Source organism: Schistocerca cancellata, chromosome 6, assembly GCF_023864275.1.
Source record: "Schistocerca cancellata isolate TAMUIC-IGC-003103 chromosome 6, iqSchCanc2.1, whole genome shotgun sequence".
Taxonomy (NCBI): Eukaryota; Metazoa; Arthropoda; class Insecta; order Orthoptera; family Acrididae; genus Schistocerca; species Schistocerca cancellata.
Window position 1 is genome coordinate 259520607 of NC_064631.1, and position 288358 is coordinate 259808964.

At 41.0% G+C, this 288358-nt stretch overlaps 1 protein-coding gene across 1 annotated transcript; it reads right to left on the minus strand.

Annotated features, from left to right (window-relative positions):
• Window positions 1-44286: 44286 nt before the first annotated feature.
• On the minus strand, window positions 44287-196853 carry LOC126088272 (nexilin-like). Its single transcript, XM_049906402.1, has 9 exons — window positions 196764-196853; window positions 195174-195257; window positions 194488-194571; window positions 144437-144520; window positions 143752-143835; window positions 93241-93324; window positions 92556-92639; window positions 44957-45040; window positions 44287-44355 (listed from the first exon to the last, which is right to left on the minus strand). Exons 1-9 carry the CDS (start codon window positions 196851-196853, stop codon window positions 44287-44289), a joined length of 747 nt encoding a protein of 248 aa, XP_049762359.1.
• Window positions 196854-288358: the final 91505 nt, after the last annotated feature.

The following is a 288358-nucleotide window of genomic DNA, read 5'->3' on the forward strand; positions in this document are numbered from 1 at the left end:
ATACGGTGATGTCTATCGGCTGACGATGACGAGGCGGTCGATCGTTACCTTTGGAACTCCAGATGAGTGATTGGACGGAGTTAGGTAGTTAGCTAGTATTTTATATAATCGTCACAATCATCACTCGGGCAGAGATGCCTATCTAAGACGTGTTATTTACAATGACGTGTCACGTGGGATGTTTATAGCGAACCAAATATTCATTTATAGTAAATCGTGACAGTTTGCAATATCTACTGTTCATGTTATGTACAATCAGGTAGCTCTCAGACTTTACTGCTTTGCATATTACGTCACCAGTGATGAAACGTGACGTGGCTCACCTGTACAGTACCCCGGACAGCGACCAAGTTCTCCAGTCGCAAACCCTCTTCTTTCTCCCCTCCCAAACACCGGGAGAAAAACTTCTTCATGCGTCGGAACATTGCTGTAACGATAACAAACAGCACGTTAGACATGACCAGACCGTGTCTACGAGTAAGTTTTGCAGCAGTCTCTCACAACTCGATCGCAAGAAAAACCAGGGACCGTGCCGATATGTCTGTAACCGTAGATTTTGTAATAAAAGCAGCTGCTTGTATCAAAAACGACATGTACAGTCGATATAATTGATTGAGCTTATACATTTGTTGCTATTCGAGAATTAGTTATCATAATTCTGTGTTAGTAATTCGTAGTAGATGAATCAAAATAATAAGTTCTTCAAAAGTCGAGCAATAGCGTGTCATAAGTTGTACATTTCCTCTGAAGACAATAAATTTGTTTTGATAGCAACTATCTGAAGGCTTCACTACTAGACTGAACTTAATTCACAAGTCATTACTATACTACATTAGTTTCAGATATACAACTTGTTCGGTTATTACAACATCAGATTTTGTCAGCTATTACAGCATGATATGCGAAATATCTTCCCCCGGGGCTGGAACAAAAATTTGTTTTGTATGTATGTTGGTGGTGGGTTGAAGTTACTAATTAATAAACTACGCTACAATCTAATGGCTTAAATCAAACATCCTTCCGTGGTATATGACGAGAATACGATTTTTACGGCTATCCATATTGCCTAGTCAATGTATTAGCTCAAGGATGCACTGTTCCTTCTTTGTGTCAGTCATGAAAAGCCCTAAATCTAAACTACACTTCATCATCATATAAGCTAAACAGTAACATGCACGACGTAATAGCTGTGTTTGTGATTGAAATTTACCCAGCTGTTTCTACATGAAGAAAACACAATAATAGCTCATAAACAGCTAATAGGTTTAACATTCGACAGTGCTCCAAGTTATTAATTGCACTTCCTTAAGTGACAGGATAGCATAATATTTTTCCTACACTGCCATGTCAACTCAGTATGACCCTACACAGCTGGAGCTTGTTTACGACTTTTCTTTTTCACCGACGGCAGAAAATAACAGCACGAACCAACGATAAGAAATACCGCCCTTATGTGTAATCGAAAAGGAGAAAGATCGATGACACCATTCTCATTGCGAAACTAAACTATAAATTTGAGAATATATCATTCTAGCACTTGAACGTTGACAAAAACTCAGTGAGGATATCTGTCTCTACAAGTCAAGCATCATCGGAAGTTTCTGAAGTTGGATTACGTATTGAAACAATGTACTGGAATGTAAATCGAAGAGTGTTTTCACATGCAGTCCCATTACTAGTAACATGATGCGAAGCCACATCACACTACTGTTTTCTGGTACATCTCCACTAAATACATAGTCATCTAAAAGCTTATTCGATGTTCTAATTGCAGATGTATACTGAAAATAAGTAGGTGACAGATAAAGCAACTTTAATGAATGTTAACAACTGTATTGTGCAATGGACAGCTACAACGGTACGTTTCCTTAGAGACCATAGTTTGGTGGGGTTTCGGGTTCCGCTGGATAGGTCAGGAGTCCACTACACACAGCAGGCGGCTACACGGGTAGCAGGGGTTGTGAGGCGTCGACTGGGCGGTTTTTTAAGTTAGATGGCCCCGGGCAAGTACAGAAAGGGCAACAGCCTCAAAGGGTGCGGGGCAAAGTCAGGACATGCGGGGACCAAGCAGCAATCAGTATCGTAATTGTAAACTGTCTAAACTGTCGAAGCTGCGTTGGTAAATTACCGGAACTTCAAGCGCTGATAGAAAGCACCGAAGCTGGAATCGTTATAGATACGGAAAGCTGGCTGAAGGCAGAGATAAATTCTGCCTAAATTTTTACAAAGGCACAGACGGTGTTTAGAAAGGATAGATTGCATGCAACCGGTGGTGGCTTGTTTGTCACTGTTAGTAGTAGCTTATCCTGTAGTGAAGTAGAAGTGGTTAGTTCCTGTGAATTATTATGGGTGGAGGTTACCCTCAACAACCGAGCTAGGTTAATAATTGGCTCCTTTTACCGACCTCCCGACTCAGCAGCATTAGTGGCAGAACAACTGAGAGAAAATCTGGAATACATTTCACATAAATTTTCTAAGCATGTTATAGTCTTAGGTGGAGATTTCAATTTACCAGATATAGACTGGGACACTCAGATGTTTAGGATGGGTGGTAGGGACAGAGCATCGAGTAACATTATACTGAGTGCACTATCCGAAAATTAGCTCGAGCAATTAAAAAGAGAACTGACTCTTGGAGATAACATCTTGGACCTATTGACAACAAACAGACCCGAACTTTTCGACTCTGTTAGCGCAGAACAGGGAATCAGTGATCATAAGACCGTTGCAGCATCCCTGAATGTGGAAGTAAATAGCAATATAAAAAAGGGAGGAAGGTTTATCTGTTTAGCGAGAGTAATAGAAGGCAGATTTCAGACTACCTAACAGATAAAACCAAAATTTCTGTTCCGACACTGACATTGTTGAGTGTTTATGGAAAAAGTTCAATACAATCGTAAAATGCGTTTAAGACAGGTACGTGCCAAGTAAAACTGTGAGGGACGGGAAAAACCCACCGTGGTTCAAGAACAAAGATAGGAAACTGCGAAAGCAAAGAGAGCTTCACTGCAAGTTTAAACGCAGCCAAAACCTCTCAGACAAACAGAAGCTAAACGATGTCAAAGTTAGCGTAACGACGGCTATGCGTGAAGCGTTCAGTGAATTCGAAAGTAAAATTCTATGTACCGACTTGACAGAAATTCCTAGGAAGTTCTGGTCTTACATTAAATAAATAAGTGGCCCGAATCCAGACACTCTGGGAGGATGATGGCATTGAAACAGAGGATGACACGCTTAAAGCTGAAATACTAAAAACCTTTTTCCAAAGCTGTTTCACAGAGGAAGACCGCAGTGCAGTTCCTTCACTAAATCCTCGCACAAACGAAAAAATGGCTGACATCGAAATAAGTGTCCAAGGAATAGAAAAGCAACTGAAATCACTCAACAGAGGAAAATCCACTGGACCTGACGGGATACCAATTCGATTCTACACAGGGTACGCGAAAGAACTTGCCCCCTTCTAATAGCCGTGTTCCGCAAGTCTCTAGAGAAATGAACGTTTCCAAATGATTGGAAAGGAGACACAGGTAGTCCCAGTCTTCAAGAAGGGTCGTCGAGCAGATGCGCAAAACTATAGACCTAGATCTGTGACATCGATCTGTTGTCGAATTTTAGAACATGTTTTTTGCTCGCGTATCATGACATTTCTGGAAACCCAGAATCTACTCTGTAGGATCAACAGCGATCGTGTGAGACCCAACTCGCATTATTTGTTCATGAGAGCCAGAAAATATTAGATGCAGGCTCCCAGGTAGATGCAATTTTCCTTGACTTCCGGAAGGCGTTCGATACAGTTACGCAATGTCACCTGATAAACAAAGTAAGAGCCTACGGAATATCAGACCAGCTGTGTGGCTGGATTGAAGAGTTTTTAGCAAACAGAACTCAGCATGTTGTTCTCAATGGAGAGACGTCTACAGACGTTATAGTAACGTCTGGCGTGCCACAGGGGAGTGTTATGGGACCATTGCTTTTCATAAAATATATAAATGACCTAGTAGATAGTGACGGAAGTTCCATGCGGCATTTCGCGGATGATGCTGTAGTATACAGAGAAGTTGTAGCATTAGAAAGTTGTAGCGAAATGCAGGAAGATCTGCAACGGATAGGCACTTGGTGCAGGGAGTGGCAACTGACCCTTAACGTAGACAAATGTAAGATATTGCGAATACATAGAAAGGAGGGTCCGTTATTGTATGATTATATGATAGGTGAACAAACACTGGTAGCAGTTACTTTTGTAAAATATCTGGGAGTACGCGTGCGCAACGATTTGAATTGGAATGATCATATAAAATTAATTGTTGGTAAGGCGGGTACCAGGTTGAGATTCATTGGGAGTGTCTTTAGAAAATGTAGTCCATCAACAAAGGAGGTGGCTTACAAAACACTCGTTCGACCTATACTTGAGTATTGCTCATCAGTGTGGGATCCCTACCAGATCGGGCTCACAGAGGAGATTTTTACCAACAATCAATAACATTAACTCAAAGTGTATAAGGAAATTTATTAAAATATCTTTTACAGTTTAAGAATTACAGTATTTTGCCTAATAGGTGTCTTTATAATACACTTCCCATTCAGATACGATTTTCGGTCCATCATCAGTCTAATAGCATTCAGACCGTGACAGACTGCTGTCAACATTCATAGGAACACATAATGCCTCACGTTTTGTAGTTTGGTGTATATCTGAGGAAATAGGATAACCCTTATTGTACCACATTATTATTTTGTCTAAGAATAAGCGCTAAAATTATATACAGAATGACAAACATAGATAATTTCTGCGATGTAGTAGGCACAATACAAAGATCCTATCCCATTCTTCACTTGAGAGAAATTTGGTGAACATGGATGAAACCATTGAGAAGTTATATGTAACTAATGTTCTGAAAATGTAGTGTGAAGAAAATGAGAAAAGAGTATTCACAGTGTTGTTGACTCACCGTATGCCTCTTTCAGAGCATTCCAGCAGCATAATCTTCCTGGCCAGCTGCTTCTTTATCATCTGTAGACTTCTTCAGGGGCCTTTTTCTTACACTGGACTCTATAGGTGTGGCTTCCACAGCCCATTCAGCTTCAACTACTCGCTGACGATCTATGGCAGTCAGAGCAGCTATCCTATTATTTCCTGGCTGGATGTTTAATTTGTCCATTACTTTTATCCTGCTGATTACACCATCATTGAAACAGATGACAGCATCCAACGCAACCATTTTGAGTACTGTCCATCCAACAAACACTGTTTTTGGTACTCGTTGCCACACACAGATGTTGAAACTCTCATTAGGGTTTTGCGTACGACCATGTAGACATTTGCTGAGTAATTTTTTATCTGATAGGTCCCTGCATATTGGCTTTATTGTTTCCATGACTGTGGCAGGCAAGAAATGTTTAAGGTGCTATTCCTTGCCTGTCGCATGAGCGTGGCTGGTTTGCAGACATTTGTTCAAAGAGCGTTGAAGACCAAATCAACAACTGAAAAGTAGATAAAAAATACATTAGAGATATCGAGTAAACTTCATAAAAAATTAAAGAAAATACGACGCAACAAGAAGGAATTATACCAATGCCGCGGAAATCTGTAGATGTGATGTTCATGTACAGACAAATGAAGGAGTCCCATTTCAAAAATTGAATGGTTTATTCACGAGAAAGAACTACACAAATTGAGCAAGTCTGTAAGAAAATTATCTATGTCTGGTGCTTATGCAAGTAGCTGTTCGGCTGGAATTGATTGATAGACTTGTTGCATGTCGACCAGAGGGATACAGTGCCAAATTCGGTCCAATTGGTGCTATAGATCAACAAAATTCAGAGTTGTTTGTAGGGCCCTGCCCATGTTGTTGTTGTGGTGGTCTTCAGTCCTGAGACTGGTTTGATGCAGCTCTCCATGCTACTCTATCCTGTGCAAGCTTCATCGTCTCCCAGTACCTACTGCAGCCTACATCCTTCTGAATCTGCTTAGTGTATTCATCTCTTGGTCTCCCTCTACGATTTTTACCCTCCACGCTGCCTCCAGTACTAAATTGGTGATCCCTTCATGCCTCAGAACATGTCCTACCAGCCGATCCCTTCTTCTAGTCAAGTTGTGCCACAAACTCCTCTTCTCCCCAATTCTATTCAATACCTCCTCATTAGTTATGTGATCTACCCATCTAATCTTCAGCATTTTTCTGTAGCACCACATTTCGAAAGCTTCTATTCTTTTCTTGTCTAAACTATTTATCGTCCGTGTTTCACTTCTATACGTGGCTACACTCCATACAAATACTTTTAGAAACGACTTCCTGACACTTAAATCTATACTCGATGATAACAAATTTCTCTTCTTCAGAAACGCTTTCCATGCCATTGCCAGTCTACATTTTATATCTTCTCTACTTCGACCATCATCAGTTATTTTGCTCTCCAAATAGCAAAACTCCTTTACTACTTTAAGTGTCTCATTTCCTAATCTAATTCCCTCAGCATCACCTGACTTAATTCGACTACATTCCATTATCCTCGTTTTGCTTTTGTTGATGTTCGTCTTACACCCTCCTTTCAAGACACTATCCATTCCGTTCAACTGCTCTTCCAAGTCGTTTGCTGCCTCTGACAGAATTACAATGTCATCGGCGAACCTCGAAGTATTTATTTCTACTACGGTGTTCGAACCAACTTTCGTATTGATGATTAAAGTTTTACTATTACATTTATACATTACATCGATTATCCTTGTATACTTCAGTAATATTTTTAAATACATTTTAGTGATTAGCTGAGTACACACTCCTTTCCCCTCAGAGCGAAGGAATAAAATTACGCTAAACGAAATATCCTTCTTTTTAGATTAAATAACACAATGGGATTATGTGTTAGATAATACCCTGGAAAGCATAAATAACAATTTTATTCCTTATCTTCTTTTTCCTAAAAACATTAAATCTGTCGTACAAGACATACTTTTGTTGTTGTTATGGTTTTCAGTCCGAATATTAATTTGATGCTGGTCTCTCCCCTACTCTCACATAGCTGCAAAACTACTGTAAATTGCCTCCAGAAAAACCGGTTGTTGTCCCAGGAAGGGTCCTATCAACCAATCGAAGATATATCCTGGTATAAAACATGTGGAAACAAAATACATTAGCTGTCGCCTAAAGGGACAATACTTTTTTTCTCTCAGATGTCGATGTCCGAAAATTCATGTCCTAGCTGCCAAAAGGCGGCAGTGTCTGACGACGCGATAAATGCATCAGTGTCTCTTTAAGGGACCTGGACGTGAACGGGCTGTATTTTCATACCTCGCTGCCAGTGCACATTACTCTTTATCTACAATGGGAGGAAGGTGTGGTTTTTTTACCAACAATCAATAACATTAACTCAAAGTGTATAAGGAAATTTATTAAAATATCTTTTACAGTTTAAGAATTACAGTATTTTGCCTAATAGGTGTCTTTATAATACACTTCCCATTCAGATACGATTTTCGGTCCATCATCAGTCTAATAGCATTCAGACCGTGACAGACTGCTGTCAACATTCATAGGAACACATAATGCCTCACGTTTTGTAGTTTGGTGTATATCTGAGGAAATAGGATAACCCTTATTGTACCACATTATTATTTTGTCTAAAAATAAGCGCTAAAATTATATACAGAATGACAAACATAGATAATTTCTGCGATGTAGTAGGCACAATACAAAGATCCTATCCCATTCTTCACTTGAGAGAAATTTGGTGAACATGGATGAAACCATTGAGAAGTTATATGTAACTAATGTTCTGAAAATGTAGTGTGAAGAAAATGAGAAAAGAGTATTCACAGTGTTGTTGACTCACCGTATGCCTCTTTCAGAGCATTCCAGCAGCATAATCTTCCTGGCCAGCTGCTTCTTTATCATCTGTAGACTTCTTCAGGGGCCTTTTCCTTACACTGGACTCTATAGGTGTGGCTTCCACAGCCCATTCAGCTTCAACTACTCGCTGACGATCTATGGCAGTCAGAGCAGCTATCCTATTATTTCCTGGCTGGATGTTTAAGTTGTCCATTACTTTTATCCTGCTGATTACACCATCATTGAAACAGATGACAGCATCCAACGCAACCATTTTGAGTACTGTCCATCCAACAAACACTGTTTTTGGTACTCGTTGCCACACACAGATGTTGAAACTCACATTAGGGTTTTGCGTTCGACCATGTAGACATTTGCTGAGTAATTTTTTATCTGATAGGTCCCTGCATATTGGCTTTATTGTTTCCATGACTGTGGCAGGCAAGAAATGTTTAAGGTGCTATTCCTTGCCTGTCGCATGAGCGTGGCTGGTTTGCAGACATTTGTTCAAAGAGCGTTGAAGACCAAATCAACAACTGAAAAGTAGATAAAAAATGCATTAGAGATATCGAGTAAACTTAATAAAAAATTAAAGAAAATACGACGCAACAAGAAGGAATTATACCAATGCCGCGGAAATCTGTAGATGTGATGTTCATGTACAGACAAATGAAGGAGTCCCATTTCAAAAATTGAATGGTTTATTCACGAGAAAGAACTACACAAATTGAGCAAGTCTGTAAGAAAATTATCTATGTCTGGTGCTTATGCAAGTAGCTGTTCGGCTGGAATTGATTGATAGACTTGTTGCATGTCGACCAGAGGGATACAGTGCCAAATTCGGTCCAATTGGTGCTATAGATCAACAAAATTCAGAGTTGTTTGTAGGGCCCTGCCCATGTTGTTGTTGTGGTGGTCTTCAGTCCTGAGACTGGTTTGATGCAGCTCTCCATGCTACTCTATCCTGTGCAAGCTTCATCGTCTCCCAGTACCTACTGCAGCCTACATCCTTCTGAATCTGCTTAGTGTATTCATCTCTTGGTCTCCCTCTACGATTTTTACCCTCCACGCTGCCTCCAGTACTAAATTGGTGATCCCTTCATGCCTCAGAACATGTCCTACCAACCGATCCCTTCTTCTAGTCAAGTTGTGCCACAAACTCCTCTTCTCCCCAATTCTATTCCATACCTCCTCATTAGTTATGTGATCTACCCATCTAATCTTCAGCATTTTTCTGTAGCACCACATTTCGAAAGCTTCTATTCTTTTCTTGTCTAAACTATTTATCGTCCGTGTTTCACTTCTATACGTGGCTACACTCCATACAAATACTTTTAGAAACGACTTCCTGACACTTAAATCTATACTCGATGATAACAAATTTCTCTTCTTCAGAAACGCTTTCCATGCCATTGCCAGTCTACATTTTATATCTTCTCTACTTCGACCATCATCAGTTATTTTGCTCTCCAAATAGCAAAACTCCTTTACTACTTTAAGTGTCTCATTTCCTAATCTAATTCCCTCAGCATCACCTGACTTAATTCGACTACATTCCATTATCCTCGTTTTGCTTTTGTTGATGTTCGTCTTACACCCTCCTTTCAAGACACTATCCATTCCGTTCAACTGCTCTTCCAAGTCGTTTGCTGCCTCTGACAGAATTACAATGTCATCGGCGAACCTCGAAGTATTTATTTCTTCTCAATGGATTTTAATTCCTACTCCGAATTTTTCCTTTTATTTCCTTTACTGCTTGTTCAATATACAGATTGAATAGCATCGGGGAGAGGCTACAACTCTGTCTCACTCCCTTCCTAACCACAGCTTCCCTTTCATGTCCCTCGACTCTTATAACTGCCATCTGCTTTCTGTACAAATTGTAAATAGCCTTTCCCTCCCTGTATTTTACCGCTGCCACCTTCAGAATTTGAAAGAGAGTATTCCAATCAACATTGTCAAAAGCTTTCTCTAAATATACAAACGCCAGAAACGTAGGTTTGCCTTTCCTTAATCTTTCTTCTAAGATAAGTCGTAAGGTCAGTATTGCCTCACGTGTTCCAGTATTTCTACGGAATCCAAACTGATCTTCCCCGAGGTCGGCTTCTACCAGTTTTTCCATTCGTCTGTAAAGAATTCGCGTTAGTATTTTGCAGATGTGACTTATTAAACTGATAGTTCGGTCATTTTCACATCTGTCAACACCTGCTTTCTTTGGCAATCGAATTATTATATTCTTCTTGAAGTCTGAGGGAATTTCGCCTGTCTCATACATCTTGCTCACCGGACGGTAGAGTTTTGTCACGACTGGCTCTTCCAAGGCTATCAGTAGTTCTAATGGAATGTTGTCTACTCCAGGGGCCTTGTTTCGACTTAGGTCTTTCAGTGCTCTGTCAAACTCTTCACGCAGTATCATATCTCCCATTTCATCTTCACCTGCATCCTCTTCCATTTCCATAATATTGCCCTCAAGAACATCGCCCCTGTATAGTCCCTCTATATACTCTGTCCACATTTCCGCTTTCCCTTCTTTGCTTAGAACTGGGTTTCCATCTGAGCTCTTGATATTCATGCAAGGGGTTCCCTTTTCTTCAAAAGTTTCTCTAATTTTCCTGTAGGCAGTATCTCTAATTTTCCTGTAGGCAGTATCTATCTTACCCCCAGGGAGATAAGTCTCTACATCCTTACATTTGTCCTCTAGCCATCCCTGCTTAGCCATTTCGCACTTCCTGTCGATCTCATTTTTGAGACGTTTCTATTCCTTTTTGCCTGCGTCATTTACTGCTTTTTATATTTTCTCCTTTCATCGATTAAATTCAGTATCTCTTCTGTTACCCAAGGGTTTCTACTAGCCCTTCTTTATACCTACTTGATAGTCTACTGCCTTCACTATTTCATCCCTCAAAGCTACCCATTCTTCTTCTACTGTATTTCTTTCCCCCATTCCTGTCAATTGTTCCACTATGCTCTCCCTGAAAGTCTGTACAACCTTTCGTTCTTTCACTTTATCCAGATCCCATCTCTTTAAATTCCCACGTTTTTGCAGTATCTTCAGTTTTAATCTACAATTCATAACCAATGGATTGTGGTCAGATTCCACATCTGCATCTGGAAGCGTCATACAATCTAAAACCTGGTTCCTAAATCTCTCTCTTATTATTATATAATCTGAAACCTTCTACTATCTTCAGAGTTCTTCCATGTATACAACCTTCTTTCATGATTCTTGAACCAAGTGTTAGCTACGATTAAGTTATGCTCTGTGCAAAATTCTACCAGACGGCTTCCTCTTTCATTTCTTAGCCCTAATCCATATTCACCTACTACGTTTCCTTCCCTTCCTTTTCCTACTCTCGAATTCCAGTCGCCCATGACTATTAAATTTTCGTCTCCCTTAACTACCTGAATAATTTCTTTTGTCCCATCATATATTTCATCACTTTCTTCGTCATTTGCAGAGCTAGTTGGCATATAAACTTGTACTACTGTAGTAGGCGTGGGCTTCATGTCCATCTTGGCCACAATATTGCGTTCACTATGCTGTTTGTAGTAGCTTACCCGCACTCCTATTTTTTTTATTCATTATTGAACCTACTCCTGCATTACCCCTATTTGATTTTGTATTTATAATCCTGTATTCACTTGACCAAATGTCTTGTTCCTCCTGCCACCGAACTTCAAATTCCCATTGTATCTAACTTTAACTTATCCTTTTCCCTTTCTAAATTTTCTAACCTACCTGCTCGATTAAGGGATCTGACATTCCACGCTCCGATCCGTAGAACGCCAGTTTTCTTTCTCCTGCCCATAGAGCACTAAATGTTCTCAATAGCGGAGAGATCTGACGACCTTTCTGACCAAGGTAGAGTATGGAAATCACGAAGATAGTTAGTAGATAACCTTCCGGTGTGCGGGCGGACATTATCTTGCTGAAATGCAAGACCAAGATGCCTTGCCATGAAGAACAAAAAGAATCGTCAACGTACCGATCTGCTGTAAGGGTGCAGCGGATTACAGCGGAAACGGCCTTGCTATGAAATGAAATCCCACCCCAAGATATCATATCTGGTTGTCGGACTGTATGATGGCCAACAGTCACATTGGTAACCCACTTTTATCTCGGGCGTCTTGAGATACATCGTGGGTGGTCATCGGGGCTCAGCTAGAAGCCAGAATCATCACTGAAAACAATTCTGCTCTAGCCAACGCTCTCCCAGGCCGTATGTACCCAACACCACTGTGAACGATCTTCTGGTTGCACATAGGTGGATGGTAGTCGGCGTAAGGGATGCCAAGAAGTCAGACTTATTTCGTCTCTCTAGGTCACGTGTACTTATTAACTCTGTGTTCGGCGATGGTGCGCTCATTTTTGCCAGCATCGTTCAATAGTTGCGGGTTTCCTTTTCATATGTCTATCGATTGGTCAATTACTCCAGCTTCTTTGAACTCAACTACATTTCTTCTTTCAAATACTGCCATCTGCTGACATTGTCCACGAGCCTGTTTGCAAGGAATAGTTACTGATAATCTGAGTACACGGAATGAAATCCTCAAATACTTTATGCGCTGGTATGATCATGACCCCTGTTTACTATTCCTGCCAGGTGTGCGGTGACATTGTGCTCCAGCGTCACAAATTTTTTCATCGGTCGCCGAAGTTTGCAGTTCTTCATTTTCCGTCGATACCTCTGTGAATAACCATTTGTGACCAATTTGAGTCGTTTTCGTGTCTTAGAGTGTATATTAGATGCTAAGAACGACAGAGAAGGGAAGTTCTTATAATTAACGTTTAGAATCAGAAATGTGTGCTAGTTACCGTCTACGACTTTTAAAGCATTCAATTAGGCTCGTTTTCAGTCGTATCACAATGAGCATGTCATCGTTGTGTAAATGAAATACCTTTATGACGACCTGAACTCTGATGAGGACACTTATAATAATGTGTCTGAATTTTGGTGTAGGAACAGCTGCCGTTCTGCGTCAAGTAATGAAACCAGATATGGTAGTGATATTGGACGTTGAAGTTTGGATCAAAGTAGACTTTCTAACTCATATCAACAGTAGTCCATTCGGTGCAGGTTGGACGTTGGGCAGGCCAATCGATTTCTGCCATGGTACATAAAACAGCTAAAAACACAAGACATAGTAGAAAACATTGGATATCAAAGGAGATATTGGACATATTTGATTAAACAAAAAAATATAAAAATGCAGAAAATGAAGTTAGCAAAAGGGAATAAAGACGTCTAAGGAATGAGACGGACAGAAAGTGTAAAATGAATTGGTTGGAATGACTAGAGAACAAATGCAAGCCCATAGAAACATGTGTAACTAGGGGAAATGTAGATACCGCCTATAAGAAAATCAAAGAGAGCTTTGAATATAAGAAAACCAGCTGCATTAAATCGAGAGTTCAGATGGGAAGGCAAGGAAGGGAAAGCTGGAAGGTGGAAGGAATATATGGACATCTACATGTTTATGGATACTCTACCAATCACATTTAAATGCCTGGCAGAGGGTTCATCGAACCACCTTCACAATTCTCTATTATTCCAGTCTCGTATAGCGCGCGGAAAGAATGAACACCCATATCTTTCCGTATGAGCTTTGACTTCCCTTATTTTATCGTGGTGATCGTTCCTCCCTATGTAGGTCGGTGTCAAAATATTTTTGCATTCGGAGGAGAAAGCTGGTGATTGGAATTTCGTGAGACTATTCCCTCGCTACGAAATCGCCTTTCTTTTAATGATTTCCAGCCTAAACCCTGTATCATTTCTGTGACACTCTCTCCCACATTTCGCGATAATACAAAACGTGCTGCCTTTCTTTGAACTTTTTCGATACACTCCGTCAGTCCTATCTGGTAAGGATCCCACACCGTGCAGCAGCATTCTAAAAGAGGACGGACAAGCGTAGTGTAGGCAGTCTCCTTAGTAGGGCTGTGTCCTCCCAATAAAACGCAGTCTTTGGTTAGCCTTCCCCACAACATTTTCTGTGTGTTCTTTCAAATTTAAGTTGTTCGTAATTGTAATTCCTAGGCTTTTAGATTAGACTGATTTATAGTGTAACCGAAGTTTAACGTGTTCCTTTTAGCACTCATGTGGATGACCTCACACTTTTCGTTATTTAGGGTCAACTGCCACTTTTCGCACCATTGAGATATTTTTTTCTTCTAAATCGTTTAGCAGTTTGCTTTTATCTTATGATGAGTTTATTAGTCAATAAACGACAGCGTCATCTGCAAACAAACGAAAACGGCTGCTCAGATGGTCTCCCAAATCGTTTATATAGATAAGGAACAGGAAAGGGCCTATAATACTACTTTGGGGAACGCCAGAAATCACTTCTGTTTTACTCGATGACTTTCCGTCAATTACAGTGAGCCTCAGAATACGCTCCCCTGAATTCGTCTCATATTGTTTATTTGCTGCCTAATATAAGACGAGGTGCCCAGACGCTGGCAGCGAAGTTGACTATGCCATTGAAAGAAAGCTTCGTAATATCACCGCACCACATGCAACGGTAATTTATCGTCAGCACTGCCAGCATGGACAATCTTGTGTATAATTATGGCCATTTTCTGAGTAACAGATTTTACGTGTGCTACAAAGTTTCTTCTCTCGTCTAGAAGAATGCCTAAATATTTAAAACAGTGCTGCCTATTACAGATATTCCGTCAAACCCCAGGGAACGATTTCTGGCAAGAGGAAGTCATCCCTTCTGAAGTATGTATGTGGTTTTATGAACACCTATACTTAGTTTGTCGCTCTTTCAACAATGCTGCATCCGAATAAGCACATATTTCGTCTTTTCCTCCAGTCTCGCCCAGGAGTATAGAAACAACTACTAGGATGTTATCTGCGCATGCAAAACATCTACAGTAACATCTAACCTGTATAGTAGATGTAATATGGGTTCAGCACCAAGATTCCAGAACACTGGACCACTTATACAGCTTTCAGGACAGCCTTGGTAACCTTTTTGATTACCTTGCTCTGCTCCGCAAGCAATGGACGCTACAAGAACTATAAGGCATACGAACATTGCCGGCCACCAAGGACTGCCGAATTCTCCTGCAGTGTCAGTCATTGCCTTGACTGCAAACTTCGCTGTCGAATTTTCTACACTCTGAAGAACTCTACTAATCGCATCATGTACACATTTCCTTTTTCTGAAGCCATATTGACACTGGTTGAGACGCAAGAGCTCTCTGTGCGCCTGCAACAGATCGCAGAGCAGACGTTGCTGAACTTTGGCCAAGACGTTTAGTAAGGGAACAGGTCTATAGCTTTTCGGTGATGCCGGTTTTTTATCCCTCCCTTTTCATTCATTACTGGTTTAGCTGTTTTCCATGTTGCCGGGATCCTACCTATTCGCAACGCAACGTACAGTAATGCTATCAACTCTAGCACTATCTGTGGACCTACCAACCGCACGGCTCCAGAGTATACGCCATCCAGACCAGGTGCGTTTGCAGTTCTGAGAATGGAATCTGCGACAGCAACTTCTTCTTGACCAGACCGTATTACCAACATCTGATAGTCATATTCGTAATCTACTTCATTTATAAGTTGCGCGTGTATCTCAGCGTCTGTGTTATTATCAGGAGGCAGGGCGATTATCAGATATTCTGGTGACTCTCTCCGTCAAGTAGTCATTGAGATATCCTCTTTACGAATTGCGGACATGATAGTAGTTCCCTTAACCTTGTCAGTCAGTAATTTATTCGGTCTTTCACAGATGTCAAATTGCAGGTACCTTCGAAGAAATTTCTGCCAGCGTATTCTTTCAGTTTCCTGAAGCTAAGGTTTGTAGCACGCCCTAATAGCGCTGTATTCATGGGGCGTAGCACTGCACTCTGATTTCCCTAGAGTATGTTCGTTCTTCTTATCGATCTTTTACCCTTCACCTAAGCGTGGAAGGCTCTAAGGTCTCGTATTCTGATTGTTTACCTTTTTCCTACGAATATAAATGTCCTGTGTATTTGCAAGAGTTCAGTTAGTAGCTGCGCGCCCAAATCTACATGTACCGGAACCGAATCCATTCTACATACTCCGAGGTAGGCAACTAAGCCATCTGAATCAGATTTAGTGATACCTAACACAACTCTGCTTTCCTCTGCTTGTCTTCGGTATTATTGTCATTTCCCTCTTCTACCACAATTGTACTATGGCCACCGGTGTTAGCTACTGGAGCACATGCCAATTACTAATTTTAGCTGCTGCCATGTCGTTTGGTAAAGTGACATCTATGTTAGTAGCTGCACCAGCCTGTTGTTCGAATGTACTCGGCTGGCCTTCCAGATTTAAAACCATCAGCTGTAGTACCTGTATTACGTCCTCTAGTACCTCCCCTCGTTTGTCAGCTTGCCTACTGTGCCACAGAAATGATTTTGCATTCGCATCTGTTGTCACAAGGAGACACGCACCTCGTCTTTATAGAGAATCTGCTCTAAGTTTACCTATATAAGGTACGATAGGGTGAGAGTAATGCATGCTTACTACAACCCACTTTGTCTGCACTCCTTCACTTGTATTGTGACCCTGTGCTTGTCCAGCAGCGTTGCCACCTTGGGTCACATTGTATTTCCATTTGTAACGACCGTGGCAGTCATTCCCTCATCGTGGCCGGTACCTGTTACTATTTCCGCACGAAAATATGGGAGCCTCATTCTTTCTACAGTATGGTTCTTGCTCACAAAACGTATTAACACTCAACTGGTCAATTACTTTTCGTATTTCAGTCACTGTCAGTTTGCATCGAGAAGTATTTATCTGTAGTATGTATATCCTTCTGCGTGTTTCGAGTGCCAACAAAGCCCTTCGGAGTAGGGAGACGGGGTTGAAAGAAAACGCGTCCATACCCTTTTATAAAATCCACGTGTAAATGCGCAGTGACGAATGGTCCTTTTCCTTCCTTAGACGCCTGTCGAAGGAGGCCACATATTCGTTTCAACTGCGTTCACATGCTCTTTACTCTCAAAGGAATCCTGTCTAGTGCATCTGGTGTACGATACATCATAGATTTTCCTCTCTGATGCCCACGTCTGATAATATGGCTTAGCGCAACCTGCAACACACTGGGAGCCTCCAAATTACTTAAGAAGAGACTCACTTCTAAATTATTATCAATTTTGTAAGTCTAATTGAAAATCGTTTTAGTAGGACTCGAAATATTAGAAATACTTTTTGTATATGATAGACAGACCTGACTTTTAACTGCACTTTACTGTTTTGCGATTCTTGTACTCGTTAGTGTTACTAAGATCACCGCACACCTCTTCAAGCGCAAATAAGGGAGGGTCTGCAGATGACGTCGAAGCTGCTTGGGTGTCTACTGCTACTGCACAATGCGGTGTCAATGTTATCATAATCATCATCATTTTCGTTATCATAACTTTGGTTGGCGTTCCCTGTAGATGCGGCGTCGAACTGGGGCAGGAGACACGTCGGGAAGACTCCCGTTGCTGGGAGTGCTGCACCGGAAACAGCTCTTCTGTCAGCAGATGCCGCACAGCTTGGGTTGATGCAAGTGCTTCCCAAATCGTCTCCCCCTGAACGAAGTTCACGAACTTCAACTGCTGTGATTTTGTACGTGATGAAGAACTGCTCAGTTCGAAGCAGGATTCATCACTGAAGACAGTTATACTCCAGCCAATGCGACTCCACCCCGCATGTGCCCGACAGCTCTGCAAGCGCGCTTTGTGGTGCACGTAGGTCAACGGTAGGCGGCGAATGGGACGCCGTGAGTTCAGCACCCATTCTGTGAGCCGCCTTTTGTTAGTCTCTGAGATCACTGCAGCTTTAGCTGTACGTCGGATCGATGATACTGGTTTTCGGGATTCTGTGTACCTCTCTGACGGTTACTCGGTTCTCTCCTTCTATCATCTCGCTAGATCGACCAGAGTCTTCTTGACGCTGAGTTCAGCCATGGTTCACCCGTTCCTGCCAGTATCGTCGAATAGTGTCGTTGCTCCTATTCAAATGTCGAGCGAATAGCCAATTGCTCCAACGGCCTTCTTTTAAATCCTGACATGAGCGTTTGGCATCATTGGCCGGGAGACCCCTTATAGGGCAGGTCCGGCCGTCTTGGTAGAGGTCTTATTACATTCGACGCCACATTGGGCGACCTGCGCGCCGGATGTCGATGAAAAGATGGTGAAGACAATACAACACCTAGCCCCTGAGCGGAGAAAATCCCCGACCCAGCCAGAAATCGAACCCGGGCCCCTTAGGACGGCAGTCCATCACGCTGACCATTCAGCTATCGGGGCGGGCTAGATGCTGACATCTACATATGGCTGCGAGACATGGTTATGTCCAACTGAGTGCACGGAATGAACTTTAGCAAAAGTTGTAAGCCCTCTTATCGACAAGTACCCTGTTATGGTGACTGTGCCCAAGCCTAGCACATCGATTGCAAAAGTACAAAATTTTTCACTTTTTAGCTGTATCTGTATGAATATCAGTAGTAACGTTTACATAACTCCTTCATGGTGCCTCATTTTTTGTGTCTTAGAGTGCATATTAGACACTGATAACGAAGGTGAAACACAGTTCCTGAGGAATCAAAAATGTGTGATACTAGCCATCTACGAACCACCGACAATTGTCACTGTTCAATTCCTTTTGATAGGCCTGTTTTCGATTGCATCACAATATGAACATGTCATCATTACGAGGGTGGTAAACACGCTGTATCACTTATTAATGGACGTTAATATGTTGTGTGTCCGTTACTTGTCTTTATGACGTCTTGAACTTGGCTGAAGACACTTTCAGTAAGGTTAAAGAATCCACCATAGGCGGAACTAAAGTCACTAATTTTCCTAAAATATAGTTCACTGGAAAAATTGTACACTCGTCTGCGCCAACGAATCAAACACAATTATCACCCAGAAGTGACCGACAGGCTGATTGCCTTTGTCCAACAACTCAAATTCTCGAACTTGGACGAATTTTCCACAATATCATATTTACAAAGTTCCACTGCTGCACACGGAAACCAAGTTCCACAAGTGTTTGCTTTTAGTGTGTGCAGAGTGATACAGATCCTTGAACAATCTGAATACAGTCAATGTTCTGCCAAACTTTGTGAACCCGATTACAACATCCAATCACAAAGACTGGACGTCGATGGTGCTGCAGACGCAAGGCGGTGTTCTCGAGGAGGCAGCAGGAGGCGGATGTCCATCCGTAGCTCTGGCTCGACGAGAGCTCACTTTTGCACAGCGATGCGCGGGCCTAAATACTGCCACACGGCAGGAATACGCAGTAACTATTTCAGGCCATGCGAGTCGCGGCTGGGTCGTCCAACCACTCCCCTCCCCCCTCCTCAATCCTCCCTCCCCCCTCACTCACTCACACACACACACACACACACACACACACAGTTCGTGATCTTTATGGCGCTGATAGGGACACCTAGTGCAACAGCTGCAGAACTGTTTTCCTGTTTTCTGGTGCAGAGCGGTTGCGCCCAGGACTTATTGTGCCAGGTGGTGTGTGACCCATACAGGCGGAACGCAGTGACACGCAAAAGGTGCGTCAACTTCTGTGTATGACTAACTGCCCGTACTTTGGTAGGAACCGAAACCAGAAACGATAGTGACATTCTAACTCATGCCAATGAGTTATTGGTTATAAGTGGAACATTGGGCTGGCCAATCAATTTATAGGGTGTTATATAAAATAGCTAAAAAGCAAGTCATAGTAGAAAAACAGGGGGTACTGGACTCAGTTGATGTAACAAGAATATGTGAAAATGCAGCAGACGAAGCAGGAAAAACGTACTGTCTGCATACCTCTGTATGAGCTCTGATTTTTCTTATCCTCGCTGTCCTTAACGCGAAATGCACATTGGCGGCAGTAGAATCGATCTCCGGTCAACTGCAAACACCTGCCCTCTTAATTTTCTCAGTAGTGTTTCGCGAAAAGGACGTAGTTTTGCATGCAGTAGTTCCCCTTTGAATTCACAAAGCATGTCAGTAACACTAGCATGCTGATCGCACCTACCGATAACAAAACTAGCAGCTCGCCTCTAAATTGCATAAACGACTCCCTTTTCTCCGCCCTAGTTGGATTCCCAAACACTCGAGTAGTATTCAAGAAGTTGTCGCACCACTGTTCTATATACAGTCTTCTTTGTAGATGAACTACTCCTTCCTAAAACTCTCCCAGTAAACCAAAGGCACTCCTACTATTGTTCTTATGTGCTCGTACCACTTCATATCGCTTTACAACTTTATGCCTAGAAATTAATCCCCTTGACTGTGTCAAGCACAGCTACACTAATACTGTATATGAAAATTACAGTATTCGTTTATTCTCTTTCATCTGCATTAAGATAGATTTCTTTACATTCAGAGCAAGTTGCCATACATCACACTAAAAGGAAATTCCAAGTCATCGTATACCCATGTACAGTCACAAAACGACGATACAGTCCTCTAACCTTTTATACTAAAAGGTCACCTCAAACCAAAGCAGACTTCTGCGCACTCTATCCGCTGTTGTCCACAAATCACTGCCTCGCAGATGCTGCTTTATGACATGGTGTTTTGTCATCCTTACATAAACAATCGTCGTCTCCATATGTTTCCTTACTGTGGGGAGTACATTATGCTGTAAAATGTATTCTTCAGCGCTTAAAGCTTTTTAATCGCAACAAGGGGAGCACACCATAACGGAAGAAAACACCCCAATTCCGAGACACCATATCCTTAGTTCTTCATTTTTGGCGATATACTGGGTGAGTCAAGAAATTATTGCCACCTAGAATAACTCCTAAAGTATGATAGTAGCTGAAATGTTTGTGGGACAAATGATGTATGGGACAACAGGGGCCATAGTATGACGTTGATTTTTTTATGCTAGGTGGGGTCGAGTCAGAGATAAGAAGTTCAACTTTGTTTCTTTACATGGGATGCTGTAGTTTGATACTTATTTTCTGATAGTGGCTATCGAGATGAATCCAATGGTGTGTAAAAGTAATGGCCGGACGGTGTGGCCGATCGGTTCTAGGCGCTTCAGTCTGGAACCGCGCGACCGCTTAGGTTCGAATCCTGCTTCGGGCATGGATGTGTGTGATGTCCTTAGGTTAGTTATATTCAAGTAGTTCTAAGTTCTAGGGGACTGATGACCTCAGATGTTAAGTCCCATAGTGCTCAGAGCCATTTTGTAACAGTAATATCTTTCAAGGTCAACGAAGGTCAAAAATCTGGCATGAACGACATGTTACAGAAGCCATTCGAAGTGATGACCATTGGTATCAATGCAGTGATGCAATCTTCTTATCATGGACTGAGTGGTATTCCTTATCACTTCGGCACTTATCGAAGCACATGCTGTGACATTTTCTCTCGTATATCGTGCAAACAGTAAATATTCGTCGAATACGGCGTATGCATCCAAGGTGCCATTGACATGTAAACACCACCCCACGGTTTCGCAATACAACTCTAATGGGAAAGGTAAGACTAGTATCGTCGAAACAAACAAATGTGAATGATGTATTCCTTCGAAGAACAAGTTGATATCCTTCTCAGTTATGGAGAATGTCAACGAAATTCAGTGCGACCTAGACACTTATACGCTGAAAGATATCCTCAACGTACTCACCTTACGCGATGTACTTTTAAATATGTGTGTGATAAATTGAAACAACTGGAATTTTAATGCATCGGAAACATATCCGGCAAAGGAAAGTTACTAACGAGGAAACAGAAACTGGTACTCTTACCACTGTGGTTCGGAATCCTTGTGTTAGTTCGGCTCAAATCACAAGGGAATCTGGCATGAGCCAGAGTACTGTCGTTCGTGTTCTGCATCGCCATAAATCTCATCCTTAGCATATCAGTCTCTACCAAGAATTAACCGCTAGACTGTATGCGTCGCATTGTATTCTGCAAATGGCTCAACTTCAGATTTAGAGGGATGAGACATTTATTAATTTGATTTTGTTTACTGACGAGGCTATGTTCACGAACAATGGAAATGTTAATTTGTATAACAGGAACAGAATGTGGCATCAACACGATGGGTGTCCGGCACATTTTCAAAAATGGTTCAAATGGCTCTGAGCACTATGGGACTTAACTTCTGACGTCATCTGTCCCCTAGAACTTAAAACTACTTAAACGTAACTAACGTAAGGGCATCACACACATCCATGCCCGAGGCAGGATTCAAACCTGCGACCGTAGCGGTGGCGCGGTTCCAAACTGTACCGCCTATAAACCGCTCGGCCACTCCGGCCAGCGCACATTTTTCGCTAGTGGCTAGAAATGAGTTGCAGAGACAATTCCCAGATCGTTTGGTTGGACGCGGAGATGTGTCGTGGCCGGCTAGTTCGCCACACTTGACGCCTCTGGATTTTTTCTCGTGGGGATTCGTAAAAGACATTGTTTATAAAGTCGTTCCAACTACACCGGAAATCTGGATAATTTTTATCAGACAGTATACGTCTGAAACAACGCACCCTCATATAGTTTATCCCTTAATTTCGTACTGTCGTGTTTATACGTTCTTGCAGAGAAGGTATCTCGTAAAGTAAATAGAAAATGGTATACACTACATTCGTTTCTCAACGCCAGTTACTTCACATACCATAAACTAATAACAGTAACACTGCAAATATTGCTGCGTTCCCTTTTGTTAAGCGCAACTTTCTCTTCTCTGCCTATGAAATTCCTCTCTATACAGTAGAACAATAACATTTTTGGATTTGTGGTTTCGCTGTAGGAGGCCAAGATTATATAACCAGTAAGGCACAGGTATGCCAACGATGCTGCCTGAGGACTGTGCAAGGGCGATTAATTATAGTGGAGACCACAGTGGCTATATAGAAGGGGAAGGGGAGAGGAGCAGATGAAATAGGTACCTGTAGCCGGCTGCAAGCATATTCTGCCGCGGCTGCTGGGTTTCTGCCTTGATGTGCGTTTCTCCACCTGTCAAGTTCAGGGTAGTGGGCGTCTCACTTCCTTCACATTCTGGGAACACACCAGCAGAAATTCGTAACCCTGATTTCGAAGCAGCCACCATGACCACTGTAAAACCAGCATAACAGTCCATGCATTCAAACTGCTGACAAGCATAATATAAATAAAAATGGCAAATGCTGAGGATCTGTTTTATGAGGATCACTTTGTGTTTAGGCACGAGAGAGGCAGTTCTGACGTTGCGCTTCTTGATAGAAGCAAGACATGAGAAAAATCAAGACACATTCACAGGATTTGTCGAACTAGAAAAGGTGATTGACACTTTAAAATGATGTAAGACGTTCGAAATTCTGAACAAAGTAGGAGTATGGTACGGGACGTGTAATACACAGTAACTACAAGAACCAAGAGAGAATGGCAACCATGGAGGAGAAAGAACGAAATGCTTCAATTAAAAGTGGTGTAAGTGAGGTGATGCTGCTTTCGTCCCTACTACTCACTGTTTTCATCGTAGAACCCATGACGGAAATGGAAGGAAGTTTCCAAAGTGTGCTCAAAATTCACAGTAAGAAAGTACCACTGATATGATCCGCTGATGCCTTTGCTATCCTCGGTTGAAATGAATTACAGGATCTATTGAATGAAATGAACAGTATTATGGGTACAAGATAGGTACTGAGAGTAAACCGAAGAGAGACGAAATTAATTAGAACTAGCAGAGAATCAGAATAGCGAGAAAACATCACAACTTGGGATCAAGAAGTACACGATTAAGAACCTCTTGTTAACTTGGAAGCAAAACAACCCATCAACCCATGTTGGAAGAGGCAAGAAGGGCATATAAAACAGAGTGGCACAGGAAAAGAAGGCGTTCCTGGACAAAAGAAGTCAACTGGCAACAAACATATGTCGTAATTTGAAGACTAAATTAATGAGGATGTACGTTTGTAGTACAGAATTGTACAAAAGTAAATCATTTGCTGTGGGGAATCCGTAAACGAAGAGAATCCAAGTGTTCGCGATGTGTGCGATAGAAGAATGTTGGAAAGTAGATGGACACAATAAAGTGTTTGGTAGAGGGTTCAATGAACCATCTTCAGGTTGTCTCTCTACCGTTCCATTGTCGAACGGCACGCGGGAAAAACGAGCACTTAAATTCTTCTGTGCGAGCCCTGATTTCTCTTGTTTTATCGTGATGATCATTTCTCCCTATGTAGGTGGGTGCAAACAGAATGTTTTCGCAATCAGTGCAGGAAATTGGTGATTGAAATTTCATGAGGAAATCCCGTCGCAACGAAAAACGCCTTTGTTTTAATGATTGCCACTCCAATTCACGTTTCATGTCTGTGACACTATCCCTATTTCGTGATAATACAAAACGAGCTGTCCTTCTTTGTACTTTTTCGATGTCATCCGTCAGTCCCGCCTGATGCGGATCCCACACCGCACAGCAATACTCCAAAATAGGGCGCACAAGCGTGGTGTAAGTAATCTCTTTAGTCGACCTGTGGCACCTTCTAAGTGTTCTGCCAGTGAATCGCAGTCTTTCGTTTAGTCTACCCACAATATTATCTATGTGATTGTTCCAATTTAGGTTATTTGCAATTGTAATCCCCAAGAATTTAGCTGAATTTACATCCTTCAGATTTGTGCGACTTTTCGCGTAATCGATATTTAGCTGATTTCTTTCAGTACTCATATGAATAACTTCAGACTTTTCTTTATTCAGGGTCACTTTTCGCACTATACAGGTATCTTATCTAAATCATTTTGCAAGTCGTTTTGATCATCTGATGACTTTACAATACGGTAAATGGCAGCATCATCTGCAAACAGTCTAAGACGGCTACTCAGATTGCCTTGTATTTCGATAATATAGATCAGGAACAATAGAGGGCCTATAACACTTCTTGGAGAACGCCGGATATTACTACTGTTTTACTCGATGACTTTCCGTCTATTACTACGAACTGTGACCTTTCTGACTGTAAATCACTAATCCAGTCGCTCAACTGAGGCGATACTCTGTAGGCACGCAGTTTGGTTGGAAGACGCTTCAGAGGAACGCTGTCGAAAGCCTTCTGGAAATCTAAAAATATGGAATCAATTTGACAACCCCTATCGATAGCACTTATTACTTCATCAGTATAAAGAGCTAGTTGTGTTTCACAAGAACGATATTTTCTGAATCCGTGCTGACTATGTGTCAATAAATCGTTTTCTTCGAGGTACTTCATAATGTTCGAACACTGTATATGTTCCAAAACCCTACTCCAAATCGACGTTATTGATATAGTCCTGTAATTCAGCGGATTACTCCTACTACCCTTTTTGGGTATTGGTGTGACTTGAGGAATTTTCCAGTCTTTAAGTACAGATCATTCTGTGAGCGTGTGGTTGTATAGAATTGCTAAATATAGAGCTATTTTATCAGCATACTCTGAGAGGAACCTGACTGGTATACAATCTGGACTGGAGGCCTTGCCTTTATTAAGTGATTTAAGCTGCTTTGTTACACCGAGGATATCTGCTTCTATGTTTCGCAACTTTACAGTTGTTCTTGATTGGAATTGAGGAATATTTACTTTGTCTTCATTGATGAAGGAGTTTCGGAAACCCGTATTTATTAACTCTGCTTTAGTGGCACTGTCAGAGACTTCACCGTTGTCATCGCGCAGTGAAGGTATTAATTGCGTCTTGCCACTGGTGTGCTTTATGTATGACCAGAATCTCTTTCCGTTTTCTGCCAGATTTCGAGACAGAATTACGATGTGGAAATTAAAGCATCTTGCACTGAAGTACGCGCCATATTTCGAAATTCTGTAAAACTTGCCAATCTTGGGGATTTTGCGTTCTTTTAAATTTGGCATGCTTTTCTCGTTGCTTCTGCAACAACGTTCTGACCCGTTTTTTGTACCATGCGGGATCAGTGCCATCACTCTTTGAAAACGTTCCACAACTTTTCTACACTTAAATGATCAGATCGGAAGGAGTGAGGACTGTCTCTTAAAATGCGTTAAGAGCATTTTTATCAGCTTTTTTAAACATATATACTTAGCGTTTCTTTCTCTCCGCAAAATAGAGGAAGAAAGGAACATAAGGAAAACACTGCCACAAAGAAGGGACAGAATGGTAGGACACGTTTCGAGACATAAGGAAACAAGTTCCATGGTGCTAATACAACAAATAATTGAGAATATATGCTGAATATGCTTCTCTGAGATGAAGAGATTGGTACAAGAGAAGGAATCGCGGTGAGCCACCTCAAACCAGTCAGACGAATGATGGAAAATGGAAAAAGAAGATAATTGGTACGAGCTTACTACTCCGAGAGTATTTTGAGTTTCAGTAAAAACTGCTGCATAAATTAAATTACTTAAATCAATACGATGTAAAAAGTTTAAACTTTCAAGTGATCATGACGGATATATCGGCCCTTGGCCCCTTCACTCACATTTCAACGAATATATCGGACCACAACAACCTGTCGCTTGTATCTAATTGGAATGATGAATTCAAAGCCGAGAAGTACTATAAAGTTATTAGCTAACGTTTCATCCATCATCAAAGTAATTCATTCCCGAAGTTTTAACGTATTTCAATGGTTTTACTGCTATGGACACAAATTATGGCAGTTCCTGAAGAAAAACCAGCTTTTCGAGTTGTTTTGGAGTTCCCTAACGATTTTCTTGGAAAGAATTATTGAATTTACCTCTACACCTGATATATTTGTTCAGATTAGGGTGACCAACTGACGAGTAAGCAAGCGGTGTTTTCGACACAATGCAGGAAAACAGAAAAGAGTTCCTTGACGTTACTGAAAATGAAAAATTGAAGGAGGGCAAATATTTAACTGCTACGTCACCTAGCAGATATTAGTAAAACAGAACCACAAAAGAGATGTCGCAATGGTCAGCACGTTCCGTGACGATCCATTACATGAAGTAAACTCAAAATATCTTAGGGTGCATTTGTGGTAAATATATGAGACGCGTTGCTAGAAGTAGATCACAACTGTAAAACTACCAAGTGGCCAGGAGCACCCTAAAAAAAGTTATCAGAAGATCACCGACGTTAAGTGCAGGGTTGTTTTCCAGTTATCCTGTATTAGGTTTAGGATATGGTCGGGGGTACCTGCAACATGCACAAACATTCAGAACAGTGTAATTGGGCTAGGTGTTTTCAGTTTGATAAAACAGTTCCTCAAACATTATTCCTATCTAGGACATACATCTTGAATCTTTTAACTATATAAGAAGTAGTGATAGCTGCAGTTTATCAGCATTCGATTTTATCAACACATGTGATTAGTAAAAATACGTATCGCCTTTGCTCTGTCGTTATGAAGCCTGATTTTGCAATATCAGTAAGCATAAAGCTGTATTTAAGATAGCAGAAGTCTATACCCTCTTCTGTGATCTACTGTACTGTAATTGTAATACACCCCACATCTACCATAATCCATGTGCTTCACTGCATATAAGAGGTGACTTTTACTAATAGTATTTTACTGACAAGTCTCTCTGGGTATATTTGGAAGACGATGAAGAAATGATCCTGCAAATACTTTGTAGATACTTTTGTCAGTGAGAGTGAATCTAAAAGTCACGCGTGGTAGGATAAGAAAAGAAATATTCTTGTGCAAAATCTTTATTAATTATTACATACACATACATAAGAAATGTGAAAACAACTGGACACGAAAGGGCAATACGGGATTTCTGCTTTAACTGTAAATTCTAATGGAATGTGGTCAAACACTGGTGTACATGCAGCAAATGATGGAATAGAGGGTGTCTCTACATTAGAGGATATACGAGAGATTTGTTTATAAGCTTTCCTTCCCAGATGAAGTTGATTAAAGGAAGGTTTGTTATATTGTATGAACATGAAGTGGACTGGACATTGTGCATTTTATTATTCCAGAAGTATTAAGACGAAAGTACCATAAACTGCAACTGTTTCCAAAAATAATTTTATTTTGCAGGTCTTAAGAAAAAGAAGAAAGATATCGAATAGACTTAACCCTTTCACTATTAAAGAAACTAATTCTTCAAGTCCAGTTAATGATAAAACTGAGAATGGAAGAGATCGACATAAGAAAAACAAAAGCGAAAAGTGGAAGATTTGGCGAAAACATTTCCCATGAAGGAAAACTATAAATCGCTACTCGAAAAAGCAAGGCTTAAAAATTACTTTAATTTTTTGAATCTCTGCATCTAATTTATTAGACAGTTCTTGCGTCTTCGTCACTCAGTCCGTTGGCAGTTGATGGTTGTAGTGCTGACACATCTGCGTATCCAGTTATGCGGGCAACTGATGTGATATATATACGGATCATATCAACCCATACCACATCAACAACAGCCTGAAGATGGCACATTGAAGCACTGAAACTGGTTGTAACAAACTAAAATAAATTCATAAGGACGGCAGCAGGTGTTTTATTTTGTTACAATAATAAACGCCCATCGTCCCAAAGACCTATTGCCAATAGGACGAACATACAAAAACAATATTCCGTATGTCGTCAGCCATTTGTCTACATCCTGTAATTGTGCATCTATTATGTATATTCGCGTGCGTTGGACACATTTTACTTTAAACTCGCTTGCCCGGTGTCGCCGGATAAATACGATACTACAGTGCCTGTGTTATTGCGAATTGCAGTGTAAAATTTCTTCTGGCATGCATGCATGTCCTAAGGAACAGGCACTTCTACGACTACAGCAGTTATGGAATACAAGAAATTTATTCACAGTTGTGATATGGACAACCAGTAACTGCATAATAGATTGACGACAATGGAAATCTCTGCCCGACCGGTACTCAAACGCGGAATTCCAGCTTATCGCGAGAGGTCGCCTTATCGTTTGGCTATCCGAGCAAGAATCATGGCCAGGCCCGAACTACGATGTATCGCCAACCACATGTCTAAATCCTGTACCCAGACGTCCACTACGTTCGAGGATGATTCATTAATTAATGAATCATATTGGTCTGGGGAAAAACTATTAGTAGGCAAGTTTGATACTTTCGTGGCTATAAGTTGGTATCACTAGGATGAGTCCTGATCAGCTGATTTATCAACATTGTTTTGTTTGTAACATCAAGAATACATTTCAAGATGGCGAGTCCGCTTGAAACGTCCACATTAGTTTAACATCGTTCTGTTATTCGTTTTTTACTTGCTGAATCGTGGAAAGCAGTGAATATATACTGTAGAATGTTTTAAGTTTATGATGAAAGTTGTATAAATCGCGCAAATTTTTACAAGTGGGTAGACCAGTTCAAAAATGGTCGGGACTCAGTGACTGACGAACACCGTTCTGGCCGACCAGTTGCAGTTTCCACTCACTCACTAGAAAGTCGAATTGATGGCATTATACGTGCCGACCGCCGAGTGTCTGTGGAAATGATAGTTGATAAGGTTCAAGTCAGTACTGATACAGCTCATAACATTATCTGTAACAAGCTGAAGTACCGAAAAACATGTGCAAGATGGGACAATAAAGACTTGACGTGGCTACACAAGGAAACAAGGTTGAGAGTGTGCACAGAGCTAAAGTAACGTTATGAAATAGAAGGTGAGCGCTTCTTCAACAAAATTTTAAGTTGTGATGACACTTGGGTTCACTATTCTGAGCCAGAATCAAAAAGACAAAGCATGGAGTGGGAGCACAGCAACTCACTTGTCAAGAAAAAATTCAAATCAAAGCATCTGCAGGAAAAGTCGCGGATCTGAGAGGAAAGGTGTGATTCTCCAGCAAGACAAAGCAAGTCCTCATATTGCTTATCAAACCCGTGAAACCATCGACAAATTGGGCTGGGAAGTACTGCCTTATCCCCCTTACAGTCCTCATTTAGCACCTAGTGATATCCATTTGGTCAGTGCACTGAAGGAGACATTACGTGGGAAGAGGTTCCAGGACAACAAGGATGTGAAAAATTTTGGGGAAAATTGGTTCAAACAACAAGGCAAACAGTTCTTTGCAGGCGGGATTAAAAAGCTTGTAGCCCGTTAGAATAAGTGCATAAATGTTCAAGGGGATTTTGTTGAAATGTAGAAAAAGTATTGTTGTCTCTTTAATTATTGAATGACCCTCGAATATTCCCATACAGAGGAGACATTTTCCTTGAAAGTCAGTTGTTCGGTGCCGGCGGATAAATACGTTATTGCAGTGCCTGTGTGACAAGCATACAATCATGTCCGAAGATAAACGAACTACGGCGACTACAGCCGTTGTGAAATACGTGAAATGTATTTACAGTGTATTCCCAGCAACAAGTGGGTTCAATGGCTTCCTGAAACGTCAAGATGTATTCATATCAAATACTCGTTTCACTATTCAAACTTTATACTGATTTCCTGTCAGGAAGCCATGATCGCTAACATCGGATCAGCATTACGACCTACTATAGTACCTGTTGTTAATAAGCTCCTGATTCGGCTACAAAGCTGGTGGCAATAGAAATACTGTAGATCCATGGCACAGACAACGATAGTCACGAGATGTCATTTACTTGCGTAGCACTGAGAATACGTCATCCCACCATTTGACAGCATTTTATAAACCAAGAAATGGTCAGCGCAATTCGAGGGAAACATTTACTTCTACTTAAGCTACATTATGTTGTGTGGCAGAGAGTGCTTATGGTATATACATAACTTTTTAGTTGTGATCAATTCGAGAGACTTCTCTAAGAGAAAATAATATGACGCCCGGCTCTTATTGGAAGTACATACTCTAAAGTTTTAACAGTGAACCTCTTCGCGATGCACAACACCCCTCTTGTACCGCCTTACAGTGGAGTTTGAAGGGTATTTCGGTAACGCTGCCGCTAACCAACGACCCCGTGATGAAACGCGTCGCTCTTCGTCGCATCATCTGTGCTTCTTCTAATAATCCTACCTGATAATGGTCCCACTGATGAACAATACTCAAGAAATGCCAAATGAGTGTTTTGAAAACCACTTCTCTTGTGGATGAGGTAACTCTCTTCAGATTGTTCCAGGATGTCTTAGATACTCCTCTGCTTCTCTGTGACAAGTTTTTAGTTGGTCTTGCCTCTTTAATCCATCTATGATAGCTATTCTGAGGTATTTTCCGGTTGTTATTGTATCCAATGTTATATCACAAAACTCGTCACCTATGCACGTGCAGTACATTACATTCATTTATGTGCAGTGTCAACTAGGCCAATCGTAATCTGTTTGCACGTCTTCCTGCATTTCGATACGGTTGTCTGATGTTGCAACCTTCCTGTAGACAACAGCCTCGTCTGAGAACGGCCCCGTGACGCTTACGACGTTGTCCGTTACGTCATTTACATACAGAGTATTGCAAACATTAATAGCCATGTAGAGCCCTCCCCTGGGCTACATGTATCGATTTTTCCTCTTGAGTTACACCTCTTATTTCTGTTTGCTAGAATGTCCTGAAATCAGCCATACGGTCTGCTACTCTGTATGCTTGTACCAGTGCGGTTCGAGCAGATTTTTTTTTGGGATTCCCTGGAAGGTGGTCTACAAAATTTCAAATGACGAACGTACATGGTTTTTTAACAATAAAAAATAAATACTCTACGGAAATACACTTACCTTACGATGGATATTTGCACGAATAATCCATTCTCCACTCATTAAGATCAGAGATTCTGTGACTGAAGCATTCATTTAATTCACTGAATTCTACAACGCTGCTTACAATGTCCTTCTCGATTGAGAGCGCTGGAAAGAAGCTGCTGACTCATAGCTCGTCGCAGAAAACATCAGGATAGAGAAAGATCGGTCTGCGTCGGAATATGTCGCCGGTATGGTAAGTCATTTTCAGGAGATTTATTGTTTGACTACAATGTTTCTGCGAATTATTTTAGAATAGGAGTTGCAGAAATTTCTAAACTCATTCCTCGTGTTTAATATCTGAACTTCTGTTAATTTATGGCCTTCAAGCATGGGATTTATTTTGCAAGAAGCCTGTAGCAATGTTTACTTAAAGTGGCCTGCATACAACACACATTTTGCGGAATTAAATAAATTTGCAGCAACGAGATAAGCGGTAAATTCAAAGCTGTCAGCAACTTGGGCGGCAATTTTATCTCATACTTCTTTAAAACAACCGTTTTTTTAATTATTCGCAAGATGCAGCAGCCCTATGCACGTGGAAATCATGTCAGATATGTTAGCTGTAATATATTTTTGAAGTGTTCTACCCCTTGTTGTACACACAGTGGGTCAACTACTCATTTTTGTTATTGGCTGTACAATGCAGCAATGTCGGCACAGTGTGTTTGTAAATACAGACAACCAAAATTGAAATGCTGTGTGCCTTCATTTCAGACGGTGCACTGTTGCTTAAATAATTGTAATGATTGGTCGAGATAGAATCTCAGTTTTCTCCAGGCATTCTACAAGTCACTATTTTCATACACAACTTGCACAGTTCTTGATTTAAAATTCCACCTTGTGTAGGAAACATGGCAGACTTTCCTGCTCAGTATGTCAATTACACACTGTGCATAACATGACTAAAACTAAGAATCTCACTAAGGTCAAAGAAATATCTTCTAACGTCCCTATTCTGAATCTCTGCACACGTTAAAATCCGATCCTGCGTTTGGGCATAAAAATTAACTACTTAGGCATGTTCAAAATGTTCATTCAGAAGAGACCGTGCACCTGAAAGACGACCATTCATGACACCTGTGCAATTGTATCTCTGAGAAATAACTATACTTTGATTTCTCCAAGCAATTATCCTAAGTTTTTGGACCCTGTTGACGAGGTGTCAGGAATGTCAAAGACCTTGCTACAGATTTCCCTTTACACGAAGCATATCTGACTATTATGAAAAACAGTGGAAGTGTTGAAATGTCATTGTCTTATCTGCGCTAACTTGTACAGAATCAGTGACAGCAATTTTCTTTTTTGCTCTGTAAACCTCCATCATACAAGCAAGAATAAAATTTTGAACATGTTTACAGGTGCTTTTGAGAGCAGAAGTGTTCCAAAGATGATCGTTAAATACAGTATCAGATCCGGCAGTGAAACCTAGATGAAATCTAGAAGACGTTGGGAAATTCCTGGATTTGATGAGTTGCTGCACCCATGGTTCCCACGAAGTGCAAGCTCAGAAACACCACAAACTACAACAGATCACACAGGTTTAGAGAGTGTATAACGATATTGGCGAATCTGATCATTGTGTCTAGAACCTGTGTATCGGGAGAATGACTCATGCGTGCACAGTGACAGATGGTCTGAAGCGGGTTCAGTCAAGTACGTAGTTCTAATTTTCATCCAACAGAGAACAGCAGTGCACAGAGACATTCAAGAAACAGGTCAAGAGCATGTTTTTGCGAATTGTTCTGTTGATTTCTTGAAGGCTTTTTGGTTCTTTATCTCTGTACAGTTTTGTATATTTTTTTAGTAGTGTGAATAGTGTGTGAATGTTGTCTAAAGTAAATGTGTTGATCTTTGTTCTACTGATGAACCTTGTACGACGGAGAATTTTGTTACATAACTAATTCGAGTGCAAATGAAAATAGTTAATAATGTAAAGTATAAACAAAATATCAGAATGCTAAATATTTATTACGGGAAAAAGTACAATTCGAAAGCATGTTATTTTTTGACTGGTTGGTCATGAAAATCGTGTGCTAACAAGGGACAATAATGTTTTTCTATTGGCCTTAAAGAAAATTGACCAATCAGAACGGAGTATTCTTCCAGGGTCTATTCTAAAAAATGGAAAATGGCTCTGAGCACTATGGGACTTGACATCTATGGTCATCAGTCCCCTAGAACTTAGAACTACTTAAACCTAACTAACCTAAGGACATCACACAACACCCAGCCATCACGAGGCAGAGAAAATCCCTGACCCCACCGGGAATCGAACCCGGGAACCCGGGCGTGGGAAGCGAGAACGCTACCGCACGACCACGAGATGAGGGCAGGAGTTCACATCTGAGGTCATCAGTCCCCTAGAACTTAGAACTACTTAAACCTTACTAACATACGGACATCACACACATCCATGCCTTAAGCAGGATTCGAACGTGCGACCGTAGCGGTCATGCGGTTCCAGACTGACGTGGCTAGAACCGCTCGGCTACAGCGGCCGGCGCGTCTTTTCTCCTGGTGACAGAGAAAGCTTACAGCAGTCTAGAGTAGTCGGAGCCCAACCATTCAATGGTAAGGTCGCGTGTAGTATGAGCTCCGAAGGAAGTCATAACTTGCCGGTTTTAGTTGTGCTACATGCCTCAAAAGTGCTTTAAAGTGAAGGCAATGTGTTTTTTTAGAAAGTACGAATTTTTTAAGCTATTTTGTGAATGAGAAAAGACAGCAATTCGGCGTGGCATATTGAGCAGATCGGTGACTAAAAACTTGAGTGCATTAGACACCCAAAACTTAATAGCATGGATAACATTTATATTTAATAACAATCAGTGCTTAGTATCTGTTCAGATTTCGGGAAATATGTTACCGTAATCTTTCTAACATGAATGAAAGGGTTTCTGTATGACTGTTAAGATTAGCACGAGCTTTTAAGTAAAAATATACAATATCAAGGTTAAGAATATACCAAAGATTTGCCAGTACTTCCACATTTCACTCAAAATTAGGACCTTTCCCCGATTCTTGGAATAGTTACGTTGTATGCAGCCTGCTGCTGATTGAAGTACGGTAGGTTTCTGCTCGACTTTCGTATCGGCGATCTGCTGCAGCGAGTTCACTGGTAGCTGCAGATAAAGGACGGAATGAGCTGCGCCGTCGCAGTGTCTTCCCATTGGCTGCCTACAAGCTCTATCCAGATGTTGCGTAAAACCCCTTTCACTAAAATATTTTGATCTGGACAAATTCGTCTTTTCTATTGTCTACTGTGATAAATGTCTGAAATCATCTACGCCCCGTAGCATCCGAATCGTTTCGCACTCAGCATTTTATTTTGCAAACAACAAACACGAGAAACATCCTTGTAATTTTTTTTATTGTTAGTTTTATTGACTAAATCGATTTTCGGCACCCGTCTCCGTAAGTCCTTGATATACAACTTATATTCAAGAAACTGGAAAAACAATACTGTACCCTAAATCTCTGCACTTGAAAATTACACATATTGATTTATTATTGTAGACGCTGTACGTCTGAGAACTGACGTCTTCAAACCTACTACTGCACATCGAATCTTCCTGCGTGACAAACAGTAAAACCTGGTCACAGTACTGATATATTAACTGCAGCATACAGAGAAATTTCCTACCTGTCGCAGCTGACTTGAATCCTATTGTTATTTCAGTTTCAGAACTATCATCTTCCACAGTGTTCAGGACAAAACAGGTATCATAAGGTACAGAATAGTGCAGACATGAATTACATTCAAAATCTGCTATTTATGTGACACGTTGTTCGATGACTGGGGAGAAAGAGGAACCACTCTTCGGCGAGGTTCAGCGGAGGGAGGGCCCTGGTACATACACGTCGGAGCGTTGCTCCAGTGCTGAGGACAGGAGACACCTACTGCCCACGATCCCTTCTCCACCCCTTGCAGACGAACTCAGCGGCTGGAATGTGGTCTTCGGTGGTGCAGAATCGCATTTTGCGCATGCGCCGAACCGAGCACCTGAGAGCTGACCATTAGTTTCATGCAACAGTGTGGACGTCGTCAGAGAGGTTCATTATATAACCGAGTACTTATCTGTCATAGAGGCAGCAGAATGGATGATTTTAAATTTAAAATATTTATGCACTGTAAAATTCTGTCGGGTGAAGATTTCTGTGGGATACACTGCTCCGATTGCAACAGGACGAAACGTCGCTTGCTCGTACTTTGTCCACTATACGAGAGTGCGACAGCGCGAAGTGAAGGAAAACAGCATTAACCTGGGTCGAGTTCTTTTCTGCTCTAGATCTTGTTGACGATGATGATGAACTGAATGTCGCTGGATGTCTGTTTGTTGAATCTGTAGTGATTTTAGCAGAAAATCTTCCTCGATCTCGAAGAAGGTCGTAATGCGTGATCATCAAACATGTTCCACATTTCCAGAAACGAACTGAGTCAGTGATATAGGCCAATAACTATGTGTGTTTTGTTGAAAACGCGGCTCACCTGTCCTTTTTTCCAGCCGCTTAGTGCCTTTCGTTTGCCACCTAACTACGAGAAGGTGCTGTTAAAAGAGGAGCTATGACCAGTACTTCATTCTTCGGCTGAGTGTATTCCTGTGTGTGATTTCTGTTTTAGAAGTACTAGAAATTTGTATACAGTAAAGGTAGCCCATGGCTCACCAAATGTAAATTCCCATCGCTCTGCACCATGGTAAAGAATTGGTGCGATTGAAAGTGGGCATTTATGTTAGACTGGAAAAGATAATTTGGGCTATTGCTTCTTGGATTATTCACTTTTTAGTAGGTTGGCAACACCAGGAATCGTTCCAGTAACAGCAACATTTAGCACAAAAGCAACAAAATTCAGAGATTACCGCTGTGCGATGAATAGAGAAACGAGATTATCCGTGTAGAGCCTTCAGACAACATGTAACCAAAGCGAAAACTATGAGAACAACAAAACTGCGTAAGTCTCGGCGGGACACATATTCCTTAAAAGATGTCTCCCGTATTACAAGCGTGGAGATGTCTACGGCCAACAGGATGAAACGGAAAAGTGTATCAAGTGCACAGACAGGTTATGGTAAATGAAGACTTCTTATTCTAACGTCATGTGTGAAGAACGCGATGTTAGTAATTGAAAGTAATGTACAAAGATGTAGCAGAATTAGTTTAGTTCGGTTGCTTACAGAATGATGTCACTAGATCCAGATTAGTGCGTAACAACTTACGTCTATACGAACACATAGTGTATTTACCCGTAATTAGAGGGATTTTGCGATTTTCTGTTGAGGTGTATTGGTGAACCCATGTTACTGCATTTTGTCCATTTCTGCAATTTCTTGCTTTCTGTATCAGTATCGGAGTATTCGATCGAGTTATGAACGTAAGTGATGTGCTTGCTATCGTATTTCGTTAACTTTCATAACATTGGCTAACTGTACTGGTACTACTTTTTCGCTTTCTGTACTGATATTGCCTTTTGGTCTTTTGTATTGGTGTCTGGCTTTTCAGTTAGTTTATATATATGGTGTGATGTCTTCGATACCAGCTGAATTTCTCTAATTTGATGCTTTATTTTTGCATTTTCGATGCCAACCTCTGCATACTACTCTTCATGGTATTCTTCTGGTTGTTATGTTTTGAATACTTCAGTAGTTTTGGGATTCTATGTTTTTTACTGGAGACTGTATCTCCCCAAATTGCCACAGATTCCCCGTAATGCTCAATATTTATTATTCAGAATTTTTATGTTTCTGAATTTGATTTTTATACCTTCGTTTTTTGGCATCTGGTGATTATGACGTCTTGATAGCCATTTTTAAATCAAAATTGTGTTGCATTTTGAGGCTTGTGATGATGTTATTTATCAAAGTGGACGGGTGTTATCGAAGGCTGTTAATCAGTTTAGTAAGGACGTAATGCGTTCTCACGTCGCAGGATGGCAATTACTGGACGCGAGGGGTAAATGTATCGGTTAAAACGCTCGAGCGATGTGCTGTGGTGCTGTAACGACATAACAGCACACAGTTTTCACCCAGATCTAAGCAATGCTGTTGGATAGTAGTAGGCAAGCTTCAGTTCTCTACATTCTGTAATTTCCTGCAAGCGATATTATCTAGTGCGCTACTGCCATGGCTCACATGTTGATTAGTTTGATTCTGTTTAGAGCGAAGATAACAGAATATCTTGTAATAGTGAATCCAGTCGGAGGTGTCCTACAGATGAGCAACTTGAAGCCAGAGCATTGTCGACTTGGACTATTTTTACCTGGGCTGAGTTACTTACGGGAGTGTGTACTGCGGAAAGTCATTTAGACTTCTGATTGGAACTTTGTGGATTGTCATCGTTAGACGTGTATGGAACTCTTTTAAAAACGATCACCGTTGATTTCCCGTTTTAATTATACTGTACAAAATGTACGAAACCAGTACGATCAGGAAAAACACATAGTTCGTTAGATGTCAACTGACGATACAACAGAGTATTATTTTGATCCCTTGCTGGGTTAAAGAATATACGTTAGTAGTCACTGCTACAGAAAGATATTTATGTAGAATTACTGTTGACGATTATTTTGATTTTTGCCGTGAGACGTGTTATGTGATTGTTGTGATTTTTACAAAATGCAGTAGCTATATATTCACCGTTTGGATTAGGAGGCAAAATTTTCCTTGTGAGACGCTCACAATTTTGTGAGAGGTACCTGCAGGGTATCGGACTATTGCAGAGGAGGAGTGCTCAAAGCTGCAACTGATTTGGTAATTATTGTATACTTCGAAGTACTTTGACACTCGACAGCAAGACGTCTCAACAGCCTGTTTATTGCGAAGGAAACAGAAACTTTCTGCTGGAAAAGGAGTTGTATATGACATAGTTAACGAAGCACAACTTACTATGCGTGCAATGTGTTGTTATGTAACAGAGCTATACTGCTGTTTGCAGGGGACCTTTTCAGATGCTAGTAACAGTATACAAATAAATGTAGCCATCCTGAAACTAAGACTGTATCTGAGCTCATAAATCAGACGAAGAAAGGTTCTGAAGCAGTACTGGAGTGTTTTCATATAACAAGTTCTGACAGCTGCCCTCTAACAACCTTGTGTCGAATTCACCTGTAACACCGCAAAAGGAAGAAGAATCGTTATATGAATAACTACACCAGCAACAGAGATGTTCAAAAAACTTTCACGAATTAGTAATTACGTTCAGAAGATTTATCGATTTGCCCCTTGCCGTATTCCCTACTTATGTCTGAACCATGACTTTGGTTTTGTTTCAGATACTTCACTGCACATTCAAATGGCCATCGTAACACTCTCATAGAATTTAAACTTTCGCTTAAGTTTTGCTCAGATTTCATTTTTATTTCGTTTCATTATCCTTCAGTTAAAGTAAATCAACCGTTCACAGATTTAACAAACTTTTACATCTTCGGAATGTGAGGTACCTATGTTCGTCCATCCATTGAACAAATCCGACGTCCAGTACCTTTAAATTCCATGTCTTTATGTGCTGTGTTATATTAACGTCAACAGTTTCCACTTTTGATGTAACACATCAGAGTCCTACCGATAGATTAGTCTCTTCCCAGGTAAAGTTTGCAAACAGGGGGGATCGGTGAAGTTTTAATCCTAGCGGACCTGAATATCATTGAGCCCACACATGTTTCTAGTGGGACTTACTAAATTTTAAGAGTATCGAATGAAGAATAAGCTAAAATGCATCGGCTTATTTGTTGTGGTGGTATTATACTTAGAAAATACGTTAAAATGGTACATACCTAGCAATCTACTGAACGACATCACAAGAATAAATAAATTTAGGAGCTGTGTACCTAACTTTTTCGCAACTGTGTGGAAGAGACTTATTGAAATGTACAAGTTATGATGCTGTTCAAGGTAAAATAAAAGTGCGTGGAGTAGGAGGCGAAGTTTGTTTGTACTCAGCAGTAGAAGGTTTTGCTATCGCATTATTCTGAAAAAAGATATTCCGGCGTGGCCGACCTTAAGCCCAGTGTAACCAACAACATTCTGAAAGTTATTTAGACAACTGTGACGAATACAATTCACTTTACTATTCCATTATCATACTGCTTAACACCTGCCACATTTTAGGAAGAAAAATTATTTGTTTCACCTTACATTTTCTTCCATATCTATAAACTATCAAATGCAGTACTGAAGTACCTTATAAGTTTACGTTATATCGCCTTATCCTAGTTTTTTGTGTTGTAGGTCGGGAGATATTACCCACCATTTCGATTTTTTGTGTATTCCTTCTATTGTTAACAGCTACCATGAACTAAATTGTCTACGTCTACGTGATTACTCTGCTATTCACAATATAGTGCCTGGCAGGGGGTTCAACGAATCACCTTCAAGCTCTCTACCGTTCCACACTCATACGGCGCACGGGAAAAACGAGCACTTAAATTTTTTTGTTAAAGCTCTGATGTCTCTTATTTTATCATGATGATCATTTCTCCCTATGTAGGTGGGCGCCAACACAATGTTTTCACAATCGAGGGAGAGAGCTATTGATTGAAATTTCATGAGAAGATCTCGTCGCAACGAAAAACGCCTTTGTTTTAATTATTGACATTCCAGTTCATGTATCATGTCTGTGGCACTATCTCCCCTATTTCGAGATAGTACAAAAAGATTTTTCGATGTCATCCGTCAGTCCCACCTGATGCGGATCCCACACCGCACAGCAATACTCCAGAATACGGCGGACAAGCGTGGTGTAAGCAGTTTCTTTAGTAAACCTGTTGCTCCTACTAAGTGTTCAGCCAGTGAATCACAGTCTTTGCTTAGCTCTACCCACAACATTATTTATGTGATCGTTACAGTTTAGGTTTTTTGTAGTTGTAATCCCTAAGTATTTAGTTGAATTTACAGCCTTCAGATTTGTGTGACTTACCGTGTAATCGAAATTTAGCGGATTTCTTTTAGTACTCATGTGAATAACTTCATTCTTTTCTTTATTCATGGTCAGTTGCAACTTTTCGCACCATACAGATATCTTATCTAAATCATTTTGTAATTCATTATGGTCATCTGCTGACTTTACAAGTCGGTAAATGACGTTATCATCTGTGAAAAATCTAATTGTGTTTCATCATAGCGATAAGCGGATATTCCGTCCTTTACTACTGAATTTACGTGTGTTTACCAAACTGTTTCGCCTAATCGCGCTAGCCATTTCAGAGGTCTATAATATGCAGAATATTTGTTATCAGTTTTTGTCTATACAATAAAGGAAAATCTAAGCAGCATCTAACGAAAAATGGTGCAAATATTAACATTTTGCGTTTGCGTTATTATTTCACACCAAAGTCCTTAGAGAGGTGTAAAAGAAGTTACTTATATTTGTTATCTAACGAAATATCTTTAAATTACCCAAATATTCTTAAACATTTTCATTACTTTATTTTCGGGACATAACAGCTGAGTCATTTTCTTCAGGTTGGAGTTACCTGTACAGCCATGAACATTGCAGAATGCTCCAGTCTGTGACAAAATCCTTACGTCTAGGTGATCCGGATGTATAAACTGCACATACAGCTCATGTCGCACCTCCATAAATGTTCCAAACGACTCTTGTAGGTTTTGGTGAAGCAAATAAAAAATGAAACAAAAACGTGCCTTCTGCAACATCATTTTCCTCTGTGGCATTAGTCCTGAAAGTAAAATTTAACGTCATAACAAATCAAGGGGATAGGTGCCACAGTATAAGTAGCAGCGTTCATGAACTCTCTCTGAATTCTCAGTCACCCTTAAGGCTGAGCATTATGGTCGCACTATTCATTCCTTTGTTTACTCGTTTGAGGTTACATCCACATGCTAGACAATTGTTATTTTGCCAGTGCACGTCCGTGAATTGCAGCATCAGTTTGATTGCATTAAGTGTGCTTTGATTTATGTGTCCCACTTGCAAAGACACTCGTCACGCTTCCGTTATGACCAGGTACTGAGTGTGTTTACATACCTACTACTTCATACCCACAGACACTGATCAGGCAGAATGTTATGGCCACCGACCCACTGTCGATATAAACTGGTCCAGGCGACAGCAGCGTCGCATGGCGAGGAATGACTGCTAGTCAGACAAACTCACGGTGCATCTAGTAACGGTGAGCGTGCCGTCCGCGTGTAGAATGGGGGAGACCTGCGATATGTCTCAATTTGACCGAGGACTGACTGTGTTGGCCCGGAGGCTTGGCACGGGAATTTACGGGAATTAAGCGACTTGTGTGTGCAGATGTGGTACCAACTCCCTACAGAGACCTACCAACGCCTCACTGCATCCCTGCCACGACACGTCGCCCTTGATACCCGTGTCAGAGGTGGACATACCGGCTATTAGGTAGATGGTCGTAATGTTCTGGCTGATCAGTCTAGTTATAGACAGTAGTTAATGAATGAACAATGTATGCTGAGGGCGTCAAATGTTGATTACGTTTTAGTTCCTGCGTGTGTAGGGCCATATTACATGTGGCTCACTGAGTTGAACAGTAAATATCGGTATTATAGGGACTACTTTGTTATCCTTAGAGCAGACTTTTGTAGTCACTCTAGTCTTTCGAGTGCTATCATTAGTGTCAATGATTTTCCTGTTAAGTTTCATACGCATATTTTCAAAGAGAAGTCCTGTGGATTCCAAATTTTTCCATTCCAGTGTCATTGTCACAACAGCTTTTTTTACTATTATTTCTTATATTCATTTTGTAACTCTAATAAAAATAACAAGCAGGGATTATGCACTTATAACTTCCGCTTTCATCGACGGAGAGGTAATGGCAGACAGGACTCGCATTGGTGAGAAAATCGAATGAGTTTTATTCCTAAGGAACCATTATTGCGTTTGCCTTAATCTACTAAGAGAAGCCATCGACCCCTAGACCTTGCTGGTCGAAAGAGAACTTCAACCACCGTCATGCGAGTCCCCTGCATTACCACAACGCCGCCTGTTGCAAACAAAAGAAATAACGAGACGAGTTATATCATTGATCCAAAGATTTATTGGATTGGTAACTGTGGTTTCAGGTGGTATTGGCCGCGATATCGCGGTCGCACATTTTAGCAGCCAGACGGTCTTCTCCAGACGTCGCGTTGGTGGCCACGCGTGAACACATCCAGCGTCTGGCATGGCGGCTCTCAAGAGCTGCGCGGTGTGAAGTACAGACCTCCAAGGTGGGCGCGGAGGACACCGGAGTGATCTGCCGACAAATATAAATTTCCAAATTATAAACGCCGCCCTATTATGGTGAGTTGATACATCTGTAAAGGAAAGTGCTAAATTATCGTAGAACCCCATGCTAATAAATGGTCGTTTCCTGTATCCATAGAAGGAGTGTTTCTATCGCCCAAACTCATGAACCCTAGAATACTATTTATCGCAAATATGAAAACTACCGACAGTGAATGTTTGCCTATTTACCCCTCCCGGACTGTAATCTATTGTGGTGAAACGGTCTACAAAATTATTGCATCATGATGGTAGATAGCTGTTACAAGTATCATAATATTTATGAGTTAGTGGATACATCACGCAAACTGATGTATTATCCTCACCTGAACTATATTCATTAAGGAATGGAGAGAATAGTGACAGTTGGCAAATGCATCCATACCAAAATAGTAGAGTTTCTTAAAACAAGTTGTGTAAATGTTCAGTTCAAATTCGTAGAGCTTCGTGGATAACTATGTGACAGAAGAATAAACGATCATGCAGCATAAGAAATGGGATTAAAATATCAAGAATAATCGTGGGACGCTGTAGGTGAAACTGTGCTGAAAATATGATAACTGTGTTATGGGCGGGAGGGGACATAGGAGAACGTTTACTGAATGGCTATCCATCATCTGAAAGTGTAGGCAACGGTATTGTATGTACCATTGATTCTTCAGTTTAAGTATATCCTACCAACACTAGAGCGAAAAGATATGTATGCCGCGAAAGGATTTTGTATCTGATCAGAGTTCACAATTGGTATGAAAGAACAGCAGACAATGGGTACCGAGAAAGTTTATGGCCATGGCGGTATATCTAAACTGACAGCATTTCAGTTATATTAAAAATCGTAAAACTCTATACTCGAATAATATCTTGAAGATTCCCCTTCTGAAGGGAGCTACCATGTAATCATGAAACGAGAAATAAACTTAGAACCCAAAATCTGTTGTCCTTTACACAGATCGAAGTGCCACTCACCGTAACAGCACCGCTTTAATTCTCCTCCTGCAGCCGTCTCTGCAGCAACTCCACGAAAAAGGCGTCCAGTGTGAACTGACGCTCCTGTTGGAAAAGATCTTATTACTTTCATGTTATGTAACATGTGAAGTGATTCAGAATTTGTGCTAGTTCCTGTCATATAAAAGTATAACGAATTGTAACATTTACCACAAATTAGCATGGTACAGGTATCGAAATTAAGAATATAGTAATTCAATTTAGTATCCAAGTAACACAATTCGTTTCACATCTCAGATACTATTTATACTGACAAACAACTAATATCCCATTATCTTTATTAATTTTCTGTGTACGACTGGTTAATAGTGTGCTTCTGAGGTTATTCCGTGTTATTGTTCCTGCTTTATGGTCAAAATTTCAACAACTGGCCGAGCCATCTTCTTCATATCGTGAGACATTTCCTGACTGATTCGAGTCAAGCAGAGCGTACATTACCGCAAAGTTCGCAGCACATGAAGTTGATGCCTGGGACGTCCGTTGAAGTGCACAAAATGAACACAACAATTCTGCCTAACACCCGGAAGCAGACCAGTAACCAGTACCATCTTCGAGAGTAAGTTATCATGTAGTGAGAAATCGAAAAATTCGCTTTCAAACCAAATGCTACTATTCCCTATACTGTTCGAATTTATACTAACCGGAGCAGAACGGACTTATTTCTCTTCCTGCAGCCGCTTCTGCAGCACCTCCTCAAAAAAGGCGTCCAAAGTGAACTGACGCTCCTGTTGGAAAAGGACTTATTAGTTTTATGTTATCCAACATGTGCAGTAGTCCAAAATTAATGCTAGTTTCTATCATATAAAAGTGTTACCATGTGTTACATTTATCATAAATTTACAAGTGTACAGGTATAGGTACTTAATATCTAGTAACTCAACTTAGTATCCAAGAAACACAAATCGTGTGAGGTCTCAGCAACAATTAATACTAACAAATATCTAATATCCGATTATCTTTAACATTTTTCTGGGCATGACTGGTTAATGATGTGATTCTGAGGTTATGCCGTGTTGTTGTTCATGCTTTATGGTCAACATTTCAGCAACTGACCGACCCATCTTCTTCAGGTCGTGTGACGTTCAATGACTGGTTTGAGTCCAAGCAGCGAGTACACATAACTGCAAAGTTCGCAGCACGTGAAGTTGATCGCTGGGACGTCCGTCGAAATAATGTCCACAAAATAAACACAACAATTCGGCCTAACACCCGCAAGCACACCAGTAACTAGTATCATATTCAATCGTTATCATGTAGTGAGAAAACGGAAAATTCACTTTGAAATCAAATGCTACTACTCCTTCTACTGTTGTAATTTACACTCACCGAAACAGAAAGGACTTCTTTCTCTTCCTGCAGCCGCTCCTGCAGTATCTCCTCAAAAAACGAGTCCAGGGTGAACTGACGCTCCTGTAAGGAAAAGAACTTATTAGTTTGATCAGTCGTAGAGCATGTTTTGTAATTCATAGATAGCGCTAGTTCTTTACATATACATGTGTTACAAATTATTACATTTATTTCGAATTTTTGGCCTAGAGACAGTGATAGTGAGTATTCCCTGACTATCTGTAGTATCAGCTAGAATCTGTTCCTCCGACATTTATTACCATTATCCTACGTATTGTGAGTTAAACTGGAATGACAGAGGCCTAAAATGTAACTTCTTGAGCCGCCGTCTTTTTATTACGAGCTCCTCCTTGTTCTTTCTCTGTATAGAAAAGTAAGTGGGACTGTAACAAGTTTTGCTAACAGTTCCTGTTTCTCTGTTCTCTGACTACACTGTACATTTCCTTTGATCAGTCTCATATTAAACACGGTCAGCAGGTAACTGGCTGGCAACCAGATGGTCTGCAATGTCGTCTTCAATCAGTCGATTTCGTTGCCAGCATATTAAATGGAGCTCTGCCCCTAGAATATTTTTCACCATACTTTTTTACAACTTGAGAGGGATGTTACCATTCTCAAGCCTCTCAGATAGTAATTTGTTCAGTGTTAACAAATACCGCACCCAATTTCCCGGAATGATAAATAGTTAGAATCAACGGTCCATGTCTGAGGTCAGTGTTAAGTTTAATGGGCATCAATACAGTCGTCAGAATTGTTTAATCAGCATTCAGGTTCGATTATCAACATTATCTTACCTAATGGGACAAGTCCGGATATATTGTGGTAATAAAACGGATGAGAGGAGCTAGGGCCAGTGGGATCTGGGGAAAAGAGCAAGCAGATAATGTAGCCAAGGAGGCCAGCAGGGAACACAGAAAGACACAGTGTGAGGCTACCCTGCAGGTCAGAGAATATACGACTTTGATATGCTGAAGTCACCCTGGCTCCCATCCGAATAGGACACATTTCTAATGGCTTCATACTCATGCTAAACGACCATTAGCTCTGTGACGCATGTGGTATTAGAATTCTTATAGCCCATATTTTACGGCACTTTATCTTTGAGGCGAACGCAAAAGTAAATTTAAGAGGACTCCAGCTCTTTGATTTACTTGAAGTAGAGACGACTATTGCAAATTTTAAACATTTTATGTAGCTCAAGTTTTACGGTGAAGACTTTTATGAGCTCCAGTGATCAACAAATTCATCCATCCATCAGTGACATTCGTTGCTGCCGGTATTATATATCTCATCACGATGCGGAGGCGGTCGATCGTTACCTTTGGAACTTCAGACGAGTGATTGGACGGAGTTAGGTAGTTAGCGGGTATTTTATATAATCGTCACAATCATCAATCGGGCAGAGATGTCTATCTAAGATGTGTTATTTACAATGATGTGTCACATGGGATGTTTATAGCGAACCAAATATTCATTTACAGTAAATCGTGACAGTTTGCAATATCTACTGTTCATGTTATGTACAATCAGGTAGCTCTCAGACTTTACTGCTTTGCATATTACGTCACCAGTGACGAAACGTGACGTGGCTCACCTGTACAGTACCCCGAACAGCGACCAAGTTCTCCAGTCGCAAAACCTCTTCTTTCTCCCCTCCCAAACACCGGGAGAAAAACTTCTTCATGCGTCGGAACATTGCTGTAACGATAACAAACAGCACGTTAGACATGACCAGACCGTGTCTACGAGTAAGTTTTGCAGCAGTCTCTCACAACTCGATCACAAGAAAAACCTGGGACCGTGCCGATATGTCTGTAACCGTAGATTTTGTAATAAAAGCAGCTGCTTGTATCAAAAACGACATGTACAGTCTATATAATTGATTGAGCTTATACATTTGTTGCTAGTAGAGAATTAGTTACTTTAAGTCTGTGTTAGTAATTCGTAGTAGATGAATCAAAATAACAAGTTATTCAAAAGTCGAGCAATAGCGTGTCATAAGTGGTACATTTACTCTGAAGACAATAAGTTTGTTTTGATAGCAACTATCTGAAGGCTTCACTACTAGACTGAACTTAACTCACAAGTCATTACTGTACTACATTAGTTTCAGATATACACCTTGTTCGGTTATTACAAGTTCACATTTTGTTAGCTATTACAGCATGATATACGAAATATCTTCCCCTGGGGCAAGAAAAAAATTTGTTTTGTATGTATGTTGGTGGTGGGATGATGTTACTAATTAATAAACTACGCTACAATCTAAAGGCTTAAATCAAAAATCCTTCCGTGGTATATGACGAGAATACAATTTCTACAGCTATCCATATTGCCGAGTCAATGTATTCTCTCAAGGATACGCTGTTCAAAAAAATGGTTCAAATGGCTCTGAGCACTGTGGGACTCAACATCTTAGGTCATAAGTCCCCTAGAACTTTATACGCTGTTCCTTCTTTGTGTCAGTCATGAAAAGCCCTAAATCTAAACTACACGTCATCGTCATATGAGCTAAACAGTAACATGCACGACGTAATAGCTGTGTTTGTGATTGAAATTTACTCAGCGGGTTCTACATGAAGAAAACACAATAACAGCTCATAAACAGCTAATAGGTTTAACATTCGACAGTGCTCCAAGTTATTAATTGCACTTCCTTAAGTGACAGGATAACATAATATTTTTCCTACACTGCCATGTCAACTCAGTATGACCCTACACAGCTGGACTTTTCTTTTTCACCGACGGCAGAAAATAACAGCACGAACCAACGATAAGAAATACCGCCTGTATGTGTAATCGAAAAGGGGAAAGATCGATGACACCATTCTCATTGTGAAACTAATCTATAAATTTGAGAATATATCATTCCAGCACTTGGACGTTGAGAAAAACTGAGTGAGGATATCTGTCTCTACAAGTCAAGCATCATCGGAAGTTTCTGAAGTTGCATTACGTATTGGAACAATGTACTGGAATGTAAATCGAAGAGTGTTTTCACATGCAGTCCCATTACTAGTAACATGTTGCGAAGCCACATCACACTACAGTTTTCTGGTACATCTCCACTAAATACATAGTCATCTAAAAGCTTATTCGATTTTCTAATTGCAGATGTATACTGAAAATAAGTAGGTGACAGATAAAGCAACTTTAATGAATGTTAACAACTGTATTGTGCAATGGATAGCTACAACGGTACGTTTCATTAGAGACCATAGGGTGGTGGGGTTTCGGGTTCCGCTGGATAGGTCAGGAGTCCTCTACACACAGCATGCGGCTACACGGGTAGCAGGGGTTGTGTGGCGTCGACTGGGCACATACGGTGTTTAGAAAGGATAGATTGCATGCAACCGGTGGTGGCTTGTTTGTCACTGTTAGTAGTAGTTTATCCTGTAGTGAAGTAGAAGTGGATAGTTCCTGTGAATTATTATGGGTGGAGGTTATACTCAACAACCGAGCTAGGTTAATAATTGGATCCTTTTACCGACCTCCCGACTCAGCAGCGTTAGTGGCAGAACAACCGAGAAAAAATCTGGAATACATTTCACATAAACTTTCTAAGCATGTTATAGTCTTAGGTGGTGATATCAATTTACCAGATATAGACTGGGACACTCAGATGCTTAGGATGGGTGGTAGGGACAGAGCATCGAGTAACATTATACTGAGTGCACTATCCGAAAATTACCTCGAGCAATTAAACAGAGAACCGACTCGTGGAGATAACATCTTGGACCTATTGATAACAAACAGACCCGAACTTTTCGACTCTGTTAGCGCAGAACAGGGAATCAGTGATCATAAGGCCGTTCCAGCGTCCCTGAGTGTGGAAGTAAATAGCAATATAAAAAAGGGAGGAAGGTTTATCTGTTTAGCGAGAGTAATAGAAGGCAGATTTCAGACTACCTAACAGATAAAACCAAAATTTCTGTTCCGACACTAACATTGTTGAGTGTTTATGGAAAAAGTTCAATACGATCGTAAAATTCGTTTAAGACAGCAAAGAGTGCTTCACTGCAAGTTTAAAGGCAGCCAAAACCTCTCAGACAAGCAGAAGCTAAACGATGTCAAAGTTAGCGTAACGAGGGCTATGCGTGAAGCGTTCAGTGAATTCGAAAGTAAAATTCTATGTACCGACTTGACAGAAATACCTAGTAAGTTCTGGTCTTACGTTAAATCAATACGTGGCCCGAATCCAGACACTCTGGGAGGATGATGGCATTGAAACAGAGGATGACACGCTTAAATCTGAAATACTAAACACCTATTTCCAAAGCTGTTTCACAGAGGAAGACCGCAGTGCAGTTCCTTCACTAAATCCTCGCACAAACGAAAAAATGGCTGACATCGAAATAAATGTTCAAGGAATAGAAAAGCAACTGAAATCACTCAACAGAGGAAAATCCACTGGACCTGACGGGATACCAATTCGATTCTACACAGGGTACGCGAAAGAACTTGTCCCCCTTCTAATAGCCGTGTACCGCAAGTCTCTAGAGAAATGAAAGTTTCCAAATGATTGGAAAGGAGACACAGGTAGTCCCAGTATTCAAGAAGGGTCGTCGAGCAGATGCGCAAAACTATAGACCTAGATCTCTGACGTCGATCTGTTGTCGAATTTTAGAACATGTTTTTTGCTCGCGTATCATGTCATTTCCGGAAACCCAGAATCTACTCTGTAGGAATCAACATGGATTCCGGAAACAGCGGTCGTGTGAGACCCAACTCGCATTATTTGTTCATGAGACCCAGAAAATATTAGATGCTGGCTCCCATGTAGATGCAATTTTCCTTGACTTCCGGAAGGCGTTCGATACAGTTACGCAATGTCACCTGATAAACAAAGTAAGAGCCTACGGATTATACAACGAAAACGCGAATCACTGGTAACAACAATATGAACCCTACAAAACAATCAATTTCATATACGCTACACCGCAGCGACGTCACATTCGAAAAAAAGCAGCCAACTATTAATAAGTTAAAAAAGTATGACTAACATTACTATTCGTTCCTCTCACGACCATTTCAGCAATGTACTTAGGTTGACGGCTAACGTCACCGTAGACAATTTTCCCATATTACAAAAAGAGCCAAAGAACTGCAACAATCAACATGATAATAATTATCATTAGTCACTTCACTCACAAAAATGTATCTTTTGCTCTTAAGGTACGACCTATCCTTACGCTCAGGGATCATGTGAAATACAGAAAGAAACAGTTAAATATTTGTCAGAAGAAAAGAAACAAAAATCGCTACAAGTTTCTCCATCGATAATATAATCTATGGCGTCAAGTTACCCCCATCCCCCCAACATACAACACCATCGTATATCACGAGATATTTTGAATAAACAGCATATTTTACAAACTTTGTAAATTACAGCAGTAACTAACACAAACATAGATAGTATTTAATAACAGACCAATAACACGCTCTGCAACGTAAAGTAATGACGTCAAGATGACGTCATGGGTGAAACCAGAACGGATAGAATCTGAAAGAGCACTTGACGTGGTTGTAATTGTTAACCTAGGCTGTTAATTTGAGATTACATGACGAAAGCACATGAACTTAAAAAAAAATTAAGTACGGAGATCTAGCTCTGCAAGTTTTGAAACCCCATAAAAAATTAAAGCGAAGTGCTATTTCACGTTATATACTGTTAAGACCTTCATATTCTGTAATCACACTACACTCCACCAAATGCTTCAATTTTGCATTACATCTCCATCAGAGACACAGTCATTTATTAGCTTTTACGATATTCTAACTCGAGATGATTGTGTATACAAAATACATATGCAACGATAATTCAATAGCACATACCTAATGCGGGTACGATGCACCTCGCCTCTGAAGTTGGGGGTTCGCTTCGCTGAGAGCTTCTAAAGCTCCTCAAGAACTTTAAAATGTTTCGCTAGATGTGCTCGAAAAACAAAATACAACACTGCAACACTTAATTCAAAACAGAAGCCTCGTACACTCAATAACTCGCGGAACGAATTCGTGTGAATACTTCGAGTACTCCAGAGAATACGGAAGTAATGGCCAGGCAACGGTCCACAACGATTTAAGTGACATGACATTGTTGTTAGCATACACTATGGTCAACATTAAGTAGCAACCCCTGTAACTACAAAGCACATCATTATATAGGGACGTCGATATCCACGGTTCAATAAGAACAGCAATTAAATTTTAAACGATTTAAATCTATGTAAAACCAAATAACCAAATGTTGGGATCGAAAGATACCCAGTAGTATCTAAACAATGAAAACGACCGAACAGCCTATAGATTGCCAATGGAATTCTTAGTTAGCAGTGCGTGAGAAAAGTAATGAGATAGACAAAACTCCGAGGGATCTGGCAACGCTATGTTGTTATACTGGTGTAGAACGGTTTGCAATCTCTTCTAGTTGCTGAGTACGAGTTTCAGCTCCGTACTGCCGTCACGTGGTTTTTGAAAGCGCCATCGCGGAAGTTGTATTTTTTTTCTGCGTGTTGTAAAAGTGCAAAAGCGGAATTTAGAGCAATGTTATGTCATCTAGTGTTAATCTTGGGGAACCAGAGAGAGTGATCTTTTCAAAATTGAAACAAGCCTATGGGGAACACACCTTACCAATAGTCCAAGTTTCTGTGCGGCACATATCATTTCTGGAAGGCCGAGAACACGTTGAAGATGAACCTCGTTCAGGGTAGACCTTCACCTAATAAAACCGACGAAAACGTCGAACGTATGCGTTCTCGTGTGACATCAGACCAGTGTGTAAAATTAGAGATGATGTATGACATGGTTAAACATTTTCAGCATACATCAAATTTGCATCGAAGTTTTGCACGTGCGAAAGATTTATGCCAAACGTGTCAAAAGAACTTACCACTGAGCAGGAGGAGAATGGAAGAAACGTGTGCGTTGTCCTCGTGCGAGAACTGCCCATGGCCTCGAATGGTTCAGTTGTGTAATCACAGGTTATGAATCCAGAATTTCTGTGTATGATCCTGAGACCAAGTGGCAAAGTGAGGAGAGGAACCCTGACGAATCTCTTCGACTGAAATAAGCTCGAATCATCAAGGCAAAGCCCGAAACAAAACTGATTTGTTGTTTTGACAGATTTGCTTGTTTGCATATAGAAATTGTTCATCCAGGACAAACCGTCAAACAGCTGTGTTACAACGATGTCCTGGTAAAGCTCAGGAAAGAGGTGAATCGAGTGAGATCAGACATTGCAGATTGGATGTTGCATCATGATAACGCACCATGCCACATGGCCACTTCCATCACGGATTTTTTGACTTCAAAAGGCATTCCTGTTGTTCCACAGTCCCCGCTCCCCCGTATTCACAGAAACTTGGTAATTGTGATTTGTTTCTTTTTCCAAAATTGGAAAATGTCTTAAAAGGATGTCATTTTGGACTCTGGAGAACATTTAAGAGCATGTGACGGACATGGCAAAGGCCCTACCAGTTGAAGGCTTTCTACGCCTCTACCGATATCGGGGAACGACTTCGCCGGCCTATAGCTGCAAAGGGGACTACTTTGCAGGGCACATTATTGTCGTTTGAAAGAAATAAAACCTTGGTATATTAGAAATAAGTCTCATTGCTTTTCTCACACGCCTCCTACTCCAAGATATTCATTCACATATCTTGAGTCACAGAGAAAGAAAACTCTTTTGTTATGCTACCAGCTTTGCTCGATACGATGCAGAGCCCATGACACGAGTTCCAAAATAAATTTTTCTTCACACACGGAAACAAATTACAGCAGCACTAATGTCCAACATCGCAGGGAGTACGTGTGAGTAATCCACAAGAGAGAAAGATTGGTTACACCGTCACCATTGTGGAACTAAGCAATTAATTTGAGAATACATGATGCATGGGCACGAACTTCGCCAAAAACAAAGTACAGAAATCTGCCTCTACAAGTAAACATCCAACCTTTGAAGCTGCATAAAAAAGTAAAACAATGTTCTATTTCACATTGCATACAGTTAATAACGGCATGTTCTGAAATGATACCACACTCTAGCACCCGCATCAATTTTCCAGTACTTCTCCGCTATATACTCAGCCATTTACAAGCTTATACGATATTCTAACTGCAAATGATCTTGTATGATAAATAAATAGGTGGTAGTTAAATCAACGACTCATACCTCTTGCAGCACAACGCACCTCGCCTCTGAAGCTTTGCGTTCGCTTTGCTGAAAGCTTCTAAAGCTCCACAAGAACTTTAAAATGTTTCGCTAGATGTGCTCGAAACACAAAATGCAACACTGCAATACTTAATTCACAACTCAAGCTCCTTACACTCAATAACTCTCAGAACGAATTCGTATGGATACTTCGAGTACTCCAGAGAATACGGAAGTAATTGCTAGGCAACGGTCACAACGGTTTACGTAAGATGGCATTGTTGTTAACATACCCGTGATCCGTCCCTGGTAGCTGAGTGGTCAGCGCGACGAAAGTCATGCCTAAAGACCCGAGTTCCATTCCCGGCTGTGTCGTCAGTTTTTCACCGCCCAGGGACTGGGTGTTGCGTTGCCCTTATCATCGTTATTCATCCCCATGGACACGCAAATCTCCGAAGTGGCGTCAACTCGAAAGACTTTCACCAGGCGAACGGTCTACACGACGGGAGGCCATAGCCACACGGCATTTCCATTTTATCAGTAACCGGAATCCCAGTAAAGCAATAACGTTTAGCAACGTGGATATAAATAGCACTGAAATAAAATATTATATAAGTTAATAGAACATTTCAGCTACCGAATTATTTTTCAGCAGCAGCTAGGAAAGACACGTTTTAACTTTAAACGATTCGGTGAAGCCGGGCGAAGTGGCCGAGCGGTTCTAGGCGCTCCAGTCTGGAACCGCACGGCCGCTACGATCGCTGGTTCGAATCCTGCCTCGGGCATGGATGCGTGTAATGTCCTTAGGTTAGTTATGTTTAATTAGGTCTAAGTTCTAGGCGACTGATGACCTTAGAAGTTAAGTCGCATAGTCCTCAGAGCCATTTTTACATTTCAGCTTTTCGTAGAATACCGTCGAAGCATATCGACGTCGAATGCTGATGCCCCCGAGCCCGCTTGTAGTCATGTGTTGAAATGTTTTTGTCAAGCGTAAAAATTGATTCCTTCAGCGTATGTGACTTCCACCTGACTTCGACGTCCGTTTGTGTGATTCCACTAACGTGTTTCCCAGTGTAGTGATTTTCTATATTGAAACCTGGTTGTCAAGGGAAGGCATGATTCGTTTACTATTGTGGACGTGGCCGTAATCAGTTACTATTGGTTGCCTTTAACAGTTACACAGATTTATTTTTAAAGAAGTAATTCCAGACTCAACAATAAATTAAAAAATACCACGCTTTATTAATGAAGTAATAAACGATTGTGTCAATAATAGTGTTTTCAGTGCGTTACAATTTAGCAAATCATCATAAAGTACAGATACTGATAACGTTTAAAAAGAAAAAAAACAAGCCACTGTGATCACGACTGTAGACCTTACACGCCAAGAATGACAGTAAATTAAGAATGTTTAAGAACTCACTGCAATTACAACTTAAAGGTACTGAAAAATTAAAAGTAAGTGCCCACAAACACAGTAGAAGGAATCAGACGCCAGGAATGGCAGTAAATAATGTTTTAAGGATTACTGCTAAAATAGAACTATCGAATTGTTTTTTCAAAGCAAATGACCACAATCATGGCTGAACGCCTTACACGCCAGGAACGACAATTACATACAAATTTAGAAACCTACTGTAAAACATCAAGTATAAGCAAAGGTTAATTAAAAGAAACAAGCAACTGACCACCAAACGGGTGAAATAAAATGATGGTAATCTTGTAACGCAACCCTTACACAACTAGATTTATTCCAGAAGGTTGCCGGAACTACTAACTAGACAGACATAACGTTTTAATGTAGGCATTACAAGGTATGGCAATAATTAATAAAATAATAAAACACAAGGTTCAGTCACAGACGGTGCTCCAGGGATCGACCTCTGAGAAGGTCTAGCAACAAAAACTTCCGGGTGCGAAGAGATGGGCAGCCAAGAGCTGCATTCACTTCACAAGATAGTAACTCAGACAGTGGCTGTCCAACGAATGACTAATGATAGTCTTGCTGAAGGTACCTGACATTCAATAAACCAAATGCAAGAATGGAACAACGCGCCAAAGCCGGAAACGGCGGAGTGCACTACGCCCCCAGAATACTGCGCTCAGAGCGCCCTGAACGAGAAATGAAACACTGCCACCAGAGTAGAAGAATCACAAACGGGCTACAATCAAGAAAGCTGTAATAACTATACACCTTACCGGACAGCAGCGGCAGGGTGAGGAAACTTACACTGTTGTTACATGCACTAACCCCCAGTGGTCCAACTAAAACATTCGTATTTCATTACGTACTACACGAATATGTAATAAAAAATGGGTGTTCCTATTTAAAAAACGCAGTTGATATTCGTTTGACCTATGGTAGCGCCATCTAGCGGGCCAACCAGAGCGCCATCTGGTTTCCGCTTTCAAGCTAGACAAGTTTCGTTCTTTGTAGTTTTTTCGTTTGACGCTTATTTCGTAAGATATTTGGCCCGGTCACGTTCAATGGAACACCGTGTATATTTTAATTGAACTTCTCCTGAAAAGAATCATTTTAATAGGCGAACTTCCAACTAAGCTAGGATGGGTTTGAGAACAGAGGCCCAACATGCTGCTTTGAAAAGTACTCTTGCGTTTTGGAACTTTTCCTTGAATTCCCAGGCGGAAGGATACTAGTCGGAAGGTAAGATGCTACGTAGGTTCTCCGTAAGGTCAGCAATGCGATGTCGAGGCAGGTGTGGAGGCAGTGGAGGGAGGGAAGATATTTTAATGAATTTCCTTATACAGCGTGAGTTGATGTTATTCATTGTTGGTAAAAAACCACACCTTCCTCCGCATTGTAGATGAAGAGTAATGTGCACTGACAGCGAGCTATGAAAATGCAGCCCGTTCACGTCCTGGTCCCTTAAAGAGACACTGATGCATTTATCGCGTCGTCAGACACTGCGGCCTTTTGACATCTATGGCAAGAAGTTTCGGACATCGACATCTGAGAAAAAAAAATATTGTCCCTTTAGGGGGGAAGTCTCCTTGTCACCGAGTTCTGCCTGCTGTTTCGACGTCCTAGGCCACCAACCTCAGGTCAAGCGAGATCAGATCACAGCTGGAGCTTTTCGCACCAGCTGGCGTCATACTAAATTACCCACTAGCTGATGCAAATCGTAACTATAGGTACCTGTCGTTAGATAAGAATAGAAAAGTCTACATTTCAACAACATTGGTTTGTAGCATTATGTTACAGTCTGTTAAGCAGAAAATCACCTGCTCACTCTCCATTGCCACCATACGCCTACCGTCATATCACTCAGTTATCCTTTCAAAGCGTACGTTCTACAATACAGTACCGTTCAGTGGAGAGCTTCACTCTTATCATAATGCATGCATATTTCACGTTGGAAAGCAACAAGTAATTTTTAACGTTATCAGTGTTAGACGATCTTTTTCAGTAACTAATTAAAGTGTAAATGATTTTATCATTTCAAATTTGTTCGGTGGTTCAGAGGGTAAGTATCAGTCTAGGCCACAGGGTTCAATCCGAAGTTTGTCAAAAGCCTTTTTTTTTTTACACTTACCGCTTCTTTCAAGTTCGACATTGATTTGTTAATGTGATAAATGCGAGATTAGTCTATGGCTTGTATTCCATGTTAAACTGCAGAGCCACCTGAAACAGACTCACTAAATCAATTAAAAGAATGGAGGAAACAATACGACCAAACTACTACGGTTTTCATATTGATGATTCGAGTTTTACTATTACATTTATACATTACATCGATTATCCTTGTATACTTCAGTAATATTTTTAAATACGTTTGAGCGATTAGCTGAGTACACACTCCTTTCCCCTCAGAGCGAAGGAATAAAATTACGCTAAACAAAATTTCCTTCTTTTTAGATTAAATAACACAATGGGATTATGTGTTAGATAATACTCTGGAAAGCATAAACAAAAATTTTATTCCTTATCTTCTTTTTCCTAAAAACATTAAATCTGTCGTACAAGACATACTGTTGTTGTTGTTATGGTTTTCAGTCCGAATATTAATTTGATGGTGCTCTCTCCCCTACTCTCACATAGTTGCAAAACTACTGTAAATTGCCTCCAGAAAAACCGGTTGTTGTCTCAGGAAGGGTCCTATCAACCAATCCAAGATATATCCTGGTATAAAACATGTGGAAACAAAATACATTATCTGTCGCCTAAAGGGACAATATTTTTTTTCTCTCAGATGTCGATGTCCGAAACTTCATGTCCTAGCTGCCAAAAGGCGGCAGTGTCTGACGACGTGATAAATGCATCAGTGTCTCTTTAAGGGACCTGGACGTGAACGGGCTGTATTTTCATACCTCGCTGTCAGTGCGCATTACTCTTCATCTACAATGCGGAGGAAGGTGTGGTTTTTTACCAACAATCAATAACATTAACTCAAGCTGTATAAGGATATTTATTAAAATATATTTTACAGTTTAAGAATTACAGTATTTTGCCTAATAGGTGTCTTTATAATACACTTCCCATTCAGATACGATTTTTGGTCCATCATCAGTCTAATAGCATTCAGACCGTGACAGACTGCTGTCAACATTCATAGGAACACATTATGCCTCACGTTTTGTAGATTGGAGTATATCTGAGGAAATAGGATAACCCTCTTATACCACATTATTATTTTCTCTAAAAATTACCGCTAAAATTATATACAGAATGACAAACATTGAGCAATTCTGCGATGTATTAGGAACAATACAAAGATGCTATCCCATTCTTCACTTGAGAGAAATTTGGTGAACATGGATGAAACCATTGAGAAGTTATATGTAACTAATGTTCTGAAAATGTAGTTTCGAGAAAATGAGAAAAGAATATTCACAGTGTTGTTGACTCACCGTATGCCTCTTTCAGAACATTCCAGCAGCATAATCTTCCTGGCCAGCTGCTTCTTTATCATCTGTAGACTTCTTCAGGGGCCTTTTCCTTACACTGGACTCTATAGGGGTGGCTTCCACAGCCCTTTCAGCTTCAACTAATCGCTGACGATCTATGGCAGTCAGAGCAGCTATCCTATTGTTTCGTGGCTGGATGCCTAATTTGTCCATTACTTTTATCCTGCTGATTACACCATCATTGAAACAGATGACAGCATCCATCGCACCAATTTTGAGTACTGTCCATCCAACAAACACTGTTTTTGGTATTCGTTGCCACACACAGATGTTGAAACTCTCATTAGGGTTTTGCGTACGGCCATGTAGACATTTGCTGAGTAATTTTGTATCTGAAAGGTTCCTGCATATTGGCTTTATTGTTTCCATGACTGTGGCAGGCAAGAAATGTTTATGGTGCTATTCCTTGCCTGTCGCATGAGCGTGGCTGGTTTTCAGACATTTGTTCAAAGTGCGTTGAAGACCAAATCAACAACTGAAAAGTAGATAAAAAATACATTTTTTGAAACGGGATAAAATTGTCTTTCAGATGGTGACAAGAATTGTTTTTGAAAATTTCAGACATTTCAAGTCCAGGTCCACTTAACAATTAGAGATACCAAGTACAATTTTTAAAAAATTATAGAAAATACGGCGCAACAAGAAGGAATTATACCAATGGCGCGGAAATCAGTAGATGTGATGTTCATGTACAGACAAATGAAGGAGTCTCATTTCAAAAATTGCATGGTTTATTCACGAGAAAGAGCTACACAAATTGAGCAAGTCTGTAAGAAAATTATCTGTGTCTGGTGCTTATGCAAGTAGCAGTTCGGCTGGAATTGATTGATAGACTTGTTGCATGTCGACCAGAGGGATATAGTGCCAAATTCGGTCCAATTGGTGCTATAGATCAGCAAATTGAGAGTTGTTTGTAGGGCCCTGCCCATGTTGTTGTTGTGGTGGTCTTCAGTCCTGAGACTGGTTTGATGCAGCTCTCCATGCTACTCTATCCTGTGCAAGCTTCATCGTCTCCCAGTACCTACTGCAGCCTACATCCTTCTGAATCTGCTTAGTGTATTCATCGCTTGGTCTCCCTCTACGATTTTTACCCTCCACGCTGCCCTCAAGTACTAAATTGGTGACCCCTTCATGCCTCAGAACATGTCCTACCAACCGATCCCTTCTTCTAGTCAAGTTGTGCCACAAACTCCTCTTCTCACCAATTCTATTCAATACCTCCTCATTAGTGATGTGATCTACCCATCTAATCTTCAGCATTTTTCTGTAGCACCACATTTCGAAAGCTTCTATTCTTTTCTTGTCTAAACTATTTATCGTCCGTGTTTCACTTCTATACATGGCTACACTCCATACAAATACTTTTAGAAACGTCTTCCTGACACTTAAATCTATACTCGATGGTAACAAATTTCTCTTCTTCAGAAACGCTTTCCATGCCATTGCCAGTCTACATTTTATATCTTCTCTACTTCGACCATCATCAGTTATTTTGCTCTCCAAATAGCAAAACTCCTTTACTACTTTAAGTGTCTCATTTCCTAATCTAATTCCCTCAGCATCACCCGACTTAATTCGACTACATTCCATTATCCTCGTTTTGCTTTTGTTGATGTTCGTCTTACACCCTCCTTTCAAGACACTATCCATTCCGTTAAACTACTCTTCCAAGTCGTTTGCTGCATCTGACAGAATTACAATGTCATCGGCGAACCTCGAAGTATTTATTTCTTCTCAATGGATTTTAATTCCTACTCCGAATTTTTCCTTTGTTTCCTTTACTGCTTGCTCAATATACAGATTGAATAGCATCGGGGAGAGGCTACAACTCTGTCTCACTCCCTTCCCAACCACTGCTTCCCTTTCATGTCCCTCGACTCTTATAACTGCCATCTGCTTTCTGTAAAAATTGTAAATAGCCTTTCGCTCCCTGTATTTTACCGCTGCCACCTTCAGAATTTGAAAGAGAGTATTCCAATCAACATTGTCAAAAGCTTTCTCTAAATATACAAACGCCAGAAACGTAGGTTTTCCTTTCCTTAATCTTTCTTCTAAGATAAGTCGTAAGGTCAGCATTGCCTCACGTGTTCCAGTATTTCTACGGAATCCAAACTGATCTTCCCCGAGGTCGGCTTCTACCAGTTTTTCCATTCGTCTGTAAAGAAATCACGTTAGTATTTTGCTGCTGTGACTAATTAAACTGATATTTCGGTCAATTTCACATCTATCAACACCTGCTTTCTTTGGCAATCGAATTATTATATTCTTCTTGAAGTCTGAGGGAATTTCGCATGTCTCATACATCTTGCTAACCAGACGGTAGAGTTTTGTCACGACTGGCTCTTCCAAGGCTATCAGTAGCTCTAATGGAATGTTGTCTACTCCAGGGGCCTTGTTTCGACTTAGGTCTTTCAGTGCTCTGTCAAACTCTTCACGCAGTATCATATCTCCCATTTCATCTTCACCTGCATCCTCTTCCATTTCCATAATATTGTCCTCAAGAACATCGCCCCTGTATAGTCCCTCTATATACTCCGTCCACTTTTCCGCTTTCCCTTCTTTGCTTAGAAGTGGGTTTGCATCTGAGCTCTTGATATTCATGCAAGTGGATCCCTTTACTTCAAAAGTTTCTCTAATTTTCCTGTAGGCAGTATCTATCTTACCCCCAGGGAGATAAGCCTCTACATCCTTACATTTGTCCTCTAGCCATCCCTGCTCAGCCATTTCGCACTTCCAGTCGATCTCATTTTTGAAACGTTTCTATTCCTTTTTGCCTGCGTAATTTACTGCCTTTTTATATTTTTTCCTTTCATCGATTTAATTCAGTATCTCTTCTGTTACCCAAGGATTTCTACTAGCCTTCGTCTTTTAACCTACTTGATAGTCTGCTGCCTTCACTATTTCATCCCTCAAAGCTGCCCACTCTTCTTCTACTGTATTTCTTTCCCCCATTCCTGTCAATTGTTCCCCTATGCGCTCCCTGAAAGTCTGTACAAACTTTCGTTCTTTCACTTTATCCAGATCCCACCTCTTTAAATTCCCACTTTTTGCAGTATCTTCAGTTTTAATCTACAGTTCATAACCAATGGATTGTGGTCAGAGTCCACATCTGCCCCTGGAAATGTCATACAATCTAAAACCTGGTTGCTAAATCTCTCTCTTACCGTTATATAATCTGAAACCTTCTTCTGTCTTTAGGGTTCTTCCATGTATACAACCTTCTTTCATGATTCTTGAACCAAGTCTTAGCTATGATTAAGTTATGCTCTGTGCAAAATTCTACCAGACGGCTTCCTCTTTCATTTCTTAGCCCTAATCCATATTCACCTACTACGTTTCCTTCCCTTGCAGCGGATTACAACGGAAAGGGCCTTGCTATGAAATGAAATCCCACCCCAAGATATCATATCTGGTTGTCGGACTGTATGATGGCCAACAGTCACATTGGTAACCCACTTTTATCTGGGGCGTCTTGAGATACATCGTGGGTGGTCATCGGGGCTCAGCTAGAAGCCAGAATCATCACTGAAATCAATTCTGCTCTAGCCAACGCTCTCCCAGGCCGTATGTACCCAACACCACTGTGAACGATCTTCTGGTTGCACATAGGTGGATGGTAGTCGGCGTAATGGATGCCAAGAAGTCAGACCTCTTTCGTCTCTCTAGGTCACGCGTACTTATTAACTCTGTGTTCGGCGATGGTGCGCTCATTTTTGCCAGCATCGTTCAATAGTTGCGGGTTTCCTTTTCATATGTCGATCGATTGGCCAATTACTCCAGCTTCTTTGAACTCAACTACATTTCTTCTGTCGAATACTGCCATCTGCTGACATTGTCCACGAGCTTGTTTGCAAGGCATAGTTACTGATAAACTGAGTACACGGAATGAAATCCTCAAATACTTTATGCGCTGGTATGATCATGACCCCTGTTTACTATTCTTGCCAGGTGTGCGGTGACATTGTGCTCCAGCGTCACACATTTATTCATCGGTCGCCGAAATTTGCAGTTCTTCATTTTCCGTCGACACCTCTGTGAATAACCATTTGTGACCAATTTGAGTCGTTTTCGTGTCTTAGAGTGTATATTAGATGCTAAAAACGACAGAGAAGGGAAGTTCTTATAATAAACGTTTAGAATCAGAAATGTGTGCTAGTTACCGTCTACGACTTTTAAAGCATTCAATTAGGCTCGTTTTCAGTCGTATCACAATGAGCATGTCATCGTTGTGTAAACGAAATACCTTTATGACGACCTGAACTCTGATGAGGACACTTATAGTAATGTGTCTGAATTTTGCTGTAGGAACAGCTGCCGTTCTCCGTCAAGTAATGAAACCAGATATGGTAGTGATATTGGACGTTGAAGTTTGGATCAAAGTAGACTTTCTAACTCATATCAACAGTAGTCCATTGGGTGCAGGTTGGACGTTGGGCAGGCCAATCGATTTCTGCCATGGTACATAAAACAGCTAAAAACACAAAACAGTAGAAAAAAATTGGATATCAAAGGAGATATTGGACATATTTGATTAAACAAAAAAATATAAAAATGCAGAAAATGAAGTTAGCAAAACGGAATAAAGACGTCTAAGGAATGAGACGGACAGAAAGTGTAAAATGAATAGGTTGGAATGACTAGAGAACAAATGCAAGCCCATAGAAACACGTGTAACTAGGGGAAAGGTAGATACCGCCTATAAGAAAATCAAAGAGAGCTTTGAATGTAAGAAAACCAGCTGCATTAAATCGGGAGCTCAGATGGGAAGGCAAGGAAGGGAAAGCTGGAAGGTGGAAGGAATATATGGACATCTACATGTTTATGGATACTCTACCAATCACATTTAAGTGCCTGGCAGAGGGTTCATCGAACCACCTTCACAATTCTCTATTATTCCAGTCTCGTATAGCGCGCGGAAAGAATGAACACCTATATCTTTCCGTATGAGCTCTGACTTCCCTTATTTTATAGTGGTGATCGTTCCTCCCTATGTAGGTCGGTCTCAACAAAATATTTTTGCATTCGGAGGAGAAAGCTGGTGATTGGAATTTCGTGAGACTATTCCCTCACTACGAAATCGCCTTTCTTTTAATGATTTCCAGCCTAAACCCTGTATCATTTCTGTGACACTCTCTCCCACATTTCGCGATAATACAAAACGTGCTGCCTTTCTTTGAACTTTTTCGATACACTCCGTCAGTCCTATCTAATAAGGATCCCACACCGTGCAGCAGTATTCTAAAAGAGGACGCACAAGCGTAGTGTAGGCAGTCTCCCTAGTAGGGCTGTGTCCTCCCAATTAAACGCAGTCTTTGGTTAGCCTTCCCCACAACATTTTCTGTGTGTTCTTTCAAATTTAAGTTGTTCGTAATTGTAAGTCCTAGGCTTTTAGATTAGACTGATTTATAGTGTAACCGAAGTTTAACGTGTTCCTTTTAGCACTCATGTGGATGACCCCACACTTTTCGTTATTTAGGGTCAACTGCCACTTTTCGCACCATTGAGATATTTTTTCTTCTAAATCGTTTTGCAGTTTGCTTTTATCTTTTGATGAGTTTATTAGTCGATAAACGACAGCGTCGTCTGCAAACAAACGAAAACGGCTGCTCAGATGGTCTCCCAAATCGTTTATATAGATATGGAACAGGAAAGGGCCTATAATACTACTTTAGGGGACGCCAGAAATCACTTCTGTTTTACTCGATGACTTTCCGTCAATTACAGTGAGCCTCACAATTCGCTCCGCTGAATTCGTCTAATTTTGTTTTTTTTGCTGCCTAATATAAGACGAGGTGCCCAGACGCTGGCAGCGAAGTTGACTATGCCGTTGAAGATAGCTTCGTAATATCACCGCACCGCATGCAACGGTAATTTATCGTCAGCACTGCCAGCATGGACAATCTTGTGTATAATTATGGCCATTTTCTGAGTAACAGATTTTACGTGTGCTACAAAGTTTCTTCTCTCGTCTAGAAGAATGCCTAAATATTTAAAACAGTGCTGCCTTTTACAGATATTCCGTCAAACCCCAGGGAACGATTTCTGGCTAGAGGAAGTCTTCCCTTCTGAAGTATGTATGTGGTTTTATGAACACCTATACTTAGTTTGTCGCTCTTTCGACAATGCTGCATCCGAATAAGCACATATTCCGTCTTTTCCGCCCGTCTCGCCCAGGAGTATAGAAACAACTACTAGGATGTTATCTGCGCATGCAAAACATCTACAGTAACATCTAACCTGTATAGTAGATGTAATATGGGTTCAGTACCAAGATTCCAGAACACTGGACCACTTGTAGACCTTTCAGGACAGCCTTGGTAACCTTTTTGATTACCTTGCTCTGCTCCGCAAGCAATGGACGCTACAAGAACTATAAGGCATACGAACATTGCAGGCCACCAAGGACTGCCGAATTCCCCTGCAGTGTCAGTCATTGACTTGACTGCAAACTTCGCTGTCGAATTTTCTACACTCTGAAGAACTCTACTAATCGCATCATGTACACATTTCCTTTTTCTGAAGCCATATTGACACTGGTTAAGGCGCAAGAGCTCTCTGTGCGCCTGCTACAGATCACAGAGCAGACGTTGCTGAACTTTGGCCAAGACGTTTAGTAAGCGAAGAGGTCTATAGCTTTTCGGTGATGCCGGTTTTTTATCCCTCCCTTTTCATTCACTACTGGCCTAGCTGTTATCCATATTGCCGGGATCCTACCTATTCGCAACACCTCGTACAGTAATGCTATCAAATCTAGCACTATCTGTGGACCTACCATCCGCACGGCTCCAGAGTATACGCCATCCAGACCAGGTCGCTTGCAGTTCTGAGCTTGGAATCTGCGACAACAACTTCTTCTTGACCAGACCGTATTACCAACATCTGATTGTCATATTCGTAATCTACTTCATTTATAAGTTGTGCGTGTATCTCAGCGTCTGTGTTATCATCAGGAGGCAGGGCGATTAGCAGATATTCTGGTGACTCTCTCCGTCCAGTAGTCATTGAGATATCCTCTTTACGAATTGCGGACATGATAGTAGTTCCCTTAACCTTGTCAGTCAATAATTTATTCGGTCTTTCACAGATGTCAAATTGCAGGTGCCTTCGAAGAAATTTCTGCCATCGTATTCTTTCAGTTTCCTGAAGCTAAGGTTTGTAGCACGTCCGAATAGCGCTGTATTCATGGGGCGTACCACTGCACTCTGATTTCCCTAGAGTATGTTCGTTCTTCTCATCGATCTTTTACCCTTCACCTAAGTGTGGAAGGCTCTAAGATCTCGTATTCTGATTGTTTACCTTTTATCTACGAATATAAATGTCCTGTGTTATTTGCAAGAGTTCAGTTAGTAGCTGCGAACGCAAATCTACATGTACCGGAACCGAATCCATTCTACATACTCCGAGGTAGGCAACTAAGCCATCTCAATCAGATTTAGTGATACCTAACACAACTCTACTTTCCTCTGCTTGTCTTCTGTATTATTGTCATTTCCCTCTTCTACGACAATTGTACTATGGCCACTGTGTGTTAGGTACTGGAGCACATGGCAATTACTAATTTCAGCTGCTGCCATGTCGTTTGATAAAGTGACATCTATGTTAGTAGCTGCACCAGCCTGTTGTTCGAATGTACTCGGCTGGCCTTCCAGATTTAAAACAATCAGCTGTAGTACCTGTATTACGTCCTCTAGTACCTCCCCTCGTTTAGCCGGCCGTGGTGGCCAAGCGGTTAAAGGCGCTACAGTCTGGAACCGCGCGACCGCTGCGGTCGCAGGTTCGAATCCTGCCTCGCGCATGGATGTGGGTGATGTCCTTAGGTTAGTTAGGTTTAACTAGTTCTAAGTTCTAGGGGACTGATAACCTTAGAAGTTAAGTCCCATAGTGCCCAGAGCCATTTGAACCTCCCCTCGTTCTTCAGCTTGCCTACTGTGCCACAGAAATGATTTTGCATTCGCATCTGTTGTCACAAGGAGACACGCACCTCGTCTTTATAGAGAATCAGCTCTGAGTTTACCTCTATAAGGTACGATAGGGTGAGAGTAATGCATGCTTACTACAACCCACTTTGTCTGCACTCCTTCACTTTTATTGTGACCCTGTGCTTGTCCAACAGCGTTCCCACCTTGGGTCACATTGTATTTCCATTTGTAACGACCGTGGCGGTCATTCCCTCATCGTGGCCGGTACCTGTTACTATATCCGCACGAAAATGTGGGGGCTCATTATTTCTACAGTATGCTAACAAAACATATTAACACTCAGCTGGTCCATTACTTTTCGTATTTCAGTCACTGTCAGTTTACATCGAGCAGCATTTATCTGTAGTATATTTACTCTTCTGCGTGTTTCGAGTGCCAACAAAGCCCTTCGGAGAAGGGAGACGGGGTTGAAAGAAAACGCGTCCATACCCTTTTATAAAATCCACGTGTAAATGCTCAGTGACGAATGGTCCTATTCCTTCCTTAGACACCTGTCGAAGGAGGCCACATATTCGTTTCAACTGCGTTCACATGCTCTTTACTCTCAAAGGAATCCTGTCTACTGCATCTGGTGTACGATACAACATAGATTTTCCTCTCTGATGCCCACGTCTGATAATATGGCGCAGAGCAACCTGCAACACACTGGGAGCCTCCAAACTACTTAAGAAAAGACTCACTTCTAAATTATTATCAATTTTGTAAGTCTAATTCAAAATCGTTTTAGTAGGACTCGAAATATTAGAAATACTTTTTGTATTTAATGGACAGACCTGACTTTTAACTGCACTTTACTGTTTTGCGATTCTTGTACACGTGATGAAGAACTGCTCAGTTCGAAGCAGGATTCATCACTGAAGACAGTTATACTCCAGCCAATGCGACTCCACCCCGCATGTACCCGACAGCTCTGCAAGCGCGCTTTGTGGTGCGCGTAGGTCAACGGTAGGCGGCGAATGGGACGCCGTGAGCTCAGCACCCATTCTGTGAGCCGCCTTTTGTTAGTCTCTGAGATCACTGCAGCTTTAGCTGCACGTCGGATCGATGATACTGGTTTTCGGGATTCTGTGTGCCTCTCTGACGGTTACTCGGTTCTCTCCTTCTATCATCTCGCTAGATCGACCAGATTCTTCTTGACGCTGAGTTCAGCCATGGTTCAACCGTTCCTGCCAGTATCGTCGAATAGTGTCGTTGCTCCTATTCAAATGTCGAGCGAATAGCCAATTGCTCCAACCGCCTTCTTTTAATTCCTGACATGAGCGTTTGGCATCATTGGCCGGGAGGCCCCTTATGGGGCAGGTCCGGCCGCCTTGGTGGAGGTCTTATTACATTCGACGACACATTGGGCGACCTGCGCGCCGGATGGCGATGAAATGATGATGAAGACAATACAACACCTAGCCCCTGAGCGGAGAAAATCCCCGACCCAGCCAGAAATCGAACCCGGGCGCCTTAGGACGGCAGTCCATCACACTGACCATTCAGCTATCTGGGCGGACTAAATGCTGACATCTACATATGGCTGCGAGACATGGTTATGTCCAACTGAGTGCACGGAATGAACTTTAGCAAAAGCTGTAAGCCCTCTTATCGACAAGTACCCTGTTATTGTGACTGTGCCCAAGCCTAGCATATCGATTGCAAAAGTACAAAATTTTTCTCTTTTTGGCGGTATCTGTATGAATATCAGTAGTAACGTTTACATAACTCCTTCATGGTGCCTCATTTTTTGTGTCTTAGAGTACATATTAGACACTGATAACGAAAGAGAAACACAGTTCCTGAGGAATCAAAAATGTGTGATACTAGCCATCTACGAACCACCGACAATTGTCACTGTTCAATTCCTTTTGATAGGCCTGTTTTCGATTGCATCACAATATGAACATGTCATCATTACGAGGGTGGAAAACACGCTGTATCACTTATTAATGGACGTTAATATGTTGTGTGTCCGTTACTTGTCTTTATGACGTCTTGAACTTGGCTGAAGACACTTTCAGTAACGTTATAGAATCCACCATAGGCGGAACTAAAGTCACTAATCTTCCTAAAATATAGTTCACTGGAAAAAATTGTACACTCGTCTGCGCCAACGAATCAAACACAATTATCACCCAGAAGTGACCGACAGGCTGATTGCCTTTGTCCAACAACTCAAATTCTCGAACTTGGACGAATTTTCCACAATATCATATTTACAAAGTTCCACTGCTGCACACGGAAACCAAGTTCCACAAGTGTTTGCTTTTAGTGTGTGCGGAGTGATACAGATCCTTGAACAATCTGAATACAGTCAATGTTCTGCCAAACTTTGTGAACCCGATTACAACATCCAATCACAAAGACTGGACGTCGATGGTGCTGCAGACGCAAGGCGGTGTTCTCGAGGAGGCAGCAGGAGGCGGATGTCCATCCGTAGCTCTGGCTCGACGAGAGCTCACTTTTGCACAGCGATGCGCGGGCCTAAATACTGCCGCACGGCAGGAATACGCAGTAACTATTTCAGGTCATGCAAGTCGCGGCTGGGTCGTCCAACCTACCCCCTCCCCCCCCCCCCTCAATCCACACTCCGCCCTCACTCACACACACACACACACACAGTTCGTGATCTTTATGGCGCTGATAGGGACACCTAGTGCAACAGCTGCAGAACTGTTTTCCTGTTTTCTGGTGCAGAGCGGTTGCGTGACTTGTAGGTAGCCAAGGACGTTTTGTGCCAGGTGGTCCGTGACCCATACAGGCGGAACGCAGTGACACGCAAAAGGTGCGTCGACTTCTGTGTATGACTAACTGCCCGTACTTCGGTAGGAACCGAAACCAGAAACTATAGTGATGGTGCACTTTGAGGTCTGGATTAAGGTCGACTTTCTAACTCATCCCATTGAGTTATTGGTTATAAGTGGAACATTGGGCTGGCCAATCAATTTATAGGGTGTTACATAAAATAGCTAAATAGGCAAGTCATAGTAGAAAACAGGAGGTACTGGACTCAGTTGATGAAACAAGAAAATGTGAAAATGCAGCAGACGAAGCAGGAAAAACGTACTGTCTGCATACCTCTGTATGAGCTCCGATTTTTCTTATCCTCGCTGTCCTTAACGCGAAATGCACATTGGCGGCAGTAGAATCGATCTTCGGTCAACTGGAAACACCTGCCCTCTTAATTTTCTCAGTAGTGTTTCGCGAAAAGGAAGTCGTTTTGCATGCAGCAGTTCCCCTTTGAATTCACAAAGCATGTCAGTAACACTAGCATGCTGATCGCACCTACCGATAACAAAACTAGCAGCTCGCCTCTAAACTGCATAAACGACTCCCTTTTCTCCGCCCTAGTTGGATTCCCAAACACTCGAGTAGTATTCAGGAAGTTGTCGCACCACTGTTCTATATACAGTCTTCTTTGTAGATGAACCACACTTTCCTAAAACTCTCCCAGTAAACCAAAGGCACTCCTACTATTGTTCTTATGTGCTCGTACCACTTCATATCGCTTTACAACTTTAGGCCTAGAAATTAATCCCCTTGACTGCGTCAAGCACGACTACACTAATACTGTATATGAAAATTACAGTATTGGTTTATTCTCTTTCATCTGCATTAAGATAGATTTCTTTACATTCAGAGCAAGTTCCATACATCACACTGAAAGGAAATGCTAAGTCATCGTATACCCATGTACAGTCACAAAACGACGATACAGTCCTCTAACCTTTTATACTAAAAGTTCACCTCAAACCAAAGCAGACTTCTGCGCACTCTATCCGCTGTTGTCCACAAATCACTGCCTCGCAGATGCTGCTTTATGACATGGTGTTTTGTTATCCTTACATAAACAATCGTCGTCTCCATATGTTTCCTTACTGTAGGCAGTACATTATGCTGTAAAATGTATTCATCAGCGTTTAAAGATTTTTAATCGAAACAAGGGGAGCACACCATAACGAAAGAAAACACCCCAATTCCGAGACACCATATCCTTAGTTCTTCATTTTTGGCCATATACCGGGTCACTAATTATTGGCACCTAGAATAACTCCTAAAGTATGATAGTAGCTGAAATGTTTGTGGGACAAAAGATGTATGGGACAACAGGGGCCATAATATGACGTTGATTTTTTGATGCTAGGTGGGGTCGCGTCAGAGATAAGAAGTTCAACTTTGTTTCTTTACATGGGATGCTATAGTTTGGTACTTATTTTCTGATAGTGGCTATCGAGATGAATCCAATGGTATGTAACAGTAATGGCCGGATGGTGTGGCCGATCGGTTCTAGGAGTTTCAGTCTGAACCGCGCGACCGCTTAGGTTCGAATCCTGCTTCGGGCATGGATGTGTGTGATGTCCTTAGGTTAGTTATGTTCAAGTAGTTATAAGTTCTAGGGGACTGATGACCTCAGATGTTAAGTCCCATAGTGCTCGGAGCCATTTTGTAACAGTAATATCTTTCAAGGTCAACGAAGGTGAAAAAGGTGGCATGAACGACCTGTTACAGAAGCCATTCGAAGTGATGACCATTGGTATCAATGCAGTGCTGCAATCTTCTTATCATGGACTGAGTGGTATTCCTTATCACTTCAGCACTTTTCGAAGCACATGCTGTGACATTTTCTCTCGTATATCGTGCAAACAGTAAATATTCGTCGAATACGGCGTATGCATCCAAGGTGCCATTGACATGTAAACACCACTCCACGGTTTCGCAATACAACTCTACTGGGAAAGATAAGACTAGTATCGTCGAAACAAACAAATGTGAATGATGTATTCCTTCGAAGAACAAGTTGTTATCCTTCTCAGTTATGGAGAATGTCAACGAAATTCAGTGCGACCTAGACACTTATACGCTGAAAGATATCTTCAACGTACTCACCTTACGCGATGTACATTTAAATATGTGTGTGATAAATTGAAACAACTGGAATTTTAATGCATCGGAAACATATCCGGCAAAGGAAAGTTACTAACGAGGAAACAGAAACTGGTACTCTTGCCACTGTGGTTCGGAATCCTTGTGTTAGTTCGGCTCAAATCGCTAGGGAATCTGCTTGCCATAAATCTCATCCTTACCATATCAGTCACTACCAAGAGTTAACCGTTAGACTGTATGCGTCGCATTGAATTGTGCAGATGGCTCAACTTCTGATTTAGAGGGATGAGACATTTATTAATTTGATTTTATTTACTGACGAGGCTATGTTCACGAACAATGGAAGTGTTAATTTGCATAACATGCATTACTGACAACTGAAATTCCATGTTGCCTGGGGTAAGTTGCAAACCTAACACCGTGGTCGGTGGATGTATGGTGCCAGGTTCTGGAGGACAGAATTATAGGCCCCTATTTCATCGAATGAAATCTTAATGGTAGGAAGTACACCGCATTCCTGCAAGAAACATTAGGTCTGTTATTGGAGGAAATACCTTTAGGAACAAGGAACAGAATGTGGCATCAACACGATGGGTGTCCGGCACGTTTTCAAAAATGGTTCAAATGGCTCTGAGCACTATGGGACGTAACTTCTGACGTCATCAGTCCCCTAGAACTTAGAACTACTTCAACGTAACTAACGTAAGGACATCACACACATCCATGCCCGAGGCAGGATTCAGACCTGCGACCGTAGCGGTGGCGCGGTTCCAAACTGTAGCGCCTATAAACCGCTCGGCCACTGCGGCCAGCGCACACTTTTCGCTAGTGGCTAGCTCGTAAAGTAAATAGATAATGGTATACACTACATTCGTTTCTCAACACCAGTTACTTCACATACTATAAACTAATATCAGTAACACTGCAAATATTGCTACGTTCGCTTTTGTTAAGCGCAACTTTCTCTTCTCTGCCTATGAATTTCCTCTGTATACAGTAAAGCAAAAACATTTTTGGACTTGTTGTTTCGCTGTAGGAGGCCAAGATTATATAACCAGTAAGGCATAGGTATGCCAACGATGCTGCCTGAGGACTGTGCAAGGGTGATTAATTATAGTGGAGACCACAGTGGCTATATAGAAGGGGAAGGGGAGAGGAGCAGATGAAATAGGTACCTGTAGCCGGCTGCAAGCATATTATGCCGCGGCTGCTGTGATTCTGCCTTGATGTGCGTTTCTCCACCTGTCAAGTTCCGAGTAGTGGGCGTCTCACTTCCTTCACATTCTGGGAACACACCAGCAGAAATTCGTAACCCTGATTTCGAAGCAGCCACCATGACCACTGCAAAACCAGCATAACAGTCCATGCATTCAAACTGCTCACAAGCATAATATACATAAAAATTGCAAAAGCTGAGGATCTGTTTTATGAGGATCACTTTGAGTTTAGGCACGAGAGAGGCAGTTCTGACGTTGCGCTTCTTGATAGAAGCAAGACATGAGAAAAATCAAGACACATTCATAGGATTTGTCGAACCAGTAAAAGTGATTGACACTCTAAAATGATGTAAGACGTTCGAAATTCTGAACAAAGTTGGAGTATGGTACGGGACGTGTAATACACAGTAACTACAAGAACCAAGAGAGAATGGCAACCATGGAGGAGAAAGAACTAAATGCTTGAATTTAAAGTCGTGTAAGGGAGGTGATGCTGCTTTCGTCCCTACTACTCACTGTTTTCATCGTAGAACCCATGACGGAAATGGAAGGAAGTTTCCAAAGTGTGCTCAAAATTCACAGTAAGAAAGTACCACTGATACGATCCGCTGATGCCTTTGTTACCCTTGGTTGAAATGAATTACAAGATCTATTGAATGAAATGAACAGTATTATGAGTACAGGATAGGTACTGAGAGTAAACCGAAGAGAGACGAAATTAATTAGAACTAGCAGATAATCATAATAGCGAGAAAACATCACAACTTGGGATCAAGAAGTACACGAAGTTAAGGAACTCTGTTAACTTGGAAGCAAAACAACCCATCAACCCATGTTGGACGAGGCAAGAAGGACATATAAAACAGAGTGGCACAGGAAAAGAAGGCGTTCCTGGACAAAAGAAGTCAACTGGCAACAAACATATGTCGTAATTTGAAGACTAAATTAATGAGGATGTACGTTTGTAGTACAAAATTGTACAAAAGTAAATCATTTGCTGTGGGGAATCCGAAAACGAAGAGAATCCAAGTGTTCGCGATGTGTGCGATAGAAGAATGTTGGAAAGTAGATGGACACAATAAAGTGTTTGGTAGAGGGTTCAATGAACCATCTTCAGGTTGTCTCTCTACCGTTCCATTCTCGAACGGCACGTGGGAAAAACGAGCACTTAAATTCTTCTGTGCGAGCCCTGATTTCTCTTGTTTTATCGTGATGATCATATCTCCCTATGTAGGTGGGTGCCAACATAATGTTTTCGCAATCAGTGCAGGAAATTGGTGATTGAAATTTCATGAGGAAATCCCGTCGCAACGAAAAACGCCTTTGTTTTAATGATTGCCACTCCAATTCACGTTTCATGTCTGTGACACTATCTCCCCTATTTCGTGATAATACAAAGCGAGCTGTCCTTCTTTGTACTTTTTCGATGTCATCCGTCAGTCCCCCCTGATGCGGATCCCACACCGCACAGCAATACTCCAAAATAGGGCGCACAAGCGTGGTGTAAGTAATCTCTTTAGTAGACCTGTTGCACCCTCTAAGTGTTCTGCCAGTGAATCGCAGTCTTTGGTGTAGTCTACCCGCAATATTATCTATGTGATTGTTCCAATTTAGGTTATTTGCAATTGTAATCCCCAAGAATTTAGCTGAAATTACATCCTTCAGATTTGTGCGATTTGTCGCGTAATCGATATTTAGCTGATTTCTTTCAGTACTCATATGAATAACTTCACACTTTTCTTTACTCAGGGTCACTTTTTGCACTATACAGGTATCTTATCTAAATCATTTTGCAAGTCGTTTTGATCATCTGATGACTTTACAAGACGGTAAATGGCAGCATCATCTGCAAACAGTCTAAGACGGCTACTCAGATTGCCTTGTATTTCGATAATATAGATCAGGAACAATAGAGGGCCTATAACACTTCTTGGAGAACGCCGGATATTACTACTGTTTTACTCGATGACTTTCCGTCTATTACTACGAACTGTGACCTTTCTGACTGTAAATCACTAATCCAGTCGCTCAACTGAGGCGATACTCTGTAGGCACGCAGTTTGGTTAGAAGACGCTTCTGAGGAACGCTGTCGAAAGCCTTCTGGAAATCTAAAAATATGGAATCAATTTGACAACCTCTATCGATAGCAGTTATTACTTCATCAGTATAAAGAGCTAGTTGTGTTTCACAAGAACGATATTTTCTGAATCCGTTCTGACTATGTGTCAATAAATCGTTTTCTCCGAGGTACTTCATAATGTTCGAATACTGTATATGTTCCAAAACACTACTCCAAATCGACGTTAGTGATATAGGCCTGTCATTCAGCGGATTACTCCTACTACCCTTTTTGGGTATTGATGTGACTTGAGGAATTTTCCAGTCTGTAAGTACAGATCTTTCTGTGAGCGTGTGGTTGTATAGAATTCCTAAATATGGAGCTATTTTATCAGCATACTCTGAGAGGAACCTGACTGGTATACAATCTGGACCGGAGGCCTTGCCTCTATTAAGTGATTTAAGCTGCTTTGTTACACCGAGGATATCCGCTTCTATGTTTCGCAACTTTACAGTTGTTCTTGATTGGAATTGAGGAATATTTACTTTGTCTTCATTGATGAAGGAGTTTCGGAAACCCGTATTTATTAACTCTGCTTTAGTGGCACTGTCATCAGAGACTTCACCGTTGTCATCGCGCAGTGAAGGTATTGATTGCGTCTTGCCACTGGTGTGCTTTATGTATGACCAGAATCTCTTTCCGTTTTCTGCCAGATTTCGAGACAGAATTACGTCGTGGAAATTAAAGCATCTTGCACTGAAGTACGCGCCATATTTCGAACGTCTGTAAAACTTGCCAATCTTGGGGATTTTGCGTTCTTTTACATTTGGCTTGCTTTTCTCGTTGCTTCTGCAACAACGATCTGACCCGTTTTGTGTACCATGCGGGATCAGTGCCATCACTTATTATTTTATGTGGTATAGCTCTCAATTGCTGTCGATACTATCTCTTTGAAAACATTCCACAACTTTTCTACACTTAAATGATCAGATCGGAAGGAGTGAAGACTGTCTCTTAAAAAGGCGTTAAGAGCATTTTCATCAGCTTTTTTAAACATATATACTTAGCGTTTCATTCTCTCCGCAAAATAGAGGAAGAAAGGAACATAAGGAAAACACTGCCACAAAGTAGGGACAGAATGGTAGGACACGTTTCGAGACATAAGGAAACAAGTTCCATGGTGCTAATACAACGAATAATTGAGAATATATGCCGAATATGCTTCTCTGAGATGAAGAGATTGGTACAAGAGAAGAAATCGCGGTGAGCCGCCTCAAACCAGTCAGAAGAATGATGGAAAATGGAAAAAGAAGATAATTGCTACAAGCTTACTACTCCGCGAGTATTTTGAGTTTCAGTAAAAACTGCTGCATAAATTACATTACTTAAACCAATACGATGTGAAAAGTTTAATCTTTCAAGTGATCATGACGGATATATCGGCCCTTGGCCCCTTCACTCTCAGTTCAACGAATATATCGGACCACAACAACCTGTCGCTTGTAGCTAATTGGAATGATGAATTCAAAGCCGAGAAGTACAATAAAGTTATTAGCTAACGTTTCATCCATCATCAGTCAAAGTAATTCATTCTCGAAGTTTTAACGGTTTTCAATGGTTTTACTGCTATGGACACAAATTATGGCGGTTCCTGAAGAAAAACCAGCTTTTCGAGTTGTTTTGGAGTTCCTTAACGATTTTCTTGGAAAGAATTATTGAATTTACCTCTACACCTGATATATTAGTTCAGATTAGGGTGACCAACTGACGAGTAAGCAAGCGGAGTTTTCGACACAATGCAGGAAAACAGAAAAGAGTTCCTTGACGTTACTGAAAATGAAAAATTGAAGGAGGGCAAATATTTAACAGCTACGTCACCTAGCAGATATTAGTAAAACTGAACCGCAAAAGAGATGTCGTGATGGTCAGCACGTTACGTGACGATCCATTACATGAAGTAAACTCAAAATATCTTACGGTGCATTTGTGATAAATATATGAGACGCGTTGCTAGAAGTAGATCACAACTGTAAAACTATCAAGTGGCCAGGAGCAGCCTAAAAAAAGTTATCAGAAGATCACCGACGTTAAGTGCGGGGTTGTTTTCCAGTTATCCTGTATTAGGTTCAGGATATGGTCGGGGGTACCTGCAACATGCACAAACATTCAGAACAATGTAATTGGGCTAGGTGTTTTCAGTTTGATAAAACAGTTCCTCAAACATTATTCCTATTTAGGACATACATCTTGAATCTTTTAACTATATAAGAAGTAGTGATAGCTGCAGTTTATCAGCATTCGATTTTATCAACACATGTGATTAGTAAAAATACGTATCGCCTTTGCTCTGTCGTTATGAAACCAGATTTTACAATAATCAGTAAGCATAAAGCTGTATTTAAGATAGCAGAAGTCAATACCCTCTCCTGTGATCTACTGTACTGTAATTGTAATGCACCCCACGTCTACCATAATCCATGTGCTTCAGAGCATATAAGAGGTGACTTTGACTGATAGTATTTTACTGACAAGTCTCTCTGGGTATATTTGGAAGACGATGAAGAAATGATCCTGCAAATACTTTGTAGATACTTTTGTCAGTGAGAGTGAATCTGAAAGTCACGCGTGGTAGGATAAGAAAAGAAATATTCTTGTACAAAATCTTTATTAATTATTACATACACATACACAAGAAATGTGAAAACAACTGGACACGAAAGGGCAATACGGGATTTCTGCTTTAACTGTAAATGCTGATGGAATGTGGTCAAACACTGGTGTACATGCAGCAAATGATGGAATAGAGGGTGTCTCTACATTAGAGGATATACGAGAGATTTGAATAAACTTTCCTTCCCAGACGAATTTGATTAAAGGAAGATTCGTTATATTGTATGAACATGAAGTGGACTGGACATTGTGCATTTTATTATTCCAGAAGTATTAAGACGAAAGTACCATAAACTGCAACTGTTTCCAAAAATAATTTTATTTTGCAGGTCTTAAGAAAAAGAAGAAAGATAACGAATAGACTTAACCCTTTCACTATTAAAGAAACTAATTCTTCAAGTCCAGTTAATGATAAAACTGAAAATGGAAGAGATCGACATAAGAAAAACAAAAGCGAAAAGTGGAAGATTTGGCGAAAACATTTCCCATGAAGGAAAACTATAAATTGCTACTCGAAAAAGCAAGACTTAAAAATTACTTTAATTTTTTGAATCTCTGCATATTAATCTAATTTATTAGACACAGTTCTTGCGTCTTCGTCACTCAGTCCGTTGGCAGTTGATGGTTGTAGTGCTGACACATTATCTGCGTATCCAGTTATGCTGGCAACTGATGTGATGTATATACGGATCATATCAACCCATACGACATCAACAACAGCCTGAAGATGGCACATTGAAGCACTGAAACTGGTTGTAACAAACTAAAATAAATTCATAAGGACGGCAGCAGGTGTTTTATTTTGTTACAATAATAAACGGCCATCGTCCCAAAGACCTCCTGCCAATAGGACGGACATACAAAAACAATATTCCGTATGTCGTCAGCCATTTGTCTACATCCTGTAATCGTGCATCTATTATGTATATTCGCGTGCGTTGGACACATTTTACTTTAAACTCTCTTGCCCGGTGTCGCCGGACAAATACGATACTACAGTGCCTGTGTTATTGCGAATTGCAGTGTAAAATTTCTTCTGACATGCATGCATGTCCTAAGGAACAGGCACTTCTACGACTACAGCAGTTATGGAATACAAGAAATTTATTCACAGTTGCGATATGGACAACCATTAACTGCATAATAGATTGACGACAATGGAAATCTCTGCCCGACCGGAACTCAAACCCGGATTTCCAGCTTATCGCGAGAGGTCGCCTTACCATTTGGCTATTCTAGCAGGAATCATGGCCAGGCCCGAACTACGATGTATCGCCAACCACATGTCTAAATCCTGTACCCAGACGTCCACTACCTACGAGGGTGATTCATTAATTAATGAATCATATTGGTCTGGGGAAAAACTATTAGTAGGCAAGTTTGAAACTTTCGTGGCTATAAGTTGGTATCACTAGGATCAGTCCTGATAAGCTGATGTATCAACATTGTTTTGTTTGTAACATCAAGAATACATTTCAAGATGGCGAGTCCGCTTGAAACGTCCACATTAGTTTAACATCGTTCTGTTATTCATTTTGTACTTGCTGAATCGTGGAAAGCAGTGAATATATACTGTAGAATGTCTTACGTGTATGATGAAAGTTGTATAAATCGCGCAAATTTTTACAAGTGGGTAGAGCAGTTCAAAAATGGTCGGGACTCAGTGACTGACGAACACCGTTCTGGCCGACCAGTTGCAGTTTCCACTCACTCACTAGAAAGTCGAATTGATGGCATTATTCGTGCCGACCGCCGAGTGACTGTGGAAATGATAGTTGATAAGGTTCAAGTCAGTACTGATACGGCTCATAACATTATCTGTAACAAGCTGAAGTACCGAAAAACATGTGCAAGATGGGACACAAAGGACTTCACGTGGCTACACAAGGAAACAAGGTTGAGAGTGTGCACAGAGCTAAAGGAACGTTATGAAATAGAAGGTGAGCACTTCTTCAACAAAATTTTAAGTTGTGATGAAACTTGGATTCACTATTATGAGCCAGAATCAAAAAGACAAAGCATGGAGTGGGAGCACAGCAACTCACTTGTCAAGAAAAAATTCAAATCAAAGCATCTGCAGGAAAAGTCGCGGATCTGAGAGGAAAGGTGTGATTCTCCAGCAAGACAAAGCAAGTCCTCATATTGCTTATCAAACCCGTGAAACCATCGACAAATTGGGCTGGGAAGTACTGCCTTATCCCCCTTACAGTCCTCATTTATCACCTAGTGATTTCCATTTGGTTAGTGCACTGAAGGAGACATTACGTGGGAAGAGGTTCCAGGACAACAAGGACGTGAAAAATTTTGGGGGAAATTGGTTCAAACAACAAGGTAAACAGTTCTTAGCAGGCGGTATTAAAAAGTTTGTAGCCCGTTGGAATAAGTGCATAAATGTTCAAGGGGATTATGTTGAAATCTAGAAAAAGTATTGTTGTCTCTTTAATTATTGAATGACCCTCGAATATTCCCATACAGAGGAGACATTTTCCTTGAAAGTCAGTTGTTCGGTGCCGGCGGATAAATACGTTATTGCAGTGCCTGTGTGACAAGGATACAATTATGTCCGAAGATACACGAACTACGGCGACTACAGCCGTTGTGAAATACGTTAAATGTATTTACAGCATATTCCCAGCAACATGTGGGTTCAATGGCTTCCTGAAACGTCAAGATGTATTCATATCAAATACTCGTTTCACTATTCAAACTTTATACTGATTTCCTGTCAGGAAGCCATAATCGCTAACATCGGATCAGCATTACGACCTACTATAGTACCTGTTGGTAATAAGCTCCTGATTCGGCTACAAAGCTAGTGGCAATAGAAATAATGTAGATCCATGGCACAGACAACGATAGTCACGAGATGTCATTTACTTGCGTAGCACTGAGACCACGTCATCCCACCATTTGACAGCATTTCATAAACCACGAAATAGTCAGCGCAATTTGAGGGAAACATTTACTTCTACTTAAGCTACATTATGTTGTGTGGCAGAGTGTGCTTATGGTATATACATAACTTTTTAGTTGTGATCAATTCGAGAGGCTTCTCTAAGAGAAAATAATATGACGCCCGGCTCTTCTTGGAAGTACATACTCTATAGTTTTAACAGTGAACCTCTTCGCGATGCACAACACCCCTCTTGTACCGCCTTCCAGTGGAGTTTGAAGGGTATTTCGGTAACGCTGCCGCTAACCAACGACCCCGTGACGATACGCGTCGCTCTTCGTCGCATCATCTGTGCTTCTTCTAATAATCCTACCTGATAATGGTCCCACTGATGAACAATACTCAAGAAATGCCAAATGAGTGTTTTGGAAAGCACTTCTCTTGTGGATGAGGTAACTCTCTTCAGATTGTTCCAGGATATCTTAGATACTCCTCTGCATCTCTGTGACAAATTTTTAGTTGGTCTTGCCTCTTTAATCCATGTATGATAGCTATTCTGAGGTATTTTCCGGTTGTTATTGTATCCAATGTTATATCACAAAACTCGTCACCTATGCACGTGCAGTACATTACATTCATTTATGTGCAGTGACAACTAGGCCAATCGTAATCTGTTTGCACGTCTTCCTGCATTTCGATACGGTTGTCTGATGTTGCAACCTTCCTGTAGACAACAGCATCGTCTGAGAACAGCCCCGTGAAGCTTACGACGTTATCCGTTACGTCATTTACATACAGAGTATTGCAAACATTAATAGCCATGTAGAGCCCTCCCCTGGGCTACATGTATCGATTTTTCCTCTTGAATTACACCTCTTATTTCTGTTTGCTAGAATGTCCTGAAATCAGCCATACGGTCTGCTACTCTGTATGCTTGTACCAGTGCGGTTCGAGCAGATTTTTCTTGGGATTCCCTGAAAGGTGGTCTACAAAATTTCAAATGACGAACGTACATGGTTTAATAACAATAAAACATAAATACTCTACGGAAATACACTTACCTTACGATGGATATTTGCACGAATAATCCAATCTCAGCTCATTAAGATCAGAGATTCTGTGACTGAAGTATTCATTTACTTCACTGAATTCTACAACGCTGCTTACAATGTCCTTCTCGATTGAGAGCGCTGGAAAGAAGCTGCTGACTCATAGCACGTCGCAGAAAACATCAGGTTAGAGAAAGATCGGTCTGCGTCGGAATATGTCGCCGGTATGGTAAGTCATTTTCAGGACATTTGTTGTTTGACTATAATGTTTCTGCAAATTATTTTAGAATAGGAGTTGCAGAAAATTCTAAACTCATTCCTCGTGTTTAATATCTGAACTTCTGTTAATTTATTGCCTTCAAGCATGGGATTTATTTTGCAAGAAGCCTGTGGCAATGTTTGCTTAAAGTGGCCTGCATACAACACACATTTTGCGGAATTAAATAACTTTGCAGCAACGAGATTAGCGGTACATTCAAAGCTGTCAGCAACTTGGGCGACAATTTTATCTCATACTTCTTTAAAACAACCGTTTTTTTAATTATTCGCAAGATGCAGCAGCCCTATGCACGTGGAAGTCATGTCAGATATGTTAGCTGTAATATATTTTTGCAGTGTTCTACCCCATGTTGTACACACAGTGGGTCAACTACTCATTTTTGTTATTGGCTGTACAATGCACGAATGTCGGCACAGTGTGTTTGTAAATACAGACAACCAAAATTGAAATGCTGTGTGCCTTCATTTCAGATGGTGCACTGTTGCTTAAATAATTGTAATGATTGGTCGAGATAGAATCTCAGTTTTCTCCAGGCATTTTACAAGTCACTATTTTCATACACAACTTGCACAGTTCTTGATTTAAAATTCCACCTTGTGTAGGAAACATGGCAGACTTTCCTGCTCAGTATGTCAATTACACACTGCGAATAACATGGCTAAAACTAAGAATCTCACTAAGGTCAAGGAAATATCTTCTAACGTCCCTATTCTGACTCTCTGCACACGTTAAAATCAGATCCGGCGTTTGGGCATAAAAATTAACTACTTAGGCATGTTCAAAATGTTCATTCAGAAGAGACCGTGCACCTGAAAGACGATCATTCATGACACCTGTGTAATTGTATCTCTGAGAAATAACTATACTTTGATTTCTCCAAGCAATTATCCTAAGTTTTTGGACCCTGTTGACGAGGTGTCAGGAATGTCAAAGACCTTGCTACAGATTTCCCATTACACGAAGCATATATGACTATTATGAAAAACAGTGGAAGTGTTGAAATGTCATTGTCTTATCTGCGCTAACTTGTACAGAATCAGTGACAGCAATTTTCTTTTTTGCTCTGTAAACATCCATCGTACAAGAAAGAATAATATTTTGAACATGTTTGCAGGTGCATTTCAGAGCAGCAGTCTTCCAAAGATGATCGTTAAATACAGTATCAGATCCGGCAGTGAAACCTAAATGAAATCTAGAAGACTTTGGGAAATTCTTGGATTTGATGAGTTGCTGCACCCATGGTTCCCACGAAGTCCAAGCTCACAAACACCACAAACTACAACAGATCACACAGGTTTAGAGCGTGTGTAACGATATTGGCGAATCTGATCATTGTGTCTAGAACCTGTGTATCGGGAGAATGACTCATGCGTGCACAGTGACAGATGGTCTGAAGCGGGTTCAGTCGAGTACGTAGTTCTAATTTTCATCCAACAGAGAACAGCAGTGCACAGAGACATTCAAGAAACAGGTCAAGAGCATGTTTTTGCGAATTGTTCTATTGATTTCTTGAAGGCTTTTTGGTTCTTTATCTCTGTACAGTTATGTATATTTTTTTAGTAGTGTGAATAATGTGTGAATGTGGTCTAAAGTAAATGTGTTGATCTTTGTTCTACTAATGAACCTCGATTTCGAAGAAGGTCGTAATGCGTGATCATCAAACATGTTCCACATTTCCAGAAACGAACTGAGTCAGTAATATAGGCCAATAACTATGTGTGTTTTGTTGAAAACGCGGTTCACCTTCCCTTTTTTCCAGCCGCTTAGTGCCTTTCGTTTGCCATCTAACTACGAGAAGGTGCTGTTAAAAAAGGAGCTATGACCAGTAAATCATTCTTCGGCTGAGTGTATTCCTGTGTGTGAGTTCTGCTTTAGGAGTACTAGAAATTTGTATACAGTAAAGGTAGCCCATGGCTCACCAAATGTAAATTCCCATCGCTCTGCACCATGGTAAGGAATTGGTTCGATTGGTAGGGGGCATTTATGTTAGACTGGAAAAGATAATTTAGGCTATTGCTTCTTGGATTATTCACTTGTTAGTAGGTTGGCAACACCAGGAATCGTTCCAGAAACAGCAACATTTAGCACTAAAGCAACAAAATTCAGAGATTACCGCTGTGCGGTGAATAGAGAAACGAGATTATCCGTATAGAGCCTTCAGACAACATGTAACCAAAGCGAAAACTATGAGAACAACAAAACTGCGTAAGTCTCGGCGGGACACATATTCCTTAAAAGATGTCTCCCGTATTACAAGCATGGAGATGTCTACGGCCAACAGGATGAAACGGAAAAGTGTATCAAGTGCACATACTGGTGGTTGTTTCAGTATACAACATTCTGTCGGCACGAGACAATCATCGCCAGTCATTTCAGTGCTGAGCTGCACTATTATGGCGTTAATTTAACAAGTTTAACAAACTGACTTGGGAAAGACAGAATGCAGGCGATATGACAAAACAATAATTGGTTCGACCTGACACTTCGATATCGCCTGTCGAGCTTGAGCTGCGAAGTATTGGCGTTGTAGGGGGGTACGTCATACGTGTGCGCAGCATTGGTTTGTTTTCGTTAGGGGCGCTAGTATTGTCACCTTATGCTGTGTTTGTAATCTGTATTAGATATATACATAGTGGTGCAAATTTTGATAGAGTGGACATGTTACTGAATCCACGAATTTAGTTACTTAACAGAAAGACGAGTTTACACTGTACTCCACTTACGCTCCTAATCGACTAGAGTTTAAACGTTACCTTTGGTTGTCTTGGTAACATGAGTACACAGTGATTACAACTTATGAGAACTTCTCCGCATATTATATTCCAAGGCGAGCCAACCTGTAATGTAATGACATTAATAACTTAGTGAATAGTAGTCGTAATAGTGATATTACTGAATAAGGAAAGCTGATACATCAACTATTAAGAAAAGCGTAAGTCTTCAGAAGGTTATGGTAAATGAAGACTTCTTATTCTAACGTCATGTGTGAAGAACGCGATGTTAGTAATTGAAAGTAATGTACAAAGATGTAGCAGAATTAGTTTAGTTCGGTTGCCTACAGAATGATGTCACTAGATCCAGAATAGTGCGTAACAACTAACGTTTAAGAACACAAGGAATATTTACCCGTAATTTGAGGGATTTTGCGATTTTCTGTTGAGGTGTATTGGTGAACCAATGTTACTGCATTTTGTCCATTTCTGCAATTTCTTGCTTTCTATTTCACTATCGGACTATTCGATCGAGTTATGAACGTAAGTGATGTGCTTGCTACCGAATTTCGTTAACTTTCATGACATTGGCTACCTGTACTGGCATTACTTTTTAACTTTCTGCACTGGTATTGCCTTTTGGTCTTTTGTATTGGTGTCTGGCTTTTCAGTTAATTTATATATATGGTGTGATGTCTTCGATACCAGCTGAATTTCTCTAATTTGTTGCTTTATTTTAGCATTTTCGATGCCAAACTCTGCATACTACTCTTCATGGTATTCTTCTGGTTGTTATGTTTTTAATACTTCAGTAGTCTTGGGAATCTTTGGTTTTTACTGGAGACTACATCTCCCCAAATTGCCACAGATTCCCCGTAATGCTCAATATTTATTATTCAGAATTTTTATGTTTCTGAATTTGATTTTTATACCTTCGTTTTTTGGCATCTGGTGATTATGACGTCTTGATAGCCATTTTTAAATCAAAATTGTGTTGCATTTTGGGGCTTGTGATGATGTTATTTATCAAAGTGGACGGGTGTTATCGAAGGCTGTTAATCAGTTTAGTAAAGACGTAATGCGTTCTCACGTCGCAGGATGGCAATTACTTGACGGGAGGGGTAAATGTATCGGTTGAAACGCTCGAGCGATGTGCTGTGGTGCTGTAACGACATAACAGCACACAGTTTTCGCCCCAATCTAAGCAATGCTGTTGTATAGTAGTAGGCAAGCTTCAGTTCTCTACATTCTGTAATTTCCTGCTAGCGATATTATCTAGTGCGCTACTGCCATGGCTCACATGTTGATTAGTTTGATTCTGTTTAGAGCGAAGATAACAGAATATCTTGTAACAGTGAATCCAGTCGGGGGTGCTCTGCAGATGAGCAAGATGAAGCCAGAGCATTGTCGACCTGGTCCACTCTTACCTGGGCTGAGTTACTTACGGGAGTGTGTACTGCGGAAAGTCATTTAGACTTCTGATTGGAACTTTGTGGATTGTCACCGGTAGACTCTTTTAAAAACGATCACCGTTCATTTCCCGTTTTAATTATACTGTACGAAATGTACGAAACCAGTACGATCAGGAAAAACACATAGTTCGTTAGATGTCAACTGACGATACAACAGAGTATTATTTTGATCCCTTGCTGGGTTAAAGAATATACGTTAGTAGTCACTGCTACAGAAAGATATTTATGTAGAATTACTGTTGACGATTATTTTGATTTTTGCCGTAAGACGTGTTATGTGATTGTCGTGAATTTTACAAAATGCAGTAGCTGTATTTTCACCGTTTGGCTTAGGAGGCAAAATTTACCTTGTGTGACGCTCACAATTTTGTGAGAGGTACCTACAGGGTATCGGACTATTGCAGAGGAGGAGTGCTCAAAGCTGCAATGATTTGGAAATTATTGTATACTTCGAAGTACTTTGACACTCGACAGCAAGACGTCTCAACAGTCTGTTTATTGCGAAGGAAACAGCAACTTTCTGCTGGAAAAGGAATTGTATATGACATAGTTAACGAAGTACAACTTACTATGCGTGCAATGTGTTGTTAAGTAACAGGGCAATACTGCTGTTTGCAGGGGACCTTTTCAGATGCTAGTAAAAGTATACAAATAAATGTAGCCATCCTGAAACTAAGACTGTATCTGAGCTCATAAATCAGACGAAGAAAGGTTCTGAAGCAGTACTGGAGTGTTTTCATATAACAAGTTCTGACAGCTGCCCTCTAACAACCTTGTGTCGAATTCACCTGTAACACCGCAAAAGGGTGAAGAATCGTTATATGAATAACTACACCAGCAACAGAGATGTTCAAAAAACTTTCACGAATTACTAATTACATTCAGAAGATTTATCGATTTGCCCCTTGCCGTATCCCCCAATTATGTGTGAACCATGACTTTGGTTTTATTTCAGATACTTCACTGCACATTCAAATGGCCATAGTAACACTCTTATAGAATTTAAACTTTCGTTTAAGTTTTGTTCAGATTTCATTTTTATTTCGTTTCATTATCCTTCAGTTACAGTAAATCAACCGTTCACAAATTTAACGAACTTTTACATCTTCGGAATATGAGATACCTATGTTCGTCCATCCATTGAACAAATCCGACGTCCAGTACCTTTAAGTTCTATGTCTTCATGTGCTGTGTTATATTAACGTCACCAGTTTCCACTTTTGATGTAACACATCAGAGTCCTACCGATAGATTAGTCTCTTCCCAGGTAAACTTTGCAAACAAGGGGGATCGGTGAAGATTTAATCCTGGCGGACCTGAATATCATTTAGCCCACAAATGTTTCTAGTGGGACTTATTAAATTTTAAGAGTATCGAATGAAGAATAAGCTAAAATGCTTCGGCTTATTTGTTGTGGTGGTATTATACTTAGAAAATACGTTAAAATGGTACATACCTAGCAATCTACTGAACGACATCACAAGAATAAATAAATTTAGGAACTGTGTACCTAACTTTTTCGTAACTATGTGGAAGAGACTTATTGAAATGTACAAGTCATGATGCTGTTCAATGTAAAATACAAGTGTGTGGAGTAAGAGGCGAAGTTTGTTTGTATTCAGCAGTAGAAGGTTTTGCTATCGCATTATTCTGAAAAAAGATATTCCGGCGTGGCTGACCTTAAGCCCAGCATAACCAACAACATTCTGAAAGTTATTTAGACAACTGTGACGAATACAATTCACTTTACTATTCCGTTGTCATACTGCTTAACATCTGTCACATTTTGGAAAGAAAAATTATTTGTTTCACCTTACTTTTTTTCCATATCTAAAAACTGAAGTACCTTATAATTTTACGTTATATCGCCTTATCCTAGTTTTCTGTGTTGTAGGTCGGGAGTTTCCCCGCCATTTCGATTTTTTGTGTATTCCTTCGATTGTTAACAGCTACCATGAACTACTTCTACGTGATTACTCTGCTATTCACTGCCTGGCACGGGGTTCAACGAATCACCTTCAAGCTCTCTACCGTTCCACACTCTACGGCGCGCGGGAAAAACGAGCACTTAAACTTTTTTGTTAAAGCTCTGATTCCTCTTATTTTATCATGATGATCATTTCTCCCTATATAGGGGGGCGCCAACACAATGTTTTCACAATCTAGGGAGAGAACTGGTGATTGAAATTTCATGAGAAGATCTCGTCGCAACGAAAAACGCCTTTGTTTTAATTATTGACATTCCAGTTCATGTATCATGTCTGTGGCACTATCTCCCCTATTTCGAGATAGTACAAAAAGATTTTTCGATGTCATCCGTCAGTCCCACCTGATGAGGATCCCACACCGCACAGCAATACTCCAGAATACGGCGGACAAGCGTGCTGTAAGCAGTATCTTTAGTAAACCTGTTGCTCTTACTAAGTGTCCAGCCAGTGAATCACTGTCATTGGTTTGCTCTACCCACAACATTATTTATGTGATCGTTTCAGTTTAGGTTATTTGTAGTTGTAATCCCTAAGTATTTAGTTGAATTTACAGCCTTCAGATTTGTGAGACTTACCGTGTAATCGAAATTTAGCGGATTTCTTTTAGTACTCATGTGAATAACGTCACTCTTTTCTTTATTCATGGTCAGTTGCAACTTTTCGCACCATACAGATATCTTATCTAAATCATTTTGCAATTCATTTTGGTCATCTGCTGACTTTACAAGTCGGTAAATGACGTTATCATCTGTGAAAAATCTAATTGTGTTTCATCATAGCGATAAGAGGATATTCCGTCCTTTACTACTGAATTTTCGTGTGTTTACCAAACTGTTTCGCCTAATCGTGCTAGCCACTTCAGAGGTCTATAATATACAGTATATTTGTAATCAGTTTTTATCTATACAATAAAGGAAAATCTAAGATGCAACTGACGAAAAATGGTGCAAATATTAACATTTTGCGTTTGCGATATTATTTCACACAAAAGTCCTTAGAGATGTGTAAAAGAAGTTACTTATCATTGTTATCTAACAAAATATCTTTAAATTACCCAAATATTCTTAAACATTTTCATTACTTTATTTTTGGGACATAACAGCTGAGTCATTTTCTTTAGGTTGAAGTTACCTGTACAGCCATGAACATTGCAGAATGCTCCAGTCTGTGACAAAATCCTTACGTCTACGTGATCCAGATGTATAAACTGCACATATATCTCATGTCGTACCCCCATAAATGTTCCAAACGACTCTTCTTTGCTTTTGGTGAAGTAAATAAAAAATGAAACAAAAACGTGCCTTCTGCAACAGCATTTTCCTCTGTGACATTAGTATTGAAAGTAAAATTTAACGTCATAACAAATCAAGGGGATAGGTGCCACAGTATAAGTAGCAGCGTTCATGAACTCTCTCTGAATTCTCAGTCACCCTTAAGGCTGAGCATTATGGACGCACTACTCATTTCTTTTGTTTACTCGTTTGAGGTTACATCCACATGCTAGACAATTGTTATTTTGCCAGTGCAGTTCAATGAATTGCAGCATCAGTTTGATTGCATTAAGTGTGCTTTGATTTATGTGTCCCACTTGCAAAGACACTCGTCACGCTTCTGTTATGACCAGGTGCTGAGTGTGTTTACATACCTACTACTTCATACCCACAGACACTGATCAGGCAGAATGTTATGGCCACCGACCCACTGTCGATATAAACTGGTCCAGGCGATAGCAGCGTCGCATGGCGAGGAATGACTGCTAGTCAGACAAACTCACGGTGCATCTAGTATCGGTGAGCGTGCCGTCCGCGTGTAGAATGGGGGAGGCCGGCGATCTATCTGAGTCTGACCGAGGGCCGATTGTGTTGGCCCGGAGGCTTGGTACGTGCGTTTCGGAAACTGCAGGAATTGTCGCATTACAGATGTCGGAGATCTAAGGTGGGCCGACTGGTAAAACAGGACAGACGACTAACTATGGCAGAACGAAAATTAGAGTTTAATGGTGGACGAAGTGCGATGCAAGTGTGTCTGAACGCAGCGTACCGATGACTCGTGACGAAGTGCCTCCATACCCGAAGGCACATATATGGGTCAGTGTTAACACCATGACCTCGGAAACTACGACTAAATTGGTCTCGTGATCATCTGCACTGGACATTGGCGCAGTCGCAGAGCGTTCTAGGGTCCGATTAATTTCGATACTTTCTTCATCGCGCAGATGAAAGGGCGCGAATCCGTCTCTTGTTGGACCTTGTAGTTCCTTGACCCTTTACTGTAGGATGGCGACAAGCGGGACGCGGCTCCATTACGCTCTGGGGGACATCCATAGGTCCAGTGGAGCTTGTGCATGTACCATGACGACCAAGGAGTGCCGTGCACTGGTTGCAGACCACGGATATCTCTTCACGACGATCGTGTTTCCTTATGGCAGTGGCATTTTTCAACAAGAGAAGGTGCCATATCACAAGGTCAGGAGTGTGATAGAATGATGTGTGTGGAGTGGTTCGAGGAACACAATCCCGAATTCCAGTTGATGTGTTGGCCCTCCCATCTCGACACATCTGAATCCGATCGAAGACATCTGGGCACGTGGCGTCAGAGCTCATCGCACGCCTCCCCTGAATTTACGGGAATTAAGCGACTTGTGTGTGCAGATGTGGTACCACTCCCTTCAGCGACCTACCAACGCCTCACTGCATCCCTGCAACGACACGTCGCCCTCGATATCCGTGTCAGAGGTGGACATACCGGCTATTAGGTAGATGGTCGTAATGTTCTGGCTGATCAGTCTAGTTTTCTACGTACAAGTATAGACAGTAGTTAATGAGTGAACAATGTATGCTGAGGGCGTCAAATGTTGATTACGTTTTAGTTCCTGCGTGTGTAGGGCCATATTACATGTGGCTCACTGAGTTGAACAGTAAATATCGGTATTATAGGGACTACTTTGTTATCCTTAGAGCAGACTTTTGTAGTCACTCTAGTCTTTCAAGTGTTATCATTAGTGTCAATGATTTTCCTGTTAAGCTTCATACGCATATTTTCAAAGAGAAGTCCTATGGATTCCAAATTTTTCCATTCCAGTGTCATTGTCACAACAGCTTTTTTTTACTATTATTTCTTAAATTCATTTTGTAACTCTAATAAAAATAACAAGCAGGGATTATGCACGTATAACTTCCGCTTTCATCGACGGAGTGGTAATGGCAGACAGGACTCGCATTGGAGAGAAAATCGAATGAGCTTTATTCCTAAGGAACCATTATTGCGTTTGCCTTAATCTACTAAGAGAAGCCATCGACCCCTAGACCTTGCTGGTCGAAAGAGAACTTCAACCACCGTCATGCGAGTCCCCTGCATTACCACAACGCCGCCTGTTGCAAACGAAAGAAATAACGAGACGAGTTATATCATTAATCCAAAGATTTATTGGATTGGTAACTGTGGTTTCAGGTGGTATTGGCCGCGATATCGCGGTCGCACATTTTAGCAGCCAGACGGTCTTCTCCAGACGTCGCGTTGGTGGCCACGCGTGAACACATCCAGCGTCTGGCATGGCGGCTCTCAAGAGCTGCGCGGTGTGAAGTACAGACCTCCAAGGTGGGCGCGGAGGACACCGGAGTGATCTGCCGACAAATATAAATTTCCAAATTATAAACGCCGCCCTATTATGGTGAGTTGATACATCTGTAAAGGAAAGTGCTAAATTATCGTAGAACCCCATGCTAATAAATGGTCGTTTCCTGTATCCATAGAAGGAGTGTTTCTATCGCCCAAACTCATGAGCCCTAGAATACTATTTATCGCAAATATGAAAACTACCGACAGAGAATGTTTGCCTATTTACTCCTCCCGAAGTGTGATCTATTGTGGTGAAACGGTCTACAAAATTATTGCATCATGATGGTAGATAGCTGTTACAAGTATCATAATATTTATGAGTTAGTGGATACATCACGCAAACTGATGTATTATCCTCACCTGAACTATATTCATTAAGGAATGGAGAGAATTGTGACTGTTGGCAAATGCATCCATACCAAAATAGTAGAGTTTCTTAAAACAAGTTGTGTAAATGTTCAGTTCAAATTCGTAGAGCTTCATGGATAACTATGTGACAGAAAAATAAACGATCATGCAGCATAAGAAATGGGATTAAAATATCAAGAATAATCGTGGGACGCTGAAGGTGAAACTGTGCTGAAAATATGATAACTGTGTTATGGGCGGGAGGGGACATAGGAGAACGTTTACTGAATGGCTATCCGTCATCTGAAAGTGTAGGCAACGGTATTGTATGTACCATTGATTCTTCAGTTTAAGTATATCCTACCAACACTAGAGCGGAAAGATATGTATGCCGCGAAAGGATTTTGTATCTGATCAGATTTCACAGTTGGTATGAAGAACAGCAGACTATGGGTACCGAGAACGTTTATGGGTCGACCAAAGAATTCTGTAGCCATGGCGGTATATCTAAACTGACAGCATTTCAATTATATTAAAAATCGTAAAACTCTATACTCGAATAATATCTTGAAGATTCCCCTTCTGAAGGGAGCTACCATGTAATCATGAAACGAGAAATACACTTAGAAACCAAAATCTGTTGTCCTTTACACAGATCGAAGTACCACTCACCGTAACAGCACCGCTTTAATTCTCCTCCTGCAGCCGTCTCTGCAGCAACTCCACGAAAAAGGCGTCCAGTGTGAACTGACGCTCCTGTTGGAAAAGATCTTATTACTTTCATGTTGTCTAACATGTGAAGTGATTCAGAATTTGTTCTAGTTTCTGTCATATAAAAGTGTAACGAATTGTAACATTTACCACAAATTAGCATGGTACAGGTATCGAAATTGAGAATATAGTAATTCAATTTATTATCCAACAAAGACAATTCGTTTCACATCTCAGATACTATTAATACTGCCAAACAACTAATATCCCATTATCTTTATTAATTTTCTGTGTACGACAAGTTAATGGTGTGCTTCTGAGATTATTCCGTGTTGTTGTTCCTGCTTTATGGTCAAAATTTCAACAAATGACCGAGCCATCTTCTTCATATCGTGAGACGTTTCCTGACTGATTCGAGTCAAGCAGAGCGTACATTACCGCAAAGTTCGCAGCACATGAAGTTGATGGCTGGGACGTCCGTTGAAGTGCACAAAATGAACACAACAATTCTGCCTAACACCCGGAAGCAGACCAGCAACTAGTACCACCTTCGAGAGTAAGTCATCATGTAGTGAGAAAACGAAAAATTCTCTTTCAAACCAAATGCTACTATTCCCTATACTGTTCGAATTTATACTAACCGGAGCAGGACGGACTTCTTTCTCTTCCTGCAGCCGCTTCTGCAGCACCTCCTCAAAAAAGGCGTCCACAGTGAACTGACGCTCCTGTTGGAAAAGAACTTACTAGTTTTATGTTATCCAACAGGTGCAGTAGTCCAAAATTAATGCTATTTTCTATCATATAAAAGTGTTACCATGTGTTACATTTATCATAAATTTACAAGTGTACAGGTATAGGTACTTAATATCTAGTAACTCAACTTAGTATCCAAGAAACACCAATCGTGTGATGTCTCAGCAACAATTAATACTAACAAATATCTAATATCCGATTATATGTAACATTTTTCTAGGCATGTCTGGTTAATGATGTGATTCTGAGGTTATGCCGTGTTGTTGTTCATGCTTTATGGTCAACATTTCAGCAACTAACCGACCCACCTTCTTCAGATCGTGTGACGTTCAATGACTGGTTTGAGTCCAAGCAGCGAGTACACATTACTGCAAAATTCGCAGCACATGAAGTTGATCGCTGGGACGTCCGTCGAAATAATGTCCACAAAATGAACACAACAATTCGGCCTAACACCCGCAAGCACACCAGTAACTACTATCACATTCAATAGTTATCATGTAGTGAGAAAACGAAAAATTCACTTTGAAAATAAATGCTACTACTCCTTCTACTGTTGTAAATTACACTCACCGAAACAGAAAGGACTTCTTTCTCTTCCTGCAGCCGCTCCTGCAGTATCTCCTCAAAAAACGAGTCCAGGGTGAACTGACGCTCCTGTAAGGAAAAGAACTTGTTAGTTTGAACAGTCGTAGAGCATGTTTGGTAATTCATAGATAGCGCTAGTTCTTTACATATACATGTGTTACAAATTCTTACATTTATTTCGAATTTTTGGCCTAGAGACAGTGATAGTGAGTATTCCCTGACTATCTGTAGTATCAGCTAGAATCTGTTCCTCCGACATTTACTACCATTATCCATTAAACTGGAATGACAGAGGCCTAAAATGTAACTTCTTGAGCCGCGGCCTTTTTATTACGAGCTACTCCTTGTTCTTTCTCTGTAAAGAAAAGTAAGTGGGACTGTAACAAGTTTTGCTAACAGTTCCTGTTTCTCTGTTCTCTGACTACACTGCACATTTCCTTTGGTCAGCCTCATATTACACACGGTCAGCAGGTAACTACCTGGGCAACCAGATGGTCTGCAATGTCGTATACAAACAATCGATTGCGTTGGCAGCATATTAAGTGGAGCTCTGCCCCTAGAATATTTTTCACCATACTTTTATACAACTTGAGAGGGATGTTACCATTCTCAAACCTCTCACATAGTTATTTGTTCACTGTTAACAAATACCGCACCCATTTTCCCGGAATGATAAATGGTTAGAATCAACTGTCCATGTCTGAGGTCAGTGTTAAGTTTAATGGGCATCAATACAGTCGTCAGAATTGTTTAATCAGCATTCAGGTTCGATTATCAACATTATCTTACCTAATGGGACAAGTACGGATATATTGTGATAATAAAACGAATGAGAGGAGCTAGGGCCAGTGGGATCTGGGGAAAAGAGCAAGCAGATAATGTAGCCAAGGAGGCCAGCAGGGAACACAGCGAGACACAGTGTGAGGCTACCCTGCAGGTCAGAGAATATACGACTTTGACATGCTGAAGTCACCCTGGTTCCCATCCGAATAGGACACATTTCTAATGACTTCATACTCATGTTAAACGACCATTAGCTCTGTGACGCATGTGGTATTAGAATTCTTATAGCCCATATTTTACGGCACTTTGATTTACTTGAAGTAGAGACGACTATTGCGAATTTTAAACAGTTTATGTAGCTCAAGTTTTACGGTGAAGACTTTTATGAGCTCCAGTGATTGGACGGAGTTAGGTAGTTAGCTGGTATTTTATATAATCGTCACAATCATCACTCGGGCAGAGATGCCTATCTAAGACGTGTTATTTACAATGACGTGTCACATGGGATGTTTATAGCGAACCAAATATTCATTTACAGTAAATCGTGGCAGTTTGCAATATCTACTGTTCATGTTATGTACAATCAGGTAGCTCTCAGACTTTACTGCTTTGCATATTACGTCACCATTGATGAAACGTGACGTGTCTCACCTGTACAGTACCCCGAACAGCGACCAAGTTCTCCAGTCGCAAAACCTCTTCTTTCTCCCCTCCCAAACACCGGGAGAAAAACTTCTTCATGCGTCGGAACATTGCTGTAACGATAACAAACAGCACGTTAGACATGACCAGACCGTGTCTACGAGTAAGTTTTGCAGCAGTCTCTCACAACTCGATCGCAAGAAAAACCAGGGACCGTGCCGATATGTCTGTAACCGTAGATTTTGTAATAAAAGCAGCTGCTTGTATCAAAAACGACATGTACAGTCGATATAATTGATTGAGCTTATACATTTGTTGCTATTCGAGAATTAGTTATCATAATTCTGTGTTAGTAATTCGTAGTAGATGAATCAAAATAACAAGTTATTCAAAAGCCGAGCAATAGCGTGTCATAAGTTGTACATTTCCTCTGAAGACAATAAATTTGTTTTGATAGCAACTATCTGAAGGCTTCACTACTAGACTGAACTTAATTCACAAGTCATTACAATACTACATTAGTTTCAGATATACACCTTGTTCGGTTATTAGAACATCAGATTTTGTCAGCTATTACGGCATGATGTGCGAAATATCTTCCCCCGGGGCAGGAACAAATATTTGTTTTGTATGTATGTTGGTGGTGGGTTGAAGTTACTAATTAATAAACTACGCTACAATCTAATGGCTTAAATCAAACATCCTTCCATGGTATATGACGAGAATACGATTTTTACGACTATCCATATTGCCGAGTCAGTGTATTCTCTCAAGGATGCACTGTTCCTTCTTTGTGTCAGTCATGAAAAACCCTAAATCTAAACTACACTTCATCGTCATATGAGCTAAACAGTAATATGCACGACGTAATAGCTGTGTTTGTGATTGAAATTTACCCAGCGGTTTCTACATGAAGAAAACACAAAAATAGCTCATAAACAGCTAATAGGTTTAGCATTCGACAGTGCTCCAAGTTATTAATTGCACTTCCTTAAGTGACAGGATAACATAATATTTTTCCTACACTGCCATGTCAACTCAGTATGAGCCTACACAGCTGGTGCCTGTTTACGACTTTTCTTTTTCACCGACGGCAGAAAATAACAGCACGAACTAACGATAAGAAATACCGCCTGTATGTGTAATCGAAAAGGAGAAAGATCGATGACACCATTCTCATTGTGAAACTAAGGTATAAATTTGAGAATATATCATTCCAGCACTTGAACGTTGACAAAATCTCAGTGTGGATATCTGTCTCTACAAGTCAAGCATCATCGGATGTTTCTGAAGTTGCATTACGTATTGTAACAATGTACTGGAATGTAAATCGAAGAGTGTTTTCACATGCAGTCCCATTACTAGTAACATGTTGCGATGCCACATCACACTACAGTTTTCTGGTACATCTCCACTAAATACATAGTCATCTAAAAGCTTATTTGATGTTCTAATTGCAGATGTATACTGAAAATAAGTAGGTTGGGAGTCCACTACACACAGCAGGCGGCTACACGGGTAGCAAGGGTTGTGTGGCGTCGACTGGGCGGTTTTTTTAGGTTAGATGGCACCGGGTAAGTACAGAAAGGGCAACAGCCTCAAAGGGTGAGGGGCAAAGTCAGGACATGCGGGGACCAAGCAGCAATCAGTATTGTAATTGTAAACTGTCTAAACTGTCGAAGCTGCGTTGGTAAATTACTGGAACTTCAAGTGCTGATAGAAAGCACCGAAGCTGGAATCATTATAGGTACGGAAAGCTGGCTGAAGCCAGAGATAAATTCTGCCGAAATTTTTACAAAGGCTCAGACGGTGTATAAAAAGGATATATTGCATGCAACCGGTGGTGGCTTGTTTGTCACTGTTAGTAGTAGTTTATCCTGTAGTGAAGTAGAAGTGGTTAGTTCCTGTGAATTATTATGGGTGGAGGTTACACTCAACAACCGAGCAAGGTTAATAATTGCCTCCTTTTACCGACCTCCCGACTCAGGAGTATTAGTGGCAGAACAACTGAGAGAAAATCTGGAATACATTTCACATAAATTATCTAAGCATGTTATAGTCTTAGGTGGAGATTTCAATTTAATATATATAGACTGGGACACTCAGATGTTTAGGATGGGTGGTAGGTACAGAGCATCAAGTAACATTATACTGAGTGCACTAACCGAAAATTAGCTCGACCAATTAAAAAGAGAACCGACTCTTGGGGATAACATCTTGGCCCTATTGATAACAAACAGACCCGAACTTTTCGACTCTGTTAGCGCAGAACAGGAAACAGGAAATCAGTGATCATAAGACCGTTGCAGCATCCCTGAATGTGGAAGTAAATAGCAATATAAAAAAGGGAGGAAGGTTTATCTCTTTAGCGAGAGTAATAGAAAGCAGATTTCAGACTACCTAACAGATAAAACCAAAATTTCTAACCGGCCGGAGTGGCCGAGCGGTTAAACGCGCTACAGTCTGGAACCGCAAAACCGCTACGGTCGCAGGTTCGAATCCTGCCTCGGGCATGGATGTGTGTGATGTCCTTAGGTTAGTTAGGTCCCCAGGTAAGTGTGATAGGACCCCTACTATTATCTATACACATAAATGATCTGACGGATAGGGTGGGCTGCAATCTGCGGCTATTTGCCGATGACGCTGCGGTGTACTGAAAAGTGTCGTCGTAGAGTAATTGTGGAAAGACACAGGATGGTTTAGACAGTATTTCTGTCTGGTGTAATGAATGGCAGCTTACTCAACATGTAGAAAAACGTGAGTTAATGCACATGAGTAGGAAAATAATCCGATAATGTACGAACACAATGTAGTGGAGCGCTGCCTGACACAGTCATGTCGATTAAATACACTCCTGGAAATTGAAATAAGAACACCGTGAATTCATTGTCCCAGGAAGGGGAAACTTTATTGACGCATTCCTGGGGTCAGATACATCACATGATCACACTGACAGAACTACAGGCACATAGACACAGGCAACAGAGCATGCACAATGTCGGCACTAGTACAGTGTATATCCACCTTTCGCAGCAATGCAGGTTGCTATTCTCCCAAGGAGACGATCGTAGAGATGCTGGATGTAGTCCTGTGGAACGGCTTGCCATGCCATTTCCACCTGGCGCACGGGATACATACGGACGTGCATTGTCCTGTTGGAACAGCAAGTTCCCTTGCCGGTCTAGGAATGGTAGAACGATGGGTTCGATGACGGTTTGGATGTACCGTGCACTATTCAGTGTCCCCTCGACGATCACCAGTGGTGTACGGCCAGTGTAGGAGATCGCTCCCCACACCATGATGCCGGGTGTTGGCCCTGTGTGCCTCGGTCGTATGCAGTCCTGATTGTGGCGCTCACCTGCACGGCGCCAAACACGCATACGACCATCACTGGCACCAAGGCAGAAGCGACTCTCATCGCTGAAGACGACACGTCTCCATTCGTCCCTCCATTCACGCCTGTCGCGACACCACTGGAGGCGGGCTGCACGATGTTGGGGCGTGAGCGGAAGACGGCCTAACGGTGTGCGGGACCGTAGCCCAGCTTCATGGAGACGGTTGCGAATGGTCCTCGCCGATACCCCAGGAGCAACAGTGTCCCTAATTTGCTGGGAAGTGGCGGTGCGGTCCCCTACGGCACTGCATAGGATCCTACGGTCTTGGCGTGCATCCGTGCGTCGCTGCGGTCCGGTCCCAGGTCGACGGGCACGTGCACCTTCCGCCGACCACTGGCGACAACATCGATGTACTGTGGAGACCTCACGCCCCACGTGTTGAGCAATTCGGCGGTACGTCCACCCGGCCTCCCGCATGCCCACTATACGCCCTCGCTCAAAGTCCGTCAACTGCACATACGGTTCACGTCCACGCTGTCGCGGCATGCTACCAGTGTTAAAGACTGCGATGGAGCTCCGTATGCCACGGCAAACTGGCTGACACTGACGGCGGCGGTGCACAAATGCTGCGCAGCTAGCGCCATTCGACGGCCAACACCGCGGTTCCTGGTGTGTCCGCTGTGCCGTGCGTGTGATCATTGCTTGTACAGCCCTCTCGCAGTGTCCGGAGCAAGTATGGTGCGTCTGACACACCGGTGTCAATGTATTCTTTTTTCCATTTCCAGGAGTGTATTTTGAATAAACAGCATATTTTACAAACTTTGTAAATTACAGCAGTAGCTAACACAAACATAGATAGTATTTAATAACAGACCAATAACACGCTCTGCAACGTAAAGTAATGACGTCAAGAGGACGTCATAGGTGAAACCAGAACGGATAGAATCTGAAAGAGCACTTGACATGGTTGTAATTGTGAACCTAGGCTGTTAATTTGAGATTACATGACGAAAGCACATGAACTTAAAAAAAATTAAGTATGGAGGTTTAGCTCTGCAAGTAACCACCTGACTTTTGATACCCCATAAAAAGTTAAAACGAAGTGCTATTTCACGTTATATGCTGTTAAGACCTTCATATTCTGTAATCACACTACACTCCACCAAATGCTTCAATTTTGCAATACATCTCCATCAGAAGCACAGTCATTTATTAGCGTTTACGATATTCTAACTCGAGATGATTGTGTATACAAAATACATATGCAACGTTAAATCAATAGCTCATACCTAATGCGGGTACGATGCACCTCGCCTCTGAAGTTCGCTTCGCTGAGAGCTTCTAAAGCTCCTCAAGAACTTTAAAATGTTTCGCTAGATGTGCTCGAAACACAAAATACAACAATGCAACACTTAATTCACAACAGAAGCTTCGTACACTCAGTAACTCGCGGAACGAATTCGTATGAATACTTCGAGTACTCAAGAGAATACGGAAGTAATGGCCAGGCAACGGTCCACAACGGTTTAAGTGACATGACATTGTTGTTAGCATACACTATGATCAACATTAAGTAGAAACCCCGGTAACTACGAAGCATATCATTATATAGGGACGTCGATATCCACGGTTAAATAAGAACAGCAATTAAGTTTTAAACGATTTAAATCTATGTAAAACCGAATAACCAAATTTTGGGATAGAAAGATTCCCAGTAGTATCTAAACAATGAAAACGACCGAACAGCCTATAGATTGTCAATGGAATTCTCAGTTAGCAGTGCGTGAGAAAAGTAATGAAATTGACAAAACTCCGAGGGATCTGGCAACGCTGTGTTGTTCTACTGGTGTAGAACGGTTTGCAATCTCTTCTAGTTGCTGAGTACGAGTTTCAGCTCCGTACTGCCGTCACGTGGTTTTTGAAAGCGCCATCTCGGAAGTTGTGTTTTTTTTTCTGCGTGTTGTAAAAGTGCAAAAGCGGAATTTAGAGCAATGTTATGTCATCTAGTGTTAATCTTGGGGCACCAGAGAGAGTGATCCTTTCAAAATTGAAACAAGCCTATGGGGAATATACCTTATCAATATTCCAAGTTTCTGTGCGGCACATATCATTTCTGGAAGGCCGAGAACACGTTGAAGATGAACCTCGTTCAGGGTTGACCTTCACCTAATAAAACCGACGAAAACGTCGAACGAATGCGTTCTCTTGTGACATCAGACCAGTGTGTAAAATTAAAGATGATGTATGACATGGTTAAACATTTTCAGCATACATCAAATTTGCATCGAAGTTTTGCACGTGCGAAAGATTTATGCCAAACGTGCCAAAAAAACTCACAACTGAGCAGGAGGAGAATGGATGAAACGTGTGCCTTGTCCTCGTGCGAGAACTGCCCATGGCCTCGAATGGTTCAGTTGTGTAATCACAGGTTATGAATCCAGGATTTCTGAGTACGATCCTGAGACCAAGTGGCAAAGTGAGGAGAGGAACCCTGAGGAATCTCTTCGACTGAAATAAGCTCGAATCATCAAGGCAAAGCCCGAAACAAAACTGATTTGTTGTTTTGACAGATTTGCTTTTTTGCATATAGAAATTGTTCATCCAGGACAAACCGTCAAACAGCTGTGTTACAACGATGTCCTGGAAAAGCTCAGGAAAGAGGTGAATCGAATGAGATCAGACATTGGAGATTGGATGTTGCATCATGATAACGCACCATGCCACATGGCCACTTCCATCACGGATTTTTTGACTTCAAAAGGCATTCCTGTTGTTCCACAGTCCCCGCTCCCCCGTATTCACAGAAACTTGGTAATTGTGACTTGTTTCTTTTTCCAAAATTGGAAAATGTCTTAAAAGGATGTCATTTTGAACTCTGGAGAACATTTAAGAGCATGTGACGGACATGGCAAAGGTCCTACCAGTTGAAGGCTTTCTACGCCTCTACCGATACCGGGGAACGACTTCGCCGGCCTATACCTGCAAAGGGGACTACTTTGCAGGACACATTATTGTCGTTTGAAGGAAATAAAACCTTGGTATATTAGAAATAAGTCTCATTGCTTTTCTCACACGCCTCCTACTCCAAGATATTCATTCACATATCTTGAGTCACAGAGAAAGAAAACTCTTTCGTTATGCTACCAGCTTTGCTCGATACGATGCAGAGCACTTGACACGAGTTCCAAAATAAATTTTTCTTCACACACGGAAGCAAATTACAGCAGCACTAATCTCCAACATCGCAGGGAGTACGTTTGAGTAATCCACAAGAGAGAAAGATTCGTTACACTGTCACCACTGTGGAACTAAGCAATTAATTTGAGAATACATGATGGAAGGAGACGAACTTTTGCCAAAAACAAAGTACAGAAATCTGCCTCTACAAGTAAACATCCAACCTTTGAAACTGCATAAAAAAGTAAAACAATGTTCTATTTCACATGGCATACCGTTAATAACGGCATGTTCTGAAATGATACCACACTCTAGCACCCGCATCAATTTTCCAGTACTTCTCCGCTATATACTCAGCCATTTACAAGCTTATACGATATTCTAACTGCAAATGATCCTGTATGATAAATAAATAGATGGTAGTTAAATCAACGACTCATACCTCTTGCAGCACAACGCACTTCGCCTCTGAAGCTTTCGTTCGCTTTGCTGAAAGCTTCTAAAGCTCCACAAGAACTTTAAAATGTTTCGCTAGATGTGCTCGAAACACAAAATGCAACACTGCAATACTTAATTCACAACTCAAGCTCCTTACACTCAATAACTCTCAGAACGAATTCGTATGGATACTTGGAGTACTCCAGAGAATACGGAAGTAATTGCTTGGCAACGGTCCACAACGGTTTACGTGAGATGGCATTGTTGTTAACATACCCGTGATCCGCCCCTGGTAGCTGAGTGGTCAGCGCGACGAAAGTCATACCTAAAGACCCGAGTTCCATTCCCGGCTGTGTCGTGAGATTTTCTCCGCTCAGGGACTGGGTTTTGCGTTGCCCTTATCATCGTTATTTCATCCCCATGGACACGCAAATCGCCGAAGTGGCGTCAACTCAAAAGACTTTCACCAGGCGAACGGTCTACACGACGGGAGGCCATACTCACACGGCATTTCCATTTTATCAGTTAACCGGAATCCCAGTAAAGCAATAACGTTTAGCAACGTGGATATAAATAGCACTGAAATAAAATATTATATAAGTTAATAGTACATTTCAGCTCCGGATTATTTTTCAGCAGCAGCTAGGAAAGACATGTTTTAACTTTAAACGATTCGGTGAAGCCGGCCGAAGTGGCCGAGCGGTTCTAGGCGCTACAGTCTGGAACCGCACGGCCGCTACGGTCGCTGGTTCGAATCCTGCCTCGGGCATGGATGCGTGTGATGTCCTTAGGTTAGTTATGTGTAATTAGTTCTAAGTTCTAGGCGACTGATGACCTCAGAAGTTAAGTCGCATAGTGCTCAGAGCCATTTTTACATTTCAGCTTTTCGTAGAATAACATCGAAGCATAACGACGTCGATTGCTGATGCCCTCAATCCCGCTTGTATTCATGTGTTGAAATGTTTTGTCAAGCGTAAAAATTGATTCCTACAGGGTATGTGACTTCCACCTGACTTCGACGTCCGTTTGTGTGATTCCACTAACGTTTTTCCCAGTGTAGTGATTTCCTACATTGAAACCTGGTTGTCAGTGGAAGGTAGTATTCGGTTACGATTGTGGACGTGGCCGTAATCAGTTACTATTGGCTGCCTTTAACAGTTACACACATTTATTTTTAAAGAAGTAATTCCAGACTGAACAATAAATTAAAAAATACCACGCTTTATTAATGAAGGAATAAACGATTGTGTAAATAATAGTGTTTTCAGTGCGTTACAATTTAGCAAATCATCATAAAGTACAGATACTGATAACGTTTAAAAAGAAAAACACAAGCCACTGTGATCACGACTGTAGGCCTTACACGCCAAGAATGACAGTAAATTAAAAATGTTTAAGAACTCACTGCAATTACAACTTAAAGGTACCGAAATATTTAAAGTAAGTGCCCACAAACACAGTAGAAGGTATCAGACGCCAGGAATGGCAGTAAATAATGTTTTAAGGATTACTGCTCAAATAGAACTATCGAATTGTTTTTTCAAAGCAAATGACCACAATCATGGCTGAAGGCCTTACACGCCAGGAACGACAATTACATACAAATTTAGAAACCTACTGTAAAACATCAAATATAAGCAAAGGTTAAGTAAAAGAAACAAGCAACTGACCACCAAACGGGTGAAATAAGATGATGGTAATCTTGTAACACAACCCTTACACAGCTATATTTATTCCGGAAGGCGGCCGGAACTATTAACTAGACAGACATAACGTTTTAATGTAGGCATTACAAGGTATGGTAATAATTAATACAATAATAAAACACAAGGTCCAGTCACTGACGATGCTCCAGGGATCGACCTCTGAGAAGGTCTAGCAACAAAAACTTCCGCGTGCGAAGAGATGGGCAGCCAAGAGCTGCATTCACTTCACAAGTTGGTAACTCAGACCAGTGGCTGTCTAACGAATGACTAATGATAGTCTTGCTGAATGTACCTGACATTCAATAAACCAAATGCAAGAATGGAACAACGCGCCAAAGCCGGAACCGGCGGAGTGCACTACGCCCCCAGAATACTGCGCTCAGAGCGCCCAGAACGAGAAAAGAAACACTGCCACCAGAGTAGAAGAATCACAAACGGGCTACAATCAAGAAAGCTGTCAAAACTATACACCTTACCGGACAGCAGCGGCAGGGCGAGGAAACTTACACTGTTGTTACATGCACTAACCCCCAGTGGTCCAACTAAAACATTCGTATTTCATTACGTACTACACGAATATGTAATAAAAAATGGGGGTTCCTATTTAAAAAACGCAGTTGATATCCGTTTGACCTATGGTAGCGCCATCTAGCGGGCCAACCAGAGCGCCATCTGGTCACGATCAATGGACCACAGTGTATATTTTAATTGAACTTCTCCTGAAAAGAATCATTTTAAAAGGCGAACTTCCAACTAAGCTAGGATAGGTTTGAGCACAGAAGCCCAACATGCTGCTTTGAAAGGTACTCTTGCGTTTCGGAAGTTTTTCTTGAAATCCCAGGCGGAAGGATGCTAGTCGGAAGGTAAGATGCTACGTAGGTTCTCCGTAAGGTCACCAATGCGATGTCGAGGCAGGTGTGGAGGCAGTGGATGGAGGGAAGATATTTTAATAAATTTCCTTATACAGCTTGAGTTAATGTTATTCATTTTTGGTAAAAAACCACACTTTCCTCCGCATTGTAGATGAAGAGTAATGTGCACTGGCAGCGAGCTATGAAAATGCAGCCCGTTTACGTCCAGGTCCCTTAAAGAGACACTGATGCATTTATCGCGTCGTCGGACACTGTGCCCTTTTGACATCTATGGCAAGAAGTTTCGGACATCGACATCTGAGAAAAAAGAAAATTGTCCCTTTAGCGAGGAAGTCTCCTTGTCATCGAGTTCTGCCTGCTGTTTCGACGTCCTAGGCCACCAACTTCAGGTCAAGCGAGATCAGATCACAGCTGGAGCTTTTCGCAGCAGCTGGCGTCATACTAAATTACCCACGCAGCTGATGCAAATCGTAACTATAGGTACCTGTCGTTAGATAAGAACAGAAAAGTCTACATTTCAACAACATTGGTTTGTAGCATTATATTACAGTCTATTAAGCAGAAAATCACCTGCTCACTCTCCATTGCCACCATACGCCTACCGTCATATCACTCAGTTATCCTTTCAAAGCGTACGTTCTACAATACAGTACCGTGCAGTGGAGAGCTTCACTCTTATCACAATGCATGCATATTTCACGTTGGAAGGCAACAAGTAATTTTAACGTTATCAATGTTAGACGATCTGTTTCAGTAACTAATGAATGTATAAATAATTTTATCATTTCAAATTTGTTCGGTGGTTCAGAGGGTAAGTATCAGTCTAGGCCACAGGGTTCAATCCGATGTTTGTCCAAAGCCTTTTTTTTTACACTTACCGCTTCTTTCAAGTTCGACAATGATTTGTTAATGTGATAAATGCGGGATTAGTCTATGGCTTGTATTCCATGTTAAACTGCAGAGCCACCTGTAACAGACTCACTAAATCAATTAAAAGAATGGAGGAAGCAAGACGACCAAACTACTACGGTTTTCGTATTGATGATTCGAGTTTTACTATTGCATTTATACATTACATCGATTATCCTTGTATACTTCAGTAATATTTTTAAATACGTTTGAGCGATTAGCTGAGTACACACTCCTTTTCCCTCAGAGCGAAGGAATAAAATTACGCTAAACAAAATAATAATACTCTGGAAAGCATAAATAAAAATTTTATTCCTGATCTTCTTTTTCCTAAAAACATTAAATCTGTCGTACAAGACATACTCTTGTTGTTGTTATGGTTTTCAGTCCGAATATTAATTTGATGCTGGTCTCTCCCCTACTCTCACATAGTTGCAAAACTACTGTAAATTGCCTCCAGAAAAACCGGTTGTTGTCTCACGAAGGGTCCTATCAACCAATCCCAGATATATCCTGGTATAAAACATGTGGAAACAAAATACATTATCTGTCGCCTAAAGGGACAATATTTTTTTTCTCTCAGATGTCGATGTCCGAAACTCCATGACCTAGGTGCCAAAAGGCGGCAGTGTCTGACGACGCGAAAAATATATCAGAGTCTCTTTAAGGGACCTGGACGTGAACGGGCTGTATTTTCATACCTCGCTGTCAGTGCGCATTACTCTTCATCTACAATGCGGAGGAAGGTGTGGTTTTTTACCAACAATCAATAACATTAACTCAAGCTGTATAAGGAAATTTATTAAAATATCTTTTACAGTTTAAGAATTACAGTACTTTGCCTAATAGGTGTCTTAATAATACACTTCCCATTCAGATACTATTTTCGCTCCATCATCAGTCTAATAGCATTCAGACCGTGACAGACTGCTGTCAACATTCATAGGAACACATTATGCCTCACGTTTTGTAGTTTGGTGTATATCTGAGGAAATAGGATAACCCTTATTATACCACATTATTATTTTGTCTAAAAATAACCGCTAAAATTATATACAGAATGACAAACATAGATAATTTCTGCGATGTATTAGGCACAATACAAAGATGCTATCCCATTCTTCACTTGAGAGAAATTTGGTGAACATGGATGAAACCATTGAGAAGTTATATGTAACTAATGTTCTGAAAATGTAATTTTCACCGTGTTGTTGACTCACCGTATGCCTCATTCAGAACATTCCAGCAGCATAATCTACCTGGCCAGCTCCTTCTTTATTATCTGTAGACTTCTTCAGGGGCCTTTTCCTTACACTGGACTCTATAGGGGTGGCTTCCACAGCCCTTTCAGCTTCAACTACTCGCTGACGATCTATGGCAGTTAGAGCAGCTATCCTATTATTTCCTGGCTGGATGCCTAATTTGTCCATTACTTTTATCTTGCTGATTACACCATCATTGAAACAGATGACAGCATCCATCGCACCCATTTTGAGTACTGTCCATCCAACAAACACTGTTTTTGGTACTCGTTGCCACACACAGATGTTGAAACTCTCATTAGGGTTTTGTGTACGGCCATGTAGACATTTGCTGAGTAATTTTGTATCTGAAAGGTCCCTGCATATTGGCTTTATTGTCTCCATGACTGTGGCAGGCAAGAAATGTTTATGGTGCTATTCCTTGCCTGTCGCATGAGCGTGGCTGGTTTGCAGACATTTGTTCAAAGAGCGTTGAGGACCAAATCAACAACTGAAAAGTAGATAAAAAATACATTTTTTGAAACGGGATAAAATTGTCTTTCAGATGGTGACAAGAATTGTTTTCGAAAATTTCAGACATTTCAAGTCCAGGTCACTTAACAATTAGAGATATCAAGTACACTTTATAAATATTTAAAGAAAATACGACGCAACAAGAAGGAATTATACCAATGGCGCGGAAATCAGTAGATGTGATGTTCATGTACAGACAAATGAAGGAGTCCCATTTCAAAAATTGAATGGTATATTCACGAGAAGGAGCTACACAAATTGAGCAAGTCTGTAAGAAAAGTATCTATGTCTGGTGCTTATGCAAGTAGCTGTTCGGCTGGAATTGATTGATAGACTTGTTGCATGTCGACCAGAGGGATAAAGTGCCAAATTAGGTCCAATTGGTGCTATAGATCAGCGAAATTCAGAGTTGTTTGTAGGGCCATGCCCATGTTGTTGTTGTGGTGGTCTTCAGTCCTGAGACTGGTTTGATGCAGCTCTCCATGCTACTCTATCCTGTGCAAGCTTCATCGTCTCCCAGTACCTACTGCAGCCTACATCCTTCTGAATCTGCTTAGTGTATTCATCGCTTGGTCTCCCTCTACGATTTTTACCCTCCACGCTGCCCTCCAGTACTAAATTGTTGACCCCTTCATGCCTCAGAACATGTCCTACCAACCGATCCCTTCTTCTAGTCAAGTTGTGCCACAAACTCCTCTTCTCCCCAATTCTATTCAATACCTCCTCATTAGTTATGTGATCTACCCATCTAATCTTCAGCATTTTTCTGTAGCACCACGTTTCGAAAGTTTCTATTCTTTTCTTGTCTAAACTATGTATCGTCCGTGTTTCACTTCTATACATGGCTACACTCCATACAATTACTTTTAGAAACGTCTTCCTGACACTTAAATCTATACTCGATGATAACAAATTTCTCTTCTTCAGAAACGCTTTCCATGCCATTGCCAGTCTAGATTTTATATCTTCTCTACTTCGACCATCATCAGTTATTTTGCTCTCCAAATAGCAAAACTCCTTTACTACTTTAAGTGTCTCATTTCCTAATCTAATTCCCTCAGCATCACCCGACTTAATTCGACTACATTCCATTATCCTCGTTTTGCTTTTGTTGATGTTCTTATTAAACCCTCCTTTCAAGACACTATCCATTCCGTTCTACTGCTCTTCCAAGTCGTTTGCTGCCTCTGACAGAATTACAATGTCATCGGCGAACCTCGAAGTATTTATTTCTTCTCAATGGATTTTAATTCCTACTCCGAATTTTTCCTTCCCCGAGGTCGGCTTCTACCAGTTTTTCCATTCGTCTGTAAAGAAATCGCGTTAGTATTTTGCAGCTGTGACTTATTAAACTGATAGTTCGGTCATTTTCACATCTGTCAACACCTGCTATCTTTGGCAATCGAATTATTATATTCTTCTTGAAGTCTGAGGGAATTTCGCCTGTCTCATACATCTTGCTCACCGGACGGTAGAGTTTTGTCACGACTGGCTCTTCCAAGGCTATCAGTAGTTCTAATGGAATGTTGTCTACTCCAGGGGCCTTGTTTCGACTTAGGTCTTTCAGTGCTCTGTGAAACTCTTCACGCAGTATCATATCTCCCATTTCATCTTCACCTGCATCCTCTTCCATTACCATAATATTGCCCTCAAGAACATCGCCCCTGAATAGTCCCTCTATATACTCCGTCCATTTTTCCGCTTTCCCTTCGTTGCTTAGAACTGGGTTTCCATCTGAGCTCTTGATATTCATGCAAGGGGTTCCCTTTTCTTTAAAAGTTTCTCTAATTTTGCTGTAGGCAGTATCTATCTTACCGCCAGGGAGATAAGCCCCTACATCCTTACATTTGTCCTCTAGCCATCCCTGCTTAGCCATTTCGCACTTCCTGTCGATCTCATTTTTGAGACGTTTCTATTCCTTTTTGCCTGCGTAATTTACTGCCTTTTTATATTTTCTCCTTTCATCGATTAAATTCAGTATCTCTTCTGTTACCCAAGGATTTCTACTAGCCTTCGTCTTTTTACCCGCTTGATAGTCTGCTGCCTTCACTATTTCATCCCTCAAAGCTACCCATTCTTCTTCTACTGTATTTCTTTCCCCCATTCCTGTCAATTGTTCCCCTATGCTCTCCCTGAAAGTCTGTACAACCTTTCGTTCTTTCACTTTATCCAGATAGCATCTCTTTAAATTCCCACGTTTTTGCAGTATCTTCAGTTTTAATCTACAGTTCATAACCAATGGATTGTGGTCAGAGTGCACATCTGCCCCTGGAAATGTCATACAATCTAAAACCTGGTTCCTAAACCTCTCTCTTACCATTATATAATCTGAAACCTTCTACTATCTTCAGGGTTCTTCCATGTATACAACCTTCTTTCCTGATTCTTGAACCAAGTGTTAGCTATGATTAAGTTATGCTCTGTGCAAAATTCTACCAGATGGCTTCCTCTTTCATTTCTTAGCCCTAATCCATATTCACCTACTACGTTTCCTTCCCTTCCTTTTCCTACTCTCGAATTCCAGTCGCCCATGACTATTAAATTTTCGTCTCCCTTCACCACCTGAATAATTTCTTTTGTCCCATCATATATTTCATCACTTTCTTCATCTTCTGCAGAGCTAGTTGGCATATAAACTTGTACTACTGTAGTAGGCGTGGGCTTCGTGTCTATCTTGGCCACAATATTGCGTTCACTATGCTGTTTGTAGTAGCTTACCCGCACTCCTATTTTTTTATTCATTATCGAAACTACTCCTGCATTACCCCTATTTGATTTTGTATTTATAACCCTGGGTTCACTTGACCAAAAGTCTTGTTCCTCCTGCCACCGAACTTCACTAATTCCCACTGTATCTAACTTTAACCTATCCATTTTCCTTTCAAATTTTCTAACCAACCTGCTCGATTAAGGGATCTGACATTCCACGCTCCGATCCGTAGAACGCCAGTTTTCTTTCTCCTGCCCATAGACCACCAAATGTTCTCAATAGCGGAGAGGTCTGAAGACCTTTCTGACCAAGGTAGAGTATGGCAATCACGAAGAGAGTTAGTAGATAACCTTCCGGTGTGCGGGCGGACATTATCTTGCTGAAATGCAAGACCAAGATGCCTTGCCATGAAGGGCAAAAAGAATCGTCAATGTACCGCTCTGCTGTAAGGGTGCAGCCGATTACAACGGAAACAGCCTTGCTATGAAATGAAATCCCACCCCAAGATATCATATCTGGTTGTCGGACTGTATGATGGCCAACAGTCACATTGGTAACCCACTTTTATCTGGGGCGTCTTGAGATACATCGTGGGTGGTCATCGGGGCTCAGCTAGAAGCCAGAATCATCACTGAAAACAATTCTGCTCCAGCCAACGCTCTCCCAGGCCGTATGTACCCAACACCACAGTGAACGATCTCCTGGTTGCACATAGGTCGATGGTAGTCAGCGTAAGGGATGCCAAGAAGTCAGACCTCTTTCGTCTCTCTAGGTCACGCGTACTTTTTAACTCTGTGTTCGGCGATGGTGCGCTCATTTTTGCCAGCATCGCTCAATAGTTGCGGGTTTCCTTTTCATATGTCGATCGATTGGCCAATTACTCCAGCTTCTTTGAACTCAACTACATTTCTTCTTTCAAATACTGCCATCTGCTGACATTGTCCACGAGCCTGTTTGCAAGGCATAGTTACTGTCAAACTGAGTACACGGAATGAAATCCTCAAATACTTTATGCGCTGGTATGATCATGACCCCTGTTTACTATTCTTGCCAGGTGTGCGGTGACATTGTGCTCCAGCGTCACACATTCATTCATCGGTCGCCGAAGTTTGCAGTTCTTCATTTTCCGTCGATACCTCTGTGAATAACCATTTGTCACCAATTTGAGTCGTTTTCGTGTCTTAGAGTGTATGTTACATGCTAAGAACGACAGAGGAGGGAAGTTCTTATAATAAACATTTAGAATCAGAAATGTGTGCTAGTTACTGTCTACGACTCACTGAAAATAGTTATTTTAAAGCATTCAATTAGGCTCGTTTTAAGTCGTATCACAATGAGCGTGTCATCGTTGTGTAAATGAAATACCTTTATGACGACCTGAGCTCTGCTGAGGGCACTTATAATAATGTGTCTGAATTTTGGTGTAGGAACAGCTGCCGTTCTCCGTCAAGTAATGAAACCAGATATGGTAGTGATATTGGACGTTGAAGTTTGGATCAAAGTAGACTTTCTAACTCATATCAACAGTAGTCCATTGGGTGCAGGTTGGACGTTGGGCAGGCCAATCGATTTCTGCCATAATACAGCTAAAAACACAAGACATAGTAGAAAACATTGGATATCAAAGGAGATATTGGACATATTTGATTAAACAAAAAAATATAAAAATGCAGAAAATGAAGTTAGCAAAAGGGAATAAAGACGTCTAAGGAGTGAGACGGACAGAAAGTATAAAATGAATAGGTTGGAATGACTAGAGAACAAATGCAAGCCCATAGAAACATGTGTAACTAGGGGAAAGGTAGATACCGCCTATAAGAAAATCAAAGAGAGCTTTGAATGTAAGAAAACCAGCTGCATTAAATCGAGAGCTCAGATGGGAAGGCAAGGAAGGGAAAGCTGGAAGGTGGAAGGAATATATGGACATCTACATGTTTCTGGATACTCTACTAATCACATTTAAGTGCCTGGCAGAGGGTTCATCGAACCACCTTCACCATTCTCTATTATTCCAGTCTCGTATAGCGCGCGGAAAGAATGAACACCTATATCTTTCCGTATGAGCTCTGACTTCCCTTATTTTATAGTGGTGATCGTTCCTCCCTATGTAGGTCGGTCTCAACAAAATATTTTTGCATTCGGAGGAGAAAGCTGGTGATTGGAATTTCGTGAGACTATTCCCTCACTACGAAATCGCCTTTCTTTTAATGATTTCCAGCCTAAACCCTGTATCATTTCTGTGACACTCTCTCTCACATTTCGCGATAATACAAAACGTGCTGCCTTTCTTTGAACTTTTTCGATACACTCCGTCAGTCCTATCTGGTAAGGATCCCACATCGTGCAGCAGTATTCTAAAAGAGGACGCACAAGCGTAGTGTAGGCAGTCTCCTTAGTAGGGCTGTGTCCTCCCAATAGCTCACTCATTTGTTACATAGTTTAATTCTTAATTTCTTTGTGTGTTTTTGGTACTTGCATTGTTTAATTCATAAATTTCGGGCGTATTATAGTATTTGAGAGTTGTAGCATCGCGTTTTAGTACCTGAATAGTGTAAATTCGCGTAGTCGTCTGTCATCTGTTTTTGTTTTGAACGGCCAGTGTCGGTTGGTCACAGTCAGTGTGCTCCCTGCCGCCGTTGGATAAGCAGCTGCAGCAGCAAGTCGTATACTCCTAGCTCACTCATTTGTTACATAGTTTAATTCTTAATTTCTTTGCGTGTTTTTGGTACTTGCATTGTTTAATTCATAAATTTCGGGCGTATTATAGTATTTGAGAGTTGTAGCATCACGTTTTAGTACTCGAATAGTGTTAAATCGCGTAGTCTCCTTCCGCCGCCGAGCAGTGTGTCAGCAGTGCACAAGTGGCAGCATTACTGCATTTACTAGGCAATCTTGTATTTTAATAACCGCTTCAATTTTGTGTCGTTTTGTTTGCGCTCTCTGTAGATTAGTTCAGACGTTCTTTGCACAAGTTTTTAGCATGGATAGGGACTGCAACTGCTGTGTTCGGATGCATTCTGAGTTGGCATCCCTTCGCTCCCAGCTTCAGGCAGTGTTGGCTTCGGTCACACAGCTTGAGGCTGTTGCCAATGGGCATCACTGTGGGGGTCTGGATGGGGGTTTGTCGGGGACGGCCAGCTCGTCCCACGCATCCCCCGATCGGACTACGACTGTGGTTGCCCGGGATACTGCCCGCATTGAGGCTGATCCCTCACCTGTGGTAGAGTGGGAGGTCGTCTCAAGGTGTGGCAGGGGGCGAAAGACATTCCGGAGGGCTGAACGGAAGGCCTCTCCAGTTTGTCTGACGAACCGGTTTCAGGCTCTGTCTCAGGCTGATACTGAACTTCAGCCTGACATGGCTGCTTGTCCTGTTCCAGAGGTTGCCCCTCAGTCTCCAAGATCCGGGCAGTCGCAGAGGGTGGGCTTACTGGTAGTTGGGAGCTCCAACGTCAGGCGCGTAATGGGGCCCCTTAGGGATATGGCAGCAAGGGAGGGGAAGAAAACCAAAGTGCACTCCGTGTGCATACCGGGGGGAGTCATTCCAGATGTGGAAAGGGTCCTTCCGGATGCCATGAAGGGTACAGGGTGCACCCATCTGCAGGTGGTCGCTCATGTCGGCACCAATGATGTGTGTCGCTATGGATCGGAGGAAATCCTCTCTGGCTTCCGGCGGCTATCTGATTTGGTGAAGACTGCCAGTCTCGCTAGCGGGATGAAAGCAGAGCTCACCATCTGCAGCATCGTCGACAGGACTGACTGCGGACCTTTGGTACAGAGCCGAGTGGAGGGTCTGAATCAGAGGTTGAGACGGTTCTGCGACCGTGTGGGCTGCAGATTCCTCGACTTGCGCCATAGGGTGGTGGGGTTTCGGGTTCCGCTGGATAGGTCAGGAGTCCACTACACGCAACAAGCGGCTACACGGGTAGCAGGGGTTGTGTGGCGTGGGCTGGGCGGTTTTTTAGGTTAGATGGCCTCGGGCAAGTGCAGAAAGGGCAACAGCCTCAACGGGTGCGGGGCAAAGTCAGGACATGCGGGGACCAAGCAGCAATCGGTATTGTAATTGTAAACTGTCGAAGCTGCGTTGGTAAAGTACCGGAACTTCAAGCGCTGATAGAAAGCACCGAAGCTGAAATCGTTATAGGTACAGAAAGCTGGCTGAAGCCAGAGATAAATTCTGCCGAAATTTTTACAAAGGCACAGACGGTGTTTAGAAAGGATAGATTGCATGCAACCGGTGGCGGAGTGTTCGTCGCTGTTAGTAGTAGTTTATCCTGTAGTGAAGTAGAAGTGGATAGTTCCTGTGAATTATTATGGGTGGAGGTTACACTCAACAACCGAGCAAGGTTAATAATTGGCTCCTTTTACCGACCCCCCGACTCAGCAGCATTAGTGGCAGAACAACTGAGAGAAAATTTGGAATACATTTCACATAAATTTTCTCAGCATGTTATGGTCTTAGGTGGAGATTTCAATTTACCAGATATAGACTGGGACACTCAGATGTTTAGGACGGGTGGTAGGGACAGAGCATCGAGTGACATTATACTGAGTGCACTATCCGAAAATTACCTCGAGCAATTAAACAGAGAACCGACTCGTGGAGATAACATCTTGGACCTACTGATAACAAACAGACCCGAACTTTTCGACTCTGTAAGTGCAGAACAGGGAATCAGTGATCATAAGGCCGTTGCAGCATCCCTGAATATGGAAGTTAATGGGAATATAAAAAAAGGGAGGAAGGTTTATCTGTTTAGCAAGAGTAATAGAAGGCAGATTTCAGACTACCTAACAGATCAAAACGAAAATTTCTGTTCCGACACTGACAATGTTGAGTGTTTATGGAAAAAGTTCAAGGCAATCGTAAAATGCGTTTTAGACAGGTACGTGCCGAGCAAAACTGTGAGGGACGGGAAAAACCCACCGTGGTACAACAACAAAGTTAGGAAACTACTGCGAAAGCAAAGAGAGCTTCACTCCAAGTTTAAACGCAGCCAAAACCTCTCAGACAAACAGAAGCTAAACGATGTCAAAGTTAGCGTAAGGAGGGCTATGCGTGAAGCGTTCAGTGAATTCGAAAGTAAAATACTAGGTACCGACTTGACAGAAAATCCTAGGAAGTTCTGGTCTTACGTTAAATCAGTAAGTGGCTCGAAACATCATGTCCAGACACTCCGGGATGATGATGGCATTGAAACAGAGGATGACAAGCGTAAAGCTGAAATACTAAACACCTTTTTCCAAAGCTGTTTCACAGAGGAAGACCGCACTGCAGTTCCTTCTCTAAATCCTCGCACCAACGAAAAAATGGCTGACATTGAAATAAGTGTCCAAGGAATAGAAAAGCAACTGGAATCACTCAACAGAGGAAAGTCCACTGGACCTGACGGGATACCAATTCGATTCTACACAGAGTACGCGAAAGAACTTGCCCCCCTTCTAACAGCCGTGTACCGCAAGTCTCTAGAGGAACAGAAGGTTCCAAATGATTGGAAAAGAGCACAGGTAGTCCCAGTCTTCAAGAAGGGTCGTCGAGCAGATGCGCAAAACTATAGACCTATCTCTCTGACGTCGATCTGTTGTAGAATTTTAGAACATGTCTTTTTGCTCGAGTATCATGTCGTTTTTGGAAACTCAGAATCTACTATGTAGGAATCAACATGGATTCCGGAAACAGCGATCGTGTGAAACCCAACTCGCATTATTTGTTCATGAAACCCAGAAAATATTACATACAGGCTCCCAGGTAGATGCCATTTTCCTTGACTTCCGGAAGGCGTTCGATACAGTTCCGCACTGTCGCCTGATAAACAAAGTAAGAGCCTACGGAATATCAGACCAGCTGTGTGGCTGGATTGAAGAGTTTTTAGCAAACAGAACACAGCATGTTGTTCTCAATGGAGAGACATCTACAGACGTTAAAGTAACCTCTGGCGTACCACAGGGGAGTGTTATGGGACCATTGCTTTTCACAATATATATAAATGACCTAGTAGATAGTGTCGGAAGTTCCATGCGGCTTTTCGCGGATGATGCTGTAGTATACAGAGAAGTTGCAGCATTAGAAAATTGTAGCGAAATGCAGGAAGATCTGCAGCGGATAGGCACTTGGTGCAGGGAGTGGCAACTGACCCTTAACATAGACAAATGTAATGTATTGCGAATACATAGAAAGAAGGATCCTTTATTGTATGATTATATGATAGCGGAACAAACACTGGTAGCAGTTACTTCTGTAAAATATCTGGGAGTATGCGTGCGGAACGATTTGAAGTGGAATGATCATATAAAATTAATTGTTGGTAAGGCGGGTACCAGGTTGAGATTCATTGGGAGAGTCCTTAGAAAATGTAGTCCATCAACAAAGGAGGTGGCTTACAAAACACTCGTTCGACCTATACTTGAGTATTGCTCATCAGTGTGGGATCCGTACCAGATCGGGTTGACGGAGGAGATAGAGAAGATCCAAAGAAGAGCGGGGCGTTTCGTCACAGGGTTATTTGGTAACCGTGATAGCGTTACGGAGATGTTTAACAAACTCAAGTGGCAGACTCTGCAAGAGAGGCGCTCTGCATCGCGGTGTAGCTTGCTCGCCAGGTTTCGAGAGGGTGCGTTTCTGGATGAGGTATCGAATATATTGCTTCCCCCTACTTATACCTCCCGAGGAGATCACGAATGTAAAATTAGAGAGATTAGAGCGCGCACAGAGGCTTTCAGACAGTCGTTCTTCCCGCGAACCATACGCGACTGGAACAGGAAAGGGAGATAATGACAGTGGTACGTAAAGTGCCCTCCGCCACACACCGTTGGGTGGCTTGCGGAGTATAAATGTAGATGTAGATGTAGATGTAGATAAAACGCAGTCTTTGGTTAGCCTACCCCACAACATTTTCTGTGTGTTCTTTCAAATTTAAGTGGTTCATAATTGTAATTCCTAGAATTTTCGATTAGACTGATTTATAGGGTAACCGAAGTTTAACGTGTTCTTTTTAGCACTCATGTGGATGACCTCACACTTTTCGTTATTTAGGGTCAACTGCCACTTTTCGCACCATTGAGATATTTTTTTCTTCTAAATCGTTTTGCAGTTTGCTTTTATCTTCTGATGGGTTTCTTAGTCGATAAACGACAGCGTCGTCTGCAAACAAACGAAAACGGCTGCTCAGATGGTCTCCCAAATCGTTTATATAGATATGGAACAGGAAAGGGCCTATAATACTACTTTGGGGAACGCCAGAAATCACTTCTGTTTTACTCGATGACTTTCCGTCAATTACGGTGAGCCTCAGAATACGCTCCGCTGAATTCGTCTCATATTGTTTTTTTGCTGCCTAATATAAGACGAGGTGCCCAGACGCTGGCAGCGAAGTTGACTATGCCGTTGAAGATAGCTTCGTAATATCACCGCACCGCATGCAACGGTAATTTATCGTCAGCACTGCCAGCATGGACAATCTTGTGTATAGTTATGACCACTTTCTGAGTAACAGATTTTACGTGTGCTACAAAGTTTCTTCTCTCGTCTAGAAGAATGCCTAAATATTTAAAACAGTACTGCCTTTTACAGATATTCCGTCAAACCCCAGGGAACGATTTCTGGCAAGAGGAAGTCTTCCCTTCTGAAGTATGTATGTGGTTTTATGAACATCTATAATTAGTTTGTCGCTCTTTCAACAAAGCTGCATCCGAATAAGCACATATTTCGTCGTTTCCTCCAGTCTCGCCCAGGAGTATAGAAACAACTACTAGGATGTTATCTGCGTATGCAAAACATCTACAGTAACATCTAACTTGTATAGTAGATGTAATATGGGTTCAGTACCAAGATTCCAGAACACTGGACCACTTATAGACCTTTCAGGACAGCCTTGGTAACCTTTTTGATTACCTTGCTCTGCTCCGCAAGCAATGGACGCTACAAGAACTATAAGGCATACGAACATTGCAGGCCACCAAGGACTGCCGAATTCTCCTGCAGTGTCAGTCATTGCCTTGACTGCAAACTTCGCTGTCGAATTTTCTACACGCTGAAGAGCTCTACTAATCGCATCATGTACACATTTCCTTTTTCTGAAGCCATATTGACACTGGTTGAGACGCAAGAGCTCTCTGTGCGCCTGCAACAGATCACAGAGCAGACGTTACTGAACTTTGGCCAAGACGTTTAGTAAGCGAACAGGTCAATAGCTTTTCGGTGATGCCGGTTTTTTATCCCTCCCTTTTCATTCATTACTGGTCTAGCTGTTTTCCATATTGCCGGGATCCTACCTATTCGCAACGCCTCGTACAGTAATGCTATCAAATCTAGCACTATCTGTGGACCTACCATCCGCACGGCTCCAGAGTATACGCCATCCAGACCAGGTGCGTTTGCAATTCTGAACTTGGAATCTGCGACACCAACTTCTTTTTGACCAGCGTCTGTGTTATCATCAGGAGGCAGGGCGATTAGCAGATATTCTGGTGACTCTCTACGTCCAGTAGTCATTGAGATATCCTCTTTACGAATTGCGGACATGATAGTAGTTCCCTTAACCTTGTCAGTCAATAATTTATTCGGTCTTTCATAGATGTCAAATTGCAGGTGCCTTCGCAGAAATTTCTGCCAGCGTATTCTTTCAGTTTCCTGAAGCTAAGGTTTGTAGCACGTCCTTATACCGTTCTATTCTTGGGGCGTAGCACTGCACTCTGATTTCCCTAGAGTATGTTCGTTCTTCTTATCGATCTTTTACCCTTCTTCTAAGCGTGGAAGGCTCTAAGGTCTCGTATTCTGATTGTTTACCTTTTTCCTACGAATATAAATGTCCTGTGTTATTTGCAAGGGTTCAGTTAGTAGCTGCGAACCCAAATCTACATGTACCGGAACCGAATCCATTCTACATACTCCGAGGTAGGCAACTAAGCCATCTCATTCAGATTTAGTGATACCTAACACAACTCTGCTTTCCTCTGCTTGTCTTCTGTATTATTGTCATTTCCCTCTTCTACGACAATTGTACTATGGCCACTGTGTGTTAGGTACTGGAGCACATGCCAATTACTAATTTTAGCTGCTGACATGTCGTTTGATAAAGTGACATCTATGTTAGTAGCTGCACCAGCCTGTTGTTCGAATGTACTCGGCTGCCAACTGTGCCACAGAAATGATTTTGCATTCGCATCTGTTGTCACAAGGAGACACGCACCTCGTCTTTATAGAGAATCAGCTCTGAGTTTACCTCTATAAGGTACGATAGGGTGAGAGTAATGCATGCTTACTACAACCCACTTTGTCTGCACTCCTTCACTTCTATTGTGACCCTGTGCTTGTCCAACAGCGTTGCCACCTTGGGTCACATTGTATTTCCATTTGTAACGACCGTGGCGGTCATTCCCTCATCGTTCCCGGTACCTGTTACTATATCCGCACGAAAATATGGGAGCTCATTCTTTTTACAGTATGGTTCTTGCTAACAAAACATTTCAACACTCAGCTGGTCAATTACTTTTGTATTTCAGTCACTGTCTGTTTACATCGAGAAGCATTTATCTGTAGTATGTTTATCCTTCTGCGTGTTTCGAGTGCCAACAAAGCCCTTCGGAGAAGGGAGACGGGGTTGAAAGAAAACGCGTCCATACCCTTTTATAAAATCCACGTGTAAATGCGCAGTGACGAATGGTCCTTTTCCTTTCTTAGACGCCTGTCGAAGGAGGACACATATTCGTTTCAACTGCGTTCACATGCTCTTTACTCTCAAAGGAATCCTGTCTACTGCATCTGGTGTACGATACAACATAGATTTTCCTCTCTGATGCCCACGTCTGATAATATGGCTTAGAGCAACCTGCAACACACTGGGAGCCTCCAAATTACTTAAGAAGAGACTCACTTCTAAATTATTATCAATTTTGTAAGTCTAATTGAAAATCGTTTTAGTAGGACTCGAAATATTAGAAATACTTTTTGTATTTGATAGACAGACCTGACTTTTAACTGCACTTTACTGTTTTGCGATTCTTGTACTCGTTAGTGTTACTAAGATCACCGCACACCTCTTCAAGCGCAAATAAGGGAGGGTCTGCAGATGACGTCGAAGCTGCTTGGGTGTCTACTGCTACTGCACATGCGGTGTCAATGTTATCATAATCATCATCATTTTCGTTATCATAACCTTTGGTTGGCGTTCCCTGTAGATGCAGCGTCGAATTGGGGCAGGAGACACGTCGGGAAGACTCCCGTTGCTGGGGTTGCTGCACCGGAAACAGCTCTTCTGTCAGCAGATGCCGCACAGCTTGGGTTGATGCAAGTGCTTCCCAAATCGTCTCCCCTTGAACGAAGTTCACGAACTTCATCTGGTGTGATTTTGCACGTGATGAAGAACTGTTCAGTTCGAAGCAGGATTCATCACTGAAGACAGTTATACTCCAGCCAATGCGACTCCACCCCGCATGTGCCCGACAGCTCTGCAAGCGCGCTTTGTGGTGCGCGTAGGTCAACGGTAGGCGGCGAATGGGACGCCGTGAGCTTAGCACCCATTCTGTGAGCCGCCTTTTGTTAGTCTCTGAGATCACTGCAGCTTTAGCTGCACGTCGGATCGATGATACTGGTTTTCGGGATTCTGTGTGCCTCTCTGACGGTTACTCGGTTCTCTCCTTCTATCATCTCGCTAGATCGACCAGATTCTTCTTGACGCTGAGTTCAGCCATGGTTCACCCGTTCCTGCCAGTATCGTCGAATAGTGTCGTTGCTCCTATTCAAATGTCGAGCGAATAGCCAACTGCTCCAACCGCCTTCTTTTAAATCCTGACATGAGCGTTTGGCATCATTGGCCGGGAGACCCCTTATGGGGTAGGTCCGGCCGCCTTGGTAGAGGTCTTATTACATTCGGCGCCACATTGGGCGACCTGCGCGCCGGATGGCGATGAAATGATGATGAAGACAATACAACACCTAGCCCCTGAGCGGAGAAAAGCCCCTTAGGACGGCAGTCCATCACGCTGAACATTCAGCTATCGGGGCGGACTAAATGCTGACATCTACATATGGCTGCGAGACATGGTTATGTCCAACTGAGTGCACGGAATGAACTTTAGCAAAAGCTGTAAGCCCTCTTATCGACAAGTACCCTGTTATTGTGACTGTGCCCAAGCCTAGCACATCGATTGCAAAAGTACAAAATTTTTCACTTTTTAGCGGTATCTGTGTGAATATCAGTAGTAACGTTTACATAACTCCTTCATGGTGCCTCATTTTTTGTGTCTTAGAGTGCATATTAGACACTGATAACGAAAGAGAAACACAGTTCCTGAGGAATCAAAAATGTGTGATACTAGCCATCTACGAACCACCGACACTTGTCACTGTTGAGTTCCATTTGATAGGCCTGTTTTCGATTGCATCACAATATGAACATGTCATCATTACGAGGGTGGAAAACACGCTGTACCACTTATTAATGGACGTTAATATGTTGTGTGTCCGTTACTTGTCTTTATGACGTCTTGAACTTGGCTGAAGACACTTTCAGTAAGGTTAAAGAATCCACCATATGCGGAACTAAAGTCACTAATTTTCCTAAAATATAGTTTACTGGAAAAAATTGTACACTCGTCAGCGCCAACGAATCAAACACAATTATCACCTAGAAGTGACTGACAGGCTGATTGCCTTTGTCCAACAACTCAAATTCTCGAACTTTCCACAATATCATATTTACAAAGTTCCACTGCTGCACACGGAAACCAAGTTCCACAAGTGTTTGCTTTTAGTGTGTGCAGAGTGATACAGATCCTTGAACAATCTGATAGGGACGCCTAGTGCAACAGCTGCAGAACTGTTTTCCTGTTTTCTGGTGCAGAGCGGTTGCGTGACTTGTAGGTAGCCAAGGACGTATTGTGCCAGGTGGTGTGTGACCCATACAGGTGGAACGCAGTGACACGCAAAAGGTGTGTCAACTTCTGTGTATGACTAACTGCCCGTACTTCGGTAGGAACCGAAACTAGAAACGATAGTGATGGTGCACTTTGAGGTCTGGATTAAAGTCGACTTTCTAACTCATCCCATTGAGTTATTGGTTATAAGTGGAACATTGGGCTGGCCAATCAATTTATAGGATGTTATATTAAATAGCTGAAAAGGCAAGTCATAGTAGAAAACAGGAGGTACTGGACTCAGTTGATGAAACAAGAAAATGTGAAAATGCAGCAGACGAAGCAGGAAAAACGTACTGTCTGCATACCTCTGTATGAGCTCTGATTTTTCTTATCCTCGCTGTCCTTAACGCGAAATGCACATTGGCGGCAGTATAATCGATCTTCGGTCAACTGCAAACACCTGCCCTCTTAATTTTCTCAGTAGTGTTTCGCGAAAAGGACGTCGTTTTACATGCAGCAGTTCCCCTTTGAATTCACAAAGCATGTCAGCAACACTAGCATGCTGATCGCACCTACCGATAACAAAACTAGCAGCTCGCCTCTAAATTGCATAAACGACTCCCTTTTCTCCGCCCTAGTTGGATTCCCAAACACTCGAGTAGTATTCAAGAAGTTGTCGCACCACTGTTCTATATACAGTCTTCTTTGTAGATGAACTACACTTTCCTAAAACTCTCCCAGTAAACCAAAGGCACTCCTACTATTGTTCTTATGTGCTCTACCACTTCATATCGCTTTACAACTTTATGCCTAGAAATTAATCCCCTTGACTGTGTCAAGCACGACTACACTAATACTGTATATGAAAATTACAGTATTGGTTTATTCTCTTTCATCTGCATTAAGATAGATTTCATTACATTCAGAGCAAGTTACCATACATCACACTAACAGGAAATTCTAAGTCATCGTATACCCATGTACAGTCACAAAACGACGATACAGTCCTCTAACCTTTTATACTAAAAGGTCACCTCAAACCAAAGCAGACTTCTGCGCACTCTATCCGCTGTTGTCCACAAATCACAGCCTCGCAGATGCTGCTTTATGACATGGTGTTTTGTCATCCTTACATAAACAATCGTCGTCTCCATATGTTTCCTTACTGTAGGCAGTACATTATGCTGTAAAATGTATTCTTCAGCGTTTAAAGCTTTTTAATCGCAACAAGGGGAGCACACCATAACGAAAGAAAACACCCCAATTCCGAGACACCATATCCTTAGTTCTTCATTTCTGGCGATATACCGGGTGAGTCACTAATTATTGCCACCTAGAATAACTCCTAAAGTATGATAGTAGCTGAAATGTTTGTGGGACAAAAGATGTATGGGACAACAGGCTGTTCTAGGCGTTTCAGTCTGGAACCGCGCGACCGCTTAGGTTCGAATCCTGCTTCGGGCATGGATGTGTGTGATGTCCTTAGGTTAGTTATGTTCAAGTAGTTCTAAGTTCTAGGGGACTGATGACCTCAGATGTTAAGTCCCATAGTGCTGAGAGCCATTTTGTAACAGTAATATCTTTCAAGGTCAACGAAGGTGAAAAAGGTGGCATGAACGACCTGTTACAGAAGCCATTCGAAGTGACGACCATTGGTATCAATGCAGTGCTGCAATCTTCTTATCATGGACTGAGTGGTATTCCTTATCACTTCAGCACTTTTCGAAGCACATGCTGTGACATTCTCTCTCGTATATCGTGCAAACAGTAAATATTCGTCGAATACGGCGTATGCATCCAAGGTGCCATTGACATGTAAACACCACTCCACGGTTTCGCAATACAACTCTAATGGGAAAGGTAAGACTAGTATCGTCGAAACAAACAAATGTGAATGATGTATTCCTTCGAAGAACAAGTTGATATGCTTCTCATTTATGGAGAATGTCAACGAAATTCAGTGCGAGCTAGACACTTATACGCTGAAAGATATCCTCAACGTACTCACCTTACGCGATGTACATTTAAATATGTGTGTGATAAATTGAAAACAACTGGAATTTTAATGCATCGGAAACATATCCGGCAAAGGAAAGTTACTAACAAGGAAACAGAAACTGGTACTCTTGCCACTGTGGTTCGGAATCCTTGTGTTAGTTCGGCTCAAATCACAAGGGAATCTGGCATGAGCCAGAGTACTGTCGTTCGTGTTCTGCATCGCCATAAATCTCATCCTTAGCATATCAGTCTCTACCAAGTATTAACCGTTAGACTGTATGCGTCGCATTGAATTCTGAAGATGGCTCAGCTTCAGATTTAGAGGAATGAGACATTTATTAATTTTATTTTATTTACTGACGAACCTATGTTCACGAACAATGGAAATGTTAATTTGCATAACATGCATTACTAACAACTGAAAATCCATGTTGGCTGGGGTAAGTTGCAAACCAAACACCGTGGTCGGTGGATGTATGGTGTCAGGTTCTGGAGGACAGAATTATAGGCCCCTATATCATCGAAGGAAATCTTAATGATAGGAAGTACACCACATTCCTGCAAGAAACATTAGGTCTGTTATTGGAGGAAATACCTTTAGGAACAAGGAACAGAATGTGGCATCAAAACGATGGGTGTCCGGCACATTTTCAAAAATGGTTCAAATGGCTCTGAGCACTATGGGACTTAACTTCTGACTTCATCAGTCCCCTAGAACTTAGAACTACTTCAACGTAACTAACCTAAGGACATCACACACATCCATCCCGAGGCAGGATTCAAACCTGCGACCGTAGAGGTGGCGCGGTTCCAATCTGTAGCGCCTATAAACCGCTCGACCACTCGGCCAGCGCAAATTTTACGCTAGTGGCTAGAAATGAGTTGCAGAGACAATTCCCAGATCGTTTGGTTGGACGCGGAGATGTGTCGTGGCCGGCTAGTTCGCCACACTTGACGCCTCTGGATTTTTTCTAGTGGGGATTCGTAAAAGACATTGTTTATAAAGTCGTTCCAACTACACCGGAAATCTGGATAATTTTTATCAGACAGTATACGTCTGAAACAACGCACCCTCATATAGTTTATCCCTTATGTTCGTACTGTCGTGTTTATACGTTCTTGCAGAGAAGGTATCTCGTAAAGTAAATAGAAAATGGTATACACTACATTCGTTTCTCAACGCCAGTTACTTCACTTACCATAAACTAATATCAGTAACACTGCAAATATTGCTGCGTTCCCTTTTGTTAAGCGCAACTTTCTCTTCTCTGCATATGAAATTCCTCTGTATACAGTAAAACAATAACATTTTTGGACTTGTGGTTTCGCTGTAGGAGGCCAAGATTATATAACCAGTAAGGCATAGGTATGCCAACGATGCTGCCTGAGGACTGTGCAAGGGCGATTAATTATAGTGGAGACCACAGTGGCTATATAGAAGGGGAAGGGGAGAGGAGCAGATGAAATAGGTACCTGTAGCCGGCTGCAAGCATATTCTGCTGCGGCTGCTGGGATTCTGCCTTCATGTGCGTTTCTCCACCTGTCAAGTTCCGGGTAGTGGGCGTCTCACTTCCTTCACATTCTGGGAACACAACAGCAGAAATTCGTAACCCTGATTTCGAAGCAGCCACCACGACCACTGCAAAACCAGCATAACAGTCCATGCATTTAAACTGCTGACAAGCATAATATACATAAATATGGCAAAAGCTGAGGATCTGTTTTATGAGGATCACTTTGAGTTTAGGAATGAGAGAGGCAGTTCTGACTTTGCGCTTCTTGATAGAAGCAAGACATGAGAAAAATCAAGACACATTCATAGGATTTGTCGAACTAGAAAAAGTGATTGACACTCTAAAATGATGCAAGACGTTCGAAATCTGAACAAAGTAGGAGTAAGGTACGGGACGTGTAATACACAGTAACTACAAGAACCAAGAGAGAATGGTAAGCATGGAGGAGAAAGAACGAAATGCTTCAATTAAAAGTGGTGTAAGGGAGGTGATGCTGCTTTCGTCCCTACTACTCACTGTTTTCATCGTAGAACCCATGACGGAAATGGAAGGAAGTTTCCAAAGTGTGCTCAAAATTCACAGTAAGAAAGTACCACTGATACGATCCGCTGATGCCTTTGCTATCCTTGGTTGAAATGAATTACAGGATCTATTGAATGAAATGAACTGTATTATGAGTACAGGATAGGTACTGAGAGTAAACCGAAGAGAGACGAAATTAATTAGAACTAGCAGAGAATCAGAATAGCGAGAAAACATCACAACTTGGGATCAAGAAGTACACGAAGTTAAGGAACTCTGTTAAGTTGGAAGCAAAACAACACATCAACCCATGTATGACGAGGCAAGAACGACATATAAACCAGAGTGGCACAGGAAAAGAAGGCGTTCCTGGACAAAAGAAGTCAACTGGCAACAAACATATGTCGTAATTTGAAGACTAAATTAATGAGGATGTACGTTTGTAGTACAGAATTGTACAAAAGTAAATCATTTGCTGTGGGGAATCCGAAAACGAAGAGAATCCAAGTGTTCGCGATGTGTGCGATAGAAGAATGTTGGAAAGTAGATGGACTGATACGGAATGAGGAACTTCACTTATACATCTATATCTACGAGATTACTCTGCTATTCACAATAAAGTGTTTAGTAGAGGGTTCAATGAACCATCTTCATGCTGTCTCTCTACCGTTCCATTCTCGAACGGCACGCGGGAAAAACGAACACATAAATTCTTCTGTGCGAGCCCTGATTTCTCCTGTTTTATCGTGATGATCATTTCTCTCTATGTAGGTGGGTGCCAACAGAATGTTTTTGCAATCAGTACAGGAAATTGGTGATTGAAATTTCATGAGGAAATCCCGTCGCAACGAAAAACGCCTTTGTTTTAATGATTGCCACTCCAATTCACGTATCATGTCTGTGACACTATCTCCCCTATTTCGTGATAATAGAAAACGAGCTGTCCTTCTTTGTACTTTTTCGATGTCATCCGTCAGTCCCGCCTGATGCGGACCCCACACCGCACAGCAATACTCCAGAATAGGGCGCACAAGCGTGGTGTAAGTAATCTCTTTAGTAGACCTGTAGCACCTTCTAAGTGTTCTGCCAGTGAATCGCAGTCTTTGGTTTAGTCTACCCACATTATTATCTATGTGATTGTTCCAATTTAGGTTATTTGCAATTGTTATCCCCAAGGATTTAGCTGAATTTACATCCTTCAGATTTGTGCGATTTGTCGCGTAATCGATATTTAGCTGATTTCTTTCAGTACTCATATGAATAACTTCACACTTTTCTTTATTCGGGGTCACTTTTCGCACTATACAGGTATCTTATCTAAATCATTTTGCAAGTCGTTTTGTTCATCTGATGACTATACAAGACGGTAAATGGCAGCATCATCTGCAAACAGTCTAAGACGGCTACTCAGATTGCCTTGTATTTCGATAATATAGATCAGGAACAATAGAGGGCCTATAACAATTCTTGGAGAACGCCGGATATTACTACTGTTTTACTCGATGACTTTCCGTCTATTACTACGAACTGTGACCTTTCTGACTGTAAATCACTAATCCAGTCGCTCAACTGAGGCGATACTCTGTAGGCACGCAGTTTGGTTAGAAGACGCTTCTGAGGAACGCTGTCGAAAGCCTTCTGGAAATCTAAAAATATGGAATCAATTTGACAACCTCTATCGATAGCAGTTATTACTTCATCAGTATAAAGAGCTAGTTGTGTTTCACAAGAACGATACTTTCTGAATCCGTGCTGACTATGTGTCAATAAATCGTTTTCTTCGAGGTACTTCATAATGTTCGAATACTGTATATGTTCCAAAACCCTACTCCAAAACGACGTTATTGATATAGTCCTTGTAATTCAACGGATTACTCCTACTACCCTTTTTGGGTATTGGTGTGACTTGAGGAATTTTCCAGTCTTTAAGTACAGATCTTTCTGTGAGCGTGTGGTTGTATAGAATTGCTAAATATGGAGCTATTTTATCAGCATACTCTGAGAGGAACCTGACTGGTATACAATCTGGACCGGAGGCCTTGCCTATATTAAGTGATTTAAGCTGCTTTGTTACACCGAGGATACCTGCTTCTATGTTTCGCAACTTTACAGTTGTTCTTGATTGGAATTGAGGAATATTTACTTTGTCTTCATTGATGAAGGAGTTTCGGAAATCCGTATTTATTAACTCTGCTTTAGTGGCACTGTCATCAGAGACTTTGCCGTTGTCATCGCGCAGTGAAGGTATTAATTGCGTCTTGTCACTGGTGTGCTTTATGTATGACCAGAATCTCTTTACGTTTTCTGCCAGATTTCGAGACAGAAATACGTTGTGGAAATTAAAGCAACTTGCACTGAAGTACGCACCATATTTCCAACTTCTGTAAAACTTTCCCAATCTTTAGGATTTTGCGTTCTTTTAAATTTGGCATGCTTTTCTCGTTGCTTCTGCAACAACGATCTGACCCGTTTTGTGTACCATGCGGGATCAGTGCCATCACTTATTAATTTATGTGGTATAGCTCTCAATTGCTGTCGATACTATCTCTTTGAAAACGTTCCACAACTTTTCTACACTTAAATGATCAGATCGAAAGGAGTGAAGACTGTTTTTTAAAAAGGCGTTAAGAGCATTTTTATCAGCTTTTTTAAACATATATACTTAGCATTTCTTTCTCTCCGCAAAATAGAGGAAGAGAGGAACATAAGGAAAACACTGCCACAAAGAAGGGACAGAATGGTAGGACACGTTTCGAGACATAAGGAAACAAGTTCCATGGTGCTAATACAACAAATAATTGAGAATATATGCCGAATATGCTTCTCTGAGATGAAGAGATTGGTACAAGAGAAGAAATCGTGGTGAGCCGCCTCAAACCAGTCAGAAGAATGATGGAAAATGAAAAAAGAAGATAATTGGTACGAGCTTACTACTCCGCGAGTATTTTGAGTTTCAGTAAAAACTGCTGCATAAATTAAATTACTGAAATCAATACGATGTGAAATGTTTAATCTTTCAAGTGGTCATGACGGAAATATCGGCCCTTGGCCCCTTCACTCTCAGTTCAACGAATATATTGGGCCACAACAACCTGTCGCTTGTAGCTAATTGGAATGATGAATTCAAAGCCGAGAAGTACTATAAAGTTATTAGCTAACGTTCTATCCATCATCAGTCAAGGTAATTCATTCTCGAAGTTTTAACGGTTTTCAATGTTTTTACTGCTATGGACACAAATTATGGCAGCTCCTGAAGAAAAACTAGATTTTCGAGTTGTTTTGGGGTTCCCTAACGATTTTCTTTGAAAGAGTTATTGAATTTACCTCTACACCTGATATATTAGTTCAGATTAGGGTGACCAACTGACGAGTAAGCAAGCGGTGTTTTCGACACAATGCAGGAAAACAGAAAAGAGTTCCTTGACGTTACTGAAAATGAAAAATTGAAGGAGGGCAAATATTTAACAGTTACGTCACCTAGCAGATATTAGTAAAACAGAACCGCAAAAGAGATGTCGTGATGGTCAGCACGTTACGTGACGATCCATTACATGAATTAAACTCAAAATACCTTAGGGTGCATTTGTGGTAAATATATGAGACGCGTTGCTAGAAGTAGATCACAACTGTAAAACTATCAAGTGGCCAGGAGCAGCCTAAAAAAAGTTATCAGAAGATCACCGACGTTAAGTGCGGGGTTGTTTTCCAGTTATCCTGTATTAGGTTCACGATATGGTCGAGGGTACCTGCAAAATGCACAAACATTCAGAACAGTGTAATTGGGTTAGGTGTTTTCAGTTTGATAAAACAGTTCCTCAAACATTATTCCTATCTAGGACATACATCTTGAATCTTTTAACTATATAAGAAGTAGTGATAGCTGCAGTTTATCAGCATTCGATTTTATCAACACATGTGATTAGTAAAAATACGTATCGCCTTTGCTCTGTCGTTATGAAGCCAGATTTTACAATAATCAGTAAGCATAAAGCTGTATTTAAGATAGCAGAAGTGAATACCCTCTCCTGTGATCTACTGTACTGTAATTGTAATACACCCCACGTCTACCATAATCCATGTGCTTCAGTGCATATAAGAGGTGACTTTGACTGATAGTATTTTACTGACAAGTCTCTCTGGGTATATTTGGAAGACAAGGAAGAAATGATCCTGCAAATACTTTGTAGATACTTTTGTCAGTGAGAGTGAATCTAAAAGTCACACGTGGTAGGATAAGAAAAGAAATATTCTTGTACAAAATCTTTATTAATTATTACATACACATACATAAGAAATGTGAAAACAACTAGACACGAAAGGGCAATACGGGATTTCTGCTTTAACTGTAAATTCTGATGGAATGTGGTGAAACACTGGTGTACATGCAGCAAATGATGGAATAGGGGGTGTCTCTACATTAGAGGATATACCAGAGATTTGTTTATAAACTTTCCTTCGCAGATGAATTTGATTAAAGGAAGGTTCGTTATATTGTATAAACATGAAGTGGACTGGACATTGCGCATTTTATTATTCCAGAAGTATTAAGACGAAAGTACCATAAACTGCAACCGTTTCCAAAAATAATTTTATTTTGCAGGTCTTATGAAAAAGAAGAAAGATATCGAATAGACTTAACCCTTTCACTATTAAAGAAACTAATTCTTCATTCCAGTTAATGATAAAACTGAAAACGGAAGAGATCGTCCACATTAGTTTAACAACGTTCTGTTATTCGTTTTTTACTCGCTGAATTGTGGAAAGCAGTGAATATATACTGTAGAATGTCTTAAGTTTATGATGAAAGTTGTATAAATCGCGCAAATTTTTACAAGCAGTTCAAAAATGGTCGGGACTCAGTGACTGACGAACACCGTTCTGGCCGACCAGTTACAGTTTCCACTCACTCACTAGAAAGTCGAATTGATGGCATTAATCGTGCCGACCGCCGAGTGACTGTGGAAATGATAGTTGATAAGGTTCAAGTCAGTACTGATACAGTTCATAACATTATCTGTAACAAGCTGAAGTACCGAAAAACATGTGCAAGATGGGACACAAAGGACTTGGCGTGGCTTGGTCTTGCCTCTTTAATCCATGTATGATAGCTATTCTGAGGTATTTTCCGGTTGTTATTGTATCCAATGTTATATCACCAAACTCGTCACCTATGCACGTGCAGTACATTACATTTATTTATGTGCAGTGTCAACTAGACCAATCGTGAACTGTTTGCACGTCTTCCTGCATTTCGATACGGTTATCTCATGTTGCAACCTTCCTGTAGACAACAGCATCGTCTGAGAACAGCCCCGTGAAGCTTACGACGTTATCCGTTACGTCATTTACATACAGAGTATTGCAAACATTAATAGCCATGTAGAACCCTCCCCTGGGCTACATGTACCGATTTCTCCTCTTGAGTTACACCTCTTATTTCTGTTTGCTAGAATGTGCTGAAATCAGACATACAGTCTGCTACTCTGTATGCTTGTACCAGTGCGGTTCGATCAGATTTTTCTTGGGGTTCCCTGGAAGTTGGTCTACAAAATTTCAAATGACGAACGTACATGGTTTAATAATAATAAAAAATAAATACTCTACGGAAAAACACTTACCTTACGATGGATGTTTGCACGAATAATCCATTCTCCGCTCATTAAGATCAGAGATTCTGTGACTGAAGCATTCATTTAATTCACTGAATTCTACAACGCTGCTTACAATGTCCTTCTCGATTGGGAGCGCGTCTTGATTTAAAATTCCACCTTGCGTAGGAAACATGGCAGACTTTCCTGCTCAGGATGTCAATTACACTCTGTGAATAACATGGCTAAAACTAAGAATCTCACTAAGGTCAAGAAAATATCATCTAACGTCCCTATTCTGACCCTCTGCACACGTTAAAATCAGATCCTGTGTTTGGGCATAAAAATGAACTTCTTAGGCATGTTCAAAATGTTTATTCAGAAGAGACCGTGCACCTGAAAGACGACCATTCATGACACCTGTGCAATTGTATCTCTGAGAAATAACTATACTTTGATCTCTCCAAGCAATTATCCTAAGTTTTTGGACCCTGTTGACGAGGTGTCAGGAATGTCAAAGACCTTGCTACAGATTTCCCATTACACGAAGCATATCTGACTATTATTAAAAACAGTGAAAGTGTTGAAATGTCATTGTCTTATCTGCGCTAACTTGTACAGAATCAGTGACAGCAATTTTCTTTTTTGCTCTGTAAACCTCCATCATACAAGAAAGAATAAAATTTTGAACATGTTTACAGGTGCTTTTGAGAGCAGCAGTCTTCCAAAGATGATCGTTAAATACAGTATCAGATCCGGCAGTGAAACCTAAATGAAATCTAGAAGACGTTGGGAATTCCTGGATTTGATGAGTTGCTGCACCCATGATTCCCACAAAGTGCAAGCTCACAAACACCACAAACTACAACAGATCACACAGGTTTAGAGCGTGTGTAACGATATTGGCGAATCTGATCATTGTGTCTAGAACCTGTGTATCGGGAGAATGACTCATGTGTGCACAGTGACAGATGCTCTGAAGCGGGTTCAGTCGAGTACATAGTTCTAATTTTCATCCAACAGAGAACAGCAGTGCACGGAGACATTCAAGAAACAGGTCAAGAGCCTGTTTTTGCGAATTGTTCTGTTGATTTCTTGAAGGCTTTTTGGATCTTTATCTCTGTTCAGTTTGGTATATTTTTTTAGTAGTGTGAATAATGTGTGAATGTGGTCTAAAGTAAATTGGTTGAACTTTGTTCTACTAATGAACCTTGTACGACGGGGAAATTTGTTACATAACTAATTCGAGTGCAAATGAAAATAGTTAATAACGTAAAGTATAAACAAAATATCAGAATGCTAAATATTATTACGGGAAAAAGTACAATTCGAAAGCATGTTATCTTTTGACTGGTTGGTCATGAAAAGCGTGTGCTAACAAGGGACAATAATGTTTTTCTATTGGCCTTCAGAAAATTGACCAATCAGAACGGAGTATTCTTCCCGCGTCTTTTCTAAACAATGGTTCAAATGGCTCTGAGCACTATGGGACTTAACATCTGAGGTCATCAGTCCCCTAGAAGTTAGAACTACTTAAACCTAACTAACATACGGACATCGCACACATCCATGCCTTAGGCAGGATTTGAACGTGCGATCGTAGCGGTCGCGCGGTTCCAGCCTGACGTGGCTAGAACCGCTCGGCTACAGAGGCCGGCGCGTCTTTTCTCCTGGAGACAGAGGAAGCTTACAGCAGTCTAGAGTAGTCGGAGCCCAACCATTCAATGGTAGGGTCGCGTGTAGTATGAGCTCCGAAGGAAGTTATAATTTGCCGGTTTTACTTGTGCTACATGCCTCAAAAGTGCTTTAAAGTGAAGGCAATGTGTTTTTTTAGAAAGTACGATTTTTTAAGCTATTTTGTGAATGAGAAAAGACAGCAATTCGGCGTGGCATATTGAGCAGATCGGTGAGTAAAATCTTGAGTGCATTAGACACCCAAAACTTAATAGCATGGATAACATTTTTATTTAAGAACAATCAGTGCTTAGTAGCTGTTCAGATTTCGGGAAATACGTTACCATAATCTTTCTAACACGAAAGAAGGGGTTTCTGTATGACTGTTAAGATTAGCATGGGCTTTTAAGTGAACATGTACAATATCAAGATTAAGAATATACCAAAGTTTTGCCAGTACTTCCACATTTCACTCAAAATTAGGACCTTTCCCCGATTCTTGGAATAGTTACGTTGTATGCAGCCTGGTGCGAATTGAAACCGGTACGTTTCTGCTCGACTTTTGTACCGGCGATCTGCTGCAGCGAGTTCACTGGTAGTTGCAGATAAAGGACGGAAGGAGCCGCGCTGTCGCAGTGTTTTCCCATTGGCTGCCTACAAGTTCTATCCAAATGTTGCGTAAAACCCCTTTCCCTAAAATATTTTGATCTGGACAAATTCGTCTTTTTTATTGTCTACTGTGATAAATGTCTGAAATCATCTACGCCTCGTAGCATCCGAATCGTTTCGAACCCAGCATTTTATTTTGCAAACAACAAACACGAGAAACAATAAAATTTGTTTGTTGTATCACAACCAAATATCCAATTTACTTTCTCGTAACTGTCCAGTCTAAAAATCCTTGTAATTTTATTTTTATTGTTAGTTTTCTTGACTAAGTCGATTTTCGGCGCCCGTCTCCGTAAGTCCTTGATATACAACTTATATTCAAGAAACTGGAAAAACAACTCTGTACCCTAAATCTCTGCACTTGAAAGTTAGACATATTGATTTATTATTGTAGACGCTGTACGTCTGAGAACTGACGTCTTCAAACCTACTACTGCACATCGAATCTTCCTGCGTGACAAACAGTAAAACCTGGTCACAGTACTGATATATTAACTGCAGCATACAGAGAAATTTCCTACCTGTCGCAGCTGACTTGAATCCTATTGTTATTTCAGTTTCAGAACTATCATCTTCCACAGTGTTCAGGACAAAACAGGTATCATAAGTTACAGAATAGTGCAGACATGAATTAGATTCAAAATCTGCAATTTATGTGACACATTGGTCAATGACTGGGGCGAAAGAGGAACCACTCTTCGGCGAGGTTCAGCGGAGGGAGGGCCCTGGTGCATACATGTCAGAGCGTTGCTCCAGTGCTGAGGACAGGAGACACCTGCTGCCCACGATCCCTTCTCCATCCCTTGCAGACGAACTCAGCGGCTGGAATGTGGTCTTCGGTGGTGCAGAATCGCATTTTGCGCCTGCGCCGAACCGAGCACATGAAATCTGACTATTAGTTTCAAGCAACAGTGAGGACGTCGTCAGAGAGGTTCATTATATAACCAAGTACTTATCTTTCATAGAGGCAGCAGAGTGGATGATTTTAAATTTAAAATATTTATGCACTGTTAAATTCTGTCGCGTGAAGATTTCTGTGGGATACACTGCTCCGCTTGCCACAGGACGAAACGCCGCTTGCTCGTACTTTGTCCACTTTACGAGAGTGCGACAGGGCGAAGTGAAGGAAAACAGCATTAACCTGGGTCTCGTTCTTTTCTGCTCTAGATCTTGTTGACGATGATATTGAACTGAATGTCGCTGGATGTCTGTTTGTGGAATCTGTAGTGATTTTAGCAGAAAATCTTCCTCGATCTCGAAGAAGGTGCTGTTAAAAATGAGCTATGACCAGTACTTCATTCTTCGGCTGAGTGTATTCCTGTGTGTGATTTCTGTTTTAGGAGTACTAGAAATTTGTATACAGTAAAGGTAGCCCATGGCTCACCAAATGTAAATTCCCATCGCTCTGCACCATGGTAAGGAATTGGTGCGATTGAAAGTGGGCATTTATGTTAGACTGGAAAAGATAATTTGGGCTATTGCTTCTTGGATTATTCACTTGGTAGTAGGTTGGCAACACCAGGAATCGTTCCAGAAACAGCAACATTTAGCACTAAAGCAACAAAATTCAGAGATTACCGCTGTGCGGTGAATAGAGAAACGAGATTATCCGTATAGAGCCTTCAGACAACATGTAACCAAAGCGAAAACTATGAGAACAACAAAACTGCGTAAGTCTCGGCGGGACACATATTCCTTAAAAGATGTCTCCCGTATTACAAGCATGGAGATGTCTACGGCCAACAGGATGAAACGGAAAAGTGTATCAAGTGCACATACTGGTGGTTGATTCAGTATACAACATTCTGTCGGCACGAGACAATCATCGCCAGTCATTTCAGTGCTGAGCTGCACTATTATGGCGTTAATTTAACAAGTAAAACAAACTGACTTGGGAAAGACAGAATGCAGGCGATATGACAAAACAGTAATTGGTTCGACCTGACACTTCGATATCGCCTGTCGAGCTTGAGCTGCGAAGTATTGGCGTTGTAGGGGGGTACGTCATACGTGTGCGCAGCATTGGTTTGTTTTCGTTAGGGGCGCTAGTATTGTCACCTTATGCTGTGTTTGTAATCTGTATTGGATATATACATAGTGGTACAAATTTGGATGGAGTGGACATGTTACTGAATCCACGAATTTAGTTACTTAACAGAAAGACGAGTTTACACTGTACTCCACTTACGCTCCTAATCGACTAGAGTTTAAACGTTATCTTTGGTTGTCTTGGTAACGTGAGTACATGGTGATTACAACTTATGTGAACTTCTACGCATATTATATTCCAAGGTGAGCCAACCTGTAATGTAATGACATTAATAACTTAGTGAATAGTAGGAGTAATAGTGATATTACTGAATAAGGAAAGCTCATACATCAGCTATTAAGAAAAGCGTAAGTCTTCAGAAGGTTATGGGAAATGAAGACTTCTTATTCTAACGTCATGTGTGAAGAACGCGATGTTAGTAATTGAAAGTAATGTAAAAAGATGTAGCAGAATTACTTTAGTTCGGTTGCCTACAGAATGATGTCGCTAGATCCAGAATAGTGCGTAACAACTAACGTCTAAGAACACAAGGAATATTTACCCGTAATTTGAGGGATTTTGCGATTTTCTGTTGAGGTGTATTGGTGAACCCATGATATTGCATTTTGTCCATTTCTGCAATTTCTTGCTTTCTGTTTCAGTATCGGAGTATTCGATCGAGCTAGGAACGTAAGTGATGTGCTTGCTACCGTATTTCGTCAACTTTCGTGACATTGGCTACCTGTATAGGAATTCCTTTGTAACTTTCTGCACTGATATTGCCTTTTGGTCTTTTGTATTGGTGTCTGGCTTTTCAGTTAATTTATATATATATGGTGTGATGTCTTCGATACCAGCTGAATTTCTCTAATTTGAGGCTTTATTTTTGCATTTTCGATGCCAACCTCTGCATACTACTCTTCATGGTATTCGTCTGGTTGTTATGTTTTGAATACTTCAGTAGTCTTGGGATTCTATGGTTTTTACTGGAGACTATATCTCCCCAAATTGCCACAGATTCCCGGTAATGCTCAATATTTATTATTCAGAATTTTTATGTTTCTGACTTTGATTTTTATACCTTCGTTTTAGGATCTGGTGATTATGACGTCTTGATAGCCATTTTTAAATCAAAATTGTGTTGCATTTTGAGGCTTGTGATGATGTTATTTATCAAAGTGGACGGGTGTTATCGAAGGCTGTTAATCAGTTTAGTAAGGACGTAATGCGTTCTCACGTCGCAGGATAGCAATTACTGGACGGGAGGGGTAAATGTATCGGTTGAAACGCTCGAGCGATGTGCTGTGGTGCTGTAACGACATAACAGCACACAGTTTTCGCCCCGATCTAAGCAATGCTGTTGTATAGTAGTAGGCAAGCTTCAGTTCTCTACATTCTGTAATTTCCTGCAAGCGATATTATCTAGTGCGCTACTGCCATGGCTCACATGTTGATTAGTTTGATTCTGTCTAGAGCGAAGATAACAGAATATCTTGTAACAGTGAATCCAGTCGGAGGTGCTCTGCAGATGAGCAAGATGAAGCCAGAGCATTGTCGACCTGGTCCACTCTTACCTGGGCTGAGTTACTTACGGGAGTGTGTACTGCGGAAAGTCATTTAGACTTCTGATTGGAACTTTGCGGATTGTCAGCGGTAGACGTGTATGAAACTTCTTTAAAAACGATTACCGTTGATTTCCCGTTTTAATTATACTGTACGAAATGTACGAAACCAGTACGATCAGGAAAAACACATAGTTCGTTAGATATCAACTGACGATACAACAGAGTATTATTTTGATCCCTTGCTGGGTTAAAGAATATACGTTAGTAGTCACTGCTACAGAAAGATATTTATGTAGAATTACTGTTGACGATTATTTTTATTTTTGCCGTGAGACGTGTTATGTGATTGTTGTGAATTTTACAAAATGCAGTAGCTGTATTTCACCGTTAGGCTTAGGAGGCAAAATTTTGCTTGTGAGACGCTCACAATTTTGTGAGAGGTACCTACAGGGTATCGGACTATTGCAGAGGAGGAGTGCTCAAAGCTGCAACTGATTTGGAAATTATTGTATACTTCGAAGTACTTTGACACTCGACAGCAAGACGTCTCAACAGTCTGTTTATTGCGAAGGAAACAGGAACTTTCTGCTGGAAAAGGAGTTGTATATCACATAGTTAACGAAGTACAACTTACTATGCGAGCAATGTGTTGTTATGTAACAGAGCAATACTGCTGTTTGCAGGGGACCTTTTCAGATGCTAGTAACAGTATACAAATAAATGTAGCCGTCCTGAAACTAAGAAAGTATCTGAGCTCATAAATCCAGCGAAGAAAGGTTCTGAAGCAGTACTGGAGTGTTTCCATATAACAAGTTCTGACAATTGCCCTCTAACAACCTTGTGTCGAATTCACCTGAAACACCGCAAAAGGGTGAAGAATCGTTATATGAATAACTACACCAGCAACAGAGATGTTCAAAAAACTTTCACGAATTAGTAATTACATTCAGAAGATTTATCGATTTGCCCCTTGCCGTATTTCCCAATTATGTGTGAACCATGACTTTGGTTTTATTTCAGATACTTCACTGCACATTCAAATGGCCATAGTAACACTCTTATAGAATTTAAACTTTCGCTTAAGTTTTGTTCAGATTTCATTTTTATTTCGTTTCATTATCCTTCAGTTAAAGTAAATCAACCATTCACAAATTTAACGAACTTTTACATCTTCGGAATATGAGATACCTATGTTCGTCCATCCATTGAACAAATCAGACGTCCAGTACCTTTAAATTCTATGTCTTCATGGGCTGTGTTATATTAAGGTCACCAGTTTCTACTTTTGATGTAACACATCAGAGTCCTACCGATAGATTAGTCTCTTTCCAGGTAACGTTTGCAAACATGGTACATACCTAGCAATCTACTGAACGACATCACAAGAATAAATAAATTTAGGAACTGTGTACCTACCTTTTTCGTAACTATGTGGAAGAGACTTATTGAAATGTACAAGTCATGATGCCGTTCAAGGTAAAATAAAAGTGCGTGGAGTAGGAGGCGAAGTTTGTTTGTACTCAGCAGTAGAAGGTTTTGCTATCGCATTATTCTGAAAAAAGATATTCCGGCGTGGTCGGCCTTAAGCCCAGCGTAACCAACAACATTCTGAAAGTTATTTAGACAACTGTGACGAATACAATTCACTTTACTATTCCATTATCATACTGCTTAACACCTGTCACATTTTAGGAAGAAAAATTATTTGTTTCACCTTAGATTTTTTCCATATCTAAAAACTGAAGTACCTTATAATTTTACGTTATATCGCCTTATCCTAGTTTTCTGTGTTGTAGGTCGGGAGTTTCCCCGCCATTTCGATTTTTTGTGTATTCCTTCGATTGTTAACAGCTACTATGAACTAAATTGTCTACGTCTACGTGATTACTCTGCTATTCACTGCCTGGCAGGTGGTTCAACGAATCACCTTCAAGCTCTCTACCGTTCCACACTCATACGGCGCGCGGGAAAAACGATCACTTAAATTTTTTTGTTAAAGCTCTGATTCCTCTTATTTTATCATGATGATCATTTCTCCCTATGTAGGTGGGCGCCAACACAATGTTTTCACAATCTAGGGAGAGAACTGGTGATTGAAATTTCATGAGAAGATCTCGTCGCAACGAAAAACGCCTTTTTTTTTAAATTATTGACATTCCAGTTCACGTATCATGTCTGTGGCACTATCTCCCCTATTTCGAGATAGTACAAAAAGATTTTTCGATGTCATCCGTCAGTCCTACCTGATGCGGATCCCACACCGCACAGCAACACTCCAGAATACGGCGGACAAGCGTGGTGTAAGCAGTTTCTTTAGTAAACCTGTTGCTCCTACTAAGTGTTCAGCCAGTGAATCACAGTCTTTGGTTTGCTCTACCCACAACATTATTTATGTGATCGTTTCAGTTTAGGTTATTTGTAGTTGTAATCCCTAAGTATTTAGTTGAATTTACAGCCTTCAGATTGTGTGACTTACCGTGCAATCGAAATTTAGCGGATTTCTTTTAGTACTCATGTGATTAACTTCACTCTTTTCTTTATTCATGGTCAGTTGCAACTTTTCGCACCATACAGATATCTTATCTAAATCATTTTGCAATTCATTTTGGTCATCTGCTGACTTTACAAGTCGGTAAATGACATTATCATCTGTGAAAAATCTAATTGTGTTTCATCATAGCGATAAGAGGATATTCCGTCCTTTACTACTGAATTTTCGTGTGTTTACCAAACTGTTTCGCCTAATCGTGCTAGCCACTTCAGAGGTCTAAAATATACAGTATATTTGTAATCAGTTTTTAAATATACAATAAAGGAAAATCTAAGCTGCCACTAACGAAAAATGGTGCAAATATTAACATTTTGCGTTTGCGTTATTATTTCACACAAAAGTCCTTAGAGAGGTGTAAAAGAAGTTACTTATCATTGTTATCTAACGAAATATCTTTAAATTACCCAAATATTCTTAAACATTTTCATTACTTTATTTTTGGGACATAACAGCTGAGTCATTTTCTTCAGGTTGAAGCTACCTGTACAGCCATGAACATTGCAGAATGCTCCAGTCTGTGACAAAATCCTTACGTCTACGTGATCCAGATGTATAAACTGCACATATATCTCATGTCGTACCCCCATAAATGTTCCAAACGAATCTTCTTTGCTTTTGGTGAAGTAAATAAAAAATGAAACAAAAACGTGCCTTCTGCAACAGCATTTTCCTCTGTGACATTAGTCCTGAAAGTAAAATTTAACGTCATAACAAATCAAGGGGATAGGTGCCACAGTATAAGTAGCAGCGTTCATGAACTCTCTCTGAATTCTCAGTCACCCTTAAGGCTAAGCATTATGGTCGCACTATTCATTCCTTTGTTTACTCGTTTGAGGTTACATCCACATGCTAGACAATTGATATTTTGCCAGTGCACTTCAGTGAATTGCAGCATCAGTTTTATTGCATTAAGTGTTCTTTGATTTATGTGTCCCACTTGCAAAGACACTCGTCACGCTTCTGTTATGACCAGGTGCTGAGTGTGTTTACGTACCTACTACTTCATACCCACAGACACTGATCAGGCAGAATGTTATGACCACCGACCCACAGTCGATATAAACTGGTCCAGGCGATAGCAGCGTCGCATGGCGAGGAATGACTGCTAGTCAGACAAACTCACGGTGCATCTAGTATCGGTGAGCGTGCCGTCCGCGTGTAGAATGGGGGAGACCTGCGATATGTCTCAATTTGACCGAGGACCGACTGTGTTGGCCCGGAGGCTTGGCACGGGAATTTACGGGAATTACGCGCCTTGTGTGCGCAGATGTGGTACCAACTCCCTACAGAGACCTACCAACGCCTCACTGCATCCCTGCAACGACACGTCGCCCTTGATACCCGTGTCAGAGGTGGACATACCGGCTATTAGGTAGATGGTCGTAATGTTCTGGCTGATCAGTCTAGTTTTCTACGTACAAGTATAGACAGTAGTTAATGAGTGAACAATGTATGCTGAGGGCGTCAAATGTTGATTACGTTTTAGTTCCTGCGTGTGTAGGGCCATATTACATGTGGCTCACTGAGTTGAACAGTAAATATCGGTATTATAGGGACTACTTTGTTACCCTTAGAGCAGACTTTTGTAGTCACTCTAGTCTTTCGAGTGTTATCATTAGTGTCAATGATTTTCCTGTTAAGCTTCATACGCATATTTTCAAAGAGAAGTCCTATGGATTCCAAATTTTTCCATTCCAGTTTCATTGTCACATCAGCTTTTTTTTTACTATTATTTCTTAAATTCATTTTGTAACTCTAATAAAAATAACAAGTATGGATTATGCACGTATAACTTCCGCTTTCATCGACGGAGTGGTAATGGCAGACAGGACTCGCATTGGAGAGAAAATCGAATGAGCTTTATTCCTAAGGAACCATTATTGCGTTTGCCTTAATCTAGTAAGAGAAGCCATCGACCCCTAGACCTTGCTGGTCGAAAGAGAACTTCAACCACCGTCATGCGAGTCCCCTGCATTACCACAACGCCGCCTGTTGCAAACGAAAGAAATAACGAGACGAGTTATATCATTAATCCAAAGATTTATTGGATTGGTAACTGTGGTTTCAGGTGGTATTGGCCGCGATATCGCGGTCGCACATTTTAGCAGCCAGACGGTCTTCTCCAGACGTCGCGCTGGTGGTCACGCGTGAACACATCCAGAGTCTGGCATGGCGGCTCTCAAGAGCTGCGCGGTGTGAAGTACAGACCTCCAAGGTGGGCGCGGAGGACACCGGAGTGATCTGCCGACAAATATAAATTTCCAAATTATAAACGCCGCCCTATTATGGTGAGTTGATACATCTGTAAAGGAAAGTGCTAAATTATCGTAGAACCCCATGCTAATAAATGGTCGTTTCCTGATGATGATGTTTGGTTTGTGGGGCGCTCAACTACGTGGTTATCAGCGCCCGTACAATTTCCCAACCTTTGCTCAGTCCAATTTCGCCACTTTCCTGGATGATGATGAAATGATGAGGACAACACAAACACCCAGTCATCTCGAGGCAGGTGAAAATCCCTGACCTCGCCGGGAATCGAACCCGGGACCCCGTGCTCGGGAAGCGAGAACGCTACCGCGAGACCACGAGCGGCGGACATGGTCGTTTCCTGTATCCATAGTAGAAGTGTTTCTATCGCCCAAACTGATGAGCCCTAGAATACTATTTATCGCAAATATGAAAACTACTGACAGAGAATGTTTGCCTATTTACTCCTCCCGGAGTGTGATATATTGTGGTGAAACGGTCTACAAAATTATTGCATCATGATGGTAGATAGCTGTTACAAGTATCATAATATTTATGAGTTAGTGGATACATCACGCAAACTGATGTATTATCCTCACCTGAACTATATTCATTAAGGAATGGAGAGAATTGTGACTGTTGGCAAATGCATCCATACCAAAATAGTAGAGTTTCTTAAAACAAGTTGTGTAAATTTTCAGTTCAAATTCGTAGAGCTTCATGGATAACTATGTGACAGAAAAATAAACGATCATGCAGCATAAGAAATGGGATTAAAATATGAAGGATAATCGTGGGACGCTGAAAGTGAAACTGGGCTAAAAATATGATAACTGTGTTATGGGCGGGAGGGGACATATGAGAAAGTTTACTGAATGGCTATCCATCATCTGAAAGTGTAGGCAACGGTATTGTATGTACCATTGATTCTTCAGTTTAAGTATAGCCTACCAACACTAGAGCGAAAAGATATGTATGCCGCGAAAGGATTTTGTATCTGATCAGATTTCACAGTTGGTATAAAAGAACAGCAGACTATGGGTACCGAGAACGTTTATGGGTCGACCAAAGAATTTTGTAGCCATGGCGATATATCTAAACTGACGGCATTTCAATTATATTAAAAATCGTAAAACTCTATACTCGAATAATATCTTGAAGATTCCCCTCTGAAGGGAGCTACCATGTAATCATGAAACGAGAAATAAACTTAGAAACCAAAATCTGTTGTCCTTTACACAGATCGAAGTGCCACTCACCGTAACAGCACCGCTTTAATCCTCCTCCTGCAGCCGTCTCTGCAGCAACTCCACGAAAAAGGCGTCCAGTGTGAACTGACGGTCCTGTTGGAAAAGATCTTATTACTTTCATGTTATGTAACATGTGAAGTGATTCAGAATTTGTGCTAGTTCCTGTCATATAAAAGTATAATGAATTGTAACATTTACCACAAATTAGCATGGTTCAGGTATCGAAATTAAGAATATAGTAATTCAATTTAGTATCCAACTAACACAATTCGTTTCAAATCTCAGATACTATTAATACTGACAAACAACTAATATCCCATTATCTTTATTAATTTTCTGTGTACGACTGGTTAATGGTGTGCTTCTGAGGTTATTCCGTGTTGTTGTTCCTGCTTTATGGTCAAAATTTCAACAACTGACCGAGCCATCTTCTTCATATCGTGAGACGTTTCCTGACTGATTCGAATCAAACAGAGCGTACATTACCGCAAAGTTCGCAGCACATGAAGTTGATGGCTGGGACGTCCGTTGAAGTGCACAAAATGAACACAACAATTCTGCCTAACACCCGGAAGCAGACCAGTAACTAGTACCACCTTCGAGAGTAAGTTATCATGTAGTGAGAAATCGAAAAATTCGCTTTCAAACCAAATGCTACTATTCCCTATACTGTTCGAATTTATACTAACCGGAGCAGGACGGACTTCCTTCTCTTCCTGCAGCCGCTTCTGCAGCACCTCCTCAAAAAAGGCGTCCAAAGTGAACTGACGCTCCTGTTGGAAAAGAACTTATTAGTTTTATGTTATCCAACAGGTGCAGTAGTCCAAAATTAATGCTTGTTTCTATCATATAAAAGTGTTACCATGTGTTACATTTATCATAAATTTACAAGTGTATATGTATAGGTGCTTAATATCTAGTAACTCAACTTAGTATCCAAGAAACACCAATCGTGTGATGTCTCAGCAACAATTAATACTAACAAATATCTAATATCCGATTATCTTTAACATTTTTCTGGGCATGACTGGTTAATGATGTGATTCTGAGGTTATTCCGTGTTGTTGTTCATGCTTTATGGTCAACATTTCAGCAACTGACCGACCCACCTTCTTCAGATCGTGTGACGTTCAATGACTGGTTTGAGTCCAAGCAGCGAGTACACATTACTGCAAAGTTTGCAGCACATGAAGTTGATCGCTGGGACGTCCGTCGAAATAATGTCCACAAAATGAACACAACAATTCGGCCTAACACCCGCAAGCACACCAGTAACTAGTATCATATTCAATAGTTATCATGTAGTGAGACGACGAAAAATTCACTTTGAAATCAAATGCTACTACTCCTTCTACTGTTGTAATTTACACTCACCGAAACAGAAAGGAGTTCTTTCTCTTCCTGCAGCCGCTTCTGCAGTATCTCCTCAAAAAACGAGTCCAGGGTGAACTGACGCTCCTGTAAGGAAAAGAACTTATTAGTTTGATCAGTCGTAGAGCATGTTTAATAATTCATAGATAGCGCTAGTTCTTTACATATACATGTGTTACAAATTCTTACATTTATTTCGAATTTTTGGCCTAGAGACAGTGATAGTGAGTATTCCCTGACTATCTGTAGTATCAGCTGGAATCTTTTCTTTCGACATTTACTACCATTATCCTACGTATTGTGAGTTAAACTGGAATGACAGAGGCCTAAAGTGTAACTTCTTGAGCGGCCGTCTTTTTATTACGAGCTCCTCCTTGTTCTTTCTCTGTAAAGAAAAGTAAGTGGGACTGTAACAAGTTTTGCTAACAGTTCCTGTTTCTCTGTTCTCTGACTACACTGTACATTTCCTTTGGTCAGTCTCATATTAAACACGGTCAGCAGGTAACTGGCTGGCAACCAGATGGTCTGCAATGTCGTCTTCAATCAGTCGATTTCGTTGGCAGCATATTAAGTGGAGCTCTGCCCCTAGAATATTTTTCACCATACTTTTTTATAACTTGAGAGGGATATTACCATTCTCAAACCTCTCACATAGTTATTTGTTCACTGTTAACAAATACCGCACCCAATTTCCCGGAATGATAAATGGTTAGAATCAACTGTCCATGTATGAGGTCAGTGTTAAGTTTAATGGGCATCAATGCAGTCGTCAGAATTGTTTAATCAGCATTCAGGTTCGATTATCAACATTATCTTACCTAATGGAACAAGTCCGGATATATTGTGGTAATAACACGGATGAGAGGAGCTAGCGCCAGTGGGATATGGGGAAACGAGCAAGCAGATAATGTAGCCAAGGAGGCCAGCAGGGAACACAGCGAGACACAGTGTGAGGCTACCCTGCAGGTCAGAGAATATACGACTTTGACATGCTGAAGTCACCCTGGCTCCCATCCGAATAGGACACATTTCTAAGTCCTTCATACTCATGTTATACGACCATTAGCTCTGTGACGCATGTGGTATTAGAATTCTTATAGCCCATATTTTACGGCACTTTATCTTTGATGCGAACGCAAAAGTAAATTTAAGAGGACTCCAGCCCTTTGATTTACTTGAAGTAGAGACGACTATTGCAAATTTTAAACATTTTATGTAGCTCAAGTTTTACGGTGAAGACTTTTATGAGCTCCAGTGATCAACAAATTCATCCATCCATCAGTGACATTCGTTGCTGCCGGTATTGTATATCTCATCACGATGCGGAAGAGCAGTATGCTAACCACATGCTCCTCCATACAGTGATGTCTATCGGCTGACGATGACGAGGCGGTCGATCGTTACCTTTGGAACTTCAGATGAGTGATTGGACGGAGTTAGGTAGTTAGCTGGTATTTTATATAATCGTCACAATCATCACTCGGGCAGAGATGCCTATCTAAGACGTGTTATTTACAATGACGTGTCACATGGGATGTTTATAGCGAACCAAATATTCATTTACAGTAAATCGTGACAGTTTGCAATATCTACTGTTCATGTTATGTACAATCAGGTAGCTCTCAGACTTTACTGCTTTGCATACTACGTCACCAGTGATGAAACGTGACGTGGCTCACCTGTACAGTACCCCGAACAGCGACCAAGTTCTCCAGTCGCCAACCCTCTTCTTTCTCCCATTCCCAAACACCGGGAGAAAAACTTCTTCATGCGTCGGAACATTGCTGTAACGATAACAAACAGCACGTTAGACATGACCAGACCGTGTCTACGAGTAAGTTTTGCAGCAGTCTCTCACAACTCGATCACAAGAAAAACCTGGGACCGTGCCGATATGTCTGTAACCGTAGATTTTGTAATAAAATCAGCTGCTTGTATCAAAAACGACATGTACAGTCTATATAATTGATTGAGCTTATACATTTGTTGCTATTCGAGAATTAGTTATCATAATTCTGTGTTAGTAATTCGTAGTAGATGAATCAAAATAATAAGTTCTTCAAAAGTCGAGCAATAGCGTGTCATAAGTTGTACATTTACTCTGAAGGCAATAAATTTGTTTTGATAGCAACTATCTGAAGACTTCACTACTAGACTGAACTTAATTCACAAGTCATTACTATACTACATTAGTTTCAGATATACACCTTGTTCGGTTATTACAACATCAGATTTTATCAGCTATTACAGCATGATATGTGAAATATCTTCCCCCGGGGCAGGAACAAAAATTTGTTTTGTATGTATGTTGGTGGTGGGTTGAAGTTACTAATTAATAAACTACGCTACAATCTAAAGGCTTAAATCAAACATCCTTCCGTGGTATATGACGAGAATACGATTTTTACGGCTATCCATATTGCCGAGTCAGTGTATTCTCTGAAGGATGCACTGTTCCTTCTTTGTGTCAGTCATGAAAAACCCTAAATCTAAACTACACTTCATCGTCATATGAACTAAACAGTAACATACACGACGTAATAGCTGTGATTGTGATTGAAATTTACCCAGCGGTTTCTACACGAAGAAAACACAAAAATAGCTCATAAACAGCTAATAGGTTTAGCATTCGACAGTGCTCCAAGTTATTAATTGCACTTCCTTAAGTGACAGGATAACATAATATTTTTCCTACACTGCCATGTCAACTCAGTATGACCCTACACAGCTGGAGTCTGTTTACGACATTTCTTTTTCACCGACGGCAGAAAATAACAGCACGAACCAACGATAAGAAATACCGCCTGTATGTGTAATCGAAAAGGAGAAAGATCGATGACACCATTCTCATTGCGAAACTAAGCTATAAATTTGAGAATATATCATTCCAGCACTTGAACGTTGACAAAAACTCAGTGAGGATATCTGTCTCTACAAGTCAAGCATCATCGGAAGTTTCTGAAGTTGCATTACGTATTGAAACAATGTACTGGAATGTAAATCGAAGAGTGTTTTCACATGCAGTCCCATTACTAGTAACATGTTGCGAAGCCACATCACACTACAGTTTTCTGGTACATCTCCACTAAATACATAGTCATCTAAAAGCTTATTCGATGTTCTAATTGCAGATGTATACTGAAAATAAGTAGGTGGCAGATAAAGCAACTTTAATGAATGTTAACAACTGTATTGTGCAATGGACAGCTACAACGGTACCTTTCATTAGAGGCCATAGGGTGGTTGGGTTTCAGGTTCCGCTGGATAGGTCAGGAGTCCACCACACACAGCAGGCGGCTACACGGGTAGGAGGGGTTCTGTAGCGTCGACTGGGCGGTTTTTTAGGTTAGATGGCCCCGGGAAAGTACAGAAAGGGCAACAGCCTCAAAGAGTGCGGGGCAAAGTCAGGACATGCGGGGACCAAGCAGCAATCAGTATTGTAATTGTAAACTGTCTAAACTGTCGAAGCTGCGTTGGTAAATTACCGGAACTTCAAGCGCTGATAGAAAGCACCGAAGCTGGAATCATTATAGGTACGGAAAGCTAGCTGAAGCCAGAGATAAATTCTGCCGAAATTTTTACAAAGGCTCAGACGGTGTTTAAAAAGGATAGATTGCATGCAACCGGTGGTGGCTTGTTTGTCACTGTTAGTAGTAGTTTATCCTGTAGTGAAGTAGAAGTGGATAGTTCCTGTGAACTATTATGGGTGGAGGTTACACTCAACAACCGAGCTAGGTTAATAATTGGCTCCTTTTACCGACCTCCCGACTCAGCAGCATTAGTGGCAGAACAACTGAGAGAAAATCTGGAATACATTTCACATAAATTATCTAAGCATGTTATAGTCTTAGGTGGAGATTTCAATTTAATAGATATAGACTGGGACACTCAGATGTTTAGGATGGGTGGTAGGGACAGAGCATCGAGTAACATTATACTGAGTGCACTATCCGAAAATTAGCTCGAGCAATTAAAAAGAGAACTGACTCTTGGAGATAACATCTTGGACCTATTGATAACAAACAGACCCGAACTTTTCGACTCTGTTAGCGCAGAACAGGGAATCAGTGATCATAAGACCGTTGCAGCATCCCTGATGTGGAAGTAAATAGCAATATAAAAAAGGGAGGAAGGTTTATCTGTTTAGCGAGAGTAATAGAAGGCAGATTTCAGACTACCTAACAGATAAAACCAAAATTTCTGTTCCGACACTGACATTGTTGAGTGTTTATGGAAAAAGTTCAATACAATCGTAAAATGCGTTTAAGACAGGTACGTGCCAAGTAAAACTGTGAGGGACGGGAAAAACCCACCGTGGTTCAAGAACAAAGATAGGAAACTGCGAAAGCAAAGAGAGCTTCACTGCAAGTTTAAACGCAGCCAAAACCTCTCAGACAAACAGAAGCTAAACGATGTCAAAGTTAGCGTAACGACGGCTATGCGTGAAGCGTTCAGTGAATTCGAAAGTAAAATTCTATGTACCGACTTGACAGAAATTCCTAGGAAGTTCTGGTCTTACATTAAATCAATAAGTGGCCCGAATCCAGACACTCTGGGAGGATGATGGCATTGAAACAGAGGATGACACGCTTAAAGCTGAAATACTAAAAACCTTTTTCCAAAGCTGTTTCACAGAGGAAGACCGCAGTGCAGTTCCTTCACTAAATCCTCGCACAAACGAAAAAATGGCTGACATCGAAATAAGTGTCCAAGGAATAGAAAAGCAACTGAAATCACTCAACAGAGGAAAATCCACTGGACCTGACGGGATACCAATTCGATTCTACACAGGGTACGCGAAAGAACTTGCCCCCTTCTAATAGCCGTGTTCCGCAAGTCTCTAGAGAAATGAACGTTTCCAAATGATTGGAAAGGAGACACAGGTAGTCCCAGTCTTCAAGAAGGGTCGTCGAGCAGATGCGCAAAACTATAGACCTAGATCTCTGACATCGATCTGTTGTCGAATTTTAGAACATGTTTTTTGCTCGCGTATCATGTCATTTCTGGAAACACAGAATCTACTCTGTAGGAATCAACATGGATTCCGGAAACAGCGATCGTGTGAGACCCAACTCGCATTATTTGTTCATGAGAGCCAGAAAATATTAGATGCAGGCTCCCAGGTAGATGCAATTTTCCTTGACTTCCGGAAGGCGTTCGATACAGTTACGCAATGTCACCTGATAAACAAAGTAAGAGCCTACGGAATATCAGACCAGCTGTGTGGCTGGATTGAAGAGTTTTTAGCAAACAGAACACAGCATGTTGTTCTCAATGGAGAGACGTCTACAGACGTTAAAGTAACCTCTGGCGTGCCACAGGGGAGTGTTATGGGACCATTGCTTTTCATAATATATATAAATGACCTAGTAGATAGTGTCGGAAGTTCCATGCGGCTTTTCGCGGATGATGCTGTAGTATACAGAGAAGTTGCAGCATTAGAAAGTTGTAGCGAAATGCAGGAAGATATGCAACGGATAGGCACTTGGTGCAGGGAGTGGCAATTGACCCTTAACATAGACAAATGTAAGGTACTGCGAATACATGGAAAGGAGGGTGCTTTATTGTATGATTATATGATAGGGGAACAAACACTGGTAGCAGTTACTTCTGTAAAATATCTGGGAGTACGCGTGCGCAACGATTTGAAGTGGAATGATCATATAAAATTAATTGTTGGTAAGGCGGGTACCAGGTTGAGATTCATTGGGAGAGTCCTTAGAAAATGTAGTCCATCAACAAAGGAGGTGGCTTACAAAACACTCGTTCGACCTATACTTGAGTATTGCTCATCAGTGTGGGATCCGTACCAGATCGGGCTCACAGAGGAGATAGAGAAAATCCAAAGAAGAGCGACGCGTTTCGTCACAGGGTTGTCTGGTAAGCGTGATAGCGTTACTGAGATGTTTAGCAAACTCACGTGGCAGACTCTGCAAGAGAGGCGCTCTGCATCGCGGTGTAGCTTGATCGCCAGGTTTCGAGAGGGTGCGTTTCTGGATGAGGTATCGAATATATTGTTTCCCTCTACTTATACCTCCCGAGGAGATCAAGAATGTAAAATTAGAGAGATTCGAGCTCGCACGGAGGTTTTCCGGCAGTCGTTCTTCCTGCGAAGCATACGCGACTGGAACAGGAAATGGAGGTAATGACAGTGGCACGTAAAGTGCCCTCCGCCACACACCGTTGGGTGGCTTGCGGAGTATAAATGTAGATGTAGATGTAGAGCGAATCTGATCTAGAATCAGACCATAATCGCTTCTTATAACCGGCTCAGCTATGCTTTACCGTAATTGCAATAGCACTTATCAACCGTAGATACCTCTACCATTGGTATTATCTCTATATACATTACATTGGCAAAAAAGTCTATGAAGTTAAATGGACATAATAGACATGACAAGTTAATATTCAATGACGGACCACTGTACATCCGAAACTGCTTTTACTATTACGCAAGATAACAGCTGAGATCGTAGCTGAGATCGTTTTTGGACTTGGTGGCGGTCTGATCCTCGACTGAATTCAATTTTCTCTAATAAAATAAACCGTTGTAGCTGTGATTGCATAGTGCAGTTCTTTAAAAGAGAATATAAATCGAAAGTAACGGGACTGCTGCAGGAATGAGAGAGTACTGGGCAGAAACAAACAAAAAAGGAAAGGTTAATCAAGCTAAATCAATATAATAAAAAAATCGAATAATATCTTACACAAATTTCTCTAGAAAGAACTCAACGAAAACACAAAATTAAAATCCAATAATTCACTTAATCTACACATATGAAATGAAGACAGGGATACCAGTCAGACATCCACATAATAACAACATAATAGAAAAATAACACACACAAACTCTTCCAGAATGAACAACCCTAAATCTATATAGCCCTAACAAAGACAGCAAAACCAGACCCATACCCGCATAACGATATAGTAGATAAATAACACACTGGAACTGTTCCATAATAAACCTAAAAATTATAAACCCCAAAAAAAAAGAAAAGACGCACACGAAAACCCCACATAACAACGACTTAATCGAAAAATAACACAAAAAAATTCCTGCAAAATAAACAGAACGAAAATAAATTCAAAAATTTGCTATCACACTTCAAACGAACATTAACATGTCAAAAAGAACCATAGCACAAAAAGAATTATACACCGAAAGCGCGAATCACTGGTAACAACAATATGAACCCTACAAAACAATCAATTTCATATACGCTACACCGCAGCGACGTCACATTCGAAAAAAAGCAGCCAACTATTAATAAGTTAAAAAAGTGTGACTAACATTACTATTCGTGCCTCTCACGACCATTTCAGCAATGTACTTAGGTTCACGGCTACCGTCACCGTAGACAATTCTCCCATATTACAAAAAGAGCTAAAGAACTGCAACAATCAACATGATAATAATTATCATTACTCATTTCACTCACAAAAATGTATCTTTCGCTCTTAAGGTACTACCTATCCTTACGCTCAGGGATCATGTGAAATACAGAAAGAAACAGTTAAATATTTGTCAGAAAAAGAGAAACAAAAATCGCTATAAGTTTCTCCATCGATAATAAAACCTATGGCGTCAAGTTACCCCCATCCCCCCAACATACAACACCATCGTATATCACGAGATATTTTGAATAAACAGCATATTTTACAAACTTTGTTAATTACAGCAGTAGCTAACACAAACATAGATAGTATTTAATAACAGACCAATAACACGCTCTGCAACGTAAAGTAATGACTTCAAGAGGGCGTCATGGGTGAAACCAGAACGGATAGAATCTGAAAGAGCACTTGACATGGTTGTAATTGTTAACCTAGGCTGTTAATTTGAGATTGCATGACGAAAGCACATGAACTTAAAAAAAATTAAGTATGGAGGTCTAGCTCTGCAAGTAACCACCTGACGTTTGAAACCCCATAAAAAATTAAAACGAAGTGCTATTTCACGTTATATACTGTTAAGACCTTCATATTCTGTAATCACACTACACTCCACCAAATGCTTCAATTTTGCAATACATCTCCATCAGAAACACAGTCATTTATTAGCTTTTACGATATTCTAAGTCGAGATGATTGTGTATACAAAATACATATGCAACGTTAAATCAATAGCTCATACCTAATGCGGGTACGATGCACCTCGCCTCTGAAGTTCACTTTGCTGAGAGCTTCTAAAGCTCCTCAAGAACTTTAAAATGTTTCGCTAGATGTGCTCGAAACACAAAATACAACAATGCAACACTTAATTCACAACAGAAGCTTCGTACACTCAGTAACTCGCGGAACGAATTCGTATGAATACTTCGAGTACTCCAGAGAATACGGAAGTAAAGGCCAGGCAACGGTCCACAACGGTTTAAGTGACATGACATTGTTGTTAGCATACACTATGATCAACATCAAGTAGCAACCCCGTTAACTACAAAGCACATCATTATATAGGGTCGTCGATATCCACGGTTAAATAAGAACAGCTATTAAATTTTAAACGATTTAAATCTATGTAAATCCAAATAACCAAATTTTGGGATCGAAAGATACCCAGTAGTATCTAAACAATGAAAACGACCGAACAGCCTATAGATTGCCAATGGAATTCTTAGTTAGCCGTGCGTGAGAAGAGTAATGAGATAGACAAAACTCCGAGGGATCTGGCAACGCTGTGTTGTTCTAATGGTGTAGAACGGTTTGCAATCTCTTCTAGTTGCTGAGTACGACTTTCAGCTCAGTACTGCCGTCACGTGGTTTTTGAAAGCGCCATCGCGGAAGTTGTGTTTTTTTTTCTGCGAGTTGTAAAAGTGAAAAAGCTGAATTTAGAGCAATGTTATGTCACCTAGTGTTAATCTTGGGGCACCAGAGAGAGTGATCTTTTCAAAATTGAAACAAGCCTATGGGGAACATTCCTTATCAATAGTCCAAGTTTCTGTGCGGCACATATCATTTCTGGAAGGCCGAGAACACGTTGAAGATATACCTCGTTCAGGGTAGACTTCACCTTATAAAAACCGACGAAAACGTCGAACGAATGCGTTCTCTTGTAACATCAGACCAGTGTGTAAAATTAAAGATGATTTATGACATGGTTAAACATTTTCAGCATACATCAAGTTTGCATCGAAGTTTTGCACGTGCTAAAGATTTATGCCAAACGTGTCAAAAAAACTCACAACTGAGCAGGAGGAGAATGGAAGAAACGTGTGCGTTGTCCTCGTGCGAGAACTGCCCATGGCCTCGAATGGTTCAGTTGTGTAATCACAGGTTATGAATCCAGAATTTCTGAGTACGATCCTGAGACCAAGTGGCAAAGTGAGGAGAGGAACACTGAGGAATCTCTTCGACTGAAATAAGCTCGAATCATCAAGAGCATGTGACGGACATGGCAAAGGCCCTACGAGTTGAAGGCTTTCTACGCCTCTACCGATACCGGGGAACGACTTCGCCGGCCTATAGCTGCAAAGGGGACTACTTTGCAGGGCACATTATTGTCGTTTGAAGGAAATAATACCTTGGTATATTATAAATAAGTCTCATTGCTTTTCTCACACGCCTCCTACTCCAAGATATTCATTCACATATCTTGAGTCACAGAGAAGAAAAACTCTTTTGTTATGCTACCAGCTTTGCTCGATACGATGCAGAGCACTTGACACGAGTTCCAAAATGAAACAAATTACAGCAGCACTAATCTCCAACATCGCAGGGAGTACGTGTGAGTAATCCACAAGAGAGAAAGATTGGTTACACCGTCTCCATTGTGGAACCAAGCAATTAATATGAGAATACATGATGCATGCGCACGAACTTCGCCAAAAACAAAGTACAGAAATCTGCCTCTACAAGTAAACATCCAACCTTTGAAACTGCATAAAAATGTAAAACAATGTTCTATTTCACATGGCATACAGTTAATAACGGCATGTTCTGAAATGATACCACACTCTAGCACCCGCATCAATTTTCCAGTACTTCTCCGCTATATACTCAGCCATTTACAAGCTTATACGATATTCTAACTGCAAATGATCCTGTATGATAAATAAATAGGTGGTAGTTAAATCAACGACTCATACCTCTTGCAGCACAACGCACCTCGCCTCTGAAGCTTTGCGTTCGCTTTGCTGAAAGCTTCTAAAGCTCCACAAGAACTTTAAAATGTTTCGCTAGATGTGCTCGAAACACAAAATGCAACACTGCAATACTTAATTCACAACTCAAGCTCCTTACACTCAATAACTCTCAGAACGAATTCGTATGGATACTTCGAGTACTCCAGAGAATACGGAAGTAATTGCTAGGCAACGGACACAACGGTTTACGTAAGATGGCATTGTTGTTAACATACCCCTGATCCGCCCCTGGTAGCTGAGTGGTCAGCGCGACGAAAGTCATACCTAAAGACCCGAGTGATATTCCCTGCTGTGTCGTGAGTTTTTCTCCGCTCAGGGACTGGGTGTTGCGTTGCCCTTATCATCGTTATTTCATCCCCATGGACACGCAAATCGCCGAAGTGGCGTCAACTCAAAAGATTTTCACCAGGCGAACGGTCTACACGACGGGAGGCCATACTCACACGGCATTTCCATTTTATCAGTTAACCGGAATCCCAGTAAAGGAATAACGTTTAGCAAATCATCTTAAAGTACAGATACTGATAACGTTTAAAAAGGAAAAAAAACAAGTCACTGTGATCACGACTGTAGGCCTTACACGCCAAGAATGACAGTAAATTAAGAATGTTTAAGAACTCACTGCAATTACAACTTAAAGGTACTGAAAAATTAAAAGTAAGTGCCCACAAACACAGTAGAAGGTATCAGACGCCAGGAATGGCAGTAAATAATGTTTTGAGGATTACTGCTAAAATAGAACTATCGAATTGATTTTTCAAAGCAAATGACCACAATCATGTCTGAAGGCCTTACCAGGAACGACAATTACATACATACATATTTAGAAACCTACTGTAAAACATCAAATATAAGCAAAGGTTAATTAAAAGAAACAAGCAACTGACCACCAAACGGGTGAAATAAGATGATGGTAATCTTGTAACACAACCCTTACACAGCTAGATTTATTCCAAAAGGCGGCCGGAACTATTAACTAGACAGACATAACGTTTTAATGTAGGCATTACAAGGTATGGTAATAATTAATACAATAATAAAACACAAGGTCCAGTCACTGACGATGCTCCAGGGATCGACCTCTGAGAAGGCCTAGCAACAAAAACTTCCGGGTGCGAAGAGATGGGCAGCCAAGAGCTGCATTCACTTCACAAGATGGTAACTCAGACCAGTGGCTGTCTAAAGAATGACTAAAGATAGTCTTCTGAAGGTACCTGACATTCAATAAACCAAATGCAAGAATGGAACAACGCGCCAAAGCCGGAACCGGCGGAGTGCACTACGCCCCCAGAATACTGCGCTCAGAGCGCCCAGAACGAGAAAAGAAACACTGCCACCAGAGTAGAAGAATCACAAACGGGCTACAATCAAGAAAGCTGTCAAAACTATACACCTTACCGGACAGCAGCGGCAGGGCGAGGAAACTTACACTGTTGTTACATGCACTAACCCCCAGTGGTCCAACTAAAACATTCGTATTTCATTACGTACTACACGAATATGTAATAAAAATGGGGGTTCCTATTTAAAAAACGCAGTTGATATCCGTTTGACCTATGGTAGCGCCATCTAGCGGGCCAACCAGAGCGCCATCTGGTTTCCCGCTTCAAGCTAGACAAGTTTCGTTCTTTGTAGTTTTTTCGTTTGACGCTTATTTCGTAAGATATTTGGCCCGGTCACGATCAATGGACCACCGTGTATATATTAATTGAACTTCTCCTGAAAAGAATCATTTTAAAAGGCGTACTTCCAACTAAGCTAGGATGGGTTTGAGAACAGAGGCCCAACATGCTGCTTTGAAAGGTACTCTTGCGTTTTGGAACTTTTCCTTGAATTCCCAGGCGGAAGGATACTAGTCGGAAGGTAAGATGCTACGTAGGTTCTCCGTAAGGTCACCAATGCGATGTCGAGGCAGGTGTGGAGGCAGTGGATGGAGGGAAGATATTTTAATAAATTTCCTTATACAACTTGAGTTAATGTTATTCATTGTTGGTAAAAAACCACACCTTCCTCCGCACTGTAGATGAAGAGTAATGTGCACTGACAGAGAGCTATGAAAATGCAGCCCGTTCACGTCCAGGTCCCTTAAGGAGACACTGATGCATTTATCGCGTCGTCAGACACTGCGGCCTTTTGACATCTATGGCAAGAAGTTTCGGACATCGACATCTGAGAAAAAAAAAATATTGTCCCTTTAGGGAGGAAGTCTCCTTGTCACCGAGTTCTGCCTGCTGTTTCGACGTCCTAGGCCACCAACTTCAGGTCAAGCGAGATCAGATCACAGCTGGAGCTTTTCACAGCAGCTGCCGTCATACTAAATTACCCACGCAGCTGATGCAAATCGTAACTATAAGTACCTGTCGTTAGATAAGAATAGGAAAGTCTACATTTCAACAACATTGGTTTGTAGCATTATGTTACAGACTGTTAAGCAGAAAATCACCTGCTCACTCTCCATTGCCACCATACGCCTACCTTCATATCACTCAGTTATCCTCTCAAAGCGGACGTTCTACAATACAGTACCGTGCAGTGGAGAGCTTCACTCTTTTCACAATGCATGCATATTTCACGTTGGAAAGCAACAAGTATTTTTTAACGTTATCAATGTTAGACGATCTGTTTCAGTAACTAAAGAATGTATAAATAATTTTATCATTTCAAATTTGTTTGGTGGTTCAGAGGGTAAGTATCAGTCTAGGCCACAGCGTTCAATCCGAGGTTTGTCCAAAGCCTTTTTTTTTACACTTACCGCTTCTTTCAAGTTCGACAATGATTTGTTAATGTGATAAATGCGAGATTAGTCTATGGCTTGTATTCCATGTTAAACTGCAGAGCCACCTGTAACAGACTCGCAAAATCAATTAAAAGAATGGAGGAAGCAACACGATCAAACTACTACGGTGTTCGAACCAGCTTTCGTATTGATGATTCAAGTTTTACTATTACATTTATACATTACATCGATTATCCTTGTATACTTCAGTAATATTTTTAAATACATTTGAGTGATTAGCTGAGTACACACTCCTTTCCCCTCAGAGCGAAGGAATAAAATTACGCTAAACGAAATTTCCTTCTTTTTAGATTAAATAACACAATGGGATTATGTGTTAGATAATACTCTGGAAAGCATAAATAAAAATTTTATTCCTTATCTTCTTTTCCTAAAAACATTAAATCTGTCGTACAAGACATACTGTTGTTGTTGTTATGGTTTTCAGTCCGAATATTAATTTGATGCTGCTCTCTCCCCTACTCTCAAATAGCTGCAAAACATCTGTAAATTGCCTCCAGAAAAACCGGTTGTTGTCTCAGGAAGGGTCCTATCAACCAATCCCAGATATATCCTGGTATAAAACATGTGGAAACAAAATACATTATCTGTCGCCTAAAGGTACAATATTTTCGTCTCTCAGATGTCGATGTCCGTAACTTCATGTCCTACCTGCCAAAAGGCGGCAGTGTCTGACGACGCGATAAATGCATCAGTGTCTCTTTAAGGGACCTGGACGTGAACGGGCTGTATTTTCATACCTCGCTGTCAGTGCACATTACTCTTCATCTACAATGGGAGGAAGGTGTGGTTTTTTACCAACAATCAATAACATTAACTCAAGCTGTATAAGGAAATTTATTAAAATATCTTTTACAGTTTAAGAATTACAGTATTTTGCCTAATAGGTGTCTTTATAATACACTTCCCATTCAGATACGATTTTCGGTCCATCATCAGTCTAATAGCATTCAGACCGTGACAGACTGCTGTCAACATTCATAGGAAAACATTATGCCTCACGTTTTGTAGTTTGGTGTATATCTGAGGAAATAGGATAACCCTTATTATACCACATTATTATTTTGTCTAAAAATAACCGCTAAAATTATATACAGAATGACAAACATAGATAATTTCTGCGATGTATTAGGCACAATACAAAGATGCTATCCCATTCTTCACTTGAGAGAAATTTGGTGAACATGGATGAAACCATTGAGAAGTTATATGTAACTAATGTTCTGAAAATGTAGTTTGAAGAAAATGAGAAAAGAATATTCACAGTGTTGTTGACTCACCGTATGCCTCTTTCAGAACATTCCAGCAGCATAATCTTCCTGGCCAGCTGCTTCTTTATCATCTGTAGACTTCTTCAGGGGCCTTTTCCTTACACTGGACTCTATAGGGATGGCTTCCACAGCCCTTTCAGCTTCAACTACTCGCTGACGATCTATGGCAGTCAGATGACAGCATCCATCGCACCCATTTTGAGTACTGTCCATCCACAAACACTGTTTTTGGTACTCGTTGCCACACACAGATGTTGAAACTCTCATTAGGGTTTTGCGTACGACCATGTAGACATTTGCTGAGTAATTTTTTATCTGATAGGTCCCTGCATATTGGCTTTATTGTTTCCATGACTGTGGCAGGCAAGAAATGTTTAAGGTGCTATTCCTTGCCTGTCGCATGAGCGTGGCTGGTTTGCAGACATTTGTTCAAAGAGCGTTGAAGACCAAATCAACAACTGAAAAGTAGATAAAAAATACATTTTTTGAAACGGGATAAAATTGTCTTTCAGATGGTGACAAGAATTGTTTTCGAAAATATCAGACATTTCAAGTCCAGGTCACTTAACAATTAGAGATATCGAGTAAACTTTATAAAAAATTAAAGAAAATACGACGCAACAAGAAGGAATTATACCAATGGCGCGGAAATCAGTAGATGTGATGTTCATGTACAGACAAATGAAGGAGTCCCATTTCAAAAATTGAATGGTTTATTCACGAGAAAGAACTACACAAATTGAGCAAGTCTGTAAGAAAATTATCTATGTCTGGCGCTTATGCAAGTAGCTGGTTGGCTGGAATTGATTGATAGACTTGTTGCATGTCGTCCAGAGGGATGTAGTGCCAAATTCGGTCCAATTGGTGCTATAGATCAGCAAAATTCAGAGTTGTTTGTAGGACCGTGCCCATGTTGTTGTTGTGGTGGTCTTCAGTCCTGAGACTGGTTTGATGCAGCTCTCCATGCTACTCTATCCTATGCAAGCTTCATCGTCTCCCAGTACCTACTGCAGCCTACATCCTTCTGAATCTGCTTAGTGTATTCATCTCTTGGTCTCCCTCTACGATTTTTACCCTCCACGCTGCCCTCCAGTACTAAATTGGTGACCCCTTCATGCCTCAGAACATGTCCTACCAACCGATCCCTTCTTCTAGTCAAGTAGTGCCACAAACTCCTCTTCTCCCCAATTCTATTCAATACCTCCTCATTAGTTATGTGATCTACCCATCTCATCTTCAGCATTTTTCTGTAGCACCACATTTCGAAAGCTTCTATTCTTTTCTTGTCTAAACTATTTATCGTCCGTGTTTCACTTCTATACATGGCTACACTCCATACAAATACTTTTAGAAACGACTTCCTGACACTTAAATCTATACTCGATGATAACAAATTTCTCTTCTTCAGAAACGCTTTCCATGCCATTGCCAGTCTACATTTTATATCTTCTTTACTTCGACCATCATCAGTTATTTTGCTCTCCAAATAGCAAAACTCCTTTACTACTTTAAGTGTCTCATTTCCTAATCTAATTCCCTCAGCATCACCCGACTTAATTCGACTACATTCCATTATTCTCGTTTTGCTTTTGTTGATGTTCGTCTTACACCCTCCTTTCAAGACACTATCCATTCCGTTCAGCTGCTCTTCCAAGTCGTTTGCTGCCTCTGACAGAATTACAATGTCATCGGCGAACCTCGAAGTATTTATTTCTTCTCAATGGATTTCTATTCCTACTCCGAATTTTTCTTTTGTTTCCTCTACTGCTTGTTCAATATACAGATTGAATAGCATCGGGGAGAGGCTACAACTCTGTCTCACTCCTTTCCCAACCACTGCTTCCCTTTCCTTATAACTGTCATCTGCTTTCTGTACAAATTGTAAATAGCCTTTCGCTCCCTGTATTTTACCGCTGCCACCTTCAGAATTTGAAAGAGAGTATTCCAATCAACATTGTCAAAAGCTTTCTCTAAATATACAAACGCCAGAAACGTAGGTTTGCCTTTCCTTAATCTTTCTGCTAAGATAAGTCGTAAGGTCAGCATTGCCTCACGTGTTCCAGTATTTCTACGGAATCCAAACTGATCTTCCCCGAGGTCGGCTTCTACCAGTTTTTCCATTCGTCTGTAAAGAACTCGCGTTAGTATTTTGAAGCTGTGACTTATTAAACTGATAGTTCGGTCATTTTCACATCTGTCAACACCTGCTTTCTTTGGCAATCGAATTATTATATTCTTCTTGAAGTCTGAGGGAATTTCGGCTGTCTCATACATCTTGCTCACCAGACGGTAGAGTTTTGTCACGACTGGCTCTTCCAAGGCTATCAGTAGTTCTAATGGAATGTTGTCTACTCCAGGGGCCTTGTTTCGACTTAGGTCTTTCAGTGCTCTGTCAAACTCTTCACGCAGTATCATATCTCCCATTTCATCTTCACCTGCATCCTCTTCCATTACCATAATATTGCCCTCAAGAACATCGCCCCTGAATAGTCCCTCTATATACTCCGTCTACTTTTCCGCTTTCCCTTCTTTGCTTAGAACTGGGTTTCCATCTGAGCTCTTGATATTCATGCAAGGGGTTCCCTTTTCTTCAAAAGTTTCTCTAATTTTCCTGTAGGCAGTATCTCTAATTTTCCTGTAGGCAGTATCTATCTTACCCCCAGGGAGATAAGTCTCTACATCCTTACATTTGTCCTCTAGCCATCCCTGCTTAGCCATTTCGCACTTCCTGTCGATCTCATTTTTGAGACGTTTCTATTCCTTTTTGCCTGCGTCATTTACTGCTTTTTATATTTTCTCCTTTCATCGATTAAATTCAGTATCTCTTCTGTTACCCAAGGATTTCTACTAGCCCTTCTTTTTACCTACTTGATAGTCTGCTGCCTTCACTATTTCATCCCTCAAAGCTACCCATTCTTCTTCTACTGTATTTCTTTCCCCCATTCCTGTCAATTGTTCCCCTATGCTCTCCCTGAAAGTCTGTACAACCTTTCGTTCTTTCACTTTATCCAGATCCCATCTCTTTAAATTCCCACGTTTTTGCAGTATCTTCAGTTTTAATCTACAATTCATAACCAATGGATTGTGGTCAGATTCCACATCTGCATCTGGAAGCGTCATACAATCTAAAACCTGGTTCCTAAATCTCTCTCTTATTATTATATAATCTGAAACCTTCTACTATCTTCAGAGTTCTTCCATGTATACAACCTTCTTTCATGATTCTTGAACCAAGTGTTAGCTACGATTAAGTTATGCTCTGTGCAAAATTCTACCAGACGGCTTCCTCTTTCATTTCTTAGCCCTAATCCATATTCACCTACTACGTTTCCTTCCCCTCCTTTTCCTACTCTCGAATTCCAGACGCCCATGACTATTAAATTTTCGTCTCCCTTCACTACCTGAATAATTTCTTTTGTCCCATCATAAATTTCATCACTTTCTTCATCATCTGCAGAGTTAGATGGCATATTAACTTGTACTACTGTAGTAGGCGTAGGCTTCGTGTCTATCCTGGCCACAATATTGCGTTCACTATGCTGTTTGTAGTAGCTTACCCGCACTCCTATTTTTTTATTCATTATTGAACCTACTCCTGCATTACCCCTATTTGATTTTGTATTTATAACCCTGTGTTCACTTGACCAAAAGTCTTGTTCCTCCTGCCACCGAACTTCACTAATTCCCACTGTATCTAACTTTAACCTATCCATTTCCCTTTCTAAATTTTCTAACCTACCTGCTCGATTAAGGGATCTGACATTCCACGCTCCGATCCGTAGAACGCCAGTTTTCTTTCTCCTGCCCATAGAGCACCAAATGTTCTCAATAGCGGAGAGATCTGAAGACCTTTCTGACCAAGGTAGAGTATGGCAATCACGAAGACAGTTAGTAGATAACCTTCCGGTGTGCGGGCGAACATTATCTTGCTGAAATGCAAGACCAAGATGCCTTGCCATGAAGGGCAAAAAATATCGTCAACGTGCCGCTCTGCTGTAAGGGTGCAGCGGATTACAACGGAAACGGCCTTGCTATGAAATGAAATCCCACCCGAAGATATCATATCTGGTAGTCGGACTGTATGATGGCCAACAGTCACATTGGTAACCCACTTTTATCTGGGGCGTCTTGAGATATATCGTGGGTGGTCATCGGGGCTCAGCTAGAAGCCAGAATCATCACTGAAAACAGTTCTGCTCTAGCCAACGCTCTCCCAGGCCGTATGTACCCAACACCACTGTGAACGATCTTCTGGTTGCACATAGGTCGATGGTAGTCAGCGTAAGGGATGCCAAGAAGTCAGACCTCTTTCGTCTCTCTAGGTCACGCGTACTTATTAACTCTGTGTTCGGCGATGGTGCGCTCATGTTTGCCAGCATCGTTCAATAGTTGCGGGTTTCCTTTTCATATGTCGATCGATTGGCCAATTACTCCAGCTTCTTTGAACTCAACTACATTTCTTCTTTCAAATACTGCCATCTGCTGACATTGTCCACGAGCCTGTTTGCAAGGCATAGTTACTGTCAAACTCAGTACACGGAATGAAATCCTCAAATACTTTATGCGCTGGTATGATCATGACCCCTGTTTACTATTCTTGCCAGGTGTGCGGTGACATTGTGCTCCAGCGTCACACATTCATTCATCGGTCGCCGAAGTTTGCAGTTCTTCATTTTCCGTCGATACCTCTGTGAATAACCATTTGTGACCAATTTGAGTCGTTTTCGTTTCTTAGAGTGTATATTAGATGCTAAGAACGACAGAGAAGGGAAGTTCTTATAATAAACGTTTAGAATCAGAAATGTGTGCTAGTTACTGTCTACGATTCACTGAAAATAGTTATTTTAAAGCATTCAATTAGGTTCGTTTTCAGTCGTATCACAATGAGCATGTCATCGTTGTGTAAATGAAATACCTTTATGACGACCTGAACTCTGATGAGGACACTTATAATAATGTGTCTGAATTTTGGTGTAGGAACAGCTGCCGTTCTCCGTCAAGTAATGAAACCAGATATGGTAGTGATATTGGACGTTGAAGTTTGGATCAAAGTAGACTTTCTAACTCATATCAACAGTAGTGCATTGGGTGCAGGTTGGACGTTGGGCAGGCCAATCGATTTCTGCCATGGTACATAAAACAGCTAAAAACACAAAACAGTAGAAAAAAATTGGATATCAAAGGAGATATTGGACATATTTGATTAAACAAAAAAATATAAAAATGCAGAAAATGAAGTTAGCAAAAGGGAATAAAGACGTCTAAGGAATGAGACGGACATAAAGTATAAAATGAATAGATTGGAATGACTAGAGAACAAATGCAAGCCCATAGAAACATGTGTAACTAGGGGAAAGGTAGATACCGCCTATAAGAAAATCAAAGAGAGCTTTGAATATAAGAAAACCAGCTGCATTAAATCGAGAGCTCAGATGGGAAGGCAAGGAAGGGAAAGCTGGAAGGTGGAAGGAATATATGGACTTCTACATGTTTATGGATACTCTACCAATCACATTTAAGTGCCTGGCAGAGGGTTCATCGAACCACCTTCACAATTCTCTATTATTCCAGTCTCGTACAGCGCGCGGAAAGAATGAACACCTATATCTTTCCGTATGAGCTCTGACTTCCCTTATTTTATCGTGGTGATCGTTCCTCCCTATGTAGGTCGGTCTCAACAAAATATTTTTGCATTCGGATGAGAAAGCTGGTGATTGGAATTTCGTGAGACTATTCCCTCACTACGAAATCGCCTTTCTTTTAATGATTTCCAGCCTAAACTCTGTATCATTTCTGTGACACCCTCTCCCATATTTCGCGATAATACAAAACGTGCTGCCTTTCTTTGAACTTTTTCGATAAACTCCGTCAGTCCTATCTGGTAAGGATCCCACACCGTGCAGCAGTATTCTAAAAGAGGACGGACAAGCGTAGTGTAGGCAGTCTCCTTAGTAGGGCTGTGTCCTCCCAATAAAACGCAGTCTTTGGTTAGCCTTCCCCACAACATTTTCTGTGTGTTCTTTCAAATTTAAGTTGTTCGTAATTATAATTCCTAGGCTTTTAGATTAGACTGATTTATAGTGTAACCGAAGTTTAACGTGTTCATTTTAGCACTCATGTGGATGACCTCACACTTTTCGTTATTTAGGGTCAACTGCCACTTTTCCGCACCATTGAGATATTTTTTCTTCTAAATCGTTTTGCAGTTTGGTTTTATCTTCTGATGAGTTTATTAGTCGATAAACGACTGCGTCGTCTGCAAAGAAACGAAAACGGCTGCTCAGATGGTCTCCCAAATCGTTTATATAGATAAGGATCAGGAAAGGGCCTATAATACTACTTTGGGGAACGCCAGAAATCACTTCTGTTTTACTCGATGACTTTCCGTCATTTACGGTGAGCCTCAGAATTCGCTCCGCTTAATTCATCTCATATTGTTTTTTTGCTGCCTAATATAAGACGAGGTGCCCAGACGCTGGCATTGAAGTTGACTATGCTGTTGAAGATAGCTTCGTAATATCACCGCACCGCATGCAACGGTAATTTATCGTCAGCACTGCCAGCATGGACAATCTTGTGCATAATTATGGCCACTTTCTGAGTAACAGATTTTACAGGTTCTACAAAGTTTCTTCTATCGTCTAGAAGAATGCCTAAATATTTAAAACAATGCTGCCTTTTACAGATATTCCGTCAAACCCCCGGGAACGATTTCTGGCAAGAGGAAGTCTTCCCTTCTGATGTATGTATGTGGTTTTATGACCACCTATACTTAGTTTGTCGCTCTTTCAACAATGCTGCATCCGAATAAGCACATATTTCGTCTTTTCCTCCAGTCTCGCCCAGGAGTATAGAAACAACTACTAGGATGTTATCTGCGTATGCAAAACATTTACAGTAACATCTAACCTGTATAGTAGATGTAATATGGGTTCAGTACCGAGATTCCAGAACACTGGACCACTTATAGACCTTTCAGGACAGCCTTGGTAACCTTTTTGATTACCTTGCTCTGCTCCGCAAGCAATGGACGCTACAAGAACTATAAGGCATAAGAACATTGCAGGCCACCAAGAACTGCCGAATTCTCCTGCAGTGTCAGTCATTGACTTGACTGCAAACTTCGCTGTCGAATATTCTACACTTTGAAGAACTCTACTAATCACATCATGTACACATTTCCTTTTTCTGAAGCCATATTGACACTGGTTGAGACGCAAGAGATCTCTGTGCGCCTGCAACAAATCACAGAGCAGACGTTGCTGAACTTTGGCCAAGACGTATAGTAAGCGCACAGGTCTATAGCTTTTCGGTGATGCCGGTTTTTTATCCCTCCCTTTTCATTCATTACTGGTCTAGCTGTTTTCCATATTGCTGGGATCCTACCTATCCGCAACGCCTCGTACAGTAATGCTATCAAATCTAGCACTATCTGTGGACCTACCATCCGCACGGCTCCAGAGTATACGCCATCCAGACCAGGTGCGTTTGCAGTTCTGAGCTTGGAATCTGCGACAGCAACTTCTTCTTGACCAGACCGTATTACCAACATCTGATTGTCATATTCGTAATCTACTTCATTTATAAGTTGTACGTGTATCTCAGCGTCTGTGTTATCATCAGGAGGCAGGGCGATTATGAGATATTCTGGTGACTCTCTCCGTCAAGTAGTCATTGAGATATCCTCTTTACGAATTGCGGACATGATAGTAGTTCCCTTAACCTTGTCAGTCAATAATTTATTCGGTCTTTCACAGATGTCAAATTGCAGGTGCCTTCGAAGAAATTTCTGCCAGCGTATTCTTTCAGTTTCCTGAAGCTAAGGGTTGTAGCACGTCCTAATAGCGCTGTATTCATGGGGCGTAGCACTGTACTCTGATATCCCTAGAGTATGTTCGTTCTTCTTATCGATCTTTTACCCTTCACCTAAGCGTGGAAGGCTCTAAGGTCTCGTATTCTGATTGTTTACCTTTTTCCAAAGAATATAAATGTCCTGTGTTATTTGCAAGAGTTCAGTTAGTAGCTGCAAACCCAAATCTACATGTACCGGAACCGAATCCATTCTACATACTCCGAGGTAGGCAACTAAGCCATCTCATTCAGATTTAGTGATACCTAACACAACTCTGCTTTCCTCTGCTTGTCTTCGCTATTATTGTCATTTCCCTCTTCTACCACAATTGTACTATGGCCACTGTGTGTTAGGTACTGGAGCACATGCCAATTACTAATTTTTGATGCTGCCATGTCGTTTGCTAAAGTGACATCTATGTTAGTAGCTGCACCAGCCTGTTGTTCGAATGTACTCGGCTGGCATTCCAGATTTAAAACAATCAGCTGTAGTACCTGTATTACGTCCTCTAGTACCTCCCCTCGTTCGTCAGCTTACCTAATGTGCCACAGAAATGATTTTGCATTCGCATCTGTTGTCACAAGGAGACACGCACCTCGTCTTTATAGAGAATCCGCTCTGAGTTTACCTATATAAGGTACGATAGGGTGAGAGTAATGCATGCTTACTACAACCCACTTTGTCTGCACTCCTTCACTTGTATTGTGACCCTGTGCTTGTCCAGCAGCGTTGCCACCTTGGGTCACATTGTATTTCCATTTGTAACGACCGTGGCGGTCATTCCCTCATCGTGGCCGGTACCTGTTACTATATCCGCACGAAAATATGGGAGCTCATTCTTTCTACAGTATGGTTCTTGCTAAAACAAAACATTTCAACACTCAGCTGGTCAATTACTTTTCGTATTTCAGTCACTGTCAGTTTACATCGAGCAGCATTTATCTGTAGTATGTTTATCCTTCTGCGTGTTTCGAGTGCCAACAAAGCCCTTCGGAGAAGGGAGACGGGGTTGAAAGAAAACGCGTCCATACCCTTTTATAAAATCCACGTGTAAATGCTCAGTGACGAATGGTCCTTTTCCTTCCTTAGACGCCTGTCGAAGGAGGCCACATATTCGTTTCAACTGCGTTCACATGCTCTTTACTCTCAAAGGAATCCTATCTAGTGCATCTGGTGTACGATACATCATAGATTTTCCTCTCTGATGCCCACGTCTGATAATATGGCTCAGAGCAACCTGCAACACACTGGGAGCCTCCAAATTACTTAAGAAGAGACTCACTTCTAAATTATTATCAATTTTGTAAGTCTAATTGAAAATCGTTTTAGTAGGACTCGAAATATTAGAAATACTTTTTGTATTTGATAGACAGACCTGACTTTTAACTGCACTTTACTGTTTTGCGATTCTTGTACTCGTTAGTGTTACTAAGATCACCGCACACCTCTTCAAGCGCAAATAAGGGAGGGTCTGCAGATGACGTCGAAGTTGCTTGGGTGTCTACTGCTACTGCACATGCGGTGTCAATGTTATCATAATCATCATCATTTTCGTTATCATAACCTTTGGCTGGCGTTCCCTGTAGATGCGGCGTCGAACTGGGGCAGGAGACACGTCGGGAAGACTCCCGTTGCTGGGGTTGCTGCACCGGAAACAGCTCTTCTGTCAGCAGATGCCGCACAGCTTGGGTTGATGCAAGTGCTTCCCAAATCGTCTCCCCCTGAACGAAGTTCACGAACTTCATCTGCTGTGATTTTGTACGAGATGAAGAACTGCTCAGTTCGAAGCAAGATTCATCACTGAAGACAGTTATACTCCAGCCAATGCGACTCCACCCCGCATGTGCCCGACAGCTCTGCAAGCGCGCTTTGTGGTGCGCGTAGGTCAACGGTAGGCGGCGAGTGGGTCGCCGTGAGCTCAGCACCTATTCTGTGAGCCGCCTTTTGTTAGTCTCTGAGATCACTGCAGCTTTAGCTGCACGTCGGATCGTTGATACTGGTTTTCGGGATTCTGTGTACCTCTCTGACGGTTACTCGGTTCTCTACTTCTATCATCTCGCTAGGTCGACCAGAGTCTTCTTGACGCTGAGTTCAGCCATGGTTCACCCGTTCCTGCCAGTATCGTCGAGTAGTGTCGTTGCTCCTATTCAGATGTCGAGCGAATAGCCAATTGCTCCAACCGCCTTCTTTTAAATCCTGACATGAGCCTTTGGCATCATTGGCCGGGAGACCCCTTATAGGGCAGGTCCGTCCGCCTGGGTAGAGCTCTTATTACATTCGACGCCACATTGGGCGACCTGCGCGCCGGATGGCGATGAAATGATGATGAAGACAATACAACACCTAGCCCCTGAGCGGAGAAAATCCCCGACCCAGCCAGAAATCGAACCCGGGCCCCTTAGGACGGCAGTCCATCACGCTGACCATTCAGCTATCGGGGCGGGCTAGATGCTGACATCTACATATGGCTGCGAGACATGGTTATGTCCAACTGAGTGCACGGAATGAACTTTAGCAAAAGTTGTAAGCCCTCTTATCGACAAGTACCCTGTTATTGTGACTGTGCCCAAGCCTAGCACATCGATTGCAAAAGTACAAAATTTTTCCCTTTTTAGCGGTATCTGTATGAATATCAGTAGTAACGTTTACATAACTCCTTCATGGTGCCTCATTTTTTGTGTCTTAGAGTGCATATTAGACACTGATAACGAAGGTGAAACACAGTTCCTGAGGAATCAAAAATGTGTGATACTAGCCATCTACGAACCACCGACCATTGTCACTGTTCAATTCCTTTTGATAGGCCTGTTTTCGATTGCATCACAATATGAACATGTCATCATTATGAGGGTGGAAAACACGCTGTATCACTTATTAATGGACGTTAATATGTTGTGTGTCCGTTACTTGTCTTTATGACGTCTTGAACTTGGCTGAAGACACTTTCAGTAAGGTTAAAGAATACACCATAGGCGGAACTAAACTCACTAATTTTCCTAAAATATAGTTCACTGGAAATAATTGTACACTCGTCTGCGCCAACGAATCAAACACAATTATCACCCAGAAGTGACCGACAGGCTGATTGCCTTTGTCCAACAACTCAAATTCTCGAACTTGGACGAATTTTCCACAATATCATATTTACAAAGTTCCACTGCTGCACACGGAAACCAAGTTCCACAAGTGATTGCTTTTAGTGTGTGCAGAGTGATACAGATCCTTGAACAATCTGAATACAGTCAATGTTCTGCCAAAGTTTGTGAACCCCATTACAACATCCAATCACAAAGACTGGACGTCGATGGTGCTGCAGAGGCAAGGCGGTGTTCTCGAGGAGGCAGCAGGAGGCGGATGTCCATCCGTAGCTCTGGCTCGACGAGAGCTCACTTTTGCACAGCGATGCGCGGGCCTAAATACTGCCGCACGGCAGGAATACGCAGTAACTATTTCAGGTCATGCGAGTCGCGGCTGGGTCGTCCAACCTCTCCCCTCCCCCCTCCTCAATCCTCCCTCCCCCCTCACTCACTCACACACACACACACACACACACAGTTCGTGATCTTTACGGCGCTGATAGGGACACCTAGTGCAACAGCTGCAGAACTGTTTTCCTGTTTTCTGGTGCAGAGCGGTTGCGCCCAGGACGTATTGTGCCAGGTGGTGTGTGACCCATACAGGTGGAACGCAGTAACACGCAAAAAGTGCGTCAACATCTGTGTATGACTAACTGCCCGTACTTCAGTAGGAACCGAAACTAGAAACGATAGTAATGGTGCACTTTGAGGTCTGGATTAAAGTCGACTTTCTAACTCATCCCAATGAGTTATTGGCTATAAGTGGAACATTGGGCTGGCCAATCAATTTATAGGATGTTATATAAAATAGCTAAAAAGGCAAGTCATAGTAGAAAACAGGAGGTACTGGACTCAGTTGATGAAACAAGAAAATGTGAAAATGCAGCAGACGAAGCAGGAAAAACGTACTGTCTGCATACCTCTGTATGAGCTCTGATTTTTCTTATCCCCGCTGTCCTTAACGCGAAATGCACATTGGTGGCAGTAGAATCGATCTTCGGTCAACTGCAAACACCTGCCCTCTTAATTTTCTCAGTAGTGTTTCGCGAAAAGGACGTCGTTTTGCATGCAGCAGTTCCCCTTTGAATTCACAAAGCATGTCAGTAACACTAGCATGCTGATCGTACCTACCGATAACAAAACTAGCAGCTCGCCTCTAAACTGCATAAACGACTCCCTTTTCTCCGCCCTAGTTGGATTCCCAAACTCTCGAGTAGTATTCAGGAAGTTGTCGCACCACTGTTCTATATACAGTCTTCTTTGTAGATGAACTACACTTTCCTAAAACTCTCCCAGTAAACCAAAGGCACTCCTACTATTGTTCTTATGTGCTCGTACCACCTCATATCACTTTACAACTTTACGCCTAGATATTAATCCCCTTGACTGTGTCAAGCACGACTACACTAATACTGTATATGAAAATTACAGTATTGGTTTATTCTCTTGCATCTGCATTAAGATAGATTTCTTTACATTCAGAGCAGTTACCATACATCACACTAAAAGGAAATTCTAAGTCATCGTATACCCATGTACAGTCACAAAACGACGATACAGCCCTCTAACCTTTTATACTAAAAGGTCACCTCAAACCAAAGCAGACTTCTGCGCACTCTATCCGCTGTTGTCCACAAATCACTGCCTCGCAGATGCTGCTTTATGACATGGTGTTTTGTCATCCTTACATAAACAATCGTCGTCTCCATATGTTTCCTTACTATAGGCAGTACATTATGCTGTAAAATGTATTCTTCAGCGTTTAAAGCTTTTTAATCGCAACAAGGGGAGCACACCATAACGAAAGAAAACACCCCAATTCCGAGACACCATATCCTTAGTTCTTCATTTTTGGCGATATACCGGGTGAGTCACTAATTATTGCCACCTAGAATAACTCCTAAAGTATGATAGTAGCTGAAATGTTTGTGGGACAAAAGATGTATGGGACAACAGGGGCCATAATATGACGTTGATTTTTTGATGCTAGGTGGGGTCGCGTCAGAGATAAGAAGTTCAACTTTGTTTCTTTACATGGGATGCTATAGTTTGGTACTTATTTTCTGATAGTGGCTATCGAGATGAATCCAATGGTATGTAGCAGTAATGGCCAGACGGTGTGGCCGATCGGTTCTAGGCGTTTCAGTCTGAACCGCGCGACCGCTTAGGTTCGAATCCTGCTTCGGGCATGGATGTGTGTGATGTCCTTAGGTTAGTTATGTTCAAGTAGTTCTAAGTTCTAGGGGACTGATGGCCTCAGATGTTAAGTCCCATAGTGCTCAGAGCCATTTTGTAACAGTAATATCTTTCAAGGTCAACGAAGGTGAAAAAGGTGGCTTGAACGACCTGTTACAGAAGCCATTCGAAGTGATGACCATTGGTATCAATGCAGTGCTGCAATCTTCTTATCATGGACTGAGTGGTATTCCTTATCACTTCGGCACTTATCGAAGCACATGCTGTGACATTCTCTCTCGTATATCGTGCAAACAGTAAATATTCGTCGAATACGGCGTATGCATCCAAGGTGCCATTGACATGTAAACACCACTCCACGGTTTCACAATACAACTCTAATGGGAAAGGTAAGACTAGTATCGTCGAAACAAACAAATGTGAATGATGTATTCCTTCGAAGAACAAGTTGATATCCTTCTCAGTTATGGAGAATGTCAACGAAATTCAGTGCGACCTAGACACTTATACGCTGAAAGATATCCTCAACGTACTCACCTTACGCGATGTACATTTAAATATGTGTGTGATAAATTGAAACAACTGGAATTTTAATGCATCGGAAACATATCCGGCAAAGGAAACTTACTATCGTGGAAACAGAAACTGGTACTCTTGCCACTGTGGTTCAGAATCCTTGTGTTAGTTCGGCTCAAATCACAAGGGAATCTGGCATGAGCCAGAGTACTGTCGTTCGTGTTCTGCATCGCCATAAATCTCATCCTTACCATATCAGTCTCTACCAAGAATTAACCGTTGGACAGTATGCGTCGCATTGAATTCTGAAGATGGCTCAGCTTCAGATTTAGAGGGATGAGACATTTATTAATTTGATTTTATTTACTGACGAGGCTATGTTCACGAACAATGGAAATGTTAATTTGCATAACATGCATTACTGACAACTGAAAATCCATGTTGGCTGGGGTAAGTTGCAAACCAAACACCGTGGTCGGTGGATGTATGGTGCCAGGTTCTGGAGGACAGAATTATAGGCCCCTATTTCATCGAAGGAAATCTTAATGGTAGGAAGTACACCACATTCCTGCAAGAAACATTAGGTCTGTTATTGGAGGAAATACCTTTAGGAACAAGGAACAGAATGTGGCATCAACACGATGGGTGTCCGGCACATTTTCAAAAATGGTTCAAATGGCTCTGAGCACTATGGGAGTTAACTTCTGACGTCATCAGTCCCCTAGAACTTAGAACTACTTAAACGTAACCAACCTAAGGACATCACACACATCCATGCCCGAGGCAGGATTCAAACCTGCGACCGTAGCGGTGGCGCGGTTCCAAACTGTAGCGCCTATAAACCGCTCGGCCATTCCGGCCAGCGCACATTTTTCGCTAGTGGCTAGAAATGAGTTGCAGAGACAACTCCCAGATCGTTTGGTTGGACGCGGAGATGTGTCGTGGCCGGCTAGTTCGCCACACTTGACGCCTCTGGATTTTTTCTCGTGGGGATTCGTAAAAGACATTGTTTATAAGGTCGTTCCAACTACACCGGAAATCTGGATAATTTTTATCAGACAGTATACGTCTGAAACAACGCACCCTCATATAGTTTATCCCTTATGTTCGTACTGTCGTGTTTATACGTTCTTGCAGAGAAGGTATCTCTTAAAGTAAATAGATAATGGTATACACTACATTCGTTTCTCAACACCAGTTACTTCACATACCATAAACTAATAACAGTAACACTGCAAATATTGCTGCGTTCCCTTTTGTTAAGCGCAACTTTCTCTTCTCTGCCTATGAAATTCCTCTGTATACAGTAAAACAATAACTTTTTTGGACTTGTGGTTTCGCTGTAGGAGGCCAAGATTATATAACCAGTAAGGCATAGGTATGCCAACGATGCTGCCTGAGGACTGTGCAAGGGTGATTAATTATAGTGGAGACCACAGTGGCTATATAGAAGGGGAAGGGGAGAAAAAAATGGTTCAAATGGCTCTGAGCACTATGCGACTTAACTTCTGAGGTCATCAGTCGCCTAGAACTTAGAACTAAGTAAACCTAACTAAACTAAGGACATCACACACATCCATGCCCGAAGCAGGATTCGAACCTGCAACCGTAGCGGTCGCACGGTTCCAGACTGTAGCGCCTAGAACCGCACGGCCACTCCGGCCGGCGGGAAGGGGAGAGGAGCAGATGAAATAGGTACCTGTAGCCGGCTGCAAGCATATTCTGCCGCGGCTGCTGGGATTCTGCCTTGATGTGCGTTTCTCCACCTGTCAAGTTCCGGGTAGTGGGCGTCTCAGTTCCTTCACATTCTGGGAACACACCAGCAGAAATTCGTAACCCTGATTTCGAAGCAGGCACAATGACCACTGCAAAATGAGCATAACAGTCAATGCATTCAAACTGCTGACAAGCATAATATACATAAAAATGGCAAAAGCTGAGGATCTGTTTTATGAGGATCACTTTGAGTTTAGGCACGAGAGGGGCAGTTCTGACATTGCGCTTCTTGATAGAAGCAAGACATGAGAAAAATCAAGACACATTCATAGGATTTGTCGAACTAGAAAAGGTGATTGACACTCTAAAATGATGTAAGACGTTCGAAATTCTGAACAAAGTAGGAGTATGGTCCGGGACGTGTAATACACAGTAACTACAAGAACCAAGAGAGAATGGCAACCATGGAGGAGAAAGAACGAAATGCTTGAATTTAAAGTGGTGTAAGGGAGGTGATGCTGCTTTCGTCCCTACTACTCACTGTTTTCATCGTAGAATCCATGACGGAAATGGAAGGAAGTTTCCAAAGTGTGCTCAAAATTCACAGTAAGAAAGTACCACTGATACGATCCGTTGATGCCTTTGCTATCCTTGGTTGAAATGAATTACAGGATCTATTGAATGAAATGAACAGTATTATGAGTACAGGATAGGTACTGAGAGTAAACCGAAGAGGGACGAAATTAATTAGAACTAGCAGAGAATCAGAATAGCGAGAAAACATCACAACTTGGAATCAAGAAGTACACGAAGTTAAGGAACTCTGTTAACTTGGAAGCAAAATAACCCACCAACCCATGTCGGACGAGGCAAGAAGGACATATAAAACAGAGTGGCACAGGTAAAGAATGCGTTCCTGGACAAAAGAAGTCAACTGGCAACAAACATATGTCGTAATTTGAAGACTAAATTGATGAGGATGTACGTTTGTAGTACAGAATTGTACAAAAGTAAATCATTTGCTGTGGGGAATCCGAAAACGAAGAGAATCCAAGTGTTCGCGATGTGTGCGATAGAAGAATGTTGGAAAGTAGATGGACTGATACGGAAAGAGGAAATTCACATATACATCTATATCTACAAGATTACTCTGCTATTCACAATAAAGTGTTTGGTAAAGGGTTCAATGAACCATCTTCAGGTTGTCTCTCTACCTTTCCATTCTCGAACGGCACGCGGGAAAAACGAGCACTTAAATTCTTCTAGGCGATCCCTGATTTCTCATGTTTTATCGTGATGATCATTTCTCCCTATGTAGGTGGGTGCCAACAGAATGTTTTCGCAATCAGTGCAGCAAATTGGTGTTTGAAATTTCATGAGGAAATCCCGTCCAACGAAAAAAGTCTTTGTTTTAATGATTGCCATTCCAATTCACGTATCATGTCTGTGACACTATCTCCCCTATTTCATGATAGTACTAAGCGAGCTGTCCTTCTTTGTACTTTTTCGATGTCATCCGTCAGTCCCGCCTGATGCGTATCCCACACCGCACAGCAATACTCCAGAATAGGGCGCACAAGCGTGGTGTAAGTAATCTCTTTAGTAGACCTGTTGCACCTTCTAAGTGTTCTGCCAGTGAATCGCAGTCTTTGGTTTAGTCTACCCACAATATTATCTGTGTCATTGTTCCAATTTAGGTTATTTGCAATTGTTATCCCCAAGAATTTAGCTGAATTTACATCCTTCAGATTTGTGCGACTTATCGCGTAATCGATAATTAACTGATTTCTTTCAGTACTCATATGAATAACTTCACACTTTTCTTTATTCAGGGTCACTTTTCGCACTATACAGGTATCTTATCTAAATCATTTTGCAAGTCGTTTTGATCATCTGATGACATTACAAGACGGTAAATGGCAGCATCATCTGCAAACAGTCTAAGACGGCTACTCAGATTGCCTTGTATTTCGATAATATAGATCAGGAACAATAGAGGGCCTATAACACTTCTTGGAGAACGCCGGATATTACTACTGTTTTACTCGATGACTATCCGTCGATTACTACGAACTGTAACCTTTCTGACTGTAAATCACTAATCCAGTCGCTCAACTGAGGCGATACTCTGTAGGCACGCAGTTTGGTTAGAAGACGCTTCTGAGGAACGCTGTCGAAAGCCTTCTGGAAATCTAAAAATATGGAATCAATTTGGCAACCCCTATCGATAGCACTTATTACTTCATCAGTATAAAGAGCTAGTTGTGTTTCACAAGAACGATATGTTCTGAATCCGTGCTGACTATGTGTCAATAAATCGTTTTCTTCGAGGTACTTCATAATGTTCGAATACTGTATATGTTCCAAAACACTACTCCAAATCGACGTTAGTGATATAGTCCTGTAATTCAGCGGATTACTCCTACTACCCTTTTTGGGTATTGGTGTGACTTGAGGAATTTTCCAGTCTTTAAGTACAGATCTTTCTGTGAGCGTGTGGTTGTATAGAATTGCTAAATATGGAGCTATTTTATCAGCATACTCTGAGAGGAACCTGACTGGTATACAATCTCGACCGGAGGCCTTGCCTATATTAAGTGATTTAAGCTGCTTTGTTACACCGAGGATATCTTCTTCTATGTTTCGCAACGTTACAGTTGTTCTTGATTGGAATTGAGGAATATTTACTTTGTCTTCATTGATGAAGGAGTTTCGGAAACCCGTATTTATTAACTCTGCTTTAGTGGCACTGTCATCAGAGACTTCACCGTTGTCATCGCGCAGTGAAGGTATTGATTGCGTCTTGCCACTGGTGTGCTTTATGTATGACCAGAATCTCTTTCCGTTTTCTGCCAGATTTCGAGACAGAATTACGTTGTGGAAATTAAAGCATCTTGCACTGAAGTACGCGCCATTTTTCGAACTTCTGTAAAACTTGCCAATCTTGGGGATTTTGCGTTCTTTTAAATTTGGCATGCTTTTCTCGTTGCTTCTGCAACAACGATCTGACCCGTTTTGTGTACCATGCGGGATCAGTGCCATCACTTATTATTTTATGTGGTATAGCTCTCAATTGCTGTCGATACTATCTCTTTGAAAATATTCCACAACTTTTCTACACTTAAATGATCAGATCGGAAGGAGTGAAGACTGTCTCTTAAAAAGGCATTAAGAGCATTTTTATCATCTTTTTTAAACATATATACTTAGCGTTTCTTTCTCTCCGCAAAATGGAGGAAGAAAGGAACATAAGGAAAACACTGCCACAAAGAAGGGACAGAATGATAGGACACGTTTCGAGACATAAGGAAACAAGTTCCATGGTGCTAATACAACAAATAATTGAGAATATGTGCCGAATATGCTTCTCTGAGATGAAGAGATTGGTACAAGAGAAGAAATCGCGGTGAGCCGCCTCAAACCAGTCAGAAGAATGATGGAAAATGGAAAAAGAAGATAATTTGTACGAGTTTACTAGTCCGCGAGTAGTTTGAGTTTCAGTAAAAACTGCTGCATAAATTAAATTACTGAAATCACTACGAGTGAAAAGTTTAATCTTTCAAGTGGTCATGACGGAAATATCGGCCCTTGGCCCCTTAACTCTCAGTTCACCGAATATATCGGGCCACAACAATCGGTCGCTTGTAGCTAATTGGAATGATGAATTCAAAGCCGAGAAGTACTATAAAGTTATTAGCTAACGTTTCATCCATCATCAGTCAAAGTAATTCATTCTCGAAGTTTTAACGGTTTTCAATGGTTTTACTGCTATGGACACAAATTATGGCAGTTCCTGAAGAAAAACCAGCGCCGGCCGAAGTGGCCGTGCGGCTTAAGGCGCTGCAGACTGGAACCGCAAGACCGCTACGGTCGCAGGTTCGAATCCTGCCTCGGGCATGGATGTTTGTGATGTCTTTAGGTTAGTTAGGTTTAACTAGTTCTAAGTTCTAGGGGACTAATGACCTCAGAAGTTGAGTCCCATAGTGCTCAGAGCCAAAAAAAACAGCTTTTCGAGTTGTTTTGGAGTTCCCTAACGATTTTCTTTGAAAGAATTATTGAATTTACCTCTACACCTGACGAGTAAGCAAGCGGTGTTTTCGACACAATGCAGGAAAACAGAAAAGAGTTCCTTGACGTTACTGAAAATGAAAAATTGAAGGAGGGCAAATATTTAACAGTTACGTCACCTAGCAGATATTAGCAAAACAGAACCGCAGAAGAGATGTCGTGATGGTCAGCACGTTACGTGACGATCCATTACATGAAGTAAACTCAAAATATCTTACGGTGCATTGGTGGTAAATATATGAGACGCGTTGCTAGAAGTAGATCACAATTGTAAAACTATCAAGTGGCCAGGAGCAGCCTAAAAATAGTTATCAGAAGATCACCGACGTTAAGTGCGGGGTTGTTTTCCAGTTATCCTGTATTAGGTTCAGGATATGGTCGGGGGTACCTGCAACATGCACAAACATTCAGAACAATGTAATTGGGCTAAGTGTTTTTGGTTTGATAAAGCAGTTCCTGAAACATTATTCCTATCTAGGACATACATCTTGAATCTTTTAACTATATAAGAAGTAGTGATAGCTGCAGTTTTCGCAGCATCCGATTTTATCAACACATGTGATTAGTAAAAATACGTATCGCTTTTGCTCTGTCGTTATGAAGCCAGATTTTACAATAATCAGTAAGCATAAAGCTGTATTTAAGATAGCAGAAGTCAATACCCTCTCCTGTGATCTGCTGTACTGTAATTGTAATACACCCCACGTCTACCAGAATCCATGTGCTTCGGTGCATATAAGAGGTGATTTTGATCGATAGTGTTTTACTGATAAGTCTCTCTGGGTATATTTGGAAGACGAGTAAGAAATGATCCTGCAAATACTTTTGAGATACTTTTGTCAGTGAGAGTGAATCTAAAATTCACGCGTGGTAGGATAAGAAAATAAATATTCTTGTACAAAATCTTTATTAATTATTACATACACTTACATAAGAAATGTGAAAACAACTGGACACGAAAGGGCAATACGGGATTTCTGCTTTAACTGTAAATTCTGATGGAATGTGGTCAAACACTGGTGTACATGCAGCAAATGATGGAATAGACGGTGTCTCTACATTAGAGGATATACGAGAGATTTGTTTATAAAATTTCCTTCCCAGATGAATTTGATTAAAGGAAGGTTCGTTATATTCTATAAACATGAAGTGGGCTGGACATTGTGCATTTTATTATTCCAGAAGTATTAAGACGAAAGCACCATAAACTGCAACTGTTTCCAAAAATAATTTTATTTTGCCGGTCTTAAGAAAAAGAAGAAAGATAACGAATAGACTTAACCCTTTCACTATTAAAGTCCAGTTAATGATAAAACTGAAAATGGAAGAGATCGACATAAGAAAACAAAAGCGAAATCATTTCCCATGAAGGAAAACTATAAATTGCTACTCGAAAAAGGAAGACTTATCTCTGCATATTAATCTAATTTATTAGACACAGTTCTTGCGTCTTCGTCACTCAGTCCGTTGGCAGTTGATGGTTGTAGTGCTGACACATTATCTGCGTATCCAGTTATGCTGGCAACTGATGTGATATATATATATACGGATCATATCAACCCATATCACATCAACAACAGCCTGAAGATGGCACATTGAGCACTGAAACTGGTTGTAACAAACTAAAATAAATTCATAAGGACGGCAGCAGGTGTTTTATTTTGTTACAATAATAAACGGCCATCGTCCCAAAGACCTCCTGCCAATAGGACGGACATACAAAAACAACATTCCGTATGTCGTCAGCCATTTGTCTACATCCTGTAATCGTGCATCTATTATGTATATTCGCGTCCGTTGGACACATTTTACTTTAAACTCGCTTGCCCGGTGTCGCCGGATAAATACGATACTACAGTGCCTGTGTTATTCCGAATTGCAGTGTAAAATTTCTTCTGACATGCATGCATGTCCTAAGGAACAGGCACTTCTACGACTACAGCAGTTATGGAATACAAGAAATTTATTCACAGTTGCGATATGGACAACCAGTAACTGCATAATAGATTGACGACAATGGAAATCTCTGCCCGACCGGAACTCAAACCCGGATTTCCAGTTTATCGCGAGAGGTCGCCTTATCATTTGGCTATCCTAGCAGGAATCATGGCCAGGCCCGAACTACGATGTATCGCCAACCACATGTCTAAATCCTGTACCCAGACGTCTACTACGTACGAGGATCATTCATTAATTAATGAATCATATTGGTCTGGGGAAAAACTATTAGTAGGCAAGTTTGATACTTTCGTGGCTATAAGTTGGTATCACTAGGATGAGTCCTGATCAGCTGATGTATCAACATTGTTTTGTTTGTAACATCAAGAATACATTTCAAGATGGCGAGTCCGCTTGAAACGTCCACATTAGTTTAACATCGTTCTGTTATTCATTTTTTACTTGCTGAATTGTGGAAAGCAGTGAATATATACTGTAGAATGTCTTAAGTTTATGATGAAAGTTGTATAAATCGCGCAAATTTTTACAAGTGGCTAGAGCAGTTCAAAAATGGTCGGGACTCAGTGACTGACAAACACCGTTCTGGCCGACCAGTTGCAGTTTCCATTCACTCACTAGAAAGTAGAATTGATGGCATTATTCGTGCCGACCGCCGAGTGACTGTGGAAATGATAGTTGATAAGGTTCAAGTCAGTACTGATACAGTTCATAACATTATCTGTAACAAGCTGAAGTACCGAAAAACATGTGCAAGATGGGACACAAAGGACTTCACGTGGCTACACTAGGAAACAAGGTTGAGAGTGTGCACAGAGCTAAAGTAACGTTATGAAATAGAAGGTGAGCACTTCTTCATCAACATTTCAAGTTGTGATAACACTTGGGTTCACTATTATGAGCCAGAATCAAAAAGACAAAGCATGGAGTGGGAGCACAGCAACTCACTTGTCAAGAAGAAATTCAAATCAAAGTATCTGCAGGAAAAGTCGCGGATCTGAGAGGAAAGGTGTGATTCTCCAGCAAGACAAAGCAAGTCCTCATATTGCTTATCAAACCCGTGAAACCATCGACAAATTGGGCTGGGAAGTACTGCCTTATCCCCCTTACAGTCCTCATTTAGCACCTAGTGATTTCCATTTGGTTAGTGCACTGAAGGAGACATTACGTGGGAAGAGGTTCCAGGACAACAAGGACGTGAAAAATTTTGGTGGAAATTGGTTCAAACAACAAGGCAAACAGTTCTTTGCAGGCGGGATTAAAAAGCTTGTAGCCCGTTGGAATAAGTGCATAAATGTTCAAGGGGATTATGTTGAAATCTAGAAAAAGTATTGTTGTCTCTTTAATTATTGAATGACCCTCGAATATTCCCATACAGAGGAGACATTTTCCTCGAAAGTCAGTTGTTCGGTGCCGGCGGATAAATACGTTATTGCAGTACCTGTGTGACAAGCATGCAATCATGTCCGAAGATACACGAACTACGGCGACTACAGCCGTTGTGAAATACGTGAAATGTATTTACAGTGTATTCCCAGCAACAAGTGGGTTCAATGGCTTCCTGAAACGTCAAGATGTATTCATATCAAATACTCGTTTCACTATTCAAACTTTATACTGATTTCCTGTCAGGAAGCCATGATCGCTAACATCGGATCAGCATTACGACCTACTATAGTACCTGTTGTTAATAAGCTCCTGATTCGGCTACAAAGCTAGTGGCAATAGAAATAAACGATGTAGATTCATGGCACAGACAACGATAGTCACGAGATGTCATTTACTTGCGTAGCACTGAGACCACGTCATCCCACCATTTGACAGCATTTCATAAACCACGAAATAGTCAGCGCAATTTCAGGGAAACATTTACTTCTACTTAAGCTACATTATGTTGTGTGGCAGAGTGTGCTTATGGTATATACATAACTTTTTAGTTGTGATCAATTCGAGAGGCTTCTCTAAGAGAAAATAATATGACGCCCGGCTCTTATTGGAAGTACATACTCTAAAGTTTTAACAGTGAACCTCTTCACGATGCACAACACCCCTCTTGTACCGCCTTCCAGTGAAGTTTGAAGGGTATTTCGGTAACGCTGCCGCTAACCAACGACCCCATGATGAAACGCGTCGCTCTTCGTCGCATCATCTGTGCTTCTTCTAATAATCCTACCTGATAATGGTCCCACTGATGAACAATACTCAAGAAATGCCAAATGAGTGTTTTGAAAACAACTTCTCTTGTGGATGAGGTAACTCTCTTCAGATTGTTCCAGGATATCTTAGATACTCCTCTGCTTCTCTATGACAAGTTTTTAGTTGGCATTGCCTCTTTAATCCATGTATGATAGCTATTCTGGGGTATTTTCCGGTTGTTATTGTATCCAATGTTATATCACAAAACTCGTCACCTATGCACGTGCAGTACATTACATTTATTTATGCGCAGTGTCAACTAGGCCAATCGTGAACTGTTTGCACGTCTTCCTGCATTTCGATACGGTTGTCTGATGCTACCTTTCTGTAGACAACAGCATCGTCTGAGAACAGCCCCGTGAAGCTTACGACGTTATCCGTTACGTCATTTACATACAGAGTATTGCAAACATTAATAGCCATGTAGAGCCCTCCCCTGGGCTACATGTATCGATTTTTCCTCTTGAGTTACACCTCTTATTTCTGTTTGCTAGAATGTCCTGAAATCAGCCATACGGTCTGCTACTCTGTATGCTTGTACCAGTGCGGTTCGAGCAGATTTTTCTTGGGATTCCCTGGAAGGTGGTCTACGAAATTTCAAATGACGAACGTACATGGTTTAATAACAATAAAAAATAAATACTCTACGGAAATACAATTACCTTACGATGGATATTTGTACGAATAATCCATTCTCCGCTCATTGAGATCAGAGATTCTGTGACTGAAGCATTCATTTAATTCACTGAATTCTACAACGCTGCTTACAATGTCCTTCTCGATTGAGAGCGCTGGAAAAAGTCTGCTGACTCATAGCACGTCGCAGAAAACATCAGGTTAGAGAAAGATCGGTCTGCGTCGGAATATGTCGCCTGTATGGTAAGTCATTTTCAGGAGATTTGTTGTTTGACTATAATGTTTCTTCAAATTATTTTAGAATAGGAGTTGCAGAAAATTCTAAACTCATTCCTCGTGTTATATATCTGAACTTCTGTTAATTTATTGCCTTCAAGCATGGGATTTATTTTGCAAGAAGCCTGTAGCAATGTTTGCTTAAAATGGCCTGCATACAACACACGTTTCGCGGAATTAAATAAATTTGCAGCAACGAGATAAGACGTAAATTCAAAGCTGTCAGCAACTTGGGCGACAATTTTATCTCATACTTCTTTAAAACAACCGTTTTTTTTAATTATTCGCAAGATGCAGCAGCCCTATGCACGTGGAAATCATGTCAGATATGTTAGCTGTAATATATTTTTGCAGTGTTCTACCCCTTGTTGTACACACAGTGGGTCAACTACTCATTTTTGTTACTGGCTGTACAATGCAGGAATGTCGGCACAGTGTGTTTGTAAATACAGACAACCAAAATTGAAATGCTGTGTGCCTTCATTTCAGACGGTGCACTGTTGCTTAAATAATTGTAATGATTGGTCGAGATAGAATACCAGGCATTCTACAAGTCACAATGCACCTTGTGTAGGAAACATGGCAGACTTTCCTGCACAGTATGTCAATTACACACTGTGAATAACATGGCTAAAACTAAGAATCTCACTAAGGTCAAGGAAATATCTTCTAACGTCCCTATTCTGACTCTCTGCACACGTTAAAATCAGATCCTGCGTTTGGGCATAAAAATGAACTACTTAGGCATGTTCAAAATGTTCATTCAGAAGAGACCGTGCACCTGAAAGACGACCATTCATGACACCTGTGCAACAGTATCTCTGAGAAATAACTATACTTTGATCTCTCCAAGCAATTATTCTAAGTTTTTGGACCCTGTTGACGAGGTGTCAGGAATGTCAAAGATTTCCCATTACACGAAGCATATCTGACTATTATGAAAAACAGTGAAAGTGTTGAAATGTCTTTGTCTTATCTGCGCTAACTTGTATAGAATCAGTGACAGCAATTTTCTTTTTTGCTCTGTAAACCTCCATCATACAAGAAAGAATAAAATTTTGAACATGTTTGCAGGTGCTTTTGAGAGCAGCAGTCTTCCAAAGATGATCGTTAAATATAGTATCAGATCCGGCAGTGAAACCTAAATGAAATCTAGAAGACGTTGGGAAATTCCTGGATTTGATGAGTTGCTGCACCCATGATTCCCACGAAGTGCAAGCTCACAAACACCACAAACTACAACAGATCACACAGGTTTAGAGAGTGTGTAACGATATTGGCGAATCTGATCATTGTGTCTAGAACCTGTGTATCGGGAGAATGACTCATGCGTGCACAGTGACAGATGGTCTGAAGCGGGTTCAGTCGAGTACGTAGTTCTAATTTTCATCCAACAGAGAACAGCAGTGCACAGAGACATTCAAGAAACAGGTCAAGAGCATGTTTTTGCGAATTGTTCTGTTGATTTCTTGAAGGCTTTTTGGTTCTTTGTCTCTGTACAGTTTTGTATATTTTTTTAGTAGTGTGAATAATGTGTGAATGTGGTCTAAAGTAAATGTGTTGATCTTTGTTCTACTAATGAACCTTGTACGACGGGGAAATTTGTTACGTGACTAATTCGAGTGCAAATGAAAATAGTTAATAACGTAAAGTATAAACAAAATATCAGAATGCTAAATATTTATTACGGGAAAAAGTACAATTCGAAAGCATGTTATTTTTCGACTGGTTCGTCATGAAAAGCGTGTGCTAACAAGGGATAATAATGTTTATCGATTGGCCTTAAAGAAAATTGCCCAATCAGAACTTAGAACTACTTAAACCTAACTAATATACGGACATCGCACACATCCATGCCTTACGCAGGATTCGAACGTGCGACCATAGCGGTCGCGCGGTTCCAGCCTGACGTGGCTAGAACCGCTCGGCTACAGAGACCGGCGCGTCTTTTCTCCTGGAGACAGAGAAAGCTTACAGCAGTCTAGAATAGTCGGAGCCCAACCATTCAATGGTAAGGTCGCGTGTAGTATGAGCTCCGAAGGAAGTTATAATTTGCAGGTTTTAGTTATGCTACATCCCTCAAAAATGCTTTAAAGTGAAGGCAATGTGTTTTTTTAGAAAGTACGATTTTTTAAGCTATTTTGTGAATGAGAAAAGACAGCAATTCGGCGTGGCATATTGAGCAGATCGGTGACTAAAAACTTGAGTGCATTAGACACCCAAAACTTAATAGCATGGATAACATTTTTATTTAAGAACAATCAGTGCTTAGTAGCTGTTCAGATTTCGGGAAATACGTTACCATAATCTTTCTAACACGAAAGAAGGGGTTTCTGTATGACTGTTAAGATTAGCATGGGCTTTTAAGTGAACATGTACAATATCAAGATTAAGAATATACCAAAGTTTTGCCAGTACTTCCACATTTCACTCAAAATTAGGACCTTTCCCCGATTCTTGGAATAGTTACGTTGTATGCAGCCTGGTGCGAATTGAAACCGGTACGTTTCTGCTCGACTTTTGTACCGGCGATCTGCTGCAGCGAGTTCACTGGTAGTTGCAGATAAAGGACGGAAGGAGCCGCGCTGTCGCAGTGTTTTCCCATTGGCTGCCTACAAGCTCTATCCAAATGTTGCGCAAAACCCCTTTCCCTAAAATATTTTGATCTGGACAAATTCGTCTTTTTTATTGTCTACTGTGATAAATGCCTGAAATCATCTACGCCTCGTAGCCTCCGAATCGTTTCGCACCCAGCATTTTATTTTGCAAACAACAAACACGAGAAACAATAAAATTTGTTTGTTGTATCACAACCAAATATCCAATTTACTTTCTCGTAACTGTCCAGTCTAAAAATCCTTGTAATTTTATTTTTATTGTTAGTTTTCTTGACTAAGTCGATTTTCGGCGCCCGTCTCCGTAAGTCCTTGATATACAACTTATATTCAAGAAACTGGAAAAACAACTCTGTACCCTAAATCTCTGCACTTGAAAATTATACATATTTATTTATTATTGTAGACGCTGTACGTCTGAGAACGTTCAAACCTACTACTGCACATCGAATCTTCCTGCGTGACAAACAGTAAAACCTGGTCGCAGTACTGATATATTAACTGTAGCATACACAGAAATTTCCTACCTGTCGCAGCTGACTTGAATCCTATTGTTATTTCAGTTTCAGAACTATCATCTTCCACAGTGTTCAGGACAAAACAGGTATCATAAGTTACAGAATAGTGCAGACATGAATTACATTCAAAATCTGCAATTTATGTGACACATTGGTCAATGACTGGGGCGAAAGAGGAACCACTCTTCGGCGAGGTTCTGCGGATCGAGGGCCCTGGTGCATACATGTCAGAGCGTTGCTCCAGTGCTGAGGACAGGAGACACCTGCTGCCCACGATCCCTTATCCATCCCTTGCAGACGAACTCAGCGGCTGGAATGTGGTCTTCGGTGGTGCAGAATCGCATTTTGCGCATGCGCTGAACCGAGAACCTGAGAGCTGACCATTAGTTTCAAGCAACAGTGTGGACGTCGTCAGAGAGGTTCATTATATAACCAGGTACTTATCTTTCATAGAGGCAGCAGAGTGGATGATTTTAAATTTAAAATATTTATGCACTGTAAAATTCTGTCGGGTGAAGATTTCTGTGGGATACACTGCTCCGCTTGCCACAGGACGAAACGCCGCTTGCTCGTACTTTGTCCACTTTACGAGAGTGCGACAGGGCGAAGTGAAGCAAAACAGCATTAACCTGGGTCTCATTCTTTTATGCTCTAGATCTTGTTGACGATGATGTTGAACTGAATGTCGCTGGATGTCTGTTTGTGGAATCTGTAGTGATTTTAACAGAAAATCTTCCTCGATTTCGAAGAAGGTCGTAATGCGTGATCATCAAACATGTTCCACATTTCCAGAAACGAACTGAGTCAGTAATGTAGGCCAATAACTATATGTGTTTCGTTGAAAACGCGGTTCACCTTCCTTTTTTTCCAGCCGCTTAGTGCCTTTCGTTTGCCACCTAACTACGAGAAGGTGCTGTTAAAAGAGGAGCTATGACCAGTACTTCATTCTTCGGCTGAGTGTATTCCTGTGTGTGATTTCTGTTTTAGAAGTACTAGAAATTTGTATACAGTAAAGGTAGTCCATGGCTTACCAAATGTAAATTCCCATCGCTCTGCACCATGGTAAGGAATTGGTGCGATTGAAAGTGGGCATTTATGTTAGACTGGAAAAGATAATTTGGGCTATCGCTTCTTGGATTATTCACTTGTTAGTAGGTTGGCAACACCAGGAATCGTTCCACAAACAGCAAAATTTAGCACAAAAGCAACAAAATTCAGAGATTACCGCTGTGCGATGAATAGAGAAACGAGATTATCCGTGTAGAGCCTTCAGACAACATGTAACCATAGCGATAACTATGAGAACAACAAAACTGCGTAAGTCTCAGCGGGACACATATTCCTTAAAAGATGTCTCCCGTATTACAAGCATGGAGATGTCTACGGCCAACAGGATGAAACGGAAAAGTGTATCAAGTGCACATACTGGTGGTTGTTTCAGTAGACAACATTCTGTCGGCACGAGACAATCATCGCCAGTCATTTCAGTGCTGAGCTGCACTATTATGGCGTTAATTTAACAAGTAAAACAAACTGACTTGGGAAAGACAGGCGATATGACAAAACAATCATTGGTTCGACCTGACACTTCGATATCGGAGTAATCAATCGAGCTATGAACGCAAGTGATGTGCTTGCTACCGTATTTCGTTAACTTTCGTGACATTGGCTACCTGTATTGGTATTACTTTATAACTTTCTGCACTGATATTGCCGTTTGGTCTTTTGTATTGGTGTCTGGCTTTTCAGTTAATTTATATATATGGTGTGATGTCTTCGATACCAGCTGAATTTCTCTAATTTGATGCTTTATTTTTGCATTTTCGATGCCAACCTCTGCATACTACTCTTCATGGTATTCGTCTGGTTGTTATGTTTTGAATACTTCAGTAGTCTTGGGATTCTATGGTTTTTACTGGAGACTATAATTCCCCAAATTGCCAAAGATTCCCCGTAATGCTCAATATTTATTATTCAGAATTTTTATGTTTCTGAATTTGATTTTTATACCTTAGTTTTTTGGCATCTGGTGATTATGACGTCTTGATAGCCATTTTTAAATCAAAATTGTGTTGCATTTTGAGGCTTGTGATGATGTTATTTATCAAAGTGGACGGGTGTTATCGAAGGCTGTTAATCAGTTTAGTAAAGACGTAATGCGTTCTCACGTCGCAGGATGGCAATTACTGGACGGGAGGGGTAAATGTATCGGTTGAAACGCTCGAGCGATGTGCTGTGGTGCTGTAACGACATAACAGCACACAGTTTTCGCCCAGATCCAAGCAATGCTGTTGGATAGTAGTAGGCAAGCTTCAGTGCTCTACATTCTGTAATTTCCTGCAAGCGATATTATCTAGTGCGCTACTGCCATGGCTCACATGTTGATTAGTTTGATTCTGTTTAGAGCGAAGATAACAGAATATCTTGTAACAGTGAATCCAGTCGGAGGTGTCCTACAGATGAGCAACATGAAGCCAGAGCATTGTCGACTTGGACTATTCTTACCTGGGCTGAGTTACTTACGGGAGAGTGTACTGCGGAAAGTCATTTAGACTTCTGATTGGAACTTTGTGGATTGTCATCGTTAGACGTGTATGGAGCTCTTTTAAAAACGATCACTGTTGATTTCCCGTTTTAATTATACTGTACAACATGCACGAAACCAGTACGATCAGGAAAAACACATAGTTCGTTAGATGTCAACTGACGATACAACAGAGTATTATTTTGATCCCTTGCTGGGTTAAAGAATATACGTTAGTAGTCACTGCTACAGAAAGATATTTATGTAGAATTACTGTTGACGATTATTTTTATTTTTGCCGTGAGACGTGTTATGTGATTGTTGTGATTTTTACAAAATGCAGTAGCTATATATTCACCGTTTGGATTAGGAGGCAAAATTTTCCTTGTGAGACGCTCACAATTTTGTGAGAGGTACCTACAGGGTATCGGACTATTGCAGAGGAGGAGTGCTCAAAGCTGCAACTGATTTGGAAATTATTGTATACTTCGAAGTACTTTGACACTCGACAGCAACACGTCTCAACAGCCTGTTTATTGCGAAGGAAACAGAAACTTTCTGCTGGAAAAGGAGTTGTATATGACATAGTTAACGAAGCACAACTTACTATGCGTGCAATGTGTTGTTAAGTAAGAGTGCAATAGTGCTGTTTGCAGAGGACCTTTTCAGATTCTAGTGAAAGTATAGAAATAAATGTAGCCATCCTGAAACTATGACTGTATCTGAGCTCATAAATCAGACGAAGAAAAGTTCTGAAGCAGTACTGGAGTGTTTTCATATAACAAGTTCTGACAGCTGCCCTCTAACAACCTTGTGTCGAATTCACCTGTAACACCGCAAAAGGGTGAAGAATCGTTATATGAATAACTACACCAGCAACAGAGATGTTCAAAAAACTTTCACGAATTAGTAATTACATTCAGAAGATTTATCGATTTGCCCCTTGCCGTATTCCCCAATTATGTGTGAACCATGACTTTGGTTTTATTTCAGATACATCACTGCACAGTCAAATGGCCATAGTAACACTCTTATAGAAATTAAACTTTCGCTTAAGTTTTGTTCAGATTTCATTTTTATTTCGGTTCATTATCCTTCAGTTAAAGTAAATCAACTTCACAAATTTAACGAACTTTTACATCTTCGGAATATGAGATACCTATGTTCGTCCATCCATTGAACAAATCAGACGTCCAGTACCTTTAAACTCTATGTCTTCATGTGCTGTGTTATATTAACGTCACTACTTTCCACTTTTGATGTAACACATCAGAGTCCTACCGATAGATTAGTCTCTTCCCAGGTAATGTTTGCAAACAGGGGGGATCGGTGAAGATTTAATCCTAGCGGACCTGAATATCATTTAGCCCAAACATGTTTCTAGTGGGACTTATTAAATTTTAAGAGTGTCGAATGAAGAATAAGCTAAAATGCATCGGCTTATTTGTTGTGGTGGTATTATATTTAGAAAATACGTTAAATGGTACATACCTAGCAATCTACTGAACGACATCACAAGAATAAATCAATTTAGGAACTGTGTACCTAACTTTTTCGTAACTATGTGGAAGAGACTTATTGAAATGTACAAGTCATGATGCTGTTCAATGTAAAATAAAAGTGTGAGGAGTAGGAGGCGAAGTTTGTTTGTATTCAGCAGTAGAAGGTTTTGCTATCGCGTTATTCTGAAAAAAGATATTCCGGCGGGGCCGACCTTAAGCCCACTTTACTATTCTATTATCATACTGCTTAACACCTGCCACATTTTAGGAAGAAAAATTTTTTGTTTAACATACATTTATTCCATATCTAAAAACTGAAGTACCTTATAATTTTACGTTATATCGCCTTATCCTAGTTTTTTCTGTTGTAGGTCGGGAGTTATTACCCGCCATTTCGATTTTTTGTGTATTCCTTCGATTGTTAACAGCTACCATGAACTAAATTGTCTTCGTCTACGTGATTACTCTGCTATTCACTGCCTGGCAGGGGGTTCAACTTTTCGCACCATACAGATATCTTATCTAAATCATTTTGCAATTCATTTTGGTCATCTGCTGACTTTACAAGTCGGTAAATGACGTTATCATCTGTGAAAAATCATCATAGCGATAAGAAGATATTCCGTCCTTTACTACTGAATTTACGTGTGTTTTCCAAACTGTTTCGCCTAATCGTGCTAGCCACATCAGAGGTCTATAATATACAATATATTTGTAACCAGTTTTTATCTATACAATAAAGGAAGATCTAAGCTGCAACTGACGAAAAATGGTGCAAATATTAACATTTTGCTTTTGCGTTATTATTTCACACAAAAGTCCTTAGAGAGGTGTAAAAGAAGTTACTTATCATTGTTATCTAACGAAATATTTTTAAATTACCCAAATATTCTTAAACATTTTCATTACTTTATTTTTGGGACATAACAGCCGAGTCATATTCTTCAGGTTGAAGTTACCTGTACAATCATGAACATTGCAGAAAGCTCCAGTCTGTGACAAAATCCTTACGTCTAGGTGATCCAGATGTATAAACTGCACATATATCTCACGTCGTACCCCCATAAATGTTCCAAACGACTCTTCTTTGCTTTTGGTGAGGTAAATAAAAAATGAAACAAAAACGTTCCTTCTGCAACAGCATTTTCCTCTGTGACATTAGTCCTGAAAGTAAAATTTAACGTCATAACAAATCAAGTCACCCTTAAGGCTGAGCATTATGGTCGCACTATTCATTCCTTTGTTTACTCGTTTGAGGTTACATCCACATGCTAGACAATTGTTATTTTGCCACTGCAGTTCAGTGAATTGCAGCATCAGTTTGATTGCATTAAGTGTGCTTTGATTTATGTGTCCCACTTGCAAAGACACTCGTCACGCTTCCGTTATGACCAGGAACTGAGTGTGTTTACATACCTACTACTTCATACCCACAGACACTGATCAGGCAGAATGTTATGGCCACCGACCCACTGTCGATATAAACTGGTCCAGGCGATAGCAGCGTCGCATGGCGAGGAATGACTGCTAGTCAGACAAACTCACGGTGCATCTAGTATCGGTGAGCGTGCCGTCCGCGTGTAGAATGGGGGAGACCTGCGATATGTCTCAATTTGACCGAGGACTGACTGTGTTGGCCCGGAGGCTTGGCACGGGAATTTACGGGAATTAAGCGACTTGTGTGTGCAGATGTGGTACCAACTCCCTACAGAGACCTACCAACGCCTCACTGCATCCCTGCAACGACACGTCGCCCTTGATACCCGTGTCAGAGGTGGACATACCGGCTATTAGGTAGATGGTCGTAATGTTCTGGCTGATCAGTCTAGTTTTCTACGTACAAGTATAGACAGTAGTTAATGAGTGAACAATGTATGCTGAGGGCGTCAAATGTTGATTACGTTTTAGTTCCTGCGTGTGTAGGGCCATATTACATGTGGCTCACTGAGTTGAACAGTAAATATCGGTATTATGGGGACTACTTTGTTATCCTTAGAGCAGACTTTTGTAGTCACTCTAGTCTTTCGAGTGTTATAATTAGTGTCAATGATTTTCCTGTTAAGCTTCATACGCATATTTTCAAAGAGAAGTCCTGTGGATTCCAAATTTTTCCATTCCAGTGTCATTGTCACAACAGCTTTTTTTTTACTATTATTTCTTATATTCATTTTGTAACTCTAATAAAAATAACAAGTAGGGATTATGCACTTATAACTTCCGCTTTTATCGACGGAGAGGTAATGGCAGACAGGACTCGCATCGGAGAGAAAATCGAATGAGTTTTATTCCTAAGGAACCATTACTGCGTTTGCCCTAATCTACTAAGACAAGCAATCGACCCCTAGAACTTGCTGGTCGAAAGAGAACTTCAACCACCGTCATGCGAGTCCCCTGCATTACCACAACGCCGCCTGTTGCAAACGAAAGAAATAACGAGACGTTTTATATCATTAATCCAAAGATTTATTGGATTGGTAACTGTGGTTTCAGGTGGTATTGGCCGCGATATCGCGGTCGCACATTTTAGCAGCCAGACGGTCTTCTCCAGACGTCGCGTTGGTGGCCACGCGTGAACACATCCAGCGTCTGGCATGGCGGCTCTCAAGAGCTGCGCGGTGTGAAGTACAGACCTCCAAGGTGAGCGCGGAGGACACCGGAGTGATCTGCCGACAAATATAAATTTCCAAATTATAAACGCCGCCCTATTATGGTGAGTTGATACATCTGTAAAGGAAAGTGCTAAATTATCGTAGAACCCCATGCTAATAAATGGTCGTTTCCTGTATCCATAGAAGGAGTGTTTCTATCGCCCAAACTCATGAGCCCTAGAATACTATTTATCGCAAATATGAAAACTACCGACAGAGAATCTATGCCTAATTACTCCTCCCGGAGTGTGATCTATTGTGGTGAAACGGTCTACAAAATTATTGCATCATGATGGTAGATAGCTGTTACAAGTATCATAATATTTAAGAGTTAGTGGATACATCACGCAAACTGATGTATTATCCTCACCTGAACTATATTCATTAAGGAATGGAGAGAATTGTGACTGTTGGCAAATGCATCCATACCAAAATAGTAGAGTTTCTTAAAACAAGTTGTGTAAATGTTCAGTTCAAATTCGTAGAGCTTCATGGATAACTATGTGACAGAAAAATAAACGATCATGCAGCATAAGAAATGGGATTAAAATATGAAGAATAATCGTGGGACGCTGAAAGTGAAACTGTGCTAAAAATATGATAACTGTGTTATGGGCGGGAGGGGACATAGGAGAACGTTTACTGAATGGCTGTCCGTCATCTGAAAGTGTAGGCAACGGTATTGTATGTACCATTGATTCTTCAGTTTAAGTATATCCTACCAACACTAGAGCGAAAAGATATGTATGCCGCGAAAGGATTTTGTATCTGATCAGATTTCACAGTTGGTATAAAAGAACAGCAGACTATGGGTACCGAGGAACCAAAATCTGTTGTCCTTTACACAGATCGAAGTACCACTCACCGTAACAGCACCGCTTTAATCCTCCTCCTGCAGCCGTCTCTGCAGCAACTCCACGAAAAAGGCGTCCAGTGTGAACTGACGCTCCTGTTGGAAAAGATCTTATTACTTTCATGTTATGTAACATGTGAAGTGATTCAGAATTTGTGCTAGTTCCTCTCATATAAAAGTATAATGAATTGTAACATTTACCACAAATTAGCATGGTTCAGGTATCAAAATTAAGAATATAGTAATTCAATTTAGTATCCAACTAACACAATTCGTTTCAAAACTCAGATATTATTAATACTGACAAACAACTAATATCCCATTATCTTTATTAATTTTCTGTGTACGACTGGTTAATGGTGTGCTTCTGAGGTTATTCCGTGTTGTTGTTCCTGCTTTATGGTCAAAATTTCAACAAATGACCGAGCCATCTTCTTCATATCGTGAGACGTTTCCTGACTGATTCGAGTCAAGCAGAGCGTACATTACCGCAAAGTTCGCAGCACATGAAGTTGATGGCTGGGACGTCCGTTGAAGTGCACAAAATGAACACAACAATTCTGCCTAACACCCGGAAGCAGACCAGTAACTAGTACCATCTTCGAGAGTAAGTTATCATGTAGTGAGAAAACGAAAAATTCGCTTTCAAACCAAATGCTACTATTCCCTATACTGTTCGAATTTATACTAACCGGAGCAGGACGGACTTCTTTCTCTTCCTGCAGCCGCTTCTGCAGCACCTCCTCAAAAAAGGCGTCCAAAGTGAACTGACGCTCCTGTTGGAAAAGAACTTATTAGTTTTATGTTATCCAACATGTGCAGTAGTCCAAAATTAATGCTATTTTCTATCATATAAAAAGTGTTACCATGTGTTACATTTATCAGAAATTTACAAGTTTACAGGTATAGGTACTTAATATCTAGTAACTCAACTTAGTATCCAAGAAACACAAATCGTGTGATGTCTCAGCAACAATTAATACTAACAAATATCTAATATCCGATTATCTTTAACATTTTTCTGGGCATTACTGGTTAATGATGTGATTCTAAGGTTATGCCGTGTTGTTGTTCATGCTTTATGGTCAACATTTCAGCATTTGACCGACCCACCTTCTTCAGGTCGTGTGACGTTCAATGAGTGGTTTGAGTCCAAGCAGCGAGTACACATTACTGCAAAATTCGCAGCACATGAAGTTGATCGCTGGGACGTCCGTCGAAATAATGTCCACAAAATGAACACAACAATTCGGCCTAACACCCGCAAGCACACCAGTAACTAGTATCATATTCAATAGTTACCATGTAGTGAGAAAACGAAAAATTCACTTTGAAATCAAATGCTACTACTCCTTCTACTGTTGTAATTTACACTCACCGAAACAGAAAGGACTTCTTTCTCTTCCTGCAGCCGCTTCTGCAGTATCTCCTCAAAAAACGAGTCCAGGGTGAACTGACGCTCCTGTAAGGAAAAGAACTTATTAGTTTGATCAGTCGTAGAGCATGTTTGGTAATTCATAGATAGCGCTGGTTCTTTACATATACATGTGTTACAAATTCTTACATTTATTTCGAATTTTTGGCCTAGAGACAGTGATAGTGAGTATTCCCTGACTATTTGTAGTATCAGCTAGAATTCTGTTCTTCCGACATTTACTACCATTATCCTACGTATTGTGAGTTAAACTGGAATGACAGAGGCCTAAAATGTAACTTCTTGAGCCGCGGTCTTATTATTACGAGCTACTCCTTGTTCTTCCTCTGTAAAGAAAAGTAAGTGGGACTGTAACAAGTTTTGCTAACAGTTCCTGTTTCTCTGTTCTCTGACTACACTGTACATTTCCTTTGGTCAGTCTCATATTAAACACGGTCAGCAGGTAACTGGTTGGGCAACCAGATGGTCTGCAATGTCGTCTTCAATCAGTCGATTGCGTTGGCAGCATATTAAGTGGAGCTCTGCCCCTAGAATATTTTTCACCATACTTTTTTACAACTTGAGAGGGATGTTACGATTCTCAAGCCTCTCACATAGTTATTTTTTCTGTGTTAACAAATACCGCACCCAATTTCCCGGAATGATAAATGGTTAGAGTCAACATTATCTTACCTAATGGGACAAGTCCGGATATATTGTGGTAATAACACGGAGGAGAGGAGCTAGGGCCAGTGTGATCTGGGGAAAAGAGCAAGCAGATAATGTAGCCAAGAAGGCCAGCAGGGAACACAGCGAGACACAGTATGAGGCTCCCCTGCAGGTCAGAGAATATACGACTTTGACATGCTGAAGTCACCCTGTCTCCCATCCGAATAGGACCCAATTCTAATGGCTTCATACTCATGTTAAACGACCATTAGCTCTATGACGCATGTGGTATTAGAATTCTTATAGCCCATATTTTACGGCACTTTATCTTTGATGCGAACGCAAAAGTAAATTTAAGAGGACTCCAGCTCTTTGATTTACTTGAAGTAGAGACGACTATTGCAAATTTTAAACATTTTATGTAGCTCAAGTTATACGGTGAAGACTTTTATGAGCTCCAGAGATCAACAAATTCATCCATTCATCAGTGACATTCGTTGCTGCCGGTATTATATATCTCATCACGATGCGGAAGAGCAGTATGCTAACCACATGCTCCTCCATACGGTGATGTCTATCGGCTGACGATGACGAGGCGGTCGATCGTTACCTTTGGAACTTCAGATGAGTGATTGGACGGAGTTAGGTAGTTAGCTAGTATTTTATATAATCGTCACAATCATCACTCGGGCAGGGATGCCTATCTAAGACGTGTTATTTACAATGACGTGTCACATGGGATGTTTATAGCGAACCAAATATTCATTTATAGTAAATCGTGACAGTTTGCAATATCTACTGTTCATGTTATGTACAATCAGGTAGCTCTCAGACTTTACTGCTTTGCATATTACGTCACCAGTGATGAAACGTGACGTGGCTCACCTGTACAGTACCCCGGACAGCGACCAAGTTCTCCAGTCGCAAACCCTCTTCTTTCTCCCCTCCCAAACACCGGGAGAAAAACTTCTTCATGCGTCGGAACATTGCTGTAACGATAACAAACAGCACGTTAGACATGACCAGACCGTGTCTACGAGTAAGTTTTGCAGCAGTCTCTCACAACTCGATCGCAAGAAAATCCTGGGACCGTGCCGATATGTCTGTAACCGTAGATTTTGTAATAGAAGCAGCTGCTTGTATCAAAAACGACATGTACAGTCGATATAATTGATTGAGCTTATACATTTGTTGCTATTCGAGAATTAGTTATCATAATTCTGTGTTAGTAATTCGTAGTAGATGAATCAAAATAATAAGTTCTTCAAAAGTCGAGCAATAGCGTGTCATAAGTTGTACATTTACTCTGAAGACAATAAATTTGTTTTGATAGCAACTATCTGAAGGCTTCACTACTAGACTGAACTTAATTCACAAGTCATTACTATACTACATTAGTTTCAGATATACACCTTGTTCGGTTATTACAACATCAGATTTTGTCAGCTATTACAGCATGATATGCGAAATATCTTCCCCCGGGGCTGGAACAAAAATTTGTTTTGTATGTATGTTGGTGGTGGGTTGAAGTTACTAATTAATAAACTACGCTACAATCTAATGGCTTAAATCAAACATCCTTCCGTGGTATATGACGAGAATACGATTTTTACGGCTATCCATATTGCCGAGTCAATGTATTCTCTCAAGGATGCACTGTTCCTTCTTTGTGTCAGTCATGAAAAGCCCTAAATCTAAACTACACTTCATCATCATATAAGCTAAACAGTAACATGCACGACGTAATAGCTGTGTTTGTGATTGAAATTTACCCAGCGGTTTCTACATGAAGAAAACACAATAATAGCTCATAAAGAGCTAATAGGTTTAACATTCGACAGTGCTCCAAGTTATTAATTGCACTTCCTTAAGTGACAGGATAGCATAATATTTTTCCTACACTGCCATGTCAACTCAGTATGACCCTACACACTGGAGCTTGTTTACGACTTTTCTTTTTCACCGACGGCAGAAAATAACAGCACGAACCAACGATAAGAAATACCGCCCTTATGTGTAATCGAAAAGGAGAAAGATCGATGACACCATTCTCATTGCGAAACTAAACTATAAATTTGAGAATATATCATTCCAGCACTTGAACGTTGACAAAAACTCAGTGAGGATATCTGTCTCTACAAGTCAAGCATCATCGGAAGTTTCTGAAGTTGCATTACGTATTGAAACAATGTACTGGAATGTAAATCGAAGAGTGTTTTCACATGCAGTCCCATTACTAGTAACATGATGCGAAGCCACATCACACTACAGTTTTCTGGTACATCTCCACTAAATACATAGTCATGTAAAAGCTTATTCGATGTTCTAAATGCAGATGTATACTGAAAATAAGTAGGTGACAGATAAAGCAACTTTAATGAATGTTAACTGTATTGTGCAATGGACAGCTACAACGGTACGTTTCCTTAGAGACCATAGTTTGGTGGGGTTTCGGGTTCCGCTGGATAGGTCAGGAGTCCACTACACACAGCAGGCGGCTACACGGGTAGCAGGGGTTGTGTGGCGTCGACTGGGGTTTTTTTTAAGTTAGATGGCCCCGGGCAAGTACAGAGAGGGCAACAGCCTCAAAGGGTGCGGGGCAAAGTCAGGACATGCGGGGACCAAGCAGCAATCAGTATCGTAATTGTAAACTGTCTAAACTGTCGAAGCTGCGTTGGTAAATTACCGGAACTTCAAGCGCTGATAGAATGCACCGAAGCTGGAATCGTTATAGATACGGAAAGCTGGCTGAAGCCAGAGATAAATTCTGCCGAAATTTTTACAAAGGCACAGACGGTGTTTAGAAAGGATAGATTGCATGCAACCGGTGGTGGCTTGTTTGTCACTGTTAGTAGTAGCTTATCCTGTAGTGAAGTAGAAGTGGTTAGTTCCTGTGAATTATTATGGGTGGAGGTTACACTCAACAACCGAGCTAGGTTAATAATTGGCTCCTTTTACCGACCTCCCGACTCAGCAGCATTAGTGGCAGAACAACTGAGAGAAAATCTGGAATACATTTCACATAAATTTTCTAAGCATGTTATAGTCTTAGGTGGAGATTTCAATTTACCAGATATAGACTGGGACACTCAGATGTTCAGGATGGGTGGTAGGGACAGAGCATCGAGTAACATTATACTGAGTGCACTATCCGAAAATTAGCTCGAGCAATTAAAAAGAGAACCGACTCTTGGAGATAACATCTTGGACCTATTGATAACAAACAGACCCGAACTTTTCGACTCTGTTAGCGCAGAACGGGGAATCAGTGTTCATAAGGCCGTTGCAGCATCCCTGAATGTGGAAGTAAATAGCAATATAAAAAAGGGAGGAAGGTCTATCTGTTTAGCGAGAGTAATAGAAGGCAGATTTCAGACTACCTAACAGATAAAACCAAAATTTCTGTTCCGACACTGACAATTGTGAGTGTTTATGGAAAAAGTTCAATACAATCGTAAAATGCGTTTAAGACAGATACGTGCCAAGTAAAACTGTGAGGAACGGGAAAAACCCACCGTGATTCAACAACAAAGATAGGAAACTGCGAAAGCAAAGAGAGATTCACTGCAAGTTTCAACGCAGCCAAAACCTCTCAGACAAACAGAAGCTAAACGATGTCAAAGTTAGCGTAACGAGGGCTATGCGTGAAGCGTTCAATGAATTCGAAAGTAAAATTCTATGTACCGACTTGACAGAAATTCCTGGGAAGTTCTGGTCTTACGTTAAATCAATAAGTGGTCCGAATCCAGACACTCTGGGAGGAGAATGGCATTGAAACAGAGGATGACACGCTTAAAGCTGAAATACTAAACACCTTTTTCCAAAGCTGTTTCACAGAGGAAGACCGCAGTGCAGTTCCTTCACTAAATCCTCGCACAATCGAAAAAATGGCTGACATCGAAATAAGTGTCCAAGGAATAGAAAAGCAACTGAAATCACTCAACAGAGGAAAATCCACTGGACCTGACGGGATACCAATTCGATTCTACACAGGGTACGCGAAAGAACTTGCCCCCCTTCTAATAGCCGTGTACCGCAAGTCTCTAGAGAAATGAAAGTTTCCAAATGATTGGAAAGGAGACACAGGTAGTCCCAGTTTTCAAGAGGGTCGTCGAGCAGATGCGCAAAAACTATAGACCTAGATCTCTGACATCGATCTGTTGTCGAATTTTAGAACATGTTTTTTGCTCGCGTATCATGTCATTTCTGGAAACTCAGAATCTACTCTGTAGGAATCAACATGGATTCCGGAAACAGCGATCGTGTGAGACCCAACTCGCATTATTTGTTCATGAGAGCCAGAAAATATTAGATGCAGGCTCCCAGGTAGATGCAATTTTCCTTGACTTCCGGAAGGCGTTCGATACAGTTACGCAATGTCACCTGATAAACAAAGTAAGAGCCTACGGAATATCAGACCAGCTGTGTAGCTGGATTGAAGAGTTTTTAGCAAACAGAACTCAGCATGTTGTTCTCAATGGAGAGACGTCTACAGACGTTATAGTAACCTCTGGCGTGCCACAGGGGAGTGTTATGGGACCATTGCTTTTCATAAAATATATAAATGACCTAGTAGATAGTGTCGGAAGTTCCATGCGGCATTTCGCGGATGATGCTGTAGTATACAGAGAAGTTGTAGCATTAGAAAGTTGTAGCGAAATGCAGGAAGATCTGCAACGGATAGGCACTTGGTGCATTGAGTGGCAACTGACCCTTAACGTAGACAAATGTAAGGTATTGCGAATACATAGAAAGGAGGGTCCGTTATTGTATGATTATATGATAGGTGAACAAACACTGGTAGCAGTTACTTTTGTAAAATATCTAGGAGTACGCGTGCGTAACGATTTGAATTGGAATGATCATATAAAATTAATTGTTGGTAAGGCGGGTACCAGGTTGAGATTCATTGGGAGTGTCTTTAGAAAATGTAGTCCATCAACAAAGGAGGTGGCTTCCAAGACACTCGTTCGACCTATACTTGAGTATTGCTCATCAGTGTGGGATCCCTACCAGATCGGGCTCACAGAGGAGATAGAGAAGATCCAAAGAACAGCGGCGCGTTTCGTCACAGGGTTGTTTGTTAAGCGTGACAGCGTTACGGAGATGTTTAGCAAACTCACGTGGCAGACTCTGCAAGAGAGGCGCTCTGCATCGCGGTGTAGCTTGATTGCCAGGTTTCGAGAGAGTGCGTTTCTGGATGAAGTATCGAATATATTGTTTCCCCCTACTTATACCTCCCGAGGAGATCACGAATGTAAAATTAGAGAGATTCGAGCTCGCACAGAGGTTTTCCGGCAGTCGTTCTTCCCGCGAATCCTACGCGACTGGAACAGGAAAGGGAGGTAATGACAGTGGCACGTAAAGTGCCCTCCGCCACACACCGTTGGGTGGCTTGCGGAGTATAAATGTAGATGTAGATGTAGATGTAGATCGAATCTGATCTAGAATCAGACCATAACCGCTTCCGAAAACCGGCTCAGCTATGTTTTCCCGTAATTGCAATAGCAGTTATCAACCGTGGATCCCTCTACCATTGGTATTATCTCTATATACATTACATTGGCAAAAAAAGTCTATGAAGTTAAATGGACATAATGGACATGACAAGTTAATATCAATGACGGACCACTGTACATCCGAAACTGCTTTTACTATTACGCAAGATAACAGCTGAGATCGTTTTTGGACTTGGTGGCGGTCTGATCCTCGACCGAAATCGATTTTCTCTAATAAAATAAACCGTTGTAGATGTGATTGCTTAATGCAGTTCTTTAAAAGAGCATATAAAATGAAAGTAACGGGACTGCTGCAGGAATGAGAGAGTACTGGGCAGTAACAAACAAAAAAGGAAAAGTTAATAAAGCTAAATCAATGTTATAAAAAAATCGAATAATATCTTACACAAATTTCTCTAGAATGTACTCGACGAAAACGCAAAATTGAAATCCAATAATTCACTTAATCTACACATATGAAATGAAGACAGGGATACCAGTCAGACATCCACATAATAACAACATAATAGAAAAATAACACACACAAACTCTTCCAGAATGAACAACCCTAAATCTATATAGCCCTAACAAAGACAGCAAAACCAGACCCATACCCGCATAACGACATAGTAGATAAATAACACACTGGAACTATTCCATAATAAACCTAAAAATTATAAACCCCAAAAAAAGAAAAAAAGAAAAGACGCTCACGAAAACCCCACATAACAACGACTTAAACGAAAAATAGCACAAAAAAATTCCTGCAGAATAAACAGAACGAAAATAAATTCAAAAATTTGCTATCAGACTTCAAACGAACATTAACAGGTCAAAAAATACCATAGCACGAAAAGAATTACACACCGAAAGCGCGAATCACTGGTAACAACAATATGAAACCCCCACTTCACTCACAAAAATGTATCTTTTGCTCTTAAAGTACTACCTATCCTTACGCTCAGGGATCATGTGAAATACAGAAAGAAACTGTTAAATATTTGTCAGAAAAAAAGAAACAAAAATCGCTACAAGTTTCTCCATCGATAATATAACCTATGGCGTCCAGTTACCCCCATCCCCCCAACATACAACACCATCGTATATCACGAGATATTTTGAATAAACAGCATATTTTACAAACTTTGTAAATTACAGCAGTAGCTAACACAAACATAGATAGTATTTAATAACAGACCAATAACACGGTCTGCAACGTAAAGTAATGACGTCAAGAGGACGTCATGGGTGAAACCAGAACGGATAGAATCTGAAAGAGCACTTGACATGGTTGTAATTGTTAACCTAGACTGTTAATTTGAGATTACATGACGAAAGCACATGCACTTGAAAAAAAATTAAGTATGGAGGTCTATCTCTGCAAGTAACCACCTGACGTTTGAAACCCCATAAAAAATTAAAACGAATTGCTATTTCACGTTATATACTGTTAAGACCTTCATATTCTGCAATCACACTACACTCCACCAAATGCTTCAATTTTGCATTACATCTCCATCAGAAACACAGTCATTTATTAGTTTTTACGATATTCTAACTCGAGATGATTGTGTATACAAAATACATATGCAACGTTAAATCAATAGCTCATACCTAATGCGGGTACGATGCACCTCGCCTCTGAAGTTCGCTTCGCTGAGAGCTTCTAAAGCTCCTCAAGAACTTTAAAATGTTTCGCTAGATGTGCTCGAAACACAAAATACAACAATGCAACACTTAATTCACAACAGAAGCTTCGTACGCTCAGTAACTCGCGGAACGAATTCGTGTGAATACTTCGAGTACTCCAGAGAATACGGAAGTAATGGCCAGGCAACGGTCCACAACGGTTTAAGTGACATGACATTGTTGTTAGCATACACTATGATCAACATTAAGTAGCAACCCCGGTTACTAGAAAGAACGTCATTATATAGGGACGTCGATATCCACGGTTAAATAAGAACGGCAATTAAATTTTAAACGATTTAAATCTATGTAAAACCAAATAACCAAATTTTGGGATCGAAAGATACCCAGTAGTATCTAAACAATGAAAACGACCGAACAGCCTATAGATTGCCAATGGAATTCTTAGTTAGCAGTGCGTGAGAAAAGTAATGAGACTGAAAAAACTCCGAGGGATCTGTCAACGCTGTGTTGTTCTACTGGTGTAAAACGGTTTGCAATCTCTTCTAGTTGCTGAGTACGAGTTTCAGCTCCGTACTGCCGTCACGTGGTTTTTGAAAGCGCCATCGCGTAAGTTGTGTTTTTTTTCTGCGTGTTGTAAAAGTGCAAAAGCGGAATTTAGAGCAATGTTATGTCATCTAGTGTTAATCTTGGGGAACCAGAGAGAGTGATCTTTTCAATATTGAAACAAGCCTATGGGGAACATACCTTATCAATAGTCCAAGTTTCTGTGCGGCACATATCATTTCTGGAAGGCCGAGAACACGTTGAAGATATACCTCTTTCAGGGTAGACTTCACCATATAAAACCGACGAAAACGTCGAACGTATGCGTTCTCTTGTGACATCAGACCAGTGTGTAAAATTAAAGTGATGTATGACATGGTTAAACATTTTCAGCATAAATCAAATTTGCATCGAAGTTTGGCACGTGCGAAAGATTTATGCCAAACGTGTCAAAAAAACTCACCACTGAGCAGGAGGAGAATGGAAGAAACGTGTGCGTTGTCCTCGTGCGAGAACTGCCCATGGCCTCGAATGGTTCAGTTGTGTAATCACAGGTTATGAATCCAGGATTTCTGAGTACGATCCTGAGACCAAGTGGCAAAGTGAGGAGAGAAACCCTGAGGAATCTCTTCGACTGAAATAAGCTCGAATCATCAAGGCAAAGCCCGAAACAAAACTGATTTGTTGTTTTGACAGATTTGCTTTTTTGCATATAGAATTTGTTCATTCAGGACAAACCGTCAAACAGCTGTGTTACAAAGATGTCCTGGAAAATCTCAGGAAAGAGGTGAATCGAGTGAGATCAGACATTGCAGATTGGATGTTGCATCATGATAACGCACCATGCCACATGGCCACTTCCATCACGGATTTTTTGACTTCAAAAGGCATTCCTGTTGTTCCACAGTCCCCGCTCCCCCGTATTCACAGAAACTTGGTAATTGTGACTTGTTTCTTTTTCCATAATTGGAAAATGTCTTAAAAGGATGTCATTTTGAACTCTGGAGAACATTTAAGAGCATGTGACGGACATGGCAAAGGCCCTACCAGTTGAAGGCTTTCTACGCCTCTACCGATACCGGCGAGCGACTTCGCCGGCCTGTAGCTGCAAAGGGGACTATTTTGCAGGGCACATTATTGTCGTTTGAAGGAAATAAAACCTTGGTATATTAGAAATAAGTCTCACTGCTTTTCTCACACGCCTCCTACTCCAAGATATTCTTTCACATATCTTGAGCCACAGAGAAGAAAAACTCTTTCGTTATGCTACCAGCTTTGCTCGATACGATGCAGAGCACTTGACACGAGTTCCAAAATAAATTTTTCTTCACACACGGAAACAAATTACAGCAGCACTAATGTCCAACATCGCAGGGAGTACGTGTGAGTAATCCACAAGAGAGAAAGATTGGTTACACCGTCACCATTGTGGAACTAAGCAATTAATTTGAGAATACATGATGCATGGGCACGAACTTCGCCAAAAACAAAGTACAGAAATCTGCCTCTAGAAGTAAACATCCAACCTTTGAAACTGCATAAAAAAGTAAAACAATGTTCTATTTCACATGGCATACCGTTAATAACGGCATGTTCTGAAATGATACCACACTCTAGCACCCGCATCAATTTTCCAGTACTTCTCCGCTATATACTCAGCCATTTACAAGCTTATACGATATTCTAACTGGAAATGATCCTGTATGATAAATAAATAGGGGGTAGTTAAATCAACGACTCATACCTCTTGCAGCACAACGCACCTCGCCTCTGAAGCTTTGCGTTCGCTTTGCTGAAAGCTTCTAAAGCTCCACAAGAACTTTAAAATGTTTCGCTAGATGTGCTCGAAACACAAAATGCAACACTGCAATACTTAATTCACAACTCAAGCTCCTTACACTCAATAGCCCTCACAACGAATTCGTATGGATACTTCGAGTACTCCAGAGAATACGGAAGTAATTGCTAGGCAACGGTCCACAACGGTTTACGTGAGATGGCATTGTTGTTAACATACCCTTGATCCGCCCCTGGTAGCTGAGTGGTCAGCGCGACGAAAGTCATACCTAAAGACCCGAGTTACATTCCCGGCTGTGTTCGTGATATTTTCTCCGCTCAGGGACTGGGTGTTGCGTTGCCCTTATCATCGTTATTTCATCCCCATGGACACGCAAATCGCCGAAGTGGCGTCAACTCAAAAGACTTTCACCAGGCGAACGGTCTATACGACGGGAGGCCATAGTCACATGGCATTTCCATCTTAACAGTAAACCGGAATCCCAGTAAAGCAACAACGTTCAGCAACGTGGATATAAATACCACTGAAATAAAATATCATATAAGTTAATAGTACATTTCAGCTACCGAATTATTTTTCACTAGCAGCTAGGAAAGACATATTTTAACTTTAAACGATTCGGTGAAGCCGGCCGAAGTGGCCGAGCGGTTCTAGGCGCTACAATCTGGAACCGCACGGCCGCTACGGTCGCAGGTTCGAATCCTGCATCGGGCATGGATGCGTGTGATTTCCTTAAGTTAGTTATGTTTAATTAGTTCTAAGTTCTAGGCGACTGATGACCTCAGAAGTTAAGTCGTATACTGCTCAGAGCCATTTTTACATTTCAGCTTTTCGTAGAATAACATCGAAGCATAACGACGTCGAATGTTGATGCCCTCGATCCCGCTTGTAGTCATGTGTTGAAATGTTTTTGTCAAGCGTAAAAATTGATTCCTTCAGCGTATGTGACTTCCACCTGACTTCGACATCCGTTTGTGTGATACCACTAACGTGTTTCCCAGTGTAGTGATTTCCTATATTGAAACCTGGTTGTCAAGGGAAGGCAGGATTCGGTTACGATTGTGGACGTGGCCGTAATAAGTTACTATTGGTTGCCTTTGACACTTACACACATTTATTTTTAAAGAAGTAATTCCAGACTCAACAATAAATTAAAAACTACCACGCTTTATTAATGAAGGAATAAACGATTGTGTAAATAATAGCGTTTTCAGTGCGTTACAATTTAGCAAATCATCATAAGGTACAGATACTGATAACGTTTAAAAAGAAAAAAAACAAGCCACTGTGATCACGACTGTAGGCCTTACACGCCAAGAATGACAGTAAATTAAGAATGTTTAAGAACTCACTGCAATTACAACTTAAAGGTACTGAAATATTAAAAGTAAGTGCCCACAAACGCAGTAGAAGTTATCAGACGCCAGGAATGGCAGTAAATAATGTTTTAAGGATTACTGCTCAAATAGAACTATCGAATTGTTTTTTCAAAGCAAATGACCACAATCATGGCTGAAGGCCTTACACGTCAGGAACGACAATTACATACAAATTTAGAAACCTACTGTAAAACATCAAATATAAGCAAAGGTTAAGTAAAAGAAACAAGCAACTGACCACCAAACGGGTGAAATAAGATGATGGTAATCTTGTAACACAACCCTTACACAGCTAGATTTATTCCAAAAGGCGGCCGGAACTATTAACTAGACAGACATAACGTTTTAATGTAGGCATTACAAGGTATGGTAATAATTAATACAATAATAAAACACAAGGTCCTATCACAGACGATGCTCCAGGGATCGACCTCTGAGAAGGCCTAGCAACAAAAACTTCCGCGTGCGAAGAGATGGGCAGCCAAGAGCTGCATTCACTTCACAAGATGGTAGCTCAGACCAGTGGCTGTCTAACGAATGACTAAAGATAGTCTTCTGAAGGTACCTGACATTCAATAAACCAAATGCAAGAATGGAACAACGCGCCAAAGCCGGAACCGGCGGAGTGCACTACGCCCCCAGAATACTGTGCTCAGAGCGCCCAGAACGAGAAAAGAAACACTGCCACCAGAGTAGAAGAATCACAAACGGGCTACAATCAAGAAAGCTGTCAAAACTATACACCTTACCGGACAGCAGCGGCAGGGCGAGGAAACTTACACTGTTGTTACATGCACTAACCCCCAGTGGTCCAACTAAAACATTCGTATTTCATTACGTACTACACGAATATGTAATAAAAAATGGGGGTTCCTATTTAAAAAACGCAGTTGATATCCGTTTGACCTATGGTAGCGCCATCTAGCGGGCCAACCAGAGCGCCATCTGGTTTCCCACTTCAAGCTAGACAAGTTTCGTTCTTTGTAGTTTTTTCGTTTGACGCTTATTTCGTAGGTTCTCCGTAAGGTTACCAATGCGATGTCGTGACAGGTGTGGAGGCAGTGGAGGGAGGGAAGATATTTTAATAAATTTCCTTATGCAGCTAGAGTTAATGTTATTCATTGTTGGTAAAAAACCACACCTTCCTCCGCTTTGTAGATGAAGAGTAATGTGCACTGACAGAGAGCTATGAAAATGCAGCCCGTTCACGTCCAGGTCCCTTAAAGAGACACTGATGCATTTATCGCGTCGTCAGACTCTGCGGCCTTTTGACATCTATGGCAAGAAGTTTCGGACATCGACATCTGAGAAAAAAAAAAATTGTCTCTTTAGGGAGGAAGTCTCCTTGTCTCCGAGTTCTGCCAGCTGTTTCGACGTCCTAGGCCACCAACTTCAGGTCAAGCGAGATCAGACCACAGCTGGGGCTTTTCGCAGCAGCTGGCGTAATACTAAATTACCCACGCAGCTGATGCAAATCGTAACTATAGGTACCTGTCGTTAGATAAGAATAGGAAAGTTTACATTTCAACAACATTGGTTTGTAGCATTATGTTACAGTCTGTTAAGCAGAAAATCACCTGCTCACTCTCCATTGCCACCATACGCCTACCGTCATATCACTCAGTTATCCTCTCAAAGCGGACGTTCTGCGATACAGTACCGTGCAGTGGAGAGCTTCACTCTTTTCACAATGCATGCATATTTCACGTTGGAAAGCAACAAGTAATTTTTAACGTTATCAATGTTAGACGATCTGTTTCAGTAACTAATGAATGTATAAATAATTTTATCATTTCAAATTTGTTCGGTGGTTCAGAGGGTAAGTATCAGTCTAGGCCACAGGGTTCAATCCGAGGTTTGTCCAAAGCCTTTTTTTTTTTTTTTTTTTTTTTTTTACACTTACCGCTTCTTTCAAGTTCGACATTGATTTGTTAATGTGATAAATGCGAGGTTAGTCTATGGCTATGGCTTCTATTCCATGTTAAACTGCAGAGCCACCTGTAACAGACTCGCTAAATCAATTAAAAGAATGGAGGAAGCAACACGATCAAACTACTACGGTGTTCGAACCAGCTTTCGTATTGATGATTCAAGTTTTACTATTACATTTATACATTACATCGATTATCCTTGTATACTTCAGTAATATTTTTAAATACATTTGAGTGATTAGCTGAGTACACACTCCTTTCCCCTCAGAGCGAAGGAATAAAATTACGCTAAACGAAATTTCCTTCTTTTTAGATTAAATAACACAATGGGATTATGTGTTAGATAATACCCTGGAAAGCATAAATAACAATTTTATTCCTTATCTTCTTTTTCCTAAAAACATTAAATCTGTCGTACAAGACATACTGTTGTTGTTGTTATGGTTTTCAGTCCGAATATTAATTTGATGCTGGTCTCTCCCCTACTCTCACATAGCTGCAAAACTACTGTAAATTGCCTCCAGAAAAACCGGTTGTTGTCCCAGGAAGGGTCCTATCAACCAATCGAAGATATATCCTGGTATAAAACATGTGGAAACAAAATACATTATCTGTCGCCTAAAGGGACAATATTTTTTTCTCTCAGATGTCGATGTCCGAAAATTCATGTCCTAGCTGCCAAAAGGCGGCAGTGTCTGACGACGCGATAAATGCATCAGTGTCTCTTTAAGGGACCTGGACGTGAACGGGCTGTATTTTCATACCTCGCTGTCAGTGCACATTACTCTTTATCTACAATGGGAGGAAGGTGTGGTTTTTTTACCAACAATCAATAACATTAACTCAAAGTGTATAAGGAAATTTATTAAAATATCTTTTACAGTTTAAGAATTACAGTATTTTGCCTAATAGGTGTCTTTATAATACACTTCCCATTCAGATACGATTTTCGGTCCATCATCAGTCTAATAGCATTCAGACCGTGACAGACTGCTGTCAACATTCATAGGAACACATAATGCCTCACGTTTTGTAGTTTGGTGTATATCTGAGGAAATAGGATAACCCTTATTGTACCACATTATTATTTTGTCTAAAAATAAGCGCTAAAATTATATACAGAATGACAAACATAGATAATTTCTGCGATGTAGTAGGCACAATACAAAGATGCTATCCCATTCTTCACTTGAGAGAAATTTGGTGAACATGGATGAAACCATTGAGAAGTTATATGTAACTAATGTTCTAAAAATGTAGTGTGAAGAAAATGAGAAAAGAGTATTCACAGTGTTGTTGACTCACCGTATGCCTCTTTCAGAGCATTCCAGCAGCATAATCTTCCTGGCCAGCTGCTTCTTTATCATCTGTAGACTTCTTCAGGGGCCTTTTCCTTACACTGGACTCTATAGGTGTGGCTTCCACAGCCCATTCAGCTTCAACTACTCGCTGACGATCTATGGCAGTCAGAGCAGCTATCCTATTATTTCCTGGCTGGATGTTTAATTTGTCCATTACTTTTATCCTGCTGATTACACCATCATTGAAACAGATGACAGCATCCAACGCAACCATTTTGAGAACTGTCCATCCAACAAACACTGTTTTTGGAACTCGTTGCCACACACAGATGTTGAAACTCTCATTAGGGTTTTGCGTACGACCATGTAGACATTTGCTGAGTAATTTTTTATCTGAAAGGTCCCTGCATATTGGATTTATTCTTTCCATGACTGGCAGGCAAGAAATGTTTAAGGTGCTATTCCTTGCCTGTCGCATGAGCGTGGCTGGTTTGCAGACATTTGTTCAAAGAGCGTTGAAGACCAAATCAACAACTGAAAAGTAGATAAAAAATACATTAGAGATATCGAGTAAACTTCATAAAAAATTAAAGAAAATACGACGCAACAAGAAGGAATTATACCAATGCCGCGGAAATCAGTAGATGTGATGTTCATGTACAGACAAATGAAGGAGTCCCATTTCAAAAATTGAATGGTTTATTCACGAGAAAGAACTACACAAATTGAGCAAGTCTGTAAGAAAATTATCTATGTCTGGTGCTTATGCAAGTAGCTGTTCGGCTGGATTTGATTGATAGACTTGTTGCATGTCGACCAGAGGGATACAGTGCCAAATTCGGTCCAATTGGTGCTATTGATCAACAAAATTCAGAGTTGTTTGTAGGGCCCTGCCCATGTTGTTGTTGTGGTGGTCTTCAGTCCTGAGACTGGTTTGATGCAGCTCTCCATGCTACTCTATCCTGTGCAAGCTTCATCGTCTCCCAGTACCTACTGCAGCCTACATCCTTCTGAATCTGCTTAGTGTATTCATCTCTTGGTCTCCCTCTACGATTTTTACCCTCCACGCTGCCTCCAGTACTAAATTGGTGATCCCTTCATGCCTCAGAACATGTCCTACCAAGCGATCCTTTCTTCTAGTCAAGTTGTGCCACGAACTCCTCTTCTCCCCAACTCTATTCAATACCTCCTCATTAGTTATGTGATCTACCCGTCTAATCTTCAGCATTTTTCTGTAGCACCACATTTCGAAAGCTTCTATTCTTTTCTTGTCTAAACTATTTATCGTCCGTGTTTCACTTCTATACATGGCTACACTCCATACAAATACTTTTAGAAACGACTTCCTGACACTTAAATCTATACTCGATGATAACAAATTTCTCTTCTTCAGAAACGCTTTCCATGCCATTGCCAGTCTACATTTTATATCTTCTCTACTTCGACCATCATCAGTTATTTTGCTCTCCAAATAGCAAAACTCCTTTACTACTTTAAGTGTCTCATTTCCTAATCTAATTCCCTGAGCATCACCCGACTTAATTCGACTACATTCAATTATTCTCGTTTTGCTTTTGTTGATGTTCGTCTTACACCCTCCTTTCAAGACACTATCCATTCCGTTCAGCTGCTCTTCCAAGTCGTTTGCTGCCTCTGACAGAATTACAATGTCATCGGCGAACCTCGAAGTATTTATTTCTTCTCAATGGATTTCAATTCCTACTCCGAATTTTTCTTTTGTTTCCTCTACTGCTTGTTCAATATACAGATTGAATAGCATCGGGGAGAGGCTACAACTCTGTCTCACTCCCTTCCTAACCACAGCTTCCCTTTCATGTCCCTCGACTCTTATAACTGCCATCTGCTTTCTGTACAAATTGTAAATAGCCTTTCGCTCCCTGTATTTTACCGCTGCCACCTTCAGAATTTGAAAGAGAGTATTCCAATCAACATTGTCAAAAGCTTTCTCTAAATATACAAACGCCAGAAACGTAGGTTTGCCTTTCCTTAATCTTTCTGCTAAGATAAGTCGTAAGGTCAGTATTGCCTCACGTGTTCCAGTATTTCTACGGAATCCAAACTGATCTTTCCCGAGGTCGGCTTCTACCAATTTTTTCCATTCGTCTGTAAAGAATTCGCGTTAGTATTTTGCAGATGTGACTTATTAAACTGATAGTTCGGTCATTTTCACATCTGTCAACACCTGCTTTCTTTGGCAATCGAATTATTATATTCTTCTTGAAGTCTGAGGGAATTTCGCCTGTCTCATACATCTTGCTCACCGGACGGTAGAGTTTTGTCACGACTTTTGTTCGACTTAGGTCTTTCAGTGCTCTGTCAAACTCTTCACGCAGTATCATATCTCCCATTTCATCTTCACCTGCATCCTCTTCCATTTCCATAATATTGTCCTCAAGAACATCGCCCCTGTATAGTCCCTCTATATACTCTGTCCACATTTCCGCTTTCCCTTCTTTGCTTAGAACTGGGTTTCCATCTGAGCTCTTGATATTCATGCAAGGGGTTCCCTTTTCTTCAAAAGTTTCTCTAATTTTCCTGTAGGCAGTATCTCTAATTTTCCTGTAGGCAGTATCTATCTTACCCCCAGGGAGATAAGTCTCTACATCCTTACATTTGTCCTCTAGCCATCCCTGCTTAGCCATTTCGCACTTCCTGTCGATCTCATTTTTGAGACGTTTCTATTCCTTTTTGCCTGCGTCATTTACTGCTTTTTATATTTTCTCCTTTCATCGATTAAATTCAGTATCTCTTCTGTTACCCAAGGGTTTCTACTAGCCCTTCTTTTTACCTACTTGATAGTCTGCTGCCTTCACTATTTCATCCCTCAAAGCTACCCATTCTTCTTCTACTGTATTTCTTTCCCCCATTCCTGTCAATTGTTCCCCTATGCTCTCCCTGAAAGTCTGTACAACCTTTCGTTCTTTCACTTTATCCAGATCCCATCTCTTTAAATTCCCACGTTTTTGCAGTATCTTCAGTTTTAATCTACAATTCATAACCAATGGATTGTGGTCAGATTCCACATCTGCATCTGGAAGCGTCATACAATCTAAAACCTGGTTCCTAAATCTCTCTCTTATTATTATATAATCTGAAACCTTCTACTATCTTCAGAGTTCTTCCATGTATACAACCTTCTTTCATGATTCTTGAACCAAGTGTTAGCTACGATTAAGTTATGCTCTGTGCAAAATTCTACAAGACGGCTTCCTCTTTCATTTCTTAGCCCTAATCCATATTCACCTACTACGTTTCCTTCTCTTCCTTTTCCTACTCTCGAATTCCAGTCGCCCATGACTATTAAATTTTCGTCTCCCTTAACTACCTGAATAATTTCTTTTGTCCCATCATATATTTCATCACTTTCTTCGTCATTTGCAGAGCTAGTTGGCATATAAACTTGTACTACTGTAGTAGGCGTGGGCTTCATGTCCATCTTGGCCACAATATTGCGTTCACTATGCTGTTTGTAGTAGCTTACCCGCACTCCTATTTTTTTATTCATTATTGAACCTACTCCTGCATTACCCCTATTTGATTTTGTATTTATAACCCTGTATTCACTTGACCAAATGTCTTGTTCCTCCTGCCACCGAACTTCAAATTCCCATTGTATCTAACTTTAACTTATCCTTTTCCCTTTCTAAATTTTCTAACCTACCTGCTCGATTAAGGGATCTGACATTCCACGCTCCGATCCGTAGAACGCCAGTTTTCTTTCTCCTGCCCATAGAGCAGTAAATGTTCTCAATAGCGGAGAGATCTGACGACCTTTCTGACCAAGGTAGAGTATGGAAATCACGAAGATAGTTAGTAGATAACCTTCCGGTGTGCGGGCGGACATTATCTTGCTGAAATGCAAGACCAAGATGCCTTGCCATGAAGAACAAAAAGAATCGTCAACGTACCGATCTGCTGTAAGGGTGCAGCGGATTACAACGGAAACGGCCTTGCTATGAAATGAAATCCCACCCCAAGATATCATATCTGGTTGTCGGACTGTATGATGGCCAACAGTCACATTGGTAACCCACTTTTATCTCGGGCGTCTTGAGATACATCGTGGGTGGTCATCGGGGCTCAGCTAGAAGCCAGAATCATCACTGAAAACAATTCTGCTCTAGCCAACGCTCTCCCAGGCCGTATGTACCCAACACCACTGTGAACGATCTTCTGGTTGCACATAGGTGGATGGTAGTCAGCGTAAGGGATGCCAAGAAGTCAGACCTCTTTCGTCTCTCTAGGTCACGCGTACTTATTAACTCTGTGTTCGGCGATGGTGCGCTCATGTTTGCCAGCATCGTTCAATAGTTGCGGGTTTCCTTTTCATATGTCGATCGATTGGCCAATTACTCCAGCTTCTTTGAACTCAACTACATTTCTTCTTTCAAATACTGCCATCTGCTGACATTGTCCACGAGCCTGTTTGCAAGGCATAGTTACTGTCAAACTGAGTACACGGAATGAAATCCTCAAATACTTTATGCGCTGGTATATCGTTTATATAGATAAGGAACAGGAAAGGGCCTATAATACTACTTTGGGGAACGCTAGAAATCACTTCTGTTTTACTCGATGACTTTCCGTCAATTACAGTGAGCCTCAGAATACGCTCCGCTGAATTCGTCTCATATTGTTTATTTGCTGCCTAATATAAGACGAGGTGCCCAGACGCTGGCAGCGAAGTTGACTATGCCGTTGAAGATAGCTTCGTAATATCACCGCACCACATGCAACGGTAATTTATCGTCAGCACTGCCAGCATGGACAATCTTGTGTATAATTATGGCCATTTTCTGAGTAACAGATTTTACGTGTGCTACAAAGTTTCTTCTCTCGTCTAGAAGAATGCCTAAATATTTAAAACAGTGCTGCCTATTACAGATATTCCGTCAAAACCCAGGGAACGATTTCTGGCAAGAGGAAGTCATCCCTTCTGAAGTATGTATGTGGTTTTATGAACACCTATACTTAGTTTGTCGCTCTTTCAACAATGCTGCATCCGAATAAGCACATATTTCGTCTTTTCCTCCAGTCTCGCCCAGGAGTATAGAAACAACTACTAGGATGTTATCTGCGCATGCAAAACATCTACAGTAACATCTAAGCTGTATAGTAGATGTAATATGGGTTCAGCACCAAGATTCCAGAACACTGGACCACTTATACAGCTTTCAGGACAGCCTTGGTAACCTTTTTGATTACCTTGCTCTGCTCCGCAAGCAATGGACGCTACAAGAACTATAAGGCATACGAACATTGCAGGCCACCAAGGACTGCCGAATTCTCCTGCAGTGTCAGTCATTGGCTTGACTGCAAACTTCGCTGTCGAATTTTCTACACTCTGAAGAACTCTACTAATCGCATCATGTACACATTTCCTTTTTCTGAAGCCATACTGACACTGGTTGAGACGCAAGAGCTCTCTGTGCGCCTGCAACAGATCGCAGAGCAGACGTTGCTGAACTTTGGCCAAGACGTTTAGTAAGGGAACAGGTCTATAGCTTTTCGGTGATGCCGGTTTTTTATCCCTCCCTTTTCATTCATTACTGGTCTAGCTGTTTTCCATATTGCCGGGATCCTACCTATTCGCAACGCCTCGTACAGTAATGCTATCAACTCTAGCACTATCTGTGGACCTACCAACCGCACGGCTCCAGAGTATACGCCATCCAGACCAGGTGCGTTTGCAGTTCTGAGATTGGAAACTGCGACAGCAACTTCTTCTTGACCAGACCGTATTACCAACATCTGATAGTCATATTCGTAATCTACTTCATTTATAAGTTGCGCGTGTATCTCAGCGTCTGTGTTATCATCAGGAGGCAGGGCGATTATCAGATATTCTGGTGACTCTCTCCGTCCAGTAGTCATTGAGATATCCTCTTTGCGAATTGCGGACATGATAGTAGTTCCCTTAACCTTGTCAGTCAGTAATTTATTCGGTCTTTCACAGATGTCAAATTGCAGGTGCCTTCGAAGAAATTTCTGCCAGCGTATTCTTTCAGTTTCCTGAAGCTAAGGTTTGTAGCACGTCCTAATAGCGCTGTATTCATGGGGCGTAGCACTGCACTCTGATTTCCCTAGAGTATGTTCGTTCTTCTTATCGATCTTTTACCCTTCACCTAAGCGTGGAAGGCTCTAAGGTCTCGTATTCTGATTGTTTACCTTTTTCCTACGAATATAAATGTCCTGTGTATTTGCAAGAGTTCAGTTAGTAGCTGCGCACCCAAATCTACATGTACCGGAACCGAATCCATTCTACATACTCCGAGGTAGGGAACTAAGCCATCTCAATCAGATTTAGTGATACCTAACACAACTCTGCTTTCCTCTGCTTGTCTTCTGTATTATTGTCATTTCCCTCTTCTACCACAATTGTACTATGGCCACCGGTGTTAGCTACTGGAGCACATGCCAATTACTAATTTTAGCTGCTGCCATGTCGTTTGGTAAAGTGACATCTATGTTAGTAGCTGCACCAGCCTGTTGTTCGAATGTACTCGGCTGCCAACTGTGCCACAGAAATGATTTTGCATTCGCATCTCTTGTCACAAGGAGACACGCACCTCGTCTTTATAGAGAATCAGCTCTGAGTTTACCTATATAAGGTATGATAGGGTGAGAGTAATGCATGCTTACTTCAACCCACTTTGTCTGCACTCCTTCACTTGTATTGTGACCCTGTGCTTGTCCAGCAGCGTTGCCACCTTGGGTCACATTGTATTTCCATTTGTAACGACCGTGGCAGTCATTCCCTCATCGTGGCCGGTACCTGTTACTATTTCCGCACGAAAATATGGGAGCTCATTCTTTCTACAGTATGGTTCTTGCTAACAAAACGTATTAACACTCAACTGGTCAATTACTTTTCGTATTTCAGTCACTGTCAGTTTACATCGAGCAGCATTTATCTGTAGTATGTTTATCCTTCTGCGTGTTTCGAGTGCCAACAAAGCCCTTCGGAGAAGGGAGACGGGGTTGAAAGAAAACGCGTCCATACCCTTTTATAAAATCCACGTGTAAATGCGCAGTGACGAATGGTCCTTTTCCTTCCTTAGACGCCTGTCGAAGGAGGCCACATATTCGTTTCAACTGCGTTCACATGCTCTTTACTCTCAAAGGAATCCTGTCTAGTGCATCTGGTGTACGATACATCATAGATTTTCCTCTCTGATGCCCACGTCTGATAATATGGCTTAGAGCAACCTGCAACACACTGGGAGCCTCCAAATTACTTAAGAAGAGACTCACTTCTAAATTATTATCAATTTTGTAAGTCTAATTGAAAACCGTTTTAGTAGGACTCGAAATATTAGAAATACTTTTTGTATCTGATAGACAGACCTGACTTTTAACTGCACTTTACTGTTTTGCGATTCTTGTACTCGTTAGTGTTACTAAGATCACCGCACACCTCTTCAAGCGCAAATAAGGGAGGGTCTGCAGATGACGTCGAAGTTGCTTGGGTGTCTACTGCTACTGCACATGCGGTGTCAATGTTATCATAATCATCATCATTTTCGTTATCATAACCTTTGGCTGGCGTTCCCTGTAGATGCGGCGTCGAACTGGGGCAGGAGACACGTCGGGAAGACTCCCGTTGCTGGGGTTGCTGCACCGGAAACAGCTCTTCTGTCAGCAGATGCCGCACAGCTTGGGTTGATGCAAGTGCTTCCCAAATCGTCTCCCCCTGAACGAAGTTCACGAACTTCATCTGCTGTGATTTTGTACGAGATGAAGAACTGCTCAGTTCGAAGCAGGATTCATCACTGAAGACAGTTATACTCCAGCCAATGCGACTCCACCCCGCATGTGCCCGACAGCTCTGCAAGCGCGCTTTGTGGTGCGCGTAGGTCAACGGTAGGCGGCGAATGGGACACCGTGAGTTCAGCACCCATTCTGTGAGCCGCCTTTTGTTAGTCTCTGAGATCACTGCAGCTTTAGCTGTACGTCGGATCGATGATACTGGTTTTCGGGATTCTGTGTACCTCTCTGACGGTTACTCGGTTCTCTCCTTCTATCATCTCGCTAGATCGACCAGAGTCTTCTTGACGCTGAGTTCAGCCATGGTTCACCCGTTCCTGCCAGTATCGTCGAATAGTGTCGTTGCTCCTATTCAAATGTCGAGCGAATAGCCAATTTCTCCAACCGCCTTCTTTTAAATCCTGACATGAGCCTTTGGCATCATTGGCCGGGAGACCCCTTATAGGGCAGGTCCGGCCGCGTTGGTAGAGGTCTTATTACATTCGACGCCACATTGGGCGACCTGCGCGCCGGATGTCGATGAAATGATGGTGAAGACAATACAACACCTAGCCCCTGAGCGGAGAAAATCCCCGACCCAGCCAGAAATCGAACCCGGGCCCGTTAGGACGGCAGTCCATCACGCTGACCATTCAGCTATCGGGGCGGGCTAGATGCTGACATCTACATATGGCTGCGAGACATGGTTATGTCCAACTGAGTGCACGGAATGAACTTTAGCAAAAGTTGTAAGCCCTCTTATCGACAAGTACCCTGTTATTGTGACTGTGCCCAAGCCTAGCACATCGATTGCAAAAGTACAAAATTTTTCACTTTTTAGCGGTATCTGTATGAATATCAGTAGTAACGTTTACATAACTCCTTCATGGTGCCTCATTTTTTGTGTCTTAGAGTGCATATTAGACACTGATAACGAAGGTGAAACACAGTTCCTGAGGAATCAAAAATGTGTGATACTAGCCATCTACGAACCACCGACAATTGTCACTGTTCAATTCCTTTTGATAGGCCTGTTTTCGATTGCATCACAATATGAACATGTCATCATTATGAGGGTGGTAAACACGCTGTATCACTTATTAATGGACGTTAATATGTTGTGTGTCCGTTACTTGTCTTTATGACGTCTTGAACTTGGCTGAAGACACTTTCAGTAAGGTTAAAGAATCCACCATAGGTGGAACTAAAGTCACTAATTTTCCTAAAATATAGTTCACTGGAAAAAATTGTACACTCGTCTGCGCCAACGAATCAAACACAATTATCACCCAGAAGTGACCGACAGGCTGATTGCCTTTGTCCAACAACTCAAATTCTCGAACTTGGACGAATTTTCCACAATATCATATTTACAAAGTTCCACTGCTGCACACGGAAACCAAGTTCCACAAGTGTTTGCTTTTAGTGTGTGCGGAGTGATACAGATCCTTGAACAATCTGAATACAGTCAATGTTCTGCCAAACTTTGTGAACCCGATTACAACATCCAATCACAAAGACTGGACGTCGATGGTGCTGCAGACGCAAGGCGGTGTTCTCGAGGAGGCAGCAGGAGGCGGATGTCCATCCGTAGCTCATGCTCGACGAGAGCTCACTTTTGCACAGCGATGCGCGGGCCTAAATACTGCCGCACGGCAGGAATACGCAGTAACTATTTCAGGCCATGCGAGTCGCGGCTGGGTCGTCCAACCTCTCCCCTCCCCCCTCCTCAATCCTCCCTCCCCCCTCACTCACTCACACACACACACACACACACACACAGTTCGTGATCTTTATGGCGCTGATAGGGACACCTAGTGCAACAGCTGCAGAACTGTTTTCCTGTTTTCTGGTGCAGAGCGGTTGCGCCCAGGACGTATTGTGCCAGGTGGTGTGTGACCCATACAGGCGGAACGCAGAGACACGCAAAAGGTGCGTCAACTTCTGTGTATGACTAACTGCCCGTACTTTGGTAGGAACCGAAACCAGAAACGATAGTGATGGTGCACTTTGAGGTCTGGATTAAAGTCGACTTTCTAACTCATGCCAATGAGTAATTGGTTATAAGTGGAACATTGGGCTGGCCAATCAATTTATAGGGTGTTATATAAAATAGCTAAAAAGCAAGTCATAGTAGAAAAACAGGGGGTACTGGACTCAGTTGATGTAACAAGAATATGTGAAAATGCAGCAGACGAAGCAGGAAAAACGTACTGTCTGAATACCTCTGTATGAGCTCTGATTTTTCTTATCCTCGCTGTCCTTAACGCGAAATGCACATTGGCGGCAGTAGAATCGATCTCCGGTCAACTGCAAACACCTGCCCTCTTAATTTTCTCAGTAGTATTTCGCAAAAAGGACGTAGTTTTGCATGCAGTAGTTCGCCTTTGAATTCACAAAGCATGTCAGTAACACTAGCATGCTGATCGCACCTACCGATAACAAAACTAGCAGCTCGCCTCTAAATTGCATAAACGACTTCCTTTTCTCCGCCCTAGTTGATTTCCCAAACACTCGAGTAGTATTCAAGAAGTTGTCGCACCACTGTTCTATATACAGTCTTCTTTGTAGATGAACTACTCCTTCCTAAAACTCTCCCAGTAAACCAAAGGCACTCCTACTATTGTTCTTATGTGCTCGTACCACTTCATATCGCTTTACAACTTTACGCCTAGAAATTAATCCCCTTGACTGTGTCAAGCACAGCTACACTAATACTGTATATGAAAATTACAGTATTGGTTTATTCTCTTTCATCTACATTAAGATAGATTTCTTTACATTCAGAGCAAGTTGCCATACATCACACTAAAAGGAAATTCCAAGTCATCGTATACCCATGTACAGTACAAAACGACGATACAGTCCTCTAACCTTTTATACTAAAAGGTCACCTCAAACCAAAGCAGACTTCTGCGCACTCTATCCGCTGTTGTCCACAAATCACTGCCTCGCAGATGCTGCTTTATGACATGGTGTTTTGTCATCCTTACATAAACAATCGTCGTCTCCATATGTTTTCTTACTGTGGGGAGTACATTATGCTGTAAAATGTATTCTTCAGCGCTTAAAGCTTTTTAATCGCAACAAGGGGAGCACACCATAACGAAAGAAAACACCCCAATTCCGAGACACCATATCCTTAGTTCTTCATTTTTGGCGATATACTGGGTGAGTCAAGAAACTATTGCCACCTAGAATAACTCCTAACGTATGATAGTAGCTGAAATGTTTGTGGGACAAAAGATGTATGGGACAACAGGGGCCATAGTATGACGTTGATTTTTTGATGCTAGGTGGGGTCGAGTCAGAGATAAGAAGTTCAACTTTGTTTCTTTACATGGGATGCTGTAGTTTGATACTTATTTTCTGATAGTGGCTATCGAGATGAATCCAATGGTGTGTAACAGTAATGGCCGGACGGTGTGGCCGATCGGTTCTAGGCGTTTCAGTCTGGAACCGCGCGACCGCTTAGGTTCGAATCCTGCTTCGGGCATGGATGTGTGTGATGTCCTTACGTTAGTTATATTCAAGTAGTTCTAAGTTCTAGGGGACTGATGACCTCAGATGTTAAGTCCCATAGTGCTCAGAGCCATTTTGTAACAGTAATATCTTTCAAGGTCAACGAAGGTCAAAAATCTGGCATGAACGACATGTTACAGAAGCCATTCGAAGTGATGACCATTGGTATCAATGCAGTGCTGCAATCTTCTTATCATGGACTGAGTGGTATTCCTTATCACTTCGGCACTTATCGAAGCACATGCTGTGACATTTTCTCTCGTATATCGTGCAAACAGTAAATATTCGTCGAATACGGCGTATGCATCCAAGGTGCCATTGACATGTAAACACCACCCCACGGTTTCGCAATACAACTCTAATGGGAAAGGTAAGACTAGTATCGTCGAAACAAACAAATGTGAATGATGTATTCCTTCGAAGAACAAGTTGATATCCTTCTCAGTTATGGAGAATGTCAACGAAATTCAGTGCGACCTAGACACTTACACGCTGAAAGATATCCTCAACGTACTCACCTTACGCGATGTACATTTAAATATGTGTGTGATAAATTGAAACAACTGGAATTTTAATGCATCGGAAACATATCCGGCAAAGGAAAGTTACTAACGAGGAAACAGAAACTGGTACTCTTACCACTGTGGTTCGGAATCCTTGTGTTAGTTCGGCTCAAATCACAAGGGAATCTGGCATGAGCCAGAGTACTGTCGTTCGTGTTCTGCATCGCCATAAATCTCATCCTTAGCATATCAGTCTCTACCAAGAATTAACCGCTAGACTGTATGCGTCGCATTGTATTCTGCAGATGGCTCAACTTCAGATTTAGAGGGATGAGACATTTATTAATTTGATTTTATTTACTGACGAGGCTATGTTCACGAACAATGGAATTGTTAATTTGTATAACAGGAACAGAATGTGGCATCAACACGATGGGTGTCCGGCACATTTTCAAAAATGGTTCAAATGGCTCTGAGCACTATGGGACTTAACTTCTGACGTCATCTGTCCCCTAGAACTTATAACTACTTAAACGTAACTAACGTAAGGGCATCACACACATCCAGGCCCGAGGCAGGATTCAAACCTGCGACCGTAGCGGTGGCGCGGTTCCAAACTGTACCGCCTATAAACCGCTCGGCCACTCCGGCCAGCGCACATTTTTCGCTAGTGGCTAGAAATGAGTTGCAGAGACAATTCCCAGATCGTTTGGTTGGACGCGGAGATGTGTCGTGGCCGGCTAGTTCGCCACACTTGACGCCTCTGGATTTTTTCTCGTGGGGATTCGTAAAAGACATTGTTTATAAAGACGTTCCAACTACACCGGAACTCTGGATAATTTTTATCAGACAGTATACGTCTGAAACAACGCACCCTCATATAGTTTATCCCTTATGTTCGTACTGTCGTGTTTATACGTTCTTGCAGAGAAGGTATCTCGTAAAGTAAATAGAAAATGGTATACACTACATTCGTTTCTCAACGCCAGTTACTTCACATACCATAAACTAATAACAGTAACACTGCAAATATTGCTGCGTTCCCTTTTGTTAAGCGCAACTTTCTCTTCTCTGCCTATGAAATTCCTCTCTATACAGTAGAACAATAACATTTTTGGATTTGTGGTTTCGCTATAGGAGGCCAAGGTTATATAACCAGTAAGGCATAGGTATGCCAACGATGCTGCCTGAGGACTGTGCAAGGGCGATTAATTATAGTGGAGACCACAGTGGTTATATAGAAGGGGAAGGGGAGAGGAGCAGATGAAATAGGTACCTGTAGCCGGCTGCAAGCATATTCTGCCGCGGCTGCTGGGTTTCTGCCTTGATGTGCGTTTCTCCACCTGTCAAGTTCAGGGTAGTGGGCGTCTCACTTGCTTCACATTCTGGGAACACACCAGCAGAAATTCGTAACCCTGATTTCGAAGCAGCCACCATGACCACTGCAAAACCAGCATAACAGTCCATGCATTCAAACTGCTGACAAGCATAATATAAATAAAAATGGCAAATGCTGAGGATCTGTTTTATGAGGATCACTTTGTGTTTAGGCACGAGAGAGGCAGTTCTGACGTTGCGCTTCTTGATAGAAGCAAGACATGAGAAAAATCAAGACACATTCACAGGATTTGTCGAACTAGAAAAGGTGATTGACACTTTAAAATGATGTAAGACGTTCGAAATTCTGAACAAAGTAGGAGTATGGTACGGGACGTGTAATACACAGTAACTACAAGAACCAAGAGAGAATGGCAACCATGGAGGAGAAAGAACGAAATGCTTCAATTAAAAGTGGTGTAAGGGAGGTGATGCTGCTTTCGTCCCTACTACTCACTGTTTTCATCGTAGAACCCATGACGGAAATGGAAGGAAGTTTCCAAAGTGTGCTCAAAATTTACAGTAAGAAAGTACCACTGATATGATCCGCTGATGCCTTTGCTATCCTCGGTTGAAATGAATTACAGGATCTATTGAATGAAATGAACAGTATTATGAGTACAAGATAGGTACTGAGAGTAAACCGAAGAGAGACGAAATTAATTAGAACTAGCAGAGAATCAGAATAGCGAGAAAACATCACAACTTGGGATCAAGAAGTACACGATTAAGAACCTCTTGTTAACTTGGAAGCAAAACAACCCATCAACCCATGTTGGAAGAGGCAAGAAGGACATATAAAACAGAGTATCACAGGAAAAGAAGGCGTTCCTGGACAAAAGAAGTCAACTGGCAACAAACATATGTCGTAATTTGAAGACTAAATTAATGAGGATGTACGTTTGTAGTACAGAATTGTACAAAAGTAAATCATTTGCTGTGGGGAATCCGTAAACGAAGAGAATCCAAGTGTTCGCGATGTGTGCGATAAAAGAATGTTGGAAAGTAGATGGACACAATAAAGTGTTTGGTAGAGGGTTCAATGAACCATCTTCAGGTTGTCTCTTTACCGTTCCATTCTCGAACGGCACGCGGGAAAAACGAGCACTTAAATTCTTCTGTGCGAGCCCTGATTTCTCTTGTTTTATCGTGATGATCATTTCTCCCTATGTAGGTGGGTGCAAACAGAATGTTTTCGCAATCAGTGCAGGAAATTGGTGATTGAAATTTCATGAGGAAATCCCGTCGCAACGAAAAACGCCTTTGTTTTAATGATTGCCACTCCAATTCACGTTTCATGTCTGTGACACTATCTCCCCTATTTCGTGATAATACAAAACGAGCTGTCCTTCTTTGTACTTTTTCGATGTCATCCGTCAGTCCCGCCTGATGCGGATCCCACACCGCACAGCAATACTCCAAAATAGGTCGCACAAGCGTGGTGAAAGTAATCTCTTTAGTAGACCTGTTGCACCTTCTAAGTGTTCTGCCAGTGAATCGCAGTCTTTGGTTTAGTCTACCCACAATATTATCTATGTGATTGTTCCAATTTAGGTTATTTGCAATTGTAATCCCCAAGAATTTAGCTGAATTTACATCCTTCAGATTTGTGCGACTTTTCGCGTAATCGATATTTAGCTGATTTCTTTCAGTACTCATATGAATAACTTCAGACTTTTCTTTATTCAGGGTCACTTTTCGCACTATACAGGTATCTTATCTAAATCATTTTGCAAGTCGTTTTGATCATCTGATGACTTTACAATACGGTAAATGGCAGCATCATCTGCAAACAGTCTAAGACGGCTACTCAGATTGCCTTGTATTTCGATAATATAGATCAGGAACAATAGAGGGCCTATAACACTTCTTGGAGAACGCCGGATATTACTACTGTTTTACTCGATGACTTTCCGTCTATTACTACGAACTGTGACCTTTCTGACTGTAAATCACTAATCCAGTCGCTCAACTGAGGCGATACTCTGTAGGCACGCAGTTTGGTTGGAAGACGCTTCTGAGGAACGCTGTCGAAAGCCTTCTGGAAATCTAAAAATATGGAATCAATTTTGACAACCCCTATCGATAGCACTTATTACTTCATCAGTATAAAGAGCTAGTTGTGTTTCACAAGAACGATATTTTCTGAATCCGTGCTGACTATGTGTCAATAAATCGTTTTCTTCGAGGTACTTCATAATGTTCGAACACTGTATATGTTCCAAAACCCTACTCCAAATCGACGTTATTGATATAGTCCTGTAATTCAGCGGATTACTCCTACTACCCTTTTTGGGTATTGGTGTGACTTGAGGAATTTTCCAGTCTTTAAGTACAGATCTTTCTGTGAGCGTGTGGTTGTATAGAATTGCTAAATATAGAGCTATTTTATCAGCATACTCTGAGAGGAACCTGACTGGTATACAATCTGGACCGGAGGCCTTGCCTTTATTAAGTGATTTAAGCTGCTTTGTTACACCGAGGATACCTGCTTCTATGTTTCGCAACTTTACAGTTGTTCTTGATTGGAATTGAGGAATATTTACTTTGTCTTCATTGATGAAGGAGTTTCGGAAACCCGTATTTATTAACTCTGCTTTAGTGGCACTGTCAGAGACTTCACCGTTGTCATCGCGCAGTGAAGGTATTCATTGCGTCTTGCCACTGGTGTGCTTTATGTATGACCAGAATCTCTTTCCGTTTTCTGCCAGATTTCGAGACAGAATTACGTTGTGGAAATTAAAGCATCTTGCACTGAAGTACGCGCCATATTTCGAAATTCTGTAAAACTTGCCAATCTTGGGGATTTTGCGTTCTTTTAAATTTGGCATGCTTTTCTCGTTACTTCTGCAACAACGTTCTGACCCGTTTTGTGTACCATGCGGGATCAGTGCCATCACTCTTTGAAAACGTTCCACAACTTTTCTACACTTAAATGATGAGATCGGAAGGAGTGAGGACTGTCTCTTAAAATGCGTTAAGAGCATTTTTATCAGCTTTTTTAAACATATATACTTAGCGTTTCTTTCTCTCCGCAAAATAGAGGAAGAAAGGAACATAAGGAAAACACTGCCACAAAGAAGGGACAGAATGGTAGGACACGTTTCGAGACATAAGGAAACAAGTTCCATGGTGCTAATACAACAAATAATTGAGAATATATGCTGAATATGCTTCTCTGAGATGAAGAGATTGGTACAAGAGAAGGAATCGCGGTGAGCCACCTCAAACGACGAATGATGGAAAATGGAAAAAGAAGATAATTGGTACGAGCTTACTACTCCGCGAGTATTTTGAGTTTCAGTAAAAACTGCTGCATAAATTAAATTACTTAAATCACTACGATGTGAAAAGTTTAATCTTTCAAGTGATCATGACGGATATATCGGCCCTTGGCCCCTTCACTCACATTTCAACGAATATATCGGACCACAACAACCTGTCGCTTGTATCTAATTGGAATGATGAATTCAAAGCCGAGAAGTACTATAAAGTTATTAGCTAACGTCTCATCCATCATCAAAGTAATTCATTCCCGAAGTTTTAACGTATTTCAATGGTTTGACTGCTATGGACACAAATTATGGCAGTTCCTGAAGAAAAACCAGCTTTTCGAGTTGTTTTGGAGTTCCCTAACGATTTTCTTGGAAAGAATTATTGAATTTACCTCTACACCTGATATATTAGTTCAGATTAGGGTGACCAACTGACGAGTAAGCAAGCGGTGTTTTCGACACAATGCAGGAAAACAGAAAAGAGTTCCTTGACGTTACTGAAAATGAAAAATTGAAGGAGGGCAAATATTTAACTGCTACGTCACCTAGCAGATATTAGTAAAACAGAACCGCAAAAGAGATGTCGCAATGGTCAGCACGTTCCGTGACGATCCATTACATGAAGTAAATTCAAAATATCTTAGGGTGCATTTGTGGTAAATATATGAGACGCGTTGCTAGAAGTAGATCACAACTGTAAAACTACCAAGTGGCCAGGAGCACCCTAAAAAAAGTTATCAGAAGATCACCGACGTTAAGTGCAGGGTTGTTTTCCAGTTATGCTGTATTAGGTTCAGGATATGGTCGGGGGTACCTGCAACATGCACAATCATTCAGAACAGTGTAATTGGGCTAGGTGTTTTCAGTTTGATAAAACAGTTCCTCAAACTTTATTCCTATCTAGGACATACATCTTGAATCTTTTAACTATATAAGAAGTAGTGATAGCTGCAGTTTATCAGCATTCGATTTTATCAACACATGTGATTAGTAAAAATACGTATCGCCTTTGCTCTGTCGTTATGAAGCCTGATTTTGCAATATCAGTAAGCATAAAGCTGTATTTAAGATAGCAGAAGTCTATACCCTCTTCTGTGATCTACTGTACTGTAATTGTAATACACCCCACATCTACCATAATCCATGTGCTTCACTGCATATAAGAGGTGACTTTTACTAATAGTATTTTACTGACAAGTCTCTCTGGGTATATTTGGAAGACGAGGAAGAAATTATCCTGCAAATACTTTGTAGATACTTTTGTCAGTGAGAGTGAATCTAAAAGTCACGCGTGGTAGGATAAGAAAAGAAATATTCTTGTGCAAAATCTTTATTAATTATTACATACACTTACATAAGAAATGTGAAAACAACTGGACACGAAAGGGCAATACGGGATTTCTGCTTTAACTGTAAATTCTAATGGAATGTGGTCAAACACTGGTGTACATGCAGCAAATGATGGAATAGAGGGTGTCTCTACATTAGAGGATATACGAGAGATTTGTTTATAAGCTTTCCTTCCCAGATGAATTTGATTAAAGGAAGGTTTGTTATATTGTATGAACATGAAGTGGACTGGACATTGTGCATTTTATTATTCCAGAAGTATTAAGACGAAAGTACCATAAACTGCAACTGTTTCCAAAAATAATTTTATTTTGCAGGTCTTAAGAAAAAGAAGAAAGATATCGAATAGACTTAACCCTTTCACTATTAAAGTAACTAATTCTTCAAGTCCAGTTAATGATAAAACTGAGAATGGAAGAGATCGACATAAGAAAAACAAAAGCGAAAAGTGGAAGATTTGGCGAAAACATTTCCCATGAAGGAAAACAATAAATTGCTACTCGAAAAAGCAAGGCTTAAAAATTACTTTAATTTTTTGAATCTCTGCATCTAATTTATTAGACAGTTCTTGCGTCTTCGTCACTCAGTCCGTTGGCAGTTGATGGTTGTAGTGCTGACACATCTGCGTATCCAGTTATGCGGGCAACTGATGTGATATATATACGGATCATATCAACCCATACCACATCAACAACAGCCTGAAGATGGCACATTGAAGCACTGAAACTGGTTGTAACAAACTAAAATAAATTCATAAGGACGGCAGCAGGTGTTTTATTTTGTTACAATAATAAACGCCCATCGTCCCAAAGACCTATTGCCAATAGGACGAACATACAAAAACAATATTCCGTATGTCGTCAGCCATTTGTCTACATCCTGTAATCGTGCATCTATTATGTATATTCGCGTGCGTTGGACACATTTTACTTTAAACTCGCTTGCCCGGTGTCGCCGGATAAATACGATACTACAGTGCCTGTGTTATTGCGAATTGCAGTGTAAAATTTCTTCTGGCATGCATGCATGTCCTAAGGAACAGGCACTTCTACGACTACAGCAGTTATGGAATACAAGAAATTTATTCACAGTTGCGATATGGACAACCAGTAACTGCATAATAGATTGACGACAATGGAAATCTCTGCCCGACCGGTACTCAAACCCGGAATTCCAGCTTATCGCGAGAGGTCGCCTTATCATTTGGCTATCCTAGCAAGAATCATGGCCAGGCCCGAACTACGATGTATCGCCAACCACATGTCTAAATCCTGTACCCAGACGTCCACTACGTTCGAGGATGATTCATTAATTAATGAATCATATTGGTCTGGGGAAAAACTATTAGTAGGCAAGTTTGATACTTTCGTGGCTATAAGTTGGTATCACTAGGAAGAGTCCTGATCAGCTGATTTATCAACATTGTTTTGTTTGTAACATCAAGAATACATTTCAAGATGGCGAGTCCGCTTGAAACGTCCACATTAGTTTAACAACGTTCTGTTATTCGTTTTTTACTTGCTGAATCGTGGAAAGCAGTGAATATATACTGTAGAATGTTTTAAGTTTATGATGAAAGTTGTATAAATCGCGCAAATTTTTACAAGTGGGTAGAGCAGTTCAAAAATGGTCGCGACTCAGTGACTGACGAACACCGTTCTGGCCGACCAGTTGCAGTTTCCACTCACTCACTAGAAAGTCGAATTGATGGCATTATTCGTGCCGACCGCCGAGTGTCTGTGGAAATGATAGTTGATAAGGTTCAAGTCAGTACTGATACAGCTCATAACATTATCTGTAACAAGCTGAAGTACCGAAAAACATGTGCAAGATGGGACAATAAAGACTTGACGTGGCTACACAAGGAAACAAGGTTGAGAGTGTGCACAGAGCTAAAGTAACGTTATGAAATAGAAGGTGAGCACTTCTTCAACAACATTTTAAGTTGTGATGACACTTGGGTTCACTATTCTGAGCCAGAATCAAAAAGACAAAGCATGGAGTGGGAGCACAGCAACTCACTTGTCAAGAAAAAATTCAAATCAAAGCATCTGCAGGAAAAGTCGCGGATCTGAGAGGAAAGGTGTGATTCTCCAGCAAGACAAAGCAAGTCCTCATATTGCTTATCAAACCCGTGAAACCATCGACAAATTGGGCTGGGAAGTACTGCCTTATCCCCCTTACAGTCCTCATTTATCACCTAGTGATTTCCATTTGGTTAGTGCACTGAAGGAGACATTACGTGGGAAGAGGTTCCAGGACAACAAGGACGTGAAAAATTTTGGTGGAAATTGGTTCAAACAACAAGGCAAACAGTTCTTTGCAGGCGGTATTAAAAAGCTTGTAGCCCGTTAGAATAAGTGCATAAATGTTCAAGGGGATTTTGTTGAAATGTAGAAAAAGTATTGTTGTCTCTTTAATTATTGAATGACCCTCGAATATTCCCATACAGAGGAGACATTTTCCTTGAAAGTCAGTTCTTCGGTGCCGGCGGATAAATACGTTATTGCAGTGCCTGTGTGACGAGCATGCAATCATGTCCGAAGATACACGAACTACGGCGTCTACAGCCGTTGTGAAATACGTGAAATGTATTTCCATTATATTCCCAGCAACAAGTGGGTTCAATGGCTGCCTGAAACGTCAAGATGTATTCATATCAAATACTAGTTTCACTATTAAAACTTTATACTGATTTCCTGTCAGGAAGCCATGATCGCTAACATCGGATCAGCATTACGACCTACTATAGTACCTGTTGGTAATAAGCTCCTGATTCGGCTACAAAGCTGGTGGCAATAGAAATACTGTAGATCCATGGCACAGACAACGATAGTCACGAGATGTCATTTACTTGCGTAGCACTGAGAATACGTCATCCCACCATTTGACAGCATTTATTAAACCAAGAAATGGTCAGCGCAATTCGAGGGAAACATTTACTTCTACTTAAGCTACATTATGTTGTGTGGCAGAGAGTGCTTATGGTATATACATAACTTTTTAGTTGTGATCAATTCGAGAGGCTTCTCTAAGAGAAAATAATATGACGCCCGGCTCTTATTGGAAGTACATACTCTAAAGTTTTAACAGTGAACCTCTTCGCGATGCACAACACCCCTCTTGTACCGCCTTACAGTGGAGTTTGAAGGGTATTTCGGTAACGCTGCCGCTAACCAACGACCCCGTGACGAAACGCGTCGCTCTTCGTCGCATCATCTGTGCTTCTTCTAATAATCCTACCTGATAATGGTCCCACTGATGAACAATACTCAAGAAATGCCAAATGAGTGTTTTGAAAACCACTTCTCTTGTGGATGAGGTAACTCTCTTCAGATTGTTCCAGGATGTCTTAGATACTCCTCTGCTTCTCTGTGACAAGTTTTTAGTTGGTCTTGCCTCTTTAATCCATCTATGATAGCTATTCTGAGGTATTTTCCGGTTGTTATTGTATCCAATGTTATATCACAAAACTCGTCACCTATGCACGTGCAGTACATTACATTCATTTATGTGCAGTGTCAACTAGGCCAATCGTAATCTGTTTGCACGTCTTCCTGCATTTCGATACGGTTGTCTGATGTTGCAACCTTCCTGTAGACAACAGCCTCGTCTGAGAACGGCCCCGTGACGCTTACAACGTTGTCCGTTACGTCATTTACATACAGAGTATTGCAAACATTAATAGCCATGTAGAGCCCTCCCCTGGGCTACATGTATCGATTTTTCCTCTTGAGTTACACCTCTTATTTCTGTTTGCAAGAATGTCCTGAAATCAGCCATACGGTCTGCTACTCTGTATGCTTGTACCAGTGCGGTTCGAGCAGATTTTTTTTGGGATTCCCTGGAAGGTGGTCTACAAAATTTCAAATGACGAACGTACATGGTTTTTTAACAATAAAAAATAAATACTCTACGGAAATACACTTACCTTACGATGGATATTTGCACGAATAATCCATTCTCCACTCATTAAGATCAGAGATTCTGTGACTGAAGCATTCATTTAATTCACTGAATTCTACAACGCTGCTTACAATGTCCTTCTCGATTGAGAGCGCTGGAAAGAAGCTGCTGACTCATAGCTCGTCGCAGAAAACATCAGGATAGAGAAAGATCGGTCTGCGTCGGAATATGTCGCCGGTATGGTAAGTCATTTTCAGGAGATTTATTGTTTGACTACAATGTTTCTGCGAATTATTTTAGAATAGGAGTTGCAGAAATTTCTAAACTCATTCCTCGTGTTTAATATCTGAACTTCTGTTAATTTATGGCCTTCAAGCATGGGATTTATTTTGCAAGAAGCCTGTAGCAATGTTTACTTAAAGTGGCCTGCATACAACACACATTTTGCGGAATTAAATAAATTTGCAGCAACGAGATAAGCGGTAAATTCAAAGCTGTCAGCAACTTGGGCGACAATTTTATCTCATACTTCTTTAAAACAACCGTTTTTTTAATTATTCGCAAGATGCAGCAGCCCTATGCACGTGGAAATCATGTCAGATATGTTAGCTGTAATATATTTTTGAAGTGTTCTACCCCTTGTTGTACACACAGTGGGTCAACTACTCATTTTTGTTATTGGCTGTACAATGCAGCAATGTCGGCACAGTGTGTTTGTAAATGCAGACAACCAAAATTGAAATGCTGTGTGCCTTCATTTCAGACGGTGCACTGTTGCTTAAATAATTGTAATGATTGGTCGAGATAGAATCTCAGTTTTCTCCAGGCATTCTACAAGTCACTATTTTCATACACAACTTGCACAGTTCTTGATTTAAAATTCCACCTTGTGTAGGAAACATGGCAGACTTTCCTGCTCAGTATGTCAATTACACACTGTGCATAACATGACTAAAACTAAGAATCTCACTAAGGTCAAAGAAATATCTTCTAACGTCCCTATTCTGAATCTCTGCACACGTTAAAATCCGATCCTGCGTTTGGGCATAAAAATTAACTACTTAGGCATGTTCAAAATGTTCATTCAGAAGAGACCGTGCACCTGAAAGACGACCATTCATGACACCTGTGCAATTGTATCTCTGAGAAATAACTATACTTTGATTTCTCCAAGCAATTATCCTAAGTTTTTGGACCCTGTTGACGAGGTGTCAGGAATGTCAAAGACCTTGCTACAGATTTCCCTTTACACGTAGCATATCTGACTATTATGAAAAACAGTGGAAGTGTTGAAATGTCATTGTCTTATCTGCGCTAACTTGTACAGAATCAGTGACAGCAATTTTCTTTTTTGCTCTGTAAACCTCAATCATACAAGAAAGAATAAAATTTTGAACATGTTTACAGGTGCTTTTGAGAGCAGCAGTGTTCCAAAGATGATCGTTAAATACAGTATCAGATCCGGCAGTGAAACCTAGATGAAATCTAGAAGACGTTGGGAAATTCCTGGATTTGATGAGTTGCTGCACCCATGGTTCCCACGAAGTGCAAGCTCAGAAACACCACAAACTACAACAGATCACACAGGTTTAGAGAGTGTATAACGATATTGGCGAATCTGATCATTGTGTCTAGAACCTGTGTATCGGGAGAATGACTCATGCGTGCACAGTGACAGATGGTCTGAAGCGGGTTCAGTCAACTACGTAGTTCTAATTTTCATCCAACAGAGAACAGCAGTGCACAGAGACATTCAAGAAACAGGTCAAGAGCATGTTTTTGCGAATTGTTCTGTTGATTTCTTGAAGGCTTTTTGGTTCTTTATCTCTGTACAGTTTTGTATATTTTTTTAGTAGTGTGAATAGTGTGTGAATGTGGTCTAAAGTAAATGTGTTGATCATTGTTCTACTGATTAACCTTGTACGACGGAGAATTTTGTTACATAACTAATTCGAGTGCAAATGAAAATAGTTAATAATGTAAAGTATAAACAAAATATCAGAATGCTAAATATTTACTACGGGAAAAAGTACAATTCGAAAGCATGTTATTTTTTGACTGGTTGGTCATGAAAATCGTGTGCTAACAAGGGACAATAATGTTTTTCTATTGGCCTTAAAGAAAATTGACCAATCAGAACGGAGTATTCTTCCAGGGTCTTTTCTAAAAAATGGAAAATGGCTCTGAGCACTATGGGACTTGACATCTATGGTCATCGGTCCCCTAGAACTTAGAACTACTTAAACCTAACTAACCTAAGGACATCACACAACACCCAGCCATCACGAGGCAGAGAAAATCCCTGACCCCACCGGGAATCGAACCCGGGAACCCGGGCGTGTGAAGCGAGAACGCTACCGCACGACCACGAGATGCGGGCAGGAGTTCACATCTGAGGTCATCAGTCCCCTAGAACTTAGAACTACTTAAACCTTACTAACATACGGACATCACACACATCCATGCCTTAAGCAGGATTCGAACGTGCGACCGTAGCGGTCATGCGGTTCCAGACTGACGTGGCTAGAACCGCTCGGCTACAGCGGCCGGCGCGTCTTTTCTCCTGGTGACAGAGAAAGCTTACAGCAGTCTAGAGTAGTCGGAGCCCAACCATTCAATGGTAAGGTCGCGTGTAGTATGAGCTCCGAAGGAAGTCATAACTTGCCGGTTTTAGTTGTGCTACATGCCTCAAAAGTGCTTTAACGTGAAGGCAATGTGTTTTTTTAGAAAGTACGAATTTTTTAAGCTATTTTGTGAATGAGAAAAGACAGCAATTCGGCGTGGCATATTGAGCAGATCGGTGACTAAAATCTTGAGTGCATTAGACACCCAAAACTTAATAGCATGGATAACATTTATATTTAATAACAATCAGTGCTTAGTATCTGTTCAGATTTCGGGAAATACGTTACCGTAACCTTTCTAACATGAATGAAAGGGTTTCTGTATGACTGTTAAGATTAGCACGAGCTTTTAAGTAAACATATACAATATCAAGGTTAAGAATATACCAAAGATTTGCCAGTACTTCCACATTTCACTCAAAATTAGGACCTTTCCCCGATTCTTGGAATAGTTACGTTGTATGCAGCCTGGTGCTGATTGAAGTACGGTAGGTCTCTGCTCGACTTTCGTATCGGCGATCTGCTGCAGCGAGTTCACTGGTAGCTGCAGATAAAGGACGGAATGAGCCGCGCCGTCGCAGTGTCTTCCCATTGGCTGCCTACAAGCTCTATCCAGATGTTGCGTAAAACCCCTTTCCCTAAAATATTTTGATCTGGACAAATTCGTCTTTTTTATTGTCTACTGTGATTAATGTCTGAAATCATCTACGCCTCGTAGCATCCGAATCGTTTCGCACCCAGCATTTTATTTTGCAAACAACAAACACGAGAAACAATAAAATTTGTTTGTTGTATCACAACCAAACACCCAATTTACTTTCACGTAAGTGTCCGGTCTAAAAATCCTTGTAATTTTTTTTTATTGTTAGTTTTCTTGACTGAATCGATTTTCGGCGCCCGTCTCCGTCTGTCCTTGATACACAACTTATATTCAAGAAACTGGAAAAACAATACTGTACCCTAAATCTCTGCACTTGAAAATTACACATATTGATATATTATTGTAGACGCTGTACGTCTGAGAACTGACGTCTTCAAACCTACTACTGCACATCGAATCTTCCTGCGTGACAAACAGTAAAACCTGGTCACAGTACTGATATATTAACTGCAGCATACTCAGAAATTTCCTACCTGTCGCAGCTGACTTGAATCCTATTGTTATTACAGTTTCACAACTATCATCTTCCACAGTGTTCAGGACAAAACAGGTATCATAAGTTACAGAATAGTGCAGATATGAATTACATTCAAAATCTGCTATTTATGTGACACGTTGTTCGATGACTGGGGAGAAAGAGGAACCACTCTTCGGCGAGGTTCAGCGGAGGGAGGGCCCTGGTGCATACACGTCGGAGCGTTGCTCCAGTGCTGAGGACAGGAGACACCTGCTGCCCACGATCCCTTCTCCATCCCTTGCAGACGAACTCAGCGGCTGGAATGTGGTCTTCGGTGGTGCAGAATCGCATTTTGCGCATGCGCCGAACCGAGCACCTGAGAGCTGACCATTAGTTTCATGCAACAGTGTGGACGTCGTCAGAGAGGTTCATTATATAACCAAGTACTTATATGTCATAGAGGCAGCAGAATGGATGATTTTAAATTTAAAATATTTATGCACTGTAAAATTCTGTCGGGTGAAGATTTCTGTGGGATACACTGCTCCGCTTGCCACAGGACGAAACGTCGCTTGCTCGTACTTTGTCCACTATACGAGAGTGCGACAGCGCGAAGTGAAGGAAAACAGCATTAACCTGGGTCTCATTCTTTTATGCTCTAGATCTTGTTGACGATGATGATGAACTGAATGTCGGTGGATGTCTGTTTGTGGAATCTGTAGTGATTTTTGCAGAAAATCTTCCTCGATCTCGAAGAAGGTCGTAATGAGTGATCATCAAACATGTTCCACATTTCCAGAAACGAACTGAGTCAGTGATATAGGCCAATAACTATGTGTGTTTTGTTGAAAACGCGGCTCACCTGTCCTTTTTTCCAGCCGCTTAGTGCCTTTCGTTAGCCATTTAACTACGAGAAGGTGCTGTTAAAAGAGGAGCTATGACCAGTACTTCATTCTTCGGCTGAGTGTGTTCCTGTGTGTGATTTCTGTTTTAGAAGTACTAGAAATTTGTATACAGTAAAGGTAGCCCATGGCTCACCAAATGTAAATTCCCATCGCTCTGCACCATGGTAAGGAATTGGTGCGATTGAAAGTGGGCATTTATGTTAGACTGGAAAAGATAATTTGGGCTATTGCTTCTTGGATTATTCACTTGTTAGTAGGTTGGCAACACCAGGAATCGTTCCAGAAACAGCAACATTTAGCACAAAAGCAACAAAATTCAGAGATTACCGCTGTGCGGTGAATAGAGAAACGAGATTATCCGTATAGAGCCTTCAGACAACATGTAACCAAAGCGAAAACTATGAGAACAACAAAACTGCGTAAGTCTCGGCGGGACACATATTCCTTAAAAGATGTCTCCCGTATTACAAGCATGGAAATGTCTACGGCCAACAGGTTGAAACGGAAAAGTGTATCAAGTGCACAGACAGGTTATGGTAAATGAAGACTTCTTATTCTAACGTCATGTGTGAAGAACGCGATGTTAGTAATTGAAAGTAATGTACAAAGATGTAGCAGAATTAGTTTAGTTCGGTTGCTTACAGAATGATGTCACTAGATCCAGATTAGTGCGTAACAACTCACGTCTATAAGAACACATAGAGTATTTACCCGTAATTAGAGGGATTTTGCGATTTTCTGTTGAGGTGTATTGGTGAACCCATGTTACTGCATTTTGACCATTTCTGCAATTTCTTGCTTTCTGTATCAGTATCGGAGTATTCGATCGAGTTATGAACGTAAGTGATGTGCTTGCTATCGTATTTCGTTAACTTTCATAACATTGGCTAACTGTACTGGTACTACTTTTTCGCTTTCTGTACTGATATTGCCTTTTGGTCTTTTGTATTGGTGTCTGGCTTTTCAGTTAGTTTATATATGTGGTGTGATGTCTTCGATACCAGCTGAATTTCTCTAATTTGAGGCTTTATTTTTGCATTTTCGATGCCAACCTCTGCATACTACTCTTCATGGTATTCTTCTGGTTGTTATGTTTTGAATACTTCAGTAGTTTTGGGTTTCTATGTTTTTTACTGGAGACTGTATCTCCCCAAATTGCCACAGATTCCCCGTAATGCTCAATATTTATTATTCAGAATTTTTATGTTTCTGAATTTGATTTTTATACCTTAGTTTTTTGGCATCTGGTGATTATGACGTCTTGATAGCCATTTTTAAATCAAAATTGTGTTGCATTTTGAGGCTTGTGATGATGTTATTTATCAAAGTGGACGGGTGTTATCGAAGGCTGTTAATCAGTTTAGTAAAGACGTAATGCGTTCTCACGTCGCAGGATGGCAATTACTGGACGGGAGGGGTAAATGTATCGGTTGAAACGCTCGAGCGATGTGCTGTGGTGCTGTAACGACATAACAGCACACAGTTTTCGCCCAGATCCAAGCAATGCTGTTGGATGGTAGTAGGCAAGCTTCAGTTCTCTACATTCTGTAATTTCCTGCAAGCGATATTATCTAGTGCGCTACTGCCATGGCTCACATGTTGATTAGTTTGATTCTGTTTAGAGCGAAGATAACAGAATATCTTGTAACAGTGAATCCAGTCGGAGGTGTCCTACAGATGAGCAACATGAAGCCAGAGCATTGTCGACTTGGACTATTCTTACCTGGGCTGAGTTACTTACGGGAGAGTGTACTGCGGAAAGTCATTTAGACTTCTGATTGGAACTTTGTGGATTGTCATCGTTAGACGTGTATGGAGCTCTTTTAAAAACGATCACTGTTGATTTCCCGTTTTAATTATACTGTACAAAATGCACGAAACCAGTACGATCAGGAAAAACACATAGTTCGTTAGATGTCAACTGACGATACAACAGAGTATTATTTTGATCCCTTGCTGGGTTAAAGAATATACGTTAGTAGTCACTGTTACAGAAAGATATTTATGTAGAATTACTGTTGACGATTATTTTTATTTTTGCCGTGAGACGTGTTATGTGATTGTTGTGATTTTTACAAAATGCAGTAGCTATATATTCACCGTTTGGATTAGGAGGCAAAATTTTCCTTGTGAGACGCTCACAATTTTGTGAGAGGTACCTACAGGGTATCGGACTATTGCAGAGGAGGAGTGCTCAAAGCTGCAACTGATTTGGAAATTATTGTATACTTCGAAGTACTTTGACACTCGACAGCAAGACGTCTCAACAGCCTGTTTATTGCGAAGGAAACAGAAACTTTCTGCTGGAAAAGGAGTTGTATATGACATAGTTAACGAAGCACAACTTACTATGCGTGCAATGTGTTGTTAAGTAAGAGTGCAATAGTGCTGTTTGCAGAGGACCTTTTCAGATTCTAGTAAAAGTATACAAATAAATGTAGCCATCCTGAAACTATGACTGTATCTGAGCTCATAAATCAGACAAAGAAAGGTTCTGAAGCAGCACTGCAGTGTTGTCATATAACAAGTTCTGACAGCTGCCCTCTAACAACCTTGTGTCGAATTCACCTAAAACACCGCAAAAGGGTGAAGAATCGGTATATGAATAACTACACCAGCAACAGAGATGTTCAAAAAACTTTCACGAATTAGTAATTACATTCAGAAGATTTATCGATTTGCCCCTTGCCGTATTCACTACTTATGTGTGAACCATGACTTTGGTTTTATTTCAGATACTTCACTGCACATTCAAATGGCCATCGTAACACTTTCATGGAATTTTAACTTTCGCTTAAGTTTTGCTCAGATTTCATTTTTATTTCATTTCATTATCCTTCAGTTAAAGTAAATCAACTTCACAAATTTAACAAACTTTTACATCTTCGGAATGTGAGGTACCTATGTTCATCCATCCATTGAACAAATCCGACGTCCTGTACCTTTAAATTCCATGTCTTTATGTGCTGTGTTATATTAACGTCAACAGTTTCCACTTTTGATGTAACACATCAGAGTCCTCACGATAAATTACTCTTCCCAGGTAATGTTTGCAAACAGGGGGGATCGGTGAAGTTTTAATCCTAGCGGACCTGAATATCATTTAGCCCACACATGTTTCTAGTGGGACTTACTAAATTTTAAGAGTATCGAATGAAGAATCAGCTAAAATGCATCGGCTTATTTGTTGTGGTGGTATTATATTTAGAAAATACGTTAAAATGGTACATACCTAGCAATCTACTGAACGACATCACAAGAATAAATAAATTTAGGAGCTGTGTACCTAACTTTTTCGCAACTGTGTGGAGGAGACTTATTGAAATGTACAAGTCATGATGCTGTTCAAGGTAAAATAAAAGTGCGTGGAGTAGGAGGCGAAGTTTGTTTGTACTCAGCAGTAGAAGGTTTTGCTATCGCATTATTCTGAAAAAAGATATTCCGGCGTGGCCGACCTTAAGCCCAGTGTAACCAACAACATTCTGAAAGTTATTTAGACAACTGTGACGAATACAATTCACTTTACTATTCCATTATCATACTGCTTAACACCTGCCACATTTTAGGAAGAAAAATTATTTGTTTCATCTTACATTTTTTTGCATATCTATAAACTATCAAATGCAGTACTGAAGTACCTTATAAGTTTACGTTATATCGCCTTATCCTAGTTTTTTGTGTTGTAGGTCGGGAGATATTACCAGCCATTCCGATTTTTTGTGTATTCCTTCTATTGTTAACAGCTACCATGAACTAAATTGTCTGCGTCTACGTGATTACTCTGCTATTCACAATATAGTGCCTGGCAGGGGGTTCAACGAATCACCTTCAAGCTCTCTACCGTTCCACACTCATACGGCGCACGGTAAAAACGAGCACTTAAATTTTTTTGTTAAAGCTCTGATTTCTCTTATTTTATCATGATGATCATTTCTCCCTACGTAGGTGGGCGCCAACACAATGTTTTCACAATCGAGGGAGAGAACTGGTGATTGAAATTTCATGAGAAGAAGATCCCGTCGCAACGAAAAACGACTTTGTTTTAATTATTGACATTCCAGTTCACGTATCATGCCTGTGGCAATATCTCCCCTATTTCGAGATAGTACAAAAAGATTTTTCGATGTCATCCGTCAGTCCCACCTGATGCGGATTCCACACCGCACAGCAATACTCCAGAATACGGCGGACAAGCGTGGTGTAAGCAGTTGCGTAAGTAAACCTGTTGCTCCTACTAAGTGTTCAGCCAGTGAATCGCAGTCTTTGGTTTGCTCTACCCACAACATTATTTATGTGATCATTTCAGTTTAGGTTATTTGTAGTTGTAATCACTAAGTATTTAGTTGAATTTACAGCCTTCAGATTTGTGTGACTTACCGTGTAATCGAAATTTAGCGGATTTCTTTTAGTACTCATGTGAATAACTTAACTCTTTTCTTTATTCATGGTCAGTTGCAACTTTTCGCACCATACATATATCTTATTTAAATCATTTTGCAATTCATTTTGGTCATCTGCTGACTTTACAAGTCGGTAAATGACGTTATCATCTGTGAAAAATCTAATTGTGTTTCATCATAGCGATAAGAGGATATTCCGTCCTTTACTACTGAATTTACGTGTGATTTCCAAACTGTTTCGCGTAATCGTGCTACCGACTTCAGAGGTCTATAATATACAGTATATTTGTAATCAGTTTTTATCTATACAATAAAGGCAAATCTAAGCTGCAATTGATGAAAAATGGTGCAATATTAACATTTTGCGTTTGCGTTATTATTTCACACAAAAGTCCTTAGAGAGGTGTAAAAGAAGTTACTTATCATTGTTATCTAACGAAATATCTTTAAATTACCCAAATATTCTTAAACATTTTCATTACTTTATTTTTGGGACATAACAGCTGAGTCATTTTCTTCAGGTTGAAGTTACCTGTACAGCCATGCAGAATGCTCCAGTCTGTGACAAAATCCTTACGTCTAGGTGATCCAGATGTATAAACTGCACATATATCTCATGTCGTACCCCCATAAATGTTCCAAACTACTCTTCTTTGCTTTTGGTGAAGTAAATAAAAAATGAAACAAAAACGTGCCTTCTGCAACAGCATTTTCCTCTGTGACATTAGTATTGAAAGTAAAATTTAACGTCATAACAAATCAAGGGGATAGGTGCCACAGTATAAGTAGCAGCGTTCATGAACTCTCTCTGAATTCTCAGTCACCCTTAAGGTTGAGCATTATGGTCGCACTATTCATTCCTTTGTTTACTCGTTTGAGGTTACATCCACATGCTAGACAATTGTTATTTTGCCAGTGCACTTCCGTGAATTGCAGCATCAGTTTGATTGCATTAAGTGTGCTTTGATTTATGTGTCCCACTTGCAAAGACACTCGTCACGCTTCTGTTATGACCAGGTGCTGAGTGTGTTTACGTACCTACTACTTCATACCCACAGACACTGATCAGGCAGAATGTTATGGCCACCGACCCACTGTCGATATAAACTGGTCCAGGCGATAGCAGCGTGGCATGGCGAGGAATGACTGCTAGTCAGACAAACTCACGGTGCATCTAGTATCGGTGAACGTGCCGTCCGCGTGTAGAATGGGGGAGACCTGCGATATGTCTCAATTTGACCGAGGACTGACTGTGTTGGCCCGGAGGCTTGGCACGGGAATTTACGGGAATTAAGCGACTTGTGTGCGCAGATGTGGTACCAACTCCCTACAGAGACCTACCAACGCCTCACTGCATCCCTGCCACGACACGTCGGCCTTGATACCCGTGTCAGAGGTGGACATACCGGCTATTAGGTTGATGGTCCTAATGTTCTGGCTGATCAGTCTCGTTTTCTACGTACAAGTATAGACAGTAGTTAATGAGTGAACAATGTATGCTGAGGGCGTCTAATGTTGATTACGTTTTAGTTCCTGCGTGTGTAGGGCCATATTACATGTGGCTCACTGAGTTGAACAGTAAATACCGGTATTATAGGGACTACTTTGTTATCCTTAGAGAAGACTTTTGTAGTCACTCTAGTCTTTCGAGTGTTATCATTAGTGTCAATGATTTTCCTGTTAAGTTTCATACGCATATTTTCAAAGAGAAGTCCTGTGGATTCCAATTTTTTCCATTCCAGTGTCAGTGTCACAACAGCTTTTTTTACTATTATTTCTTATATTCATTTTGTAACTCTAATAAAAATAACAAGCAGGGATTATGCACTTATAACTTCCGCTTTCATCGACGGAGAGGTAATGGCAGACAGGACTCGCATTGGAGAGAAAATCGAATGAGTTTTATTCCTAAGGAACCATTATTGCGTTTGCCTTAATCTACTAAGAGAAGCCATCGACCCCTAGAACTTGCTGGTCGAAAGAGAACTTCAACCACCGTCATGCGAGTCCCCTGCATTACCACAACGCCGCCTGTTGCAAACAAAAGAAATAACGAGACGAGTTATATCATTAATCCAAAGATTTATTGGATTGGTAACTGTGGTTTCAGGTGGTATTGGCCGCGATATCGCGATCGCACATTTTAGCAGCCAGACGGTCTTCTCCAGACGTCGCGTTGGTGGCCACGCGTGAACACATCCAGCGTCTGGCATGGCGGCTCTCAAGAGCTGCGCGGTGTGAAGTACAGACCTCCAAGGAGGGCGCGGAGGACACCGGAGGGATCTGCCGACAAATATAAATTTCCAAATTATAAACACCGCCCTATTATGGTGAGTTGATACATCTGTAAAGGAAAGTGCTAAATTATCGTAGAACCCCATGCTAATAAATGGTCGTTTCCTGTATCCATAGAAGGAGTGTTTCTATCGCCCAAACTCATGAACCCTAGAATACTATTTATCGCAAATATGAAAACTACCGACAGTGAATGTTGCATTTACCCCTCCCGGACTGTGATCTATTGTGGTGAAACGGTCTACAAAATTATTGCATCATAATGGTAGATAGCTGTTACAAGTATCATAATATTTATGAGTTAGTGGATACATCACGCAAACTGATGTATTATCCTCACCTGAACTATATTCATTAAGGAATGGAGAGAATTGTGACTGTTGGCAAATGCATCCATACCAAAATAGTAGAGTTTCTTAAAACAAGTTGTGTAAATGTTCAGTTCAAATTCGTAGAGCTTCATGGATAACTATGTGACAGAAAAATAAACGATCATGCAGCATAAGAAATGGGATTAAAATATCAAAAACAATCGTGGGACGCTGAAGGTGAAACTGTGCTAAAAATATGATAACTGTGTTATGGGCGGGAGGGGACATAGGAGAACGTTTACTGAATGGCTATCCATCATCTGAAAGTGTAGGCAACGGTATTGTATGTACCATTGATTCTTCAGTTTAAGTATATCCTACCAACACTAGAGCGAAAAGATATGTATGCCGCGAAAGGATTTTGTATCTGATCAGAGTTCACAATTGGTATGAAAGAACAGCAGACTATGGGTACCGAGAAAGTTTATGGCCATGGCGGTATATCTAAACTGACAGCATTTCAGTTATATTAAAAATCTTAAAACTCTATACTCGAATAATATCTTGAAGATTCCCCTTCTGAAGGGAGCTACCATGTAATCACGAAACGAGAAATACACTTAGAAACCAAATTCTGTTGTCCTTTACACAGATCGAAGTGCCACTCACCGTAACAGCACCGCTTTAATCCTCCTCCTGCAGCCGTCTCTGCAGCAACTCCACGAAAAAGGCGTCCAGTGTGAACTGACGCTCCTGTTGGAAAAGATCTTATTACTTTCATGTTACGTAACATGTGAAGTGATTCAGAATTTGTGCTAGTTCCTCTCATATAAAAGTATAATGAATTGTAACATTTACCACAAATTAGCATGGTTCAGGTATCGAAATTAAGAATATAGTAATTCAATTTAGTATCCAACTAACACAATTCGTTTCACATCTCAGATACTATTAATACTGACAAAAAACTAATATCCCATTATCTTTATTAATTTTCTGTGTACGACTGGTTAATGGTGTGCTTCTGAGGTTATTCCGTGTTATTGTTCCTGCTTTATGGTCAAAATTTCAACAACTGACCGAGCCATCTTCTTCATATCGTGAGACGTTTCCTGACTGATTCGAGTCAAGCAGAACGTACATTACCGCAAAGTTCGCAGCACATGAAGTTGATGGCTGGGACGTCCGTTGAAGTGCACAAAATGAACACAACAATTCTGCCTAACACCCGGAAGCAGACCAGTAACTAGTACCACCTTCGAGAGTAAGTTATCATGTAGTGAGAAAACGAAAAATTCGCTTTCAAACCAAATGCTACTATTCCCTATACTGTTCGAATTTATACTAACCGGAGCAGGACGGACTTCTTTCTCTTCCTGCAGCCGCTTCTGCAGCACCTCCTCAAAAAAGGCGTCCAAAGTGAACTGACGCTCCTGTTGGAAAAGGACTTATTAGTTTTATGTTATCCAACATGTGCAGTAGTCCAAAATTAATGCTAGTTTCTATCATATAAAAGTCTTACCATGTGTTACATTTATCATAAATTTACAAGTGTACAGGTATAGGTAATTAATATCTAGTAACTCAACTTAGTATCCAAGAAACACCAATCGTGTGATGTCTCAGCAACAATTAATACTAACAAATATCTAATATCCGATTATCTTTAACATTTTTCTGGGCATGACTGGTTAATGATGTGATTCTGAGGTTATGCCGTGTTGTTGTTCATGCTTTATGGTCAACATTTCAGCAACTGACCGACCCATCTTCTTCAGGTCGTGTGACGTTCCATGACTGGTTTGAGTCCAAGCAGCGAGTACACATTACTGCAAAGTTCGCAGCACAAGAAGTTGATCGCTGGGACGTCCGTCGAAATACTGTCCACAAAATAAACACAACAATTCGGCCTAACACCCGGAAGCACACCAGTAACTAGTATCATATTCAATCGTTATAATGTAGTGAGAAAACGGAAAATTCACTTTGAAATCAAATGCTACTACTCCTTCTACTGTTGTAATTTACACTCACCGAAACAGAAAGGACTTCTTTCTCTTCCTGCAGCCGCTTCTGCAGTATCTCCTCAAAAAACGAGTCCAGGGTGAACTGACGCTCCTGTAAGGAAAAGAACTTGTTAATTTGATCAGTCGTAGAGCATGTTTGGTAATTCATAGATAGCGCTAGTTCTTTACATATACATGTGTTACAAATTCTTACATTTATTTCGAATTTTTGGCCTAGAGACTGTGATAGTGAGTATTCCCTGACTATCTGTAGCTAGAATTCTGTTCTTCCGACATTTACTACCATTATCCTACGTATTGTGAGTTAAACTGGAATGAGAGAGGCCTAAAGTGTAGCTTCTTGAGCGGCCGTCTTTTTATTACGAGCTCCTCCTTGTTCTTTCTCTGTAAAGAAAAGTAAGTGGGACTGTAACAAGTTTTGCTAACAGTTCCTGTTTTTCTGTTCTCTGACTACACTGTACATTTCCTTTGGTCAGTCTCATATTAAACACGGTCAGCAGGTAACTGGCTGGCAACCAGATGGTCTGCAATGTCGTCTTCAATCAGTCGATTTCGTTGGCAGCATATTAAGTGGAGCTCTGCCCCTAGAATATTTTTCACCATACTTTTTTACAACTTGAGAGGGATGTTACCATTCTCAAGCCTCTCACATAGTAATTTGTTCAGTGTTAACAAATACCGCACCCAATTTCCCGGAATGATAAATGGTTAGAATCAACGGTCCATGTCTGAGGTCAGTGTTAAGTTTAATGGGCATCAATACAGTCGTCAGAATTGTTTAATCAACATTATCTTACCTAATGGGACAAGTCCGGATATATTGTGGTAATAACACGGATGAGAGGAGCTAGGGCCAGTGGGATCTGGGGAAAAGAGCAAGCAGATAATGTAGCCAAGGAGGCCAGCAGGGAACACAGAAAGACACAGTGTGAGGCTACCCTGCAGGTCAGAGAATATACGACTTTGACATGCTGAAGCCACCCTGGCTCCCATCCGAATAGGACACATTTCTAATGGCTTCATACTCATGTTAAACGACCATTAGCTCTGTGACGCATGTGGTATTAGAATTCTTATAGCCCATATTTTACGGCACTTTATCTTTGATGCGAACGCAAAAGTAAATTTAAGAGGACTCCAGCTCTTTGATTTACTTGAAGTAGAGACGACTATTGCAAATTTTAAACATTTTATGTAGCTCAAGTTTTACGGTGAAGACTTTTAAGAGCTCCAGTGATCAACAAATTCATCCATCCATCAGTGACATTCGTTGCTGCCGGTATTATATATCTCATCACGATGCGGAAGAGCAGTATGCTAACCACATGCTCCTCCATACAGTGATGTCTATCGGCTGACCATGACGAGGCGGTCGATCGTTACCTTTGGAACTTCAGAGGAGTGATAGGACGGAGTTAGGTAGTTAGCGGCTATTTTATATAATCGTCACAATCATCAATCGGGCAGAGATGCCTATCTAAGATGTGTTATTTACAATGACGTGTCACATGGGATGTTTATAGCGAACCAAATATTCATTTACAGTAAATCGTGACAGTTTGCAATATCTACTGTTCATGTTATGTACAATCAGGTAGCTCTCAGACTTTACTGCTTTGCATATTACGTCACCAGTGATGAAACGTGACGTGGCTCACCTGTACAGTACCCCGAACAGCGACCGAGTTCTCCAGTCGCAAACACTCTTCTTTCTCCCCTCCCAAACACCGGGAGAAAAACTTCTTCATGCGTCGGAACATTGCTGTAACGATAACAAACAGCACGTTAGACATGACCAGACCGTGTCTACGAGTAAGTTTTGCAGCAGTCTCTCACAACTCGATCACAAGAAAAACCTGGGACCGTGCCGATATGTCTGTAACCGTAGATTTTGTAATAAAAGCAGCTGCTTTTATCAAAAACGACATGTACAGTCGATATAATTGATTGAGCTTATACATTTGTTGCTAGTCGAGAATTAGTTACTTTAAGTCTGTGTTAGTAATTCGTAGTAGATGAATCAAAATAACAAGTTATTCAAAAGTCGAGCAATAGCGTGTCATAAGTGGTACATTTACTCTGAAGACAATAAGTTTGTTTTGTTAGCAACTATCTGAAGGCTTCACTACTAGACTGAACTTAATTCACAAGTCATTACTGTACTACATTAGTTTCAGATATACACCTTGTTCGGTTATTACAAGTTCACATTTTGTTAGCTATTACAGCATAATATGCTAAATATTTTCCCCTGGAGCAAGAACCAAAATTTGTTTTGTATGTATGTTGGTGGTGGGTTGAAGTTACTAATTAATAAACTACGCTACAATCTAAAGGCTTAAATCAAAAATCCTTCCGTGGTATATGACGAGAATACAATTTTTACGGCTATCCATATTGCCGAGTCAATGTATTCTCCCAAGGATACGCTGTTCAAAAAAATGGTTCAAATGGCTCTGAGCACTGTGGGACTCAACATCTTAGGTCATAAGTCCCCTAGAACTTTATACGCTGTTCCTTCTTTGTGTCAGTCATGAAAAGCCCTAAATCTAAACTACACGTCATCGTCATATGAGCTAAACAGTAATATGCACGACGTAATAGCTGTGTTTGTGATTGAAATTTACCCAGCGGTTTCTACACGAAGAAAACACAAAAATAGCTCATAAAGAGCTAATAGGTTTAACATTCGACAGTGCTCCAAGTTATTAATTGCACTTCCTTAAGTGACAGGATAGCATAATATTTTTCCTACACTGCCATGTCAACTCAGTATGACCCTACACAGCTGGAGCCTGGGTACGACTTTTCTTTTTCACCGACGGCAGAAAATAACAGCACGAACCAACGATAAGAAATACCGCCTGTATGTGTAATCGAAAAGGAGAAAGATCGATGACACCATTCTCATTGTGAAACTAAGCTATAAATTTGAGAATATATCATTCCAGCACTTGAACGTTGACAAAATCTCAGTGAGGATATCTGTCTCTACAAGTCAAGCATCATCGGAAGTTTCTGAAGTTGCATTACGTATTGGAACAATGTACTGGAATGTAAATCGAAGAGTGTTTTCACATGCAGTCCCATTACTAGTAACATGTTGCGAAGCCACATCACACTACAGTTTTCTGGTACATCTCCACTAAATACATAGTCATCTAAAAGCTTATTCGATGTTCTAAATGCAGATGTATACTGAAAATAAGTAGGTGACAGATAAAGCAACTTTAATGAATGTTAACAACTGTATTGTGCAATGGACAGCTACAACGGTACGTTTCATTAGAGACCATAGGGTGGTGGGGTTTCGGGTTCCACTGGATAGGTCAGGAGTCCTCTACACACAGCATGCGGCTACACGGGTAGCAGGGGTTGTGTGGCGTCGACTGGGCACAGACGGTGTTTAGAAAGGATAGATTGCATGCAACCGGTGGTGGCTTGTTTGTCACTGTTAGTAGTAGTTTATCCTGTAGTGAAGTAGAAGTGGATAGTTCCTGTGAATTATTATGGGTGGAGGTTATACTCAACAACCGAGCTAGGTTAATAATTGGCTCCTTTTACCGACCTCCCGACTCAGCAGCGTTAGTGGCAGAACAACCGAGAAAAAATCGGGAATACATTTCACATAAACTTTCTAAGCATGTTATAGTCTTAGGTGGAGATATCAATTTACCAGATATAGACTGGGACACTCAGATGTTTAGGATGGGTGGTAGAGACAGAGCATCGAGTAACATTATACTGATTGCACTATCCGAAAATTACCTCGAGAAATTAAACAGAGAACCGACTCGTGGAGATAACATTTTGGACCTATTGATAACAAACAGACCCGAACTTTTCGACTCTGTTAGCGCAGAACAGGGAATCAGTGATCATAAGGCCGTTGCAGCATCCCTGAATGTGGAAGTAAATAGCAATATAAAAAAGGGAGGAAGGTTTATCTGTTTAGCGAGAGTAATAGAAGGCAGATTTCAGACTACCTAACAGATAAAACCAAAATTTCTGTTCCGACACTAACATTGTTGAGTGTTTATGGAAAAAGTTCAATACGATCGTAAAATTCGTTTAAGACAGCAAAGAGTGCTTCCCTGCAAGTTTAAACGCAGCCAAAACCTCTCAGACAAGCAGAAGCTAAACGATGTCAAAGTTAGCGTAACGAGGGCTATGCGTGAAGCGTTCAGTGAATTCGAAAGTAAAATTCTATGTACCGACTTGACAGAAATTCCTGGGAAGTTCTGGTCTTACGTTAAATCAATACGTGGCCCGAATCCAGACACTCTGGGAGGATGATGGCATTGAAACACAGGATGACACGCTTAAAGCTGAAAAACTAAACACATTTTCCAAAGCTGTTTCACAGAGGAAGACCGCAGTGCAGTTCCTTCACTAAATCCTCGCACAAACGAAAAAATGGCTGACATCGAAATAAGTGTCCAAGGAATAGAAAAGCAACTGAAATCACTCAACAGAGGAAAATCCACTGGACATGACGGGATACCAATTCGATTCTACACAGGGTACGCGAAAGAACTTGTCCCCCTTCTAATAGCCGTGTACCGCAAGTCTCTAGAGAAATGAAAGTTTCCAAATGATTGGAAAGGAGACACAGGTAGTCCCAGTATTCAAGAAGGGTCGTCGAGCAGATGCGCAAAACTATAGACCTAGATCTCTGACATCGATCTGTTGTCGAATTTTAGAACATGTTTTTTGCTCGCGTATCATGTCATTTCCGGAAACCCAGAATCTACTCTGTAGGAATCAACATGGATTCCGGAAACAGCGGTAGTGTGAGACCCAACTCGCATTATTTGTTCATGAGACCCAGAAAATATTAGATGCAGGCTCCCAGGTAGATGCAAATTTCCTTGACTTCCGGATGGCGTTCGATACAGTTACGCAATGTCACCTGATAAACAAAGTAAGAGCCTACGGAATATCAGACCAGCTGTGTGGCTGGATTGAAGAGTTTTTAGCAAACAGAACACAGCATGTTGTTCTCAATGGAGAGACGTCTACAGACGTTAAAGTAACCTCTGGGGTGCCACAGGGGAGTGTTATGGGACCATTGCTTTTCATAATATATATAAATGACCTAGTAGATAGTGTCGGAAGTTCCATGCGGCTTTTCGCGGTTGATGCTGTAGTATACAGAGAAGTTGCAGCATTAGAAAGTTGTAGCGAAATGCAGGAAGATCTGCAACGGATAGGCACTTGGTGCAGGGAGTGGCAACTGACCATTAACATAGACAAATGTAAGGTACTGCGAATACATGGAAAGTAGGGTCCTTTATTGTATGATTATATGATAGGGGAAAAAACACTGGTAGCAGTTACTTCTGTAAAATATCTGGGAGTACGCGTGCGCAACGATTTGAAGTGGAATGATCATATAAAATTAATTGTTGGTAAGGCGGGTACCAGGTTGAGATTCATTGGGAGAGTCCTTAGAAAATGTAGTCCATCAACAAAGGAGGTGGCTTCCAAGACACTCGTTCGACCTATACTTGAGTATTGCTCATCAGTGTGGGATCCCTACCAGATCGGGCTCACAGAGGAGATAGAGAAGATCCAAAGAACAGCGGCGCGTTTCGTCACAGGGTTGTTTGTTAAGCGTGACAGCGTTACGGAGATGTTTAGCAAACTCACGTGGCAGACTCTGCAAGAGAGGCGCTCTGCATCGCGGTGTAGCTTGATTGCCAGGTTTCGAGAGAGTGCGTTTCTGGATGAAGTATCGAATATATTGTTTCCCCCTACTTATACCTCCCGAGGAGATCACGAATGTAAAATTAGAGAGATTCGAGCTCGCACAGAGGTTTTCCGGCAGTCGTTCTTCCCGCGAATCCTACGCGACTGGAACAGGAAAGGGAGGTAATGACAGTGGCACGTAAAGTGCCCTCCGCCACACACCGTTGAGTGGCTTGCGGAGTATAAATGTAGATGTAGATGTAGATGTAGATCGAATCTGATCTAGAATCAGACCATAACCGCTTCCGAAAACCGGCTCAGCTATGTTTTCCCGTAATTGCAATAGCAGTTATCAACCGTGGATCCCTCTACCATTGGTATTATCTCTATATACATTACATTGGCAAAAAAAGTCTATGAAGTTAAATGGACATAATGGACATGACAAGTTAATATCAATGACGGACCACTGTACATCCGAAACTGCTTTTACTATTACGCAAGATAACAGCTGAGATCGTTTTTGGACTTGGTGGCGGTCTGATCCTCGACCGAAATCGATTTTCTCTAATAAAATAAACCGTTGTAGATGTGATTGCTTAATGCAGTTCTTTAAAAGAGCATATAAAATGAAAGTAACGGGACTGCTGCAGGAATGAGAGAGTACTGGGCAGTAACAAACAAAAAAGGAAAAGTTAATAAAGCTAAATCAATGTTATAAAAAAATCGAATAATATCTTACACAAATTTCTCTAGAATGTACTCGACGAAAACGCAAAATTGAAATCCAATAATACACTTAATCTACACATATGAAATGAAGACAGGGATACCAGTCAGACATCCACATAATAACAACATAATAGAAAAATAACACACACAAACTCTTCCAGAATGAACAAAAAGAAAATATACAATAAACCTATATAGCCCTAACAAAGACAGCAAAACCAGGCCCATACCCACATAACGATATAGTAGATAAATAACACACTGGAACTATTCCATAATAAACCTAAATTATAAACCCAAAAAAAAAAGAAAAGATGCACACGAAAACACCACATAACAACGACTTAATCGAAAAATAACACAAAAAAATTCCTGCAGAATAAACAGAACGAAAATAAATGGAAAAATTTGCTATCACACTTCAAACGAACATTAACAGGTCAAATAGTACCATAGTACAAAAAGAATTATACACCGAAAACGCGAATCACTGGTAACAACAATATGAACCCTACAAAACAATCAATTTCATATACGCTACACCGCAGCGACGTCACATTCGAAAAAAAGCAGCCAACCATTAATAAGTTATAAAAGTATGACTAACATTACTATTCGTTCCTCTCACGACCATTTCAGCAATGTACTTAGGTTCACGGCTAACGTCACCGTAGACAATTCTCCCATATTTCAAAAAGAGCCAAAGAACTGCAACAATCAACATGATAATAATTATCATTAGTCACTTCGCTCACAAAAATGTATCTTTTGCTCTTAAGGTACTACCTATCCTTACGCTCAGGGATCATGTGAAATACAGAAAGAAACAGTTAAATATTTGTCAGAAAAAAAGAAACAAAAATCGCTATAAGTTTCTCCATCGATAATGTAACCTATGGCGTCAAGTTACCCCCATCCCCCCAATATACAACACCATCGTATATCACGAGATATTTTGAATAAACAGCATATTTTACAAACTTTGTAAATTACAGCAGTAGCTAACACAAACATAGGTAGCATTTAATAACAGACCAATAACACGCTCTGCAACGTAAAGTAATGACGTCAAGAGGACGTCATGGGTGAAACCAGAACGGATAGAATCTGAAAGAGCACTTGACATGGTTGTAATTGTTAACCTAGGCTGTTAATTTGAGATTACATGACGAAAGCACATGAACTTGAAAAAAAATTAAGTATGGAGGTCTATCTCTGCAAGTAACCACCTGACGTTTGAAACCCCATAAAAAATTAAAACGAATTGCTATTTCACGTTATATACTGTTAATACCTTCATATTCTGTAATCACACTACACTCCACCAAATGCTTCAATTTTGCATTACATCTCCATCAGAAACACAGTCATTTATTAGCTTTTACGATATTCTAACTCGAGATGATTGTGTATACAAAATACATATGCAACGAAAATTCAATAGCTCATACCTAATGCGGGTACGATGCACCTCGCCTCTGAAGTTGGGCGTTCGCTTCGCTGAGAGCTTCTAAAGCTCCTCAAGAACTTTAATATGTTTCGCTAGATGTGCTCGAAACACAAAATACAACAATGCATCACTTAATTCACAACAGAAGCTTCGTACACTCAGTAACTCGCGGAACGAATTCGTATGAATACTTCGAGTACTCCAGAGAATACGGTAATAAAGGCCAGGCAACGGTCCACAACGGTTTAAGTGACATGACATTGTTGTTAGCATACACTATGATCAACACTAAATAGCAACCCCGTTAACTACAAAGCACATCATTATATAGGGACTTCGATATCCACGGTTCAATAAGAACAGCAATTAAATTTTAAACGATTTAAATCTATGTAAAACCAAATAACCAAATTTTGGGATCGAAAGATACCCAGTAGTATGTAAACAATGAAAACGACCGAACAACCTATAGATTGCCAAAGGAATTCTTGGTTAGCAGTGCGTGAGAATAGTAATGAGATAGACAAAACTCCGAGGGATCTGGCAACGCTGTGTTGTTCTAATGGTGTAGAACGGTTTGCAATCTCTTCTAGTTGCTGAGTACGAGTTTCAGCTCCGTACTGCCGTCACGTGGTTTTTGAAAGCGCCATCGCGGAAGTTGTGTTTTTTTTTCTGCGTGTTGTAAAAGTGCAAAAGCGGAATTTAGAGCAATGTTATGTCATCTAGTGTTAATCTTGGGGAACCAGAGAGAGTGATCTTTTCACAATTGAAACAAGCCTATGTGGAACACACTATGCCAATAGTCCAAGTTTCTGTGCGGCACATATCATTTCTGGAAGGCCGAGAACACGTTGAAGATGAACCTCGTTCAGGATAGACCTTCACCTAATAAAACCGACGAAAACGTCGAACGTATGCGTTCTCTTGTGACATCAGACCAGTGTGTAAAATTAAAGATGATGTATGACATGGTTAAACATTTTCAGCGTACATCAAATTTGCATCGAAGTTTGGCACGTGCGAAAGATTTATGCCAAACGTGTCAAAAAAACTCACAACTGAGCAGGAGGAGAATGGAAGAAACGTGTGCGTTGTCCTCGTGCGAGAACTGCCCATGGCCTCGAATGGTTCAGTTGTGTAATCACAGGTTATGAATCCAGAATTTCTGTGTATGATCCTGAGACCAAGTGGCAAAGTGAGGAGAGGAACCCTGACGAATCTCTTCGACTGAAATAAGCTCGAATCATCAAGGCAAAGCACGAAACAAAACTGATTTGTTGTTTTGACAGATTTGCTTTTTTGCATATAGAATTTGTTCATCCAGGACAAACCGTCAAACAGCTGTGTTACAACGATGTCCTGGAAAAGCTCAGGAAAGAGGTGAATCGAGTGAGATCAGACATTGCAGATTGGATGTTGCATCATGATAACGCACCATGCCACATGGCCACTTCCATCACGGATTTTTTGACTTCAAAAGGCATTCCTGTTGTTCACAGTCCCCGCTCCCCCGTATTCACAGAAACTTGGTAATTGTGACTTGTTTCTTTTTCCAAAATTGGAAAATGTCTTAAAAGGATGTCATTTTGGACTCTGGAGAACATTTAAGAGCATGTGACGGACATGGCAAAGGCCCTACCACTTGAAGGCTTTCTACGCCTCTACCGATACCGGGGAACGACTTCGCCGGCCTGTAGCTGCAAAGGGGACTACTTTGCAGGGCACATTATTGTCGTTTGAAAGAAATAAAACCTTGGTATATTAGAAATAAGTCTCATTGCTTTTCTCACACGCCTCCTACTCCAAGATATTCATTCACATATCTTGAGTCACAGAGAAGAAAAACTCTTTTGTTATGCTACCAGCTTTGCTCGATACGATGCAGAGCACATGACACGAGTTCCAAAATAAATTTTTCTTCACACACGGAAACAAATTACAGCAGCACTAATCTCCAACATCGCAGGGAGTACGTGTGAGTAATCCACAAGAGAGAAAGATTGGTTACACCATCACCATTGTGGAACTAAGCAATTAATTTGAGAATACATGATGCATGGGCACGAACTTCGTCAAAAACAAAGTACAGAAATCTGCCTCTAGAAGTAAACATCCAACCTTTGAAGCTGCATAAAAAAGTAAAACAATGTTCTATTTCACATGGCATACCGTTAATAACGGCGTGTTCTGAAATGATACCACACTCTAGCACCCGCATCAATTTTCCAGTACTTCTCCGCTATATACTCAGCCATTTACAAGCTTATACGATATTCTAACTGCAAATGATCCTGTATGATAAATAAATAGGGGGTAGTTAAATCAATGACTCATACCTCTTGCAGCACAACGCACCTCGCCTCTGAAGCTTTGCGTTCGCTTTGCTGAAAGCTTCTAAAGCTCCACAAGAACTTCAAAATGTTTCGCTAGATGTGCTCGAAACACAAAATGCAACACTGCAATACTTAATTCACAACTCAAGCTCCTTACACTCAATAACTCTCAGAACGAATTCGTATGGATACTTCGAGTACTCCAGAGAATACGGAAGTAATTGCTAGGCAACGGTCACAACGGTTTACGTAAGATGGCATTGTTGTTAACATACCCGTGATCCGCCCCTGGTAGCTGAGTGGTCAGCGCGACGAAAGTCATACCTAAAGACCCGAGTGATATTCTCTGCTGTGTCGTGAGTTTTTCACCGCTCAGGGACTGGGTGTTGCGTTGCCCTTATCATCGTTATTTCATCCCCATGGACACGCAAATCTCCGAAGTGGCGTCAACTCAAAAGACTTTCACCAGGCGAACGGTCTACACGACGGGAGGCCATAGCCACACGGCATTTCCATTTTATCAGTAACCGGAATCCCAGTAAAGCAATAACGTTTAGCAACGTGGATATAAATACCACTGAAATAAAATATTATATAAGTTAATAGTACATTTCAGCTACCGAATTATTTTTCAGCAGCAGCTAGGAAAGACACGTTTTAACTTTAAACGATTCGGTGAAGCCGGCCGAAGTGGCCGAGCGGTTCTAGGCGCTACAGTCTGGAACCGCACGGCCGCTACGGTCGCAGGTTCGAATCCTGCCTCGGGCATGGATGCGTGTGATGTCCTTAGGTTAGTTATGTTTAATTAGTTCTAAGTTCTAGGCGACTGATACCTTAGAAGTTAAGTCGCATAGTCCTCAGAGCCATTTTTACATTTCAGCTTTTCGTAGAATACCATCGAAGCATATCGACGTCGAATGCTGATGCCTTCAAGCCCGCTTGTAGTCATGTGTTGAATTGTTTTTGTCAAGCGTAAAAATTGATTCCTTCAGCGTATGTGACTTCCACCTGACTTCGACGTCCGTTTGTGTGATTCCACTAACGTGCTTCCCAGTGTAGTGATTTCCTATATTGAAACCTGGTTGTCAAGGGAAGGCAGGATTCGGTTACGATTGTGGACGTGGCCGTAATTAATTACTATTGGTTGCCTTTAACAGTTACACACATTTATTTTTAAAGAAGTAATTCCAGACTCAACAATAAATTAAAAAATACCACGCTTTATTAATGAAGGAATAAACGATTGTGTCAATAATAGTGTTTTCAGTGCGTTACAATTTAGCAAATCATCATAAAGTACAGATACTGATAACGTTTAAAAAGAAAAAAAACAAGCCACTGTGATCACGACTGTAGGCCTTACACGCCAAGAATGACAGTAAATTAAGAATGTTTGAGAACTCACTGCAATTACAACATAAAGGTACTGAAATATTAAACGTAAGTGCCGACAAACACAGTAGAAGGTATCAGACGCCAGGAATGGCAGTAAATAATGTTGTAAGGATTACTGCTAAAATAGAACTATCGAATTGTTTTTTCAAAGCAAATGACCACAATCATGGCTGAAGGCCTTACACGTCAGGAACGACAATTATATACAAATTTAGAAACCTACTGCAAAACATCAAATATAAGCAAAGGTTAATTAAAAGAAACAAGCAACCGACCACCAAACGGGTGAAATAAGATGATGGTAATCTTGTAACGCAACCCTTACACAGCTAGATTTATTCCAGAAGGCGGCCGGAACTATTAACTAGAAAGACATAACGTTTTAATGTAGGCATTACAAGGTATGGTAATAATTAATAAAATAATAAAACACAAGGTCCAGTCACAGACGGTGTTCCAGGGATCGACCTCTGAGAAGGTCTAGCAACAAAAACTTCCGCGTGCGAAGAGATGGGCAGCCAAGAGCTGCATTCACTTCACAAGATAGTAACTCAGACCAGTGGCTGTCTAACGAATGACTAATGATAGTCTTGCTGAAGGTACCTGACATTCAATAAACCAAATGCAATAATGGAACAACGCGCCAAAGCCGGAACCGGCGGAGTGCACTACGCCCACAGAATACTGCGCTCAGAGCGCCCAGAACGAGAAAAGAAACACTGCCACCAGAGTAGAAGAATCACAAACGGGCTACAATTTAGAAAGCTGTAATAACTATACAACTTACCGGACAGCAGCGGCAGGGTGAGGAAACTTACACTGTTGTTACATGCACTAACCCCCAGTGGTCCAACTAAAACATTCGTATTTCATTACGTACTACACGAATATGTAATTAAAAAGGGGGGTTCCTATTTAAAAAACGCAGTTGATATCCGTTTGACCTATGGTAGCGCCATCTAGCGGGCCAACAAGAGCGCCATCTGGTTTCCGCCTTCAAGCTAGACAAGTTTCGTTCTTTGTAGTTTTTTCGTTTGACGCTTATTTCGTAAGATATTTGGCCCGGTCACGTTCAATGGAACACCGTGTATATTTTAATTGAACTTCTCCTGAAAAGAATCATTTTAAAAGGCGAACTTCCAACAAAGCTAGGATGGGTTTGAGAACAGAGGCCCAACATGCTGCTTTGAAAGGTACTCTTGCGTTTTGGAACTTTTCCTTGAATTCCCAGGCGGAAGGATGCTAGTCGGAAGGTAAGATGCTACGTAGGTTCTCCGTAAGGTCAGCAATGCGATGTCGAGGCAGGTGTGGAGGCAATGGAGGGAGGGAAGATATTTTAATAAATTTCCTTATACAGCGTGAGTTAATGTTATTCATTGTTGGTAAAAAACCACACCTTCCTCCGCATTGTAGATGAAGAGTAATGTGCACTGACAGCGATCTATGAAAATGCAGCCCGTTCACGTCCAGGTCCCTTAAAGAGACACTGATGCATTTATCGCGTCGTCAGACACTGCGGCCTTTTCACATCTATGGCAAGTAGTTTCGGACATCGACATCTGAGAAAAAAAAAAATATTGTCCCTTTAAGGAGGAAGTCTCCTTTTCACCGAGTTCTGCCTGCTGTTTCGACGTCCTAGGCCACCAACTTCAGATCAAGCGAGATCAGATCACAGCTGGAGCTTTTCGCAGCAGCTGGCGACATACTAAATTACCCACTAGCTGATGCAAATCGTAGCTATAGGTACCTGTCGTTAGATAAGAATAGAAAAGTCTACATTTCAACAACATTGGTTTGTAGCATTATGTTACAGTCTGTTAAGCAGAAAATCACCTGCTCACTCTCCATTGCCACCACACGCCTACCGTCATATCACTCAGTTATCCTCTCAAAGCGTACGTTCTACAATACAGTACCGTTCAGTGGAGAGCTTCACTCTTATCACAATGCATGCATATTTTACGTTGGAAAGCAACAAGTAATTTTTAACGTTATCAGTGTTAGACGATCTTTTTCAGTAACTAATTAAAGTATAAATGATTTTATCATTTAAAATTTGTTCGGTGGTTCAGAGGGTAAGTATCAGTCTAGGCCACAGGGTTCAATCCGAGGTTTGTCAAAAGCCTTTTTTTTTTTTTTTACACTTACCGCTTCTTTCAAGTTCGACATTGATTTGTTAATGTGATAAATGCGAGATTAGTCTATGGCTTGTATTCCATGTTAAACTGCAGAGCCACCTGAAACAGACTCACTAAATCAATTAAAAGAATGGAGGAAGCAACACGACCAAACTACTACGGTTTTCATATTGATGATTCGAGTTTTACTATTATATTTATACATTACATCGGTTATCCTTGTATACTTCAGTAATATTTTTAAATACATTTGAGTGATTAGCTGAGTACACACTCCTTTCCCCTCAGAGCGAAGGAATAAAATTACGCTAAACGAAATTTCCTTCTTTTTAGATTAAATAACACAATGGGATTATGTGTTAGATAATACCCTGGAAAGCATAAATAACAATTTTATTCCTTATCTTCTTTTTCCTAAAAACATTAAATCTGTCGTACAAGACATACTGTTGTTGTTGTTATGGTTTTCAGTCCGAATATTAATTTGATGCTGCTCTCTCCTCTACTCTCACATAGCTGCAAAACTACTGTAAATTGCCTCCAGAAAAACCGGTTGTTGCCTCAGGAAGGGTCCTATCAACCAACCCCAGATATATCCAGGTATAATACATGTGGATACAAAATACATTATCTGTCGCCTAAAGGGACAATATTTTTTTTCTCTCAGATGTCGATGACCGAAACTTCATCTCCTAGCTGCCAAAAGACTGCAGTGTCTGACGACGCGATAAATGCATCAGTGTCTCTTTAAGGGATCTGGACGTGAACGGGCTGTATTTTCATACCTCGCTGTCAGTGCACATTACTCTTCATCTACAATGCGGAGGAAGGTGTGGTTTTTTGCCAACAGTCAATAACATTAACTCAAGCTGTATAAGGAAATTTATTAAAATATCTTTTACAGTTTAAGAATTACAGTATTTTGCCTAATAGGTGTCTTTATAATAAACTTCCCATTCAGATACGATTTTCGGTCCATCATCAGTCTAATAACATTCAGACCGTGAACGATTGCTGTCAAAATTCATAGGAACACATTATGCCTCCCGTTTTGTAGTTTGGAGTATATCTGAGGAAATAGGATAACCCTTCTTATACCACATTATTACTTTCTCTAAAAATTACCGCTAAAATTATATACAGAATGACAAACATTGATCAATTCTGCGATGTATTAGGAACAATACAAAGATGCTATCCCATTCTTCACTTGAGAGAAATTTGGTGAACATGGATGTAACCATTGAGAAGTTATATGTAACTAATGTTCTGAAAATGTAGTTTCGAGAAAATGAGAAAAGAATATTCACAGTGTTGTTGACTCACCGTATGCCTCTTTCAGAATATTCCAGCAGCATAATCTTCCTGGCCAGCTGCTTCTTTATCATCTGTAGGCTTCTTCAGGGGCCTTTTCCTTACACTGGACTCTATAGGGGTGGCTTCCACAGCCCTTTCAGCTTCAACTACTCGCTGACGATCTATGGCAGTCAGAGCAGCTATCCTATTATTTCCTGGCTGGATGCCTAATTTGTCCATTACTTTTATCCTGCTGATTACACCATCATTGACACAGATGACAGCATCCACCGCACCAATTTTGAGTACTGTCCATCCAACAAACACTGTTTTTGGTACTCGTTGCCACACACAGATGTTGAAACTCTCATTAGGGTTTTGCGTACGACCATGTAGACATTTCCTGAGTAATTTTTTATCTGAAAGGTCTCTGCATATTGGCTTTACTGTTTCCATAACTGTGGCAGGCAAGAAATGTTTATGGTGCTATTCCTTGCCTGTCGCATGAGCGTGGCTGGTTTGCATACATTTGTTCAAAGAGCGTTGAAGACCAAATCAACAACTGAAAAGTAGATAAAAAATACATTTTTTGAAACAGGATAAAATTGTCTTTCAGATGGTGACAAGAATTGTTTTCGAAAATTTCAGACATTTCAAGTCCACCCCACTTAACAATTAGAGATATCAAGTACACTTTTTAAAAAATTGAAGAAAATACGACGCAACAAGAACGAATTATACCAATGGCGCGGAAATCAGTAGATGTGATGTTCATGTAAAGACAAATGAAGGAGTCCCATTTCAAAATTGAATGGTTTATTCACGAGAAAGAGCTACACAAATTGAGCAAGTCTGTAAGAAAAGTATCTATGTCTGGTGCTTATGCAAGTAGCTGTTCGGCTGGAATTGATTGATAGACTTGTTGCATGTCGTCCAGAGGGATGTAGTGCAAAATTCGGTCCAATTGGTGCTATAGATCAGCAAAATTCAGAGTTGTTTGTAGGACCGTGCCCATGTTGTTGTTGTGGTGGTCTTCAGTCCTGAGACTGGTTTGACGCAGCTCTCCATGCTACTCTATCCTGTGCAAGCTTCATCGTCTCCCAGTACCTACTGCAGCCTACATCCTTCTGAATCTGCTTAGTGTATTCATCTCTTGGTCTCCCTCTACGATTTTTACCCTCCACGCTGCCCTCCAGTACTAAATTGGTGACCCCTTCATGCCTCAGAACATGTCCTACCAACCGATCCCTTCTTCTAGTCAAGTAGTGCCACAAACTCCTCTTCTCCCCAATTCTATTCAATACCTCCTCATTAGTGATGTGATCTACCCATCTAATATTCAGCATTTTTCTGTAGCACCACATTTTGAAAGCTTCTATTCTTTTCTTGTCTAAACTATTTATCGTCCGTGTTTCACTTCTATACATGGCTACACTCCATACAAATACTTTTAGAAACGACTTCCTGACACTTAAATCTATACTCGATTATAACAAATTTTTCTTCTTCAGAAACGCTTTCCATGCCATTGCCAGTCTACATTTTATATCTTTTCTACTTCGACCATCATCAGTTATTTTGGTCTCCAAATAGCAAAACTCCTTTACTACTTTAAGTGTCTCATTTCCTAATCTAATTCCCTCAGCATCTCCCGACTTAATTCGACTACATTCCATTATCCTCGTTTTGCTTTTGTTGATGTTCGTCTTACACCCTCCTTTCAAGACACTATCCATTCCGTTCAACTGCTCTTCCAAGTTGTTTGCTGCCTCTGACAATATTACAATGTCATCGCCGAACCTCGAAGTATTTATTTCTTCTCAATGGATTTTAATTCCTACTCCGAATTTTTCCTTTGTTTCCTTTACTGCTTGTTCAATATACAGATTGAATAGCATCGGGGAGAGGCTACAACTCTGTCTCACTCCTTTCCCAACCACTGCTTCCATTTCCTTATAACTGCCATCTGCTTTCTGTACAAATTGTAAATAGCCTTTCGCTCCCTGCATTTTACCGCTGCCACCTTCAGAATTTGAAAGAAAGTATTCCAATCAACATTGGCAAAAGCTTTCTCTAAATATACAAACGCCAGAAACATAGGTTTGCCTTTCCTTAATCTTTCTTCTAAGATATGTCGTAAGGTCAGTATTGCCTCACGTGTTCCAGTATTCCTACGGAATCCAAACTGATCTTCCCCGAGGTCGGCTTCTACCAGTTTTTCCATTCGTCTGTAAAGAATTCGTGTTAGTATTTTGCAGCTGTGACTTATTAAACTGATAGTTCGGTCATTTTCACATCTGTCAACACCTGCTTTCTTTGGCAATCGAATTATTATATTCTTCTTGAAGTCTGAGGGAATTTCGCCTGTCTCATACATCTTGCTCACCAGATGGTAGAGTTTTGTCACGACTGGCTCTTCCAAGGCTATCAGTAGTTCTAATGGAATGTTGTCTACTCCAGGGGCCTTGTTTCGACTTAGGTCTTTCAGTGTTCTGTCAAACTCTTCACGCAGTATCATATCTCCCATTTCATCTTCACCTGCATCCTCTTCCATTACCATAATATTTCCCTCAAGAACATCGCCCCTGTATAGTCCCTCTATATACTCCGTCCACCTTTCCGCTTTCCCTTCTTTGCTTAGAACTTGGTTTCCATCTGAGCTCTTGATATTCATGCAAGTGGTTCCCTTTTCTTCAAAAGTTTCTCTAATTTTTCTGTAGGCAGTATCTCTAATTTTCCTGTAGGCAGTATCTATCTTACCCCCAGGGAGATAAGCCTCTACATCCTTACATTTGTCCTCTAGCCATCCCTGCTTAGCCATTTCGCACTTCCTGTCGATCTCATTTTTCAGATGTTTCTATTTCTTTTTGCATGCGTCATTTACTGCCTTTTTATATTTTCTCCTTTCATCGATTAAATTCACTATCTCTTCTGTTACCCAAGGATTTCTACTAGCCCTCGTCTTTTTACCTACTTGATAGTCTGCTGCCTTCACTATTTCTCCCTCAAAGCTACCCATTCTTCTTCTACTGTATTTCTTTCCCCCATTCCTGACAATTGTTCCCCTATGCTCTCCCTGAATGTCTGTACAACCTTTCGATCTTTCACTTTATCCAGATCCCATCTCTTTAAATTCCCACGTTTTTCAGTATCTTCAGTTTTAATCTACAGTTCATAAACAATGGATTGTGGTCAGAGTCCACATCCGCCCCTGGAAATGTCATACAATCTAAAACCTGGTTCCTAAATCTCTCTCTTGCCATTATATAATCTGAAACCTTCTACTATCTTCAGGGTTCTTCCATGTATACAACCTTCTTTCATGATTCTTGAACCAAGTGTTAGCTATGATTAAGTTATGCTCTGTGCAAAATTCTACCAGACGGCTTCCTCTTTCATTTCTTAGCCCTAATCCATATTCACCTACTACGTTTCCTTCCCTTCCTTTTCCTACTCTCGAATTCCAGTCGCCCATGACTATTAAATTTTCGTCTCCCTTCACTACCTGAATAATTTCTATTGTCCCATCATATATTTCATCACTTTCTTCATCATCTGCAGAGCTAGTTGGCATATAAACTTGTACTACTGTAGTAGGCGTGGGCTTCGTGTCTATCTTGGCCACAATATTGCGTTCACTATGCTGTTTTTATTCATTATAGAAACTACTCCTGCATTACCCCTATTTGATTTTGTATTTATAACCCTGTGTTCACTTGACCAAAAGTCTTGTTCCTCCTGCCACCGAACTTCACTAATTCCCACTGTATCTAACTTTAATCTATCCATTTCCCTTTCTAAATTTTCTAACCTACCTGCTCGATTAAGGGATCTGACATTGCACGCTCCGATCCGTAGAACGCCAGTTTTCTTTCTCCTGCCCATAGAGCACCAAATATTCTCAATAGCGGCGAGATCTGAAGACCTTTCTGACCAAGGTAGAGTATGGCAATCACGAAGACAGTTAGTAGATAACCTTCCGGTGTGTGGGCGGACATTATCTTGCTGAAATGCAAGACCAAGATGCCTTGCCATGAAGGGCAAGAAATATCGTCAACGTACCGCTCTGCTGTAAGGGTGCAGCGGATTACAACGGAAACGGCCTTGCTATGAAATGAAATCCCACCCCAAGATATCATATCTGGTTGTCGGTCTGTATGATGGCCAACAGTCACATTGGTAACCAACTTTTATCTGGGGCGTCTTGAGATACATCGTGGGTGGTCATCGGGGCTCAGCTAGAAGCCAGAATCATCACTGAAATCAATTCTGCTCTAGCCAACGCTCTCCCAGGCCGAATGTACCCAACACCACTGTGAACGATCTTCTGGTTGCACATATGTCGATAGTAGTCGGCGTAAGGGATGCCAAGAAGTCAGACCTCTTTCGTCTCTCTAGGTCACGCGTACTTATTAACTCTGTGTTCGGCGATGGTGCGCTCATTTTTGCCAGCATCGTTCAATAGTTGCGGGTTTCCTTTTCATATGTCGATCGATTGGCCAATTACTCCAGCTTCTTTGAACTCAACTACATTTCTTCTTTCAAATACTGCCATCTGCTGACATTGTCCACGAGCCTGTTTGCAAGGCATAGTTACTGTCAAACTGAGTACACGGAATGAAATCCTCAAATACTTTATGCGCTGGTATGATCATGACCCCTGTTTACTATTCTTGCCAGGTGTGCGGTGACATTGTGCTCCAGCGTCACACATTCGTTCATCGGTCACCGAAGTTTGCAGTTCTTCATTTTCCGTCGATACCTCTGTGAATAACCATTTGTGACCAATTTGAGTCGTTTTCGTGTCTTAGAGTGTATATTAGATGGTAAGAACGACAGAGAAGGGAAGTTCTTATAATAAACGTTTAGAATCAGAAATGTGTGCTAGTTACCGTCTACGACTTTTAAAGCATTCAATTAGGCTCGTTTTCAGTCGTATCACAATGAGCATGTCATCGTTGTGTAAACGAAACACCTTTATGACGACCTGAACTCTGATGAGGACACTTATAATAATGTGTCTGAATTTTTTCCATATCTAAAAACTGAAGTACCTTATAATTTTACGTTATATCGCCTTATCCTAGTTTTTTGTGTTGTAGGTCGGGAGATATTACCCGCCATTTCGATTTTTTGTGTATTCCTTCTATTGTTAACAGCTACCATGAACTAAATTGTCTACGTCTATGTGATTACTCTGCTATTCACAATATAGTGCCTGGCAGGGGGTTCAACGAATCACCTTCAAGCTCTCTACCGTTCCACACTCATACGGCGCGCGGGAAAAACGAGCACTTAAATTTTTTTGTTAAAGCTCTGATGTCTCTTATTTTATCATGATGATCATTTCTCCCTATGTAGGTGGGCGCCAACACAATGTTTTCACAATCTAGGGAGAGAACTGGTGATTGAAATTTCATGCGAAGATCTCGTCGCAACGAAAAACGCCTTTGTTTTAATTATTGACATTCCAGTTCATGTATCATGTCTGTAGCACTATCTCCCCTATTTCGAGATAGTACAAAAAGATTTTTCGATGTCATCCGTCAGTCCCACCTGATGCGGATCCCACACCGCACAGCAATACTCCGGAATACGGCGGACAAGCGTGGTGTAAGCACGGTAGTGATATTGGACGTTGAAGTTTGGATCAAAGTAGACTTTCTAACTCATATCAACAGTAGTCCATTGGGTGCAGGTTGGACGTTGGGCAGGCCAATCGATTTCTGCCATGGTACATAAAACAGCTAAAAACACAAGACATAGTAGAAAACATTAGATAACAAAGGAGATATTGGACATATTTGATTAAACAAAAAAATATAAAAATGCAGAAAATGAAGTTAGCAAAAGGGAATAAAGACGTCTAAAGAATGAGACGGACAGAAAGTGTAAAATGAATAGGTTGGAATGACTAGAGAACAAATGCAAGCCCATAGAAACATGTGTAACTAGGGGAAAGGTAGATACCACCTATAAGAAAATCAAAGAGAGCTTTGAATATAAGAAAACCAGCTGCATTAAATCGAGAGCTCAGATGGGAAGGCAAGGAAGGGAAAGCTGGAAGGTGGAAGGAATATATGGACATCTACATGTTTATGGATACTCTACCAATCACATTTAAGTGCCTGGCAGAGGGTTCATCGAACCACCTTCACAATTCTCTATTATTCCAGTCTCGCATAGCGCGCGGAAAGAATGAACACCTATATCTTTCCGTATGAGCTCTGACTTCCCTTATTTTATCGTGGTGATCGTTCCTCCCTATGTTGGTCGGTGTCAACAAAATATTTTTGCGTTCGGAGGAGAAAGCTGGTGATTGGAATTTCGTGAGACTATTCCCTCACTACGAAATCGCCTTTCTTTTAATGATTTCCAGCCTAAACCCTGTATCATTTCTGTGACACTCTCTCCCACATTTCGCGATAATACAAAACGTGCTGCCTTTCTTTGAACTTTTTCGATAAACTCCGTCAGTCCTATCTGGTAAGGATCCCACACCGTACAGCAGTATTCTAAAAGAGAACGGACAAGCGTAGTGTAGGCAGTCTCCTTAGTAGGGCTGTGTCCTCCCAATAAAACGCAGTCTTTGGTTAGCCTTCCCCACAACATTTTCTGTGTGTTCTTTCAAATTTAACTTGTTCGTAATTGTAATTCCTAGGCTTTTAGATTAGACTGATTTATAGTGTAACCGAAGTCTAACGTGTTCTTTTTAGCACTCATGTGGATGACCTCACACTTTTCGTTATTTAGGGTCAACTGCCACTTTTCGCACCATTGAGATATTTTTTTCTTCTAAATCATTTTGCAGTTTGCTTTTATCTTAAGATGAGTTTATTAGTCGATAAATGACAGCGTCGTCTGCAAAGAAACGAAAACGGCTGCTCAGATGGTCTCCCAAATCGTTTATATAGATAAGGAACAGGAAAGGGCCTATAATACTACTTTGGGGAACGCCGGAAATCACTTCTGTTTTACTCGATGACTTTCCGTCAATTACAGTGAGCCTCAGAATACGCTCCGCTGAATTCGTCTCATATTGTTTTTTTGCTGCCTAATATAAGATGATGTGCCCAGACGCTGGCAGCGAAGTTGACTATGCCGTTGAAGATAGCTTCGTAAAATCACCGCACCACATGCAACGGTAATTTATCGTCAGCACTGCCAGCATGGACAATCTTGTGTATAGTTATGACCACTTTCTGAGTAACAGATTTTACGTGTGCTACAAAGTTTCTTCTCTCGTCTAGAAGAATGCCTAAATATTTAAAACAGTGCTGCCTTTTAAAGATATTCCGTCAAACCCCAGGGAACGATTTCTGGCCAGAGGAAGTCTTCCCTTCTGAAGTATGTATGTGGTTTTATGAACACCTATACTTAGTTTGTCGCTCTTTCAACAATGCTGCATCCGAATAAGCACATATTTCGTCTTTTCCTCCAGTCTCGCCCAGGAGTATAGAAACAACTACTAGGATGTTATCTGCGTATGCAAAACATCTACAGTAACATCTAACCTGTATAGTAGATGTAATATGGGTTCAGAACCAAGATTTCAGAACAGTGGACCACTTATAGAGCTTTCAGGACAGCCTTGGTAACCTTTTTGACTACCTTGCTCTGCTCCGCAAGCAATGGACGCTACAAGAACTATAAGGCATACGAACATTGTAGGCCACCAAGGACTGCCGAATTCTCCTGCAGTGTCAGTCATTGCCTTGACTGCAAACTTCGCTGTCGAATATTCTACACTTTGAAGAACTCTACTAATCGCATCATGTACACATTTCCTTTATCTGAAGCCATATTGACACTGGTTGAGACGCAAGAGCCCTCTGTGCGCCTGCAACAGATCACAGAGCAGACGTTACTGAACTTTGGCCAAGACGTTTAGTAAGCGAACAGGTCTATAGCTTTTCGGTGATGCCGGTTTTTTATCCCTCCCTTTTCATTCATTACTGGTCTAGCTGTTTTCCATATTGCCGGGATCCTACCTATTCGCAACGCCTCGTACAGTAATGCTATCAATTCTAGCACTATCTGTGGACCTACCATCCTCACGGCTACAGAGTATGCGCCATCCAGACCAGGTGCGTTTGCAGTTCTGAGATTGGAATCTGCGACAACAACTTCTTCTTGACCAGACCGTATTACCAACATCTGATTGTCATATTCGTAATCTACTTCATTTATAAGTTGTGCGTGTATCTCAGCGTCTGTGTTATCATCAGGAGGCAGGGCGATTAGCAGATATTCTAGTGGCTTTCTCCGTCCAGTAGTCATTGAGATATCCTCTTTACGAATTGCGGACATGATAGTAGTTCCCTTAACCTTGTCAGTCAATAATTTATTCGGTCTTTCACAGATGTCAAATTGCAGGTGCCTTCTAAGAAATTTCGGCCAGCGTATTCTTTCAGTTTCCTGAGGCTAAGGTTTGTAGCACGCCCTAATAGCGCTGTATTCATGGGGCGTAGCACTGCACTCTGATTTCCCTAGAGTATGTTCGTTCTTCTTATCGACCTTTTACCCTTCACCTAAACGTGGAAGGCTCTAAGGTCTCGTATTTTGATTGTTTACCTTTCCCTACGAATATAAATGTCCTGTGTTATTTGCAAGAGTTCAGTTAGTAGCTGCGCACCCAAATCTACATGTACCGGAACCGAATCCATTCTACATACTCCGAGGTAGGCAATTAAGCCATCTCAATCAGATTTAGTAATACCTAACACAACTCTGCTTTCCTCTGCTTGCCGTCTGAATTATTGCCATTTCCCTCTTCTACGACAAATGTATTATGGCCACTGTGTGTTAGGTACTGGAGCACATGCCAATTACTAATTTTAGCTGCTGCCATGTCGTTTGGTAAAGTGACATCTATGTTAGTAGCTGCACCAGCCTGTTGTTCGAATGTACTCGGCTGGCATTCCAGATTTAAAACAATCAGCTGTTGTACCTCTATTACGTCCTCTAGTACCTCCCCTCGTACGTCAGCTTGCCTACTGTGCCACAGAAATGATTTTGCATTCGCATCTGTTGTCACAAGGAGACACGCACCTCGTCTTTATAGATAATGCGCTCTGAGTTTACCTATATAAGGTACGATAGGGTGAGAGTAATGCATGCTTACTACAACCCACTTTGTCTGCACTCCTTCACTTCTATTGTGACCCTGTGCTTGTCCAACAGCGTTGCCACCTTGGGTCACATTGTATTTCCATTTGTAACGACCGTGGCGGTCATTCCCTCATCGTGGCCGGTACCTGTTACTATATCCGCACGAAAATATGGGAGCTCATTCTTTCTACAGTATGGTTCTTGCTAACATAACATATTAACACTCAGCTGGTCAATTACTTCTCGTATATCACTCACTGTCAGTTTACATCGAGCAGCATTTATCTGTAGTATGTTTATCCTTCTGCGTGTTTCGAGTGCCAACAAAGCCCTTCGGAGAAGGGAGACGGAGTTGAAAGAAAACGCGTCCAAACCCTTTTATAAAATCCACGTGTAAATGCTCAGTGATGAATGGTCCTTTTCCTTCCTTAGACGTCTGTCGAAGGAGGCCACATATTCGTTTCAACTGCGTTCACATGCTCTTTACTCTCAAAGGAATCCTGTCTAGTGCATCAGGTGTACGATACATCATAGATTTTCCTCTCTGATGCCCACGTCTGATAATATGGCTTAGAGCAAACCTGCAACACACTGGGAGCCTCCAAATTACTTAAGAAGAGACTCACTTCTAAATTATTATCAATTTTGTAAGTCTAATTGAAAATCGTTTTAGTAGGACTCGAAATATTAGAAATACTTTTTGTATCTGATAGACAGACCTGACTTTTAACTGCACTTTACTGTTTTGCGATTCTTGTACTCGTTAGTGTTACTAAGATCACCGCACACCTCTTCAAGCGCAAATAAGGGAGGGTCTGCAGATGACGTCGAAGCTGCTTGGGTGTCTACTGCTACTGCACAAGCGGTGTCAATGTTATCATAATCATCATCATTTTCGTTATCATAACCTTTGGTTGGCGTTCCCTGTAGATGCGGCGTCGAACTGGGGCAGGAGACACGTCGGGAAGACTCCCGTTGATGGGGTTGCTGCACCGGAAACAGCTCCTCTGTCACCAGATGCCGCACAGCTTGGGTTGATGCAAGTGCTTCCCAAATCGTCTCCCCCTGAACGAAGTTCACGAACTTCATCTGGTGTGATTTTGCACGTGATGAAGAACTGTTCAGTTCGAAGCAGGATTCATCACTGAAGACAGTTATACTCGAGCCAATGCGACTCCACCCCGCATGTGCCCGACAGCTCTGCAAGCGCGCTTTGTGGTGCGCGTAGGTCAACGGTAGGCGGCGAATGGCACGCCGTGAGCTCAGCACCCATTCTGTGAGCCGCCTTTTGTTAGTCTCTGAGATCACTGCAAGTTTAGCTGCACGTCGGATCGATGATACTGGTTTTTGGGATTCTGTGTACCTCTCTGATGGTTACTCGGTTCTCTCCTTATATCATCTCGCTAGATCGACCAGATTCTTCTTGACGCTGAGTTCAGCCATGGTTCACCCGTTCCTGCCAGTATCGTCGAATAGTGTCGGTGCTCCTATCAAATGTCGAGCGAATAGCCAATTGCTCCAACCGCCTTCTTTTAAATCCTGACATGAGCGTTTGGCATCATTGGCCGGAAGACCCCTTATGGGGCAGGTCCGGCCGCCTTGGTGGAGGTCTTATTACATTCGACGCCACATTGGGCGACTGCGCGCCGGATGGCGATGAAATGATGATGAAGACAATACAACACCAAGCCCCTGAGCGGAGAAAATCCCCGACCCAGCCAGAAATCGATCCCGGGCCCCTTAGGACAGCAGTCCATCACGCTGACCATTCAGCTATCGGGGCGGACTAGATGCTGACATCTACATATGCCTGCGAGACATGGTTATGTCCAACTGAGTGCACGGAATGAACTTTAGCAAAAGTTGTAAGCCCTCTTATCGACAAGTACCCTGTTATTGTGACTATGCCCAAGCCTAGCTCATCGATTGTAAAAGTACAAAATTTTTCACTTTTTGGCGGTATCTGTATGAATATCAGTAGTAACGTTTACATAACTCCTTCATGGTGCCTCATTTTTTGTGTCTTAGAGTGCATATTAGACACTGATAACGAAAGAGAAACACAGTTCCTGAGGAATCAAAAATGTGTGATACTAGCCATCTACGAACCACCGACAATTGTCACTGTTCAGTTCCATTTGATAGGCCTGTTTTCGATTGCATCACAATATGAACATCTCATCATTATGAGGGTGGTAAACACGCTATATCACTTATTAATGGACGTTAATATGTTGTGTGACCGTTACTTGTCTTTATGACGTCTTGAACTTGGCTGAAGAAACTTTCATTAAGGTTAAAGAATCCACCATAGGCGGAACTAAAGTCACTAATCTTCGTAAAATATAGTTCACTGGAAATAATTGTACACTCGTCTGCGCCAACAAATCAAAGACAATTATCACCCAGAAGTGACTGACAGGCTGATTGCCTTTGTCCAACAACTCAAATTCTCGAACTTGGACGAATTTTCCACACTATCATATTTACAAAGTTCCACCGCTGCACACGGAACTTTGTGAACCCGATTACAACATCCAATCACAAATACTGGACGTCGATGGTACTGCAGAGGCAAGGCGGTGTTCTCGAGGAGGCAGCAGGAGGCGGATGTTCATCCATAGGTCTGGCTCGACGAGAGCTCACTTTTGCACAGCGAAGCGCGGGCTTAAATACTGCCGCACGGCAGGAATACGCAGTAACTATTTCGGGTCATGCGAGTCGCGGCTGGGTCGTCCAACCTCTCCCCTCCCCCCTCCTCAATCCTCCCTCCCCCCTCACTCACTCACACACACACACACACACACACAGTTCGTGATCTTTACGGCGCTGATAAGGACACCTAGTGCAACAGCTGCAGAACTGTTTTCCTGTTTTCTGGTGCAGAGCGGTTGCGCCCAGGACGTATTGTGCCAGGTGGTGTGTGACCCATACAGGTGGAACGCAGTAACACGCAAAAAGTGCGTCAACTTCTGTGTATGACTAACTGCCCGTACTTTGGTAGGAACCAAAACCAGAAACGATAGTGATGGTGCACTTTGAGGTCTGGATTAAAGTCGACTTTCTAACTCATCCCATTGAGTTATTGGTTATAAGTGGAACATTGGGCTGGCCAATCAATTTATAGGATGTTATATAAAATAGCTAAAAAGGCAAGTCATAGTAGAAAACAGGAGGTACTGGACTCAGTTGATGAAACAAGAAAATGTGAAAATGCAGCAGACGAAGCAGGTAAAACGTACTGTCTGCATACCTCTGTATGAGCTCTGATTTCTCTTATCCCCGCTGTCCTTAACGCGAAATGCACATTGGCGGCAGTAGAATCGATCTTCGGTCAACTGCAAACACCTGCCCTCTTAATTTTCTCAGTAGTGTTTCGCGAAAAGGACGTCGTTTTGCATGCAGCTGTTCCCCTTTGAATTCACAAAGCATGTCAGTAACACTAGCATGCTGATCGCACCTACCGATAACAAAACTAGCAGCTCGCCTCTAAATTGCATAAACGACTCCCTTTTCTCCGCCCTAGTTGGATTCCCAAACACTCGAGTAGTATTCAGGAAGTTGTCGCACCACTGTTCTATATACAGTCTTCTTTGTAGATGAACTACACTTTCCTAAAACTCTCCCAGTAAACCAAAGGCACTCCTACTATTGTTCTTATGTGCTCGTACCACTTCATATCGCTTTACAATTTTACGCCTAGAAATTAATCCCCTTTACTGTGTCAAGCACAGCTACACTAATACTGTATATGAAAATTACAGTATTGGTTTATTCTCTTTCATCTGCATTAAGATAGATTTCTTTACATTCAGAGCAAGTTGCCATACATCACACTAAAAGGAAATTCTAAGTCATCGTATACCCATGTACAGTCACAAAACGACGATACAGTCCTCTAACGTTTTATACTAAAAGGTCACCTCAAACCAAAGCAGACTTCTGCGCACTCTATCCGCTGTTGTCCACAAATCACTGCCTCGCAGATGCTGCTTTATGACATGGTGTTTTGTCATCCTTACATAAACAATCGTCGTCTCCATATGTTTCCTTACTGTAGGCAGTACATTATGCTGTAAAATGTATTCTTCAGCGTTTAAAGCTTTTTAATCGCAACAAGGGGAGCACACCATAATGAAGGAAAACACCCCAATTCCGAGACACCATATCCTTAGTTCTTCATTTCTGGCGATATACCGGGTGAGTCACTAATTATTGCCACCTAGAATAACTCCTAAAGTATGATAGTAGCTGAAATGTTTGTGGGACAAAAGATGTCTTGGACAACAGGCTGTTCTAGGCGTTTCAGTCTGGAAACGCGCGACCGCTTTGGTTCGAATCCTGCTTCGGGCATGGATGTGTGTGATGTCCTTAGGTTTGTTATGTTCAAGTAGTTCTAAGTTCTAGGGGATTGATGACCTCAGATGTTAAGTCCCATAGTGCTCAGAGACATTTTGTAAGAGAAGTATCTTTGAAGGTCAACGAAGGTGAAAAAGGTGGCATGAACGACCTGTTACAGAAGCCATTCGATGTGATGACCATTGGTATCAATTCAGTGCTGCAATCTTCTTATCATGGACTGAGTGGTATTCCTTATCACTTCAGCACTTTTCGAAGCACATGCTGTGACATTCTCTCTCGTATATCGTGCAAACAGTAAATATTCGTCGAATACGGCGTATGCATCCAAGGTGCCATTGACATGTAAACACCACTCCACGGTTTCACAATACAACTCTAATGGGAAAGGTAAGACTAGTATCGTCGAAACAAACAAATGTGAATGATGTATTCCTTCGAAGAACAAGTTGATATTCTTCTCATTTATGGAGAATGTCAACGAAATTCAGTGCGAGTTAGACACTTATACGCTGAAAGATATCCTCAACGTACTCACCTTACGCGATGTACATTTAAATATGTGTGTGATAAATTGAAAACAAATGGAATTTTAATGCATCGGAAACATATCCGGCAAAGGAAAGTTACTAACGAGGAAACAGAAACTGGTACTCTTGCCACTGTGGATCGGAATCCTTGTGTTAGTTCGGCTCAAATCGCAAGGGAATCTGGCATGAGCCAGAATACTGTCGTTCGTGTTCTGCATCGCCATAAATCTCATCCTTACCATATCAGTCTCTACCTAGAATTAACCGTTAGACTGTATGCGTCGCATTGAATTCTGAAGATGGCTCAACTTCAGATTTAGAGGGATGAGACATTTATTAATTTGATTTTATTTACTGACGTGGCTATGTTCACGAACAATGGAAATGTTAATTTGCATAACATGCATTACTAACAACTGAAAATCCATGTTGGCTGGGGTAAGTTGCAAACCAAACACCGTGGTCGGTGGATGTATGGTGCCAGGTTCTGGAGGACAGAATTATAGGCCCCTATTTCATCGAAGGTAATCTTAACGGTAGGAAGTACACCACATTCCTGCAAGAAACATTAGGTCTGTTATTGGAGGAAATACCTTTAGGAACAAGGAACAGAATGTGGCATCAACACGATGGGTGTCCCGGCACATTTTCAAAAATGGCTCAAATGGCTCTGAGCACTATGGGACTTAACTTCTGACGTCATCAGTCCCCTAGAACTTAGAACTACTTCAACGTAACTAACCTAAGGACATCACACACATCCATGCCCGAGGCAGGATTCAAACCTGCGACCGTAGCGGTGGCGCGGTTCCAAACTGTAGCGCCTATAGACCGCTCGGCCACTCCGGCCAGCGCACATTTTTCGCTAGTGGCTAGAAATGAGTTGCAGAGACAACTCCCAGATCGTTTGGTTGGACGCGGAGATGTGTCGTGGCCGGCTAGTTCGCCACACTTGACGCCTCTGGATTTTTTCTCGTGGGGATTTGTAAAAGACATTTTTTATAAAGACGTTCCAACTACACCGGAACTCTGGATAATTTTTATCAGACAGTATACGTCTGAAACAACGCACCCTCATATAGTTTATCCCTTATGTTCGTACTGTCGTGTTTATACGTTCTCGCAGAGAAGGTATCTCGTAAAGTAAATAGATAATGGTATACACTACATTCGTTTCTCAACGCCAGTTACTTCACATACCATAAACTAATATCAGTAACACTGCAAATATTGCTGCGTTCCCTTTTGTTAAGCGCAACTTTCTCTTCTCTGCATATGAAATTCCTCTGTATACAGTAAAACAATAACATTTTTGGACCACAGTGGCTATATAGAAGGGGAAGGGGAGAGGAGCAGATGAAATAGGTACCTGTAGCCGGCTGCAAGCATATTCTGCCACGGCTGCTGGGATTCTGCCTTGGTGTGCGTTTCTCCACCTGTCAAGTTCCGGGTAGTGGGCGTCTCACTTCCTTCACATTCTGGGAACACACCAGCAGAAATTCGTAACCCTTATTTCGAAGCAGCCACCATGACCACTGCAAAACCAGCATAACAGTCCATGCATTCTAACTGCCGACAAGCATAATATACATAAAAATGGCAAAAGCTGAGGATCTGTTTTATGAGGATCACTTTGAGTTTAGGCACGAGAGAGGCAGTTCTGACGTTGCGCTTCTTGATAGAAGCAAGACATGAGAAAAATCAAGACACATTCATATGATTTGTCGAACTAGAAAAGGTGATTGACACTCTAAATTGATGTAAGACGTTCGAAATTCTGAACAAAGTAGGAGTAAGGTACGGGAAGTGTAATACACAGTAACTACAAGAACCAAGAGAGAATGGCAAGCATGGAGGAGAAAGAACGAAATGCTTCAATTAAAAGTGGTGTAAGGGAGGTGATGCTGCTTTCGCCCCTACTACTCACTGTTTTCATCGTAGAACCCATGACGGAAATGGAAGGAAGTTTCCAAAGTGTGCTCAAAATTCACAGTAAGAAAGTACCACTGATACGATCCGCTGATGCCTTTGCTATCATTGGTTGAAATGAATTACAGGATCTATTGAATGAAATGAACAGTATTATGAGTACAGGATAGGTACTGAGAGTAAACCGAAGAGAGACGAAATTAATTAGAACTAGCAGAGAATCAGAATAGCGAGAAAACATCACAACTTGGGATCAAGAAGTACACGAAGTTAAGAACCTCTGTTAACTTGGAAGCAAAACAACCTATGTCGGACGTGGAAAGAAGGACATATAAAAGAGAGTGGCACAGGAAAAGAAGGCGTTCCTGGACAAAAGAAGTCAACTGGCGACAAACATATGTCGTAATTTGAAGACTAAATTAATGAGGATGTACGTTTGTAGTACAGAATTGTACAAAAGTAAATCATTTGCTGTGGGGAATCCGAAAACGAAGAGAATCCAAGTGTTCGCGATGTGTGCGATAGAAGAATGTTGGAAAGTAGATGGACTGATACGGAATGAGGAAATTCACATATACATCTATATCTTACGAGATTACTCTGCTATTCACAATAAAGTGTTTGGTAGAGGGTTCAATGAACCATCTTCAGACTGTCTCTCTACCGTTCCATTCTCGAACGGCACGCGGGAAAAACGAGCACTTAAATTCTTCTGTGCGAGCCCTGATTTCTCTTGTTTTATCGTGATGATCATTTCTCCCTATGTAGGTGGGTGCCAACGGAATGTTTTGCAATCAGTGCAGGAAATTGATGACTGAAATTTCATGAGGAAATCCCGTCGCAACGAAAAACGCCTTTGTTTTAATGATTGCCACTCCAATTCACGTATCATGTCTGTGACATTATCTCACCTATTTCGTGATAATACAAAACGAGCTGTCCTTCTTTGTACTTTTTCGATGTCATCCGTCAGTCCCACCTGATGCGGATCCCACACCGCACAGCAATACTCCAGAACAGGGCGCACAAGCGTGGTGTAAGTAATCTCTTTAGTAGACCTGTTGCACCTTCTAAGTGTTCTGCCAGTGAATCGCAGCCATTGGTTTAGTCTACCCACAATATTATCTATGTGATTGTTCCAATTTAGGTTATTTGCAATGTTCTGCCAGTGAATCGCAGTCTTTGGTTTGGTCTACCCACAATATTATCTATGTGATTGTTCCAATTTAGGTTATTTGCAATTGTAATCCCCAAGAATTTAGCTGAATTTACATCCTTCAGATTTGTGCGATTTGTCGCGTAATTGATATTTAGCTGATTTCTTTCAGTACTCATATGAATAACTTCACACTTTTCTTTATTCGGGGTCACTTTTCGCACTATACAGGTATCTTATCTAAATCATTTTGCAAGTCGTTTTGATCATCTGATGACTTTACAAGACGGTAAATGGCAGCATCATCTGCAAACAGTCTAAGACGGCTACTCAGATTGCCTTGTATTTCGATAATATAGATCAGGAACAATAGAGGGCCTATAACACTTCTTGGAGAACGCCGGATATTACTACTGTTTTACTCGATGACTTTCCGTCTATTACTACGAACTGTGACCTTTCTGACTGTAAATCACTAATCCAGTCGCTCAACTGAGGCGATACTCTGTAGGCACGCAGTTTGGTTAGAAGACGCTTCTGAGGAACGCTGTCGAAAGCCTTCTGGAAATCTAAAAATATGGAATCAATTTGACAACCCCTATCGATAGCACTTATTACTTCATCAGTATAAAGAGCTAGTTGTGTTTCACAAGAACGATATGTTCTGAATCCGTGCTGACTATGTGTCAATAAATCGTTTTCTTCGAGGTACTTCATAATGTTCGAATACTGTATATGTTCCAAAACACTACTCCAAATCGACGTTAGTGATATAGTCCTGTAATTCAGCGGATTACTCCTACTACCCTTTTTGGGTATTGGTGTGACTTGAGGAATTTTCCAGTCTTTAAGTACAGATCTTTCTGTGAGCGTGTGGTTGTATGGAATTGCTAAATATAGAGCTATTTTATCAGCATACTCTGAGAGGAACCTGACTGGTATACAATCTCGACCGGAGGCCTTGCCTATATTAAGTGATTTAAGCTGCTTTGTTACACCGAGGATATCTTCTTCTATGTTTCGCAACGTTACAGTTGTTCTTGATTGGAATTGAGGAATATTTACTTTGTCTTCATTGATGAAGGAGTTTCGGAAACCCGTATTTATTAACTCTGCTTTAGTGGCACTGTCATCAGAGACTTCACCGTTGTCATCGCGCAGTGAAGGTATTGATTGCGTCTTGCCACTGGTGTGCTTTATGTATGACCAGAATCTCTTTCCGTTTTCTGCCAGATTTCGAGACAGAATTACGTTGTGGAAATTAAAGCATCTTGCACTGAAGTACGCGCCATATTTCGAACTTCTGTAAAACTTGCCAATCTTGGGGATTTTGCGTTCTTTTAAATTTGGCATGCTTTTCTCGTTGCTTCTGCAACAACGATCTGACCCGTTTTGTGTACCATGCGGGATCAGTGCCATCACTTATTATTTTATGTGGTATAGCTCTCAATTGCTGTCGATACTATCTCTTTGAAAACATTCCACAACTTTTCTACACTTAAATGATCAGATCGGAAGGAGTGAAGACTGTCTCTTAAAAAGGCATTAAGAGCATTTTTATCAGCTTTTTTAAACATATATACTTAGCGTTTCTTTCTCTCCGCAAAATAGAGGAAGAGAGGAACATAAGGAAAACACTGCCACAAAGAAGGGACAGAATGGTAGGACACGTTTCGAGACATAAGGAAACAAGTTCCATGGTGCTAATACAACAAACAATTGAGAATATGTGCCGAATATGCTTCTCTGAGATGAAGAGATTGGTACAACAGAAGAAATCGCGGTGAGCCGCCTCAAACCAGTCAGAAGAATGATGGAAAATGGAAAAAGAAGATAATTTGTACGAGCTTACTAGTCCGCGAGTATTTTGAGTTTCAGTAAAAACTGCTGCATAAATTAAATTACTGAAATCACTACGATGTGAAAAGTTTAATCTTTCAAGTGGTCATGACGGATATATCGGCCCTTGGCCCCTTCACTCTCAGTTCAACGAATATATCGGACCACAACAACCGATCGCTTGTAGCTAATTGGAATGATGAATTCAAAGCCGAGAAGTACTATAAAGTTATTAGCTAACGTTTCATCCATCATCAGTCAAAGTAATTCATTCTCGAAGTTATAACGGTTTTCAATGGTTTTACTGCTATGGACACAAATGGCAGCTCCTGAAAAAAAAACAGCTTTTCGAGTTGTTTTGGAGTTCCCTAACGATTTTTTTGAAAGAATTATTGAATTTACCTCTACACATGATATATTTGTTCAGATTAGGGTGACCAACTGACGAGTAAGCAAGCGGTGTTTTCGACACAATGCAGGGAAACAGAAAAGAGTTCCTTGACGTTACTGAAAATGAAAATTGAAGGTCACCTAGCAGATATTAGTAAAACTGAACCGCAAAAGAGATGTCGTGATGGTCAGCACGTTACGTGACGATCCATTACATGAAGTAAACTCAAAATATCTTACGGTGCATTTGTGATAAATATATGAGACGCGTTGCTAGAAGTAGATCACAACTGTAAAACTATCAAGTGGCCAGGAGCAGCCTAAAAAAAGTTATCAGAAGATCACCGACGTTAAGTGCGGGGTTGTTTTCCAGTTATCCTGTATTAGGTTCAGGATATGGTAGGGGGTACCTGCAACATGCACAAACATTCAGAACAATGTAATTGGGCTAGGTGTTTTCAGTTTGATAAAACAGTTCCTCAAACATTATTCCTATTTAGGACATACATCTTGAATCTTTTAACTATATAAGAAGTAGTGATAGCTGCAGTTCATCAGCATTCGATTTTATCAACACATGTGATTAGTAAAAATACGTATCGCCTTTGCTCTGTCGTTATGAAACCAGGTTTTACAATAATCAGTAAGCATAAAGCTGTATTTAAGATAGCAGAAGTCAATACCCTCTCCTGTGATCTACTGTACTGTAATTGTAATACACCCCACGTCTACCATAATCCATGTGCTTCAGAGCATATAAGAGGTGACTTTGACTGATAGTATTTTACTGACAAGTCTCTCTGGGTATATTTGGAAGACGATGAAGAAATGATCCTGCAAATACTTTGTAGATACTTTTGTCAGTGAGAGTGAATCTGAAAGTCACGCGTGGTAGGATAAGAAAAGAAATATTCTTGTACAAAATCTTTATTAATTATTACATACACATACACAAGAAATGTGAAAACAACTGGACACGAAAGGGCAATACGGGATTTCTGCTTTAACTGTAAATGCTGATGGAATGTGGTCAAACACTGGTGTACATGCAGCAAATGATGGAATAGAGGGTGTCTCTACATTAGAGGATATACGAGAGATTTGTTTATAAACTTTCCTTCCCAGACGAATTTGATTAAAGGAAGATTCGTTATATTGTATGAACATGAAGTGGACTGGACATTGTGCATTTTATTATTCCAGAAGTATTAAGACGAAAGTACCATAAACTGCAACTGTTTCCAAAAATAATTTTATTTTGCAGGTCTTAAGAAAAAGAAGAAAGATAACGAATAGACTTAACCCTTTCACTATTAAAGAAACTAATTCTTCAAGTCCAGTTAATGATAAAACTGAAAATGGAAGAGATCGACATAAGAAAAACAAAAGCGAAAAGTGGAAGATTTGGCGAAAACATTTCCCATGAAGGAAAACTATAAATTGCTACTCGAAAAAGCAAGACTTAAAAATTACTTTAATTTTTTGAATCTCTGCATATTAATCTAATTTATTAGACACAGTTCTTGCGTCTTCGTCACTCAGTCCGTTGGCAGTTGATGGTTGTAGTGCTGACACATTATCTGCGTATCCAGTTATGCGGGCAACTGATGTGATATATATACGGATCATATCAACCCATACGACATCAACAACAGCCTGAAGATGGCACATTGAAGCACTGAAACTGGTTGTAACAAACTAAAATAAATTCATAAGGACGGCAGCAGGTGTTTTATTTTGTTACAATAATAAACGGCCATCGTCCCAAAGACCTCCTGCCAATAGGACTGACATACAAAAACAATATTCCGTATGTCGTCAGCCATTTGTCTACATACTGTAATCGTACATCTATTATGTATATTCGCGTGCGTTGGACACATTTTACTTTAAACTCGCTTGCCCGGTGTCGCCGGATAAATACGATACTACAGTGCCTGTGTTATTCCGAATTGCAGTGTAAAATTTCTTCTGACATGCATGCATGTCCTAAGGAACAGGCACTTCTACGACTACAGCAGTTATGGAATACAAGAAATTTATTCACAGTTGCGATATGGACAACCATTAACTGCATAATAGATTGACGACAATGGAAATCTCTGCCCGACCGGAACTCAAACCCGGATTTCCAGCTTATCGCGAGAGGTCGCCTTACCATTTGGCTATTCTAGCAGGAATCATGGCCAGGCCCGAACTACGATGTATCGCCAACCACATGTCTAAATCCTGTACCCAGACGTCCACTACCTACGAGGGTGATTCATTAATTAATTAATCATATTGGTCTGGGGAAAAACTATTAGTAGGCAAGTTTGATACTTTCGTGGCTATAAGTTGGTATCACTAGGAAGAGTCCTGATAAGCTGATGTATCAACATTGTTTTGTTTGTAACATCAAGAATACATTTCAAGATGGCGAGTCCGCTTGAAACGTCCACATTAGTTTAACATCGTTCTGTTATTCATTTTGTACTTGCTGAATCGTGGAAAGCAGTGAATATATACTGTAGAATGTCTTACGTGTATGATGAAAGTTGTATAAATCGCGCAAATTTTTACAAGTGGTTAGAGCAGTTCAAAAATGGTCGCGACTCAGTGACTGACGAACACCGTTCTGGCCGACCAGTTGCAGTTTCCACTCACTCACTAGAGAGTCGAATTGATGGCATTATTCGTGCCGACCGCCGAGTGACTGTGGAAATGATAGTTGATAAGGTTCAAGTCAGTACTGATACGGCTCATAACATTATCTGTAACAAGCTGAAGTACCGAAAAACATGTGCAAGATGGGACAATAAAGACTTGACGTGGCTACACAAGGAAACAAGGTTGAGAGTGTGCACAGAGCTAAAGGAACGTTATGAAATAGAAGGTGAGCACTTCTTCAACAAAATTTTAAGTTGTGATGAAACTTGGATTCACTATTATGAGCCAGAATCAAAAAGACAAAGCATGGAGTGGGAGCACAGCAACTCACTTGTCAAGAAAAAATTCAAATCAAAGCATCTGCAGGAAAAGTCGCGGATCTGAGAGGAAATGTGTGATTCTCCAGCAAGACAAAGCAAGTCCTCATATTGCTTATCAAACCCGTGAAACCATCGACAAATTGGGCTGGGAAGTACTGCCTTATCCCCCTTACAGTCCTCATTTATCACCTAGTGATTTCCATTTGGTTAGTGCACTGAAGGAGACATTACGTGGGAAGAGGTTCCAGGACAACAAGGACGTGAAAAATTTTGGGGGAACTTGGTTCAAACAACAAGGTAAACAGTTCTTAGCAGGCGGTATTAAAAAGTTTGTAGCGCGTTGGAATAAGTGCATAAATGTTCAAGGGGATTATGTTGAAATCTAGAAAAAGTATTGTTGTCTCTTTAATTATTGAATGACCCTCGAATATTCCCATACAGAGGAGACATTTTCCTTGAAAGTCAGTTGTTCGGTGCCGGCGGATAAATACGTTATTGCAGTGCCTGTGTGACAAGCATACAATCATGTCCGAAGATACACGAACTACGGCGACTACAGCCGTTGTGAAATACGTTAAATGTATTTACAGCATATTCCCAGCAACATGTGGGTTCAATGGCTTTCTGAAACGTCAAGATGTATTCATATCAAATACTCGTTTCACTATTCAAACTTTATACTGATTTCCTGTCAGGATGCCATAATCGCTAACATCGGATCAGCATTACGACCTACTATAGTACCTGTTGGTAATAAGCTCCTGATTCGGCTACAAAGCTAGTGGCAATAGAAATAATGTAGATCCATGGCACAGACAACGATAGTCACGAGATGTCATTTACTTGCGTAGCACTGAGACCACGTCATCCCACCATTTGACAGCATTTCATAAACCACGAAATAGTCAGCGCAATTTCAGGGAAACATTTACTTCTACTTAAGCTACATTATGTTGTGTGGCAGAGTGTGCTTATGGTATATACATAACTTTTTACTTGTGATCAATTCGAGAGGCTTCTCTAAGAGAAAATAATATGACGCCCGGCTCTTCTTGGAAGTACATACTCTATAGTTTTAACAGTGAACCTCTTCGCGATGCACAACACCCCTCTTGTACCGCCTTCCAGTGAAGTTTGAAGGGTATTTCGGTAACGCTGCCGCTAACCAACGACCCCGTGACGAAACGCGTCGCTCTTCGTCGCATCATCTGTGCTTCTTCTAATAATCCTACCTGATAATGGTCCCACTGATGAACAATACTCAAGAAATGCCAAATGAGTGTTTTGGAAAGCACTTCTCTTGTGGATGAGGTAACTCTCTTCAGATTGTTCCAGGATATCTTAGATACTCCTCTGCTTCTCTGTGACAAATTTTTAGTTGGTCTTGCCTCTTTAATCCATGTATGATAGCTATTCTGAGGTATTTTCCGGTTCTTATTGTATCCAATGTTATATCACAAAACTCGTCACCTATGCACGTGCAGTACATTACATTCATTTATGTGCAGTGTCAACTAGGCCAATCGTAATCTGTTTGCACGTCTTCCTGCATTTCGATACGGTTGTCTGATGTTGCAACCTTCCTGTAGACAACAGCATCGTCTGAGAACAGCCCCGTGAAGCTTATGACGTTATCCGTTACGTCAATTACATACAGAGTATTGCAAACATTAATAGCCATGTAGAGCCCTCCCCTGGGCTACATGTATCGATTTTTCCTCTTGAATTACACCTCTTATTTCTGTTTGCTAGAATGTCCTGAAATCAGCCATACGGTCTGCTACTCTGTATGCTTGTACCAGTGCGGTTCGAGCAGATTTTTCTTGGGATTCCCTGAAAGGTGGTCTACAAAATTTCAAATGACGAACGTACATGGTTTAATAACAATAAAACATAAATACCCTACGGGAATACACTTACCTTACGATGGATATTTGCACGAATAATCCAATCTCAGCTCATTAAGATCAGAGATTCTGTGACTGAAGTATTCATTTACTTCACTGAATTCTACAACGCTGCTTACAATGTCCTTCTCGATTGAGACCGCTGGAAAGAAGCTGCTGACTCATAGCACGTCGCAGAAAACATGAGGTTAGAGAAAGATCGGTCTGCGTCGGAATATGTTGCCGGTATGGTAAGTCATTTTCAGGACATTTGTTGTTTGACTATAATGTTTCTGCAAATTATTTTAGAATAGGAGTTGCAGAAAATACTAAACTCATTCCTCGTGTTTAATATCTGAACTTCTGTTAATTTATTGCCTTCAAGCATGGGATTTATTTTGCAAGAAGCCTGTAGCAATGTTTGCTTAAAGTGGCCTGCATACAACACACATTTTGCGGAATTAAATAACTTTGCAGCAACGAGATAAGCGGTACATTCAAAGCTGTCAGCAACTTGGGCGACAATTTTATCTCATACTTCTTTAAAACAACCGTTTTTTTAATTATTCGCAAGATGCAGCAGCCCTATGCACGTGGAAGTCATGTCAGATATGTTAGCTGTAATATATTTTTGCAGTTTTCTACCCCTTGTTGTACACACAGTGGGTCAACTACTCATTTTTGTTATTGGCTGTACAATGCACGAATGTCGGCACAGTGTGTTTGTAAATACAGACAACCAAAATTGAAATGCTGTGTGCCTTCATTTCAGATGGTGCACTGTTGCTTAAATAATTGTAATGATTGGTCGAGATAGAATCTCAGTTTTCTCCAGGCATTTTACAAGTCACTATTTTCATACACAACTTGCACAGTTCTTGATTTAAAATTCCACCTTGTGTAGGAAACATGGCAGACTTTCCTGCTCAGTATGTCAATTACACACTGTGAATAACATGGCTAAAACTAAGAATCTCACTAAGGTCAAGGAAATATCTTCTAACGTCCCTATTCTGACTCTCTGCACACGTTAAAATCAGATCCGGCGTTTGGGCATAAAAATTAACTACTTAGGCATGTTCAAAATGTTCATTCAGAAGAGACCCTGCACCTGAAAGACGATCATTCATGACACCTGTGTAATTGTATCTCTGAGAAATAACTATACTTTGATTTCTCCAAGCAATTATCCTAAGTTTTTGGACCCTGTTGACGAGGTGTCAGGAATGTCAAAGACCTTGCTACAGATTTCCCATTACACGAAGCATATCTGACTATTATGAAAAACAGTGAAAGTGTTGAAATGTCATTGTCTTATCTGCGCTAACTTGTACAGAATCAGTGACAGCAATTTTCTTTTTTGCTCTGTAAACATCCATCATACAAGAAAGAATAATATTTTGAACATGTTTGCAGGTGCATTTCAGAGCAGCAGTCTTCCAAAGATGATCGTTAAATACAGTATCAGATCCGGCAGTGAAACCTAAATGAAATCTAGAAGACTTTGGGAAATTCTTGGATTTGATGAGTTGCTGCACCCATGGTTCCCACGAAGTCCAAGCTCACAAACACCACAAACTACAACAGATCACACAGGTTTAGGGCGTGTGTAACGATATTGGCGAATCTGATCATTGTGTCTAGAACCTTTGTATCGGGAGAATGACTCATGCGTGCACAGTGACAGATGGTCTGAAGCGGGTTCAGTCGAGTACGTAGTTCTAATTTTCATCCAACAGAGAACAGCAGTGCACAGAGACATTCAAGAAACAGGTCAAGAGCATGTTTTTGCGAATTGTTCTATTGATTTCTTGAAGGCTTTTTGGTTCTTTATCTCTGTACAGTTATGTATATTTTTTTAGTAGTGTGAATAATGTGTGAATGTGGTCTAAAGTAAATGTGTTGATCTTTGTTCTACTAATGAACCTCGATTTCAAAGAAGGTCGGAATGCGTGATCATCAAACATGTTCCACATTTCCAGAAACGAACTGAGTCAGTAATATAGGCCAATAACTATGTGTGTTTTGTTGAAAACGCGGTTCACCTTCCCTTTTTTCCAGCCGCTTAGTGCCTTTCGTTTGCCATCTAACTACGAGAAGGTGCTGTTAAAAAAGGAGCTATGACCAGTAATTCATTCTTCGGCTGAGTGTATTCCTGTGTGTGAGTTCTGCTTTAGGAGTACTAGAAATTTGTATACAGTAAAGGTAGCCCATGGCTCACCAAATGTAAATTCCCATCGCTCTGCACCATGGTAAGGAATTGGTTCGATTGGTAGGGGGCATTTATGTTAGACTGGAAAAGATAATTTAGGCTATTGCTTCTTGGATTATTCACTTGTTAGTAGGTTGGCAACACCAGGAATCGTTCCAGAAACAGCAACATTTAGCACTAAAGCAACAAAATTCAGAGATTACCGCTGTGCGATGGATAGAGAAACGAGATTTTCCGTGTAGAGCCTTCAGACAACATGTAACCAAAGCGAAAACTATGAGAACAACAAAACTGCGTAAGTCTCGGCGGGACACATATTCCTTAAAAGATGTCTCCCGTATTACAAGCATGGAGATGTCTACGGCCAACAGGATGAAACGGAAAAGTGTATCAAGTGCACGTACTGGTGGTTGATTCAGGTTACAACATTCTGTCGGCACGAGACAATCATCGCCCGTAATTTCAGTGCTGAGCTGCACTATTATGGCGTTAATTTAACAAGTTTAACAAACTGACTTGGGAAAGACAGAATGCAGGCGATATGACAAAACAATAATTGGTTCGACCTGGCACTTCGATATCGCCTGTCGAGCTTGAGCTGCGAAGTATTGGCGTTGTCGCGGGGTACGTCATACATGTGCGCAGCATTGGTTTGTTTTCGTTAGGGGCGCTAGTATTGTCACCTTATGCTGTGTTTGTAATCTGTATTGGATATATACATAGTGGTGCAAAGTTTGATAGAGTGGACATGTTACTGAATCCACGAATTTAGTTACTTAACAGAAAGACGAGTTTACACTGTACTCCACTTACGCTCCTAATCGACTAGAGTTTAAACGTTACCTTTGGTTGTCTTGGTAACATGAGTACACAGTGATTACAACTTATGAGAACTTCTCCGCATATTATATTCCAAGGCGAGCCAACCTGTAATGTAATTACATTAATAACTTAGTGAATAGTAGGCGTAATAGTGATATTACTGAATAAGGAAAGCTGATACATCAACTATTAAGAAAAGCGTAAGTCTTCAGAAGGTTATGGTAAATGAAGACTTCTTATTCTAACGTCATGTGTGAAGAACGCGATGTTAGTAATTGAAAGTAATGTACAAAGATGTAGCAGAATTACTTTAGTTCGGTTGCCTACAGAATGATGTCGCTAGATCCAGAATAGTGCGTAACAACTAACGTCTAAGAACACAAGGAATATTTACCCGTAATTTGAGGGATTTTGGGATTTTCTGTTGAGGTGTATTGGTGAACCCATGATATTGCATTTTGTCCATTTCTGCAATTTCTTGCTTTCTATTTCACTATCGGACTATTCGATCGAGTTATGAACGTAAGTGATGTGCTTGCTACCGAATTTCGTTAACTTTCATGACATTGGCTACCTGTACTGGCATTACTTTTTAACTTTCTGCACTGGTATTGCCTTTTGGTCTTTTGTATTGGTGTCTGGCTTTTCAGTTAATTTATATATATGGTGTGATGTCTTCGATACCAGCTGAATTTCTCTAATTTGTTGCTTTATTTTAGCATTTTCGATGCCAAACTCTGCATACTACTCTTCATGGTA

What these genes read in the sequence shown, in the direction of transcription:
- LOC126088272 (XM_049906402.1), bottom strand. Translation starts at nt 196,853, where the DNA reads ATGAAGAAGTTTTTCTCCCGGTGTTTGGGAGGGGAGAAAGAAGAGGGT. An exon ending in AAGAAGTCCTTTCTGTTTCG is followed by an intron (nt 92,640 to 93,240) that starts GTGAGTGTAATT and finishes CTTTTCCAACAG; the next exon opens with GAGCGTCAGTTCACTGTGGA. An exon ending in AAGAAGTCCGTCCTGCTCCG is followed by an intron (nt 45,041 to 92,555) that starts GTTAGTATAAAT and finishes TTTTCCTTACAG; the next exon opens with GAGCGTCAGTTCACCCTGGA.